Source organism: Cyrtonyx montezumae, unplaced genomic scaffold, assembly GCF_038088225.1.
Source record: "Cyrtonyx montezumae isolate F1298 unplaced genomic scaffold, pur_monq_1.0 scaffold_11, whole genome shotgun sequence".
In the NCBI taxonomy this organism is placed as follows: Eukaryota; Metazoa; Chordata; class Aves; order Galliformes; family Odontophoridae; genus Cyrtonyx; species Cyrtonyx montezumae.
Window position 1 is genome coordinate 1,052,413 of NW_027071837.1, and position 275,828 is coordinate 1,328,240.

The following is a 275,828-nucleotide window of genomic DNA, read 5'->3' on the forward strand; positions in this document are numbered from 1 at the left end:
GCACTGCTCTTCGCAGAGTCCCCTCCACCTGCTGTTCCCCTCCCTGCCCAGTCCCACACGGTGACACCTCCTCACCCCCCCTTGTCCTTTGCTGTTGGTGACACCCTGCTGTGCCCCTTGCTGTTGGTCCTTCCGCTGCCTGCAGCCCCACTCCCTGCAGCTCTGTCCCCACACCCCTGTGCTATTCTTCTCCACCCGAAGGGCCCTGATTTATACTTTCTGTGCGTGTTCCTCATTGTCTCTGAGATGACCGAGCTGATCTCATGCTATTCTTTCTATCTTACTTCTGCGTTGGGATGTTCTGCAGATGTGCCCTTGCACTAATCCCAGTAAGGAGCTGCCTGCCCCCCCAGCCCCACGCTCCCAGGCACGCTGACCCACCCTGCACCCCCTGCTCAGGTCTGCCTTCTCACAGCCTTCCCTCCCAAACCCCACACCTCTGCCTCACGTGCTTTTGTTGCCAGTGCTCAAGAGGCATTTGGATAATGCCCCCGGTAATATGCTTTAATTTTTGATTAGCCCTGAACTGCTGCTTGGTAATCTTTCTGGGTCCCTTCCAGATGAAGTGCTCTATTTCATTCCACCCCACTCTATTCTTTTCCATTCCAACCCATTATTTAATATTCCATTCCACTGCTCCCTTCCCTTCCCTTCCCTTCCCTTCCCTTCCCTTCCCTTCCCTTCCCTTCCCTCCCCTCCCCTTCCCTTCCCTCCCCTCCCCTCCCCTTCCCTTCCCTTCCCTCCCCTTCCCTCCCCTTCCCTCCCCTTCCCTTCTCTTCCCTCCCCTTCCCTTCCCCATTCCCTTCCTTTCCCCCTTCCCTTTTCTCATTTCCCTTCCCCTTCCCATCCCTTTCCTTTCCCTATGCCATTTCCCTTTCCCCTTCCCTACCTTTTCCCCTTCTCTTTTCCCATTTCCCTTCCATTTTCCCTTGTCTTTCCCCATTTCCCTTCCCTTTTCCCTTTCTCCCCTTCTCTTTCCCCATTTCCCTTCCCTCTTCCCTTTTTCCTTTCCCCCTTCTCTTCCCCCTCTTCCCTCCCGTTTCCCCTTCCCCACTTTTCCCTTTTTTCCTCTCCCCTCCCCACTCCCCCCGCGGCTCACGGCTCTCAGCCCCTCCTCCCGCCCGTTCCCCGCCCCCTCCCCGCTCGGTGCCGCCCGCAGCCCCCGCCCCGCTCCGTCCCCGCCTCCTGGCGTGGCGGTGGGGCGGCCCCGGCCGCTCTGCCCCCGGCGCCCCGTCGCTCCCCGGCCGAGCATGGAGCAGTAGCGGAGCCGCCGCCGCTCCGTCCCGCGGCCATGGGTGCGGAGCGCAGGGGGGAGGCGGCCCGCGGAGGCTGCTCCTGTGCCGGCGCCGGGAGCTGGCGCCTCTTCCTCGGCTTCTTCGCCCTCTCGCTGGCCCTGCACGTCCTCACCCTCGGCTGTTACCTGGAGCTGCGCTCCGAGCTCCGCCGCGACCGCGGCCCTCAGCCCGCGGCCCCGCCGCGACGCGACGGAACGGCGGCGGCCGCCGCTCCCGGAGCTCCGCCCGCGGTCCGCCCGCAGCGCCCCGCGGAGAGCGGCGAGCGGCGGCAGCAGGTGGGTGCGGGCCGGGCAGCGCGGAGCTCCGCTTCGACGGCTCGCGGCGTCCCCGGGCACCGTCGGCGTTATCCCCGCGCCGGGAGGGGACGCGCCGCGGTACACCTGCTGCGGGAGGCACGGCCCCTCCGTGCGGGGGGCGGCGGAGGCACCGCGGGCACCGCCCGCTCCGCGTCGCGGTTCGCGCCGTCGGGTGCGGGGTCACCGCTGCGGTGCGCGGGAGGGGATCCCGCGCGTCTTCCCGGTGCCGGCTCCCCCCCCGCCCCCCCGGTTTGGTACCCGAAGGGCCTTTTGGAGCCTTCGGGGGCTGCGGGTTCCCCCGCCGTGGGGCGGAGAGCCGCGTGTGCCGTCGGTGCGGGCAGAGCTGGGAAAGAAAGCCGTGGGTTTGGAGTCTCATCCTCCTGCTCGGCCTCCGGGTGCCGCTCCCGGCGCTGTTTGGGTTCTTTGGTTTCAGATAGCGAAGCGTCAGCAGCAGTTGGGCTGTGGGGAAGCCGGATGATCCGGGCATCCCCCCGCCCCGCGCGTTGAAGCGGTGTCAGCGTGAAAGGAGCGAGCTGCTCGGGGTCACGTTGGAGTTTGGGGTTGCCCTGGGGCTGCACATGGCCGGAGCTCCGTCTGCTCGTTGTCACGGCCCGAGATCATCCGTCTCCGAGTTTGTGCTGAGACCCAAACAACGCTGTACGCAGCTGCAGTGCTCCAGAGGAGGGGCTGCGAGTTGGTCCCCGGTTTGCCGTGCGTCCTTTGAGGGCTTTTCAGCTGCGTTGGAGCGGTTGCTCGGGAGGGAAAGCTCCCCACGCCAGCGAGCAGCAGGGCTCGGCGCAGCGGGCAGGGAGCTGCTGGCACCCGCCGCGCTCTGACAGCACGCAGCTCGTCTTATTTGGAGCATTTCTCTGCTCTCTCTCACTGCCTTCGCTGACAAAAAAAAAAAAAAAAAGCCCAACCCTCACTGCCGCAGCGTTTCGTTCATGCGTTCATTTCCGGATGACCGCGGCGAAACGAGGTGTTAGCAAGCAGCCTGCCCTGAGCAGGTACCGGCGGTGTAAAGCGGTCCCGAGTGCACGCCGCTCCCCGCAGCCCCCGGGCATCGTCCCGCAGCGGCGCGGCTCCGTTCGGGGCTGCAGCCCGGGACCCCCCGTCCGTCCCCGCGCTGTGTCGCGGGCTATGGGAAGCCCTTCCCCTTTGCTGACCCCTCGGTTTTATTGTGCGGCCGCGATGGTCAGCGCTGGGGATTTTGGCAGGAGCCGCGCTCGGCGCCGCGCCAGCAATGACCTCATGTCAGGAGCGAGATTTGGCAGCCCGATAGCGCTCTGCTTCCCTATCTTACGGGGTATTCGAAATATGAAACTAATTTAGGATACGAGGGCAATTTTTCATGGCAGAGGTTGAGGCATTGTGCTGCACATCTTTGTCCCAGAAGCTGCGCGGCGTTGCGTCAGCAGTTTGGCCTCTGGGTTAAAAGTTTGTTAGCGCCGCGTTAATTGGCTGCGTTAATTGGCTGCGTTGGGGGGGGGGGGGGTGGCGGTGCTGAGTGGCAGCCGGGCCCCGCCTGCTGCTGGGGAGCACGGGGAGCTCCGCGTGGGACGGATGCGGCCCCGGCTGCGTAGCACTGAGCTCTCCCCTCGGTGATGGTGGCACGGAGTGGATTGAAGCAAGCTGTGTCCAACCCCGGCTGTGCTCTGCTGTCAGGAAACCATCCCCGCGCCGTCTGAGCATCGCAGTGGGTTTTGGAGGATCCCACTGTGCTCCCTGCATGTGTGATGGCAAACGTCCATCAGCAGTGCATCCGGAGCTGCAGCACGACGCTCGGGCTGTGATGGGGGGGGGCTGCTTCCCAGGGTGGTGGTGGGGGCAGGAGGGCTGGAGGTCCTCCGATGGAAACGAGCATCCTGGGATGGGCTCAGCAGGTGTGGGGTGACCTTAGCACGGGGAAGCACCTGCTGTGAGCATCGCTTCTAGCAGGCCACAGCCCGTCCCCTGTTAGGAGCTCGAATGAGATTTTACTTTTGCTGCAGACTGCTGAGACTGCGTCGGTGTTTGGGGCCGTGTGCCTGGGGGGGGTCGTGGAGTGGTATCAAATAGGAAACGTGGCTGTGCTCCTGTGCCTCGTGTTGTGCTAGATCTGGCCCCGGTCCATACGCTCCATTTCTTTAAAGAGCAGACAGTGCACAGCATGGGGGGGGAGGGCTGCGTGGGGCAGCAGTAACCCCACTCATCTGAAGGATCAGTGGTTCTGCTTTGTTTCCACCTCAGGTGGGATGGCAGGAACTTTCTTCTCAGAGTCACAAGTCACTGAGGGTGTCCCAGCACCATGGGGGTGAGCATGGTGGGGTGGGGATCCAAGAGGGCTTTTCCAGTGCCCCAGTCTCCCCCCACACCCGGGGGGTTGCACAGAAGGGGTTTTTCTTTGAGCAGGTTGCTCATTGCCCCTTGCACCAGCAGGGCACGGAAAGCATGTGAGCACAGAGATCGCAGCACCAAGTGCTCCATCGGACCGATGGGATTTTAACCTTTTAATGTGATTTTTTCTTACCACACAGTACTGTAAATCATCTCTGCTCCTCCGTACGCATGTAGTATCTTGTAGTGCTAATTAAGCTGCACGCCATCCTAATTTTGCTCTCATTGCTAATCCCATATATTTTTCTTGACTCGAAGCCAAACCCTGAGAAGCTCAGAGCATGCGAAGCTCCCCATCCTGCCTCATTATATGTTAATGACTTGGTGTTTTAATGTCTTTCAACACTTTGAGAGGATGTTATTTCTGGAGGTTTCTGGCTGCAGAAGGTGACCTCCGTGTGAGCAAAGCGGTGAATGGGCTCAGTGTGTCCCCGGGGACGTGGGATCTGTCAGAGCTCATTGTGCACAAATACAAATTGCAGTGAGATTTGGATGTAATTTGAAAATAGTTCACTGTCTTTATAGGTTAGGAAAATAAAACTGCTGCCTAGTCTTTACATGCTGCAGTTGTAAGTGCTCTCTTGTTAAGCTCTTGGGGAAACGAACTGTTTTTGTGTGCTGATGGTGCTGATGCCAGTTGGGCCTGAACGCTACTATAACAAATAATTACTAGCAGATGTGTGCATATTAAAATGAGCTCTTTCCATAAGGCCAAATAAAATTCTGTTGTAAGTGCAAAGTACTAAATATGCAAGATTGTACTGATGAAATGCCAGCGCTCTAATGCGATCCAAATGGCAAGTGCCAGCATCCCTGGCTCAGGCTGCACCTCGGCCGCAGCTCCTCCTGCAGAGTGCTCTGCACTTCCTCAGCAGTGGTTTCTGCGGTGGGAGGGACAGAGCAGCACCTGGAAGTGAGGTGTGGGTCTGCAAGAGATGTGGCCCAGTGTAGTGCCTGCTGTCTTTGTGTGGCAGAGGGGGTTCTGTGCAAAGCCATGCTCTGTGCCCCCCACACCTTCTGCTTGGGCACGAGAGCTCGGTGTGAGGAGCTTGCTTGGGCAGGAGGCACAGTGCTCCAGAGCACGGAGCAGAGCTGTGTTGCATGGTGTGCAGTGTCTTTGGTTGTGCATGGCTTTGCAGCAGGGTGTGAAGTCGCCACGGGCGTTGCGTTGCGGGGCACTGTGGGCACTGCTTGGTGCTGATGGCTTTGTGGGGTGCAGTGCGTGGCTCTGCTGTGATGTGTGTGGCTCTGCAGTAGTGTGGTCTTGCAGCACTTTGGTGCTTACCAGTGGCCGGTACCAGCTGCTCTGGAGCATGCAAGGGTGCAGGAGGTGGCCTTGATTTGGGTTAAATTCGGGCAGGGATCGTGATAGACCGAGCCACAGAAGTGATAGCAAATGTCAGCCTGCAACCCCTCTCTGCTGCTCCTGTCCCCTTCCCAGCAGACAGACCGTGCCAGTAGCTCCCACAGCCTCGGCCCATCAGTCAAACGGCATTAAATGCCAAATGTGCCCCGGGCAATGGGTGCTGGTGCCCCATCCATCCCTGCTGCAGCCTTTGTTCGGCGCCCATTCATCTGCCTCTTCCATTCATTCACCTCTGTGCCTTAAATCTCTCTGGAGTCAAATAACAAGAGAGGGAGACAGTGGCATTGTTGCTTAAATTGTGGCCCAGAGTCAAACCCACCTCCAGCAGTCGGGGAAGGGCCCGGTGGGGCATCCCTGCCCTGCCAGGTGCTCCCCTGCCCACTCAGCCCCCGATTTTGGGGCACTGTACTGGAGATGGGGGTCACACAAGGGAAGCCCTGGTACTGCCAGGGCTGAGCTCAGGGCTATTAACCTGGCACAGAGTGCTGCTGGTGGAAGCTTGGGCTTACCAGAGTTAGGAAGGGTTGTTTCTGTCTGGAAAGCCTGAGCTTTCATTCCTTCCCACAAAGAAAGGAAGAAAAAATAAGGTTGGGATGTGAATTGCAGGTTTGCCGTTGGTGAGGTGTATGGAGGCAGCACGGTGAAAACACACAAGGAAAACAGTTTCTAAGTGGAGCTGATAGTGCCTTTTTAGTGGTAATGAACTCAGTTAATCCGATGTTGTCTCTGAGCGGTGCCCATGGGGGGACATGGGGACAGCACGCAGTTGGGTTGGAGGTCTGGAGGAGCCCTCCTTGTCTGCAGGCAGCAGGTGGAGCATAAAGGTGTCTGTCTCATCCCAGTGAGTGCTGGGTCTCCTTTTCGTGGCTGTTGGTCATCTTTGGGTTACAAACCTACCACGATATGTTTTGAGTTTGCATGGGTTGCAGCTCTGTTCTGCCATGGCTGCACTCTCTGCTGCTGGGAGTTGTGCCCAGCTGCCCACACCGGGACGGGTCCCAGCAGCAGCACTGGTTTGGCTGATGGTGATTTCCATGTGATGCAGAGGAGCACACAGAGCCACGGGGCCATTTCTCTGTGCTTTCAGTGGTGCTTGTTTCCTATAACCTGAGTGCTGACTCAATCTTTACGAAGGAAAATTACTGTATTTAGTAATAAAATGAAAGGGGAGCTGGTTGGGTGCAAGACCCCAGCAGGAGGATTGATTCTCAGGTGCTATGGCTTCAAAGGCAGCCACTCTGGGGACAGCTGTCCTCACCTGCAGCTGGAAGGGAGGGAGCAGTGGGGCAGGAGCTGGTTGTGGCACGCACTGTGTTTTGGGGCCCTCTCATGTGCTACCAGAGCTGCTGGGAGTCAGTGTGGGTGTGCAGGGGAGCTCTGCAGTGTTGCAGCAGTCTGTTGTCATCAAGGATGCTGCTTAAGTCTAAGCCCATCCTTGGAGATGAATTGCGTCGTGATGTAATGACTGCTGTGGTATCTCCATTGGGGAAAAGAAAAGAAGAAGGAAAAGCAACGGCAAATAAGGAGAAACAAAACAAGGAGTGTGTACAAAACAAATAATCATTCCCCAAAACAAAATAAAATCTGAACCAAGCTTGCCATGCGGGCAGCTGGAAGGCTTTGCAGCAGTGCTGCTGCGGGTACCGCCTTTCTGATAGTGTGATTACAGCTTGCTTAATGTACAGCGGCGATGGCTCTTGCAGCTGAATGTGTTTAGGAGGTGTTGAGAGCAGAGGTGGTGCCCTGTGAAGCCTTCAGGGGCTGGGCAGTGAGGGCCTTGGAGGCTCAGCACCAATCCTGCTCTGCTCTTTAGGTCTGGTGGGACAGCAGGCAGTGAGAAACACCGTCTTGCTGTCAGAAGCGCTACCAGGCAGTGCTGCGTGGGCTCCTGGTGAGTTCAGTGCTTGTCTGGGTGCCGGGTTTGTAGTGGCCTGGAGCAGCTGTGCCCCGTGCCTTGCCCATCAGCATCTCCTGCGCACCGAGGCTGCACTGGGCTGTGCCTGCTACTCCAAAATCAGGTGCTTTGTGCACCAGGGTTGACTTCCCAGTGTCTCGGAGCAGGATGCAGGATGCCCACGGGCCAGGTGCCCGTGGCACCGTGCCGTGCCGCGCTCCCTCGGCCCCGCGCTATCCCCAAATGCCGCAGCCGCTGTCGGAGTCACGGAGCCGAGAGCAGCACGGTGTGATAAAAGCAGACTCCGACTTCAAACGGAGGCGGACCGCGTTAGCACTCTGTGCGGCTGCGGAGCCCGGGCCGTTTACGGGCGCTGCATCGGGAGCCTCAGTCAGATCCACGTGTGCCGCTCTGGAGCGGTGGGATAAGATCTCGAAGTGGAGGTCTTCAAATGTTAAATACAAAGCGTTGTTCCTGCGGGCTCGGCTCTGCTGGTCCAAGTTGTCTGGCGCGCGTTTCTCGCAACGGGCTGAATTTGCCAAGGAAAATTAGGCTCGGTGCAGCAAATAGCCGTCAGCTTTCCTCCCTCGCCTGCCACTCCGCCCTGCGGGATGCTGCGGGGCCTCAGGGCGCTGACTCCGGTAGCTGGGGATGCTCAGGGATGGCCACGCGTGGTCGCTGAGCTCTCAGCCCGGCATCACTGCCTTCAAGTGACTCGCCTGAGCCGGGCACTCAATGGTTAAACGTTCCTGCTCTCCCAACGACGGGTATCTCTTGCTGGATCCGTCTGCTCTATCGAGTCTGGCAAATAGCACAGATTTTTATGCCGTGAACAGAAATCGTGCCCTGGGGCTGTGACTGCGAGGAGAGGTCTCGCTGATGTGCTCACCTCGGGCTTTGTTATCCTTAGCTGTGCTTCCTCCAAACCCCAAGAACAACAGCAACTGAAAACATTGCAGGTTTTGTGAGCAGATGCCTCGAGATAACTAATTACTTTGCTCTTTGTTTGACTCCTTGGCACTTAGTAGTTAATTAAAATGAGGCCAAGTGTGCTTAGATGGTTCATATGGAGGAAAAAAAACGGAGAGCTTGCGTGCAGTGAAGCAGAGCTGCCTTTGTGAGACATGGGGGCACTGTCCCATGCGAAGCTGATGTTCCTCTTTCAGACCACGAAGCAGCAGCACTCGTTCTGATCCAGCAGTCGCCTTTCTTTTCAATGTTAATTTTTGTGATAGAGATGTGCCGACGTTGAAGTCGGTCCGGGGCACACCGAGGATGCTGTGGTAGCACTGCCACGTGTCTGTAGGAGTGGATTTGGAGGATTATTGTGCAAAGAAGAGCCTACGAGGCGTGGTGCTCCAGTTGTGACTGTAAGCAGAAGTGCTTGGCGCCAGGGGAGTGCGGCCTCAGTCAGGGTTGTGTATGTGCCTTTCTTCCAGCAAATGATGCTGTTAATGTTCAGTGTTCAGATGTCTTCACGAGAAGTACACGTTGCATTCCCCAGACTGAGTTGTACTTTAGGGAAAGGTCCAGTGAGGAATGCAGGGGTGCAGCAGAAATGCTCAGTCACAGCCTGAAGCAGTGATGGAGCACCTGGGGGGAGGGCAGGGCTGGCCCAGGGCAGCTCAGCTGCATGCAGCGAAGGATCCACCCCTTCCCAGCCCTCATTTAAGGGTTGGCAGTGGAGGTGAGGGTGTCTTGCTGGAGATTCCTGCCCACCTTCCAAAGGTAAGCAGTTTTTCTTCATTTCTTTGCCCGCAGTTGCTGCATTTTGGGTTTGTCCTCCTTTGCTGCAGCGCAGGATTGTGCCACTCTGCTATTATTGCTGCACTTTCCATCTCTTCTTAGCTTTACAAGGGGGCAGCCCTGCAGCCCCTTGCTTTGGCTTGCTGGTGGCTTCCTGCTGGTAGTGCCACTGGGATGGGAGCCTGTGGCTATGAAACCCTGAGCGAGTTCTCCTCCCTGGCTTTCAGGTTTTCTGGGACCAGTAGATGGGCTGGGATGTCTCAGGCCTTTGTGGGGAGTGTTACTGTGGTTACCAGCAGTTCAGTAACCAAAGAGACCATCCTGTGGCTTTCACCTCTTCGGAGGAGTGGCTCGGAGGGGCTGTTACAGGAAGCTGCTGTGGTGTGGGAGGCAGGCTGGGGGCTGGTGAGGGTGTTTGGCAGTTGGAGCTGCAGGATGATGGACAGTCTGTCATAGTGCTCGTTTGTCATTCTAGGTATGTTGTGCTGTGCTGTGCTGCTTCAGAGGCAGCAGGCAGATGGTTGGGTTGTGTTGGGCTGAGTGCTCTTCAGCTACACGATGGCTTGTGCTCCTGGGTGCAGCCTCTGGAGCATCGCTGTGGTCATTTGGAGCCTCAGGTGTTACTGGAGGTAAAAGTGAGATGTGTAGAGCTGGTGGCTTTAATGTTTCCTGCTGGCCAGGTGGAGCCTGTCGCTATGAGTGCTGCACACTTTGAGGATCCCTTCAGTGAATATTTGCTGTTTCCCAGCTCCATGCTAAGAAAGAACAAGTGCAGATTACCCTTAATTTCTCAGGCTTCCACTATCATGAGTGCAGGCTGAAAGGCATCGGGTTATTCCCTACAGGATCCTCACTTTGCTTTTTCCTTCTGTGACATAAGTTGTTGCACATAAAATTATGAGGAATTCGTTGGCTGCCTCTTCTGCACACCTGTGTGCTTACACCTCCTGCCAGCACGTGGCTGCCTCTGAATGCTGCTTCTAGAATACTGCTGACAAGTGGTTCTTGGAGTTGTATTGTATGGGAACTGTTGAATCACAGCCTGAACCACTGATGGATCAGCTGAGGTGAGCACTGAGTCAGCCAAGGGAGCACAGGTGAAGGCAATGCACCTGTGTGACCAGAAGGGGTGGAGCCTGGCTCCATCTCTCCCAGACCTCATTTAAGGGCTGAGCACCACTGGGGAAGGGTCTCTGTCTGGAGTTTGCTCCCTTTGGAGTTTTTTCACTGCAAGCACAGGACACGGGTGAGCATTACATCTATTTTTGATTATCTCTTTCCACCATGATAGTCTTTCTATCTATGCAATCTGTGAAATACCGTTCCTGGGGAGGAATCTGAGGTGTCAACTCAAAGCAGAATGACCCACACCAAGGCCAGGTGGCTGCTGTGCCCTGCACAAGTTTAACCTGGTCCCCACCACCCTTGGGCCAGTGACTCCTGGAAGCCCATCCCCATGGGAGGGGTCAAATCCCAACTTAGTGCCATTTTTTGTTGCTTTGTGCTTGCTTGTTCCCCAGGTGGGCGAGAACATTGTGTAATTATCTGAAGCTCCTCTTTGCAGCAATACCTGATGGCAGAGAATTCTCTGCATTAGAGTTCTTAAACCCCCTCCCAAACTTTTAATTTTATTTATTTATTAAATGCAATGGTTAATGAGTGTCTGTTTGGCATGTGGTTATTATGTGAAGGGCTGAATGCTTCGGAATCCCCAGCTGGCAGTGCAGTGCTCGGGTTAGGCAGGGTGATGGAGAGCAGAGGTGGGTGTTACAGTAGGAGAGCGTGTGCTGGTGCCCGCAGCCATCGAGCTGAATAATCTTGCTGTCTGTATCATCTTACAAATGAAAGCTTGCAGTAATTTGGAGCAGCGTTTGAATTGCGAGTGGTGGTGGTGATGCTGAGCTTGTCTTTTAATGCCGGGTTTGGAGGCTTTGAGGTTTGGATTAAAAAAAACTTCAATGAAACCACAAAAAAGACATTGGAAGCATAACTGAACAGGTGGAACAAATTTGTTAAATCTGTTATTGGGAAAGCAGCAACTTGCTTTTAAGAAATAAATCAATCCGCAGCTCGGCGTTTCATAATGAGGAGTGGGATAGGAAAATCTAAAAATATCTACAAATGGGAGCTAATGCTCTGAAGGAACAGATCCAAACTCGAATATAATATTGCCCATTGTGGTGACAATAAGGATTTTAAAGTTCATTGGGATCCGTGCTGGGATGCAGATGGGGCTGTGAGAGCCGGCGCGTTTCTCTTGCCTGGGTCCAGTTTTATTTGCATAACCACTTATTATTTGCATTGCCAGTAGCTCGCGGAGCCCCAGCGCGGGGTTGGGAAACCACGATGAGTTCATCCTGCTCAGTGCTTGAAATGGCAAATCCAGAGGGCAGCTGTCTGGTCCCTAACACGAGTGACTGTGTGCTTGGGATGGGGCAAGCTGGAGCTGTACCCCGTGTGTGTGCTCTCAGTGCTTTGTCACCCGGCTGTGTTTGTCCCCCGTGTGCTCACAGAGCAGTGCTCGGTCAGCACGAGGACTCGTGCACTTGTGTTTGAAGAGGGGGCATCACTGCGTTCTGACCTTTGTTTTTTCTTTAGTTTCTGCTTTGATGTTTGGGCAGCATGGCTGGCCCGGCTTGCCTGTTTCTTGGAAAGACATCCCACAGTACCCATGGCACTCGGCAGTGGCTCTGCAGCACTGCCCCTGACTGCTGAGCTCCATCCCACCTTCCATCCCAGCCCCACAGCTGCTGAAGGCTTCCCTCTGCTCCTCTTGAGCAGGCACTGGGATGCACACAGACAGCCGTCGCTCAGAGCATACAGAGAAGTGCATCTGCACAGCTCCAGCTCTTGCACGATGCTCATCTTTTGAGGAAGCACAGTGCCCTTACAGTGCTAAATCCAGGAGAACCCTTCCCCGCCATACGGATTTGGGTTGAACCAGGCTCATCCTGGCTGTCATCAGGGCACTTGGGGTATCAGGGTGGGAAGACCCCCCTCAACGGGGGGTCCACCCCTCCATGCAGCGGGCGGGGGTGCCCTGCAGGGGCTGCTGCTGGCTGTGTGCTTGCCCCCAGCTGTGTGCCATGCTTTGCTGTGCAGGAGGCACTGCAGGATGCTGGTGAGCCCAGGAGGGCACGGGCGATACATCTGCACGTCTGGGCTTTCCCTGTGTGCTTCACAACGCAGCTTCTTGCCCCCAAACCCATCGCACCTTTAAAGGGCTCTTTGTTTTCCTTTTTCCTTTAATGGTTTCCCACCAATGTTCCAACTTCCATCAACCTGACTACGGAGCCACTGCTCTGGGCGTGATTCACAGCTGCTGCTTTAGTGAGGACCGGAGCTCCGTGTTCGGGGCTCCTGATGCTGTTGGAAGCACTGCTCGCCTTCTGTTGTTGCCGTGCTTTGTGAGTGCTTCATTTGATGCTCAGAACCCCGGGAGAGTGTCCCCATGGTGGTGCCCGGGGCGGAGGTGGGGGTCCCACGGTGCCCAGCTGTCCCCCAGCTCTCACCCATGGGTGCGGGGGCTCGCGGGCCGCCCCGCGGTGCTGCTCGGTTGGCAGCTGCCAAGGCTGGGGGGTTCAGGGAGGCTTTGTGTCCCCGCTTTGAAGCTCGGGTCTGAAAGTGTTGTAATGAGGTTTTATGATGTATTCTGGCAAGGGCTTGTTATTTTGTGTGCGGATTTATTGTATAATGAACGGAGTGATTTTGAAATGTTTTGTGCAACCATTTTTTGGAAGGGACATTGTATTTTGTTTATGGGGATGTGTGAGTTTTTGTGAAACTTTATTTAGCTTTTAGCAAGAATAATCTTTATTCAACAAATAGCGCAAATAAATCTTTAATTGAACAAATATGTGCCAACTTTCAAACACAGCAACAAACAATGACATGAAACGGGGCAGCTTTGGAACAGTGTACGGCTTTAAACATAGTAAAGAAATAAGTAATAAGAGCGAACAAAGAGCGGCTTCGGGCCGTGCGGGGCAGGTGGGGGTGGGCTGGGCCCCCTCCCCATGCCGTGGCTCAGCCCCACGGCAGCACACAGTGGGCTGTGCTGAGCATGTGGCCGTGGGGTGATGTGGAAACATGTTTTCCAGAGAAGCTTTGTGTCCCCGCGGTGGCTCCAGGAAATATTTCATATACGTCGTGGACCTGAGGTGGGAGAGCCCTCTCCTGCGTTGTGTCCCAGCGGTGGAGTGTCGTGGGGTGGCTGTAGGGACCAGCACCCTGTCCCCACGCAGAGCTGCCAGGCATTGCTGTGGCTGAAATGGGTGCAGAGTGACCGGTGCAGAGTGACCGGTGGCAGCGCTGCCCGTGGCACGTGCCGCTTTCTCCCATAACAACAGTGAACCTCACTGTGCCTGGGAATGGCCAAGCTGGCAGCCGGGCTGTGCCTGGCACTTTCCATAGCATTACTGAGCCCTGTCCTTCATCTCTGCACAATCTTACCCTCTGTGAAATGCTCTGCGTGCCAAAATGGGGAGCAAACACGGGGAATTAATTCTGGGTTTCCCAGAGATTTACATCAAATCCGAGGAGAAATCGCAGTGCGGAATGGCTCGTGCTGATGAGTGACTTGTACACCTCTGTCTTTTGGGCTAGCCCAGCTTTTCAGTTTTGTTTCACCTTTTGGAACATTCTTTGTAGGGATGGGAATTTTTTTCCCTGTTTGTTTCCAGGGCGGGTTTGCTGTGCTTCATCCCTTGTTCCCGCACCGTCGCTGGGTTATGCTCTTCATTTTACATGCCAGTAGCTGTCCCCAATTACAGAAGGAGCCCATTAGTGGGGACACGTGTCCCTGCTGGCTGCAGCTTTCTCTGAGACATCTGGAATTCCTTCTGCTTATTTCTCAGATCCTCCTGCCCACCCTTCCAGAGGTGGCCTTCACCGCTTTGGTCGGGGCGTAGAGCAGAAGGTGAAGTGCACGAGGCCACGAAACCAAAACTGTCACTGTTTGTGGAGGAAGGAGACCAAGCTCTTCTGAGTGTCTTTCCTGCTTCCTAACCTTTGAAATTCCAGGAACACGAAGCCTGATATTACTGATTTCTGTGGGAAATCTCATGGAGCGAATCCATTGTCGCGGGGAGGAGCGTTTCAGCCCTTCATTGGCCTTTTCAGCCCCTGCAAATTTTAACAAAAGAGCTTTTCTTCTAATAGTGAGCAATGGAATTGGGTGCTAATGAAAACAAATTAATTCTGAATGGAAAATTCCTTCTCAGCTGTGTTGTGGCATTCTCTTCTAAGAGCATAAACCTGCCAAATCTCTCTCTCATTGCCCGTACTTTTCCAGGAAGAGTAAATGAGACTTATGTTTCCAGAAGAGGCATCACTTGGTTGGTGTGCCCTTTGTGGAGCCCCTGCAAGCGCACAAAGCTGAACTCTGCTCTTTTCTGTGCCACTTCACTTTTAAATGTTGCCCTCTCTTGAGGTCTCTTCTCCAAGTCCGATCATTCCTCTTTCATGCAGGTTGTAATTACTTTATATACCCAAAGAATCTGCTCAATACTCTTTGTTGTTAGCTGCAAACTCTCTTTCGCATTTGGTTTTGGGTCCTGATGCGATGAGGATGGGCGTTCTCTTTGCAGGAGCTCTGCAGGACCTGAGGGTTGTGTTGGATTTAGGAAAGCTCTACCCCCATTTGTCAGTAGGTGATGTGGGTGTGGAGAAGCCCCACGTGCCCAGGGCTGAGCCAGTGTTTTGAAACCAGATCCCTTGAAACACAGCCCAGTGTGCTGTGAGGCCCTACCACCAAAGCTCTGTGCCTGCCCTGTGGCTCTGGGTGGCTGTTCCTGCCTCCAGAGGAGACACAAAAGGCCATTTGCAGAGGCAACACCTGACTGCCTGCTCTGCTTTTAAATCTGTGTATGGGAACTATTGGATCACAGCCTGAACCACTGATGGATCAGCTGAGGTGAGCACAGAGTCAGCCATGGGAGCACAGGTGAAGGCAATGCCCCTGTGTGACCAGAAGGGGTGGAGCCTGGCTCCGTCTCTCCCAGACCCCATTTAAGGGCTGAGCACCACTAGGGAAGGGTCTCTTTCTGGAGTTTGCTCTCTTTGGAGTTTCCCATCATGAGCCTGGGACACTGGGTGAGTGTTTTCCCTTTACTTCAGTTGTCTCTTTTCCATCACAATAATCTGTCTAATTATATCATCTATAAATTATCTTTTGCTATGATGCCATTTGGCGTCATTCATTCTGTTAGCCAAATCATCTCTTTGATCCTAGCTCAGCGTTTCAGTGCTCACAGGTGAGGAGACACAGTGGCATTCACTGGTACCTAACAGCTCAGCCAAAGCCCAGCGTGCTCAGATGTTCTGGGACCTCAGCTTTCATTTCTACTACTTCAGAGCTTCGCTTTGCTCCAGGATCTCTGGAAAGAATGCGGTGCTCTGCGTCAGAGCACTCACAGATGGAATTGCAGCAGAGCTCCTCGTCTGCCTTCAGGGTGAGGGCTCTGATCTGAACCTGTGAGTCAGAGCACGCACTCCTGCAGCATCCCGGAGAGTGTGTGGCTCAAAGCTATTTACTGCCCGTCACAACAGGTTTTTTATTACACTGGAAAACTAATTTGCATCGCTTGTAATTAATGCTGTAAAATGTTTAAACAAAAGTACGGATAGAAATTAAATTTACGGGCATTACAAGCAATAGCATTAGAATATAAACCTCTGTTTCACTTCTCTCTTTGGCAAGCAAGTAATTAGCTCAAATTAAATGTACGGTGTGCTCTCTGCTTGGAATGAGGGATGTGGTGAAAACAGCACCAGGCAGAGGCGGCCTCGGACTGGGAGAGACTTCCCCTTGTTCACTTGCAAATGGATTCACCCAAACCAACCCATTTCTGCCCTAGTTTATGTGGTGGGCAAAAATGACAATGCAGGAAAATGGTCTCTTGGTAATGTTGGGATCCTCTTCTGTTGTCTTGAGTTATCTTTCTGTTGTTTTGAGGCTGCGATTTGCGTGGTTAAAGCTAATTTGTGCCATCTGGGATGGGGCTGTGGGCTGTCCCTGTGCGGGCACTGAGCTGCCGTGGACCAGCAGGATGGAGCGTGCTCTGTCGGGGCTGCCTGGCTGTCCTGTGCTAGTCCAGATTCCATTATAAATGGCAATGTGTGAGCATGGCACTGTCCTGGAGTCCTCTGAGGGGTTGAGGTGTGCGGAGGGTTTTCCTTTTGGAGGAGAACTGGCAGCCCCAGGGAAACACTGCCAGGCTGAGTAGTAGGAGGGGTTCCTTCTCAGGACCAGCACAGCGAGCAGTGGGGTCACCCAGCGGTGCTCTCACAGTCATGGGGATACGGCCCTGATGGATGTGGTGCTGGGCTGGGTGGGCTTGGGGATCTGAGAGGGCTTCTCCATCCTCAAGGAGCTGTGGTTCTGAGCTCGTGATGTGTGTTCAAAGCTCAATGTGTGGCGTGTAGCTGCGGGGAGTGGGTTTGGCAGTGGGTTTACGCCTCTGCAGGTTGGGGAAGATGAGCAACTCGTGGGTAGTCAGGATTGGGAATTGCGGAATCAGGATTGGACTGCGGAGAGCTCCTGCCTTGTTCCTCTCATGCAGTCCTTGCGCAGCTGACAGACAGACAGCATTAAGGGACAGCATGTCCACATGTCAGCAGCACGCAGCCTGAGCTCTGGATGCCACCAGGAGTCTGCAGCATCCCTGGGCCCCAGCAGCCCCGACCTCGTGTCCTGCTGAGCACTGCAGGTGGGAGCACTGTCCCTTCTCTACTCTTGCAGTGTTTTCATTGCCAGGGCTCGCTCACGCTGCTGCCCGAGCTGCTGATTGCTTCTTGCTGTTTCCCAAGCAGCAGCAGCTCTTTAAAGGCTCAGGTGTCGGTGCGTTATCCGAGTTCACCTGAGCAGCCTGTCAGCTCATAGGAGGGCTCTTTCAAACCCTGCCAGCCTGTCCTCAACCTGTCTTCTTTTTTCACTGTGCAGCTCTTTGCTTGTGTAGGCACTGTTTACGTGCTGCTCTTTCTCCAGATTGTGCTGTGAATTCTCTTGCACTCCGTGCTGCCCATCTCCAGTCTGTGTGTGCACTGCAGTAACACTGCTCGGAGCAGTGGTTGCTTCTCTCCCTGGTGTGTGCTTTTCCCAGGGCCCTCCTGGGAGATGCAGAGGCACAGGGTCACAGAGCTGCAGAAAGTAGGGGCTGCTTTGGAGCAAGTGGTTTGAATGGGGCAAGTAGGCAGGAGGGGGTGTCTTTTCTGCCTGGCAGCACAGCACGTTTCTCAGTGTGAAAAGGGATCTGTCATGCCCTAAGTGCTGATTGTGGAGAGCAATTATAGCTTTTTTTCTGCTCGTTGAGTTTGATTTTGCCTTTCAGGGCCCTGTTCCAGAGTTGGAGGTTTAAATCTCTGAATCAGTTGTTGAAGAAAGCTGTGGAATTGAAGAAAACGTATTTTGGTCATCAGGTTTCAGGGAGACTCAAAAACACTGGGCTGCAGGTTTGGGTAACACGACCAGATGCCAAAATCCCCAGCAGTGATTTTGTGTGTGACTCTATGTGTGTCTGTGGCTGCAGGCAGTGGCTTTTCCACGCAGCCAGGAGCTGAGCAGCCTCCTCCTCCTCGGACCAGTGGGGCCTGGCCTTGGTGCATGGTGTTTCCCCCACCACCTTAATGGGAAGACTCCAATTTCAGGTAATGATGCATCTGGAAATCTGCTTGCTAGTAAATGACATCTCTTCAAAAAGGTCTTATGCTAGCAGTAAGAAGGGATGCTGGAAAGTGGAAGAGTGAGGCTGTGTCCCAGTGCAGTGCTGTAGGGGCCCAGGGAGGTGCTCAGGATCAGACCTGGTGGTGGTAAATTACAGCACAGGGGAAGAGCAGTTCCCATCATCACCTTCCGCTCCTTCCCCTGCTCTTGCCCAGGAATTCATTGGGGTTGCTTGCTTCTTCACTCCAAGCTAAGCACTTTCAATTTGAGAAGCTCCGTGCATCCCTTCGGTCACAGGGCAAGAGCAGCAGCTGTTTGTTGCCTTTCATTTGGTACTGTGTGTGTGTAAGGGAATTCCAGTACTGCTCCTGGCTAGGAGGAGAGCAGCTAATCCACAGAAACGCGCGCGGCCCAACCTTTGTGGCTTTCCATTTTGCATGATTCTGCAGAACAGGATGTGTCAACACTCAGGTGTCTGACAAAGAGCCACTGAAGGGGGTGTGGATGAAATGATAAGCTGAGACCGAAGGGGAAGGTGTCAGGACATGCTGCTGGATATCAAGTCTGCACAGAAACAGCTGTTTTATAAATCCATCCTCTCTTTGTTAATGGAAAACTGACAGCATCGCAGAAGTGAGCGGGTCCAGGAGGTGTGGGCTGCTCTGTGCCTTCTGGGTGTGTGTACTTGGTGTCTCGGCGGAGTTAGCTGACATGGTTTTGGTTTTATGTTTGTGCTGCTGTGCTTCATCCCTTTCAGATGTTCTTTCACCACTTCTCTTTCTCTCCCCTACTGCAAAAGTTGAAAGAGGGCTTTTGTTTCCTCTGCCTTTAAATGCTGACCCTACTGCTCTCCCATCCAAGCGATACGTGTCTGCACCTGGTAACGAGGCAGCAGGGACTGTTTATCTGCATTTCCACACCTACAGTGCCCATCCTTCAGGTCTGCTGCCCATCCAACTGCAGCTCATGCTTGGGCTGCTGATGAAACCATGCCTCTGCGTCCTCTGCACCATGCCAGTCCCACTGCTCACTGCCAGGCCCTCCCAGCAGCTGCTGGAGGGGACAGCTGTGGCCCAGGACCTGCAGTTTGCTTTCCCTTCCCGTGGAGACCTCGTGGCTCTTCACCACGACGCGGCTGGAGCTCACCGTGCTGTCTGACATAGTGCTGGCAGTGCTGTACCTCCTGCAGCACAAACGCTCCTGTTGGTGCCCGGCAATGGTGAGCAGTTTGTGTCCATTGCTCTCACCTTCTGCCTCCTGACATCTGAGTTAGGTTGGGTTTGGACACCTGAGCATCCCGAGGTGTCCTTGTGTCTGAAAGCCACCCCCGTGACTCCTCGGTGCCGCCGTTCTTGCCCAGGGCACCTGTAGGTTGCTCACTTCTGAGGGTTGTGATTCAGATTAAGTGTTGGCTGAGCTCGGCGATGGGTGTTGACACACAGAGGTCATGGGGAGAAGCACGGTTACACTTGGCAGGGGTTGGCCCCGGCTGGGTAAATGTTTACTTTGCTTCAGCACTTGTTCTGAGCGCCTTTGGAAGATGGATGTGTGGGATTCTGGGGAGGAAGATGAGCGCGAGGGACCGGTGTCTGCTGTGGGCTTTCCCAGGGTGTGAGTTGTGAATTGAACATCTGACGTCCTTGGGTTGGCCCCATAGAAGAGCCCCCTTCCCCACACGTCAGCGTGCACAGCAAACCCCATTGCTGGTTTGGTGCTGCTTTCACTCTTTTTCTTAGACCTCTGCCTCGGTCATTTTCTGCTCTTTTGTCTCTGGTGTCGTTGGAGCTGGGATTTTGTTTTCTGGAGGGAGGAGGCTGAGGCTTTCTGCTCTGCTCCCTTGGAAGTGGTGGATGCACACTTGGGGCTGTGTCAGGTCCTCCCCAGCGGGCGCGGGGACACGTCCACTATTTTGTTCTCCCGTTTTTCCCCACACACAGCCGTCCCAGACATTCTTCTGCTTTATTTGCAGCTGCATTCTCAGTTCCCAGCAGCATCTCGCCTCCTCTGCTGCTCGTTTGTGTAAGGTTCTGGTAAAACATCCCTTTCATTTGGGAGCCTTTCCCAGTCTGGCTGCTCCCAGGGGTCAGGGGAATAAAACCTTATGGCACAGAGATCGTGTGACAGCCGCAGTGCGTGCGAGCAGGATGGGTTCCCAGCGTGGCTGCCCATGGTGCTGCCCAGCAGTGCTCGGCTGATGCTGCGGGGATGGGGCTGTGTCCAGGGAGTGCCCCGCCTGTGCCAGGCTCTGTCTGATGTGTGTGAGGGGGAAATGAAGGCTGAGCTCGGAGTGAAACCTGCCCAGCAGAATGGTTCTTTGTTTGGGTATCTGGTCAGCGCGCCCTCGCTCTTTGTTTGCCTGTTTAGGATGATTTAGAAAGCCAGCTTCAGAAACAAACAAACCCAAGCCAAGCTGCCTGAAAAACCCTGTGAGGATAATACATTTGATACTTTTTCCTGGCAAAAAGTGAACAGTTTCCATCCTCCTTCAGTTTCCAGCCTGCTAAGGTCACCAGGACCCCCTCAGCACGCGTTGCCCACCCGTTCCCTGCCCTGACAGTGCATGGGGCTGCCCCCGCTGCAGGTGGGGCTGCACGTTGCCCTGGGCTCTGCTCTGTTCCATGTCCCCACTGCGGCCAGGGGATGACCTGGGATGACATTGGGAGCAGTTGCAAAATTCTGTCTCAAACAGTAATTTTTCTTACCCGGAGCCGTTGGAGCTGTTGGTCTCACCCAGAGGAGCAGGGAAGTGCTCCCTGGCTGCAGGAGTGAGGGCTTTTTTTCCTAATTTCCTTTGCTGCAGCAGTGTTTCTCATTAAGCAAAGGCATGCGGAGTGCCTGGATGAGACCTCTGGCGTGCGTGCCACACCGAGGTGTGCGCCTGTGTGTGTATGTCTGTGAGATGCATCCGTGTGTGTGCGCGGATGGATGGATATGCAGATACACTCAGATCTCTAGGAAGCCTCACAGCTGCCAGAATCCGCGTCGATAAAGCAGCACTTGCTCCTTCCACGTCTGCTGCCCAGCAGTTTGCTGGGGGAAAAGGAAGAAAGGATAACGATAAAATGTACTGTTAAAGAGGCAGAGCAGCAGCGTGCTGAGACTTCCCTGGGGGAGCGGTGTGGGGTGGGGGGTTGAGCTGGGGGAGTGCTATGAGAAGCCTTCAGAGGCAGCTTGCAGCTGATGTGAGCCTGTTTGGTTGTCGTTTTAGGAATTTGGCGCAGGCGGTGTTTATGAAGCTTTTATTTCCTGACTTGTTTGGTGGTGGTGTTGTTGTTCTTTATTTTGAACCTTCAGAAAGTCGCTTGACCTTTCCGTGCCTTGCTTTGCAGCGCGCAGCTCCCCGCGTGGCAGAAGCGCCTTTGCAAGCTCAGCATCACACCCCGATATCTAAATTCACTTTGACAAACTCCCAGCACCCTACAAAGGGGCTGTGTGTCTGCATCCCAAAGTGCAAACCAGGGAGCAGCTCCCGCTCCCAGCAGCTGTGCTGCAGCTGGGCTGGCGCACGAGATGGGAACATCTGGCCGGCCTGGCGTCCCGCGGCCCCGCTGCCTTGTGCACAGCATCTCTGTGCTGCTGATCTCGCCTCTTTAGAAGACATGCTCTCTCTGTTTCAGCACATCAAAGTTGAAAGCAGAAGGGCTTGGCTTGCAGAAAGCAGAGCGAACCAACGCCCCTCCTTTCTTGTATGGCTTTGCTGCGTCTCTCGTGCGCAGGCTGAGATGTGAGCTTTGTTAGCTCGGAGGAGATGCGGTTCCCCTGAGAGCTCCAGGTCGTGCTTGCTGGTGCTGCTCTGGCTGCTGGGCTGGGGAGGCTCTTTGCTCCCAGTTACAACACTCTTTGGTTTTCGTGTGGAGAGCGAATGGGGAATGTTTCTCTGATTTTTGGGTCCGCATGGGGCTTACCCATGAGAGCAGGGCAGGCCCGGGGCTCAGCCTTGAGCACAGCCACCTGTGTGTGTGTTGGGGATGCCTGGACCAACTGCACACCGTCACAGAATCACAACGGATGGCATGTATTGTATGGAAAAATAAGGGTGTGAATGGGTTAAAGTCCCCAAAGGACTCCCAGCTCTTTTTCCACAGATTCCATAGTGTCATGCAACATCCCAACTCCTTTCCCAGCCTATTTCTGGGCAGGGCACAGTGACCGCCCAGGTGCCCTCAGCTGCTGCAGCCCCCCTGGTGCCAGCAGGTCCTGACAGGTTTGGCAAAGGACCACACTGAGGGGATGCTGGGTTCCCCCTTGTGCTGGGGTCTGGCGTGCTCCAGGACATCACTCCTTCCAGCAGGGCGCAGGCAGCCGGGGAAACCAAACAAACACAGCTCCGTTTGGATTTTTGGCAAGAATCACCCCGATCTGGAGATGAGGTAATTGGTTTCCCAGGTGCTGTGTGCTGAGGAGAACCTCGGAGCTCTCTGCTTTCAAGAGCAGGGCCTCGAAGGATGCTCCCCTTCCCCAGTCCCATGCCCCAGCTGAGCACATGCCGGGTGCTCCTCCATCCTCCCTGCATCTTCCCGCTGGGAGGTGCTTTCCCCTTCCCCTCTGTGATGCACAGATCTCAGCCCTGCAGTGCGAGGGTTGCCAAAAGCACGAGAGCTTGTGTTTGCAAAGCGTTGCAGTTTGTGCTGGGGGATGCTCCTTGTTGGTGCCCTGTGGCAGAGCCGGCACTTCCAGAGCGCTCAGCCGTGTTTGCGTGCAGCCGTGGTCTCTTTTGACAGTAATTGCAATGGATCTGGTTAATTAGGCAACAAAGCAGGTTAATTTGATGGAATTAAACTGGCAGTCGCTGCCTCGCACCACAATACCATGTGGTCCTGGGGGAGTGGGTGTTCACCTCCACTACTGAAATAGGTGTCTCGTGGAGGAGTGAAGGGATGTGTGGTGCTGCTGTGTGCCCCTGGGGTCAGAAGCAGCAGCCAAAGCCCGAGGCCGTGCAGCCATCCTGATGCGCGTAGTGTTAGAAGCGCGTGGGCAACGGCGTGACTGAGATTGATGGCAGCCCCAGCTGCTGCTGGCTGGGCTGCTCCACGGGTGTTTGCTTTTCCCAGTGATGCTGTTTGGCCTGAAGTCCTCCTCCTGTTTCCTTCCATCTCTCCTTCCAGTGAAACATCGTAAAGCTAATTGTGGCCGAAGGCGTGGTTGAACATCCAGGTTAGGGGGCTGCAGGTGGGAGCAGAGCGTGGATGGAGGAAGGCAGAACAGGGAGGGTCTGCCCGGGCTTGGGTCAGGAGCTCTGTGCTGTCTCCTTTGCAGTGCTGTGCTCTGCAGCCTGCGAGGGCTGTGGTGGGTGGATGAGAAAAGCATTGCTGTCGATATGCAAGAGGAGAAACTGTGACCTCCATATGGAGGGGGACACAGCCCAGCTGGCTCAAAATGGGACTGAAAAAGACTATGAAGGCTAATTAAAATGTGAAAAACTGAGAATTCGTGCTAATAGACAGCAGATCTCTGTCTGGCACTGGTTCACAGCTAAATCTGATTTCCTTGGGAGAGGAAAGGAACTGATTTAAGGCCCCTACCTTGCACTGACACTGATACTTCTCAGCCCTTTTACCAGCGTGTTCCCAGAGCAGTGTTGTGTTTCCTCAGGTCTGCCTGCCCGCCTGCAGCAGGAACCTCTTACTGCCGCTACCATTAAGAAATTCAGCACAGGTGTCTTCCTGCATGGTGTTAAACTCAGCTTTGACCTCATTCTCCCCAGCATCTGGGTTGTGTTTTTAGCTTTCCATTCCCGTGCCAACAGGTGCAGTCAATTGAAGAACCCAACCATTGCAGTGGGGCTGGAGCACCAGCACGTGTGCATACCGTGCATTGGCTGTGAGAGGCAGAGATGGAGATGCCAGCCAGAACAGCTCCTGTCCCCATAGGGATGGAGTGCCCGTGATCACAGCCACCATCACCTCTCTGCCTGCTAGGCCAGGCCTTGGGACTCCTGGCACGGGCAGCTGTTGTTCTCCACGGCTGGCACGGCTCTGCTTCCATCTCCAGTTGGCAGCTCTCAAAGCTTGTTCCCTTCAGCAGCGTCTGTGGAGCTCGTGGTTACAATGCTGAGGCTTCTGTACGGGTGAAACTCTCCCTGTGGGCTGAAGCTGTGTAAAAACAACTGCCAGTATGGATGAGCAGTCATAGCTCTATTCCCCCAGGCCAAGCAGGAGCCATCACAGGAGGAGAGTTGGACTTCTTCCCCAAGCCAGCAGAGACCGAGTCCTGTTGCTGATCTCAGCAGCACTTCTGCCAGCCAGGGCTGCTCCAGTTTTGGCCTTGCTTTCCAGCAGGCTGCTTTTTGCTGGGCAGAGGTGTCCAATGCATAGTGTGGGATCATCTTCCCCTGCTCCATCCCCACCGTGCCATCATCGAGGGGCTCTGCCTGCATGGAGGGCAGCGTGGTAGGACGGACCAGCAGCTCTGAGTCACGCAGAAGGCATTCGTCTGTTCCTTCTTCTGTAACGTGAGTGCACCATTAACTGTGGGCAGTTAGCTGTGTTTGGAAAGTGGTAGACATATAAATACTTGGGATGTTGCACCTTAAACTCAGCTGAATTTATGGGCCGTGCAGGAGTTGCTTGATTAGCTGTCCAAATCTGAAATAGCTGCGAAACCACCGTGAGCAGCACCACGCTGTGTAGGGGGAAGTGCTTTTGTTTTGAGGATAGGGATGCTTGTGATTGTTTCTGCCCAGTGAGCTGTGTTGCCTCATCCCTGCAGGCACTCAAGGCCAGGTTGGATGTGGGGTCCCTGCTGTGGGATCCCCTCGCTGCATACCAAGTGCTGCCCTGAGGAGGAGTGGGGTCAGGCTGCTCTGTCCTGGCTCAGTTCTGCAGGAGAGCTTACGAGCAGCATTGTAGTCTCTAATGACCATTAATTGTCCACGGGGGCTGGTTCCTAATGAGTCTTGGATTGATAGCTGGCAATCAGATTGAATGCTCTGTGCTGAAAAACATAGTGGCTTTCCTGAGTAATGAAGTTAAAATAACAATAAAACCTTAGGAAAATCCACTCCCTCCTCTTTTATTGTTGTCTAATAACTTCGTATTACCGCAGTGCCTCGAACACCCGAGAGCGTGACCCGCTGGGTTCATGTTTGAAAGCCATGGTCGTGCAGTGCTGTGCTGCAAAGCTGCTGAGCTGTGGGCAGCGCAGTGCACAGGACCCACTCAGAGTGGGTAGGAGATGTCCGTGCTCGTTGCAGGGAAGTTGGGCTCCCTTTTAACTCAACCAGTTCTATGATTCTGTGAAATGGAGATTGCATAATTCCTTTGCTTCGTGGCTTCGGGAGATAAAAGCATGTAAAGATGACTGTTGAGACTAAAAACCTCCGTGAGGATCCTTATATGCAGAACAGAATGAGGGGGATCTGTGTTTTCCTTTGCCTTTTTTCCCCTATCAATTCAAAGCTGCTGTTCTGCACCTCTGGGACAGTGTGAATAGCTGGCAAGAGTGATCTGGCTGCTGGGGGGGGGGGGGGGCAGCACCCCCAGCAGCTCAGGATGCCCAGGACCCGGCCGTGGCCTCAGCACCTCCAGGATGGGGCACTGCAGCCCCCCCGGGGCTCCTGCAGGGAAGGATCTGAGCCCCCAGCAGGACGGTGTGCGCTGCAGGGTCGTGGTGGCTCAGCACAGTGCTGCCCTGCCCAGGCACTGCTCTGCAGCGTAGCTCACATTTCAGGAGCCCTGCATTCAGGGCCACGGCTCGGCTCCCAGACAGGACGTGGGTATGTTTCTGTCATGTTTTGTCACGTTGAAATGCAGATCGTTTGCTCTTTCGCTTCTCGTGTTTTCATAAGGGCGAGTAATGGTGATGAGGAAAAAAAAAAAACAACACAAAACAAAATCAACCGAGGCTGAAAATATGTGGAATGACTGCTTTGGTACAACAGAGCTACTCCCCAAACTTCTTTCCAGCCCGCTTGAAAATAAATAATCTCCTTAGGATTTTATGCCACGTGTCACCACGGGCGAATTCCTGCTGTAGGACAATGGGCTGCGATGGAGGGAGCTGCTGCTGACCTCAGAGCCGAGGAGCAGCCACTGCTCACAGGGGCTCAGTTTGGCTCCTGCTCCTCTCGCACTGATGATCTGCAAAGCTGTAAATGAAGGCGTGAATTTAATTGGAGCCTCCGTGCTGTTTGGGGGGGGGGGGATGCTGCAGGAGGAGGGCGTGGGGCTGTGGGTTGGGTTGGAGGTCTGAAGGATGCGGTGGGATGGGTGCTCCTCCTGCAGCCCTGTGCAGTGCATGCACTGAGTGCTCACGTCTTTGCCCCTCCCCCAACTTTGGGAGCAGTTTGTGACCCTTTGCATCACTGTGCCCCGTGGGTCTCTGCTGTGGCACAGCGTGGTTCCCAAGGCCGTGGGGCGGTGCGGTTCAACCCATAAATCTTCACAATTATTTTAGCATCCCAGCTCTGCTTGGCTTTTCTTTACATCCCTAACTACGCTACATCTGGGTCTCATATCCAGAAGAAAGCTTCCTATTTCATGGCACCTTTAAAATGTATTTATATACGTTTATGTATACATCTATAACACAAATGCCGTAAAGTGTCTTTATTCTTCTCTTTGTGGAGCAGGGAATGGCCTTTCTTACAGAACACGTTCACTTCTGAGTAACTGCAGGCCACTTTCTGTTGGTAACTCCTATTGTGTTCCCGTGGCATTCCAGTGCATTATTGTTCAGCGTTTCCAGAGAGGTTCTGCATGTTGCTGCAGAGCTGAGCGGTGCTTTTGTGTGCACGCCTTTGTGTTTTCTTCATCCTGCTGACAGAAAGCAAGGTGTAAGTGATTCACGGCAGGAGGCGTGCTTGTGGCTATTGTTCTGCAGGTTATTTTGAGGGTTGTTTTCCCCCGGGGGTTTTTCCTCTCTTTTTGCTTTTTGACCTTTTTGTGTCCTCTATAGGGATGTCTGTGATAAAGCCATTCGAGGCCTCGGGATGGGAGCTGGTTGTTGCAGCCTCGTGTGGAGCTGTTGGGAATCTGCAGCGGGAGATGCTGCTGCTTTTCTGGTGTGTTTGCAGTGCTGCCCCAGTCCGGTTTTTGGGTGGTCCTGCGTGGGGCTGAGGGTTGGATTCTGATCTTTGTGGGTCCCTTCCAACTCGGGATATTCTGTGATTCCATCCTGGTTGCTCCTGGTGGGATGGGCTCTTTGCTGTACATCTGTGCTGTGATGCTGTCCTAGGGAATGTTCTGCCCGGAGATAATGTCTCCCCATGCATCTGTCCCCCCCACCCCACCTTGGCTGTTCTGTGTTTTGCAAGCTGGGTGGCAAACACCTGCACGTTTTGCTGGCACAGCCTCTGTTGCTGGAGACTCTGAAAAACAAGAGGGTAGGTGAGGTTAACTCGAGGCAGCGTGCAGCCCAGCAGCCAGACCGAGAGCTCCAGATCCATGAGCTGCTGCTGGTCACATCTCCGGGGCGGTGGATGGGAGGAGCATCCCTGGCTCTGCAGCCCCACACAGCTGTGCTGGACCCGAGTGCTATTTCCACCCGTGTGGGTGTGAGTTGTGTGTCCGAGAGCTCTGCAGCCGGGTGGGAGGGGGGGGGATGTTGGGCTGGGCAGCTTTTTTGGAGGAGCTTTTCTCGTGGTGCCATCCTGCTGCTGGGAGCACAGCTCCAGCATCACTGAGGCTGGAAAAGTCCAACGTGACCCTGTCCTGAAAGTAGTGCTGATGTTCCTCACAAGGAAGACCATGCCAAGTCCAAGCCCACGTATGTCATTCCCCATAGACTTAGGAGGAGTCAAGGTGGGGGTTTAATGCACGAGTGTGGGGGGGTTGGGGCTCAGAGGTGTTGGCAGCACCCGCAGCACTGGTGCTGCCAGGATACTGCAGTCTGTAGGGTTAGCTGTTCTGCCCCTTCATCCTTCAGTCCCCTTTTGTGTATCGTTCCCTGGAGATAACACATTTACAAAAAAGGGGGAAGGAGTGGGGCAGTGAGAACTTCGAATGGGTTTTAACAGTTCCTCAGTTTTTTTCCTTTTTATTCTGTAGAAAAGCTCATGCTCATGGGCTGCTTTTCCCAGCTGGCTTTCACTAAGCTGCACCCAGCCCTGTGCAGAGCGGGGATTCGGGCACCTGGGCAGTGGGGATCCCACAGTGGGGTTAGTGGGATCCCACAGTGGGGTTAGGGGGGGCTTTTATGGCCTGCAGCTTCACATGCTGCCCTTCTAACTGCTCATCCATGAAAGGGGTTGGTTCTTCCCTGCTATTTAAAGGCTGCTTTTGACGCCCTGGGTTTTGTTCTCGGCGCTGATAACCTTTGGCACTGCTTTTTGCAGCCTCTTCCATCCTTCCTTAGATGGGCACGTGTGCGTTTGGTGTGGGGTGCGTGTTTATGAATCAAATAGATGCAACCAAGCTCCTTCAGTGTGAGGAAGAAAACCCCGTCCAGGTCACCAGCGGGGTTCAGCCCGGGCAGAAGGAGGTGGCTGCCATGCATACTCCTGTTCTGTGGAGCAGGAGTACATGGGGGAGTGCCCCCAGCGATGGGCTGGGCTGTGTGCTGGTAACCATCATGGGGCTCCAGGAGCAGCAAACGTTCCCCTCCAGCAGGAGGTTGTTGCAGAGAAATGTTTTCCCTCTTGGCAAAAGTCGTGTTATAACGACGTACTTGCTCTAGGTTTAAAGTGTTAATGATGTGGTATGCTGAATTGGATTTAAAGCTCCCTGAAGACTTCTGAATCTCAGTAGCTTAATGAGGCTTACAGAAGGGAGCTCGAGAGAGGAAAACTTACTGGCAGTGAGCAATACTGGTGAGAGCTCTGGGATTGAGCAAGTTTTGCAGAGGATAATTAGAAGCGATTGCATCAGCGTTTGGGGCTTTTGCTTATTTCCAGCTCAACCCTCCGTGATCTGTGTGTTGGCTGCGGGCAGCAAGGTGGTTTCTGCTGGATTACCAAACAGAGGACAGAAATAACTCTTCTGGTGCAGCTCAGCCCAGTTGGGGAATGCCCTGTGCCGTGCATACCCTCGTGGCTCTGCCAGCAGCCTGAACCTTGTCCTTGTCTTGCAGCTGGCCTTGCTGAACTTCTTTCACCCCGAAGAAAAGCTGCACGTTGGAGAAGGCAGACGTGTCCGCCGGAACAAGAGGAGTAAAGGCAGCGAGGGGCCAGATGGTGAGTCCTGCTCTGCTCCTTGTTGTCTTCTCTCACCTGAGAGCAGAAGGACCTTTTCTTCTGATCACGGTTCTGTGCAGAATTCTGTTTGTAAGAGGAAAAGCCAAACAGCGTTTGTGGTGTGTAAGTTTCTGTGTAATTCTGATTGATTTCCAGGGGGTTAATTCCAGCAGTCCTTATTTCTGCATCCCTAGGCCTAGTGAACTTGTGCAGAGTAATGCTCCTGGGTAACCTCGTCCTTAGCTCTTCACAGTGCTGAAGCTCTGTGCTCATTTCAGGTAGCTCTTTGTACCCCTGTACCTGTATTTGTTGCTCTGTTTGTCTGTTAGCTGTACCTCATCAAGCAGCTCTTCACAGTCCATCAAATGACTGCGAACATCTGCATCACAGAATGTTAACTGTGCACTGGAGGATCTCAGGTGGCTTCAAAGCAGATGTTTATCTTTGAAGGCACGCTTTTCATCTGTGACCTGGGACACCACGGGCGGTGGGTCCTGACATCTGCAGTGGAGCAGGGCTGGTGCATGGGACGCGGGGTGAGGCAGGAGCTGGGCTCTGGGAGGGCACCATCCCCGGAGGTGTCCCAGGGCTGCGGGGATGTGGCACTGAGGGACGTGTCTGGAGTTTGGTGGGGCTGCACTGGGGATCTCAGAGGGCTTTTCCAGCCTGAAAATGATGCTGTGATCCTATGAAATCCGCTTGGCACTGTTTGGCTGCCAGCAGTGAGTCTACCAGGTGTGAAGTGGAGCGAGGAGGGATGGAGGAGTGCTCTGTGTGTGGCACAATGCCTGCTGGGCTCACCCAGTGATGACACTTAAAGGCTTCCAGCCATCACTAGCTTTCCTCCTCAGCCCGGTCCCCGTCATGTTCCCAACCTCCCAAAGCCTTCCCAGCCCCGCAGTGTGAAACGTTTTGTGGTGGCTGTGCTCCAAGCAGCAGCTCAGTGATGCTCACAGGGTTCCTCCTGCCCGCAATGCTGACAGGTGTGACACGTGGGCTGCAGGTCAGGGCGTGCTCCAGCACCCGGGGGCAGAACCTGGAGCATCTCACACAGCTGTGCACCAAGCAGCAAGCTTCCCCTGCACGGGAGCTGTGTGCTGCCAGCAGATGTTTGGGGGGATTAGTCTGGTCCACGAGGCTGTCAGAACGCTGGCTTCACGCTGACAGATGTGCAGGGAGCTGTGCAGGGAGCAGGAGCTGCTTTTCCCTCACTGTTGTGCCCAAGTGCAAGCGTGCCCCTTTCCGTTGTGCTGCTGCAGGGCTCAGCCATCCCCGCAGCGTGGCACGCTCCCACTGTGTCTGCTTATAGAAGTTATTTGTTGGTGGTGTGAGGTGATGGGGATGGGCAGGATTGCCACAGTGATGGGTTGTGTCCTGGTGAGCTTAGCAGGACGGGTCACGTTGGTGAGCAGTTCCCCAGCGTTTGGCTATCGCAGTTTTATTGGGTCGAGAGGTATTTAACAAGTGTCAGCTGTCAGGGAAGGGGCTGTTCTGGCAAGAGCCATAAGCAAATAGTATTCTACCCCATGTGATTGCTGGGGTTTGTTTTAGGTTTGCGTGCAGGAATCTGTTTTTCACAGAAGGAAAATGACTCATAAGAAATATATATACAAACGAATGAACCTGACACGGTGTCAGTAACACCATTTTCTCCACGGGTTTTGCAAAGCTGGTCAAATGTTTGGTCTCCAAAGTGCCCCCAGAAGATAAAAGTGGATGCACTGCAGATCCCAGGAGGAAGGAGGTGTGCCTTCCAGTTGAGGCCTTGAGAATATTTGTCTGGAATTGACCTGGGGACCCTCCAAACCCCTTGCCATGTGCAGCCTGAAGCACTGGGCTGGGTGGCAGACAGCTGCTGTGGGTCCTGCTGCCCTTCCCACCACACCAGCACTGTGCTGGACTGGGAGATGGAAACACGAGACACAACACCACGAAGAGAATGTGGCTTCTTTCCTGAAAGTTGCTCTTTTATTTTTCTTTTAGCAAAATGAGCTTCCAAACCTTAGGCAGTGAGCGGGGCGTTTGGAGGAGGGGTCAGGGCTGCTCTCATGCCCTCCTTGGGGCGGGAGGTTGGGATGCTCAGCAGGTTGGGATGCTCACAGACAGTGAGCACGTTGGCTTAATTTTAGTTGGTGCCCTGGAAGCCCCTGAACAAACCCGTGGTCGTATCCTGGGAGGAGGAGGATTAGGAAGCAGGCTGCCCCAAGGCTGCCTTGCCGTGCCATGAGCCCAGTGCCCATCTCACTGAACCCAGGTTGGGTTTCCTCCACGTGCACCAAAACCAACACTCACAGCTCTGCTTGGCGATGCTCTGTGGTACTGACTCCACCTGCTCCCCCCCATCCCTCTGAGACATCTCCTCTCCTCTTTTCCACGCCATCCTTTCTGTCTCAGTGTATTTATGCTGCTGTGGAACCGCTGCAGCTCCCAGATGGACAAATCATTCTGGAGCTGGTAATTAGCAACAGTTGTGCTAAAAGGAACCATCAAGAATGTTAAATTAGTCCACTTTTAAATAAACTGTGTCTGAAATGTTAGATCTCTATTCCCAGAGCTGCAGTAAAAGCGCTGCTGGCTCTTTGCTAACAAAGCCAGAATATGGGAGTAGCATGGTTGTAACTACAGAGACAATTCCGTGCTCTTGAGGTTATAAATAATGACAGAACATTTACAAAGCAGATGTCAATAGGACTCTTTAAAAAACATTGTTTAAAAAAAAAAAAAGACCAAAAAAAAAGTTTCTTTTTCTCCTCCTTTCATCTCCGTTCTCAGTGAGATCCTTGCGGTGCTGCTTTCCTGGTTTGGTTGGTTTGTGCTTTTTGGTTTGGTTTGGGCTCGGCCTTTCTTTGTTTTGGTTTTTTTTTTCCACCCTTTCCTAGGTTTGTTCCTAGTGCACTTGGTGAGAAGCACGCCTGGTTGCTCCCTGCCCCCTGATGGGGAGCACAGCAGCCATCCTTAGCTGACAACACTTCGGTTCCTACTGCTTTGGCGGTCGTGTCGCTGGGGAGAGTCCCCGATGAGCACTCCTCAGTTTTGGTGCTGCCAGTGGGGTTTTGCACCCTCAGCCCCGGGGCTGTGCGGTGTGGGGCCGTGGGCTGTCCTCCCATCCCCAGGTTGGGGCGCGGTTTGCTGCGTGGTGCGGTGCTCTGTTGTGCTGAGGTCACAGAGGGACTTTTCCTGCTCGTTTCCTCTCCGCTGGGAGGGGAAGGTACGACTCCAGAGCCCAGAACAATCGGTTCCTTTGTGCGATTCCCTGCAGCCCAGGAGTTCCCAGAAACGCAGATGGACGAAGGGCGATAGGACCTTATTGTGCTCGGGAACCATGGTGATGAGCGCTCCGTAAATAGAGAGCATTTCCTGGATACTGGAGCGGAGGAGACGGTCCCAGAAGAAAGGCTCACCAGAACGTCCTCACTCTCCTCTGGATTCCCCTGAATTTCTCTGTGATTTCCCCCTGACCGGGAGGAGTTGAGATGCCCTGGAGCAGATATTTGAGTCCTCACCTTCGAGGGCTGTCGCTATTTCAGTTGAAGCTGAGGCTGCAGCTCCCTTTACCTGTGAGGTACCTGCACTTGTTGTAATGAGATGTGCTCCCCGTGCAGCTCACACACCTCGGGCACTGCTCTGCTGGGATGATCTGTGGGTATATGTACAGTAAGCTGCTTGTAGACTGCAGCCTGTTGTCTGTGCTGGCTTCTAGCTGCTGTTTCCACAGAGCCAGAGAAGAACAGCTGTTGGAGCGCTCAGAGTGATGTCCAGGTGGTGGCTGTCAGCTCTCTGACAGCAGTGACAGATGAACACAGACCTGCTGCTGGAAACAGGCAGAGGTGGAAGTTGTGTTCAAGGGATCCTCTCGCTCCAGGTCTGATGTGTAAGGCAGTGCTCTGACAGTGGAAACATTCTTAGCTCATCCTCGGCTCACACTGCTTGGAGCTCAGTTCTTCTGAAATTACTCATTAATTCTGAAACTACTCCGGGGCCAAATCCACTGCGGTGTCCACAAACGACCTTTGCTGCAGCCTGTCCTGGGTGCCCGTGGGCAGCCCTGCCCATCCAGCAGCAGAAGCATCATCTCAGGGATGCTCTGTGTGACTCTGGGAGAGCAGAGACGTTAGCATCACATCTCAAGCCTTGATGTTACTGCAGCTCAAGGGGTTTGAAATCGCTTTCTGCAGCAGGATTTATTCCAGCAGTGTGTGTCATGGTGTTTGTGTGCCCTGCATCGGGTGGTGAGGAGGGACCGACGTCTGCAAACCCCTGGAGCCCTGAGCTGCTCATTGAACTCCAGTGGTGCGTGGCTGCCCTGGTAGCATCCCTTCCAGCTGCATCCTGCAGACACCCTGCCTCCTCAATGCTCCTAAAGCTGTGATGGGATGCTGCTGCCTCTTCCATCCACGCAGCTCCCTCTGTGTGTGCGTGACCTCCTGCTCTCATCTCCTCGTTCATCTCCTGTTCGCTTTGGGCAAGGTGGGAGGACACTGCAGAAAGATGGCGAGATGCAGAGGAAACCTGGGAGGTTTGAGAGGGAATCCTGTGCTCCAAACTCCATCCAGGCTGCCCTTGGAGGTCCTTGTGCTGATTCAGCTTTTGGATGGGTTTCAGTTTTGTCTTGCTGGATCCTCGGGGTAACCCAACGCCGTATGCTGCAGCAGGCTGTGCTGCAACTTGAACTAAACCTTTAAGCTTCTTTTAAAACTGAGTGTTGAGCAGGGACCGATATCATTAGGAGTAATTGGTGACTCCATATGAACTCCACTTGTGAAAAACCAGGGCTTTTCATAACGCCTCTGGTCAAGTGCTGACGTTGGAGAATCTCAGTTTCTTCAGTTACAAAGCATGGCCCGGGCTAATGAGAAGAGAACAGATGTTAGAGCAGGGCAGGAATGCGATTGCATCTGAGCTGTGTGTGCATCTGGACCGTGGATGCCACGTACCAGGCATTGTAAAGCTGACTTGGACTGGTGGCTGGTGATTCCTTTCCCACAGTGTGCGAGAGGCCCTATTGTCTGTCGTTGGGAAGTGTTTGCAGCTGAGCTTTGATTTCTGTGCACGCTCTGCTCTGCAGCCCTGCATCACACCATGGTCCTCGTGGTCACCGAGCTGTGCTGCTCTAAGAGCTGGCTGTCGGGTGCAGACCTCTCCAAACAGCCAAGGATGCAGCTCAGGGTCCTGCTTGGCAACAGCATGCTCTGCCTTCTGCAGATTTGGGGCAGGGTAGTACTTGGTCTAGCAGCTCAGTACTTGATCTGGTGGCTGGCAGCCCTGCCTGTGGCTGGGGGGGGTTGGCTCTTACTGATCCTTGAGGTCCCTTCCAGCCCGAGCTGCTCTGTGATTCTATGAACGCATTCATTTTCGGTCTGTGGCAGGCAGGGTGGGACTGAATGGCCAAACGCAGAGCTGCAGCTCTGGTGGTGGAGTTGTGGAGCTGCCTTCAGTTGTGGCCTGTCTGTGTGCTCGTTAAAAACCCGCTCGGTTATACGAGACCAGATCCACTCGCCATAAAAAGGGAAAAGCTGCACAAAGCTGCAGAACAACACCAGCGAGAAGCTCTGCGGGGAAAAAGTTGTGAATGAGGCACGACAGCTCCGTGTTTTCATTAGGGCTTTGTTAGCTGTGATGTATAGCAACGCTGTTGGGTTTGTAGCTGGTGCTGTTAATGTGAGCAGGGCTCGGGTCAGGGCTCCTTCATCTGTCTGCAGTGACACGAGTGGGTGGACTGGGGCTGGCAGAGCCAGGCAGCACCGTACCAGGGCAGGATGCGGTCAGTGGGGTCGTGTGAAAGGTGTGGGCTTCCCAAAAAGCGATCTCTGTCTCTCCCTCAGGTTTCTTTCAGTTCTTTTTTGGTGCCTCCAAACGTGAGCACACACACACGTTTATCTCCAGTGACAGAGCCCGTGCAGCTCTGCATCATTAAACCATCAGATGGGAGCAGCTCCGAATGCTGCGTTTGCAATGCAGTGAGACACATTGCAGGCAGGAGGAAGGAAAACCACGTCAGCTTGTGCAGAGAGCTGAGTGGGCTTCCTCCCACCTGCACTGGGGTCCTCGGGGCCGGCTGTCCCAGGGAAGCATGCATTGGAGATAACCCATTGCAGAGTGCCTTCTGTGCACTGGGCTCCAACCTTGCGCTGGGGAATCGCTTGTGCTGGAATTCAGGACATATGTTACTTGTTTATCTTAGTGGGATGTGACTGAAAATGTCAGAATGTTTTGTGTTAAGCAACAAGCGAATAAAACAAACAAAATAAAAACACAGCTGTAATACTACGCTTTAAAGAGTTGAATTCAAATATGTGGTATTGATAAAGTAAGCAATAGGGTGCAGCGGTGTATAGAAAACAGTGTGTCGGGGCCAGCAAGCCAGAAACCAGCCCCGAGATACTTGGACTGGAAATAGTAATGCTGTTTGTCAGCTCTGCTGCAGAGATCCAGCTCTTGGAATCTGCCCGAAGGGAAACGAAAGCACATCGTATTCTTCCATAGCCAGAGAGAGTGTGGAAAAATGCAATGTGACGGGCGCAGGTTCTGGTGCGAGCCCCGGGAACTTGGCTGGGACTCACGGTGTGGGAGCGGAGCTCCGAAGGGCGGAGGTTTCTGTGTGATGGGTTTGGTGGCTTTTTGAGAAGTCAGCACGGTGATCTTCTGCCAGCAACAGTGGCTCAGCAGCTAATTGGGAGCAGGAGGATGTCTTTGTTCGTGAGCGTGTCTGCACCGCCGTGTGCTCCCACCAGGTGGGGGGGATGGGCAAAAAGCATGCAGCCCCCTCCCCCCCCAACCCCAGTGCTGGAGGAGCCCACTGCCATCCCAGCTCTTCTCATCCAGCCCTGGGTCCCTCTTCCTCAAATCCTTCAGTACTGAAGGATGGAAAGGAGAAGCTCTGGTGTGATGGAAGCTTTGAGGTTCAGCTGTTATCCGGGCACGGCTCTGAGGGCTGTGCCCACGTGCTTGGTGGGTCACCACGGGCAGCAGGGACAGGCTGTGGGCTGCCTGCTGGGGCTGCTGCTGTGCAGGGTACGTACCTGGAAATGTGATGCAGGCAGTGTCTGCTGCTCTCCTAGGTCTGCCTGTTGTACCCCTGCTTCACTTTGGAGCAGTTCAGCTGCTCTAACCGATGATTTTTTTTCGCTTTAATCTGATTAAGGACCATTGTAAAGCACATCACGGTCTCTGTTAGCCAGCATCTCCGCGTTCTTGCCTTTCATTCACAGCCTTGACCAAGTGATTCCCATTGTGAAGAGCCTTGCTTTCCTAATCATCAAACTGGGCAGAAATCTCTCTGAAGCACTGGCAGGAGAGAAAAACAATGGTGACAGCAACAAACCTGCGAGGTGATGAGCTGTCACACAGCCCAGGGATGTGTGAGGAGGAGTGCTGCTGTGTGGCTCCAAGGAGCACAAGAGCAGCAGCGAGGAGCTGGGGCTGCTCCCAGAGCATGGGCTCAGAGCAGCAGGGAGGGAGCAGGCTGCTACCCGTGGGGCTCCTGGAGCAGAACACTCATCTGGATGGCACATGGATGTGGGTTTGTCCTCTGAGAAGGGTGGTGAGGCAGCAGAAAGCTGCTCTCATACCTAATTCACCAGCAGATAAATGATCTTCAGCTTTCTCAAAGCCTTGTGGCCAAGAACACAGCGACCCAGAAGTGTCAGGAGTGACCTCTGGGTGGGAGACTTCCCTGGGAGACGTGGGAAAAGTCCTCTAGGGAGATGGAAGAACAGCCTCCAAAGTGGATGGAGCCGAGGGAGTGCCTCAAAAGAGCACGGAGAGCTGCAAAATCCTTCTCATCCTGAGGAAGCTGGTTTTGAGTGTTAGTTCAGCTCAGCTCTGGGGTGGGGGGAACAGAACCGTGGCAGCTCTGAGCTGGGGCCCAGCCAGCACCAGGCACTCAGCAGCGTGTGGCTCCGGAGCATGGAGGGGTCACCGTCTTGTAAGCGAAGACCCCTGAAGTTTTGGACATAGGTTCTGTGTTTTGTGGGAGGCCATCGTGGAGCATCTCAAAGGAGTCAGCACAACAGGACAGTTAAGGGTGACTGTGTCCATGCGTGGGTTTGGAGAAGTTTAAAGAAATAATTGGAACGAAAGCAGAGAGAGAGGCAACAATGGTGGCTGAGAATAACTGAATGGCCCAGGGCTCTGCTGTCCCTACACATCAAACAGCAGTTCCCCCCCATACAATGAGCTCCCCTTTCTGTTCTGTAATACATTCAGCGTTTTCAGATTTACTGAAGTGACTCCAGGCCTCATACCTGGGACATCCCATCCCTTGCTTGGGTTCACCCCTTCCTCCTGCTATTGCTGACAGCATCTTTCCTCCATGCTCAGCAGGAGACCTCCCTTTCTCTTCCCACCCTCAAAACCGACTCCAGCAAAGCACACCAGACGTTTGGAGCAGTGCATGGTATGTTTTATGCCTTGGATATTTTCCTACGTCTATAATTCATCCTATTTTCTGGAGTGATAATAGCAAATAAGAGCTGCTCCTCAAGAGCTGCTGCCTCACTCTTTGGGACTGGTGAAGAAGAGCTCTCTTTTTAGGGGAAGGGGAAAGTTTGTCCTGCTTCAGTATTTGTATGGCTGATATTTCAGTAGGGTCCAAGAGGCTTTCATCTGGCTAGACCAAATTTCCTGGAAATGTTGGAAGCATATTGGTTCAAAACCTCCTCAAACCCACGTGCTCTGGATTAAGCATGTGTTGGGAGCTGACATCCTTCTCTCCCCAGCTCTGCCATAGTCTGGCATTAATAACACCGCACTCAGAGATGTTTGAAAAGCCCCACATATCTCATAGCCCCGTGAGCGGAGCAAACGTCACTGTGGCCATTCTGCAAATGGGTTGTAGGGGTTGAAGTGGACCTTTGGATCTCGTCCTCTGAGACAGTGCATCAGAGCATTTATCAGATTCATCATTGCTTGAATTCCTTTTATCTCTGAAGTGACTTTTGAGCTTTTCTTTGTCTCTTCCCCACTCCCCCCCGGTGTTAGGGATACTGGGCTGAATGGGAGATGTACTGGGCAGGATATCCTTGGTCATCACCACCGTTCCTTCTGGTCTTACCTGCCACAGTAAGGTTATCCCAACTGGCACAACCTTCTCTTTGGGACTCCTCAAGGGGCAGAAGGACTTTGGGTGTCACCCATACGCCTTTTGTCTGGTGATGGTGTCCCCAGCGTGGCTGGGTGGGCACTGCAAACCATCTCTTCTCCAGGTGGAGTCGGGCAGCATTCAGAGCCCCCTCTGAGACCCAGCGAGTGGTCCCTTTGTTGAAGCAGATGGCCAACAGAGTTTGGAAAAGTGCTTTGCACAGATTCCCATCGCTGCTGTGGTTAAACCCGGTGCTGCTCTGGCAGCCACAGCCGGCAGCTCCCGCTTCAAAGCTGAGGCTGCAGGTTTATCTGTGAGTGCACAGCGTTGGGAAGATGTGCCTGCTGGATAAGTATGGAGCTCCTGCTTCTGTTCTCCTCTTCAGATGTGCTTGAAGTGAATCGCTGGGCCCGGGGTCTGGTGCTCCCTGACAGCCCAGCTCCCAGCACCGCAGCCTTCCTTGGGCCCGAGCTGTGTGCAATGGTTGTGCAGGTTGTACATCAAACCAGCCTAATTACAAAGATCTGTTCCCACCAGTAAAACCAGTTTGAACCGTTCTGAAAGAATTTAAGCTATTTCTCGTTCATCCTCACACACAACGAATAAGTGAACGCAGGTTGTTGGTTCGTGGGTTTGTTGGGTTTTCTTTCTTTTTAAATATGCTATTTATATCAGCACATGCCCTAAAGAAGTTGGGGATATTTTGGTATTTATAGCAAATCGCAGCAGCGTGCAGCACGCAGAAAGTAAAATCAAGGGGGAAAAAAAAGTAAACTCTCTTAATCTTTATAAGCGAAAACATGTCATGTGTAATATCCTCGCGTTGCATCACCATCTGGTTTCCCCGCAGCCCGAGGCGGTTACGCAGCAGATGTTGGGGCTGAGCCCATCCCTGCAGCACTGTGCAGTGCCCTCTGCATGGCCACAGGTGCTGCCCTGCACAGCAGTGCTCTACCTGCAGCAAATCCCTCCCTTGGCCGTGGGAAGTGGCTGCGGGGATTCGGCTGGAAGAAGCTCTAGGTGCCGCCCTAGCCCCCCTCCCATGCTTGCCCCACTGTGCCAACCCTCTGCACAGTGTGGGTCGTGTTTGGGCTGGGGATCACGAAGGAGATGATGAGTGGTAGAAGCAGCTCAGGTAGTCAGCGTTGGGGCTTTGAGCCAGGTTAGCAGCCTGCCTCGAGCTTGCAGTGCCCGGAGGGAAAGTGTCTCCAAAAGGGCTGATGAATTGTTGAGCCTTTCTGGCAGTGCCCTATGGGGCTGAGGGCTCACACTGAGCCAGCAGACCCCTCCAGACCCGTGCTGCTCCTCCTGGAGGTTCAGAATAGCCTTGTTTCCAGCTCGGCTGCCATCTGTGGAAACATTCTTATTTAAACTCCCCTCCGTACGGAGGAGCTCTGCCATGCAGCAGCAGTCTTCATTCCGTGTGTGTGTGTGTGTGCTGTTTGTGGATTGAGGGAGGAGGGGTCCTGCAGCCTGCTCCCCCCGTTAGCAGGTGCACAGAGGGCAGTGTGTGTGCAGCATGCAGGGGCTGTGCTGTCTGAGTGCTGGGTATGGCCTCGGGAAGTACAGCAGAAAGGATTCTGTTCAGTTTCTCTGCACATAAGTGCTTGGGTCAACGTGTGTCGCTGTGGGAGGGAATGCACAGCAGATATTGGGGTGGAACTCTGCTTCCCTGACTCAGTGAGAGACCATTCCTGCTTCAGAGTCAGTTTAGAGCTATCAGATGAGCTCTGAGCACGGCCGAGCAAAGCTCTGTCTGCCGGTGCATCCCACGAACCCCATGGCTCTCCATGCAATTAATCCATCCCTCCGTGTTGGGAGACGAACAGATGCAAACCCCCATAGGCTCAGAAGCTCCCAGGGCTAATGATATTGTGCTTTTTTCGTGTCAGAAGTATTTTTGTGTTTGTCAAAAGATTCACTTTGCACAGCCGTAACATCTCTCTCTGCCGTGCCTGGAACAGATGCGTGTGTTGTAATATAGACTGCGAACATCCACATCGCATGTGGTTCTCATTCCTCCCATTCATCTTTGAAGCTAATTGGTTCCATCCATCCCCAATGTGTTTGGCTCGCCGCAGCTATTTGTACTTTCACTCTGGTTATAGCGCTAATGGTGTGATATATATAACATGAAATAAACTCTCGTGACTCTGAGGTCTGAAGAGACCCATGCACGGCGCTCCCTCTCCTGCCTGCCCTGCTTTGTGTGCTGGGTGATGTCCCCTGCAGCATTTGCTTTCCCTGAGCACGGTGTGACGGTGCGGCCTCCAGGTGTGGTGCCTGGCAGCTCTGTGCTGGGCTGAGTGGAGGGCATACCTATAAGCATACACATAAAAAGCAGGTAATAAGTCAGGTAATCCCGTGTGGTTCCTGATGGGCACTGGGCAGTGCGTTATGGGGCTGCACAGGTGCGTGCCAGGGGGAGCCCTGCCGTGTGCGTGGGCTCTGGGGGTTCTGCAGGCACGCTCCTGGGGGTCTCGCTCTCATCCATCGTTAGTTTGGGGGGAAGCAGTGCTTCGTGAAGCCGTGCCCTTTCTCAGCCTCTCTAGGAATGTTTCTGCTCCTTGCCAGGGCGGCCGCACTCCCGTTGTTGCAGTGAGCAGCTCTGTATGAACCTCTGCTTCTGGTGGGTTGGTTTGGGGGTTGGTTTTGGGCTCGCAAGCACTGGGGTCCCCACTTTCAGCCAGGAGCTGAGCTGGGTTCTGTTCCCAACCTGTCCTCCCCAGGCTGTGCCAGCAAGGCAGTGGGGCTGTGCACAACCTCCCAGCAGCTGAGCTGTGCATGGGGTTCCACGTTACAGGGATTGTGTCGAGGCTCAAAGCTCGATGTGCCCTATTGCATCGGCAGCCACAGCAGAGACATGCAGCACATCCGTGTGCAGAAGTCGGGCAGTGCTGCAGCCGGGCTGGGAGCAAGAGGGGCTGTGCACAGAGCATCCTGCTCAGAGCAGGGGCTCTCAGCCTTGGCTGCTTCTGTTGCCAGTTTTGTTCCAGCACTGGAGAGAGCCCTCTTACTGAGTGCTATGGGTGGCAGCGGGGCTTTGTTAAGATAAAATGATGGCTGAATCTCATTGGATTTCTTGTTCTGCTTTTTTTCTTCGTAGGTCCGAGTTCAGTTAAAAATAAGAAAAAGGGTAAGTTTGATTTCTGATTTAATTTTACTTTGGTTACCCCTTGGTGCGCGTGTGTTATTAGCACTCCAGCTCTGAGTTCTTCAGCCATCGTGAATGGGAAAACCGGTGCAGCATTCGCGTCCCAGCAGTGGGCACATGCAGCACGCTGGGGCTGCCCTCTGTGCCTCCAGCATTGCCATGGCACAGCTGCATCCCCCAGCAGCTCTGTGGGGCTGGAGACATTTCCTGAAGTCTTCTTGAAAAGCAAAGGGAAATTAATCGCATTGTATAGAAGCAGTTCCCATAACAGACAGCTGTGCTGCTGTGGCGAGCTGCCTGCTCCCTGCAGCTCCAGCTGCCCTCTGCTCTGCAATGGGTCCTACTGCAGTTTGGTGCCTACTTCAGGCCCTGAGGTTCGCTCTGGATATGCTCTGCAGCTTCTGGTTATGCACCAAACACAGAAGTACTGTGTTCTATTTCCATGCTGAGCGTGGGTTGGCCCAATGGCTCAGAAACTCGGGCTGTTGTTTGTGCTCCAGAGCAGCATCACGTTTTATGTTGGGAAAGTTTGTCCTAGCAAAACTCCGAAACCCTAAACCCTGCTCAGCTCAGTCAGCTGAGCTAATAGCAAACGATGACTGCAGTATCCGTGCAGTCCCGGAGCAGCTGAGGGATCTTGCAGCTCTGTATTACATACAGCTGTAGTGCTGCATAAAATATTTTCGTGTTATGGTGTTGTCACATTTTTTGTTATTTATTTTCGGGGGTTTTTTTTTGGAGTTAGAGCTTATTGTTTGTCAAATGGCAATTAGGGGAAGCACACGCTGGCTGTGCAGTGCGTGTGGCTCCTCGGAGCAGGGCCTCCACCAGCAGCTCTGCCCCACTCTGAGACGCTCTGAAACCAGTCCGGATTGCTGGTCCCATTTGTGAGCCTTCCTCGGGGTTGTCTGTGTTGAAGGAGAGGAATTTGCTCTGTGCTGTGGGGGGGATAGGGAGGGCTGGGACTCGAGCTGCTCATTTCCAAGAGCTGTTGCCATCCCAAGGTGGAGGATTGCTTCAGAAACCTTCCAGTGATCTTCAGTTCCCATCCTTCTGTTGCTGTTGTCTTGAAAACTGTGATTCTGTGCTCCAGCAGACTTTGCTGCAGCAGCTGATGGAACAACTTTGTCTTGTGATCAGAGCTCTTTGGCATAAAAGTGGCGATGCGATTGCGCTTTAAAAACTACACCACAAGACCATAATTTCTCTCGGGGGGTCTGGAAAAGCAGGAATTCACAGGTCAGGCTTCCCCTGCAGACCCCTCTTGGGTCAGCTGTGTGCTGGCTGCTCAGGCTGTGCTCCCATGCTGCGGGTCCAACCTGCCCTGTGGGGCAGACCCCCAGCCCAGGATGCAGTGCTGAGTGGCCGTGGTGCTGGGTCAGAGTGCTGCAATGGGATGGTCACGCTGAACGCATCAAGTATCTGCACAGAGCAGGTGGGAAAGGTTGCAGCTGTTTTCCATCAGAAGCCCCAGCCGTGTCCCTGGGGTGGATGCTCCATCCCTTGGGTGGTCCTGGGGGGGGGTGTTGCTCGTGTGGGTGTAATTACACTGCAGGTGGTGACCTGTGGTGATGCACTGACACAGCAGCAGTGGTTTCCCCCAGAGGTGTTCTGGGATGCAGCACTGAGGAACTGATGATGGGCAGGGTGGGGTGGGTAGGGTGGGGTTGTGGATCTGAGAGGGCTCTTCCAACCTGAATGATGCTGTGTTCTAACGCTTGGCCTTGTGTTTTCCAGGTAAGAAGGCTGGTCCTCCAGGGCCCAATGGTCCCCAAGGACCGCCAGGCCCCCCTGGGCCCCAGGGCCCCCCTGGCATTCCCGGCATCCCCGGGATTCCCGGGACCACTGTGATGGGACCCCCCGGCCCTCCGGGCCCACCCGGCCCTCAGGGGCCCCCAGGGCTGCAGGGCCCCTCAGGTGAGCACTCATATTAGCAAATGCTTCTTCAGAGAGACCAGGGCCGTCACCCCACAGCTCACACAGCTCTCAAAGGGAAGCTTAGCTGACCTCAGCCTCTGTCTCAGAAGCTGCCGAGCACAGGCCAGCAGCAGCACGAGATCCTTACGAGCATCTCCTCTCTCATAGAGCTTTGGCTCTCAGGTTTCAGCATGGAGCGTGAGGGCAGCAAATGGATTTTGCAGTCAGGAGCAGAGTGCTGCCATTTGAATGAGGCGGGGATGCTTCGATAATGCTGGGCAGAAGTGCAGGATTAAGGCAGGAAAAGAGCAGGATGAGGCCTGTCCTTGTTTCAGTGCTTTCTGTACCCCATACAGCTGCCAGCGTCCTCCTGTTGTCCTTCGTGCTTATTATGGGCTAAGAGAAGGTTTCTCTAAGGGAACAGTTACTGCAGCTCTTTCAGGCTTACTCTGCAACGGTGTGAAATTGCATTTTGCAGGTGCCACGGACAAGGCCGGCTCCCGAGACACCCAGGTTGGTTGGCCTCCTTTCCAGTTACCAACTTTGTCAACTAATGTTATCTGCCGTGTTTACTAACGCATAAATCCCACCCTCCCTGTGTGTGCTAAGTTGTAGCTACCCCAGAAGAACCTGCTGAGCTGACAGTTGCCATTGCTTAGAGGCAGGCTGTGTTAATCTGGCTTGGGCTTCTCCCTCTGTGTGCAGTGCTGATCCTGTTCTCAGCTGCTCCGCTCTTTTGTGTTCATGGAAAGATCTCAGAGCTGTGGAGCTATGTCCTGTCACTGTAAAATGACACGGTGCTCCTGACCAACTTTTAATCCCTGTAATCTTATTTGCAGCCAGCTGTGGTCCACCTTCAAGGCCAAGGCTCAGCCATCCAAGTGAAGAATGGTAAGGATCTTATGCTATTGGTACTTACTGGGCCCATCCTGCAGCCCCTGGGGCTCAGACCTCCCTGTGGCATGGATCACTGCTGGCTGACCATGACAGACCAGTTCTCTTTGCCCAAACCCTACAGAGGAGCCCACTGCTCAGCATCCTTCCATTTCTCCTGCAGTCAGGCTCATCCCCACTTTGTCTCCATGCATCTCCCAGTAGTTTTGCTCTGCTGGATCTCACTTCCCCTTGACCTCCTCCCACATGTAAAATCATCTGTTTTCCCAAGTCCCCTGGCTGGCAGCATCCTTTCCTAGTCTGTTTTTTTTTTTCCTATTCTAAGCCTGCAGTGTATCCTTTACCCACCTCAGCCCCAGTAGCCTGTGTTTTTCTCCATTTTCCCCATTAATTATCAAGGGAAAGCACAGCTGTAGTGGGAGCTGTAAGGACACAGAGATGCACAGCCACCAGCTCCTGCCTTGCCGTGCTGCAGGCACACAGCGTGCAGCCCCTGAGCATCCCCTACCATCCATCCCCACCCCAAGTCCTGCCAAGCCATCTCACATCCACTTCTTTGCTCTCTTCCTTCCTCCCCAAACTCGTCTCTGATTTCTGCTCACGCTCCCTTTGCCAACAGCTGGGTCTCATTCATTAGCTGCTGCCTCTCTGCTGGTGATATCTCGCTGTGCTGGAGAGGAGCTGCTTTGTCCTCTGCCCAGACCTGGGGAGCACTGGGGCAGGGCTGCAGGAACGGGACAGGGCTGCAGGAACAGGTTCACCAGCTGCTGCCCCATGTGTGGGCCAGTGGGGGCTCCTGTAGGAAGGCTTGGTTTGTCTCTCACCAAGCGTGAGCTGTGGGAGCTGACATTTCTCACACTTAGGGGAGTGTTCTTCAAGCTGAATGTGTTCACTGTAGCAGGGTGGGGGAAAGCTCCCGGCAGCAAAAAGGAAATCTGCTGTTTCTAACAACAGCATGGGGGAAAAGATGCTGTAGTTCTTACATTCAAAAAGCAATTATTCCATTATTAATGGGACCCTTCTATGTTTACAGAGCGTACACTGCTCTCTAAGAGTGGGAATTACCCTGTAACTGTCCTTCCCTGCTGCTCAGGAACAATCTGCTGAGCTGAGCCTGCCTTCCTCGGGCACTGCAGCATTAATGCTGTCCAGCTGACAGAGAGCAGAAAGCACAGCCTGGCTGGCTCGCAGCTGGGGGCAGGGAGCAGAACGGCAGATGAAGGCTGGGAGGGGAAGGATTGCATTTGGTACAACCTGCAGACTGCAAGCTGTCCTCAGCACGTAGCAGAGCGTGTCCTTGGGTGCGTCTGCTGATGCTGTCAGTTATCCCATTGGTCCCGGTGACAAAGGAGTGGGTGGTGGATCTACAAACCCCCAGCTGTGCTGAGGATCCCAGCAGGGTTCATGCACTGGGACGTGGTGCCATTGCAGGCAGGTTTGCTGTGTTTAGTCCTGTTCCCATCAGGGCAGGGATCGCAGCTCTCACCCTAGTTTAGCAAACACAGCAAATACTTTGGAAATGCTGGCGCCGGTGTCCGTGTGCCGGAGCATCCTCGCTGTGCAGCAAGGATGGTGGCACTCAGTTTTGATGAGGACGTTTTATCGGGGCTGAGAAGCACTCAGGTACAATATGGCCTCACCTTGGCTGTGTCAGAAGACAAGTCGGTCTGCACCCAGCCCTGGGTACGAAGGGCTGTGCACTGCTTTTCAAGGATGAGAATTACTCTTAACCAAAAGTGAGTGGGTGGAGATGTGAATCGCTGCAATGTGACTGTATTTGTGTGCTCCCGCGCTTCTCATTCTGACGGGTACTGAGTGACTGCCGTTTTCTCATACTGAGATCTTTCAGGTGGAGTCCTCAATGACTGGTCTCGCATCACTATGAACCCCAAGGTGTTTAAGCTGCATGCCCGCAGTGGGGAGCTGGAGGTACTGGTGGACGGCACATACTTCATCTATAGTCAGGTAGAAGTGAGTACGGTCCTAGGCCTAACTCCTATTCTTGTGTTCCAATGGAAGCCTTGCATGAACCACGAGAGGGCTCCAGACAACTAGCAAATGCCAAGAACTTGTATGTACTTTTAACCACTTCGTGCTCTAGGAGCTGCGTGTCAGAGGTAGAAGTTAGAGTTTGGAAGTCACACGGCACCAGCTGCGAGAGACCGCTTACACGTGCACAGGAGCCCAAGCAAACCCCATGTGCCACCGATGCCTTTTCTTTTTTCCCCTCCACATTGTCTGTGCAGTCACTCACCCGCAAGTCTAAACCTTATTGCAGAAAAGAGCCCCAGCAGGAAGCTGGGCTCTGTGCTTTACGAGGGATGCCGTGCCAAAACCCTCACAACTTGTGATGCTTGAGCGACCCGTGGCTCTTTGTAAGCTTAGGGCTGCCAGCCCAGGTGGCTTGGCTGCACTGCAGCCCAGCTGGTGCTGTGTTGCCTCCACACTGTGTGTGCAGCTCCACACTGATGCTGTGCACCAGCAGATCGTTGTGGTGCTCAGTGCCTGCTGACGGGCGTGCAGAGCTGCTTATGGAGGAAGGGCTGAACAAAGTCACCATTGGTCGCATTGGGATTTAGGATACAGCTAATTAAGACACAATTTCCATAATTTTCCCGTGTTTAAAAAAATAAACCAACCAAACCAAACACAGGAGGTGCACTGTCGTTGCATGCGGTGCTGCTGGTTTCTTGCAAGTCTCTGACATGGAGCGTGAACGTTCTGCCCTTCCACAGCAGCCAGGGTGTCCGGACACCCGTGGACTGGAAAGCTGTCCAGGTTCTGGCACAGATTTCAGCACCCCTGCTCACAGTTTGCCCTCATTCAGTGGGCAGCCCCACTGGGTCGATGGCAGGCAGGATGGGCTGTGGGTGTCAGCATAGACAGGGCTCTTCCACAGGAGGGATTGCGTGCCCACTTTGGATGGCAACAGGGAAAATAACTCTGCCTGAGCCAAAGTGTAAATAGTTTCCCAAGTGCTTCATGCTAAAAGCTGTTGTCATTTGTGGTCGGTCAAGGAAAAAGGGCACTCAGCCTCGTTTGGCTTCTGTGGTCACACAGTGCAGGCTAAGAAGACCTAGCAGACGCATCCAAACTGAGTAGTTTCCTTCTATCAGGAAGAAGCAGCTCCCTGGGATGGACTTCTCTCTGTGCAGGCCTTTCTCAGGCATCCTGGAGTTCTTCAGAATCAGTGCGTGGGAGATGGTTAAGTTACAGCAAGCTGCACAGTCCTGGGGACTTAGTCACCAGATCTAAGAGTTAAATCAGTACAGATACTGTAAGGTCACTTGCTTCCAAGCTGTGGAGGTTGGGACAGTGTCTTCCCTGTAACAGCTTATGCCTTTGAGAGCACCTCAAGTCCAGTTACAAAGAAGGCAGCTCCCAGTACATCTTAGGGCATTGTTGATGTCAACACTAAAGGAGGCTCATGGGACCCAGAAGGCAGGACTTGCCAGGTAAGTGCAAGAGGACTTCAGTTAACAACTTCTGTTTGTTTGTTGGATGAAAAGCTGTTTGTGGCAGATAGATTTGTTCTCACATTGTTGTAAGTAGGCCTGCACAGGTTTGTACGTTTCCTACAATAGCAGGGTGTGGCATGAGGACTCCTAGCTCAGCCATATTGATGCTTGGATTCGCAGGCATTTGCATGCTGTTATGAGGATGAAGTGAAATAGTTTCCTTATGTCTGGTTGGTTTGAGGGTCTTTCGGACAAGTCAGCCTCCCATGAACGTGGGGGGCTGGGGAATGAGGAGAGGATTGTGGGCAGAGGGAACACACGTACGCACCGAGAGGAACGTGGGCTTGTTCCTGCTTCGCAAACACGCTGCCTGACAGTCTTTCTTCTTCCTGCTTCACATCAGGTATACTACATAAACTTCACAGATTTTGCCAGCTATGAGGTGGTGGTGGATGAAAAACCCTTTTTGCAATGCACTCGGAGTATTGAGACCGGCAAGACCAACTTCAATACCTGCTACACAGCCGGGGTCTGCCTCCTCAAAGCCAGGCAGAAGATTGCTGTGAAAATGGTCCACGCTGACATCTCCATCAACATGAGCAAGCACACAACTTTCTTCGGGGCCATCCGCCTAGGAGACGCGCCAGCGTCCTAGATGAACTTGGCACACCCGAGGATACTCAGAACTGCACCGTGCTGCTGTTCATAAGCCTATCAGTATTTCAGGGGGTTCTGTAATCCGGCCATAAAGAAAACTGATCCAGAGCTATTTATTCCTATATGTGAATGCAGGAAGCACAATGTCTTCTGTGACTTGCACGGAGACTTGGATCAAAAAGCTAGCTGAAAAAGCGTGGTGAGGAGGAAAGGCTGTTGTGTCTGCCTTGTCTCAGTATTTCAAGTATTACTGCACTGATATTCTGCTCTGTGATCTTCACGTGAGGTTTGTTGGGAGTGATGTGGGTCTCTGCTTTTATGTTGCACTAGCACGAGCATCATCCCAGGCAGGAGCAGGAGGGACCCCCGCCCGGCGCTCCTGCTCCTGCCCGCTGATGAGAGCAAGGAGTGGGGTTTCTGGATTCCTGCCTTCTCAGTTCTAACTGGAGCGGTGCGTGGCGCGAGTGGAGGTGGATGAGAGTCAGTGGTGTTTACATTCATCCTCAGGAGTGGGAGAAAGGAGAGCGAAGTGCCTCAGACAGAGCTGGGAAGCAGGCTGCGGGAGCAGTGCTGTGGAGGGGAAGGTGGATGCTTAACAGAGCAGGCTTAGCACATGGAGAACTGCCTCTGCATTCCAGAAATCACTAAGTCCCAAAGATAAAGACGATTCTGATTCCAGAGCCTCTGCTACTTCCAGCTCCTGCCGTTACCCCGGGGCTGTGTGCTGCCCTGGTGGGGGCTGCCATCACCCACTGCTGCTGTCACAGCTGTCGGTGGTGTGGTTCTTGTTTGGGGTTGGGCTTTCTGTTTTTTAGGGTTTTTTTTTTTTAATGTGTCTTTTTAATTAATATTTTGCAAACCAGAACATTTTTCTACAGGCTTCCCAGAGCCACGCAGAGCAGACACAAGTACTTGTGAAAACACACTGAAGAAGTTTGTCATGTTTAAGAATAAAATATTCAAACAGGAAATTATTTTTTCTGTTTTAATAGCAACTGCCCTGCTCTTAGATGTGGTTTTCATCCCTCCTCCCCACCCCCCGTCCCTTTTGGCACCCTCCTACCTAAAATGCTCCAATGAGCAGTGATGGAGTCGCTAGCAAAAATGTGTGTTTGAAAAGCCTGGTCTAGCATGAAGTCACCGCTTTTCTTTGCTGCGAGCCCTGCTGGGTCTAGTCCTAACTCGATTTCTGGTGACTAATCGTGGAGCTAGGACGCTATTGTTTCTTTTGGCTTCTTGAGCAACTCTCTCCCATCACCTCCCCTCAGCTGGTGGCGAGATCTGAAGCTGTAAGTTGTGCTGGAGCTGAGGAGGAGGCCGACGCGCCGTGCTGCACGCCTGCTTCCATCCTCCAGCACCCGGCTTTCTTCTTCCGAGCACGCTCCTCTAAGCAGAGAGGGCAGTGAGATTTCAGCCCCTATGGAAACGTGGCCAGGGCTCCCCCAGCAGCGGTCACCTGCGGCGTGAGCCGGCGTCCCAGCACTGCACACTGCTGTGCCCGCGGCGCTCGTGGCTCCGCTGCTTTCCGCGGCCGTGGCGACTGATCTCACTTGCCAAGTATTGCAGTTATTGGGAGATAAATATTTCTTGGGGGCACCCAGCTTTGGCTTCAGCCTCGCTATTCACAGGAGGCGTGCAGTTTGTAAAATAACTGCATGAAAAATTGCCTGCTATTTCTTTTTCAATATGTTCTCCTCCTTTCTAGCCTTACCATGTTGGGCTAGCGAGAGCCTTAGGGGCACTGAACCAGCCTTTGTGGTTTATTTCCTTTAAAATGGATTAAGAAGGACATGTTCCTCTGACAAGAATGAATCGGGACAACTGCATATAGTGAGAACATGAAGCAAATCATTAACAGAATTGCTTTAGAACACAGTCTGAGCAGCGAGGCTTAGGGGCAAGCATAAATAACGCGATGGCTTGGGAGGGCACGATGGATGTCGCTGGCATTCCTCATCCCCCGCTGGCAGGATCTGTGCTTCGCTTCTGAACGCGTCTGCGAGCAGGAGGAGGCAAAGGGAGAGTCCCTTTTGCTGCAGACACCCCAGCACCACCACCACGGTCCCTCGTGGTGTGTGCGGAGGAGTGCACTCCTTCCCCAGGTGCTGGTGGTGATGGTTCACTGCAGACTGGCTGCACGTGGCCGTCCCTCCTCTCCATCCTCTCTGCTCCGCTCCTGGCGGCCCTGGAGTCCTTTGTACTTGAAACCCTTCAGCTGCTCCAGCAGTGTGATCTCGTGGATGCGATAGCACAGCACACTTACACAGGCTGCAGTATAGCTGCTTCTGTTCAGTGCGTCTCCGTGCCACCGCCTTTGGTGCCTCTCCACGTTTCCATCGTTGGAGCCGTTGGAAGCAGCTCAGGACAGCTGGAGGGGGTTCATTTGTGTTTGTAAGCTCCAGCAGGAACAGGGCCTCGCTCCATCCTTCCCTCTGGTGTCTCTCCTCCACAACTCCCAGCAGTCCTGCTCGCCCTCACCCACGTGCCTTAGCTCTGCTGCTCAGCGTTCGGCTGGACTCCAGTTGCAGAAATGTAGCAAGCAGCCAATTGGTGTACAACTCAGCATCTGAAACCCTTCTCCCTCCAAAGATCCCTGGTACAGAGACAGCCCGTAGGGAAGCCAGCTCTGCTTTTGTGTTCAGGGTGCCTTTGGAAGGAGGGATGCTCCCCAGCACGCTCCTTAGGTCGTGGCTCCCCACCCACACGTGCTGGCTGTGCTTCCTCCAGCATCTTCCTCGCACAGGGCTGGGGGTGAGGGGCTCCTGCTGCCACCAGCAGCCCGTCAGGGCAGCAGCACTGTCCTCTCAGCTTTGGGCCTTAGAAAAGGGCCATTGCATTTCCCAGGCTGGGAGGTGCAGGGCGGGTGCTCACCTGGGGGCTGCTCTCAGGTGAGCACTTTTCACGGCCCCACGAAATCCAGAGATGCTGTCCCAGCTCAGAGCTTGGGAGCAGGGAGGCACTGTGGGCTGAGCCCTTCTCGCTGGGGTTTGTCCCATTTCTTGGACTCAGCCCCACGCAGTGCCCACCCTCATCACTTCCAGGGGTGGGAGGAAGCCCCTCCTCGCCCCCCCAACCAAAAAGGAATGGGAGAGGAGTTGTGGGAAAAGATGCACAGCTCCGTGCCCGTTGTCTGAGCTGCACAGAGATCTACCAATGCTCTTTTGTGCTTCGACATCTTTATTCAAGACACTATCTGTATATAAAATATACATAATGTATATAAATTAGGATGTAAGTTTATGTAAATTGTCAATATTTTCTTTGCAAATAAAGCTTTTTCCTGATCTCTGGGTGTCCCTGGATATCAGCCGGGCGGTGGGCACAGGGGGGCTCGGCAGCCCCAGCTCAGACACAGCCCCGTGCAAGGTGGGCTCTGCCCTAAAGCAGTGCCCCAAAAGAGAGGGGGCAGGACGTGGGTCCGGCGTGGGGAGTTCACAGGCGCAGGATGCGAACGGTCGGGGATTCTCGGCAGCAGTCCCTGCCTTCGATCAGGGACTTTCAGCTGATTTCCTCCTTCCTGCGTGCCCTGCAGACCCGCACCCAGGCCCTGGGGGACGGGCTGGGGCTCCCCGGGACGCGCGGGTTCAGCCAGAGGCCGGCGGCTCCCGGGTGGAGCTGCCCGGTCCCACATCTGGACAGATGTGCTCTGAGAACAATCCGGGGTTGTTCTGCTGCAGCTGCCCTTGGCCCGAGAGCATCCAGTGCTGGCGGTGGGGAGGGCTCAGCCCCCGCTGCTTGGGGGAGGTGGGGAAAGGGAGGGAGGGAATCCAGCACTGCTGTCTGTCCGGGGAGGAACCACAGCCCAGAAGCAACAAAATGCTCTCCATGGTGTGAGAGACCCCGGGAAAAGTCAGACTGCTGTGTCTTTAGATAGAATCAGCTATGTGTGGCATATGCAAGTAGGGGAACAAATGTTATTATTATGTCTTATTCTGCCAGGCACATCTAGGAATGGAGCACCCGTTCTACTGCTGCACCCAGAACAGAGCCAGCCCCAGGGTGGCTTGGGGACACAGCAGCTCCCTTCCAGGCCCGGTGGGGATGTGGCAGTGAGGGCTGCATCCACCCTGGCTCCCACGCAGAGCTCTGCTTCATGTCCCCCCACCCAAGGGCCAAGCGGTGGGAGCACAGTGGTTGTGTCTCAGGGGGTTTGCTCCCCTGGCACTGAGCTCACCTGTGGCCCCGGGGGTCCCGGTGGGAGCTGGGGGTGTGCAGGCTGCAGGCACAGCTCTGGTGCAGGGCAGGGGAAGAGCATCTCTGAGCAGGGAACTCCCGCAGAACCCTCCTCTCTCCCAAGCACAGCGTTCCTCCCTGATGCTTCATTTCCACGGTGGTTTCGCTGGATCACCTGAGCCCTCGTGCAGCCCTGCCTCCCCCCACTCCAGCGGTTTCTCTTTCCCTTCCTTGTGGCTTTGTGGGCTGTTTTTCCCCTCCATCGTCGTATATGTCTCCTTTCCCACTTCCGCAGCTGCTGACACCCCCCTCTCGCTATCTCCTTCCCCCGTCCATGCCGCAGCCTATTTATGGGGCTCTGGGCAGGGGCTGGAGCAGAGCAGTGGAGCTACGAGCAGGGCTGACGGTGCCACCATGCGGAGTGTCCCCGGGGCAGGATGCCTGCTGCTCTGCCTGCTGCTGGCCATCGTCGGGGCCCAGGCTGGTGGGGAGGTGAAGCCCAGGTGCCAGCAGGTAAGGCTGCTGCTTCCCGAGGCTGTCACAGCCCTGTGCTGGTTCAGAGTGCAGCAAAGGGAGATCTCACACGCTTCTCCCCACAGCACTAACCTCACCCGGCCCCCAGCTCCTCGTCTGTCCCTATCTCCCCACTTTCCTGCTCCCCTCTGCTCTCTTGGCTTCAAGCTGTTTGCCCGTAGCCTTTCCCAGCTGCTCCCCATCAGTGGCACCTTTCAAACCAATGAGACCAGTTCCAGGGGATAGGACGGGACAGGGATGCTCTGCAGGGCAACACTGTCAGTGATGCCATTAATTTTTCACTCACTGCATGAGGACAGCCTACGGGGCCAGGGCATGGGGCTTCTCACACCTCCAGGAGCACCATCAGGCAGACGTTGCCTTCCTCTCCCTCACTCATCCTCAAGGGCTAAGGCTTAGGAGCGCTGGCTGTGACCTGCACCCAAACCAGCAAATTGCACCACGCACAAGAACAGATGCCAAAAAGCAAGGTTCTTCACCACCCAAAGCCCATCCTGTGGAGAAGCAGCTTCTGTTGTGCTCACCCCTTCCCACTGCAGGTGCTGAGCAGATGGCAATGAGCAGCTCTTCTGGCTGGAGCTGTGCCATCCAGTGCTGATGGGTTTCCCCATTTCTCTGTAGAGCCCCACCGAGGTGTCCTGCAGGGCTGCCGGGCTGCGCAGCTTTCCCGAGGACCTTCCCCGAGGAGTGAAGCACCTCGAACTGTCCCACAACCTCCTCCAGAACCTGTCAGAGAGCTGCCTGCCCACGCTGGAGCAGCTCGAGCACCTGGACCTGCGCTCCAACCTCCTCGTGGCCATCTCGGGGCCGGCGCTGGCCCGGCTGCCCCGGCTGCACTCACTGCTGCTGGGCTCCAACCGCCTGCACCGCAGCTACAGGGACAACGCGGTGGCTTTCAGAGCACTGCGGGGTATAGAGGTGCTGGACCTGTCAGACAACGGCCTGGAGAGCCACATGGTGGGGGGTTTCCTGGGCGGCCTCGCTGCACTGCGGGTGCTGCACCTGCCCGGGAACAGGCTGAGCCAGCTGCCAGCGGGCGTCTTCCAGGGCTCCCCGCGGCTGAGAGAGCTGGACCTCAGCAACAACTACATCATGGACATCGAGGAGGGAGCGCTGGAGGTGCTGCGGGAGCTGGCGGTACTCAGCCTGGCCCTGAACAGCCTGCACTGCCTCTCCAGCTTCAGCCTATGGCAGCTGCAAGTCCTGAACCTGAGCCACAATGCCCTGGAGCTGTTCGGCTGGGAGGAGGGACAGGGTCCCTACCTGCTCCAGGTGCTGGACCTGAGCCACAACCGGCTGCTCTCCTTCCCACAGCTCCCTGCTGCGCACCGCCTCATGCATCTCAACCTCTCCCACAATGCTATCACTTCGCTGGACCCCAGTTCACACCACCCAGCACAGTTTGTGCTGCGCTACGAGGAGATGGCGAGCTTCAACACATCGCTGGGCACCGCAGCCAGCCTGACCCACCTGGCCGAGCTGGACCTCAGCTACAACTGCCTGCAGCTGCTCCCGCTGCTGTTCTTCCGCACCATGCGCTCCCTGTTCACTCTCAGCGTGGCCATGAACTGCCTCCAGGACATCACCATGGAGCTGCTGGCCAGGGATGGGGATGAGGACAGGAATGGCACGGCCACGTGGCAGGAGGACGCAGCGCTCCCCGTGCGCTCCATGGACCTCCATGGCAATGCCATCCGCACTCTGCCCCGTTGGTTCTTTGATGCCCTGCCCCAGCTGGAAGCCATCGACCTGAGCTCCAACAGCCTCCGACCCTGCGGGGGTGACACGGGGGGGACGTCGGGAGGGAGCTCTCTGGGGGCAGAACCCTGCACCGCCTTCCACAACATCCCACACCTGCAGCACCTCAGTCTTCGTAGGAACGGCCTCACCCAGCTGCTGCCCCACACCTTCAGCCAGACCCCGCTGCTGTCCCTGGACCTCTCTGAGAACCAGGGCCTGGCCGTGCTGCAGGTGGCACTGGAGGGGCTGGAGCACTCCCTGCAGCAGCTCTGGCTGCGGGGAAACCACATGGACAACAGCAGGGCTGAGATCCCCTGCCTGGACGAGCTCAGGGTGTTGGACCTCTCGGGCAACCGCCTGAACCTTCTGCCCACGGGTTTGTTCTGCTCCCCACTGCGAACCCTGGATGTCAGCGACAACGAGCTGCCAGCACTGCCCGAGCAGGCGCTGGTGGGGTGGACCCACAGCCTGCAGGCACTGTGCCTGGCAGGGAACCCCTTCCATTGCTGCGGGCTGGGCTGGCTGGATGCACTGCAGGCAGCTGCTGTGCAACTGCCCGACCTGCACCGTGCACGCTGCACCCACCACAGCATCACAAACAGGACAGCCCCGCTCAGCAGCCGCCCACCGTGGCCGTGCCCTCAGCCCTGGGATGGCAGCTCGCTGCTGCTGCTGGCAGCCCTGCTTGGCATCCTGCTGTGTGTGGGATGTGGGGTGTGCCGGCTGTGGGGCCGTGGGGTGGGCGTCCTGCAGCCCCAGCCCCAAACAGAGAGAGCGGCCGAGGGGGGGCCAGCACACAGCGACACTAAAGTATAGCCAGGAGAACAAACTGCAGCTCTGCGTTGTCAATATGATGGTATTTCAGGCACCTCTCCCAACATGCTGCGTGTTCTGCAGATGGGATCACACACACGAGGCAGAGCGGGGTCCCTGCAGCACATTCCTCGTGGGGAAGGAAGGTGCCCCCCACCCACAGGACTATGAGCACTGTCAGGAGAGGTTCTGCCCTGCTCACTGCTCACGGGAAGGGAACCATCCCTGCAGCCACCAGGAGAGCAGTGCCACCACCGTGAGCTCAGCAGCCTGGCTCCCAGCTGGCACCCATAGGGTTAGGAAGGGACGGATGAGGCTGTGCCCCAACCTCCTGTGGTTCACATCTCTGTGCTTCTGCTCTCAAAGTCCCCAGCCCAGTGCACCCACCGCTGTGTCCACACTCCTGGGGCGTTAGGGGACGTAAGAGCAGAACGGCTTGGTTCTCAGTGAAAATCCCAATTACTGAACTCCGTTTTTTATCACAGTTTTGCCATGAAGCAGAGAACGTTTCCTCGGTACAGCCCACCACCGGCTGCCCACACCCTGCTGGGCTGCAGCACTGCTCTGGATGGGACCTGGGGGTGGTGGCCCTGTGCTGCTGCTGTGCCTCAGTTTCCCCACCCAGCGCAGCGTTCAAGGGGCAGCAGGTGGGTGCTGGCTTTGCCACGGGGCTGAGAAATCAAGGAGAGGAGGGCAAAGAGGGGCCGAGGTGTGGAAATCAGTGCAGGGAAACAGTGCATGGTTCTCTGCATCTGTGTGATTCAAAAAGCGGTGCTCTGGGCCCCGTCCCAGCAGAGCCCCGTGGTTTTGGTGCTCAGAGCTTTCTCTTGATTGAACATGAGGTTGGGAGATCTGAAGAATGTTGGTGTGTCAAACAGTGGAAACAGTGGTGTCAAAACGCTGTGATTTGTGCCACGCTGTGTGACAGTGTAACTTCTGGACAGAGGAGAGCGCTGGGGGCTGACAGACCCCGACCCTTTTCAAGAGAATCAGTTGAGAAATCCAACAAAGCTCATTCCTTCCAGTGGAAAGCTTTCTCATGTCACTGAATCACTCCATTTTCAAAGTAAAATAGATTTTGTCAGAAGTTCCCAGCTAGCTGTTCTGCTAACTCCAGTGGAAATCACCTTGCCTGCAATTAACTCAGGCACAGCTCAGCTTTATCCCCTTTTCTCCTCGGGTACAGGAGCCCGGCTGGGAGCTGTGGGCGGATTCCCCCTCATGCTGCCCCTCCAATAGACACAGCTCAGCCCACCCCTGCCCCAGCTCTGCTGTAGGATAACACAGGGCCACGCAGTTGGGGATGCTGCATTCCTGCTCCACGTCGCAGCCAACACACAGCCACGATAGCAGAGCTGCTGCTCGAGGTGTCCCTCCTTTTGAGTTTTTTTGCTGCTAATGATCTTAAAACCACGACCCCCCCCCCCCCCTACTGCAGGTAGGTGGGATTTGTTTCCAGCAGCTGCAGCGTTCGCTCCGTGGCTTCAGGATGGGGCCAGGGCTGAGGGCAGTGTCTCTTCCCCGTCCCATCCCCATCTGCACGTCCTCCAGGACCTCTGCCCGGTGCTCTCCCTCCCGCGGGACGGTGCCACCGCTGCTTCCCATTATCGCCCCCTGCCACCGCCTCGGCTGCGTGACTCAGTGCCACCCCCGCCAGCCACTCCTGCCTCACTGGTGAGGTCGAGCGTGTCATACATGACACTCTTTTCGTCTCCGCCGGGGCTCCAGCCAGACGGGGACCTGCAGCACCCTTTAACACTCAGCCACAGAGCTGCTGGCAGCGAGCGCAGCGTTGAGGTGCCCCCAGGCATCCCCTGCCTTGTTCTCAGGGGCAGCCATGTGGATGCAGACAGCTGTTGTGCAGCTGGGTGCCCCCACCCCACCGCCTTTTATCCCGGTGCCCCGGGGACGGGGCGTGCAGCAGAGCCCAGTCTGTGCTGGGACACCGCTGTCACAGTCACCCCATGGCAATGTCCCCACGTGCTCCGTTCCCTTTGAGCCCGCACCCAGGGCGGCTCACAGCCGTGGTCCCTGTCCCCAGCTGTAAGGTGCTGCTGATCCAGGCAGAGCTGAGCGAGCACCGCGGGGAGCGGGGACACAGTGTCACTGTGCGTCGGTGTCCCCACACATCGGTTTTGGGCACCTCGGGCAGGGCGCTGCCTCCCGCAGCCGTGTGAGCATCCACCCTGCACTGAGCTCACCGACACCTCGGGAAGAGGAACCAGGTGGTCGGGCTGAGGTCACTTGCCACCACCACCACCGGGGCACCTCCGGTACCACCCCCACCCCAGCACATGACATGGGGTGGTGGCCACATTTCACAGGTGTCCCCCCTCTGCTCTCGCACCGTATCTGCCCTGGCTGCACATCACTGCACTTAATCCCAGGCAGAGCAGGGAACGCCTTTCCCAGTCTGGGAATCCCCTTCCTCGCCTCCTCCTCCTCAAGGCAGCCCCACATGGAAGTGGAAGAGGTATTTTTAGCACTTGCCCTGTGCTTGCTTCATGGATGAGGCTAGAAAGAGGAAGTGACATCAAATGAAGGGCAGCTTTGGCTTTAAAAGGAATCCTTTCTTTCCGACTATTCAGCCACTGCAAAACTTCTGTAAAGAGGGGTTGGTAGAAATCACCTGGTGGGAGGCAGCGAGTGGGAGGCGGGAGGTTGGTGTCAGACGTGGATGCTCAGGGTCACAACCCTTGCCATCCCACTGCCACCTGTCCCCTGCGTGTCCCAGCGATGGCATCTCCGGATCCAGACTATGACACCATCCGCACTGAGCACGCGAGGATCGCACTTTGCCCACACCTCTGCCCTTCCTGCCCCTCCTGCCCAAATCCCCATTGCAGCACCAGCTGTGCTGGCAGATGTTTTCCTCTTGCTGCGAGGGGCAGTGGGTGGTCTTTGCTGGGTGACTGCTGCCCCGTGTGCTTGATGGGATGCTGCAGGGTGAGCACCTCCCAGCACTGCCAACTCCGCTTTTCCCCCCTCAAAAAATTCCTCCTTCCTCCAGAAGCTGCTCGGATTTCCCCACGATGTCCTCCTCCAGGTGCAAGGCCTTTCCCCGTTCCCTAAGGTTGAAAAAAGGGAATCTACGGGGAGAAAAATTTCACAGGTGGAATGAAAGGTCGGAGTGAAAGGCCCTTTTGGGAGCACAGGATGGAGAAGTGTGGACACTGCCTCTGGCTCTGGCCAAGGTGAGAGAAGGATCTGCAAAAGCCGTGGTGTGAAGGAGGTGGGAAGTCAAAAAAGATCAGGGACTTCCAGAGACCCTCATGTGCTGTATCTCTACATGGCAAACCCATCACGACAGGGGCACCAGGGGGACTGTGTCCTTTCACAGCCCTTGGTGGAGGAGGGTGGGATTCACACATGGGTTTCCTCTCTGACACTCACCACCCAGGATCGGAGTAAATGGCCCAGAGTGGGTTTCTTTTACAGAGGACAGCAGTGCTGAGCCCGAGGTGTGGAAGGAGCAAAGCAAGCAGCAGCTGCTCCAGGCAGCAGGGATGCTGTAGGAGGTGCTGGGCTGGCGAGGGAGCAGCGGAGCTGGGGCTGAGGAATCACCTCTGGCCCTGCAGTGCTTCCCTGCTCTGACCGTGGAGGTTGTGCCAGGCAACTCTCCACCTTTCTTTTTTCTCTTTTTGTTCATCCTTTGTACTTATGCTCAGGATTTGGGAATGACCCCAGCCTTTTCCTAGTGTGGGTACGGACCCTGCCCCATGAGGTTGGATATTAGGAACAATTTCTTCTCAGAAAGAGCAGTGATGCAGCAGCACAGCTGCCCAGGTTGTGGTGGGGACACCTTCCCTGGAGGTGCTCCTGAACCGTGGGGCTGTGGCACTGAGGGAGGTGGGGATGGGCACGGTGGGGTGGACTGGGGATCTGAGAGAGCCTTTCTGAGTTCAGTGATTCTGTGATGTGGGGTGCAGAGATGCCCGAGGTAAGGAGGTGGGCTCCAGAGGAGGATGCAGTTTTCCTGAGCCTTCATGCAGGCTGGGGAAGCTGCTGCCCCACTGCAAGATCCATTAGGGCACTTCCCAAGGGTTAGATTCTTATCACAAGGGGAACGAGGCGGGATGAGTCCTCAATTGCCCCATGGAAAGAAGGAACTTTCTGGCTGTCCCAACAGCACCATTGTGTTTCACCTCTAAATGAAAGAGGAGACGTCTCTCTGGTGGGAGGAAGGAGATGAGCTCTTCCATCTCTTGAAACTGACCATGGATGTTCTTGCAAATCAGTCAGTGGAGTGGGAACCAGGAGCAGCCACTAGATTCTTGTTTCCACCCTCTGCAGGCGCCGAGTGAGTCCCTGGATACCATGTGCAAATGCCACGGCGTTTCAGGGTCCTAGTTTGGTGAAGATCTGCTGGAAAGAGCTGCCAACTCTGGGTGAAATCACCTCTGAGCTCAGGTCCAAGTTCCTGGCGGCCATCAGGGTGAGCCACCAGCTCGTGGGGCACAGAAAGTAGCTGAAGCCCACAGAAACAGACATCAGAGTGGTGAGAAACACAGACCTGGTTTATCTGATCAGCTCCCCCGACTACTGCACACCCAATGTCCACCTGGGGTCTCTAGGGATGCAGGATAAGTAAGGACCTGCTGCATATCTGCTCTAAGAGCCACCCACACTGAGCTCCCATTGCTGTGTCAGCAGAAATGCTGGGTGCCGGGCAGTGCGAGCTCTCAGCGGTGTGGAGAAGGTTTGTGCAGAGTGGGTACCACCACCACCACCCATGGGTGGGCACCAGCTCTGTGGGTGGGAGGCACACTCCCTCGCTCTGACCTGTGCATCCCCCCTTGGCAGGCAGTGCAACAAGACGTCTGCCAGCAGCAATGGCTGCATCCTGCTGTGCTGTGGCCGTGGCTACAACGCTTACACGGAGGAGGTGGTGGAGAGGTGTGACTGCAAGCACCACTGGTGCTGCTACGTGGTGTGCAAGAGGTGGAGAGATATGTCTGTAAATAGCATGGGGCATCACAACAGGCAGCAGGACTTGTGCTGTGTCCTCCAGTGTGCAGCTGGAGACCGGGCACCACCTGCAAGCAGTGCTATGAAGGGCACTGTGCTGCGAGCCTGGGCTCCAGAGCTACAACAGAAGACCTCAAACTGGGTGATGATGGGAAGCCTCAGACCAGAGGACAACCTCTGCCCCATCTCTCCAGGGCAAGACAAAGGGCTGCCCTCCTGCAGCTGAGCAGCACCCAGCCCTCTGCCTCCAGCTGGGGACAACCATTCATCACTCAGCACACACAGGCCCTGTTCTGCAGGGGCGAATGAGGACCCTGTGCTGCCATTGTCCTTTCGCAGGAGGTTTTTGACAGTGGCCTGAAAGCCAGGAGTGATGGATGAGAAGAGGGGTAAAGAGCTGTCCATGGGGAGAGGCTGCAGGGAAGAAAGCTGCTGAGGGTGAGAGGGTCCTGGCAGATCCTCTGGGTCCAGGTTTCTGCTGTGGGTTCACCCGACAGCACTGAATGTTCCTCCTCATGGGCAAACGCTGTTCAGTGCTTTTTGCAGCATCTGAAATGAAGAGCAGAGGCAGAGTCGGCTGTGGCTCCAGGAGACAGAACTCATTGCTCCACTCCACAACCCGCATGGAGACAGCCGCAGGTCCCACGGTGACAAGACTTCAGCTGTGGCTGATGGCAGCACACACTGCTTGTGGGCAGGAGCAGACCCGAGCAGGGCAGAGCAGCAGAACCACACCTCAGCTGCATGCTCACAAAGCAGCACTGAAGCTCAGCCCCCAGTCACAATCAGTGTTTGCTTTGGAGGTGGAAGCCCATTCAATGTGTGGTGCCCTTCCTTCCTCTGCTTTCACACCACTGACACTTCAGCTGCTCCGTCCACCCCCTGAGCCCAGGTGTGCTGGCAGCAGCCTGGAGAGACAACAGGACTGCAGGGTCCCGAGGAAATAAGAATGACTCTTTAGTCTCAGTGTAAGCAGGACTCCGGCATGTGCTGTTTGAATAAATGTACCATACCATGTGTCTGTGGCACAGCTACGTGTCACACCCCCTCCATCCCCTTGCCATTCAGCTGGCCCCAAAGAGAGCAAGGCTGGAAGGAGAGTGTGATGCACAAAGCATATGGTTCTGGTAGCTGGAAACAGAGGCAGTCGAGGCTCATTTTCTGATCCTTGTGCACGTGCCCATAAACGTCCTGAGGAGAACCCACAGCACAAGGAGCACAGGTAGATGTGCCTGAGGTCCCAGGACGGCTTCCTGCAGCTCCCACCACGACCCAGAGACTCTGTTGGCTTTGTGTGTGCCTTGTGTAACTTGTGGTTAGCATTGAATGGAGTTGGCTGTGCTCAGCCCTGAGTCCAGCTGTAAGATTACTCATTTCCATATTCATTCAATCATTTTTAACAGCCTCAGCTGGGTCACAGAATCAATTCATAAGCTTTTATTGTAAACCATCCCCTCCGTTTAATGTGCTCCAGGTTTCTCTATTAACAATGAGTAAGAGCTGAGAGTCCAAGGTGGCTTGAAACAAGGCTGGGAGCTGGAAGCCAAAATCCTCAGGGGTGAAGCATATGCTCACATAGCTAACCAAGTGAGTTAACCATCATTATCAGTTGTTAATGCAGCACTGACTCGGTCTGGCTGCTGACATACAGCCTTCACAGAGCCACGGGAAGGCCACAGCTGTGAGGCTTCCGCTGCAGCAGCAAGGGCCAAGGAGCTATCTCCAGTTTGTCTTTCAAAATGCAATTAGGAGTTTGTCACCAGCATTCCTCAGAAAAGACAGGCTTCAGCTGCAACCTGGCTCCGTGCTCAGGGCAGGGCTGAGCAGAGAGGTAATGCAGGTCCTTAATTAGAAGGATTGCTTAAATACCTTCCCCTAAACCCCCCACTGCAGGATCAGAGGGAGGTGAAGCTGGGAGGGGCTGTGAACTCCTCAGAGCATTGCAAAATGAACTGGGGAGAAGAAAAGAGGGGAAGGATGCTGCGAAGTGAGAGATTCTGCCAGAAGGGTGGGAAATGTGATTTGCATTTGGTAACTGCAAACACACATTGCCTGGGGTGTAGGAGAGGAGCCACAATAGCTAGGAGTGCCCTGGGGAGATGTCCTGATCCCCTCCTAGAGAGGTCCTGTTTGAATTTCTGCCTAGGAATAAGCAGGGTCAAGGGTGGAATATGAAGAGCCCTGTCCTCCTCTTGCTGCTTGCATTCTCTCTGCAGACCCAGCAGGGAAGGGCTGGAGGGGCGGTCAGCAGTGGGATGCTGGGCTCTATCTATGTCCTGTGGGAAATGGGGAAGTGCTGTGATTAGTTGAAGAGTGCAAAGGGGTCAGGCTGGCAGGAGGGGCTGCGGTGTGGGGTGGTGGCAGTTCACTGACAACGTTTAGAATGGGAAGTGCTGCAATCTGAGTTTGCAGCTGGACTTTCCAGCCTTGTGAGATCTGCTAGGCTGGAGGAGTCTCCTCAGGACTGGGAACCAGAGTGAGGCGAATGAAATCCAGCAAGGGATCGAGAGGGAATAAACCATCTGCTTGGCCCCGAGGTCTGCTGGGTGTATTTTCTATCTCTAACGCTACCAGGGTAGGAAAGTCAGCAGAAGGCTGCCAAGGGAACACAGAGCCCTGTTCCCCCAGACCAGCACAGCACCTTCAAGGTACAAGATGGGAAAACTTGGACCTGACATCACCCTCAGGTGGCTTCCAGCACCCATCAGCGCAACTGCCAGAGAAATCAGTGCAGGAGGGATTTTCCTCAGCTGTCTGCAACTTTGCTTCCACCACAAACACCTCAAGGTGTGGTGGGTGCCTCTTCAGGACCTGATTTCTGCTGGACAACGGTGGCAGCAGTGTCCTTGACACTCTGTAATGACTACTTTTGCAGCCCTTCAGACACATCCTCCCTTGATTCTTCTGCCCCACTTTCACAATCAGTCCTCTCCGGACCGTGGCAGACTGCTGTCATTACCCTCTGCTTCACAAACCCTCATCGGGCTCACTGCTAATGTGACAGATCTACCTCTTTGACTTCTCTGTCATTACCCATTTTCCCCATGTATTGTGGCTTTTTGTTTATCTGTCTCTGGAAGTGAGACTCCCACAGTTGAATTCTTTACGGTCATGGCAGAAATTCTTCACTTCCCAGTGCTGTGAGCTGACCCAGGAGAGATGGCTCCGAATGTGGCCAGTAAGCAGAAGAAAACCATCCCTGTGCATGGAATATGGTGAGAATCAGGCAAAGGGTTTGCTCTGAAAAGCCTCCTCTCCGTTATTGCTCAACTTTTGTGTTTGAAAAGAGTAAAACAGGAGTGAATGTGACTATTCCCTGCTTAACTAATTCTAGGAGGACAATCCAAACAATGGCAACAAGATGTTGGTAAAATCTATGGAGGAAAGATGACCCTGTGTTCAAGAACACTGGGATATTTCTTCTCTACAGCCCTGGACTGTAGCTCTGAGAGGAGAGTGCCTGAAGACCTCCATCTGTGTCAGCACAGCTCCTTCCTTCTACTGGCCCCAAGGAAGGCTGAGCCAGAACGAGGGGAAGACACAACTGAGCCACTGTTTGGGGCTCAGCTGCTGATCAGTGCCTGTCCTGTTGTAAGGACCTGGGGAATGTTACCTTGACCTTTGGTGCTCACAAGTGTCACACCACCAGATACAAACATGAGTGAAGACTTGTATTTAAGGAAAAACCCTTGCCTCTTTGTTCTCCTTTATTTCTAGGGTGTTCAGCAATGTCATGAAGTCCTGAGGATGACAACTAATGAACAGGGATTGCCCTTGTGGGGATCTTCAACTGGGAGATGTAGGTGAGTAACAGACATAAGACCAGAGGGGGAACTGGTCTGCAGTCCAAGGGCCCTTGAGCATTGCTTAAAGGGCAGCTGCAGCAATAGCTGTGCTGGGTTCAGAGAGGAAGGAGATTTCCATCCCTTCTTTGAGGTTCAGCAGGCTGGAAACCCTTCCAGCACTCACCTTGCAGTTGCTCAGTAAAATTCCCAGATGCAAAAGGCTTCTACAGAGAACAGCACTCCAAAGATAAAACCTCCCTCAGTGCTTTCTTGTTGCTCTCCGTGACAAAACTAATGTGGCAAAGAGCTCAGGAGCACGATGCTATCCAGCACTCTGAGGCCTTTTCCAACCAACTTTCTGCCATTATTGAAAAGATGCCGTGGACTTCTTGTTGAACGGTGATATTTCATCTTTCTTCTGTTTATCTGTGGAGAAACCACCTCTGAAGGCAGTCAGAGAGATAAGGCAGGGTGGGGGCTGCAGATCAGCCTCCTTTACAAAGCAGAAGCAGCCACAAGCTCAGGAGCTGCCCAGCGTCTCTATGCCATGGGGCTTTTCCAGGCATGCCCTGGAAGTGTGGCCAGGCAGGTTTTGAGGACTTTCTCAGTTTGTATATGTGTCAGCCTCGACCACTGTGCAGTGGAGCAAGGGATTTCCAAGCGTGCTTCTGTCTGGCTGGAGCATTACTTGTGAGCGCTGTGCTGTAGGGGATAGCAGGAGCTCTGACACCTTCCAGGATGGCTGGGGAGCACCAGGTGGGCCCTCTGGTTGTGCACTGCCAGCTGTTTTCCACATATGCTTTAAATGCAATACACCACAGCAGTCCTAGGTTTGCTACGTGTATAGCAGAAGGCACGAGGTCATGTTTTGTGGCTGAGAAACGTAAGAGCTGCCCAGAACCTGCAGCAAGGCTGGGCCCTGGACATTGACTTCATGCTGAAAACCTACCACACCAAGACACGCGATAGAATGGGAGAGCAGGAGAGATCAATCCTCCTTGACAAAGCCCAGGCACTCCTTTTCACATGTAGCAGGACTAATCACATCCACCCTCCCTGCAGTCAGGGGCTCGCTGGGTAGACAGACCACGGGCAATTTGGTCGCTAGCCCTTACTGATTTCATGGGCTGCAGTGTAAGTGAAGCCTGTCCTTGCCCAGTTGGGACAGCAGACAAAACCAGGGGTAATTAACTGTTAGCAAAGAGCTTTAGGAGCTTCCAGCTAGCAAACAGGCTCAGCCACTTGGCTCTTCCTTCTCCGTCTTGGAGGAAACAGGGCTTTACATAGATTTCCTGTTCTCTCAGCCCAGCTCGCATGGTAAGCAGTGATACTGTGCTGCCCGAGGCCAGTCCTGCTCTGCCACTGATAGTCCGGGTGAAAACTGGCCCCTCCTTCCTGATTTTAAAGAGAGGGGAAGCGGGCTGACATCCCATGCTCCATTATCAGCCTATGCACAACCATTTGGAGAGCAAGCAGATAGCTCCTGGTGAACCTGTCTGGCTTGTTCTGAGGAGTGAAGGCCTCCAAGAAGAATGCCTAAAGGAGACGTTTAATCTTTAACAAACAGAGATATCCTTTAGGCAGTGTGATCTCTGAACTACTTAGAAGCTACCTCGATAACACAGAGGTGAAGGAGCTCGCTCCAGCATTCTGTATTGCTCCGATCCTCAAAATGTTGTTGAAATTTGGAATCTGGGCAGGGGGTGATGATGTGATAGGTTTACTGTGGGTTTTAACTAATGCACACGAAGGTGAAAGATGCTACATCCCCAGCAGTGCTGCCTTCCTAATGAAGGTGAACTGGCCATAATTGTTGGGGATTTCACAGTGTCTTCTGCCAGTGAGGAACAAACGGCTGTAGATTCCTGGCCCTGTTCTACTTCCAGTTATCACATTAATTAGTTTTCCCACTGCTGGACACAGTGTTCTTTACTTCCTGTCTTGTGTGCAGGAATACCACAGAACGATGTGCTAAGCTGCTGACATAGCTCACACCACTGGTGTCTGTGTTCTCAGTAAAAAACGGTCACGCAGAGGGAGGATGACAGGAAAGCACAACCATCCAGGTGTGCTCAGGACACAGCATACAGGAACCTAAACCCACCGCTCTTCAGCTTTTATGATTAACTTTTTATCAGGCTATCTCACGTACGCACAAATAGAGCAAATAGAGCAAATCATAAACTGACTCATCTGTGGAAACGGAGTGCTTCCAGCCTGCCCTGGATGATTGTCACACCATATAAATTTTTCACATCTAGGTCAATGACTTGTGTCGTGTTCCTGCGTTTGTACAAGCCCAGCTTTAACCCTTATCTGTCTTAGGCCTGTTTTAATTTTAGGGGTACTGTGGTAAGGGACTCGAGAGCCAACCAAAGAAAAGAACTCGTGGAGAAGAAATGGCAGCGGGCACTGCAGCTAATCAGCACGACACATCTCTGCGCTGCCAGGTGTCCACGGTGCCCGAGTTGTGCAGATGCTCCGACCCACTCCACTCCCAGGCTGTATGGGGATGGTTGTGTGCAGAACAAGCACGTCCCAGCCCCGACGTCACCAGCTGCCATCGAGCAGGACAGGACCGTACGCAGCACCTGTCCTGGACACGGGGCAGGACACGCTCCCTTTGTCACCCCACATTTCTGCAGTAGCCGTGATGTGGGGCCCCTGGAGCGATCCATGGCCGCGGTGCTGCCTGCTGTGCGGGTGGCACGGTGATGGCTTGGCTCCCTCTGGTGCAGCCATGTGAGAAAACACGGCTGCCTGCACCCAACCGAGGGAGCTGAGCCCTGCAGGGCCTGCCAGCGTGGGACCCTGGGGCAGGGCGGCTTGTTATCCTGATCTTTGGTTGGGTTTGGTGAGATAATATTGATTACAATAATGGTTTCTGACTCTGGAGGGAACGTTCAATTCCAGCTTGGCTCCTGCTGCAGAGTGCTGTGCTGTGTGGACAAACTCTGCCCTTCCGCTGTGTTTTTTGTTTAATGAATGAAAAGAGACTCACACCATTGAGCAAATGGGAACAAAATCAGCAAAGCAATCATCTCCAGACGAGTGGGTATTGGAGCAAAAGTCAAAGAAGAGAGAATTGGAGAGGCCTGGAGCGATCCGGGGCGAAGCATTTGGGTGAGACGTGATCTCATGTAAACACAAAATACACCGGGCCCTAAAAACAGGGGCAGCTGTTTAAGTGCCCATGTGGGGTGCACTCAGCTGGGAGGGGAGCAGATCTAGAGAGGTGCGCTCATAACTCAGCTCTGTCCCTCTGATCCGTTTCCCTTCGGGCTCGGTTCGGAGCGGTCCCTTCCCGCTGCAATGATTCTGGCTGCAGTTCTGCAGCAGCATGCTTGGTCTGAGCAAGCTGAGCACGCCCATCCCCTCTCCCTTCCCAGTGCAGCCAACAAGCGCTGCTTTCACCCGTCCACAGGACACCGTCTTCTGAGCACTACTGAAGGAGTCTGGAGTTACAAGTAAGGGCATGCAGCCTGACAGGGACACAGCTCTTTGGGGTACGCCTGGGAGGGGCCACGGCCTGGCAGCAGCGCCTGCCCTCACCAAGATGGCGGCAGCGCCCTCACCAAGATGGCGGCAGCGCACTCACCGAGATAGCGGAAGGGGCGCTGCCGCCGTTGCCGGAAGTGCGTGCAGAGGCGGTTTCTTCCGGGCCCAGCATGGCGGAGGCGTCGGGTGACGGCCCGCGGCTGCCGGAGCTGCTGGAGACGGGCTGGCGGCTGCTGGAGGAGGTGGAGTCCGGCACCGAGCCGTCCTCCGGAGCCCCGTCCGTGCAGGCCAAGGTGCGGCAGGGCCTGGGCGCGCTGCAGCGGGCGGCCGCCATGGTGGCGGAGCTGGAGCTGTTCAGGTGAGGCGGCGGGGCCTGGGCCTGGGCCGGGCGCTGAGCGGGGCTGTGATGGCGATGTGTGCGTTGCAGTGAGAACGAGGAGCTGGAGGAGATCGCCTCGGCAGACCTGAAGTATCTGCTGGTGCCCGCGCTGCTGGGCGCGCTGACGCTGCGGCAGGTGGAGCCGAGCCGGAGGAGGGAGCACCTGGAGAGCGCCCGGCGGCACTTCTGCCGCTTCCTGGAGCTGTGCCGCTCCTACGGGCTGAGCAGCGCCCGGCCGCCCCCCGCTGCTGCCCGGGAGGACGGCGGGGCCGGGAGCACCGCCCAGCGTGGCCTGCTGGCCATGGCCTCTAGCCGGCAGGCCAAGATCGAGAGGTGAGGGAGCGCCGGGAGATCTGCCCCGCGTGGTGCTGCTCGTGGTATGGAGCGGTTATGGGCTGCTGAGTGCTCTGGTGGTGTCCAGGGATGGGAGCATGGTGCTCCTCGAGGTCAGTCCCTTGTCACCGTGGAAGGGCGAGCAGGTTGGGATTGTCGTGCCCGGCTTTATTGTGTGCAGGTCCTTCGTCGTGTTTAGCTGAGGGTTGTGGTGGTCACGTTGTTGCTTGTGGTAGTGCTGAAAGGCCCAAGGCAGCTCCGTGTGCAATGCAGATTGTGTGCATGCCAACGTGTGCTTCCTGTTCTGGGAAGCAGCCCCGAGTGGCACTGGTTTGGGCAACAGATACTGGGAAGTTCTCCTATGGAGTCCTTTACTCTGGGGTGCTGAGGCCCTGCACTGCTGCCCAGAGCTGTGGTTGCCCCCCCCTCCAGGGCCCTGGGCAGCTCTGGGTAGGGGGCACACAGCCCTTGGTTCTGGGCATTAGGGTCTTTTCCAACCCAGACATTCCATGATGCTCTTCACAGCAGAGCCTTTCCAGCACTGTGTGTGTGCTGCAGCATGAGGCAGTCACACTGCAGCTCCTGCTCAGCTCCACCACGGCTGACCCCACCTGCAGCAGAAGGGAGATGCCTGCCCTAAGCCCTGCCACGAGCAGGTTCATGCTTGACCTGCTTGGAGGGTGAGGCATTGTAGTTACAACAGCAGAGACTGCACAGTCAGAACTTCCCAGAGGCTGGTGTCATCACTTAGGCTCCAGAGCTCTCTTGTCCCAGCTGCTGTTGTCAGTAGATGACTAAAGGGAGCTTATCCTGCTGCAAACAGAATGGAGAGGAGCAGTTTGCTTTGCCTCCCTGCAGCACAGGGCTGGGCAGGCAGGTGCTCAGCTTCTTAAAATGTATTTTTCAGGGTTTTCTGTGGCACGTTTCATAGAACAGCTCATGGGCTCTGTGTCTTTTCAGCTCCCATAGGCTTCGAATCTCTGGTTCTGTTCATTCTTTGGTGATGCTGCAACTTAAAGATTTACCTGGAAGTGTATTCTCTTCCTCCTGCTTCCATTAACTAGACCTAGAAAATCCAGAAAGCCAAAAGCATGGTAAACAGCACATCTGCAGGCACAATAACTATCTGAGACAGAAATTGGAAATGTGCTTAGTTGTCCTTATAAGTGGCTTCTTGATTATTATTTTTTTTGAGTAATGCATAAGCGATTAAAGATAAATTCTACATTGGTTCTCTGGGTATGAGCTGATGAGCTAACATCCTTTTTCTCCAGCAGACTGACCTTGCCAAGTTTGTCTAATATTACCTGGACAGCTTAGATTGCTGGGATTGCTGACCTCCTAGCACAAATGAAATAATGGAGAAGGGCCCCAGTGAAATTAAGCTGTCTTCTTCAGACTTTTTAACAAACAGGAGCTACTTTAATTAGAATAGTAAACCATCAGAACCCACTTCTTTGTGTGCAGCTTTCTTTTTAAAGTCATAAAATTACATTCAACCTCTTGCAAAGCCTAGTAAAGATCCATTGCAGTGCCCAAGTTGGAGGTGAGAGTAGGACACGATGCGGAGGATGGGTGGAGGAGGTCTGGGTGCTGCAGGTTGCATACAGTCATGCATTTTCAAAGCCTTTGTAAGCACAGTGGAACTCTTCTGGTTTATGTAGTTTTCACTGGTCATGAACTTTTATTGTCAGTCACACTGAGATGGGGTTACATCCTCGTGCTTGGTTGTGCCTCTTGTGCTTCTTTAGAGGTCATCAGGAAATGCCAGCTGGTATGATCTCGTGCCATGTTCCTGAAAGTCATTGCTTTAGCTCTGTGGGACTGTTAGTCTGTTGTTGTATGTGTGGGTCCTGCTCTCACCAGCACGCTCCTCAGCAATATGAGGCTCTTTATGAGTGTCAGGGATTTGTTTGCCCTAATGAGCAGTGATCAGCAACTGACACTCCTGTGAAAAGCAATTAACGTGGGGCAGGTGGTAGCACTGTAGATTTTACTCAAGAAATTGTTTATTTTAGAAGGCACAGAGTCTGGGCTGTGCTGGAGAAGGTTTATTGAAATTTGTAACAGTTATTCTTTTCTCTTTGAGCCAGATATAAGCAGAAAAAGGAGCTGGAGAACAAGTTGGCCTCTTTGAGAACCTTTGTGGAGAGTGGGCAGGCAGATGAGGAGCAAGTACGGGAGCTGTATCTACTGCAGGCCCAGAAATGGATCAACATCAGCTTTGAGGAAATTGAGAGCATCGACCAGGAAATGGTCATCCTGAAGAGCAGAGACACAATGAAACAGGTATGAAATCTCTTGATCTGCAGGTCCTGTGAGCTCTGCATAGTTAAACCTGACGTTAAAGACTGTTGTGGGTAAGTGAACTTTGGAGGAACCCATCTGAGTTTCCTGAAGTTTGTTCTGTGAGTTCTAGAGTGGTGTCTTAGCTCATGTACAACATAAATGAATGGGGCTTGGTTTAATTATGAATGGCCAGTGGTCTGATTTTTGCAAAGCCTGGTGCTGCCACACATCCTAGACAGTCATGGCTTGTTAAATGCTGGAGCACTGAGTATCAGAGCAGAGCTGCTCTGACTGTGTGCAGAGCCTGTTCTCCACTTTGCTGGGTTGTGCCAGACCTTCAACTCTAAAGAAATAAAATACATTTTTTTAATTAAAACAAGACCTTTGTGGCTTTTGTTTTTTCAAGACTGAACTTCTAAGCCTACAGAAGATCCTGATGTTGCAGTAAAACATGCCCTCTCCATGTGAGGAAAGCTTCTTAGGGACCTGCAAATCGTGTGTAGAACAGTTTTTCTGGGCTTTATGCTACTCACCTCAAATGTCTGTCTAGAATTAAATAATCATAACATGGCTAAGTGTACCGTAGTCCAGCTTTGTTGGCACAGCTGGTTTGTGCAATTCTTTATTGCAGAGCTCTGCTGTTCTGTAGTGCCCTGGGTGATATATTCGTGAATGATGAGCTTGATTTGCTTCATAATGTACTGTGTTTTGTACTGTGTTTGATCCATGGAAAAAATAAGCTATATTTCATGCTTTGATCTGAACTGATCTGGTTTAGCTCTGTTGACTTTCTGCTTTGATCAGAAGGAGTATAACAAAGGCACAAAGAGAAGTGATTTGTGGAAGCTCACAGATGGAGTTCATGATTTAAACTGGATTAAGGGCTGAATTGTCCAGTTTGGGATGTTGCACTGACAGCTGAGGCATTTCTTTTCCACAAGACCCCTTAGTAACTTGCTTGGGGTGGGAGGCAAGGAAGGGAACTCTTATCTGCATGGCCGTTGACTCTGGCTTGCAATTTCAGCCATCAGCACCACCACACGGTCCTTCTCGACAAGGCAGGACTCCGATGAAACCTTTCATTCTTACCCGGGATGCAGCTCAGGCTAAGTAAGTATGCTGGCTTTTGACTGTTGAAACACAGTGTGATGGAGTGCTGCGTTTTCATGATGAGCCCAAGATACTCTTTCAAATGCAGAAAAGCAGGCAGTGTCTTCAGGCAGCATGTCACATCGAGACTGCATGGGTCGTACATCTGGGCAAGGGGTGGGGGAACTTCTGATACATTTCTTCTGTTGTTGGCACATTTCAGTGTCCCAACTGTCAGTATAAGTTGGAGTACAGAGCAGTTCTGTGCACTGATATTGATTCAGTCATACAGAATGTTCCCTGCCCATCTCTGTTTTCCTGCAGAGTGTTTGGTGCTGGCTATCCTGGCCTGCCAACCATGACTGTCAATGACTGGTATGATCAGAGGAGAAGGGAAGAAGCAGCACGTGGTCAGAGTGCGCCTCAGAAGACACCAGGTGAGGAGGAATAGAGCGAAAATGGGAGTAGAGGAGGGTGAATAGGGATGTAAAACACCCTCTAGCTTTCTTCACTAGGCTCTGAGAATAAATGGGTTGCTGGGCTGCTCTTTGGCAGTTCCTGCTTTCTGTCTAGGCTGACTCCTGCAGGAGAGTTGTGAGAGTGTGGCTGGTAAACCTCCGGTGTTGTGCTGTCCCTCACTCCCGTTCTTGACCTTTAGCAGACACGAACGATGAAGAGTTGCAGAAGGAGCAGCAGGAGAAAATAAAGGAAGAGGATGATGAGGAAGCTCTTCAAAAAGCTCGGGACTGGGATGAGTGGAAGGACACACACCCAAGGGGCTACGGCAACCGACAGAACATGGGCTGACACTCTAACAGCAGAGAGAGCAGGGCCTGGGAATCCTGTAAGAGTTGTCTGTGTCTCACAGGTATAGGAATAAACAGACTGTACATATGTGGAGGTATCCTTGGCTTCTCTGGGAGTCACTGGAGTCAGAGGAGTAAACGTGACAGTTTGGTTTACATGAGATGTTGGGCTGAGTGTGCTTGTCCTGTGCAGTGACACCACGGGGCTGCTGTCAGCGGGTGCTGTGCGGTGGGTCAGACTGCCTCCATCAGAGGGAGTCCTTGAAAGAAAAGGACCTGACTTTGGAAACTGCTCTTTGTATTGTTGGTGGATGTATTTATTTTTTCCTCTATATTTTAAACAAAATAAAATCTCCTGTGTTGCCTAGTTCTCCCTGTGAGGATCCCTTGCTTTTCAGCCCGGTCTTTTCCAGAGCACGTGCATCAGCAGCCAAGGAAGTCAGAGGTGGGCAGTGTCAGCTGGACAGGTATTTTGGCTGGAGGAACTGTTGTCCTTCCCACCACCTCATCACTCCATTCCTCCCCAGGTGGGCAGGCTGACGTGTGGGTTCTTTGTGTTAAGCAGATGAGATATTCTGAGGGCAGTGTGTTCAAGTGCCTTTGTGTAAACGTTTGTCCTTTTGCTTAGCTCAGTGTGAGTCTGTGCAGCTGTAGCACTCATACATGTATAATATAGTGTGTAGTCAGGTCCCTCTAGTAGAGTTGCCAAGGCCAACACTGGGACAGAGCAGCACCGTATTCAGAGGAGTGCACTGGTGGTCAGCGTGCTCTGAAATCCCTGAATCCTATAAAACAGCCCTGGAGGAATCTGGATTCCTCTGAAGCAAGCTGTTGGGAGCTCTGGCCTTGCCAGCCGTGGGCCAGCAGCAGCCAGCAAGGTTCTAAACCTGTTAAAAATGCAAAGTATGTTACGAATGTCAGGATTAAAAAAGAAAACCAACAAAAAAAAACAAGCACCAGTTGCTCCTTGTGTGATGGCACGTTACCCAGAGCAACTCACAAGGCTGTTTGAGTCTTTTGTTTGGCCCCATCAGAATTTTCATCGCCAGGCTGCTCCCTTGTCTTTGGGAAGAATTGAGAAGAATTCAGCTCTTCTTTCTTATGAGCATGATTCATGCACACCTGAGCAGCCAGCTGGGCTGCAGGACTGCTTGGGGAGCAATCTCTCAGCACCTCTTGGCTGGTGTATGCTGTGGAGCCACAGGTCTGCAGTGGATGCAGTTGCCCTCTTTTTCCAGGTGCTGTTTCTGTGATTTACTGGAACAGATGGTGGATTTGTGTGTCCTGTACCCACAGTGCGTGCAACCTTACGTATGAGTTAACCCCTTTCCTGTGTTGCTGTCAGCCTGCTGCTCCCGGCGAGTCCTGGAAGATGTGGCTCTGCTGGGTGAGGTCCTGCAAGCTTTCTGTCCCTTTCACTGTCTCCCTGGAGCTCGCTCTCTGGGCTGCTGCCATGCTGCTGTTGTTTCTTCGTGCATTTGGAAGGGAACTTTTCCCGTGGTTCTCTTTAGTTACACCCGATGTTTTTGGTCCTTCACACCCGTCCTTCAGCGAGCCAGGACCATGTGCCAGCACGGAGGCTTCCAGTGGAAGAAATTTGGGTGCCAGGGACCGCCCCAGCCATGCTCCTGGTTTGTTGAGGAGGGGACCGTGTGGCCGTGGCTGAAGGTCAGCTTGCCAAGCTGCATCCCCCGCTCCAAGCATCAGGGTGACATTTTCAGGCAGCTCTCAAGGGGATCATCACACCCGCAGAGCGGGACAGAGCTTTGTGAAATAGCCACAGTGCAGACGCTGCCATTCCTGGGGGGCGACGGCTGCCGGTGCTGATGAGGAGGAGGCACCGTGCGTTTCCACACCGCGTCGCACAGCGGCTCCTCAGCGCTGTCCCGAGGAGCAGCCCCGGCTCCCACCCGGCCCCGCTCCCCTCGCGTCGGTCGGGGCGGTCACCGAGGCTGTCTGAGCGATCGATCGCCGCCCAGGATTTCCAAACCTGCCTTTTAAACCCTCGGGGCCAGGCTGCACTGCAGAGCTCCCCGCCACCATGAAAACGATCATCGCAGCCTGCTCCCAGAATCTGAGCGGTAAGGAATGTTTGAACGGTCCCGAACGCTCCGGTGCTGCGTGGGTTGGGCAGGGAGTGCTCTCTGGCACTATTGTCCGCTTCCTTTAGGACTGCTCTAGGGAAAGGGAGGTGTTGGGAGAGATTTGGGGTTAGCGGCACCAGAGGAAAACATCAAGTTGCTCAACAGGAATGGGATTTCTTAACTTAATGCTGACCAGGCGTTAGGAAACGCTCCTCCTGTGAGATGCTGCAAAGTGATGCCAATTCTGCTCTCATCTCTGCGCTGCCCGGAGCCGTGCGGGCCCTCCTTGGGGGGGCTCCCACTGCCCCCACTGGGGAGCAGCGTGGGCATAGTGCTGGGCATCACTGATGGTTTTCATTGTGCAGTCTGGAAACCAACGGAGCGCTCGAGGGGCTGTAAAAAGAGCTAAAAAAAGCAACTTTGGTGTAAGGCACAGATGGGCTGTGTGTCTACGCTGGAAAAGTCCCCGGGCGCTGGGGAAGCTGGGAGCTGTGGGGCTGGAGGATTTCTGGGAATGGGGCAGAGCAGGGGGATGTTAGGAATGGGGACAGCCTGAGAGGGACGGGGGCAGAATCCTTCTGCTGGAGTGATTCCAGCACTCCTTTTTTTCCCAACTGCCCCATTCCTGGGAGTGGGGAAGAGCTGAGTCTCCCCCCTGGGACCGGTGCTGCTCCTCAATGGGGACAGCTCCATCCCCTCTTCCCCCGCACATCTCTCTCCCTGCAGATTCCAGGTTGTTTTCTCAGGCCCCGCTGCGTCTCAGACCTTTGGCCGGCGGCTCGGGCCCGTTTTGGGGAGGAGGGATGGGGCTGCACATGGAGTTTGGATCCTGGCACTGTCTGGGGTGGTTAATGGTTCACCAGATCCAGTGGTGGGGAGCAGCACCGGGCCGTCCCTGTGGGCATGGCTGTCCTTGGCATGTTGGGGGGGCTGTCCTTGGCACTGTTGGGGGGGTCAGACATCAAGCATCCCCAGCCCATCCATCCCAAGTCCCAGCGTCGGCCAGGCAGGTTGATGGCATGGTGATGGCTCTGTGGATGAGAACACTGAGCCCACTGTGTCGGTGTCCCCGCAGGCAGCCGTGCCAGCCTCCATGCTGCCCTGCACACACTGCTGGCCGTGCCCTGGCCCTCACAGCGGGATGTCCGCTCCTGGCTGCAGCTCCTCGCCGTGCTCCAGTGGGTGCTCAGCTTCCTGCTGCTGGGTGAGTGGGGCCGTGGGGGCTGTAGGGCTGGGTGTGCACTCACTCACCCACCCTATCCCACAGGCCCCGTCACCCTGGTGCTGCTCATCTACCTGGTGTTCACCCGCTTCTGGCCCATCTCTGCTCTCTACCTCGCCTGGGTCATCCTTGACTGGGACACACCAAATAAAGGTACGATGGGATGGGGCACCCTATGGACACTCCATTTCTCCAGGTCCATCCCAGCACAACACCCTATCTTCCTCCTCCTACCTACGAATGACAGCAGGAGGGATGCATCCCAGTTCTCCTCACCCCACTCCTGTCCCATTTGCAGGTGGCAGGAGGCTGCCGTGCCTGAGGAGGTGGTCCGTGTGGAGGCATTTTCGGGACTATTTCCCTGTGAAGGTGCGGAGTGGGGGCATGAGAAGGGGGTGATCATGCAGACAGCTGTGGCTCCATCCCAAAGGAGCTGCTGGGCTCTCCGGGTGGTTCCCCTCACTGGGAACCAGAAGGGAGCAGTGCTGTTATTCCAGGTGTCCCCTGCCTGCAGCACACACTGCTTCCACGGAGCACAGTCAGTCCCCTCTGTACCCACAGCCCTCTGTCCCCGCAGCTGGTGAAGACGCACGATCTGTTCCCCGGCCACAACTACATCATAGGATCCCACCCCCACGGCATTCTCTGCGTCGGTGCCTTCTGCAACTTCATCACTGGCTCCACTGGTTTCTCCGAGCTGTTCCCGGGCATCCGGCCCTTCCTCACCACGTTGGCCGGGAATTTCCGCCTGCCCCTCTTCAGGGAGTACCTCATGAGTGGGGGTGAGCGGCGTGGGGGTCCGCTGCTGCATCCCTGCTCCCAGCCACGAGCTCAGATCCATGGCTGTGTCCCAGGGCTGTGCTCCTGGAGCAGGCAGGGCACGTGCTGAGTCTGCCTGCACCCGTGCACATCTCGGTCGCACCCTTTGCGTGCTTTGTTGGCACCCTGCACGGGACTTTATTTTTTGCAGTGTTTACACCCTCTGCACGCCTTGGTTGCGTTCTGATTGCACCTGTGTGCATCCTGTGTTTATCTTTTCTTGCGTGGCTTGCACCATCTGCACACCTCGCTTACATCCTGCTCGCATCCTGTGTGCTCCGGATCGGTGCTGTTTGCGCCTTTTCCTCACCCTGTGCCCATACCCAGATTTTTTTTTTTTGCACTCTTCTGACCCCCTGCACATCTTCCTTGCACCCCTTTTCTTTTGCTCTGTATGCTCTCCCGCGTGCACCTTGCTCGCATCCCACCCACAGCCCTGCTCTCCCCTGCTCTGTTCCCTATGCACTCGGTCCCTAGAGGGGTCCCTTGCACGGTTGCCCCCCACCCCACAGAGCACACTGCTCCCACCGCAGGCCTGTGCCCGGTGACGCGCCGTGCCATCGGCCACCTGCTCTCCAAAAATGGCACTGGCAACGCTGTGGCCATCGTCATCGGTGGCGCGGCCGAGTCGCTCTCCTGCAGCCCCGGCGTCACCACGCTCATCCTGAAGAACCGTAAGGGCTTCGTCCGCATGGCCCTGCGGCATGGGTGAGTGCGGGAGCACCGGGGCGGGCGCGGGGGTCCCATCCCACCCCCTCAATGCCACCGCCGTCCCCTGTGCAGCGCCTTCCTCGTGCCCTCCTTCTCCTTCGGGGAGAACGAGCTGTTCCGCCAGGTGGTGTTTGAGGAGGGCAGCTGGATGCGGGCCGTGCAGCAGCGCTTCCAGAAGATGATGGGTTTTGCTCCCTGCGTCTTCTACGGGCGCGGCCTCACCTCGGGGCGCTCGCGGGGCTTCCTGCCCTACGCCCGCCCCATCACCACCGTGGGTGAGCAGCTTCTGGGGGTCCGTGGGGAGGAGAAGGGTGTCCGTGTGATGCTGGGAGGTGTAACCCAGCTCACGTCCCACGGAGCCAGTCGCTGCCCCATACCCACTGAGGTGATGCGTTCCCTTCCCGCAGTGGGGGAGCCGGTGATGGTGCCCAAGATCGAGGAGCCGAGCAGCGAGGAGGTGGACCTGTACCACGGCATGTACGTGCGCTCCCTGCTCAAGCTCTTCAATGACAACAAGACCAAGTACGGGCTGTCGGAGGGGGATGAGCTGCGCATCGTGTGAGTGCTGCGGGCATGGGGATACGTGGCTGATGAGGCCCTGCCGTTCCTCCTCCTCCTCCTCCTCCTTCTCTTCCTCTCGTGGCACCCAAAGGACTGTGGAGGTCCTGGAGGTTCCACCCCCAGGACTGCAGTGATGGGCACGGTCCCATACAGTGACCGTGAGAAGAGGGAGGGCATGGGGTGCTGTGAGGAAGAGGAGGGAGGTCGCAGGTTTGCATCCCCATGGCCGGGCTGGGGAGGTATCCCCCCTTGAAGGAAGGGGAGGGACACTCAGGCACAGGAACTGGTGACAGTGGCCTCGATGCGGTTGTTGGGTGATACCTCTCATACAAACTTCCACCCCCTCACCGTGTCCTGAGTGTGCTTGGGGGTGCCAGATTGATGGGGGCACAGACTGGGGGTGGGTGCGGGCAGTGGGGCTTGGTGGTGCTGGAGGTGGTGATGGCACACCACTGGTGCTCTGGGCTCCCCCTCTCCAAGCGTGGGCTGGGAGTGCACTGAGGGCGGGGACAGCCCCATCCAGCCCCATCCCATCATGGACTGGCACGGGGTGCAGCTGATAATCATCTCCGGGCTGCTCGTCTTTACGCAGACAGTCGGTTAAACAAAACTCTGGGTAAACATTTAGAGAGCAAATACCCATAAAGGCAGATTCCCCTGCAGGCCTTCACCACCCGTCCCTCGTCACTGCAGTGCCACCTCCACAGTGCGTGGCCCTGAGCTTGCCCCGCATTGTGCCATACTATGAAGGGGCCACACCACTGTCCCCTCACCACAAATATGTCATCCCTATTCCTCCTGATACAAGGAGAACCAGTTTGGGATCCGGAGAAGGGGAAGGTGCTTTATTGGGGTCCATTAGCAGCACAGCCCCTCGCCACCTCCCCCATGACGATGCTGTGGGAGAGCAGACTCCCACACTCTCTCAGTGGAGACCAGGACCATGACCAGCGTTCCTGCTGTCCCCACGTGTCACCACCTACTGACACAGGGCTGCTCCTCCACTGTCCCCAGTGTCAGTCCATTCCCTGCACGCTGTGGTCAAGCGCTCTGTGCGTGCTTGGGGTGGGACGAATGTCTTCTTGTCCCAGTGACCTGTCCCCAGGAATGCCCCGGGATGCACCCCATGGCCACCTGCCCTCAGACCCAAGGTCAGTGCTCCAGACAGGTTTGTGGGACCGGGGATTCCATGCTGTGCTCCACTCCTTCACTTCTCATTGCCCACCTCTGCTCTACGCCGTTCCCATCCCTCGACTCTCACTATTGCAGCAGCTGCCAACCATGCTGCCATCCACGGAGGGGGACACCAGGGCCAGCAGGGAAGTGGGCACAGGCCGGGGCCGCTGGGCTGCCCCTCGGCGCAGCCGTCCCCGGTATTTGTCCCCTGCCATGAAGTACAGGATGGGGTCCAGGCAGCTGTTGATGCTGGCCAGGGGCCGTGTGATCTTGTAGGTGAAGTTGATGATGTTGAGGGTCTGACAGTCTGCTTGGAAGTAGCGGGAGGTGTAATAGAGGGTCCGGGTGATGTGGAAGGGCACAAAGCAAACGGCGAAGACGGTGAGCACGATGATGATCATCTTGACGGAGCGCTTCTTGTAGGAGGGCATACGGGGGCTGGGGTTGGGGAAGCTGGTCTTGCAGAGCCTCTTGGCCATCAGACAGTAGCACACGACAATCACCAGGAAGGGAACACCGAAGAGGAGGGCCATGACGGAGGAGCTGTAGTGCACGTAATGGTCAAACTCCTCCGGCTTGGTGGTGTCGTGGCACAGGGTGCTGTTGCCCTTGGAGCTGGTGGTGACGAAGATGAGGTTGGGGATGAGGCAGATGATGACAACCAGCCAGACACCCACGCAGATGAGTCGTGCGTGTTTGGTCTTCACCCACTTGAGGGAGCGGATGGGGTGGCAGATGCCCATGTAGCGGTGGACACTGATGCACGTCAGGAAGAGGATGCTGCTGTAGAGGTTGGCGTAGAAGAGGAAGCGCACGATCTTGCAGAGCGCTTTCCCAAAGGGCCAGTTGTTGCGGTCAGCGTAATAGTAGACCAGGGTGGGGAGGGAGAAGACGTAGAGCGTGTCGGAGATGGCCAGGTTGAACATGTAGGTGGTGGTGGCGTTCCAGGGCCTCATCCTGGAGATGAAAATCCACATGGCCCAGGAGTTGAGGGGCAGACCCACCACGAAGACGATGCCGTAGGAGATGGGCAGCAGGATGAACTTGAACTCCTCGTTGAAGACGCACTTTGCCTCTGCCGCAGTGGTCGTATTCCCTCCCAGCCAGGGGGTCGGTGTCGGCATCCACGGGGCAAGTGAGAACATCCTCACCGGAGCGTCCATGTTCTCTGAGCCAGAGCTGCGGGAGCAGTTAATAAAAACACATTAGCTGTTGATCCCGACCATTGTCAGGCACAAAGCGGGGCAGGCGGCCAAAGATGCCAGATTTTCCCCCCCTCCAGGAGCTCCGACCACTTTGATGCTTCTCTGTTTTTTCTCAGCTCTTGGGTTCGGGCTTGACACGTCCTCCCCTCCGGAGCCCTCCCAGTGACACCCGCGGATCGTGGCTCGGAGCAGTGCGCCGTGACACCGCGCGGAGCCGGGCAGGGTGCCCAGGGCCGGCCAGCAGACCCGCGGCGCGGCGAACAATGAGACCTTGATCAGCAACAGCAGCCCCTGCGTGGTGCCAGCACAGCCTCTTGGAAGCCGGCTCAGCCTAATTGGCACCACCGTGACAATGCCGCCAGTCCCAGAGGGGTCCTCCCCAGAAGAAAGGCAGGAGGAGAAGAAAGGATTGTCTGGAGGGGTACGATGGCCCTGGGAAATCCTTGGGGGGCTGTCAGCGGAGCCTTTGGGAGAGCGTCCCTGGGAGCGAGGGGCCTCCAGCTGCCAGCCCTCCTCCCCAGGAGAGCAATGAGTTCAGAGGCACAGAGAGGAGCTGTGCCTGAGCCAAGCCCCAGCCCGACACAGCGTGGATTTGAAGCCATCGGGACATTTCCCCCTCTGCGCATTGTTCGGATCAAAGCCCCGGGACTCTCATCGTCCCAGCAAATTGGTCCCCGGGGGTGAAAAGCGAGGGAGAGCTGCAAAACATCTGCACTCACCTCTGGAGATGCCTAAAGTTCAGCGCCCGCTGCTCCAGCAGACACGGGGCGGCTGCCCTGGGGCTGCCCTGGGCGGGGGGTGGCTGTGCTAAAAAGCCCCCCCCGGTCACCGTGGGCTGCTGGCGGAGGGGAGGGCTCACAGAAGGCAGTGCTGGCCCAGGGGGTGGTGGGCACTGTGGTGGAGCAGGGCTCAGCTCAGGGAGGTGATGCGGGATGTTGGTTCGGGAGGGCTGAGCAGTGTCACCCCACTCTCCTGTTCCCCCCATCCCCTTTACCGTTTCCCTTCACCACTGCTGCTTGCAGCCAGCACAGCTGGCAGGGATCAGCCCAGGGCACATCCGAGGCTCCGGGGAGCTGCCGTCCTGCAGAGACACCCCACTGTTTGTAGAGATGATGATAAAATAACGGATGGCACCGGGACCGGCTCCGCACGCAGCTTTGTTTGAGTTCCGGGCTGAGTGCAGCATTGGGCCCAAACCCGCTGCCCCTTCCCACTGCGGATGGCTTAATGACAGGATGAGTTCAGAGAGCAATAGCCAGGCCCTGATCAAACATTAACAGCGGGACCTTGCTCTGCTCCCAGTGCGGGCACTGGGAATGCCAACGGGGGCAGCAGGAACCAGGGGATCTGCTCTCCCCTTCCACCCTCTGCAGATGGCCAGGGGCAGAGCAGCACAGCACAAAGCCCTCCAAGGTGCAGAGGTGCTGCAGGTTGTGGCCACCAAAGCCAATGTCTGCGGAGCTGCCGACGGAGGAGGATGATCCAAATAATCCAATTTAAAAAAAGAAAAGACATCTGATGTAAGAAGCACACAAAGCAAACGTGGTGCCGGATGGCTCAGTGCAGAGGGCAGCTGATAAGACAGGTGAAGCCCGAATGTGGCAGCGTGATTTGGCTGCTCCTGAGCAAGCTGCCCTCGGGAAAATCACTGACAAGCCGAAACGTGAAAGGAGATGGCATCTGACCATCTTGATCTCAGCAGTCAAGGTTTCCTGCTTCCTCATCTTAGTCACGATCAAAGGCGCTGGTTTCAAGGGCTCTGATTTACGCCCATCCACCCTGAGGACACGTCACTGCCGTTTGTGTTCCTCAAGTGCAGCTTTTCTGGAGGGATCCCCTGCGGTGGTGAGGCTCTGAGCCCAGCTGGGGCTGGCACAGGGTGAGGTTTGGTCCTGCCCTGCCCGTTTTGTGGATGCGTGGGGCTGAAGATGTGGTGTGGATGCTCAGGGTGCAGCTGGTGGCTCACAAGGAGGATGGCCAGAGGCAGAAGGGGGCTGGGGTCACCCTCAGGGCACATATCTGGGACGTGTGCTGCCCTTTGGAGATGGGGCAGGGAATAGACTGCAGAGGGGCACTTGGGTGGGTGAGCCAAAAGGACTCGAGGAAAACACAGGGCTTTTCTTCTCTCTGAGCCCTTGGAAATGGCAAAACAAGGGGAAATTGTGCAAAACATCCTGCAGAAGGACCCTTGTCCCTAAGCGCCACATGCTGAGCCCAGCTAAAGCCCTGGCACCAGGGGAGCGTGACCTGATTTCTCTGAGCTCCCCTTCTGCTTGCCAGAGCTGTGTTCTCCCCAGGACCAGCAGTGGTGCTGGGGCTGTGCAATGCCCCACTGCAGCCCACCTGTGCCCAGGTGCCCCCAGGTCTCAGCAGGGTGGCAGGCTGCTCCAGCCCTTCCACCTCGCCAGCAGAGTTGCAGCAGCCCCGGGGCAAGCTTTGCCTTCAGAGGAGATGGCATTTGGGGGCTGAAGAGGAAGATGAAGGGGAGGAGGTGGCCGCCTCGTGAAGTACAAAGGTTCTGGCTCATAGAGGAGCACGGTGGTGTGATTGGAGGGTGAGATTTAGGGATGGGCTGATCCCACCCTCCCCAATCCTACACCCCCAGGATGTCACTGCCACTCTTCTCAGAGCCAAAGCTGCACCCCCAAGCCTGGCCAGGTTCACAAAGCCACAGCACCACCGCAGTGGGACCAACCCAACTGCTGCCCTCCCCCGGACCCCAAGACCCCCACCTCACCTACCCTCCAAGGATGGGGTGACTCTCAGCTTCGGGGCACCTCCAGGGAGCACCTGTCCCCCGTGGGGCACGGAGCCATGCTGCCGTGCCGGGCCAGGCCGAGCCGCTGCCTGCCCGTGCTCTTCCACGCTGGGAGCAAAGTGCCGGGGAGAGGCCGGGCTGGAGGTGGGCGGAGGTGGGGGCAGGAACCCACGGTGAAGCAGCCGCCGTGTGCCAGCGTCCTGCGTGCCCCGTGGGCTGCTGCGGGGCTCAGCCCTGCTGCGGGTCCTGCCCTGCCCCTTTGGAGCTGGATGCGGCCCCCGGGATGTGCGTGAGACGCGAGTGCCTCCCCCGCGGTTACTGCGGACCTCAGCTCTACACCTACAACGACTGCGGTCGGTCACCCGCGGGCACCACGTCCCCATTTGTCCGTGGAAACCGCACGCTTTCACCCACGGGGACCGCAGCCCCTCACCCACGGGGAGCACGGAGCCTTGCTGGCGGGCACCAGCCGTGGCCCTTCTTCTCCCGTGGGGTCCGCGCATCCTCAGCCCTGGGGACCACGGCCCCTCTCCCGCGGGGTTTGATCGATACCGCGGCCGTGCGAGGCTCTCCCGGGGACAAAGGCGGCCACTGCCACCTTGAGGCCACCCCGGGCATGGTGTCCCCAAAGCGGGCAGCAGCAGCAGCAGCAGCGCGGCCGCGCAGTGGTTGCGGTTCGGCAGCGCGCAGATGCGTGCCGTGGTTTGGCGGAGCAGACGCGCGTCCCCAGCGTGGGTACGTGCACACTTCAGCCCCCTCCAAACCCTGAGATTTTATTCTGGGTGACAACAGCACGGTGAGCTCCGCACGATGCAACCTCCCTCCCTGGGGAACTCGGCCCCAGCCAAACATCCAGTGGTCCCCGTGTCCCAAGGGGTCTCCGCGTGTCCCGTGTCCCCCCTTGCTGGCAGGGGTTTGCATTGCTTTGGGGAGGAGGACGGAGGCAAGCAGTGACACCCCGAGAGCATCCATCTGATGCCCATAGAAACTTCCAGAGCCTTCCCAGCGGAGGAGCAGTCGCTGCTTGGCCAGGTCCACAGCTGGGTGCCGGCCATGGCCAGGTGAGGTGCCAACAGTGCTGGCAGGGAGACCACTGGGGGACATGTCATGTCCAGGTGCTGGGTTTGGGGTGGGCTGAGTGCTGCTGGCTCCCTGAGGGGCTCCATGCACTGAGCCATTGGGGGCTGCAGGGATGTGGGCAGGGCTGAGCACCCCAGCTCCCAGCAGGTTTTGCTCAGTGCCTTTCCTGCACACACAGCAAAAGGGACCCTGTGGCAGGAAGCCTCTGAGTGGGGCCCCCTGGGTGTCCATGGAGATCTGGGGACATACACCAGGTCCATCTCCCCAGGCTCCTGCACCCTGCTGGAGGGGTTCACCTCTCATCCTCCCCCAGGCGCAGGGCTCTGCTGGGGACCCTGGGGACAGCAGTGCTGCCCTGCTCCGTGCCTGCTGCTGCCAGCTCCAGGGCTGGGGGGTACCTGGACACCTCGGTGCTGTCCCAGCCACACGCACTCAGCTGCTCCTCACGCTGCTGCACTCCAACGTGGCCTGACCCAGTGCCAGCACTGCAGGACCTGTCACAGGGCCACTGGGGAAAGAAGAACAAGGGAAGACTTCAGCCCTGTGTTGGCAGAAATGCCCACCTTTGTGTCCCCACCGGGCACCCCAGCACTGCCACCCCTCCAGCCGTCCTCACACCATTGGTGACTCTACAAAGGGACACCACTCTGCTTCTGGGGGTGGCCCTAGAGCCAAAAGCACGTCCCACGGTTGTACCTCTCTGCGATGGCTGTGCTGGTGAGCATCCATCCCGTGCCCCAGCATCCCCCTGCAGCGCGGTGGGGGCGGCTGAGGGGCACTGTGGCTCTGGCACAGCACTGTCTGGTGGCCGTCCCCTTCACTCCTGGCAGCCATGCAATCCAGCTGGCTCAGGCAGGTGGCCATGTGCAGCGCCGTCAGTGAGCAGTCACCCCTCTCTGTCATGTCCCTCTCCAGGATGGCCGATTTGGGTCTCTTCTGCCTGCTCACACCAGGAGGACTCAGCAGGGACCTGCACGGGGAGGGCAAAGGGGCCCGTGCCTGGGGGGGACCCCGTGTGGGGCCGTCCTCCTGCGTGTCGCCACCCAGTGACCAACTGGTGGGCAGCCCCTCGAAGATGAAGTAGGCCGGGTTGGTGTAGCTGCTGGTCACCTCCGGGAGGCTGCGGGGACGGCTCCTGCAGGGCACAGCATCACCGGGCTCAGCATCACCTGGGGATGGGGCACGGGGATGGACCGCAGCCTGAGGGGGTACCTGAGGGGCGGCTTGGGGCACGGCGGAGAGTCCTCTGCTGGAGCATCCTCCTCCTCCTCGAAGCTGATCCACTCTGCAGAAGCACGGGAGTGTCACTTCTCCCCACGTGGGTGCAGGGCAGCAGCGGGGCGGCACGGTGGCCCCTTACCATAGAGCCTCTCACGGGTGCTGTGTCTGTCCTTGGGGACACGGACCTTCATCCAGCCCCGCATGGAGCCCGTCTCCTCACCCCGGTGGAAGAGGAAGGTCTCGAACTGCTGGGCTGTGCTGCTGATCATCGACCGCATGGCGACGCAGCACTCGCCTGCACACGCAGCACGGTGAGCCCCACAGCCCCCAGCACCCCGCCCTGCCCCCGTCCCACACGCACCGTACGACTCGCAGCTCTCCGTGCCCTTAATGCTGAGGAGCAGGTGCTGGTCACCCAGGTACTCGAGGTCAGGCAGGATGGGGTTCAGCTGCACAGGGTGAGAGGGGCAGGGTGGCAAGGCGTGCCTCTGTCCTTTGGGGGGGGGGGGGTGGTGATCACACCGTATGGGGTGGGAGGGATGGGAATGAGGAGGGAGGAGGATGCTGAGCCCTCCCTGCTGTGCGTACCACGGGCAGCTGCTTTGCTGACCAGCACATCCTCAGAAAGCCGGGGACGTCGCAGCTCTGCGAGGTGTTCTCCCCGCTGCGCTGCGCCTCTGCCGGGGGAGAGCCATGGGGACAGCTCCAGCCCCATGCCAGGCACCGACCCCCCCCTGCCCTGCCCTGCAGCCCCAGGGCACCTCACCCTCCAGGCAGTAGGAGTGGAACTCCACGTAGCACTTGCTGCGGCTGGCAGTTTTGACGATCACCTCGATGCTGTCCCACTCGATGCAGGCCAAGGGCTCGGGGCCGGTGCCAGGAGCTGCAGGATATGGGGGTGCTCATCGGACCAAGTCCCAGGGGGGGGACAGACCCCCTCCCCCTGTCCTTACCCTTCTTGGGCACAAACTGCGACGTCACACCCACCTCGAAGGTGGCGAAGACGGGCGAGTGGTCGCTGGTGACGATGTCATCGGTGCAGCCTGGTGTGGGGAGAGGCAGCTTGTGGGCTGCCAGAGCTGTGGGGCTGCACCGGGCTCAGCCCCACCCCCGGGTGCCACTCACCATAAGAGCTGCAGACCAGATGGGTCTCTGGGAGCGACTTCCAGAGGATGCGGTCACACCATGAGGGGACGTTGATCCTCATCTGGGGAGGAGAAAAGCAGCCACTATTAACATCCTCTTAGGGTCAGAAGGTTTTCTCCCAGCCCTGCTTCTTCCTCACCATCAAGAAAATGTAAAGAGTGGCCCTAAAGCGTCACCCCCTCCCCCCAAGGGGAAGGCTGAGCACCCTGTCCAGCACCATCTGACCTGCTGCCCCCATTCCCCAGCTGTGTCCCGCACTCCAGTGCAGTGATGTAGGAACTCACCCCTGTGGTCTTGAACTTCTGCCACACGTAGCAGTCCCGGGAGCCCCGCTCATATCGGTACGTGGGTGGGAAGGAGATGTCACCCTCACCTAGGATCCGAGACACACGGGTGACATGAGGCAGCATCTCTGACTGTCCCCTGAGGTGCAAACTGGTGTCAGGCCCTGAGTGTCCCCATGCCCGCATGCTCCCAGCTGCAGGGACACTGCCCAGGAGGTGCACATCACTTTTTTGGCACTTCTCACAGAGCCGTGCAGGGCCACGGTGCTGCCAGTGGCACTGACAGAGAGCTGAAGGTCCCCGTGTGCCACCAGAGGCAGACAGCAAGCAGCCCAGCAGCCCCGCACTCACAGAACTGCAGGAACACCTTGTTCTTCTCCCGCTCCAGGTTGAGCTGGTCCACGGCCAGGAGGATGTCAAACTCCTTCTTAGTGACGTGGGTGAGGACGTCCTGAGCGGGCACAGGAGGAGCGCTGAGCACCGGTCCCTGCACCCCAGGCCCAGCTCCCCACGGACACGCACCTGCACGTCCATGTCCAGGCGGTAGTTGAGGTCCCCGAACCAGAAGAGGTGGGTGAAGCGCAGCGTGAGGTCGAAGGCGCTGAGCCGCTTGTCACCCAGTGCCAGCGAGCGCAGGATGTCACTGTAGTTCTGGTTCCGCCTGTACCGTGCGGAGCCACGTGTCAACCACGGTGGGGCAATGTGGGGCCAGCCCATGCCCCTGAGGCAGGAGTGGGACGGGGGAACCCCACAGCCGCCCACCACCTGTGGGTCTTCTCGCTGCCCGAGGCCAGGTGGCAGTTGACAAAGCCAAAGGACGTCCCATTGAAAAGAAAGGAGACACCCACAGCCCCCTTGTTCCCTGCGGGGACACTGAGCTCAGGGGGCACAGAGGTGCCACGGGGCAGTCTCCCCCCCCTCCAGCTCGGTGTCCCCGTCCTTTCCCTACCCAGAGTGTTGGCAATCCCTGTTTTGACGCTGGAGGTGTGGACGTGGCTGATGCGCCGCTCGTGCTCTGGCTTCACCAGCACCACCATCTTGATGCTCCAGAGGCACTGCAGGGCCACCTGCGGGACAGGGCAGTCAGCCTGCCCACCCCCCACACCGCAGGAAGCCAAAGCATCCCCAGAAAGCAACCATTACCACTCGGTAGTCGATGGCCATCAGCGTCTTCAGGGACGCACGCAGGAACTCGACCCACTCGCGGTCACCCAGGGAGTTCTCCTGTGTGCCGATGACATAGATGTCGTGTGGGATGCAGGCGGTGGTCTCATCCTGTGTGTGTCCCAGGCCCCTCGAGGTCAGCCAGGACGCAAGGGAGCGGGGTGGTGGTGTGCTGCCTGGGGACGGGGACAGCGGGTGACTTCCTCGCACCGTCCTCCACCCCAATACCCGCTGGGGTTGGGAAGCATCACGTCAGCGCCGCGGTCCACCCATGCACATCTCAGACCTGTGGGGCCCTCCAGGAGCTCACATCTCCAACAGCAATGGGGCAAGCCAACTCCAAACCCCAACTGGTCATGATGGGATCTTCTACAGCCTTCCCCTCCCACCAGCTCACACCTTGCCTGTCCTAAGGCAGCTCCCCGCAGACCCTTCCCGACCCTCCCAGGTTTGCAGTGAGCTGTGAAGATCCCCCCAGGATGACATGACTTCATCCAGGTCCCTTACCCATGTTCCACGTCCCGACATAAACTGAGATGAGGTCCGGTTCATCCAGGTTGGAGTGTTGGATCTTCATCAGCTGCAGCAGCTGGCAGAAGGCTTCTCGCTTCTGGGGGCAACACAGGGGGCTCAGGGTACATACAGGGGGGCACAGCAGCCTCAAAGGTGGGCATGGTCAGGGGAACATCAGCACCCAGGAGCCAGAGATGGTAGAGAGCTGGCATTGACCTCAAGAGGGCCTATCCCCTGCGTGGCCTGTGTTCCCAAAACAGCCTCTCTGAGGAGGTGAGGGGAGAGGGGCTGTGAGACACCGTCCCACAAAACCACCTGCATTGCTCACCCTTGCACTTGGGAAGACAAAGTCTTTGCTCAGGCTCCTCTGCGGGTCACGGTCGTACACCAACCTCACCTTGCTCTGCAAGCTCTGGTACTTGATCAACTGCAGGACTGAACGTGGGGCATGAGGGGGTGCGAGGAGACCCCTGTCCCATGGCACATGGCATGGGTCAGAGCTCAGACGCAGCCCATCCCATGGAGTCAGGCCCAGCCCAGAGAATGCCTCATGCAGAGAACTGGGGGGCTGCAGCCCCTTACTTTTGTCCTGTGGGATGACCTCCTCTGGGGACCCACTGCCCCTCTTGGTGATGGTCACTGTGCCCATCTCCACATCCACCATCAGGACTGCGCGCTGCGACTTCCCCACCTTCACCTGCAGCACGGGCAGGGGGTTCCTGGGTCAGCCCGCACCCACGAGTGACAATGACACTACGGCCACACGGTGTCCCCTGTCCTCACCTCGAAGCACTGCGTGGCCATGGGTCTGGAGTCCTGTGGTGGGGCCATGGGGGTGGGCAGTGCCAGGTTGTGCCGTGACACCGTGTCCTGCAGTGACATCAGCACCTGGCAGCAGGAGGAGCAAGAGATGGGGACGTGTAGGTGACATCTCAGGGGTGGCTGAGGTGCCCAGTTTGGGGAGATGCTGTCACTGGGAGCACGAGGTAGGGGGCCCTAAGCACGGGGAGAGGCTGGGGGTGCATGGCTGTGCAGCTGAGCAGCAGTTTGCTGGAGGGTTTAATTAGCTGAGGAGTTGGCCAAGCACAGCGAGGGGCTGGCAGCACGTGGGCACCTTCTTCTCCAGCGATGAGAGCAGGTGGTTGACGGCCGAGATCTTGCTGAGGAGCAGCTCCAGGTCAGGATTGCTGGCTGGGAGACGCTGGGGAGGAGGACTGGTGCTGGTGTTGTGTTTGGGATTTGCCCAAGGCTGACAGGGACCCACTCCCCACTCCTGCACCAGGAACACATCCCTCCTTGTCCCCAGTGGGGACCTCATCCCCTCCACAGCACCCAGAGAGCACCACAGGGTGTGCAGCACCCTCAGGCACCAAAACCACCCCAAACCCCCAGCAGTAGGATGAGCCCACGGGGCTCACCTGCTCCCTGGCCGGGCTGCGTGGAGATAGGGGGGGCTCGAACACTCTGGCCAGGGTCTCCAGCCCCGCCAGCGTGAAGTCAATCTCACTGCAGAGAGACAGAGGAGCGTGAGAGCTGTTGATGCTCAGGGACAGGGACGAGCAGGTGGCCCCGCAGCCCTGCCACCGTGCTGCCCTCCTCCTGCTGTCCCCGTGCCACTCGCCTGTGCAGTGCTTGGCAGGCGGTGACGAGGGCAGTGCTGAGATGGCACAGCTGTGGGTGCCCACTGTGCAGAGCAGCCAGGTCCAGCGGCAGGTGCTGTGTCAGGTACTCGGCCATGAAGCCCATGAAGTCACTGCATGGGCTGCAAGGGGAGAAGTGGCTCAGAGCTGAGCTGCCCAGGCTCGGAGAGGTGCCAGCCCCAGGCTCAGTGCAAACCACGGGGTAAGGTGGCTTGTTCCCTGCTCCAGCTCCAGCATGAGCAGGGCAGGAGGTGGGCAGCCGCCCTTAAGAGCATCCTCTTGGTCTTGTGTTCTTGGGATGTGCCACTTCCACTCTGCTGTGCTGCGCCCACCCCAGCGTCCCCAAGGAGTGATTACCTGCTGTGAACCTGCTCCTGAAGCCTCAGCTGCAGCTGCTGTGAGATGTGGGGACGGATGGGGGGAGCACCAGGCCCTGTGCCCCCCCAGCTCTCCCTGGTGGGCACCGTGCTGCCCGCACGGCCACTTCTTCCATCCTCCCCATCTGAGGGCACAGACCACAGCTCAGCACCATCACCTCTCTGCCTGCAGCCCCATCCCCTCGCCCCCAACTCCTGCTCACCCGAGTCCTCCTCAGCTGCTTCCCGGGGCCGGTGCACGGGGTACAGCAGCGGTGTCACCAAGCCATTGTTGGGCTGCTGGTAGGCACTGATCAGCTCAGGAAGACTGCGGAAGCACTTGGCCTGGATGCCCTGGATGGTCTGGGGGGCAGAGGGGATGGTGGACACCATGTCCCCCCCATCCACAAGCCACACACCCCCAGCCAGGTTCACTGAATCAGGAGTGGGCAATGGGAGATGCTCTTCACGCTCTCACAGCAGGGACAGTGACAGGGAGGGGACAACACTTTCACAAAGCCCCACCCAGGTGCAGCAGTGGTGGGCAGCCACGGGGCAACCCTGTGGCACTGTTCCCAGGCGGCTGCACTGCAGAAAGGGTCGGTGCAAAGCTCACACATCCTGTGCTGCTGCACTTATGCAAAAAGCAAACCGCACCGCTCGCCACGTGCAAACTGCAGGCTGCACCTCACCGTGTGCTGTGCAGAAGTTGGAGGTGGGGGTGGGCTGAATGCCCCCTTTCCTGAGCACTGCTTCTTGCACCCACCTGGACAGAGAGCAGCCCCTCGTTGTCGGGCAGGATGCGGTAGGTGTGGACGTGCCGCTGGAACCTGCGGGAGAGCGGAGTGTCTGTGCCCTTTGCAGGCAGAGGAGCTGAGCTCGTGCTTTGGGTAGTGAAGCTGTCACTTTGTGCCTGCCCCGCGCTCCCTGGCACTGTGGGTTTGCCATTTGCACCATGCAACTGGCCAGAAAAACCACGAAGAACCAGGAGGCATCCATCCAAACCTACAGAAGCACTGCCTGTGCATCCCATCCCATCCCATCCCATCCCATCCCATCCCATCCCATCCCATCCCATGCAGTGTGTCCCTCAGTGTAGGGGTATCCACCTCAGCCCCGACCCCGTGCCACCACCAGCAGAGGTGATTTAGGTGCTGGGGCTGCTCAGACCCCGGCAGCTGAGAAGTTAACAGTGGGTGCTGTGGTCCGGATGCCGGCACACCAGGGCTGAACGCAGAGGGGATGTTTGTATTCACACAGAGAGGGCTGTGCTGGTCGCATCCTCCATCCCACACAGAGGCCAGGCAGACACCCAGATGCACCTGAACATGGGCAGCCCCACGTGACACAGCATGCTGCCCCATGGATGTGGGATGGGAGCTGAGCAGGACCCCCTGCCCTGAACTGAGCTGGCATCACCGAAAAAACCCCATTGCAGAGAGCAGAGCAAAGCAGAAGTGGCAGCTGCACCCTGCACACATCCTTTTTGCTGTCAAATGATTTGCAGCCCCAACCCCTCACCCTGCCCTGCTGTGGCACTGCTCCATCCCCCCACCCCCACTGCGGGGACCGGGGACAAGAAAGAAGAGAAGAACAGAATGAAGACAGCGACTCACAGGAGGCACAGGGCGTACGCCCCGGCGATGGACTCACTGTCCCGCACCAGGAAGCAGCCGTCCCGCCCAGCCTTGGCCAGCAGCTCCTCAGCCACCACCCTGCTGATGTCCCGGTGGTACCAGCTCGCTGCTGCCATCCTCAGGGGTGGTACAACGTCGGCTGCACTGCGTTGTGTCCCCCACCTCACATGGGCTGACTGTTGAGGAAGGTGAAGATGGGGGCCCGGAGGCTGGGGGTCCTGATGGGCGACGTGTAACTGCTGCTGTGCTGCTCATAGGGTGCCCCACACTGATCCTCACAGCTTGGCAGTGCAGCAGGAGTGGGTCTGGGGCGGCTGCGGGGCGAGGCTGGGGGTCTGGGTGCTTCTCATCGTGGGGGGCTGCAGCCTGCAGGGTGCAGGGGTGCAGAGAGGAGCAGATCAGGGACCCGCGGCAGCATCACCCCTCCAGCATCCCGCCCTGCTGCACCACGAGCGTAAGGCCACGTGTGCATCCCGGTGGCACACGGGGCTCCCTATGTCACCAGAGGTACTCACCGTCCCTCGCAGGCATGGCACTGCACACCCCGTGTCCCCACCGCCTGTCCCCAGCAGCCAGGCCCACCGCTCACCGTCCCCCCCCGCTCTGCACTGCCACGCCTGCCCTGCACTCTTCCTCCTTTACGCTCTGCTCACCCCGTGTCTGGGACAGCCTCCTCGCTCCTCCTCCCGCTCCAGCCTCGCTGGCAGGGGGAAGCCAGCAGCCATGCTGCATCCTGAGCACAATGGGGGCTGCCCAAGCACGGGGGGCCCCACTGCCACCCTGCTCCCACCCAAGTGCAGAGCCTCATCCCGCAGCTGTACTCAGCAGAGGGGATGGAGGGCTGCATGGCATCACTGCCGGGGCTGGCAGCAATGGGGATGCCTGCACGTGGGGACACTGCTGCCACGTGGGGCTGAGCTGCAGCCACGCAGAGATGGTGATGCTGTGGGCATCGGGCAGCTGTGCAAAGCGGGCACCCAGCATTGCTGGCTTCAGGGAGAGGGGAAGTGAGGGGCTCGGGGAGGGCTTGGGGACCGTCACACTGAGGTTTTGCTCCTCGTGGCATGCAGTAAGCAGACCTCACGTGCCAAGAGCTGCGCAGGGCAGCTGGCAGCAGGGCTGTTAGGGTGATTAGCACTACAGCACTGTTAATTACAGACAAGCTGCGACTGCCATCTGCTGCAGGAGAAATGGGACGGGGGCTACACCAGCCACTCCAGCCCGGTTCCTCCCTGCTCTCTTTGCACAGTTTGCTCAGGGCAGTTTCCAAGACCAGCACGAGGACACCCCCACCACCCTCTGCACAAAGCTCTGCAAGGCATCCCCTGAGCTCCTGGTGCTGAGGAGGAACCTGGGCCACCTCAAGTGGCCACCACCTTGTTTGGGGCTAGCAGCTATGGGCTGGTGGCACTCCCATCCCTCAGCCCACCCCACACTGCTGCATGGCATGGGGTACAGTGACCAGAGGCTCCACCACCCGGAGACCCTCTCCCACCAGCACTGCTCTCAGCTGTTACTTAACCATTCCCTGTAGCTGCAGGTCTGGCAGCGGGCAGGATTAGTGCTGGCCACTGCTCCTAATCCAGCTCAGGGCAGGAAGGTGCAGTGCTGCCAGGGGCTTTGGGGGATCATTGCTGTCTGTCTGTGTGCACCCATCAGCCCGTCCTGCGGCAGAGTGTGTGTGAGCAGAGCTGGGACCCACAGGTAAGGCTTCATGGTGTTCATCAAGTGTGAGAAAGGCATCAGCCAGCAGAGGAGCACCTCCACCAAGCACGGGGACGGGGGGGCTGCAGACCCCAGTGTCCTGTTGCCTATGCTGCAGCCACACCAACATGAGTGGGCACCCAGGTGGGGCTGCACCCAGACCTCGACTGCTGGGAAGGTCACAGATCACGTGGCCCCTGCCCTTGGCAGAAATAGCTCCTGCTAATCTGCATCATAAGCAGCTCTCTGCGTGCAATTAAAGGGATCACAAGTCCTGGCCCTGGTCAGCACGTGCTGTCAGCCACAGCCCCACACTGCCTTGGGCTCAGTGGGGTGGTCGTGGAGTTGTTCCGTCCCCACCCCCCCGTGTGTGTGTCCCCAGAGCCGTGGGACAGCGATCCCCAGTGTGGACCCACTTGGTACTTTCACAACCCATCTATTTGCAGCAGTGCACTCTGAATCAACCACACATTAATGGGGTCAGGTGAGGGCAGCCTGCTGCGTTATGAAATGACCACAGGATGGAGCCTGGCGTGGGAGTGGCCCTCGTGGGTGTGTTCACACCATCACTTTGTGAACCACAGCTCCTGTGCCTTCTCCCATCAGTGCTTTTCCCCCCTCCACAGCCCATCTGTGTGCTGAGGGCAGGACCAGGGTTGCAGGGTCTCACTGCCCAGGGATTGACCCCAGGTCCTGAGGGGCTCAAGGTCCTTCCCAAGGTGGCACAGCTGTCCCACACGCATAGCAGGATTTTGGAGGTACCTGGCCCCATGGCAGCCCTGTGGGGTGCATGAGAGAGGAACCCAACCAAGCTGTCCCCATCCACCACCATGTGGGAACCTGCACCCTGCCTGCCAGGTGCTTCCACCCCAATTACCATCACTTCACCCCTAAGCTTTGTCAATCTCCATAATCTGCTTTCTCAGGGCTCCAGCCACCACCCCATTTATAGCCCACTCTTACTCACAAAGCATCTCCCTGGTTAAGAAACTAATAGGATTCCAGCCCCAAAATACCTCTCCCATGGTGCACGCACACACACGGCGCGTCCCCGGCCAAAGCCTGGTGGGCGAGATCCGGGGTGGGAGCGGTGGCTATAAGAGGCCACAGAGCCAGGAGCAGCCGTGGTGGCAGTGGGACGAGTGGGAGAGGAGGAGGAGAGCGTGCATCCAGCCCCAGGTGAGCACTGCTGTGCTGAACGGGCAGGGACATGGGGGCCCGGGGTGGTGGTTGGAAGGGGGGCAGCCTGGGGCTGGATGGGTTTCAGTATGGGTGTGGGCATCCTTAGTGCAGGAGGGCTTGGCCAAGCCAGGAATCCCAGCGTCTGTTTTCAGAGCCCTGGCACACAGAGGAAGGCTTCAGCTTTTTTCTCCTTTCTCTTCTTTCATCCCCCCTTTCCTCATCACCCGAATCCTTCTCCCTCAGTGCCCCTCCCTGCTGCCCCCTGAACCCTGGATGCCCGAGCCCCACCACGCACCTGAGGCCATCACAGAGCCCATGTTTGGGACTGACCCCTGGTTTTCCCTTGGGGAAGAGCCTCACCATGTTCCCTCCACTCCCTCCCTATTGCTCTTTCGCTTCTACCCACTACCACTGGTTACATAAAGGGGTGATTCTGCCCACGCACCCCTAGGGCTTAAAATCCTGCCCAGCCTTAAGCCCAGCTAATGTCAGAGCAGCCTAAGTTTAAGAAGCAGAGCTCATCCCTTCTGATCTCCCCACAAATCAGCTGGTGATCAGCAAGATATGTGAAGTTTAATTCTGGACACCAGGATTGAGCAAGCAAAAGGCAGCAGCCCCCGAGGGGAGCTCAGTCCCATCCCACTGCCAGCTGTGGGGCTCTCAGTGAGCATGGGGTGGGGGCTCTGAGTGGCTCTAAGCTCCCCTGCATGTGACTTCCTCACTTCTCTGTGAGTGAGGACAATGAGCACATTCCTCCTGCTAGGGGATGGCAGCAAATTTCCAGCAGCTGCAGTCTCCAGCAGCTCCACCTCTGGGGCACTGGGGTGTACCCCTGACCCCACAAGGTCCCGAGGAAGCATGGCAGCCCTGGCTGCACATGGAGTGCCTGAGCCCTGCTGAGCTTCCAGCCGTGCTGCTCACAGTGCCAACCTCTGGGAGAGCCATTGCTGGTGAAGGCCAATGGGTCTCCTGCCCCCACCTCCAGCATTTCCCACATCTCTCCCTGCAGGTTCCTGGCTGCGCAGCATCTGACTTACAATGGCAGAAGGAGCAAAGTAAGTGTGAGGCTGCATGCTGCCGGTCTGGGCTGTGAGCTTGTGGGACACCAAACTCTGAGGCTGGGACACAGCTCCCTGCCCAGATGCTCCTCTCTGGGGAGAGGGCAGAGCCATCCCCAGCCTCACCTTGGCTGTCTGTGTGCTTTCCCTGCAGGGTATTCAAGAAGACCAGCCCCAACGGGAAGGTGAGTCCATTGGGCATATATAGGTCTGTCTCCAGTGCAGATGATGGTGCCCAGTGATGAGGCTGAGCAGACTCCCCTCAGTTTGGGGGACAGGGGATGCAGTCCAGGTTGCTATTCCCTTGGAAACCTCCTGATTCCCCTATGCCTGTTACGGTGTTACCACCAGGACTGCTTTTCAAAACAAGTGTTTTAAAAAACACACATGATTCCTACAACGCGATGATGTCTGCTCCTTCACACCAAACACCTGCAGCATCACCCACTAACCTGATGTGTTGTTTCCATTTGCCACGGGCTCCTCTAGCTGTCCATCTACCTGGGGAAGAGGGACTTTGTGGATCACGTGGAGTCAGTGGATGCCGTGGGTGAGTGGGGTCCCCAGGGTGCTGGGGGCAGTGAGTGGTCTCGGACATCACTCTCTGGGGTGGGAGGAGTGAGAGCAGCTCTGGAGGAGCAAACAGCCCATTTTCCTGCAAATATCTTTAAAGCAATACTTACAAAATGAAATCTCTTTGCAAATAAGTCCCGGGAATGGAGATGCTCAAGGAAGTGTCACCGTCCCCACGCAGGCAGCTCCCCCAGAGGCAGCTCCCCTGGCCTCCCCTCCAGCTGAACACTTTGACTTTATAACACGGTACTCTCACAAGGACCTTGCCTCCCTCCAGCACGCTCAGTTCATGCTACTTCTCTCCTGTTTATTTGCAGATGGTGTCTGCCTCATCGATCCAGAGTACCTCAAGGACAGAAAAGGTATTAAGGCACAAAAACCCATGTGACACAGGGCAGGGATGCACCCCCTGGAGGTAGCCATACCTTGTAGAGATACGATGAATCCTGTTAACTTTATACATGGTGTCTGAGGTCTGCTTTTAACGAGTTATAAACACAGCTTGTCTTTCTTTCCTCCTTTCCCAACCCTTTCCCCTGTGCCTTTCCCTCCCCACACCCCTCCGTTCTCATGCTGCATTGGTCTCAGTGTATGTGACACTCACGTGCGCCTTTCGCTACGGCCGAGACGACCTGGATGTCATCGGGTTGACCTTCAGGAAGGACCTCTATGTCCTGACTACGCAGATCTTCCCACCGGTGCCCGAGCAGGTGCCCAAAACCCTCACCCCTCTGCAGGAGAAGCTGCTGAAGAAGCTCGGCGAGAACGCCTACCCCTTCACCTTTGAGGTAGGGGCTGCTTGGTGCTTCCCAGCCACGCTGCTCTATGGGTGGCATCCTTGGGCATGCTCTCTGTCTGCTCTGTCTCTGTTCTTCACAGATTGCCACCAACTTGCCCTGCTCAGTCACCCTCCAGCCGGGACCAGACGATGTGGGAAAGGTCAAATGCTGTCCCAGCCTGTCCCCAGGCTGTTTCTCTTTCACAGGGAAGGGATAGACAGCTGGGACCAGGGCTGGGATCTGCAGGGATGTGTTGGGTTGGGGTGGGGGGGAGGGGAACAAATCTGAACCTTGTGCAGCTCAGAGCCTCTTTGTAACCCAACGTGTCCTCCCAAGGCCTGCGGCGTGGACTTCGAGGTCAAAGGGTTTTGTGCTGAAAACCTGGAGGAGAAGATTCACAAGAGGTAGTGGAGGGGGACCCTCATCCTTTCCCACAGCCCTGAAACTGAACAGCTGCACCATCTGGGGGCTGATCACCTCAGGAGCTGGGCCAAGGCCGCAATGCCTGCAGCGTAGTGCTGGGGTTGGGGACTTTGCCTAGAGGAAGGGTGCTGGTCCCTATGGCTGTGCTCATCCCATCCTAAGAGCAGCCTCTAGACTGCACTGTTCGAATGGAGGAATTGAGATGCCCCTATAGACGAGCCGTGTGTGCCCAGGGAGGCCAAGGGGTGACAGCTTCTCGTCCTGCAGGAACTCAGTGCGCCTCATCATCCGCAAGATCCAGTTTGCACCCACAAAGACGGGCCCTGGGCCCAAGTCAGAGACCACCAGGCAGTTCATGATGTCTGACAAGCCCCTGCACCTTGAGGCCACCCTGGAAAAGGAGGTCAGTGGAGGGCTGTTCCCAGCTCCTGCTACCACGCGTGTTCCCAGGGATGGGGACTGGGACTTCTTTGTCCCCTACCCCACTTGCTGGCCACGTGATTGAGCTTCTGACTGCAGATCTACTACCATGGAGAACCCATCAATGTGACCGTCAATATCAACAACACTACCAACAAGATCGTGAAAAAAATTAAGATTGCAGGTGAGAGGAGTTGTGCCAGCACCACCGTGTTGGGTTGGAGGTGGGGAATGTGGGCCTGGGTCTCTGCTACCATGCCAATGCTGCTCCCTCCCGTCTGCCTCCAGTTGATCAGATCACAGATGTGGTTCTCTATTCACTGGATAAATACTCGAAGACTGTGTGCATGGAGGAGATAAAGTGAGTAAAAAGGAGCTGGCAACCAGTGCTGGGGAGAGGAGGGAGGGAGGGAAAGAGAAGCGGGTGGTGATGATGGTTTTACACTGAGCAAGATCAGGGTTAGAAGTGCAGATGTGAGGAAGCAGAGGAGAAGGAAGGCTGCAGACATTGAGACCCCAGCTCGGGTCTGGGGACGTCCCTGGGGGAAGGTGAGCAGCTGTCCCCAGGCTGCTTCCTCTCTCTGTTTTGCATCTTGAGCCCAGCAGCAGTCAGATGAGGTCTCTGTGCTCCTGAGAGACAGGAGGGACAGAGCAAAGGTGGGAAGGCAGAAAACAAAGAAGTGGCTGTGGGAAGGAACAAAAGGAGGAAATAAGCCCAGGCAGCTGCATGGGGGGGGGGGGAGGATGGGGCGGGAAGGGCCTCACCCTGGCATGGTGCTGAGCACCCATCAGGAGGTGCTGGGTAATGGCTCTGAGCTCTCCTCTCCTGACCCTTCTAGTGAGACTGTGGCGGCCAACTCCACCTTCTCCAAAACATATTCTGTCACCCCCACACTCTCGGCCAACCGCGAGAAGCGAGGCCTGGCTCTGGATGGCAAGCTCAAGCACGAGGACACCAACCTGGCCTCCACCACCATGTAAGAGCTTCCACACTACCAGAGGTGCACTGGGAGCAAATCTCAGCTTGGGCACTTCAAGTGGCCTCCAGAAGCTGCGGCCTCAGCCACTGATCATCCTTCCCTCCTCTCTGACTGTCACACTCTCATGTGCTGCATCTCATGGCTCTGCTCTGCCTCTCTCCTAGCCTGAGACCTGGCATGGACAAGGAGGTGCTGGGGATCCTGGTGTCCTATAAAGTGAAGGTCAACCTGGTGGTGTCCCGAGGAGGGTGAGCTCTGTGGGCGTGGGCAGCAGGGACACCCTCCTGGGCTGTGCCGTGGGGTCTTGTTCCACTGGGCCAGCAACAAGGGGACGGATACAACCAGGAGCTCATGCTGTGGGCTCCTTTCTCCTTGCCCATTTCTGAGGACTGTGGGGGCAGCTGGGGTCCACATCCATCCCCTCTGTCCCCATCACTACCGCCCTTTAATGATTGCAAAACATTTTATTTCAAATCAAAAGACTGACACCTTTTTCATCTTCCTTGTCTGATTGCTTTCCTTTCTCTCCATGGCCACAGCATCCTGGGGGATCTCACTTCCAGGTAAGGAGGGAGCTGCCCGCAGTGCTCAGTGCCAGAACAGTGTGGTGCTAGGGCCAGCACTGTGCAGCACTGGGTGGGTTCACTGAAGGAAGTGCTTCTCCTTCCAGTGATGTTGGTGTTGAGCTGCCCGTCATCCTGATGCACCCGAAGCCTGCGGATGGTGAGTAGCACCTGACATGCTGCAGAAACAGTGGGGAGGAAAAGGTAGTTCCCGTTCAGAGGGGAACTGATAGGACTGATGGCTCTGGAAAGTCCCAAAGGTTGGGTGAAGTGCCCCAGATGAGGCATGTGTGGCTCATCAGCCATGTGCTGCTCGGGACCAGACAGCACGCTGGAGGAACAGCTCTGCTCCCTGCTGCCACCCACACACCCACAGCTGCCTGTCCAGAAAGGCACCTGAGCAATGAGACGTCTGTTGAATGTCATTTCTGTACTAATTTGCACACATCTCTATTTCAATCCCTGCCTTCCCATGCTGTGCTTACAAATGGGCTACGCAGATAAGCCAAGGTAAGCCTAGTTACACCTCAGGCTGTATTTCCTCCAACACACAAAGCACATAAACCCATCACTGATAGTGTGCTGCTCCATTCCATTTTGGATGGTGGAGGTGTTCTTGAATTAGAAAACCCACACCTGCGAGCCTTGTGCATGTGTCACAGCAGACAGCACGACGTCCCTTACGGTGGCACAAGAGACGAGGGGGAGACTGTATGCCTATTCCTGGCAGCTGTGGCTACTAGCCAGCCCCATGGCTCTCAGAGCCCCCAGAATCTGGTTCTGTGTTTGCTAACACCCTGCACTGGTGCACAAGCATGGGATGTGGAACCTGGAAACTCAGTCTGCAGCTGTGGGGCTCTCATGCTGCAGACCAGCCCTGCCTCAGCTCACTTACAGAGAAGAAAACCTCGTGGTTTGCCCCCGTCACACCCTGTTGATTTCACAGAGTCATTTAATATACACACTTTAGGAATCGTTTTTGCTGACTCTTCACTTCCATCTTTTCTCTTTGTGGCTCTCCCTTGATGTCATCCACTTGCCTTTTACAAGGAGGTAACGAACCCCTTTGTCACCACTTTAGCTTCATTCCCCTCCTATTCCCCCATGACGGTGTAAAACGTTGCCTTGAATTAAAGCACCCAAAGCTGCTGGCGCCCTTCCCCCGGTCTCCAGCTCCTGACCCATCCCACGCCCAGCACCAGGGCTGCCCGCCTGCAAGGCCACTGCGGCAGGAGCTGGCTTTCAGGTGGGATTTAATCATGCCAACCACACCGCTCTCCTTCCAGCGAGGAGGACATCGTCATCGAGGAGTTCGCTCGCCAGAAGCTCAAGGGAGAAAAAGACGACGAGGACGAGAAGGAGGAGGGCGAGAAGGAGGAGAGCTGAGCTGCGTGCGGACGGAGGCACCGGGGGACGTAGACCTCGTAGTGTCCCACAGCCCTGCCCGCCCTCAGCCCCGTAGGTGCCCTCCCCTCCCGGCGCTGCGGTGCCGTTCGGCCTCACCGCCCGCACAGAGCGCGGAGCTCCGGCGCTCGCACGGCCCGGGGCGCTGTACCGTTCGTCACCGGTGTGAATTACGCGATGTGTTTATAAATAAACCGACACGAAACGGGAAACGGAACCGCACCGTAGAACCGTTTCAATGGGGCTGAGCTCGAGGCCGCCCGCCGCCGCCGGGGGGCGCAGTGCCGCGCCGGTGACGCGGAAGTGACGAGCGGCGCGGTGCGGCGCGGCGGAGGAAGTGACGTCATCGCGGCGGAGGAAGTGACGCGCGGCGCGGCGGGCGGGGCGGCGGTGCCGGTGTGTGCTCGGCGGCGTCTCGTTCTCCTCAGTCACGGCTCCGGCTCGGCCCCTCCGCGCCGCCATGTCCGCCCCCGGCAGCGGCGGCGAGTTCGGCAACCCGCTGCGGAAGTTCAAGCTCGTCTTCCTGGGCGAGCAGAGCGGTGAGCGGGGGGCGGGGGTCGGGCCCGGTGCTGAGGCGGCGCGGGGCGGGGAGGGGCCGGCGGGGCGGCGGCCGGAGCGGGGAGGGCGGGGACCGGGGGTGGCAGGGCTGCTCGGTGGGTCGGGGGAGGGCTCAGCCTCGCCTCGCCTCGCCTCTCGTGGGCCCGCCCGCGGCTGCGCTGTGCCCCCGGAGGCGGCGGCTGCGTCCCACCTCCCGCACGGCGTTCAGCTTCCTTTCGCCGGGTCTGCACCGTGCCCCTCCTTGGCACGCGGTGCGTGGATGAATGGCGTCATTTTCCTGAAGTCGGGCTATTCTGTCTCTGTTGCTCTCTCGTGTTGATCGTCTCTTCAGCCGCAGAGCCGCGTCTTGAAGGAATTCCCAGAAGTTGTCAGGTTGATGTGCCTCAGCGAGGCAGGACCCACGCTGCTGCTGGCAGGTGTTGGCCTCGCCCGTTGCTGGCACTCACTATTTCACAGCTTTCTGTGGCAGTTTATTCCTTTCCCTTTTTCTCTTCTATCCACGTCCTTTGAGTTTTTCTTGGCTGCCTGCAGCTTCCTGAGAGGATCAGGGACCTTTGGTTCCCATTCTCATCAGTTCTGCAGCTTGTCTCTAGGTAACGTTTGGGTACTTCGATTTTTTTAAGTATGCCAACAAAGTTTACCTTATATCTAAAATCACATTGCAGAGAAAGGATCTCAGTATTAAATGCTGCTTTTCTACGGAGCCATTGGCAGCTAATTAGTGTCCAAGCCATCGCTGTGTCAGCCTTTGATGTTTGTGTCTAGGAGTCCTAGACTTGGTGATTACATAAGCACCAAAATATGAATAACAAAGCAGCTTTACCGCTTGCTCAAAGCAAACAGGCAGCTCTTTGCTGTACTCATCACAGCATACCTAAATTGAGGGTCGAGTTTCCATAGTGATTAATTTTTTTCTTAGATTCATTTGGCTTAGTGCTCATCTATTATCTTATGAATGAATTTCTTAGCTGGTTATTTCACAGGTGGGAGTAGCTGGGAAGTAGCCATACTTTGGCAGCTTTGTTCTGGTGATCAGTGCTACTAGTGTGTCAGTCCTGAACAGCAGGTTTCTCCACTGCTCTTTGAAAGTAATTTTTCCTCCTCTTTTGCAGTTGGGAAGACCTCTCTGATCACCAGGTTTATGTATGACAGTTTTGACAATACTTACCAGGTATGTGGTAGACACTTCTCTGTGAATGCATCTACTTCCCACTACTGAAATCCATTCCTGTTGTACACGTCTCCACAAGGTATCAATTCAGTATCATACATGAGATTGTAGTGTGGTTTGAAATGTAGATCAGACCAGGATTAAGTCCCAGTATGCTATCAGGATGTTCAGTGTACTGAAGAGCAGTGAGGTTTAGATCCTGTGTGGGTATTTGAGAACTTTGAGGAAACCAGAGAGAAACATTGGTTCAAGGGATCAGTGAACAAAAAAGACATTGGTGAGAATGGGCGAAGGTCAACATGGAGAGTCAGGAAATAAAGAGTAAGGTACACGTGTGCTTCTGGTACTTCTTGGTCTCTGATATCTTTATAGATTTCCTGTTAAATAGGAGTGGTTGAGTCTGGAGTGCATGGATAGACCCACAAGAAGTCAGTGTGGTTTATTCTCTTTTTTGTTTATTTCTTTGTTATTATATTTTTTTTAGCTGAGAGGCTATAGATAGAAAGAGACAGAGAAATTTTGGCAAGGAGAGAGTAGGGTAGGGACGGAGAGGCTTCAGACTGAAAAGCTAAGGATGTGTAGGAGGAGCAGAGAAGAGTTAGCTCTTCTTGGGAAGAGTTAGCTGAAACAAAATCACTAAGTGGTATTTCAAAGGAATACTGAGTATCTTTAAGGAAGATGAGACTGTGTTCTCCTCTTTTAATGCAGGCCAGAAAGAATTACTGGTTTCAATTGGAGTAATTTTAAGCTGGAAGATAAAAGAGAAGATGGTTTTCTTGAGGGCTAGTCATTTACTGAAACTGGATTTGCTTGTGCTTTGCATGTTTTTCTTTTATTCCTGGCTCTTGTAAGGTGCTCTGGTGGGTTTATCTTGTTGTTTTCCGTATCCTGGCTGCAGAAAAAAAGGGCTCCTGATAAAAGGTACCAACTACGGAAATTAACAGTTGTGGTTTGATCTGATATCAGCTGGTTTGTGTTCTAATGGATCCTTCCAGAACACATGATGTTGCTGGTGTTTAAGTCTGGAGATTGCCTGAAGTATTAAAATCTGTTTAGTAATCAATAACTGTTTCCTGGGGTTGTGATGGGCAAGGATGCCTGCTTGATTTAAATGCCTGGAAATGTTTAACACCTCTAACTTAGTAAGTTATTTTGCATGTTTCTGTACTGGAATGTCTGTGCAGCGATGGAAATGTGAATGGAAGGAGGCAGGCAGAAGGAACTGATTGGGAAATGAAGCTTCTGATTGTCCTTGAGAAGGAAGAGCATTCTCAGTTGAATAGCCCTGAATCAACATTACTTTTTAGGTTTCAGCACAGTTGCTCACAATTTATTTGCTCTACCTTCTGGTTATTTCTAATAAGAGAAGTCTTACCAGAATGTATTGCTGTGAAGCAGAGGGAGATGACAGGACAGATACGATCTGTGCTGAGATGCATGAATGTCAAGGAGGTAAAATTAGAATTCGGAGGATCTTGTGAGTTGAGAAGTGTTGGAAGAATAATGTGAAATAAAGATGGTGGAGATACCTAGATTGCTTTGTTTTTATCAACTCTTTCAAAGCCGAATGACTTCAACAGCTAAATTGCAAGTTGGTAAGATTGCATAGAAAGATCTGATTTGCAGATACTGGGAGGCAGTTACTAATGCTTTTCTTCTTTTCAGGCGACCATTGGGATTGATTTCCTGTCAAAAACAATGTATCTTGAAGATCGCACGGTAAGTGAGGCATCGCTGTGATAGTGTGGCAACTGCAGGCATGGGAGCAGCAGCTGCTGTGTGTGCTGTTTGCCTGGCCAGTCCTCCTGTGGCTGCTGAAATCCCACAGCAGCCTTCAGAGGGACAGCCTTTGTTGAATCAAACCACTGACCCAGTACTCTTTCTGGTATTTACTAGTATGTAGGACCTCTAGCAGTGAGTCTGATCCTTTTGTGCAAAATTGGAGCAAGCTGATGTCCATATCCCGGGGGAATGGCAGCCTGCTGTATGCTTGATAGGCATGGTTTGCTCCCAGAATTTGCAGCTCTGCCTCTCGGGACTGTCAGTGTGAATGGATGTGAACAGACCCCCAGCTAGCAGTTCCAAGTCATTCAGAATTACCAGTGGTGGCATGGTTCCACTTTGCAGAAAGGTTCTATTAGTAACACTGTTTTGACTTTCTGTTAATAGAGCATTTTTGAATTGAGCTTGCATGAGACTCTTTTTTTGCATAGAGATCCCTCATATCTCTCTCCTGCCTTTGAGTATCTGTCCCTTTGCTTGTTTTGCTAGTAGTTGCCTTTTTGCTTCTTTCATTACTGGCTGAGAAGTACAAAGCTGCTGGCAGGAGGGGAGGGGTCAGTGCTGAAGTGGAAGTCTTTTGTATTGCTTTGGGTCCATTGCTTTTGAAGAAGTCTCATCCCTGTGTGTGGTGAGATTCTCCTGAGTGCTTCTCTGCCATCTTACCAGTGACTGATTGTTAGAAAAGATCTTACTGAATCTTGGGAGAAACTGCTTGGATAATGCTCTTCAGTGTTGTTAGCAGATGTTGAGAACGCAGCTTGACACCTGTTAAGTCAAGGTGGAATGCCTGTGTCATGTTTGCAGCTGTCTGTAGTTCTCAAGTGTCATCTTGATTCCTTATGGCTGTGTAGGTCACGATGCTATCCAGAAAAATGTCTAATATACTGTTAGCTTTCTTAATTATTTATCCTGTCAAAATAATGAGTGGTGTGGAATGTTAGTAAGAGGAGGGAGAAATACTAGCACAGTAAGCTAGGAAAATTCCTACTGACTTTTCTTTATGTAAGGATTGTACCTTAAGCACTTCATGTCAGAGTTGCCAGTGGGTTAATCCAAACTGTAAATGGATAATGCACTCCTTGGCATTGGGAGTGACCACATCTAGCTAGCTGTAGGGCGCAGTCTGCTTGTGTGACTTTTGTAGCTGGAATCCTCATCTGGCAGAATGCACTTAGCTATGTGTGTGTGTTTCCCTCATTAGCAGGCAGGTTTGGAAGGTATTTTTAGGGGTATCTTGTTTTTCTCATGCAATGGAAGAATGTGCTTGTGTACAGGTTACTGCTGGTCTTGTGGAGGGAGAGAAGTTTGGTTACTGTAAGAATGCAGTTAGAGGTATCGCTGGCACTTTTCACACTTCTGTTCCATTTTAACTTTCCTTTTGTTGCATTTTTTTTTCTTTAAACCTTGCAGTTGTTTTCTTTTTATTTCACTTGAGTTTCAGTTTTGTTTTCCATTTTCCTGCTCTTTCCTTTCCCTCTTCCCCTGCGCTTTTCCGTTTCCCAGATCAGGCTGCAGCTGTGGGACACAGCCGGCCAGGAGAGCTTCCTCAGCCTCATTCCCAGCTACATCCGTGACTCTGCTGTGGCTGTCATTGTCTTTGACATTACAAGTAGGTATTGAGCCTGAGTGTCTGCAGAGGCCTTGCTTGTGACGTGTGCCTTTTATGCTCTGGAAGCGGCGGTGGTATCTGAAAGTAGTTCAGATCGAAATCAGCCCCAGAACTGTTGGTGTTTTGTGGGCTGAGGGATGAGCAGCTAACCCCAAACCCAAAGTAAACTCCATCTCATAGCACCAAAGCTGGGAAATCATTGACCTCATTTGCTCAAACTGTGGAAATGATACAGAGCGCAGCGCTGGCAGGTAGGTGAATAGGGGCTATGACTGTGTGTATCTTCATGGATTGGAATAAAAGGGGCCTGGTAGCCTATAGAAAACTTACTAGCTTTCCTGTCTTTTGTGGGTTGATCGTTCTTGCTGTTGTTTTCGTGGTTTCCTCCTGATTTGTTTTGTTGGTTTGGTTTTTGTTGTGTTTTGCATTTAAATCTTCATATGTATTCTCCACTCTGGATAACTGGAGAGGTAACCCAGGGAACAGTTTCAGATGCCAAACCAGTGAATTTCTGCCAGACTAGGTAAAACACTCATTTCAGTAGAAGCAATGTGGTGACTTGTGAGTGTTCAAGACTCCCATTTCACTGAAGAATAGAACTTACAATTCCTGTGAGTCACCAGAGAGGTTTTGAGAGAGGCATAGATACCACAATTTCTAAAGAATAAATGAGTTTATATGGGAATTGTCTATAACTCTTGGCATGAGCATTTGAGTATATGAGAATAATTATTTCATTATACCTCTGTTATTGTTTCCACTTGATCAGGCTTTTTCAGTTAATTAAACTACAGTATCAGCATAAGGAGCTAGACAGGATTCATACCACATGAACTAAGATGAAGTAAAGAATGTACTATGGATTTAAACAAACAAACCACCACTACTTCAGCTTGCTTTTGTCACAGACTGTAGCTTATTGTGAGCCTTTATGGATCAGGAGCTTGTTTCACTTTGGAAAATGGAAGTGCTTAACAGATGATAACAAACTGCCCTCAGAGCATGAGGTTAATAGTACAAAAAACAATTACACTGTCTGTTTCAATTCTGTGGCTTCAGTACTTAGGGAGGATTTCTGGTTTGGTGCAAAATATTGTGAAACTGATCTGGGCTGGAGGGGTGCTGAGGTGTGCATGTGATGAAATGCTGGGAACAGATTTACACGAGGCAGAGTGGCAGGCTCCATAGGCTGGCATCTTTTCCCTCTCAGCTGGTGTGACAGGTTTAGGAGGCTGTTTATCCAGGCAGGTGGAACAGTCTTGCCACAGTCTAGGTTGTTGTTAACAACTTCCAGACATGTCAAAAATAATTAAATGATAAGCTGATCTCATCGTGCCCCAGTAATGGTTTGATCTTTTCAGATAACATCTTTTTTTTCTTGTTACTTCTCTTTGTTCAGTTCTTAGCAACTAAGAAGCTTTTAGTTTTCTTGTTAGTGAAGGAATATGCTTATATATTCACGAGGGTGTGATAAAGATGAGTGGGGGGAATTACAGACATAGTTTTCTTTCCAGTCTGAAGAGTTATGTATTTGCCATTGTCTTTGGCAGCAACTGTATTGGGGATCCTCAGATTTCTCTAAATCAATGCTGATCACAGTCGTGTAAAACAGGGACAGTCCCACGAGGCACACTGAAGTACCTGCCAGGATGCTCTTAACTAGTACAGAAAGAACTGCTGGCCCCACTGGTCTTTCTTCCTCAACGAGAAGATTACCATGGCTAGCTGGTCACCTTTAGTTGCCTTTTTGATTGTGAATCTGAAGTCCAGGGCTTTTAAATCACCATCTTGGTAAATTTTCTGGGTGGATAAACTGGTGTAGCAGTAATGTTTTGGACACTCTATGAGGAACCTCATAGTGAAGTTCAAAGCCCAGAGCCTGAAGCACTCGTTACTATCAGTCTGGTTGCCAGCAGTGGTGTGATATTGTCCAAGTGCTTGGAGTTCATCACACTGAGTTTCCAGGGGTAGTGAAGAGCCCTGATTTTTGTTACTGTAATAAAAGCTTCAGAAGAAGGAGAATGCTTCAATTATAAGCCCTAATTTTCCTCAAGTCCTTGGGCAGCCGTGTGGGTTTCCTGACGTGGACATGATATCGTTTTTAATCTGCTTGTACTAAGACATTTTGCAGACACATGCAGCCATTTAAATTTTTCTTATAAACAAACCAATTTTCAGACCTTCAGAATCTGTTTTCTCCCTTGTAGCCAGTCTCCTGCCAGCTCCTTCCCAAGCAGCATTCTGTGCTGAAGGAGCCACCAGCCCTCATCACTGCAGAGTGGCTTTGTGAGCACATCTTAGCAATTCCTGTAATTCAGCTGGGAGCCAGTATCTGCCTGCCTGTAGAACTTGTGGCTGCTGAGAATGCCAGCAGCAATGCACTGGTTTTCTGGCAGCATGGCACTGCTTTTACAGCTAGCTACCTGGGGTGGTAGCTTGGGAGGAGATGGTATTGCTGCCAATTGTTAAGAGCTTTTGTTTAGCATTCCTTGTGGTAGTCAGGCATTTTTTGGCTGTTGCTGCTTCAGGTAGGTGGGTCCCAGCATCACGTGAGCATAATGGAGGTTGTGACTACATGCACTACATGTTCATGCATACTAGAAGGGGAAAAGGATGGCAGTAAACCAGATGCTAGTGCTGTTGTACAATAACTCAGGTTGTGTTTGGACAACACTGTGGTTCTGGAAATCAAACTGTACCTTACAGCATTTGGTACTTGGTTCTGACTCTTGTGCTTATTATAAGGGGAGAACCCAGTGCCCTTTTTGGCATATGAAGCCTGTTCAATAGCATTTGCTTTTTCTTCTGCTGGAACTTGAGTTATCAATTGTCCTGATGTTGCAAGAAAATCTCCATTGACACATTCTGGCTGCGTAATGCTGGGAGAATGGATGTTGGTGTCAGAGTTGAGGTGGTTCCATACCTCTCATGTTGTAAATGCCCGAAGAGCTTTAATCTGGGGCATGGTAGGACAGGAGTGCCATGGAGACCTTGCAGGTATCCCATAAATAACCCTGGGTAGACTTGGAAGGGAGCTCTGTTACCAGCTGCCACTAGCAGCGGTGGCTGGAGGTGGCAGCCATAACCTGGAGCTCTTTGAGATGTGGTGACCATGGGAGTAGGAGAATCTCTAGGCAAGCAAAGGAGGTAATTAAAGCACGTTATCTGCAATCAAAACCTGAACAGCCAATTCCTGTGGTGTGTGGGTGTTCGGAGCTGGATTACGAGGTCGGTATCAGCTTCTGAGAGTGAGCTGCATGTAGTTCGTTCTAGAAGTGGCCTTTTCTCTAAAGGACAGTTTCCTCCTTTCTTTTCTCTCTTGCGCTCTCTGCTCTCCCTGGCCTGGTACCAGCAGGTTCGGCTGCAGCTCTGGGACACAGCAGGCCAGGAGCGGTTCCGCAGTCTCATTCCCAGCTACATCCGCGACTCCACTATTGCTGTGGTAGTCTATGACATTACAAGTGAGTGATGCTTTGGTGTCTCGTTTGAAATACTGCATGTGAGCAGAACCAGAAGTTCTGCATAAAGATGATTAACAGTAGAAATGTTCCCCCCCCACCCCTGCTGTTTGTTCCGTTCAGGCAGAAAACAATTCGTGGGTCGTTTGTATGTGGTGTGGGGAGACTTGGAGAGCACCTGGATATGGGCGTACTCAGATTCTCTGTATTCTTCCTTGCTTGGAAGAAGTTTTATCCTTAGCATTCCCATCTGTTTCTTCCTTACAGACTTGAATTCTTTCCAGCAAACCTCCAAGTGGATTGATGATGTTCGGACAGAGAGGGGAAGTGACGTCATCATCATGTTGGTGGGGAACAAAACTGACCTGGCAGACAAGAGGTAATAGAGGGGAGCTGGTGGCCTTGCTGCCCTGACCTGGAAAAGCAGGAAACTGGCTGACTTAGACTCTTAAAATCACACAGATCTCATGTTTTAGGGCATACTGTAAAATGTTTTGCCTTTAAAATCCTTAATCCTGCGATGTCACTTCAACTAATAACCACTATAATAGCTTTTCAGAGGACCATGTTCTGCATTTCTATTTCAAATTCATCTCTTTGTTGTTAAGAAAACATATTAAATGTTTTCAGAGATTTTCCTTTATGAAGACATTAGAAATAGTGTAGGTAAGGAAAAAGTGTTCATTTCAGTGGTCAAATTCTCTGTCAGTTGACAGAAGTGCATCTCCTGACAGTCCCAGTACTTCAAAGTAACACATGCATGTATAGTGAGTACTCTAAAAGGTTCTTTGTGCCTCAAAGGGAACATGAGGTGTTGAAGTGATGAGGAATTGTTTTGTGGTACAAAAAAATCTCAGAGAAAACAAGTCTGGGAAATGCATGGATCTCACAGTAAAATGGAGGCTTACAGAATTGAAACCTGCTGCTCATGAGGCAATTCCAATCACAAGGTAACATCTTGAGAAGCTCTTTTCTCAGGAAAGTAATCCTGCACTAATATCTGAGTTGCCTGTTTTGTTTTGTTTTACTTTCCTTCTCATTGTGATGGGCCTAACAGCAATCTGACTCTCTCATAGTAGTTGGATGCTGTCACGTTTTAAATGATGAACCTTGCTTTACTCACTCCTGAGGTGTAAATATTGCTTTGGGAAATATTGTGATGCCTTTTCTTTTTCCTGCCCTTACATTTTTAGTGTTGTACAAATGTGAGCCAAGAGCCAGCATCCCTGGCTGCACAGAGTGGTATCAGGGGACACTTTTTGCCCTTTGTCTCCATGCAAGTCAAGCTGTTCATTTTTAGTTTGCTGTGCCCAGCAGGAAAAGCAGAGTACTAAAACTTTTATGTGTTTTGAGTCAGTGGGGGAAAAAGCTAGTTGAGGTTTTACTGAGTGCTGCGTGGGCTCTGTACTGATGCTTGTGGAAATGTTTCCTCTGCTCTCCACTCCTTCATCTTATCAATTATTTAACTTTTCCCAGCTCTGTTGGAGGCCAGGGCAAGTAACCTGTGTGTTGGGCTTCAGGAATGTTGGGGAAACCTGGTGCCCCAGAGCTTCAGAAATACAGTTGATGTATGAAGCTGGCTTAGATTAAGAAATCCAGGTAGCAAGAACTCAGGGTGGCCTGGCCTCTGATATCAACTCATAAAAGCATCAGAATGAAATCTGAGATGATGTACTTCAGCAGCTCTGTATGCTGACCAGCTACCGTCCCTTGTGCCCTCCAGGGAGCTGGAAATAACTGCAGCTCCCTAACTGAATGATCTGGAGTTTAGATTTGGGGCTGATTTGTATCAATTTCCATTTTTTGTGAAGCTGTAAAACCCAGTTGGATAATTTCTGCCTTGTGTTATTTTCTGGTGGTATGGAAGTGTGTGTGCAGGACAGCTGTCTCAGCTCTGCCATACAAATACAAAAATCCAGAAACTTGTTTGAAACATGGCAACAGATGGAGTTCATGTGGCACTGAAAATTCAGAAGTTTAATATAAGTGTCAGCAGTCCTGGCCTAGGCTTGAATTTGCAATTACATGTAAATCCTGATAGCAATAAGAGAAGCCCCATTGTCCTGAGCAGAACTGTAAAACAAAAGCTAGGTTTGTGGCAAGCTGAAATGCTGGGCCCCATAATGCTGGACAAAGCCACGGTGTCAGTCTGAACCTTACCACATTATTTTTTGTTTTATATAGTATACAGCATAATGGAAACCATTCCTCCTGTGGTAAAACCCAGCGATGGTTCCAGTTGAGTTCTGGTGACAAAAAGCTGAACTCAGGATAGCACTGGTTTTATTTGCTGCAGCCTGTTAATTTTTCTTTCCTGCTGATGTTGCTTCAGTTGGTGGTTGTTTTTTCTGCAGTTTTCTTTTTATCAGTTTTGGACTATTTTTCTTTGTTTTGGTTTTTCTTTTCTGTGATTTGTTCTCGTTGCTGTAGACAGGTTTCTATAGAGGAGGGCGAGAGAAAAGCCCAAGAACTGAATATGATGTATATTGAAACCAGTGCTAAAGCAGGATATAATGTGAAACAGGTATGTACAGGGCATTGGTCAGATGCATTCGCAGGTGCTTGCACACAAGCTGTAGTTGCTGCTGGAGCCTTTCTGATATCTTTCTGTCATCTTGTGGAGTTCCCTTCTGTTGGCTTTTGGGAAGCTGCTTTTTGTGGCAGGTGCAGCTAATGGGGATTCTTCCTTCCCTTGGGAATGCTGTGAATGAGACTCAAACATGTTGCATAAAAGTTCATCCTGTGCTGATCAACCTTTAGTAATGGTCTTAAGTGTAGATGTTCCCTGAATAACTTAGCTGGCATTGTTTCCTTCTCAGCTGGGGAACTTGGGGGTCCTAAGTACTCAGAGGTCCCAAGCTCTCCATTTTTGGGCTCTGCACTCCTGTAACGGGCAGCTATTAGGCCCTCCACTGATGAGCCTCACTCACAGATATCTCTAATTCTTCTAATTCTGTCTGTTTTTCCTTTCTGTTTTTCTGCTTCTATTTGCACCTTTGTCCAGGCAAATCACTACAGAAGAAGGGGAACAGAGAGCCAAAGAGCTGAATGTGATGTTTATTGAGACCAGTGCAAAGACTGGATACAATGTGAAACAGGTAGATCAATCCTCTGTTCTTAAGGCTGGAGATCTGTGTTGTCCTTCTGCTCTGTGGGTGGATTAAGCTTCTGCTTGGGGTTCACCTTCTGTCAGACAATTGCTTGTATTTACTGTCAGCCCCTGAAGTGCTTCTTGCCCAGTGGTCACTGCTGCTGCTTTTTGTAGTGAAAGCTTCCTTCCTGTCAAATCAGTGAGTCCCTGTTAAAGCTAAGGAAACTTAACTTACCTTGAAGGAAAGGAGAATCTAAAAATAAAATGTGCTGAGGAGTAGGAATGGCAGTGCTTAGTGCAGCCTGTCAAACATCATTTTGTCCGTTCCCTTTGCTTTTGTTAACCATTAATGCACTGTTTTCTAAAATCAGTTTTGACACCAGTCAAGACAACAGTATATGCTGATTCTTACAAGTGGAAGTTTCTGGTTCTGTTGGCAAGCCACAGGAAAAAAAAATCATAGAATGACTGAGGTTGGAAGGGATCTCTGGAGATTTAGTCCAGCCCTCACGCTCAATTATAGTCAGCTAGAGCAGGCTGCCCAGATCTGACTCCAGTTGGGTTTTGAATATCTCTAAGAATGGAGACTCCACTTCTTCAGGCAACCTGTCCCAGCGTTCAGTAACCTTACAGATAAGGTAAAGGATCTGCAGAGAGTGTAAGTGTGATTGGTGTCAGGAGAGTGGCAGCTGGGATGCCTACTTAACTGTCTGCTGCACACCAGCTGGCTAGGAGAACCTGGTGATAGGATTAGGAGGTGTTTCTGCTGCTGTTGTGGATATGATCTGCTGCAGTCTCTGGTGCAAGAACTTCTATAGCTAAAACTGTTGAGGGAGGATGCTAACCTTGCTGGTGCTCAGTAGCTTGATCTTTTCCAAGTAACATGTTTTGGAGGTGCAGATGAGAACCTCTGCCAAGCTAACATGAAGAAAAATCATTGTCAGCTGATGATTCCTTTAGTTCTTTTACACAGCATCTCTCACCTGGCTGTCTAGCAGCATCTGTATTGTTTGCTGCTCCACTAATGGTGGCAGAAGGAGCTCTAAGCACTGGCTTAAAATTCTGCAAAACCATTTTCTGTCTATGGGTATGTGCTAGTCCTTCCCAGCTCTTGTACATCCTTAATAGCTTAAAGCAGCTCACCTGAGCTAGCCATTCTGCTCACACGTGGCTGTTTTGCAGCAGGACTGAACTGAAAGGGTTGGCTGTAGAACCTTAGTTATTCCACAGACTTCTGGAGCAAACCTCTCCACAAACCAAAGGTTTCTTAGGGGTCCTGAGCTGAGCACTGTAATGCAACTGTGTGTAACAGCAGTTGAGGCTGGAAAGAGTAAATTGTAGCCTCGAACACGCTTGTCTGTATGCAGGGGGGAGTTGTTTTTATGCATCCCTAGAAAAACAATTTCTAATGCAGAAGAACTCCTCCGTGTTCTGTTCAAGTAGAAACAGATAAAAGCAAACTACCTGTTTGGTAAGCATTTGATAGCTTCATTTCCTTAATCCAGCTTGTTAAATTGCTTGTGGAAAAATGTCTTGTGGCATCTGATCATTGCTTTGCTTGCTGAAATACCCACATGACAAAGCTGTAAAATGCCCAGATCTGCCACAGAGCAGTTTTTGTGTTGGCTTTAGTTTTTGGCATGGATTTCTTTCTGCCAGGCTTTCAGCTCACCTGTTGCTATTTTCAGCTTTTCCGTCGTGTGGCTGCTGCCTTACCTGGGATGGACAGCACACCAGAGAAGAGCAAAGAAGACAGTATCCTTGTTTTCTCAGCAGTAATTTTCCAGATATCATAGGACTTGGCAATTGCATTTGGTGAGGTTGAGCTTACTGACTTCTTGGCACACGTGGGGGATGGGCCTTACTGGGGTTTGCAGTCACATGGCTGGAAACAGTGCAGTGTGGTGCTTACTTGTGGCCATCAAGTGTGGCTCCTGCTTGTGGTCTCTGTGTAAATATACATGAGTACTTGTAAGTGCAAGTGTGCTCTGCTCTTACCAAGAAGGGGCAGCTGACTCTTTGAGATACTGATTGTTTTCTCTAGGTCTTTTTAATTTTGCCTCGAGACAGGTGATCTCCTTAACTTGTCTCCTGCAGTGATTGACATCAAACTAGAGAAGCCTCCTGAGCAGCCAGTAACGGAGAGCGGTTGCTCCTGCTAACAGGCCCGTTCTGTAGCAGCACATTCCCCAGCTGGCCAGTCTCACTGAAGAACATCACTGCTCATTGGCTAGGCAACCCTACTGTGGGCTGAGAAAACAATCTACTAAGCGAGCAAACTCCCTGTTTACGGTGGGGAGCAGCCCTGGCCGCCCCTCTTACTGCATGGTATGAGCCTTGAGTGCAGAATGAGTGTCCTGTCTTTTATTTAATTTTTTTATGTTGTTGCACTTTGGCACTGTGGTGCCCTTTACACTCTCTCTTTCTCTCTCTTCCCCTCCTTCCCTCTCCCACCTTGAGCCTCTCTGCTCAGATGTATCTTGTGAATGCAATGGAAAAGCCACCAAGTTAGGGAAAAGAAAAAAAAAAAAAATAAAGCTTGGAGGTGGGTTTTCCACTTTCCTTTACTGCCTTGCATCTTAACTAGCTCCCTGTCCACTCCAGCCATGTCTGTCCTGCATCCCCACTTCCTCTGTTCAAAGGCTGCTCCTTTTACACCGGTCACTTTGACTCGGCCTTGCCTTTTTGGGCAGTACAGGTTATCTGTTTTTAGGCTTTTGCTTCCTGCAGGGCACACACGATATTAGCTCTTCGGTTTCTCCTTTCTGTGAATGATCTTGGCTGAGTCGTGCTCATGACTTCTGGGTTTTGCCCTACACTCTGACCCTCGTGTGACGTGAAACACTGGAATTCCCTAAAGTGAGAGCTTTGACTTTGTTGCTCCCATCTGTGTAGCAGAGACCCCCCACAGACCGCTCCCTTCAGAGTGAGTATCTTCCTGTCTGGAGGATGCTGGTGCTTGGGCAGTGCTGGCAGTCAGGTGTGGGGAAAGAAGTGGGTACAGAGGCTTTGCAGCATAAAGCTGGGTGGGGAGAAATCCTCAGGGTGATTTGTAGGGACCTTGGTCTGAACTGTCAACAGTGAAAGAGAACAGCTCTGTGGAGCCCATCACTGCAGGAGCAATGCCTGCCCTGGGAGTCGTGTGTGGTGTTCAGGTTCCTTCCCTGGTCTCCTTCCTCCTGCTTGTGGTCACATAGCCTAGGAGCTGCTTCGTGGAGAACAGGAGGGTTACAGCAAATTGAAGGCCAGTGATAGCTGTTCTGCTTTCATACCTAGGTTGCTGCTTCTGTTTTTGTTGTGGTCTTACAGAGAGTGTGGGCTATAGTACCCTGTTGCTTTTGGAACAGTGGTAAGCTGTAACAGAGAGAAGTTCTGGCAGGGGTTTGTTATCAGAGATGAGTGGGGGAATGTTCACTGCTAAAATGCATTTTATTGTCACTTCAGGGTGTCTGAGGTTGGGAAATTCCTCGCTCTTCCCTCAGCTCTCTACCCGTGGTTTCTAACGATGGTTGTAGAGTTCTTTGTGAACTTTGTGATTTTGTGTGTGTGTGTGTGTGTGTGTGTGTGTGTCCACCTGACCAGCCCAGAAGTCAGGAGGTCAGTTGACAGAGAGGAGATTAGAGAAGCCAGGTGGTTCTGAGCCATTCACCAGACCTTTCATCACCATAGGGGATGTGGTGGGTGGGCAGGAGTGCGAGCAGGGACAGCAGTGCTTGGGTTAGTGATGCTCCCCCAGCAGGATGCCTGCTCGGTCACTGACAGTGTGTGTGCACTTTGAAACCTGTGGGCTGGGGATGGAGGGGAGGGGGTGGCCTTGGGCTGAGTGCTGGTGGCCTTTGTTTGGGAGGCACCTGGTCACAGAGCCATGGCCGTTTCCCGGTCACATTGGCTTGCTGGCATCTGGTGATGGAGCTGCAGGTTGCTGCCCTTGTTGTCAGAGTGCTTTGTCCCTTCCCCTCCACATGAGCTGGCCTGCAGGAGGAAGCTGGGATGTCATTTCCCCATTTTATTCTGGAGTGTCCCCACCCCTTACCCACAGTTCCTGCTGGCCTGGCTGGGTCCTGTGTGCCTGGCACCAGCAGGAGCTCAGCCCCCTCTGTACATAATCCTGTCATGTGGGAATTGCTGATATTTGTCGGTGTGTGTGTCTGCTGTAGAACAGGTTTTGCTGTCCCCTTCTCATTGGCAGGTGTGCACTGCACCTGCTCCTGTATTGTTCTGAGTCACGGTCCTGGGGGAGGGAAGGGGGGGGAACCGTAAGTAATGGGGGGAGGGGTAACTAGTGAAATAAAATAGTCCACTTCCCACTGTCTAATCTATGGATGTGTATAATATTGAGTGTGTGTCTGGCCCTGCTGTCTCCTAGCTGTTAGCCAAGTGTGACTATTACTATGAGTATGGACTGTCCGACCACAGCCGTGTATCACACTAAATAAAGTTATTTCACCAACACCTCCTCTGTCCTGCTTCGGCAGCGAGCCAGCGTCCTCCTGGCAGCTTTGACGTGGCTGCAGGGGGCGGGAGCTGCTCGGGCCGGCCGCTGGGTGGTGACATACCGGGGCTGGGAGGCACTGTCCCGGGGCTGGGCCGCATGGAGCGGGCGCAGGTGCCCGATGCTGCCGCTTTCCGTGCCTTCCGGCAGCGCTGCCAGGACGGCAGCTGGCAGCGGGACCGCGGTGGGCTCGCTGTGAGCCTCCAGCTGCCTCCACCTGGCTGTGCTGTGCACCAGCTCAAGGTGAGGGCTGGGGGGGGGGCAGCACCGGGGGGGTTGGGGGGGGGGTTCGGAGCCTGCTCTGAGCTCCAGGTGCTCCCTGCAGTGCCGCATCGATGTCCCGGACGTGGCGGCGGAGACCATGTACGACGTGCTGCATGACAGCGAGTACCGCTGGGAGTGGGACAGCAACGTCATCGACACGCACAACATAGCCCAGGTGGCTGACAACGCTGACGTGGGCTACTACGCCTGTGAGTGCGGGGGGCTGAGGGGGGGGAGGTGCTGGCCTCGGTGTTCTGCAAGGTAACGCCGTAGCCAGGCTGCCCGGCGGGAGGGACATGGGGTGGGGTGTGGGGTGCGGCTCAATCCGCTGCTGAGCAGCACTGCGTGGAGATACTGAGATCGCAAAGTGAGGTTGGGAGGATGCTTGGGCGAGGCAGGAGCCTCAGGAGGGGCTGCTGAGCTCTGTGGTGCTTGGGCAGGGGAAGCAACTTTCTCCCTCATCTAGGGCGTTGTCCAAAGCCCTTAAAGAACAGGGACGTGGTGCTACTGCGAGCCTGGCAGGTGGAGGATGGGTATCACACCATCATCAACTTCTCCATCAAACACCCGGTGAGTGAGGAGCAGGTGGGGCTGGGAGGCTGTCCTGCTGCAGGATCCCACCTACGTTTGGGATAAACCAGAACTCCCAGAGCCCCTCGCAATTAGCTTCCTAATTCCTGGACGAGACCTCAGCTTGAGGCAGCTAATCTAGCCTGGTCGTTGCTCTGTGTATTCAGTGCCAGACCTGAGAGAGGGAGAGGGCAGGGAGCATGGAAGCCAGCATCTGACTGCCTGGTGTGTCCGCACAGAAATACCCTCCGCGCAAGGACCTGGTAAGGGCGGTCTGTCTCCTAACGGGATACCTGGTGCATTCAACTGGGCCCAGCAGCTGCAGCCTCACCTACCTGGCTCAGGTGGATCCAAAAGGTAACTGGTGCTGCTGGACTTGTGGTGCAAGTTCTGGCCACGGTGGAAATGTGGCTCAGAAGCCAAGAGTGCATCCGTATGATGTGGCACTGCTCTGTTCTGGACCCTCTGGCACCTGTTAAATCTAATGGCAGTTTCCTATCGGGGCTGTTGGATAGTTGGTGGAAATAGAGGTGTTTTCTGGCGCAGTAACTTCTGGTTTTCTCCCTAAAATTTATCAGGGTCGTTGCCAAAGTGGGTTGTGAATAAAGCCTCGCAGTACCTGGTGCCACAGGTGAGTGGAGCATTTCTCTGGTGTGAATGCCAAGTGCCACCCCACTGGCTGGAGCACAGGGCTGTAGAGAGTGGGTGTCCCCGGGCAGTGGAGCTGCGCTAGGAATGTGCATCGTGGCTCACCTCAGCGTGGTGTTGCATTCTGTCAGCCTTACCAGTCCCGACAGCTGACTGATTCATTTCCGAAGCCAGAGGGAGGTGAATAATGCCACTATTCCGGTTTCCACGTGTGCAATTCCTGCCTCACCTCTCCTGTTCATGTGACATCTGAGCAGGACCTCGAGGCTCAGGTGCTTTTGGAGCTCCTGAGCTGAGTAGCAGTGCAAGACAGGCACAGAGCATTTCAGTGCCTTGATGGTATATAGGAAGTTTGATTTCACTTTTGTAAAGCAGCTGATGTCATCAGGGGATCTGAGCAAATAGAAGATGGTCCTACAAGGAAGTTAAAAACAGGCCTTTCCTGAGCTTCTCCTATGCAGCCAGAAAAGAAATGGAGCAGCAGTTAGTAGTGGCCAGATTGCTGAGTTCTTGGAAGCTGCCAGTGTGGTTTCCCCTTGTGCTTCTCTGCTTTTGATCAGATGTTAAAGAAACTGCACAAGGCCTGTGTGCAGTACCCTGCCTGGAAGCAGCAGCACAACGCAGACATGAAGCCCTGGCTGTACCCTGAGCAGAACAAGCTTCCCATGCTGGCCCTGTCAGAGCTGGCACTGCAGCGTGCTGCTTCGCTGGAGAACATCGACGAGAGCAGCCTGGCTGAAGAGAAGGATGAGAGCAGCGACCGTGGCTTGGAGAACTGACGCTGCTCGGGCTTGCCCAGTCGCTTACAATGAGGGGGGAAAGAGTTTTTTTTACGAGAAAGAAATCCTCGTGTTTGTAGCCTTTTCTCATGACCCAGCTCTGTGGCTCCTGGCTTGCTGGCTCTGCTTAGTGTTAAGGCACACAGGCTGACAGACCTGGCCTGGTAATGTCACGCTCTGAGAGAGCTCGTACTGTGTATTTCTCAGGTGAAACCTGCCCTTAGAGAATACAGCTTGTTCTGGGCCTGTTGCTCCAACAGGTCAAGTTACCTGCAGTACCTCTGCCAGGCTGCTTTACCAGCTGGTGAGTTACTCATTGACAAACTGCTCTTTGCCTCTGTTCTGTGAGTGGCTGAAATATCTTGTGTTGCTGGAGCTGTTGTTTTCCCAAAGGGAATCAATAACTACTGGTGTTTCCCTCCAGCTCTGAGCAATGAAATGGACTGTGGTGATGAGTACAAGCCACGCTACTGCTCTGTCAATTAAAGATACTTAAGCCATGAATGGTCCTTGAAAAGAATCTGCTCCTTCCTTGTTAGCCCACAGCCAGATGTGGGGGCTGCAGAAGCACCTGAGCAATTTAAGTGTTAGCAGAGGAGGCTGCCCTGAGCAGGGCTCATCTTCCTGGAACTCCTGCGAGGCTCTGAAGCAGGATTAACAGATGGGAGTTGTATTTGCAGTCCTCTGTGGACAGAGGTCAAAGCAGCGTGGTTGTGGCAGAAGCCTGGTAGGTGTAGTTGTTTGCTTTCCCTCAGGCAGAGCACAGGGGTGGCTTTGGGGCCAAGGTCCGGCCCTTCCAACTTCACTCCTGCCACCAGAAGGCAGAGCAGCACGAAACGTTGTCCTGTTGTAATTTGATTAACCTCCTTTGCCAAGAAATACATAGGTGCTGTAAAACTGGCGTGAGTTGGAAGCGTAGTGCTCTGCATCTCCATAGAGAGCCTCTTTATCTCTCAGGGTGCTACAGTGGATGGGCCTGGATGCTTATTTCCCTGGTAGAAAACCTGACTTCTTTATCTGAGTGAAAGTCTTTTCTCCTAGTGTCTTTTTCAGCCAAGGCAAATCCAGCAGGCAGAGCTGAAGCTGTGTTAGCTCCCAGCTGCCTCAAATGAGGTGACCCAGACAAACCCTTCTGTTGCAGCCCTTCCTCTCTGTGGCAGCACTGAAATGCTATTCCAAACTAATCACAGGCTGCCTCCCATCACCGTCACAAGAACGCCCTTATAATAGGGCTGCACCTGGTATGGGCTCCCAGCATTTCTCCTGCAGGCTGCAAAGGTAATTGGAGCCACGCATTTCCTCAGGTGAGTGCTGAGGGTGGAGGCAAACCCTTCAGAGACCTCCTGAGTGAGAATAAGACAAAGTCTGGTTGCTGTACTACTTTTATTATATCAGTTATTACAGTAAGTGGAAAACACCGCGTGGAAAGGCAGAGCAAGGGCTGTCCTAATACCATTTACAGGATGATACTATCCTACATTTGTGCCCAGCTTTGCTGATGAACTGTAGTGTTTTCATCCGTGCTCTCCCAGCACAAGGCACAGCAGGCTTTGTCTCCCTTCTCACAGTAGAACCATATCACCATTTCAACAGCAGGAGAGAACATCCCCAAGGCAGAGGAAAAGGGAGAAGTTTATGTCAAAGTGGCAGGGAGCTCTGATTGGGAGCACCTGAAAGGGATGGGGCTGTGCCAAGTGAAGGAAGCAAGTTCAGCAAGTGAAACTTCAACAATGCAAGCACCACGCGTGAGAGAACCTGACTGTGTGCTACTGCAGCTTAGAAACATGCTCCAAACATCTTGGTCCTGTATCGCAGGGGTGGTTAAGCAGCAACAAGGTACACACATGCCTTGGGAGACTAGTGCAGCTAGAGTTGTGCATTGAGTTTGACTGGATTTTACTCCTGTCTGAGTACCAAGCAAACCCAGTAGTGTAGAGCAGAGGTAGAACAGTGAAGAAGGAAAGGACTTCATATATCACCAGAGAAGTGAACAGGTTAATCTCTTAGAGGACTAAGGCCATGCTCTGCTAAAGTGCACTCAGGCACTCCTGACGTTACATCCTAGCAACAGGGGCTGGATCTAGAACCACAGTGCATTCCTTTTAAGTTATATCCTAGTGGGACAAAAGCGTAGGTCTGGCTGGACAAGCTGCCCCTGGTACCCACTTTCATGCAGCACCACCAACTTGTTTCATCAGCCAGTCTCAGGAGAACAGACTGAAGTCCCATCCATCTTTCAGATGAATCAACTGTGGTGCTCCTTCAAGCAGGAAGCAGAGCTGGTACCTGTGTAGCTGTGCCTCCAGTGACAACTGAAACTTAACATGTCATCCCAGATGTTGAGGAAAGGTAGTGGAGAGTTTCTTGCAGGACAGTTCCTCCAGAGGGGACGTAGCAGGCAGCTGCCCACTAGTGAACAGTTCTTTCCTTCTGTCTCTGGTAATCTGGACAGGAAAAAGAAGGCAAAGCTGAAAGGGCAGGAGAGCAGTTGTCGATGGTGAGGAGAAACTAGACAAGATGTTACAAGAAAACAAATTCTGCTTATACTTCATTAATAGGTGCAGTGTTCGCTGCCTTCATAGATAGCAGCTGGTTTTAAAATAGCACATTTGCATCCCAGATAGTTGTCTGAAGTTATTTCAGTGCTTGTTTTAAAGCCCTCTCTTCCCTTGCTCCTTATTTTTCTATACTTACATTTAAGGGTCAGTTTCCAGTTTTATAAAGAATCCCTGTTGGCTTCATTTGACCTCTCCCCACTCCTCCTTTCTTCCTGTGAGTACCTCTGGACATTACGGGTTCAGAAACCAATAGCAATAGCTCTTTTCCCCTCTTGGCAATATTTAAACATCCTTATGGGGATGGATGAAAAACACAAGCAGTGTCTGCCTATCATCAGCACAGGTCTGCTAGCAACACAACTAGTTCCTGTGTTACTCAAGGTAAATAGGTTCTTGCACGCTTCCATGAGAAACCACCTCAGCTTTTAGCACTGTTCCTTTAAGTCCTGCTCTACGAGATTCTATGCATGAGCAGTTGAAGCTAATCCCTGTTGTTTTGACTCGGTAGCTTTTCTGATCCCCAAATCAAAGATCAGTGTTTTCTGATCTTGTGTGGAAACACCTGTGATGGGTCTGAAATCACTGCTAAGCTCAGGTGGATCATCAGGGATGCAGAGCAGTCCTTTGCCCAAGGAGAAATGGTGCTAGGTGACCAGATTTGGAACTAGCAGGCACTTACTGTAAGGGAAGTAACGCACACGCATGGTAATCTCACGGGCTGTCTTTAGGATCTCCACAGCCTGAAAGCAGAAAAAGCTGATCAATGCCCAGACTTTTGGAGAAGAAATGGTGGTGCATCAGTTACACAGTGCCCCCAAGTGAGTTGGATTCCTGCCTGGGAGGACAGGGCATGCTGGGGAGCGGGAGGACCCACCTTGCTGTGCTCTATGTCCTGGAAATCCACATCGTTCACAGACAGCACCTGGTCCCCTTCCTGCAGCCCAGCTCTGTGTGCATCTGAGTCAGCGATCACCTGCAAAGGGCAGAGCAGATCCAGCAGTGCTGACACGCTGTATGGTCAGTACTGCAGGTCCCAGAGCTTCTATAAAATGCCTATGCAGTGTGTTTGCATGGGGTGGGGGGGCCATGGAGAGAACAGGGACTGCAGCGTTCCCTGCAGGCTAGGGAGGGGTAAGAATTGCACACACACTACCTGGAAAGTGGCGGATTACAGCTCTGAGTCTGGAGTTGCATATATAAAGGTAGATGACAGCCTCCACGCACACCCAGCTGGCTCAACAACACCCAGGGGAACAGACAGAACAAGGGGAAGGAAGGAGAGCAGGAACGCACCTTAGAGATGAAGATCCCCAGCTGCGAGGCCTTTCCTCCTCGGATGTTGAAGCCCAGCTGTAAGACGAACCAGGTCAGCAAAGAAACACCACTTCTATGGCAATCCCACCCCCAGTGCCCACAGGGTCGGTCCCTCGTGCCTGTCCTCCACCAGCTCCTCTGTCCAGACGCTGCCCTTCCCTCCAGCTTTCTCCCTTCTCCACGCACAGTGCTCCCAGCAGAGCAGGGGTCCCCTAGGCCCCCTCCACCCTCCCAGGGCTGCCCTCTACGTGCTCTCCCGCACGCAGTCATTGCTTATCACGTGAATTAAACAAGGAAAGAGGCCACACTGAGGTAAAGAGCGACCCGGACGGGGCCGGAGCGGGGTCCGACGGCACTCACCTGCGCCCCGGGCGGCTTCTTGAGGACGACAGTGCGGGGCAGGAACTGCGTGAGCTCGTTGTTGTAGTCGGGGTGGTAAACCCTCTGCAAAACAAAACGGCGGCCCTGAGGCGCTTCCCCACCGAGCTGAAGCCCCCTCCCCCAGAGCCCCATCCCCCTCACCTCGTGCGGGGGCACCCACGCGGGCGGGCTCTCGTAGGGCGGCAGGAAGACCACCGGGAAGTCATCGTAGGGCAGCCGGCCCTCCATGCCGCCTCCCTCCCGCGCCGCGCCCTCCCGGCCCCGCCCCCACCCCACACCGCGCGGCGCCGCGCACGGTGATGACGTCGCGCTCTGTGATTGGCGGAGCGCTGCGCGGGCCCGGTTTGAACGCGGACGGTTGGGGCTCCGCCATCCCCGGTAGCGAACGGATCCTCCCGGGCGGTCCGAAATGGTGCGGGAGGAGGAGAAAGGGATCCCGGTGCGCGTGGCCCTGCGCTGCCGCCCGCTGGTGCCGAAGGAGACGAGCGAGGGCTGCCAGATGTGCCTGAGCTTCGTGCCCGGAGAGCCGCAGGTGATCGTGGGGAGCGACAAGGCCTTCACCTACGACTACGTGTTCGACCCGGCGGTTGAGCAGGAGGAGGTCTTCAACACCGCCGTTGCTCCGCTCATACGGGGAATCTTCAAAGGTCTGGGGCTGCTGGGCTGGGCTGGGGGGGGGGAGGAGGAGGTGCCCTCAGCTCCCACTCGCTGCCCTCAGCTCCCACTCGCTACTGCCTGGTTTGGTTTGGTTTGGAAGATAAAGCTCATCGGTGTTCTCAACGAGCCTGCCTGATTCCGCTAAGAGCAGTTCCAGGGGTGATGGAATCGCAGAACAACGGGGCAGGAAGGGATCTTAAAGCCCCCTCTCCCCCCAGCCCCACACTGCGGGCTGGGTGCCCCCCAGCTCAGGCTGCACAGGGTCCATCTGTGGCCTCAGGGAGGGGGCACCCGCAGCTCTGCAGCAGGGCAGCCCCTCACCGCCCTCTGATTTCCCTCTAGCACTCAGTGTAGATCTCCCCTCTTCTTGTGTAGAGCCATCCCCCCCGTGTCCTATGAATTCGGTATCCTTAACTGTTGCTGAAGTGCAGTTAGAATGGCAGAGCACACGTTGCATTTCTACAACTGACTAGCAAAGCATCAGAGCAACTTGTTTGTTTGTTTGTTTTTAAGAATTGAAACAGCATTTTTTTCAATGCCTTTTATTGAATTCACTTCTTCACGTTTTTAAATACTATCTGTGTATGAAGGCTGTACAAGCAGGCAGTGAGCGACCGTGCTCTTTTGGGAGGATGATTTTCATGGAGTGCTGCTTTTCCTGTCAAAGTTTCTTCTGGCTTCTGCTCAACCACCTCATCTGGAGGTTGTTTGTTCCCTCAGGGTATAATGCCACTGTGTTGGCCTATGGACAGACAGGATCTGGAAAAACATACTCTATGGGAGGAACGTACACTGCCAGTCAGGAGCACGATCCCAGCATGGGGGTCATCCCTCGTGTGATCAAGCTGCTGTTCAAGGAGAAAGAGCAGAGGCAGGACTGGGAGTTTGTCCTCAAGGTCTCCTATTTGGAGGTAAGCCTGTTTTGATTTTGAAATTGTTATAAATGTATGAACTGTGGATAAAGTGGCTTTTAACAAGGCCACGTCTACATTGGGCTCCATGAGGTCTTGTAAGGAAAGATATCTGAGTGCTCAATATCTTTATCTAAAAGTAATGTGGGTGCACCATCGTGCAAATTTAGCCCTGATTTCAATGCAGCTGTACGTTGTTCTTTATGCAGATTGTTTTCTCAAAAAGCTGCTAATTTTCCACTGCTGTTCTGATGCTTTCAGATCTACAATGAAGATATTCTGGACCTACTGTGTTCATCGAGAGAGCGTTCTTCTCAAATCAGTATTCGGGAGGACCCCAAGGAAGGCATAAAGGTCTGTTGGGCTGCCCCAAAGACTGGGGGCAGTGTCACTGGAGACAAATGCTGCAGTGAAACCACTGTCAGTCTGCTTGAGCCCTACTCTGTATTAGTGCAAAGCCAATAGGGTTATCCTTGCTCATAGAAATATAATGAATGAGAGGTATCAGGACTTAAATCACTGATGCAAACTGTCTCTGGGGGTGTTCCTACCAAGCCTCTGTTTCAAAGTGAGGCTGTGAAGCTTGTGAATGCACGTGTACTTGGGAGATGATTTTTGTGATGTAGAAAGTTAGAGGTGAAGAGGAAGGAGAAGATAAATGATGTTTTGTTTCTGGAAACAGATCGTAGGGTTAACAGAAAGAAATGTTGCCTGTGCACGAGATACTGTATCCTGCCTAGAGCAAGGGAACAATTCCAGAACCGTGGCCTCCACAGCAATGAATTCCCAGTCCTCACGATCCCATGCTATCTTCACCATTTGCATTGATCAGAAAAAGAAAAATGACAAGTAAGTCATCCCATAGCTGCCAGGAGCTATACTTACTAGCACTTTGATTCTCTTGGTAGCTCAGTTGAGCTACTCTTAAGGCAGTTCTTTTATTTCAACTGACTCTGATAACAGATACATTTCTGAGCCCTGTAGCTCAACTGTAGCAACCACTGCACTGCTTCTTCCCAGTTTTATGTTTCTTGAGGAAGTAAGGTAGTGTGTTTCTGCCCTAGGAACAGCAGTTTTCACTCCAAGCTACATCTGGTTGATCTTGCTGGATCTGAGAGACAAAAGAAGACCAAAGCTGAAGGAGACAGGCTGAAAGAAGGTCTGTAGGGAAAGGGCACTGCTCAGGTTCTTTTGAGTTTGGAAATGGAGTCCTTGGCAGGGAAAGCCAAGTGGTCCTTTCGTGTTTTTAACGCATGTGTTTTCTGAGTGTACCTTTGTAAAAAGGGCAGGGACTGACTGGTTTGTAGGACTGAGGTGGCTCCACTCACTGTCATCTGTTTGCGTGCAGGTATCAACATTAACAGAGGTCTCCTCTGCCTGGGGAACGTGATTAGTGCTCTTGGTGAAGAAAATAAAAAGGGTGGTTTTGTCCCCTACAGAGACTCAAAGTTGACAAGACTGCTGCAAGGTAAGAAACAGATAATGACAAAACCTAAATCTACAGATGCCATTTAAATAATAAAGTACCAAAAGAAAGAATTCACTAGTTCTTCTTGCTTTCCCTCAGAGCGCTGATAACGTCCTGTTTTTGTTCTCAGATTCTCTGGGTGGTAACAGCCACACTCTCATGATTGCCTGTGTAAGCCCAGCAGATTCCAATCTGGAAGAAACTCTGAATACTCTGCGCTATGCTGACAGGGCAAGAAAAATAAAGAACAAGCCAATTGTCAATGTTGATCCCCAGGCTGCTGAGCTGCATCATCTAAAGCAGCAGGTATTGGTTGTTTCCTTCCTGAGGCAAGAATACATCCATCTTTTTGGTTATCAGCTCAGTAAATAGCAAGCAGGGAGGCAGGACACCTGCACAAAGTAGGGAAAAATTTCTCCACCTCTTGGCTGTGTAAGTGCTGAAGTATGTGAAAGCTTTTTTGCAATTCTACAGCAGCTGCTCTCTGTGACAGGAAAATGATAACTGTGATTGGCATTTTGCTGGCCTGCCCATTACAAGAAAAAGCTCATGTAATGCAATAGCATTGGTTCAGCCAAATGTGAGACCTTCCCTTTGGTTCAAAGGGATCTGGCACTGTGCTCAGGACAGCCTGAGGTGACTTAGCATGCTGTGTCCTGAGCACTCCTGATCGGTGGGGGAAGCAAATTACTTCAAATGCTGCAGAGACACGATCCCTTCCCTCAGGAAGCAGTGAAAGTACAGTTGTGGAGCACATGACTTGTATTAAGACAGGAGTTCTTAGTTACAGTCCTTCAGCCTTCTAGCTACTACAGTAGAGACTTGCAAGCAGTGTTTGTTTGTGTTTTTAGGTACAACAGCTACAGGTGTTACTGCTGCAGGCCCATGGAGGGACCCTCCCAGTGTCTATCAAGTAAGCTTTATAGGTTAATGCTCAGTGTAAATGATGACCATTGTCAGTTGCAGGAAATAAAGAGACACTAGGCTCTGTAATCTTGTATGTCTTTCTCACACCATCCATCCTTCCATTCTTCCTCACCCTTTCACTGCTGAGTATTAGGAACCTCCATCTCTGCTGTTTGTAAAAGCACAAAGCAAAACAAGTTTGGACTGTGTGGGTGTCTTCTCCCGAGTATATTTTAAAACCCAAGTTCACACAGTTTAGACTTAGCATTGGTTAAGCAACATTACCGTGTTAAAAGGATGTTTTCTTGCAAATGTCTGCTTTCAGTACCTTGTGTTCCTCAGAGACTTTGAATTCAGATTAGTCTTCCTCCTGTCTTTCTATTCATCTGCTATGACCTGTATTTGCTATAAGTTATTTAAGAAATTTGGAGACAATTTTAGTGCTGTTACAAAACGTTTGGTGAAGTCACGTTCACAAACAAAACTGTTCCTTGGTATTTCAGTAGCATGGCACCATCAGAGAATCTGCAGTCTCTGATGGAGAAGAACCAGTCACTAATGGAAGAGAATGAGAAGCTGAGCAGAGGGCTGAGTGAAGCTGCTGGGCAGACAGCACAGATGTTGGAAAGGATCATTCTGGTAAGGCTCCATTTCCTGAGAAGAGCCTCAAGTTGTGTGACTTTCCCTTTAGCTGAAGACTGTTCAGTAGCAGCTCCTGTGCTAATGACATGTCAGCAGTCTCTTTAGAGTTCTCGCGTGTTTATCTCAGATCTTGAGCTATTGGGTACTTAGAAGCAAAAGTCTTCTGGAGTCTGTCAAGGCCTAAAGATCTGGAGGCTACAGGAGAAAAAAGAAACCAGATTATCAGCTTTTCTGTTGCTTCGGTGTCTCAGAAATGCTTTTGAGCTCTCATTCTCTCCTCTGTCTTCCCTTCCTCTTTATATTAATTCATTGCTGTGTATACAGCTGCCAGAATAGGTATTGGATCCAAACAAAGTAATGGTGGAAGACATCTCGGTGTCTTGATTTGCCACAGACTGGCACTGTCTCTTTTGCTACAAATCAATTAGCTGTCTTCTGGCTTCTTACTCTTACCTTGCATGTCCTACAGCTCAGTGTAATTCTGGTTTCTCTTAGACAGAGCAAGAAAATGAGAAGATGAATGCCAAGCTAGAGCAACTTCAGCAACATGCTGTGTAAGTCTGTTTCCACACCCTTCTCGTGCTGAGGAAATGTCTTCCAGCATTAAATATTCTGATTGGGATAAACAGAATGCCATCGATTCGTTGATCCAGAACCCATTTGTACATTCTCTGGGGAAATTTGTTACTTACTGGTGTGTGGGACACGAACCTGCCAAGTAAGACTTGTGGCTCTGTTCCCATGTCTGCTTTGCAGGTGCAAGCTTGACCTCCAGAAGCTGGTGGAGACTGTGGAAGATGAGGAACTGAAAGAAAACGTCGAGGTGATCCGCAATCTGCAGCAAGTGCTGGCTCAGTTCCAGGTAAGACTGAATTCAAGGAGAGAAGTGTGTGTGTCGGGCAGCTTTACTAAAGAAACCCAATTCCCTCGTGGCCAACCTGCTGTGCAGTGGATTCTGCTCAGCAGAAACTTTCCTTGGGGAGCTGAGGTATTAAAACTGTTGAATGATTCTTGATGTCCTCTTCCAAACAAGCTGCCATGCCCTGCTTCTGATGCAACACAAGGGCCACTTGTGCTCAAGTGTCTGTGTAAATTGGAGGTGGAGGAATATGAGAGCTTCCATTGGAGAGTCTAATGACTTGGAGAGCAGTGTGGATTTACAATCCGAAAACTAAAAGCTGAGTTAGAAATCTAGTAGCTTAATGGGCAACCCTAATTGCAGAAACCTGGAATTGCTTTATAGAAGTTGCCAAATGTTTGTCTAATTGAGAACTTCTCTGTATTACCCTACTAGACGATTCCCCTCCTCTCCCCTCTGCCCCAGATTCCTTGTTCATGTGAGGAGCTGGCTGCCAGTGTCTGGGAGAGGCTGGGCAGAATGCCTTGTCAGGCAGCTTGGGAGGAGTCTGCTCACTGTCCATAAGAAGGAAGTCAATGACATCCTCTTCCCAGAGATAGCTTTCTGGGCAGAGGAGGGTAACTGACTTTGTCATTCTAGACCAAGATGCTGCTATTAACTTCATCTTAATTTTCCACCTTTATGCTTTTTTTTTTCTGCCTTTTGTCTTATTTAGAGTGAAAATGCTGCCACAGTGGAAGCTGCTGCAGAGATGGCAAACTCTGAACAGGATGCTACAGGTGTAAGTGAGGGGAGCCCTTATTCTGCAGTGCACACCTTCCCATGGCCACGACTTTCTCCTACTGCTCCTCTTTTATTTGTCTTTTTGGTAGTTTTCTGATTCTGAATAGTGAATAATGTGTCCACTTTCATATGTGCTGCCTTTCTGCATCCTTATATGCTCAATTCAAGCGCGGTAACCTGTTCTCATTTCTGAATATCTACGTTTCTTAATGTAAAAATGAATTAGAAGTGTTCTACAGAAGTAATCACGTTGTCAGAGAGCTTTAGGTTGGCCATTCCAACTCACTGCTGTCTCTTCTCCAGGAGGCAGACACAGGCCAGGTTACCAAGAGGTCCTCAGATGACTTTACCACACAACACGCCCTCCGTCAGGCACAGATGTCTAAAGAGCTGGTTGAACTGAATAAAGCCCTGGCTCTGAAAGAGGCACTTGCAAAAAAAATGACACAGAATGGCAGTCAGTTGGAGCCCATTCAGTCCCAGTACCAGGTAAATTCCTCCACAGATAAACCTACGTGCCCTCAGAGGAGTTCGTTTTCATTATTAATGTATTCACTGTATGTTGAAGATCTATTCTTTCGTGAGCAAGTTTTTGTTGAGTCTTATTTCCTTAAGTTTTGGTCACTGCCCTCTTGGGCATGGGAGAGGATGTTAACTACAGGTTAGCAGAGGGTGGGGAGAAACCATTTCTAATTATCTACAAGCAGTCCAGCAGAAGATGATCTTTTCCCTGAAATAAATTATTAGCCACTGGCTGTTTTATGTGAAATAAGTTTCTTTTTTTGTTTTTTTTCTTCTTCAAGATTTACTTTATCTCATACTAAGCTAAAATGCAGTACTCCATTGTCAGATTTCATTGCACAGCTAGCTGATCTGGCTTTCCTTGTCATGAGCTGTGATAAGATCTTTCTCTGTTTATTTATAACTTATAGTTGATGTTACAAAGGCTTTGTGCACTGACTACAGTTTAACGTGTCCTGGTTTTAGAGAATGTCCTGCAGCCTGCTGGGAAGAGATGTGGCTCCCCAGGGTGTCCTGTCTAAAAGCTTTGTCTCTACGAGGGGGTCTCGGGGTTTCAGGGAGGCTTACTGCTTCTGTCTTTGTAGTCTAACGTCAGGGATCTGGAATTAGAAGTCAGCAATTTGCAAAAAGAAAAGGAGGAGCTGATCCTTGCTCTGAGCATGGCAAAGAAGGATGTCAACCAAGCCAAGTAAGTGTGGCTACACAAGCTGCATGGCTCATAGCACTGAAATTGTGTTAATGCATCTGAGAAAGTTCATCATCTTAGTCTTACTTTAGCTCTATGGCAAAGCTCTTATTTTGATTAAGAGTACTGCACCTCCTATCCATGGTGGTGTGACATGCTGGTGAGTGCTTGTAAACACTGCAGATTTTCTTTGGCAGAGTGAGTTCTGAGTCTCTGGGGGGGGGAAATCTGCTTGCCAGAATATTTTGGAGAATGCTTGTTTGAGAATAACAGCAATCAGAGGTCTGTTGTTAAAGTGTGGCTTCTTTACAGGCTGAGTGAACGGCGTCGGAAGAGACTTCAGGAGTTGGAAGGGCAAATTAATGAGCTAAAGAAAAAGCTGAATGAGCAAGCTAAGCTCTTGAAGTTGAAAGAATCTACAGAACACACAGTCTCCAAACTGAACCAGGAGATCAGGGTAACTAACTCTAGCAGTTCTCAGGCTTGCCTAGTTTAGATAAAGTGGCTTCCAGGCAGAAAATACTTGTGTTCTCAGTCTCATAAAACAGAAGATGCCAGTCCTACAGTAAGTTATTTTGGCTGTGTGATCTCTGTTGCTGGTGCAGTGCCATAGGGAGGTGACCACTGTGACCAGGAGGAACAGAAGAAGCCCAAAGTGTCTTCTGCCTATTCTGATAATTTGCTGCCTTAGTCAAGTTGCTTTGGTTTCCATGTTACATCACATGTGCATTTTCTTGCCCTTTATGTCTTGCAAATGACTTCCTGGGCTTTAGCACTTGGAAAGCATCCTTAGGCATGTGCTCCAAGAATTGCATGTTATAATACTCTCTGCCCACCCCCACTCCTGGTACCTGTGCCTACCAACCCACCCCATGGAAATGTAGGTTGAAACTATGCAGGGTTGGAATACTGGGCAATTCCTCTGACCCTCTGTATTTTCTAGGAGATGAAAAACCAAAGGGTGCAGCTGATGCGCCAAATGAAAGAGGATGCTGAGAAATTCAGGCAGTGGAAACAACAGAAGGACAAGGAAGTGATCCAGCTGAAGGAACGGGTGAGCAAACACCAAGCTTCCAAACTCTTCAGAGTGAAACAAATCATTAATGCCTTAAGGCTTTATTTAATTTTCAAGCATCTGGGAAAACATCTGGGGAATGCTTTGAAGATAACAAACCAGTTCATATGGTTGCCACCTTTTACCAGTTGTAAAAGGACTCTCTTGCTTACGCCTGGAGAACTTAAAGCTATCAACAGAGTCATCATCGTTCAGCTCTGAAGCAAAAGGCAAAAATATTTTTAAGTGCTTAAAGTTGTAGGGTTTGGCCACAAAATGGGAGTGTTCAACCTTTCAAAGGAATATTGAGTCTGCAGGTGAGTAGTGAGTCAGTTAAACCTGTCTGGTTTGTATTGTTCAAGTGTAATAAGGAGCAAACATACGTACCGCTCGATTTTTGGTCTCACAGGAGTTGTTAACACAAAAAGTTCACCCGCAGTGCTTAAAGCTTTAAGCTTGTGATTTGCAGTCTCTTATAACCTTCAGGGCTCCTAAACCCTTTTGGTGGGAAGTGTGGAGCCCTTCTGCTCTAAGCCCAACAGCCAGCTGTTCTCAGCAGCAGCGCGTGACTTCAGCTTGTAATGATCAGTGACATCACTGCCACGAAGCACTTTTATTTGTTGTTCTGCAGTGCTTGTGTTCTCCTCCAAAAGGTGAAACTGGCCTTCTGTTGTGGTGCTGTGAAGATGATGCATAATTCCCTACATCTCAGTTGTGTTTCTTTGCAGGATCGCAAAAGGCAGTATGAGCTCCTGAAGCTTGAGAGAGACTTTCAGAAGCAGGCCAGTGTTCTTCGGCGCAAAACTGAAGAGGTAAGGAGCCAGTATCTGCTGGGGACTACTGACTGCTTCCTAACAGTCTGCAAAGTGTCTGGAGATTGTCATGGGATGTGCAGAAAAATCCAAAAAGTGGTTTGGAGGCGTGAAAATAGGGAGGGAGAGAGGGGCAGCCCGGAGGAAAAACACTGTGCTTCCATCCTGTGGGCTGACAGATTCTGATTAAATCCAGTCCTTGAAGGATGAATTATCCCTTGCTGAGCATCATGTCGCTGTGGAGAATTTGTTGTAGATACACAAGCTGGAAAGTGTCAAATGAGCTTTGATGGATATGCTAGATTGCAGGTCGGAATTCCTTCACGATGCCTGAGAAGAAGAAATGAATCATGAGACCATTTTTTGGTTGTTTTCTTCTACCTTCAGGCCTAGAAGGAAGTTGTCTTTAAAGCAAGAATTTTAGCAAAGGAAAATACATCTGAGGCTCTATGGTCTGTGCTCCAGTCGTGTTGTTTCAGTTTTATTAGCCTACTTTGTCACTGTCTCACAGAGCCTGGCTTGCACTGTGACTGCCCCCATGTTTTCAGCCATTAAGATGTTAAATGGTGTAAGTACTGTTGTGCTTTTGTGTGAACTCTTGCAGGCTGCAGCTGCTAACAAACGCCTGAAGGATGCTCTGCAGAAGCAGAGGGAGGCTGCAGACAAACGCAAGGAGAGCCAGAGCCGGGGGATGGAAGGAGTTGCTGCACGAGTGAAGGTGGGTAGCAAGCTGCACCCCAGTGGGTAACAGCAAACCTGGTTCTGCTGACCCATGAAGTGCTGCTGGGGTTGATGACTGCAGAGCAAGCGGGAAGGAAAGTAGTTATTGATCCCAATTAAGGGAGGTAACTTCATGGTTTAGCAGTGAAGGCATTTTGGATAAGGAACCAGTCCTGAAGCTGAGACTGCTGTTAACCACTGCTCTGTTTTTCCTCCAGAGCTGGCTGGCAAATGAAGTAGAGGTGCTCGTTAGTACTGAAGAGGCTCGTCGGCACCTTGCAGACCTTCTGGAGGACAGAAAGATCTTGGCACAGGAGCTCCTTCAGCTCAAGGAGAAAAAGGACTCTGGGGAAAACCCGCCCTCAAAGCTCCGGGTAAGAAAAGGAAAGGCCAGGTTGCCTGTCCTGCACCAATGGCTGGATAGCAGGTGCCATAGCTTACTCTTCCACCTGCTTGAGCATTTCCTTTGGAACACAGACAGAGGTGATTCCCCTTCAGGAAGAAAGGATTAACATTTTTAATGTTGTAGACCCTTTTGAGTCAGAAGGGACCTTTAAAGGTTGTCTTGTCCAACTGCCATGCCCAGGAATCTACAGCTAGATCAGGTTGCTGACCTTAACTGTCCTCCTGTGTGGTGGGAAACAAGTACTTAACCTGCTACTGAAAGCAGTGAACCTGGTGGGCAGGAGCTGGTCACAGCCCTGATCAAAGATTTTGCTGCTGCTAAGAAGTAGAGGGATTTAAGCTTTGAAGAAATGCTGGCAGGCTTTTGCAGTAATGTTTCTACTTCTTGCTGAAATGCCTACAAATGGAAGCTCAGCCTTGCACGTGTTGCTAAAACTATTGCTCTCTTCTCTCTTGCCGTGGTTCTCTAGAGGCGGACCTACTCCATCACAGATTTTCAGGCATCAGAGATGGACGTTTCTTTATCAAAGCAGATAGAAAGCCTGGAAACTGAGATGGAGCTCAGGTAAGGTAGTATTATAAAGCTGATTTCCACAGCCTAAGGCTGCTTTCTTTTTTATATATATATATATTTTTTTTTATTTGTTTATCTCTGCAACTGTTTTGTGAAAAAGAAAAGCAATTAAATATTTTCATTGTCAGTGTTTGAAATCATAAAATGGAAAGAACCTGTGTTGTCCCTGGATTATTAAAATAGGAGTACTAGTAATAGGAGTTACTTTTTTTGACTGAGGCAAACTCGTGGGGTGTGGAGGGAAGGAGAGAGTCCCTGGTGTAGTGTGGAGCAGCTGTAGTCTGCATTTCCATGCAGTCAAAATATTAACTCCATCTAATTTGACTAAAATTCTGCTAAGGTTTTTAGCCTGTGTTCTCTCCTGTGTTGTGACCCCAAATGTGTGTGTCCTTCCAAAGGAGTGCCCAAATAGCAGACCTGCAGCAGAAACTCTTGGATGCAGACAACGGAGATCGTGTGAAACAACGCTGGGACAATATTGCAACCATTCTAGAGGCTAAATGTGCTTTGAAGTATCTCCTTGGGGAGGTAAGCTGAGTCTTCCTGTTTTAGAGCATTCTTTTTTGAAATCTGAGTGTCAGTGTTGGGATGGTGGGGCCTTAAAGAACAATGGAAGTAGAAGGCAGTAAGAATTGGACTAACACAAGAGCGGGGAAAAATCAACTGAGTGACAGAAACATTGCAGTTCCTGAGACCCAGAGACTAAAGGAGGAGAATAAAGGGAGTTATATGGGAGAGCATTTGTTTTTGGGGTTCCTTCCCCCCATAAGTACTGAGCTTTGATGTTCTGTAGGAAGGGAAATGAAAACTGGCCAATAAGACTTCCTGTTACCCGTTCTTCACTTCCACTTCTCATCTATTGCCTTTGTTGCTGAGGGGGCTAGTCCACTTCTTAGGTTGGTTGGCTGCTAAGCAGAATGGCTTCACATTCAGGCTGCATTACTTCTGTCCCAAGTACACTGTGAAATGTGGAGCCAAACAACCACTCTGCGTTTGTCTTTCAGCTGGTTTCCTCCAAGGTCCAGGAAAGCAAGCTGGAGAGCAACTTTCAGCAGAGTAAGGCCAGCTGTTCAGACATGCAGAAGATGCTGATTGAAGAGCGAAACCATGCAACAGAAATGGAGGCTGAATTCCAAAATCAGCTTCTGCTGCAGGAGCAACAACACCAGGAAAAGGTAAAACACAAATTAGGAACCTTGAGAGCCCCTGTGTTTTAGAACTCTGGTTCCCAGATCTGCTCACAGATAAAGGTGACTGGGACGTGCTGAAGCTGATCTGTTGCGAGGTGATCAAATTCTGTTAGGTGCTTGCAGGGCAGGTGTAACAAAATGCCAAGAAACCTTCCTGTTCATCTTCTGCCTCTTGCAAATTATTGAGTAAAATAACATTCAGTGCTCTAGGTGAGGATGTTGCACTCGAGCACGTGATAACTTACAGAGTAGATCAGGACAGAGCAGTACTGGAAATGGCACTGTCCTTCTGAAATTGTGTAGGGCTTTGATGGCTGAGCTGGCAGGTGTCACTTCAGGAAGTCACACCTCTTTGTCTTTTCTCTGAATTTGCTTTTAGGTTCTGTACCTGCTCAGCCAATTTCAGCAGAAAGAAGCAGCAGAGAAAAGACTGGAAGATTCCCTCAATGAGCAGGAGAAGCAGATGCAAGAGAGGCTCAACTTTCAGGTATTGTTCGTATATGTAGAGGATATGGGGAACCCCTCTGACTCTGCAAGGAAGTTCCAAAGGCAAAAATTCTTCCCGAACTCCTATTTGGGTATGTCACCCTGTGTAAGCCAACTGATTTCATCCTGTCTTGCAAATAGGAGGAAGAGCTGAAGAAAATGAGGGAGATCTGTGAGAAGAACCAAGAACTTCTGCGGGAAAATGAGATTCTTAAACAGGTGGAGATCTGTGTGGCCATAAGTAATTTAAGGGCATCTTCTCTGTTGGGTTAATGTATTATACAAAGCTAATTTCTGTCCTTCTTAACAGAAACTGCTGCTTGTCCAAGTTGCCAGTGGACAGAAGCTCCGTCGCATTCAACAAGTGTCACCCGAGTCCCCAGACTCTCCTTTCGATTACATTCCACCCAAAGTAAAGCTGCTGCATAACAACTTTCTATATTGTCCAAAGCTGTATGCTGCTTGCTAATCCTGTAACACTTCCAGTCTTTGAACCCTGGAGCCAAAGCTTCTGTCGTAGCAAATTTAATCATGGCCCTGCAAAGGGTCCAAATCTTAGTGCTGAGAGGAGTCAATGATATAAAGCTATTTTGCCAAGGCTGTGACACAGCTCACTTAATTTTTCTGATCATCTGTCAGCTGTATTTTTACAGACTCCAGCAGTTTAAGCTGACTGTTAGATTGAACTTCTAATCCTGGCCAGTGTGATGGTCGGTCTCTAACCCTGTAGCCTTCTAGGCTGTCTGGGGGGATTGAGGATGTGGTAGTGGGGCTTCATTGTGAAGCCTTACAAAAAAGAAAAAAAGAAAGTAAAACTACTGTGGTGTGTTGTGAGACCTCAACCCGTGTGATTTCTGTGTGCAGCCAAAGACTCGACGCCAAACAGTGGCAAAACCACGTGCACCAACCCCAGAAATGGATGTGGAGGAGCTGTTCTCTGACTCAGGGGAGTCTGAAGAGGAGGAGGATGCAGAGTGGGTTCCAGTTAAAGCAGTCAAAGGATCAAAGAAGAACGTAACAGGGGTAAGGTCGTTCTCATTGCTGTGGAATCTATAGGGGATGCATCCCTGAGCATCTCATACGTGTACAGCAATGCAGTGAGGCTGCAGTGTCTGCAGTCTGAGCTATGCAGGCTGCTGTTGCTTCATGTACCCAGGCTAGCAAAGAAATATTCCTTAAATGTGCCATGAAATAGCTAAATTGTGTCACTTCCATGTAGACAGAGCCCCAGGTTTGCCTCTTAGTGCCTGTGTGTTAGCTTGTTCAACTGGAACTGGATTCCTTTGGGGTGAATTGAAGTCAAACACCAAAGAATCCAAGATTCTTCTTTTCCATGATAAGAAGTGCTTATTATTTTCCCTGAGATGCCATGCTAGCAACGGAATAGTGAAAGATTGGGGTTACTGTCCTTCACGTTGCTTCAGGTGTTGGCAACTGTAGCAATGAAATGCAGCCTATAAAACACTGAAGCCCTTTCTCCCCTCTGCTCTTCTCTTACTCAGTGCTTCTGCAAGGGCCGATGTGGGAACAGACAGTGTGGCTGCAGGAAGCAGAAGGTGGGCTGCACCACGGGCTGCAGCTGTGACTCAGCCAGGTGCAGAAATCGAGACCCTGCCCATCCAGTGAGTACTGCCTGTGCCCAACACTCAGACTGTTCGGCGTGTTGAACGAGGCTGGAGGGATGGCTGAGCAGTTTCTGTACCAGCCTACGGTTCCTCAACTTTTCTGAGGCCTTTGTAAATGCTACTGTAATTTACTGTTTAATCCATGGTGGAGTTCAAAGTCAGCCACAAACCTGGCCACAAGGAAGTGGTCTTTTTTCCTTTAATCTCACTCGGAAAACAAAACTTGAATCTTGCATTTCAGATTGCACAGCAGCTTAACCCTTCTAAGTGTGTACGTATTCATTTAGCCCTTTTACTGAAGGAGTAGAAGGGACAATTAAGGCTTTTAGCAGTAATTGTGGCATCAGGATGGTTTGTGAACAGCTGATGTTAGAAACATTTGCCTTACTCCTGGATCTTTAAGACCTGAAGCAGAGTCCTGCATAGTAATTCCTTAATTATTTACTGTCTCATGAAACCAGTTGGCTGATGGGGCATCTAGCATCCTGTAATGTGGCTGACTTTGGAAATGGAGGAAAGATGGCTTAGGGACCTGCAGCATTTCTTCAGCTGCTGGTGGGGAAGGGAGGGGCTGGGTACTGTGGAAATGCTTCAGAAGAGCACTGCCCCTCAGGATGGCACGATGTGTGAGGACCAAACAAAGGACTCAGAAGGTTCCTTCAAACTGGAAGACCTCACTGAAGTGACTGAAGGGGAGACCTTCTTTCAGCCCGTGTATATCCCTCCAACTATGAAGGTACTGGCCAAAGTTCTCTATTATTACTATTTTCTTCTAAACAAATGAGAGGGCACCAAAACCTCATAGTGTGGACTCATTAAATGTAACATCCTGTTACATACAGTGATGAATCTGAACAGAGCAGGAGGGGGAAGGGGTTGAACACTGGAAAGTTAGTGTGTGCTAGAAAGCTGAACAGACTACAACTGTCAGTCCAGCTTGTCTTTCATTTTTTCTGCTGAATTCTTAAGTTTTTGTATTAATTGCCACTCAAGCTGTCCATGAAAGCAGCCAGAGCCAACGAGTTCAACTCAGCTGTACAGACTCATGTTTCTGTACTGCCCCTTCCAGCAGCAAGAGGTTGGGAATCAAGGAGTGAGGACAAAGTCCTCTCTGTGTCCAAACATAACTGTGCTTAAGTCGGTACATGCTCTGCTTTGGCAGCTGTGGTTTTGCCTCAGGTAAACAGAATTACTTACGTGTACTCTCTGCACACAATTCTTCAGAGTTTTCACCTCAGAAAATAAATTCAGCAACTTCTGATGCTAATCAGGCAACCAGTGCAAGCAGGTTGGCTTCTCCAGGGTGGTGACTGACTCTCAAATTGTCTTTGCTTTCCTGATAGGTCCTGAAAGATATCACAGACCAGGATGTGCTCATGAAGAAGCCCAGCACTGCTGCTTCTCTGCTGCTGAGGGATGAGGAGTCCCAGGAGAACCAGCTGCCCTCTGTAAAGAAAAAGAAGAGGATGCTGAGTAGCAATACCAGCTTCTTCTCAGGTTGTACCCCAATCAAAGAGGAGATTTGACTGATGAGCCACAGCTGAAAATGAGGTTGAGCTGCACTTGTTTTCACCACGGATGCTGGTGACTTTCTTTTTTAAAAGGAAGAAAATGAAGTGTTGGAATCTCTTGCTGCAGAAGAGCTGTGTGGGCTGTCCTGGCTGACAGCTGCTGGCATCAGCAAGGGGATCAAACCCTAATTCTTAGTAGAACTAGATTGTATCCAGCTCTGTGCAGATATTTGGATGTGTGGGACTGGAGTAGATGTGTTCTGCCTGGATGATGGTGAGTAACTTTCCTCTTCAGAAATCCTGGGGTGAGTGCAGTGATCAATCCATTTGCTCATTACAGCTGCATTCCTCACCCTGAGCCGTGGACGTGTTGGGTACAGATTAATCCGTGATCTTGAAAGAACTTTGCATTTGCACTGGAAATGTAGGCACTGTCTTCCAGGACAATTTGAGGAACTGTTCCCAGCTGCCACGTCAGCCCCACGGGTGCCTGATGGTGGGGAGGCACTGTCAGTAGTCTTAAACTAGCTAGCAGCTGAGAAACGCCAGCATTCCTGTACCTGGTGGGGCACTGGCACATCCTTGTTCATTTAGATGGCTAGCAAGTTTCTAATTTGTGAATGCTGTAGTGATTTTAACTGGCTTTTGTAGCTTTAATAAAGGAAATACTAAAAATCTGAGAATGTCTTAAGGTTACGGTGGTCCCTGTGTGGTTCCTTGTGGCATCCCTTGTTCAAACTGAGCTCAGGATGCCTCTGGCAGTTGCTGTGCTCGCTGCTCTTGTCCTTCTGTCTCACAGTGTGGCCCCAGCCCTGTGACGCTGCCTTCCTCCTGCAGCACGCTCCAGTCTGCACAGTGCCTTCCCTGACCTGCAGCTCAGCTTTATTCTCAGGCTGCCGCAGTGGGAGCTGTGGCTGCGCTCAGCACGGGAGCTGTACAGACATGCCTTCATAAACATCAAAGTTTGCTCTGAGGGCAGTTGGTGTCTGTGGGCAGGGAGAACCTGTCCTGCCTGCTGGGGGGAGGGCAGAGCTCCCCCTGCACGCTGCTGTGGGCGTGGGCTGGGGCTGTGGGATCCATCCCGGTGATCACAGAGGGGTGGGAGTGTGCACAGGGACCCACAGAGAGGGAGGGGGGGGACTGATGTGTATAGCAGGGACTGCAGCAGAGTTAGGTGTTCTGTATAATGCAGCGCGTGTGCTCTGTGTGCTAACTTAGGGATGTACTACAATCCTATTTAATGTATGGAGTTCTGTATGTGATGCACAGTGTGTATATAGTGAACATACACTCATAAATGGAGGCTGTGCATGAGAGGGAGATCAAGAATAAACCTCCGTGCATGTCTGAATGTCTCTGTGTATGTGAGAGAGAATACAACTTAGTTTTGTGTGTCTGTGTTGGAGAATGCTGCACATGGAGCAAAGGTTGGGGGTCTGAGAATGCGTGCAGGCACACAAACAAATGGGGGGGGTTGTCCACTGTGTATGCACGTGATGTGGACTGTGTGACTGAGCAGTGACAGGACACGTGGGTACAGAAATCACATAAAACGAAGTGTGCGTGTGGCACAAGGCGGAAGGCACAGACAGAAAGTGGTACCCGAGACTGCAGAGCACAGAAATGCACTCGTGTGTTCCCAGAGGTGAGCAGGCCTCCACACACACACGCTGCGATTGGTTCTGTGCGATTCAGTCACCTGTCCTCATAGGATCTGTGCGACACAGAACAGTAAGCACTCATTCACATATTACTCACACAGCGTCGGAGCCTGGAGGGGGCAGCACCCCCACGCTGCTGGTACACGAACTGAGACTGAGGGGGGGAGGGGGGGAAACCACACACAGCTCCTGGCAAACAAAGGCCCCGCTCACATCAGGAGCAGCTGAACGTGAGCACTGCTCGTTTCATTCTGTACTCAACACCGGAGGGGGTGTATGTGGCTGACCAGTGCGTAAGCACAACCTCCCCGCTCTCCTGGCTCGCCGTGAGGATGGTGATGGTGCACTGTGAGCCCGAGGGAGCAGCAGCTGCTGCAGAGCTCTTTGTAAATGGAGCACGGGCCCCTCCCCCCCTCTGCATTCCTACCACTAAGAGACCACAGCAGCAGCACACAGAGAACAGCGTCCACGACCTCAGCCATGCATTTACATGCTTTTTTTTTTGGAGGAAAAACCAAGAAGCCAAGGTCCTTCCCTCCTCCTTCAGGACTCCAATTTTATTATTTGATATGAACTTAATTAGCTGCTGCCTTCTCTACCACCCCACCTTCTAAACGTGGTGGGCTCTGGCACAGCACAGTACTGTGCCCATCTCACCCCCACGGCTGCATGAAGGGAGGTGAGGGCTGTGCTCCTGCACAACAGTCACCACTGCTGGAAGGTTCAAAGCCATCGATGATCAGAGGAGAATGGGAATCCCTTTGTGGTTTTTTTTCCCCAGCTCAACCCTCTCTTGCTGCACACCAACAGCACTGACACAGGGGAGAGGACTTCACAAAGAACAATGTGGGGGAAAAAAAAAACCCTTTCAGACTGAAATGGGTCACTGAGGGACAGGAGGGCGTGGGGCACCTTCACAAATTATCATAGTCATCATCATCCTCGTGCTTCCTCTTCAAGGGATTCGATTCGTTCGCTGCATTCTGGGATGACACCATATTTGTAGTGATAAGAATGTTCTTTGGTCCAATTAACGAGGGGTTAATTAGAACGTTCTGAACTGTTGGAGTAGTTGGGGTGGCTGCAAAGATGAAAGGAAGAAAAAAGTCAGTAAGTGAACACGGTGAAAAATGACCTTCCCACACTGAAGCTGTCAGGAGCAAAGGGGAGAGAGCAGAGCTGGAAGGGAACGAAGAAGGGACAGCAAAGGGATAAGGGAAAGCTATGAAACACTTTGTGCTCTGGCTGCCATCCCCAGGATGCAGAGGGGAATAGGAATTACTGAAATAGCTCAAGAGAGGAGTGCTCATCTTACAGGAGGGGACAACAGGAGATTTCTATTACTTAAAACTGGAAGTGAAGTAACTTTCCCACATTATTACTAAGAATGAATTTCCCTTCTGCTAAAAGGAGCAGCGAGAAGTGGTGCAGAAGGGAGAAGCTGGTGTGTGGCAGCTGGCTTCTTACCTGTCTTGACTGCTGCCTGAGATGATGGGATCTGCACCGTGAACCTCTGCCCAGTCAGCGACACCGGAGTGCCCACTTTTGTTGAAACAGACACTGTTTGTGCTGAAGGTGTTCCTAAATTCAAGACAATTCAGTCTGAATCTACAGGAGAGCACGCTGACACCAACCATACAGGAGCTACACATACTCACCAGAGGTCACAGCAATCGTTTTATAATGAATTTCTGTTTCTGATGCTGTCAGTTCAGGGGCCAAATGTTAAGCTGGTGTGGCACCCAACATTACCAGCGCCCAAAGTGCACTTTAAAAACCTTTCTCAGGTCTTTTTTCCTTCATCAAATCACCACGGGAACCCCCCCCCTCAATGAGCTGCTGCTTACCTAAGGTGGGTGTGCTGGGCCTGCTGCTCACAGCTCCCACACTCAGCCGAGGGACCGTGATTCTGCCAGCAGAGGACGCCACCTGGCAAGAGGGAGCACTCACTGTAACGTCACCCTCAGCATCAACAGCTCTGCACATGCAGTCAGGAAGCAGCTCCTCCCACAGGGCCCCAGACAGCAAGACTTCATCCGAACACGATCTGTACCACAGCAGTTCTCAGACTGATTGTGGTGTGAATGCCATGAGCTGGAGGGCTCGTGGACAAAGCCTGGTGCAGAGCTGCTCCGAGTGAGCTCCTACAACACTAACCAACAGCAATGCTTCTGCTCCACATCCAGCACTGTCACGACCCTTGCTGATACCTGGAAGCTAACCTTCAGCTCAGTGTTTACAGTTCTTTCTTTGAAATGGGGAAAGAGAACCCACAATCAGAGGCATTCAGTACTAGTCAGCAAGCAAAGTGAATCTTCTCCCTCTAAAACAGATTAAAAACTAAGACAACACACATAAGCTCAAACTCCCTTTTACTGTCTATGCTACCACACACCTTACCTTATTTTTGCCCTTTCCAAGCTGACTGATGTGACTTGTAAATGCTGCTGTAAGGCTACGAAGCCCCACAGATGCTCTTTTTTACACTCTTTGTAGTTGGAGTTAATAAGCAGTAAGCACACCCACAAATCCTCGCAGACAATAACCACTTTGTTTCAGCATGAACAGGCTGGTACTCATAGAATCAGATCACAGCCTGAGTGGGAAGGGATGTTAAAGGTCTGCCCAGGGCCCACCCACAGCCTCGGGCACCTCCACAGATGGGGCACCCGCAGCTCTGAGCAGCAGTGCAGGACCTCAACACCTTCTGGGTAGATTTCCCCCTCACCTCTGACCTTAAATCAGTCCCCTTTCAGTTTAAAGCCATCCCCACCCCCCCCGCCTTCTCCTCTCTTCATCAGACCGTGTGGAAGTCACTCTCCCTCCTGTTCATCAGCTCCCTGCCGGCACTGGAAGGCGGCAGTGAGGCCTCCTCAGGCTGAACACGCCCAGCTCTCAGTGGGAGTGATGCTGCAGCCACCCCACCCACGGTTCCCTCAGCAGCACTCCCTGCACACGCAGCGTGCCCTCCGTGCAGCCCCGCCCCGCGCAGCGCTCACCTTCTTCTGCAGGGACTTGAGGCGGTAGTTGGGCGCTGTCAGGCAGTATCTGTCAGGGGGCAGCCTGGGCCCGGAGTACGGTTTGATCAGCGGCAGCGGCGTCTGGTTCTTCTGCCTGGCGATGTCCAACAGGAACTGAACGCACAGCGTTACGCGCCCGCCCCCGTTCCCCCCCCCCCCAACCCCCCCCCCGCGGCCGTACTCACATCGCGGGGCGGCGGGGACGTGAAGGACTGATCCGTGCGGCACTGGATCGCCAAGCGCACATCGTCCGCGTCCACGCTGGACTTCTTGGCGTGGCTGGAGTAAATCTTCGCGTCCTCCAGGATCGTGGTCACGTACCCTGGGGGAAGGACGGCGGCGGCTCAGAGCGGGATCGGGGCCTGGGCCCGCCCCGCCGCGCCGCCCGGCGCTCACTGTAGGCGAACTCCAGCATCTGGTTGATGACGCGCGGCTCGTACTCCGTGATGCCCATGTCCTTCAGGATCTGCGCCATCACCTGCGGGGATACACGTCAGCTCAGCTCGGCTCAGCTCGGCTCGGCTCGGCCCGGCCCCGCCGCGCCGCTCCGAACCTGCGCGTCTTTGGGAGCGCTTTTCGGAGACGCCATCTTGGCCGGCTCCATCTCTTCCGCCTCCGCCCGGAGGCCACTTCCGGTTGCGTCACCGGGGGGGCGGTGCCACGGCGGCCGGAAGTGAGGCGGGCGTTGCCATGGAGACGCGGCCTGGCCGCGGGGCCGGGCGATGCGGGCCGCGCTGCTGCGTCCCTCCTTCCTTTGTCACGGGGCGGTGTGACGGTGCGGAATCGGTGTTTTTCGTATCAAATGTACCGGTGGAGAAAAACGACAGCGGCGGCCGCGCCGCTTGGCGCGTGGGACCGATGCCCACGGCCGTTGTCACAGCGCGGTGGGGGAGGGGCAGCGTCCCCCGCTTCTCATCGCGGCGGTGAATGCTTCTCGCCATCGCGGAGCCGTTACGGTTGGAAAAGACGTCTGAGATCGCAGCCCGTTCCCGTTCCGCCGCTCCGGATCCGCACCGCGGGAGCTGCGGGCAGCGCCGGACGGGCCGAGACCTTTGTTTGCTCCGAGTCATTTGACTTTCATGAGTCACAGAACGTTACACAAAAACATCCTGCAAGGAGGGACGAGGATGGATTCCAGACGCTGACCTTAGACAGCAAACAAAACCCACTTTTTCCTCTCGGCTTTGCACGGAGGAGGAGGGGAGCTTTTCCTCCGTGGACGGGACACAGGCCGGGGAATGGGGAGAGAATTGGCTCTGCTAAGCGCTGGGCTTCTGAAAGCCTTTCAGACAGGAAAGCTGCAAAGAGCAGAGTTCCAAAAAGGACGGAAGAGGTTTCTTTTGCACCGGGCATCCCTCTCACTCCATCCAGGGTTAGGGAGGAACTTTCCGAGGAGCGTGGCAGGACTCGTCCTGCTGTGAGCTGAGCACTGCGGCTGCTGAGCTGCGAGCCGTTAACCCGCTGCTCGCTGGACTCCCCATTTGTGTTTTCCTCCCTTTGTGGGGAAGACATTTGCTTGCAAAGCCAGACTGCCACAGGACCCCCGAGCACTGCTGGCTGCATCCCACAGTGACCAGAGCTGCTCTTCTGCACTCAGTGCCTCTGCAGAGGCTCTGTACCCCTGGCAGAGTCCTGAAGGCAGAACAAAGGCCACACGTTAAGGAGCAAACTGAAGTCCTTGGGCTTTTCCTCGAGAACGAGCTGTTCGAGTTCAGTTCAGTGACGGTCAGCAAACGTTTCTTCAGCTACAGAAGGGGTGAAGCCCACCACAAACACACAACAACCCCGCAGTCAAATTTGAATACATTCGTATTATTTATTGGCTGTATTAAATATATTATCTATTTGATAGTTACAATTTAGTAATACAATGCATGGCAGCTTTAACATAGAGATACCTCAAAATTACAATACGAGAGAAATGAAGATACCTAATACATTAATGCCACTAGGGTCTGTGTTCTGGAATGGATAAAAGCTGACAGCTCCACGGTCCATCTGGAAATGTGAGCATTTCATGGCCATGACAGAAGGACTTTTGCTTTTGAGGAGTCGTCACCTGTTAGTATTCACTTTGCAGCCCTAATTTAGCTTTTAAAATCATCGGAAATAGTATTGCAAATTTACCTCTACAAACGTTCTAAGAGTTAAAAGAAATAACCCTTTGGCAACAGAGATTTGCTGAAGGCAGTCGTATTTGCTAAAAGTAGACTATGAAGAGGAACAGGGACAGACTGTAAACTCTTCTGCAAACTAAAGACACTACTATCTGTATAAAACTCTTTCCAAAAGCGGAGGGAGAGGTTTCTATGATATAATAAATGATTAACTTAAAGTTCTGCTACAAGTAGAACAATACATTCAAACATACATTTTTTTTTTCCAGGACTTTTAATCAAAATAAATAGAGTACAAAATGAAGAGTACATTTTGAAAAGATTAATTTCAGATTGCACCATAAATCTACTTTTAAGAGTATTAAGCGATACTATGTCATAATTTAGGTTTTCCACATCTGAAATACAACACAATGCCTCGAACTATAACGCAACATTATTCATCAACTGCCAGAGGAGAAAGACCCTTAAAAAGTGATTACTTCCTGGCAATCCTTAGCCTGCAGCACCAGCACACCCAGCACCCCACGTACGAGTGCCTGTTCCTGGTGGGTATAGTGTAACTACGCCAACTCGACCTTTCTGTGGCACGCTCCCATGTTGTGAGGAAGACCCATTCTGAAACGCTTTCTACACTTGTGAGCTCCAGCTCTCAGAAGCTTTGATTCAGAGAGGAGAGCTGGCAGACCCATCTGGAGGCATTCACCAGCAGAACTAACGAGAACGGGCGGATGTAGTGCACAGTGACCACTGAAAATCCCCCCTGACAAACAGAAGCTCAGAGCAGGCTGAACGTTCCCAGCCAGGAAACAACGGAATGTGAAGCTGCTACCTGTGATAGCAGGTCGGTTCAAACCTCGTAGAAATGTTAGCTAAAAAGAGCTCTTTCATGTACAATTTGATCTGTCAGGTTACGTAAGAAGGGCATCCAAAAGCAGTTCCAAGTTTTATTTTCAGGTTAACAATAGTACAAAAAACGTTTGCTCAGTTTGAGCCAAATAGTGTAACATTTATCATAAATGCACTCTTTCTCCTTAAAGACAATACCTGTGCTACTCTGAAAACGCTGCAAAGATTTCATCCGAAGCACAGGAAATTACTTTGCTCTCAGGCACTGAGAGTGAAATGTGGATTGGGCCAACAGCTGCTCGCCAACAGCAGGAAGCACTGTGCTGTGTGGTGCAGAGGGGCCTCTCCTGCCCCATCCCACGGACACCACAGCCCTGACAACGCTGGCACCCTCGACTTGAACGCTCAAAATGATGACTACTGAATCCAAAATACCAAAAATAACTGCAAAGTAGTAATATCACTAAAGTCAAAGTCAATATTCTGCTTTCCTTCTACGGTATATTAAATGTGGTATGCTCTAGTAATGTTCTGCAATACAGTGCTGCTCTAAGCTGAAGCATTCGTGCTGCTGTACGTCACGTCTACCGAAGCGCTGCCGAAGGACTCGCACTGCTCTAGCTGGACTTGAAAGGACTCACTCTGATCACACCACCCTCTGTGAGGTGAACCTGGGGAGAGGAGAGCGTGCACATGCGCTGGTGTGCACGGTAAGGCAGTTTGTGCTGTTTTCTTAACAGCTAACCCTGATTACAGAGGACAAAGGATTACCCTTTCTACGAGAAATCTGAGTTCAGTATTTGGAAAGGATGTGCCGACCCAGCCTCGCTGTCAGCCAGCAGCAAGAGCCGGAATGCATCCACGCACTTCCAGCTGGGATTTTAATTACAACTAACCATAAATACCCGAAAATAGCTCCTGTACAAAAAGCTGAGCACTGAATGGGTTCCCTTCTACTTGATCACAAAGTACTGAATAACAACAGCAAATAAAATAGCGACCACTGCGAACCCGCAGAGCAGAACGATGGCAATGAAGCGCTCCTCGTGCAGCGTCTCCTTCCTGTCTGCCAGCCCCGCCACGGCGGCACGCTGCGGCACCAGCTCCTGCTTCTGAGATGAGAACACTGTGCTGGGGCTGTAAGGTCCATACAGTTCTTGGGATCCTGCAGGGTCCTGGGACTGGCGGCCGGCGCAGACTCGGACCCGGTATTCACAGTTTGTCTGCAGGCTGGTGAGACGGAAGGAAGTCTCTGGTCCCTTGTATACCTGGTGAGCACGAGAAGAAAGAGAGCCACTCTAACCAGGATTCACCTTACACACTGCCCCTGCAGCACTTGCTCCTGCAGTACGAGCAAAGCGTCGCCACACGTCTGAAACGTTACGGTGTTTGCTTGACAGATTATTCCTACGTAAGTGCTTCTACTTGAAAAGAAGAGCAGAGCAGCAGGAATTTGCCTGCTGATAAAAATGACAAGCTGAAGGAAACATACAGCTGTGTAACCCGCGTTAGCACTCCAAGAAGCCTGCCCAGCCCTCTGTGCCAAACCCTGCGCTGCTCCCTTCTGTTCAAGAAGCGTTTAGGTGAGGTGCTAAGGGATTGGATTTAGTAGTTGGGTCGGGATAGTGATAGGAGGATGGTTGGACTGGATGATCTTGTAGGTCCTTTCCAACCTTATGAACCTACGAACCTATGCCATTAGGGCAACAACTGGCACAGAACTGCTGCTGCCTGCAGCACACCCCACGTGAGCTGAGCAGAGAGGCAGGAACTGCAACGCGCTTCGGAATGACTTAAAACGTTATCAGATTTGTAAAGAAAACCAACCAAACGAGCCAAGAAAAACAGAACACTCAAGAGGAAAACGTCAGTAAGCAGAGCCTCCAGTTCATGCAGTGAAACGGGGGTACCTGATCAAACTCTCTCCCAGCAGCAAGCTGAAGGATGTAAACAATGGAATCTCCTTTCATCGGCTGTAAGGGTTCCCACGTGATTTCATAAGTGTTCTCTTCCAGCTGATTGGCTTTGGGTGCTACAACAGAAGCAATTTGTTGGTAGTTTAGAAGAGGGTCTGTACGAATGCTCCTGCTTCTTTGAGTCAGAAGGAAGAAGCCCAAATCACCAGTTACAGGGATTTGTACTCATCATTTTCTTGCTTAGAATAATCTTTAAGTTTGTACGTTTTCCATTTTTTGGGGGAAGTGGGCTTTTAGCATCCAACCTAAGGCAGCACTGCTCACCTTTCAGAGGTGCAGGGGGAGATTTGGTTGTAGTGAAAGCGTAAACATCAGAAAACTCCCCCTCCCCAGCATCATTATAGGCCTGGATCTTGAAGTAGTACGTCGTGGATTCACTGAGCCGCTGCACCTTGTACGTGTGACAAGGACCACTATAAACCGTAACAAACCTGGAAGAAAAAGCACAAGGTACACAAGTCACAGTCAGCCACTGCTGATTTGTAAAATGTTAGCACAGAAGCACTGACAGCACGCTCCTTGTGCCCCAGCACCACATGTGCACCCACAGATCCTCCAGGGCACTCCTCAGCAGCACACGCCATTCCTGCTGCTTCCAGGTAAACCTGGCAGGGCACTGAGCTGCAGCACCCCAGGGAAAACACACGGCCAAACTCTGGGTTTCAATCAAGAGAACGACCCCTGTGTGTGCTGGCTTTGTTTGCAATTGCCAGTGAACAACAGCTGCGTGCCTCCATGCAACTCAGAATCACCAGCAAACACACAAACTGACAGCACTGTCAGATGGCAACGGATTATTATCTGAGCAGCAAATAGCATTTACTTTTTACAAGTAAATACCAGTGCAGCAGCTGTTAGCAGCACTTGTACAGCTGGAAGATGGGAAGCCAAAATGCAAACGAAGCAGGGACACCTGGGACACCCAAGCAGCTCACTGCTGCAAACAGAGCTGCCAGTAATTAAATGGCCTTAATAAACCCCACATGAAGTCTGGATGCCACAAGAATATCCTTAATGTTCCAGTTATCTTACCTGCCAAACCTGTCCTCCATCTGCAAGTTGAACTGTGTAGGGTTGGTAATTAAAGCTCTGCTAGGACCTTCACCCCATTTAAGTTTAAGGCTCTGGTAGCTGAAGACCACGCATTCAAGGTGAGGAGGGTCAGGAGGTAGTGGTTTCGTTTTGGCTTTAATGGAATGACTGAAAGGACCAACTCCAAAGCTGTTTATGGCCTGTATCCTCACTCTGAAAACAGGAGAGGAAGAGCTATGTGGTTACTACTGAGCCCTGAAAAATGCTAGCTAATGAGAGAAGAGTTCACATCTGTAAAGAATATAACTACAAACGACAAAGGAATTAAAATGCAGTTAGAAATAAACTCCAAAAATAATCTATTTCAAAACAAGCCAAAATAGTTGCACTGTTTCCAACCTAATGAAACTTCAGTGTTCCTCAGCATTGCTGGGGTTCCCTCTGCACTGTGGACACGCACCCAGGCCCTGCAAGGCCTCATTCAGCCCAGCTGCTGAGGGCCTGCTGACACTGCAGGCTGACTTCATCCGTGGGCCAACCTGCAAGGCGTGGAAGTAGGTGAAGTACTGATCCCACCATCGCACGCACTGCTCCTGAGAAAGCCATCCATAGCAAAGCCTTGGCTTGAGACCCAGTGACTGTCTCGCTGCAGCAACCCTAACTCTGCCTGCTGAACATCACAGCCTGAGGTCTGACTATGACAACTGGATTTGCTCAGAGTCGCAGACTGAACCAGGCAAGTATTCTGTCAGCTGAATGACATTACTATAAAGCTTAAAAACTCTGCCCTCAAAGTTAGCAACTGAAAAATCTCTACAGACACGGCTTCAAAGAAAGCCAGAAACGATTACCTGTACAGAGTATCAGGCAGCAGATTCTCCAGAATGTGGCTCGTATTCCTTCCAACAGTTACAAGCTGCTTTTCCCCATATTCGATATTATATCCAGTGATCTCTGCCCCATGACAGCATGGCTCTTCCCATTGAATTGCAAGGCACGTTGATAAAGGAAGAGAAATCTCCATCTGGTCTTCCTCCAGCAGCTGCAGTACCGACACGGCCGCGGGCACTGAGGCAGGGGTCATCACTGCTGCAGTGTCTCCAAACAGCCCAACCCCGGCGACATTCCCAGCCTGGAAGGGACACCACGTATTGCCCACTGCATCCACACTCCAGACATTTACAACTGCCATCACAAGCAACTTGGAAGAGCGTGGGACATTTGCCAAACAAATTGCAAACAGAACAGCTGGCATTTAATGCAGCACCTGACCAATATCTTGTTTTTAGATACAGGTAGTTAGCAGGGACTTGGGGGGAAGGAAAGCCTTAATCAATGGCAGTATATAATCACATTCATCCGTCACTGAAGGTTTTCTTCCCACTGCATGTACTTGCTCGTTTGTTTACTAGCACAGAAAAGCTTTTCATACCTGTACACGACAGTAATACGTGGTTGCAGGTGTGAGACCCTTCACTTCATAGCTCTGGCAAGGGCCCGTGTAAACGACCTGCATCGACCCTTCCACCTGGCCCCACTCCAGTCTGTATTCACTGATTTCTGCACCGTTGCATGCAGGACTCTGCAGGTTTCAAGACACAAATATGTGCTCATCAGACAAATGTGGTCTCTCACTGCACCCAGCAAAGACACAGGAACAAACACAGCGGTTGAAAAGCTGAGTTTGAGAGAACAATCTTACTTCTCAGATAGGACACTGCCACTTTACCACCACTAACACAGCACACCAAATCTACAAAAGTAACACATGCCTCTACACCGAGATGTTTGAGATATTACACCCACACATTTGTCACTTCTGTTTCTGTGCCATGTGTATGTTAACACGATTCTAGGAGCCACGAAACAATTTATGTCCTACTGAAAATCTCTGCCACCTACCTCCCAGCAAACTACAACACAAGTTGCATTTTTACAGGTTATCGTAGGCTTGCAGCACTGATCAGGGGGGCCTGGAGCAGTAGAGATTTCTGCTTTGTCTGAGTGAGGGCCCAACTGCAAAAAGAAATACGGCTTCATGAATACAGCAACAGAGTGGAGCAAAAACTGAGGGCGAGCATATCAGCTGAAGAAAACAAATTATTTGCAACAGTAAGGAAGCAGATAGAATGTTTCCACACTCATTTTCAGAGCCCCATTTAAAACTCAGGCAGCTTACAGACTGGCTCTGTGCCTACAGGGTACCCCGAACCCTCCCACCACCTCCCAGCCCTGCAATTGTGTAACTCTTTTCCCCTTGGTCAGGATCTCACATCCAGAAGCAGCTAGGTAGTGTTTCAGAAAGGTTTTTAACACGACTGACATTTACCCTAACCATGGTCAGACCTGGCATGGTTTGAACACTCTCTCTCCACACAATGCTATTCCCAAAGCACCAGGCCATAACGCCCACATAACTGTCAGAGGGCAATTTCTTAAGGCACAGACACCCAGTGATTATTCACCACCAGAAATGGAGGGCTTACATCTTTTCTTCTTTAATATATGAGAAATCCTGCTCTTCTCATGAAAACATGACAGAACACAAGCTGCAAGGTATCATCAGGCTCTGAACTGGAAAGCAGCAGCATCCTTTGTGTAAAAGCTGAGCTCGTCAGCAGTGCACGTACCCCGACCCTGTTTGCTGCCCGCAGCCAGAAGCAGTACGTCCTCCCAGGGAGCAGGCTGCTCACTGTGCACTCAGCTGCAGGGCCCTGGTACACCTGTCTGCGCTCCTCCTGCTCCGAGTTTGCCATCTCTACAATGTATTCTGTTATTTCAGAACCTCCATCTGCAGGTGGTGGGCCTGCAAAATAACAAGGGGTTTTTCCTGTTAACTTCACAAAGCCCTTTTTGCTTGTCACTCGTTTCCACTTCGCCTTCTCAAGGTACAAGCCAAGATTCATGCTACAAATCAGGGTGCAGGTGTTCAATGCAGCTGAGCAGAACAACACCAAGTTTTTCTTCCCCAACAGGAGCTGGTGTATCAGTTTAAGAAAGCCTTTATCAGGCTCTTTCGTAAAGGTCCTTCAAGAAACAGCCTATCTTCATTGCTGCTTGCTTATCTCCTTTACTGAGATAAAAGTAATAAATAAAAGGAGCGTTGATTCTTAACTTGGCATTAATAATAATGAATGCAACAGTAACAAGGCAGCCAGCAAGCTCTCCTCACCAGAAGACACTAATTTAACTCTCTGTATCACTGCAGACATGATATCACCAAGTCACAGCTGGCTTGCAAGCTTTACTTTTTTTAAAACCAAGGTGACAACACGGGCAATACTGCTTACATTCTTTTGATATTAAAATACTTATTTTATTTAAATAGATATCTAACTATTTTAAGGCGTTCCACAGAGTTTTTGTTTTTGTTCTGACATTCTGACATCAAAAGCAGAATATTCTGCTCGGGAACACTGGAGCTTACCCCACTGCAACGTGATTTCCTTGGGCCTGGCCTTGCCTGCCAGGCAGGGAGCAGGGCACGGCCCCGGAGGAACAGCCGATGTCGTAACAGTCAGAGCATCAGAAGCCTGGCAGGAACACACATCGTTTTAGAGTGGAAGCAAACACCTCAGTGAATCAGGCTGAAATGGCTTTCAGAAGCAAACTGCTCTCACCTGGCTCTCCCCACCTCTGCTGACACAGTAAACTCTCACTCTGTATGAAGTTCCAGGCTTGAGATGATCACACACGTGCTCCCTCTGGGAACCGCTGTAGATGGTGTCCCATTTACTCCCTGAGGCAAAAAGAGCACACCATAAACCACAAATCCTTTGCAAGTCAACCCTGACAAGTCCTGTACAGTTATTGATGATGCAGATAATCAAAGCACAGCACCCAGTCTGAAGGCTGAATTAGACAGATACAACAAAAACATGTGAACAAAGAACAGCAATGGCTACAGCGACAGCAGTGACTCACAAGCTCTGTCAGCACACAGGCTCAATTAGTACTTAATGACAACTGCTTACCAATTACTGCTTCAGAGATTTCCAAGAAGTACTTAGAAACATCAGATCCTCCATTGTCTTTAGGTGGCTCTGAAAGAAAACATCACCTTAACATAAATTACTGAAGATGTAAAGACGATGCATTATTTTGTCAGCAGCTGTCTTCAGATAACACTTTGATCTGCTGCAGAATTAATTCATGTAAAGAAATCAATTACAAAAGAATACTGTGTACATATACAGACACGGTGTGTTTTCCAGAACAATGCCTGTTACTACTATTAATCACAGTTATATGAGGAAGAAGTGTGGAGAACACTGCCAATTTCAGGGGTAACAGGAGTGCACAAACGTTCTTCACGCATCGCAGGAAACCTGGGGCTATTTTACAGCAGCAGACAGAACAGGATGCTTTTCTAAATGAAGAACATGAAACACTGCAGTCCCAAAACAGAGCAAACTGCATTTTTTCAGCACTATGCATTTCTCCTGCAAAGCCATTCTCTGCAGGAACAGGCATTCTCTACAGGCTCGTCTCTGTACGTTAGTCTGTGTAACAAGCAAGTGACTGCACACACACAAGTGTGTGAGGACAACTTGAACACAGCACTATCAAACCTACCCCATGCAACCTTCACACTGTGTGAATGGATCTTCCCCTTCACAGTTGGCTTGCTTGGTGGCCCGGGTTTGTCAGGGTTGGTGCTGTGTTCCACCACCTCACTTGGACTGCTTTTTCCTTCGCTGTTGTAGGCAAAGAGCTGTTCCAGGAACAAACAGAACACATCAGTGATTGGTAAGGTGGATTTAGTGGCAGGGAACACACTGCTGATTCACAAAACTCTTCCATGCAAAACCAACAACTGCAAGAAAATCTCTCTGGTCTGCACAGAAAATACTTCAGCTATAAGGAAATGATAAAAGCTCAGAAATGCATACAATCATAACTAAATTAGTAACAAAACAGCGTACAAACCCTAAACTTATAGGATGTACTCCTCCTAAGATTTCTTAAAGTGCACGAGAGTTCATCTCCGTTGTACTGTGGCTGGAAACCATAACCCTACGAAGAAGAAATAAGAACAAAACGCAGTCACTAATTTTCCATGATAAAATGAAAAACTGGTTGGACAGTGAAGGACAGACAAGGATAAAGTGTCCTTGCAAAATAAAATATGGGAAGAATAAAAGGATAGGGAGTCCCTATAAGACAAGATAAAGAAAAAGCTGAGAAGAGTTTCAAGTCCCAAGGATCCGGTTACACAAAGCTACCTTGCAGGTACATGGCAGGAGATGCTGGTTAGCACCTACATGTACACACTGTTTGTCAGGCAGAACTAAGAGCAACAGACTTCATAGGACACACAGACAGTTCCAGTTGGAATAAGGAAATATGAAGACTGTCCTCTGTTTCTTTTTGGGATAAAGATGACTGAGCAAGCTTGCTGGAGTAGATTTTCCTAACAGACAGGTTGTTTTTAGCTGTGGCTGTTCAAGATGCAACTTCACCTTCCTTTCATAAATGCACGCAGTGCTTGCCAGTTGTTGCTGCTCTCACAGCACTTCGTTGGGAAGTAAAATACTAGCTGAGAAGGTGATTTATGCCCAAGCGTGTATCGAGCTTCTGTAGATGCAAAAGAAAGGGCACACTCACAGAACCTTCTTCTTCCACATCTAAAGTGTAAGTGAGGGAGTCCTCTGAGGACACTCCGCTCGGCGGGCTCCACTGCAGGGCCAGCCAGGTCACTCCAGCTTCAACGAGCACGGGGGGCGGCGGGGCGGGGGGGACCACTCCTGCAGTGCAGTACGTCACCGTCTCACTGAACCCACTGGAAAAAAGGGTTTGGGGGAAGTTAATGATGGCACAGGTAGCTGATGAGAAAGCCAATGGCAACATAACGTGTTCGTTACCTCATTCCGATATCGTTCTTGGCAGCGAGTCTAAGTGAGTATTTTGTGGAAGGAGAGAGTTTGGTGAGCTTATACTGCTTCAGGTGCCCGTAGTAGCATTCTTTGAAGGGTCCGTTCTTCCCCTTTAAAAAAGTGAGAACAGCCCTGAGCACTGCTTGCACTGCCACTCTGCACTCCCTCCTACGGTCATCTTCTTCACCTCTAACTTCTAAACATCACTGCACTCGTTTAATAAAAACTAGATTAAAAAACAGCAACTCTAAAGAAAGTGGAAAGCTACAGTGACCCGCACCATGCTGAGCATGCCCGACAGCAACCCCGAGTTCTGCAGGTACCACAGCCACATCTGATTGAGACGTGATGATGTTTTGCTGCTGGAGTTGTAATAACTGACTGCAACTGAAAATACAGCCCTCACGTGAAGCTTTTACCACTTTGCAGTGTACTTCTGTAAGAAGTTCAAACTGGAGCAGTACTGCTGGCAGCTACTGGAGTGAGAAGCCCAACACTCCATAAATAAAACCCCAGGAATTAATGCTGCTCGGGCTGACAAGGACCCCATGAGGATGTCTGCATGGCTCTCGGAGGATCTGAACGGATGGTTTAATCCAAGGCTTCACTACTACCAATGTCCTTCAAGATTTTTAGCTGGCTTACAAACTGTCTGGGCAGCAGCACCAAAAATAGTGGACGTACCAAAGCAAAAAGTATTTTTAAAGTATAATTGGTCTACAGGTGTCATTACGTTGTGGGGTATTTTTTCCACTAGAAAAGGGCTTACCTCATCCCATTCTAAAAGAAAATTAGTTATTTTGGAACCATTGTCATTTGAAGACTGAAAACAAAGAAACAATGAAGAAAGTTAAAATCAAACCATTGAACATTTGCATCTTTTGCATACTAAGACAACATCATTATGATCAAATGTATTTATAAATTCCAACTGCCTTTTAGAATAAAATATTTAGATGAAAAATGAGATGAAAGAGAGTCTGCAATAAGCACAGAACAGCTCTCCTTTTCCACAAACACTCGTGATAACCTGCAGCTCTGGGCACAGACACACACATTCTGTAAGGTGAGCCAGAGAGGAGAGGGTGAAGGCCAGCAGCTCGCTCAGACCCTCGCTCCTGATGGCTCTCCAAACTGCTACACTAATGTTTTGAATTAATTGTGCTTCCTAGGAAATATAAATTAGGAACTTCCCAAGTGCAGATTATACACATAATTTAACTGATATTACTCATCTATTAACCATTTTTTCCTAGGTAGAAACACAGTTGTAAGGAAAACACAGAATGGCAATAAAACACAGTGACAGAATCTTCCCAGATTACACTGCATGAACTCAAAAGTGAAATTCAAAAGGTAATGTACAGAGAAATTCACTACGAGCAGTACAAGTAACTGCCAGACTTCTGGAATTAAAGCATCAGCATCCAGAAACCCCACTTAGATTTATTGGTGCTCTATATCCTTTCCTTGAGTGCCGTTTCAGAGGAGGACTTTCCTACCGACCAGTTCATACTTCAGAGAGTGCTGCTTCCAGCTCTAGAGCCGAATGCAAGAACTAAGCAAGCAGCCAAGGAAACAGGAAGAAGCACTCATGATTTCAGCCATCAGCCTCCACTGGAAAGCCAACACCTACAACAAACACCGAACTACGGACGAAGCTAACGTGAGCACACTGTGTGTGAAGGCACAGTCTGCTTTCTGCTTACCTTCCATTGCAAACTCAGGCTGTTTTTGGTTCTGTTAATCAGCTTCGGTGCAGCTGGACAATCCGGCTCACAACTTTCCGTAGTGAAACTCACTAATTCTGAAACGGATTCCTTTATGGAACTGCTGGTTGCTGAAACTCTAAAGAGAAGGACAATGAGATACGTTACTGCACCTCAAAATGTAAGGAAAGATTCGTCAGCTTGAGAAATGCATTTAATTGCACGTGGTGGTAACAGCAACGGGAGCAGGGCGCTCTCAGTACTGTGGATCACGGGCTCCAAAGCATCGCCCAGGAATGAAGAAACAAAACTTCATTTTATGATCTCACTCCAGGCTTCAGAAACTGACGTTCACACAAGGAACACCAGGATCCAAATAACTCTAAGCTGCCAGAAGGGAACCCGACGTTTGTACTTCGGAGAAACAAGAGCACAGAGAAGATAACAGAATGCTGGAGAGAGTGAGGAGACATTTTTAGGGAGTCAGAAGATATGTGGAAACCAGCCATGGTAACAGCCACAGCTGTGGTGCTTTATGCACAGCACTCCTCAAGTTTCCTGCAGCCACACCTTTCTGATGAAGCCACCACGACTTCATAATTAGCATATAAACAACAGCAACACGTGCTCCATTTCTGCAACGTACCTGGCATGGTAATCAGTTGCTGGTCTGAGATCAGGAAGGGTAATTGTTAGTTCTTCCCCTCTACAAAAAGGGAGAAGAGGAAAAGTTACAGCTCTTCCTTGCACTGCCAGGGATAAAAGCTCATTGAAAAGCAAAACCAAGTAGCGCACATTTAACTTTCAAGTTTTCCATTGTCCACGTAAGTCATACTGAAATTACTTAAAACTTATTTCACGTGAAGTAGGTAGGTCTGCAAGTCAACAGACAGCTCCTGATCAAGAGATGGCTGCTCGTTAATGGCTTTAAACATCGGAATTGTGCTTAAATGAAGAAACTAAACTTACACATAGACAGATTTAAATTTTCCATTTTTACCACTGTTGGATATTGCTACTTCAAATGTAAATGCTGCTGGACTATGACTATGGCTCTCTCCATTCTGTGAACTAACTGGGAGATTCCAGGACAGAACGGCTGATCTTGCTTGTATATCAGAAACCTATTAAAAGCATAAATAATGCAAGTAAGTTTGCTTTCTGTAATAAAAGGTAAGTTAGTCAATAACACGGTGTTGCTAGTTTGCCCATGAAGTTCCTCTCGGGAGGAATTCTTTACCTTTGTAGTGGCAATATCAAGTCACTGAATTTCACATTATTTTGTTTTCACTTCTAAAACCACATTGAAGGATTTCCCTTACTTATAGGCACACGACACCACCTCAGAGTACGAAGAGGTGCTCTGTGTTTCACCTGCACTGTTTGCATCGCTCATTTGGAGCAAATTTTCAGATCTGGAATCTTCAGCGCTGGCACCAGATCTGTGTTTAGGCACAGTCAGATGACCTCGCTTTCTAAATGTACTGTAACTCCACCACCTGATCTTAGCATTCAACCAATAACCCGGCCAACAGAGAGACCCTCTGATTTTATCTGCTCAAGATTAAACACTTTCTGTCTAAGCAAAATGTCTCTGACAAAATTCAACACAGCCTTCTGATGACATTAAGTACAGGTGTCAGAGGCATCAGTGGAAAAAAACAACTGTGGAAAAGAATGGCTGGACAGCTAGAGCAGAAAAAACATGATCCATGCTCAATGTATTGATAGTGCGAGGGAAGAGTTCATCACACGTGCTTGGGATCACAAATCAGTGCAGTTTTAGCCTTTAGATATTTAAATTCATGTCACCAGATTCCAGTATCTTGAGCAGTCTGTAAATACTTCAGATATTTGCTCCCATTTCTTAACATAAAAACATGAGCTGTTTCTGTAACTTCCATTCCCAGCACCTTACATCCTTCTCTCTCAAGGAGGCCAGGAGAGCCAACAGGTCATCACTACGTTAAGCAGGCTCTCTGCTCTCCAGGCACTCACGTACACACACCACAGCCTCACCAGTGGGCACAGCCTTGCCTCACAGGCTGGGAAGTGTGTCAGCAAAAGCAGGTTTCTATATCACCATTGCCCTTTCCCAGACATAAAACCCCAGCAAACTGAAATACATTTTCTCTACTACAAAAATTAACCATGAAAGAAAAGAAAAGGAGACCGATGAGAAAGATGTGTGTTATTTAACATCAAGTACGTGCCCAGAAAATAAAGGTATTTTAAGGGTAATACTTACTACTGGCTTGCTAATGCTCAAGTGAGTATCATACTTCTTGGATTCCGTGTCAGACTCTGAAATTTCAAATACAAAACAGATTACACAAAACCCCCAGAGTAAAAAGCAGGCCGTTACAGAACTGCCACCACAAGATGGAGTGTGTTTCATTAAGAGCTTAACAATAGCACTTATTGTGCTAAGTTAGCTTCCCCTGTTTGTTTTGGCTGCGTGACGGTTAGAAACACGAACTATCCAAAACTAACAGCGTTACAAAAACCCCTTTAGCACATCCTGCACAAAGGGTATATTTTCCTAATCTGAGCAGAAGTGGGTTTTCTTTGATAACACAAAAACATTCCTCTAAAAACGAAAGGTGTTAAAAAAATGACAGTAAGATCTCATCTTTGCTATTGTATGTGCTGGCCCCTGAACTTCCACTGCACATCACTTGCTCTGGGTATAACTCGGAAGGAGCCATCAAAACTGCACACTGGCATTACCTATGGGTATCAAAGGTCCACACCTGCAGACTGAATCCTGTCTTTAAAACTGTCCACGTCAAACAACTCTGGATATTCTTCTGCCCTCAAAAAATTCTTGTTTATTTTGTGAAAGTAAGCTTGTATTAAGAGAAACCTCTGATAGAGTATCAATCCAGTCCCTGAAACAAGCTGCATAAAAACTTCCATCTCTGTTTATTGCTCCGGAAACGGAGTCAGATATTTGTTTTATTTCTCTAACCAAAGAGCTCAGCACAGATGACGCAGATGCGGACTGTACCTTGCAGCCTAGAAAGATCATTTACTGTAAGATACACACACACATCACTGAAGAAATGCAACAACTCATTTACAGAACCTTGATAAAGAAACCAGGTGCACACCGGAGACAGCAGTCCTGACCAACACAGAGGACACTGACACCAGGTTATTTTCCTACATGCAAGTAAATAGCCACGAGCCACTGAAAAGCTCAAACATTCATTTCAGCAAAATAACGTGCTGCATTGAAGCTCCAGCTGTTCAAATAGCAACCTGTGAAGGCAGCTGCTCAAACCTATTTCGTCAAGCCTCACACAATTCCTGGCTACCCAAGAAGTTAGGGAAGTACGACAGCACAAGTCACTTCTGTGAGTACAACAGTTCATCCACACCTGCAACGCCGAGCAGAGCCCCAGGTCAGAAAAGGCAGAGCCATGAGAGGCTTAGGATTAAATCTTCATAAAGATCTCACGTGGTAAAACCTCAAATGATCAAAGTTGATACAACTAGCATTTGTACAGGACCATAAATAAATAAATGAATGACTGAAGATCCAAACATGGAAAAGCTGCATCAGGCTTTCTCTAACCCCATGCAGACTGCGAAAATTTACAAACTCAGTCTTTCTGCAGAAGCCATTCTGCAATGAACATATATCAGCTCCTGATTACCAGAGAACCTAGATGTATTATGCTGGGTTTTTTTATTAACCTTTTTGATGCAACCTACCTCCCATCTCTGCGTCTGGACTGCCCTTGGTTTTTCCTATCTGCTTCTGCTTTAGAGGCCCTCCTGTTCCTTGCTGTCCCTTTCCATTTCCATTCTGAATTGCTGCACTGGAAGCATTACTGACTTTATGTGGCGAAGACGGAGGACTGTTCAGCTTATTGTTAGTATGCCCACTCGCTTGTCTGTCTTTCAGTCTTTTCTTCAGGTGTTCTTGCATTTTGAGACTCCTTTCGTCTCGTTGAATGAAGTTCGTCCGTCCATGAGAACGAGGTTCTACAAAGCAAAGAAAACACTGTTTTTGATCCCAAACTGAGTCCACATTTGTTGTCCTTTTTTTCTGATTTAATCCAGAGCACCATTTTCTGTTAGTTATTGAGATTAGGCCTTAAAGTCACCCTCCTTCCCTTGACACATATCCACACTTTCAAAGCAGTGTGAACAAGCACAGAACCCAAGCTAGCTTTTAAAAATGTAGCCGAGGTGCTTGCATTTTATGCTAGACCTCAGGTGAAATAGCTTAATTAGTGACTTAAACTTGATAGAAAGACAGTGGTCTTCCATGCCCTCATTTCTTCCCATGTTAAATGCTGTTTTTTGGAAGCAGGTCAGCAGGGATCCAACCATGAAACACTGCTTCAGTCAGCTCTTAAATATAGAGCAGACTGCCATTTCCATCTCCAGCATGGATGACTATGATTTTTGGTGCATGTGTCACTACTTTTTATTTTCTTTCTAGCCTCACTTGGATTCTGTCTAGCAAAAAATACATTCATGTATTAACACCAAATGCATTTTCAAAACCCACGTGCCAAGGCTACGACCAAGCACAGCAGCTTTGGAGAGCACAACTACAGAGGAAGGCAGAAGCAATCACTGGAGCACTAATAGCAACAAAAGTGAGGATCCACTTAAAAATACGTGCAGCAACGTAAGATTTCAAAGCCATTGCTTTTGCAATAAATCCTTAAAAACAGAATCCTTAAAAACCTTATACACTGATCCTTTGCACACGCAGAGGGCCATAGGCTGGGCTAAAAACAGCTGTATTTACTGTGAGGAACCCAGACACAGGGTTTCAGGGAGGCTGATAACCTCAGGAAATCACAGAACAGAGCAGAACTCAGGTGTCCCAGCCCACATGCACTGAGCACAAGGACTGCTCACACAGCCCAGCACCGCCCGCACGCTCACCTTGCTCTTGGAAAACATGTGGGGGTGGGTGCTGGTGGATGAACTGTGGCGGCAGCTCTCCTGTCCCAGGAACTGGGGGGTACACGGGGTGGGGGGGGTGGGGGAGCAGAGCGTGGTGATGATGCATGTAATGGGGCACGTGGGGGGGAGGGTGAGGCGGAGGATGCATGGAAGGATGGAATTCAGCCGAGTGTGGCAACACCACCACTTTGCGAACTCCATTTTCTTCCACCACCTGTCAAGCAACGTAAGAAACAGAAAGTCAGTACAGGAACAAGCCTGCAAACATTGCACCTTTAATAAGGAATCTCCATGTCTAAGTCTGCACTCAGCAACCTGGCAGTCAGGGAGAAGCAAATCCCAGTGGAAACCCAACATGTGTTACTAAAAGGAGCAGGAGTTTCAGGCTGTCCCATTTAAGAAGCTGAGCCCCGCAGGTCGAAGTGCTAAGCAATCTACAGTCTATGAATTATTTATACTTTAAAACAAACAAAAAAAAACGAGCAGTGTGGATCAGTCAGGGAGCAATACCCACTGTCCCTGCAACTACAGCCTGCTTTAGACCAGGTGCAGACTGACAGCACTAGCTGTGTGCAAGTCAGAGCACGCCGTGCCACGCGCAGGGCATGGCTGCACACACCTCCACAGCCCGTGGCAAGCACACAGACTGCACCTCAGCTCTGCTGCCTCGTGCTGAGACCCAACCCAGCTCAGATGTCAAGACAGCTCACGCCTGCCACGGGTTAAGGGAATTCAGACAGGGACCTGTCTGCACGGCACAGCTCCAGGATCAAAAGGTGCTGCTGCTCTAACACACAGAAAAGAAACCACATGTGTATGTACACAGATCTGCTTGTGAGCACGCCCTAAACTGGCAACGTCAGCTAGACTGTGTTAAATCCTGCTTTAAGGCAGACAGCAAATGAAGTCTTTTCTGTTCTCCCCTGCACAGTAAAATGACCAAGGATGAACAAGGCAATTGGAAAAAATAAAATCACTGCTAGAAAAACACCCAATTTTAAGGGCAAATGGAGCCCTTCAAATTACTCAAGTCTACGCAAGAAAACTGTGCATTTTTCTTAAGAGTGGTTTTAAAATCAGTCTGCAGCTTTATGCTTCCTTCTCCTGTGAGCTGTACCAAAAGCACAGATCGCATCTGTGGGTGGGAAGGGCCTTGCAGAGCTGCAGCACTGAAGCAGCAGTGGGACCCAGCACAGCTGTGTGCTGTGGCTGCGTGGGGGCACTCCAGCTGCAGGATGGCCAACAAACCAGAGATACAAAGCTTTTCTTTTTTAATGCAATCTGAGAAGTAAATAAAAACTGCTCTTAGACAAGTTAAAATCTTCCATGTAGCCCTCTGCTCCTAAAAACATAAAGAACTTATATTTTTGAGCATTTAAAAGAAGCACTTTCCTCAAAGCAGACCATATTCTTTATCCTGTTAGTTCCTTCGAGATCCTCTCTTAAAGCATGTTTGGTTTGGCTGCAAGAAATCACTCCAGCATTTCCTAGTTGGCAAAGAAGGCATTACGGATGTTGAAACACTGCTCATGCCAAAAGTACATTTTGAAAAGCTCCTCAGCAAAAGATAGAGCAAACGAAGCAGAAGTATTTTGCAGAGGGGAAATAGGACGTGTCCAGTCCCAAACTGCTATGACAGAGTTCAGCTGTGAGATGACCTCGGAGCCAGCTGTGCTACCAGGAATTCTCAACTCTCACAAAGAAGAAAAAATTGGTATGAGGTCACTTAAGACCATGTCTGTGTTACACTGAATGCAGTTTGTTCTCAGAGCAACGTTGGGGGCTTTCTGTAACAACAGAACTCAACACCCCACTTCACCTACATGTCTGCACTCAGCACTGTAACACATGCATTCACACATGCAAGTCAAGCTCACAGCAGAGGTTGTGGGTTACATTTACTCTGTGCATGCAGTAACCAATCCAACAAGAGATACACTGGTATAATAAAATTTTCATATGATTTTGTATTTTGAAGCTGCCACTACGCACTACTGAATCCTTTCATTGCACTTTGGAAGAAACCACCATAAATACTTCTGGGTTCCTTCAGACAGCTCTGAGTCCAAGTCCTGTACCCTGATGAGTCCTCACACGTGTGGCTGCACACCTCCCCGTCCTACCTGGAAAACTCCAGATTCCAAACATTACCAGAAACCAAGAAACCCAGCCTAGCCCAACAGGGAAAAAAAGTTTCTCATTAATTTCCTTTAAAAATGCATGAATTCAAAAGGAAATCAAACTGAACTTCAAGTAGGTCTGATAGGAGCTCAAGCACCACGCACGGCTCTGCTCTGCTGTGATTTAACAGTGCAGCAGAGTGGAAAATCGGCGAGGATGGAAAAGTTAAGGCAGGAGAGAAGCCCAGAGCTTTCCTAGGCACGTGTCACCAGTATTAACACTCCTGCTCACACTTCTGCTGTAACAGTAGAGTCTTTTGCTGAATGCTAAGGAGATCAGAGATGGGAGAGGAACAAACACAGTTATGTTACAACAGAAAAATCTGAATCCTGAGAAACCATTAAAGGGAAATAACTTAGCAGTACGGGAAGGAGAAAAAAAGACCTGAGATATGAGAGAGGTTGGTACCGATCTGTGATCCATATGACTTCAATGGAAGAAACTCCAGGCTCACATCCAGAGTGGGGGACAAGTTCAACTGCTGCAGCAGCCCTGCTCCCCACAGGCCGTTCAGCACAGCCAGGCACCATTACACCCATCTGCCCTCACATACTTTGTGCTCTGCTGTCCTCACTGATACACCCTAAGCACTTACTTTCACCCTGAAATCAGGGCTGAAGAAAACTCAGGATGTGCATCGTGCTAACGCAACTCAACGGCCAATTCGGCCACACTCTGTCTCACTGAAAGGAATCTTTGGTGGCTGCCTAACTATGGAATTAAAAATTACAGCAGAGAAGTAGCTCAGGTTTTACCAAGCAAACAGATGGTGAGAGCGCCTGCAGGAAAGTAAGTTAACTATCTGGTAAGTGCAGTGGAAAAAATGAAACACTTTTAACAGTTGTTAGAGACAAAACAATCAATGTCTTCCTTATTAAAAAGCCACACCCACAAACACACTTCCATACAGGAATAAATTAACGTTTACCTGAGATACATAACCGGGAGGCACAAAAATAGGTGGCATCGATCCATTTGGTGACATCATAGGAACATGTGCTGGACCTGGGGAGCAAAGAGGTGCCACTTCACAGCAGGTAACAGCTCCAGGACACCAGTTCTCAACAGCAATGAGAACCAACACCATTGGCATTACAGTAATGCAAAGACAAACAGTCTGCCAACTTGCTTTAAAAAAATATATACATCTTTTTCACTGCAAGACTGCATCCTTGTCTGGGATTTGATGGAAGCAGAATGGACATGTATTGTGTAATACCATTTGAAATGGTGAAAAACATTCCTCTGATGGAAGTACTGATAAATTCAACTCGACTTACAGGAGATATTTTGAACCAGCAGCAGATCTGCAGCTCGGTCACCTACCCACAAGCCAAACAGTGCTTTGTAAGCACAGAGGGCAGTGACACTTCCCTCAGCACTAACACACTGCTAATGGCACTGCCTCGCATTGAAGCAAGGTCACGCAGCACCCACTGAAGTTGTTTAGATGAGACTAAATCCCACAAATTCACGAGCTGTGAATCTGAGAAGACAGCTACTCAAGGACCACTGGAAGAGCAGCTGACATGTCGACCTCTGGAAAGCTATCAGCAGAGCATGCAGAGCTGTGGGGAAGCCTGCCAGCTTCCCAGCACTATGTCACTTGTGCCTTAAGTACAAACTGGAAAAAATCTGCTTTATTGCACTACAGAACACATAAAAACACATCAGGTGTGAGAGAAACAAACCGTAGTCATTTTATGAGGTTTATGATTTTTTTATACTATTTGGTTTAGTCCTCCAGCCTTTCCCTTACCTTGAATACACTGAATATGTCCATCTTCAGTTGTAATCGTAAATGTTTCACCCGGGTTCACCTGCACAAGAATAACCTGTTAAAAAACAAACAAACAAACAAAACATGAAGCAGATAGTTCGTTATTTACTTATTTATTTTAAAGATTACTTAACCTTTACACACATATCTTACTTTATGTCATTTTAAGCATTCCTGAGAGGCATTCCTCTTTGCTCTGACCAGGAAGCTCACACAGATCCGCTGCATTTAAACAGTGTGTGTAAAACAAGGCCCCAAGGAACAGATTGTTAAATGCTGGGCAACAAAACTGTGCAGCTCCTGCACAATGCTATACTGATCATTTTTAACTTATAGCACAGGATGTGGAGGCGAACACAGACCCTTACCCCGGTGAGGTCACAGGACAGGAAACAATCCTGCTCTGGGTTAGGTAAAATGCTTCTGGACATAAGCACAGCATCTGGAGGAGTCACACAGCCACCCAGCAATACTCTGCCACTCAGCAAGAGCTCATGGACAGACAGCCCTGTTAGAAGTGGTGCAATTGCAACACTAACATGTAACTGATTCCATCACTTCAGCAGTAAACGTGCAGCTTTTACTCTGCTACACTTCTATTGGTAGAGAAAGTGAAGCAGTGTTATTTGCCCTGTTCTTTACATGACATACCAAGCAGACAATAACAGGCTGGGGGTTTGCCAGAGCACAAAGGAAATACAAAGTCTGCAGCTGGGACCGACCCCAGGGGCAGGTATTTAAGCTTACAACTCATCTCCAAGGAAGAGAAAATTCAGAGGCAGGAAGGGGGTGCTTTAAAAACTCAGAGCCTTTGAACAGGTCCAATCTTCAGAAGTCCCAATTAACTGAAGTTCAGGAAAGTATTAACTCAGTGAAAAGGATCCTAAGTGGTGTAAAGCACAAGACTGCAGAGCAGCACTGGAAGTCAGGAATGTCAGGAATGCATGGGGCAACGTCCTGGAGGAATGACTCACTGCAATTAACAAAGCAAATGCAATTCCATCTACCTTCCATCAAGGAAAACTTCCAGGAAGCCTGAGTGCTCCCCAGGAGTCAGCCTAAGCCTGGTTAGAGGCAGCACAGCACAGGCACTCACAGGAAGGCTGACAGGTGCCCCACACAACCGTTTTGGAACTAATGGGATCAACAGTTTGAGAGTTATTTCAAAGCACTGAACACAATTTTGTTGTTCAGCACTTTCTATTGCCGGAGGTTTTTGGGGTTTTTTTTGGAACAAGGATCCCTTCCAGAAAACTTCTGAGTTCCTCTCTGTGAAACGGAGCTAACGAGCTGGAAGCTGCCCCTGACTGACAGGACTTGCCAAACAGCACACGTTTTACTTCTACAAACAAAAGCGCTGTGTAATACTTCATCATTAGCCCATCCTTTCTGGCACCGGTAGCAAAATGATTAAAACTCATCTGCCTTAATAAAGCTTCCAAGTTAATACTCTGCTTAAAGGTGAGCTTGCAAATGTGGCTCCCTGCAAGCAAGAGCAGCAAAGGAGAGCAGAATGTGCCTGTAATGTGACTGCAGGATGTCAGCCCGGCTGTTTATAAACAGTGAGAAATGCTGGCACGCTGACATGAAGTGACATTCTCGCCCCATGAAGACAGACACACCTATTTTCACTAGACAGACTTACTCGTTATTTCCAAAATAACTCAGTTAGAAGGCTTGGAGACTATCTGTTTTCAAGTCTGCTCTTAAAAGGACATTTTCCCGTGCGTTTCCAAGACTCAACTCCTTTAAACCCCACCCGACTGCAACCAGCCTCCACTTGGTTCCCCAGACTCCAACAAGAGTCACCTCCTGGTCACTCCCTGCACACTGCTATTCTACATGCTGATCTGTATGAGAATGTGCTACACAAACAGTGACAGAGCTGGTCTCCTATGAGACCCACGTCTCTCTTTTCCTCGTTACACAAGGAACACCAGCTGCTGAATAATCTCACAGCTGGTCAGTGTCTAAAATTTCACGGTGCTAATGCTAGAGCTGCAGAATGAGCTGAGATATTCTATAGCTTCGTTTATTTCAAGACACAGTCATCTTACCTCCAGAGTAAGAGAAAAAGAGCCGAGCACAATTATTCATCACTTTTTTTTTTTTTTTTTAGCAAGGACTATCATTTCTACAGGGAAGTGCACTACAACTGAAACAGTGCAGGTCTCTCCCCTTTCCCACTTGTAAAGCTTGCAAAATAAAAGAGATTTTAAATTAAATCATCTAGTAGACACTGCTGCCCAGATCCTCAGCAGCTCATGATGTACTGTATCTTATTTATTCACCGTGCATTCAAATACACCACGGTCTTCACAGTAACCCTTCCCCATCATTTCACTGGAGAGTTATCTTCCAGAAACTTTTATGCAACTTTCCCTTCTGAATTAACCCCCTAAATCCCACACTGTAATTACTGCCAGACGCATAAAGCTACATACCAACCAGAATAAAGCAAGGGGCAACTCTGCTCCTCACTTCAACAAGACAATTATTTGACTCCAGGCACATAATTTATCTTTTGTTACTCCTGCAATTCAGTTATGTTAACAAACCAAACAGCCTTTTCTTTCCTACAAGGACCAGTTGTGCCTGCAGCTTCTTAAATCAAGATCCCAACTGAAAACAACACGATGACTGTGAGATTTCAGGGGCTGTCTAGCAACGTATCTCCCAAAGATGGGAAGACACCTCAGCATTTACAGTGGAAGGCACTTCCCTTTTATTGCCAAGCACTAAAATTACTTCAAATTTAGCCACAATCTGTGCAAGTTTGTACTTCAGTCAAACCGTTTTACTTCCTCTGTTGTATTTCTACTCATAGTAGGTGTTTCTGAAGGGCTGAACCCCCCAGAATTCTGAAGTTTCCACTCTACTCAGGTTTCACTAGCAAGCTGTAATTATTAATGAAGATTCCTAGCATCAGGAAAACAGAGGTCTTTCATCTCCTCTACATTTCCCTGCAACGGGTTTCTCAATTTAAAGTACTGCAGCTTCTTTCTAATCTGTATCAATTTGTTTTATTAAACATTAAATCCACACATTTTCCCCTTCACTACTGGACATATTTTTTTTAGTCTTAAGACTAAACATCACAAATTAAAAGCAATCTTCTCGTATTTCCACTACAGCAATGCTGAACCATTTTCTCCCTCTTTATATTCACACTTGTGCTGCGCTCACAGGATCAATGCTGAGAACCATGCACTTGCAGAGTCACAGAATGGGATGGAAGGCACCGTCACGTTCACCCACCTGCAGCCCCCTGCCACTGCATCAGATTGCTGGAGGCCCCATCCAGCCCTAAAAGTTTCCTTGGAGGGGGTAACTCTACAGTTGCTTTCTGCAGAAGCTTCTTTTCTCCCTGCCATCATAAAAGTTGGCTAGCAATAAGCTTTTTTTTAATCTGTTCTGTCTTCTACAGTACACCTGAACACCAGCCTCCCTGCCAGCCCTGCAGGCACAGTACGGCGACCACCAGGATGGAAGCAGGAGGGATGGACTTGCCTGTTGGATGCTGTCCCCATTAACCATGTGAGGTAGAAGTGGCACTTCGTTCAGCAGAGGCGTAGCTTCTAACGGAGGCGGCTGGTCGGCCATCATGTCTGAAAACCATTCATTGACAACTGCTCACGTTAACAGCCTGCTGGAACAGAAAGACAGCACCAATATCAGATTTCCACCACTCCCCTTTCCCAAATAATTCTCTGCTTTGTTTGCCAAACATGGTACCAGTAATTCACAAGAAAAACACAGCAGCGCTTTCAGCATTCCACAACTCTGCCCCAAAGATCTGCAAATAAATGGAGCTTAATTAGAGCCTGAAGCTGGTACAAAGCATTGCCCTCACCATACATTTAAGGACTTGTGCAAACGGACAGCCTCGACAGCACGGAGAGCATCACCTCAGACGTCCGTGTTCTTCTCAATGGAGAACTCCCAAGGAGCACAAGATGTTATCCTGTCCTCAAGTACTGCATATCAGCAATACATATCCCTCTTCCAAAAATACGTCCTTTAAAATAGCACACGTACCCCACTCGACATGCCACAAGTGATGACAGCAGTACGTAAGCGGTGTGATTACACAGCAGCAGCGTTTACACTCACACCATTTTATTCTTAAAATTTGGAGTTCTCTAAGTTTCTGAACTCGTCATAACTTGAGTTTTACACACACCTCTCAGCCTCTGGGGTGATCAAAAACCCTGCAATTTCTCCAGTGATGCAACGTGCCATTAGTACAGGATGCTGCTATGGAGAAAACAAAGCCTAAGGCAATGTGAGACAGACTAGAGTGCTTGGTATAGGAGTCTTTAAATGAGTACCACGGAGAACTGCAATTGGAAAAGCAGTGCATAGTTATGAGCTTCCCCTGAACGATCCATAATTAAAACAAAGCAAAATGCAGTGCAACTCCTTGTGATTTTTTGATGTACAGTTAATTCAGCGTCCATAAAAAGCACAAGGTAACAGGATACAGGAAATGCTGCCATTTCCTTCTCCCTTCCCATTACCTCCCATAACCCAGACAGAAGACCAAAGTGCATTTAGGACAGACCAATGTATTACATTAAAAAACAAAACAGAACTCAAAAACACCACCTCACCTATGTGTGAACCAAGCCAGTCCACATACAACTGCTAAACCAATATGGGAATAGCAGTGTTTAGAGAAGCACCACAGCTGGACTCTCATAATCTCTTCTGATGTTAAGCTCAGATTGCCCAGCAAGGGCCTGCACTGAGGGCTGATGCTACAAGGTCCTCCTGCAATGCTGCTGCCAGATGAGGAGGTTGGGACAGTGTGGCAGGACAAGCACACTGATCCTTCTTTGCAAGAACACCTCAAGAGAACTGACACAATCACACGGCCACAAAACACAGCACAACAGAGCAGCCTCAGTGCCACAGAAACCCCTGCTTCCACACACCAGCCACCTCCTGGGCCCGCTCCCATCACACGCTTTTAGGAGACCAAAGAGGACTGAAGGGCCACGAGGGCCGGACAGGACTTCAAGTGCCAGTTTGTATCAGGTTTGCCCTAAATATACCCAACTACCTTAGCCTGTTATTTATTTCCTCAATAAAATGACCTTCCATTCTGTTTGCCAGATTTTGAACGACTGCTGTCTAAGAAACAAGCTCATCTGATTGCATATAACTATTTCACTTAAAAATAACCACAAACACTGCCGGTCCGTGGGCTAAAATTACGGCAGCAGTTTCTTCTACTACAACTCTCCTATTTTTAGAGGTTTCTAGCTAAGACTTAAGAGAAACTGCTTCCATAATAGGAATTCAGTAGACACAAGCAGATTGAAAATACACTGTTTTATATATATAAATAAATACTTAAAACACACATGCCTGAGTGCACAGTCTCCATTTCGTTCATCTAAGAACCTCAAAGACAACAGAAATTAGCAATTAACAGAAGGAGGAAAACCCCTCACCAAAAAAACAACTATATCCGCATTCAGCAGTTCAGCTGAGCATATCTAAGATGTTGTAACAGTCTGTCATTGTGATTAAAACAAGGTACCAAAAGGTCCAGCAGAGCAGCAGCACTCCTGCAAGGCATTCACTCAGCTATCCCAGCGCGGACAGGCTTCCAAGACCTTCCTTTACATCCAAGTTTACCAACAGTTGTGAAATCCGGATTTCAGATTGCTCTATCAATATTAGCGGATCCTAAGATTTAGGTTTTGCTGGACCTGGGTGTGCCAAAATAGGATATTAAGTATTCCTGAAGCAAATAAACCAGCTCATACTTTAGAAGTGTTGTCTGAGAAGCACCGAGCCATCCAACAGCGCGCTAACGTAACGTGGTTAATCACCCTAACCGTATTCAGAAAGGCAATAGTTTCCACTGACTACAAAGGCTTCTAAGAAAAACAGAAAACCTTAATGACCAGCCTTCCAGAAAACAATGACAGCACACAGCGCCCGGCCTGACCTCACTTCCTGACACAGAAAAACGCACAGCCTGCACCGCTGCAGCGTGGGCCTTCCCCTTCCCAGCCCCATCCTCCTCGAGCAGCACTGCAGTCATCCTGGAGCTGCTCCAGCTCTGAGCTCCCACGGATTGCACCCGCCTGCAGCTCAGTCAGTGCCCCTGGGATGTCCAGCTTCACACCACCAGCTCTGCTGCTCGTACCATCTGTCTGGGATACCCCACGGACTTCCACGAGATGTTCTGAAAATGAAATCTCAAACGGTTTCAGCTCAAAAGAGAAACAAATATGCTATTCCTATATATGGCTGTAGCCATTAACAGAAGTTGACTGAAATGAACAGAAGCAGTGCTCACTGGGTTTGCAAAACCCCACTGAGTCGCGTTGAACGCGCAGAATGAAACGAGGTGTCACTCTCAACCTCAGCTCACACCATCACCGCCGTGTGCACATCAACGGGAAACTCCCAACCCTGCCCCTAAGGACAAGCCATGGCTGCAAGCACCCTTCTGCACGAAAGCACTGCTTCTGCCTCACCCAGAGCTCTGCAACAGTGAGCAGCCAACAGCAGCAGCACGTCCCCACGCCCGCAGGCACACTGTGCTTCTGGCAGTGACCACCATCTGACTGGGTTGGACTGGAAACCCCTGAGGTCCCTTCCAACCCCTGCAGCTCCACAGTTCCACGCTGTTATTTATGTGCAGGGTGCAGAACAACAATGAAAAGTGGTGCACCCTTTAAGTGTGTTTTATCACATTATTTTCCCAACGTATTGTAAATGTCTCTCCAAAAGGCATCACACTTATCCCAAAAGGGAGAAAGGGAAGCATGCAGTAGACAGAAATGGACCAGCCTCACTCCAATGTCCAGAACAAGAACTGAATCTATTCCATAAACAGCCAATGTGCATTAGTAGTCCCACACAGAAGGGAACGCAAACACTTTTCATTACAGTAAGTGCTGGGTTTAATATGAGGAAGCTGCTGTTCTAAGGAGCTTATTATTTAAATGGAGACTATTTTATTTAAGTGGAGTGAGGCTGAGGGCAGAAAGAACAACGTGCCCAGGGCCACAGAGGGAGCACAGCCTGATGGGGAGCTGGGTGCTCAGCTATCGGGGGTGCTTCCATGCCTTCAATCCAACACCAACTTTGAAATATTTTAAGGTAAAGTTTGCACCAAATGCTGTTAAACACGAGCAACACACAAACAAAATGCCTCGCCAGCACAAGGGTAAGGAACAGCCTTGTCAGAAAATCAGATCTCACTAGGAACTTCAGAAAAGCCTATCCCCCCCCCCCCCCATCCAAAATGCATGTCCCATGCGATTTTGAGGTAGGAAACATTTAGGTTAAAAGACACAACTTACCTTCTCCCAGTGTTTTTCAAATAAACAGCCCTAACAAAGCGTTTAAGATCTCATCCTGCTCCCAAAATAGTTCTCCTCCACCACAGGACCACACGTGAGCCACGCGGAGCACTCTGGTTTACTTTCAGTGAGATTAAGGGAGAGAGAGCCCCAACAGAACCACACTTAACAGAGGCTCAGTTACAATTTTAGCTCTGAAGAGACCACCATCGCTCCATAACAGTCATCTGTTCAAAACTAAATATATGTTTTGATTAAAACGTTGGAAATAATTCATAATGACACCCGAGTGGATTTGGCTGCAGCACCTTGCCCGGAGCCTGGCTCCCAGCCAGGGGGCACCGCAGCTCTGATACTGAGAACGCTCTTCATGACTTCTCCAACAGACGTGCTCAGTCACACATTTAACACCTACAGCTGTGAAAAACCCCATGTAACAGATTTAGGTGCACCCTATGTCGTTTTGACCTTGGTACTGCTAGATCTTTGAGGTCCCTTCCAACCCAGTCCGTTCTCATCTCCAGCAATTCAGCCCTAGATACGCTCTGAGATGTCAAACCTGCCAACTTGTATTGCAGAACAGGGAGAAACCCCAACAAAATGCCCACTGCACAGACACGCAGTACGTGGCTCCAGCACAATGCTCCAGCTGCTGCCTCTGAGGTACCACTTTTTTGGTTTCAGATTCAACAGAACTGATAACACCTCAATCCTTGCAGTAGTGCAGATGCACCGGAGCAGAACGACTCGTGCCGCTGCTCTGCACCACACTGAAAATCACAGCTGCAAAAACGACAGAGCTGGAAGCCTCCAAAGGCAGAGCAGGACAACCTGAAGAAGCCACAGACATGCAGAGGTGCAAACATTTCCCTCTGTTTTCCAAAAAGCCTTACTGACACTGAAATGCTGATTGCAAAGCAGTGCTAATAGTTTCCATCACAGAATACGGAAGCCAGCACCATCCTTCTATCAGCCTGGCTAGTCCTCGGGGTATCCTAAGACCTGACTGCCCACAGAAATTCTCCCAAAGGAAAACTAAGACTGAGATGGAAAGCCCTCATATCATGGCCGCTGAAAAAAAAAAATCCCCAAAACCACAGAAACAGCAGATCAGCAGAGTAAGACACACAGGAACTCTGCCACGAGTGATCACATCAACTTCCAGCCCCCCCCCCAAATCTGGATCAGGTTCCTGAGGAGACCGTGCCAGGAAAGCAATAAAAAGAAATCCTCCACCCGCTAATAAAATGCAACTATAATATACAAGCAACTGCCCTCAGCACTTAGAAACTGCTTTGTATTCTGGTACGACACCCCTTAAAGTTTCAGAGCAATGGAGGGAGAAAGGCAGATGCACCACCAGGGAAGGGCTTATCCCGTGGGGTGACAGGCACTATCCCACAGCAGAAAGTTTTCAAGTTTAGGTGAGAAAGCTTCTAACAGCTCCAGTAACAGATTTCACGTATGCTGGAAGCCAGTTTATTAACCCACTGACAATATACAACTCAAATGCTACACCCAAATGCCTGCCTAAGTGACTTAATAGGTATGGATGTAAAATACAAAACGGTCCACTGAGAAACAAACTTGAGATCCAAGAAAGCTTCCCATCAGAGCCACAAGAAGCAAAGTGCATCTCTGAAATGAAAAAAAAAATGTGATTAAAAAAAAGAAAGAGAGAAAGGAAACCCTACCAGGGGAAGAAAAGCATGGAGAGCATCCTAACACGGGCACTGCAGCCATGTAGCAGTGGTGAAGAACAGCTGGAGAACTAACGGGGTACTTCCCTGCAAGCAAAACACACTGCTGTAGAAAGACAACACTCTGCTCCTCAGACCACAGGCTGTTATGTGCCAGAAAACAGGCATCTGTTCCACAGTGTGGTGAAAAGCAGCAAGAGCCCCAGAGAAACCCTCCCCAGTCACCCCAAAGCAAGGCAGACTTCACTGTGAAGTAACTACTGAGCTTAACAGATGAAGCTAAATGTTTAAATCAGTGCCAAGAATGACAAGATGGGAAACACAAGTTTCTACAGGAGCTGCGTGTGCTCTAGGGTTCTGAATTTCAGGTTAAGTATCTGGAAAACTACATACGATTTCTCCCCATGGGACAAATCTGGTCTTGAGGTGTGGTGTAAAGTTGAATCCCTTTTACAGTAACTTTTTCCCTGCTTTATTTACCAATCATCTGCATGGGGAAAAAGCATTGTTTCGAAGAGCAGAAAAAACCCCAAAGCTATTGTGTGTGCAGACTACCCCACCACAGCAGGAACAAGCATACTGCACAGCTCCAGCTGAGTCTCCTCCATGAAGCGAGGCATACCTGGATCACAGCAGGGCAGAGCACCCAGCTGCTCCATGCACTGCCTTCATCTTCCACGGAGGGCAGGCACGGCTGCAGCCAGCACAGCTCAGGGCTGCCCTGCCTCATCCTACACGCAGTGCTTCCACGCACCAAACTGCTCCTGGGTGCCATGCAGCCGTGCATGTCAGCATGCTGTGCCCACCTCCTGCACCTACAGCACGACAGCACCAAAGCACAGACCTCTCCAGCACCAGGAGGTGACCCAGAGGACACTACGGGATGGCAGACACGCACCAAGTGGGACAGATGCTGTGATACAAACACCACCTGATCCAGAAGTTATTTTCCAAATGTTCTGCATTCCTAACACTGACTCGTTTGGGTTTTTTTTCTTCTAACTTGACTGAGAGGAAGCAATCATTCCGATTACTGAAAACAGCAGCAGCAGCTCTACTTCCAGGAAAGGCTCTCTACCACAGCACAACTCAGAGCAGTCAGTCATCACCTAATCCAACAAGAGAGAAGCAAAAGCAGGACTCAGGTCCCCAAAAACAAGGAGAATGGGAAAGCTTTGCTTTTGCTGCATTACAGTTTAGAAGCTTGACATACAAACCAAAAACATTCTTGCACAACAAGAGAAGTAGTTCAGGCTGTAATCCTCTAGCTGCAGAGCACATCAGACCAGCCTTGTTTAAACAGGTTATACTTAAACCAACGCTAAAACACACCAAGAAATTACATAAATTACCACATGGAGCAGTCTTGTGGTAACTGACCACGTGCATTTTTTCAGTTCATGGAAAATGCGAGGCAAAATGCAAATATGTGATTGTGCATGTGAAGCTTAAGCAACACCCTTCGGCCAGCATTTGTGACAGGCCAGCAGCATGCAGAAAGCCTCCAGCACAGCTCAGCTGATGCATGCTAGTGCTGAAATCTGCTGCTTCTGTATCTGAATTTATTGGTAGATCAGTTGAATTGCAGCATCTTTATTAAAAGAATGAGTGGAGCCTAGCACAGTTTTGAAGAACCCAGGAATGACCGTTTATATCTGTCTTTATTTCAAGAAATCTAGGCACTAAAAATCAAAACAACAGATGAAAATATACCAGAAGGTTGACTGTGTATTATCTTCCTGAAGGCCTGCTTTGTATTTAATTATGTCGTTTCCCATCACACTCTATTCTGCATTGATCAGCCACACCTTCAGGTCTCTCCTTGACCTCTTCTACTGCCTTAGACAACCGTGAACCAAACCAGAAAATGGGTAAACCACTCTTCACAAAGCTGAGAATGCCATTCTAAGAGCAAATGTAATTAACAGGAACCCTCATTAAAAAGAAAGATAGAAAGCATGAAGTGGTAGAATTCTGGCCCTCACGACAAAACACAAACATCACACTGCTGATAATTTCCACCCCCAACACACACACAGGTCAGTCCCGTGACCTGATGAGTTCTGTGGGCTCCAGCACACCTCAGCAGTGCCATCCAGTTGGTCACTTATCAGCGTGCTGCCACTCTCTTGAACTGTTTTCTCTACAGGAAATGCCTTTGCTAAAAACAGCATTTACTTTCTTTATACGAAGGCCGATTATGCAAGTCCCATTAAGACGAAAATTCCAGCTGGGGGAAGGAGAGTGAGATTAACGCCAAAATAAAGATAAGGTTGCTACACTGTAAAACCAGTAACATTTATCTGGAAATACCGAGCTTCTTCCTAATTCAAGAGCTCTATCAGTTGCCTCTCTAACCCATTTTTCATTAGATAATAAGTTTCAAACAAAACAAAATCAAAGAAGAAAATGGGAGTCCTAGGCTTAGAAGTTTTTCAAATATTTGTATATTACTGCACCTTAACAGATGAGAGACTTACAGAAAAAATGTCTCAGAAGATCTGGGGGAACAGCAAACGATGGTTAATTACTGCTGAGACTCCTGACTCGAAGCTGCTCCTGTTGATAGATGGTGTATGGTCACTGCCCGCTGCAGGAGGAGCAATGAGCTGTGTGTCCCTCAGCCTTCCTTCTGTGGACAAGGAAAAAGAAATAGTGATTTTCTTCTTAGAAACTGGCAAGCACAGTCTTAAGAAAAAAAAAAACAAAAAAAACAACCCATGCAGAAAATAGCTTGTATTGAATAAGCTGCTGGAGAACAGCCAGAGATAAACTCCACCAGGATCTGCAAATAAGACACAAGGAAGAGTCAAAATATCTTATGCAGCCTTCTTGCACCCATTCAGCACGTACAGAATGCAAAGCCTGACAACTGTGTAAACACACTGCACGTACGTTTATTGCTGTATCAGCCAAAGGTACTCTGCTGGTTAAGCTGTGATCCCATCAGTGACAAGGAACTTGAATGCAGTGAAGAGAGCTCCTGTATGCAGTGCATTCACCTCAACTAAATACAGTTACAAGGTTGTCTGCTCAATGCTCTATTCTTCTACGTGATAATAAAGAAGGAAAAATCAATTTCCTAACAGTACATAAATGTATCCAAGTTGAATTTACCAGGAATGTACTTATCCTCTGACAGGCCAAACTGGAAGCAGAGTAGTTGTGCAGCCTGGGGAATACAGTCACAGCTTTGATGGGACAGCATCGCTTCACTTGAGGAACTGTCCCACCAAAGATGCTCCAGCAGAAGATGCTAAGAACACCTTCAGCACGCACCAAAGCTGTTCAAGAAGTTACACTTAATGATGTGAAAGTCATCACCTTTCTCAAGGTGACCCACTGAGTACCAAGTTCCAGTTCCTAGGCTGTCTGCACACTGATAAGAACTGCCCTGTTTTGGCTCTGTAAATTCATAACCCAAAGAATTCAGTCACTTCCCAAGAAGCTTTTCCTAAAGCCAGGGCACAGGCCCCCGCTTTCTGGCTGGCTTTGTGGGAAGCAGACAGAAGCCCCTCCCGCAGACACAGCAGCTCCTTTGTTGCTCCCACCAGAAAGGTGATCTTGGCTCGAAGCCGCAGACGTCGCTGAGGTCGCAGCCTCATCATGTCCTCCTGAACTACTTTTCATGAGATATGGGCAAAAAAGCACAAAGCGCCAGGCCCCAGTGATGCAAAAGCATATCTTGGGCAAACTGAGGCATTTCTCCACACCAATCAGATATTGGGAACAATAGCAGATTTACATTAAGATTGAAACGGAGGAAGGGCGCTGAGCCAGTGGTCTGTCTGTGCTGGTCAATACACAGAAAGGATTGTGTTAGCACCACTGAAAGAATAAATTATCGCTGCTTTTACAATAAGCTCTTCAAGAATGCAATAAAGAGTCCAGTGTGTGCTCCTCACTCAGGAATCCAAAACTTTTCAGTGAAGGTCTGGCGTGCAGCAAAGATAACAGCTGAAAACCAACCATCTTGACCTTGGTAAGCTTCATGACAACTTGCTAAAAACAGGTGAAAAAAAATTAAAAGGTTACTCCTGTGATATTCACCAGCCCTGGAACGGGAGCAGCGAGCAGCCACGGCTCTGAACACCAGCAGCTCAGAGAGAACTGTTCTGTGATGCAGCAAAGTTAGAAGTGAGAGATACTGTTTTCACTTCAGCTCTCTCGACTGCTACACTATTACTAATACTGAGGTTTTCTCATCTGCTTTCAGAGGAAAATTTACAATTCTCCCACGTTTAAATGAAATCAGGATAGGAAAACAAGAGGATGTGTAACTAAGGCATTCTTACAATACCTTGCATCAAAGTCACGAGCCAATATGATGCCTCGGAGAAACACAGCATCAGTGAGGTTGGAAAAGCCCTCTCAGATCCCAAGTCCAACCCGCCCCATAGTTCCCATCCCCAGGTCCCACAGTGCCACATCCCCACGGTTCTGGGACACTCGGGGTGTTCCCTGCCACCCACTGGGCAGTCTGTGCCATGCACCATTGCCCTACAAATGCCTCCCCAGCTGTCTGCTTTCTTAAAAGCAACAAGTGCACGTCTGGAGTTTGATGAGAGGCCTTTGAAGCTGGTGAAACAGCAAACACAAGCACCAAGTTCAGCCTTCCAACCTTGAATGTGTATCTCAACTTGCGTGACAATCACCCAGAGGGATTTCCAGAATCAGTTTTCCACCACAAGTGTAGAAACGTACACACAAACACACGAGCAGCAGTCCCCAGGGGCACGCTCCTGTGAGCAGGGAGCTGCAGCTCCTACTGACTGCACAGCACATGGGAAACCTTCTTTTAAGGTCCATGCATGTGACAACCCCAACAGCCAAAAAGATGCCAACGCTGACCTCCAAAACCACCCAAACCAAGGACCAGATACATGTTACATGGAACATCCGTGTTAACTTGGTCACGAATTTGGTTTCTGCTCAATGTCAAAGCACAATGCACTCTGCGACTGAGGGCTGCAGCAGGAAGCAGATTTGTGTAAATTAATTATCATTATTCTCTAAAGGTGAATGCACCAGGAATTATGGTTTTATGCCATTCTAGCAATTGATTCTTCAAAACTGCTGGCAACTGTAACGCTCTAGTAATGCTAACCACCATGTTTTACAAACAAAAGTGAGCCATCGTCGCATAACAGCACGCATCCAAGGAGCTGAAACAATTCCACTCCATCCTCCGTGTGATGCTTAATTAGAAGCAAGGCCAAGTTTCCTCAAAATCTGCAGCAGCACTCCTGAGCCTGCAGGTGATCAGTGTGCACCTTGCCCCAGGAGACATCCCACACCGACAGTGCCAGCTCTGCCAGCTCACAGACTGCAGCATTGTCACAAAGTGAGACCCAACACACAGCAGATTGCTCTTAACTCGGCTGCATGGAACATGAGGTCTATTTGATCCTGGCTAACAATAAATTATTCCCAGGCAACAGCAGCATTCCAAAACGTTCAGGGATTTGGAGCACAGTAAGGTAACCAGATGAAGGAGAGGACAGCGTAACAGCTGGCTGCTTTTCAGCACGCATCATTACACACACAGCCCTGAGAAAGTCAACATCTTTCCCATTTTACCACCTTATCCTTTTCTTGCATACAAACTACATAAAAGAGGAACACAAGCATGGGCTTTTGCTTTTTCCTCGCAAGGATCCTGTCTGAAACGCAGACTATTCTCTTCCACACTGGATGCTAACACCAAGGACAGCTTATTGGCTTAAAACACAGAGAGGATGCTTCCCTGCTTAAAATGCTAATCTGAGTCTCAGGAAATCTAGATTCAATTCCCTGCCTGACCACACACTTCCTGCGTGACCTTGGGCCATAAATATTTCTGTGCCTCAGTCTTTCCATCTGGAGCTGAGGTAGGATTTCCCTATCGAACTAAGTTTTGTAACGATAAATATATTAAAAGCACACAAGGAATCAGACAATACAGACGCACATACCGGGTTGCTACCTGCACTAGCACTGTGGCAATGCTCACAAGAGACATTTGATGAAGTACAGAAGGACCAACAACACTAAAAACCACCACAGGACAGAAGAGACACGAAACATTCAAGGAATGGATAGAAACGGCAGCAATCTTAACCGGGGTTGTATTACCCCAGGTACAAAAATAACTTGGCCCTACAGAAAGTTTCCACCATTCTCTAACACAAGGTCTGAGAAGCAAGCTTTAAACATGAGACCCGGAGCTCCGAAAGCAGCGTGCACGGAGCAGATCCACCTGCCAGCTCCAGCGTTACCCTGCACGGAGGTGATCGCAACGGAGGGCCTCCAAGGAGCGGCGGAGGGGCTGCGGGGCCTCGTGGACCATCCCCTGTCCTTCCAAGCAGCCCTCGGGAACCGGCGCCGGTCGCAGAAGGGTCCCCACTTCACCGCCGCCCCCCAGAGCCGAGGGGGACAAAGCGGAATGGGGGGAGGGAGCGGGACGGCCACCAGCACAGAGCGGTGACAGCGCTGACCTCCCCCTGCCCCGACCCCGCCGCGCTGGGGGAGGTGTCTGAGCCGGAGCAGCGAAGGGGAACAGGCAGAAGGCGACGTGGCATTCGCAGGCAGCGGCTCCGCTGCGGGGAGGGAGAGCGGGAGGGGGGGGTGGGGGGGGCTGAGGGGGGAGCTGGGGGGGGAATGGCTTCAGCTCTCCCCGAGGAAATAATAGGGAAGGAAAAAAAAAAAAGGGGGGGGGGGAGTGGAGGAAGGGTAGAAGAAGGAGGATTTGCGGCGGGAGGAGGGAAGAGAAAGTGCGGGGAACGCGCTGGCAGCGGCCCCGTCCGGGGAGGGCGGGGGGGGGCACCGCAAGGAGCGCCGCACCATCCCCAGCGCTGCGCCGCAACGCCGCCCCGACCCCTCCGCCCGCCCCACACCGCATCCCCCGGGGTCTCGAATCCCGCACCGTGATCCCTCCCCCCCCCCCTCCCAACACCGCCCACAGACAGACAGACAGACAGACAGACGGGCACCGACACCCCCAACCCAACGCAACGTAACCCGCCGCCCCCCTGCCCGCCCCACACCGCCGCCGGCCCTGGCACTGCCCACCGCGCCCTGGGTGGGGAGCGCCGCTCGCCCCCGTCCCGGCCCCGCCGGACTCCTCCAACCGGCGGCCCCGAGGAGCGAGGGGAACCGTCCCGAGCGGAGCCCGAACCACACCGCGGTGGCACTGACCGTGCGCGGCGCCGCTGCCCCCGCCTCAGCCCCGGCGCTGCCGACCGCCAACGGACCGCTCCGCCATGATGGAATGCGGGCACTGCGCCTGCGCCGCCGCCGCCGGCCGGACAGGGGCGGGCGGGCGCGCGAACCGAAGGCCGGACCGAGCGTGGGGCCGTTCTTCGGCTGCGGCCGCCCGCTCCCGCAAAAAGCGGCGCGGGGGGGCGGCTGCACCGCGTGGGTTGTGAAGGCGAAGTGCGGGCCGTGCTGTGTGACACCGCAGCTCTGGGGGAACAGCCTTCAGAGCAAACCACAGGCTGCATCACACGGAGACTAACCCTAAAAGACGAGCCACCACGCTTAACCCCCCCCCAGATGGATATCAGATACGGTTTTAATAAGCATAGGAAGTTTTGTCAGGGACAGAAGAAATGATCTATCAGTGGCAGAGGATGTCAGTGCTGGAGAGGGACCTGGGTGTCCTGGAGGGTGACAGCTTGGCCATGAGCTGGGCTGCGTTAAGGAGAGCGTGGCCAGCAGGTCCAGGGAGGTGATCCTCCCCCTCTGCCCTGCCCTGGTGAGGCCTCACCTGGAGCACTGTGTCCAGTTCTGGGCTCCCCGGTACAAAACAGACGGGGATCTGCTGGAAAGAGTCCAGGGGAGGGCAACAAAGGTGATAAAGGACGTGGAACATCTCCCTTATGAGGAATGGCTGAGAGAGCTGGGGCTGTTCAGCCTTGAGAGAAGGCTCAGAGGGGATCTGATCCACGTCTGTCAGTATCTGAGGAGCAGGAGGCAAAGGGACGAGGCCGGACTCTTCTCTGCAGTGTGTGGCCATAGGATGAGGGGAAATGGCCACAAACTGAAGCATGGGAAGTTCTGCACCAATGTGTGGGAGCTTCTTCCCAGTGCAGTGACGGAGCACTGGAGCTGCACACAGAGGTGGTGGGGTCTCCTTCTCTGGGGACGTTCAGGACCCACCTGGACACCGACCTGTGCAACCTGGGCTGGGGAGCTGCTTTGGCAGGGGGTTGGACTCCATGATCTCTGGAGGTCCCTTCCAACCCCTACAGTTCTGTGATCCTGTACTGGGCAACTCGTGGCACCAGCCATCTTTTCAATAAGCCATGCTAAGGAAGGCTGGGGAGGAGGCAGTGCTCAGCATCTGGATACCTGATCACCTGTCCCTGAAATATTTGCCACCAAACTACCAACAAGGGCCTCACAATATTTCACCTTAGTCTGGCCCATAGAACATTGAATACACTCTCGATATAAAACCAAAGAACACATTGCTTTGTCTTTGGAGTGTGTCTCTGTGCACTCGCTGAAGCATTATCTCTTTTTTTTTTAATTGTGTTTTATCTTCAACAAGACTTCACTGATGTTTCATAACAAAGCCTTTGAATGTTTGTTTTGGGGGGGAAACAGGCCAATGCTATTGTTATGCTTTAGCAGTGAGAGCAGCACTGTGGGTACAAGAAAAGATGGCTCTTGCAAGGAGCCCATTACCTTCTCGTTGTGCTCTTTGCTGTCACCTCCATTTATTCAAGCTCCAGATGACGCATGAGAGCTTCTTCATCTAAGCAGCTCACTGTACTGTTGCACTATCCTTTGTGATCTGAAAACCAAGCTCTCAGAGCTGGCTTAGTGGCCGGTTCTAGGTGGAAAAGACACGGGCAGCCTTTTCCTCCTGGCAAGCAAAAGCTCTGCCGTGGTCTCTGCCCTGAATGCTCCTGTTCTTTCTATCTCTTTCAAAAATGTTACTGCATATATATGACTACTGCCCTGATTCCAGCACAGAAAGGAAATAGTGCTTTCGCTCTGTGAGATAGAGTGGATCAGCATATCAGGAGGAATTAATAATTCGTTATGCCTATAAAATAGACTGAAATCCCCAGGAAGGGGTTGAGAGAGAAAATATAAGCTGCTGCCCAAAGTCATGTCTTGCTTCTGTCACTAACATTTAGTTCTTCTCTGATAATTCTGACATGAGATTCTTTAACTGCAGCTCAGACTTAAGGCTCATGAACATTTTTGGTGCAGCACAAGACAAGGCCAGTGCAGGAGGCGATGAACACAGACCTGCATCGTTGTGCTGCAGGAACAAAAGGTTGGTTAATCATTTCACCTTTGAGAGAATTCCTGGAATCTTCAGCACTCCATCTCAGGAATCTTATAACTCCACAGGCTCTGGCTAATCTGCAGTGAAGCGTATCTAGTGCCCTGGGGATTTCATTTCTGAAGTGAAATATATGTACTTATTTTTTGAGCGATCTCTGAAGGAGACCCATCAGGATGTGATTTGGAAGTTTTAATTCAAGGCAGTAATTCAAGGACTAATTTGAACCTGTGGGCTCAGTATTTATTCATTGCCAGCTAAACCCTAAAAGTTATGACTAGTGGTGGTGTGTAATATACAGAGGTCTGATTCCCTCCCATCACAAGCATACTGTGTCTGATATCCCGAGCAAAAAAGGTCTTTAGGGGTGAATGCTGAGCATTCTTTGCACTGACAGCTATTGGACCTCCCAGCTTTGATTATTACAAGAATTCCTTTGTAGGTAATAATGCAGTATTTTAGCATTCAGAAAGAAATGCTTTTCCTTTTCCTCACGCCTTTCATTAAATCATTTTCCCCCCTTAATTTACCCTTCTAAATATACTTTGTGTCAGAGCAAGGTATTCACTGGCAATTCCAGCAAATAGGATGTCTGGTGGAAAAGCTTACAGGAACCGTAGCCAGTTGCTGGTGAGACTGAGGATGAAAGATGTAAGAGCTGCCCACATTCCACGAGCTCTAAGGCTCCTTTAAAACTGAAATTGCTTCAAGTACGAGGACTATTCCCACACCACAGAAAATACATGACTGAATGTTTGCTGCCTACGTCTGACATTCAGATTGCTATGGGATGACAGTAAAGGAAAGTTCTTCTCAGTTGAAACTGGAAACTGTATGGCCAGTCGGTGAGGCTGAAGGCATTCAGGCTGTTCCAGATGGCAAAACTGCACAGAAGAAATACTTGGCATGAGTAGTACAGTGACCAAACTGCCAGGAAAGAAGGCCATGGTTAGATGGGTCAGAAATGACAGGACAGAATGGAACAAGACAAGGAGAGGGAGCTTTAACTAGATTCTGAATTCCTGGAGAGCCTAAGTCCTGTGCGAGGACAGTGGGGATGGCAGTGGTCACACACAAAGGCAAACAGTGCTCATCTCAAGTGCCGGGTTAGAAGGAGCCTGGTTTTAAGGTGACTGCTGCCCAGGCAGTGCTTTCAGTTCAGAGCAGAGGGCAGAGAGGCACACAGGCTGAGGATGGGGAAAGAATTAAAAATAGCAGAATATAAGATCAGAGGACGTTTGGAAGAAGGAAAAGGAAAGAGAAAAGAAACAGCCAAAATGAGAAGTGGAAATGAGTCAGGAGGGAGGGAAGAGAGCACAAGTGGGAAGAAATCTGGATTTAGAAAGGAAGGGCAGTGACCAGAATGGAAAAGGAGAGTTAAGGAGAGTCTGTCTTCGTGAAACAATGGGGAGAAGAAGTGCCAAAACCATACCCATTCTACCATTAGAACATTCAGCGTTGTAATTCGTTTTCTTCTTTGCTAAGTTGACTGCTCTAGGTGAGTTAAGAAAAAAAAATAGGGAGGAGAATAGTAAAATAGAAAAGAAATAGAAAAGGGAAGCCTTCAACAAGAAAGGGGTGAAAAAATAGCTGGGAGATACCACATATCCTGTGCTGTACATCAGAAGGACAGGGGGTTGCTGAGAGGCTGTGGAGCATCTTGGCTAACCGAAACCTCTGCCTGCAGCTGGGTGCAGTAAATACCTGGACATACAAAGCCCCTCCAAACCAACAGCTCACTCATCATGATGATTAGCACCTGCTCTGGGCTTCTGGTTCCAGGCCATAATAAAAAGCTTTTTTCTTCTGTACTTGCATGATAACAGTAAATAAGATTGTGGGTTTTTTAACTAGTGTCTAGCAAACCTTCCCATCTCTGGAGTTTGTTAGGACCTGCAAGTGAGGTCTTGGAACACATTTGCTTCATTTTCTCTTGTTATGTACAAATACTGTTGTGTACACTTTCAGAAGGGACCGAGGCAAGGCAACCTGGCAAACAAACTTTTATCAAGCAGAACTTTGTTTGAAGTGAGTATGCTTAGATCCTCGAGAGTAAACACTGTACACTGGAGCAGGTTTCCAGCCAGCATGCATTGGCACAGCTCCGTCCACCCCAATGGGATTAGGAGTGTTTTGTCCAGGTGAAGATCTGGTCCATCAGGAGCAAAGCAGCACTCTGTGCTGTGTATTTGGAAAAGGGCACAGCAGGAGAAGCCTGGAGGGCACTGGGAGCAGGAGTTCCCCTTAAAGGCAGATGAATCCTGCCTCCTGCCCTGCGTGCACAGGTACAGCTGTATTTCTTCCAGAGAATTTGCCATTCAACCCCAGATGCATGCCATCAGCAGCAGAGTTAATTGACACTGTTTAAACAATTGGGAGTTACCATCAGAGGCACTGAATTGTTTTAGCACTCCATTCCACGCTGTGTAGTTATGTCCACAGTATCCTTAGTGAATAATGCCGTGTTAAGTGAAGAAAGGAAGCTTTGAGTCCACGCTCTGTTTCAGCAGGAGCAGCACTGTGTGTTCCTGGTAGAACAGGAACCGATGGCCTTAGGAAAAGGAGAGATCAGATCAGGAGAAGCAAGAGGACAGCTGTTATCAGTGTGCTCTGGTCAGGATGGATGGGTGGAGAAGCCGGGCAGGTGGTGCAGATGCACACTGCATTTTGCTGTCTGTGCTGCTTCCTCCAAGCAGGACACAGAAACACATGGCACTGCTGCTCCGGACCAGCAGTGTGTTGCAGAGAATTTATCTAGCAAACTCACACACAGAATCCTGGAACGTCATTATTCTATGGACACTGTTGTTATAAAAAGCCATGACAGAGGTGAACAACAAAACCCAAACCCCTTTGCAACCCACAGTAAACATACTGTGCATTTACAGCTGTTAGGAGTGGAAAGGAATGAGGTTCAGTGCCTGGCTAATTTGCACTTTGCACAGGACATCTGTTTTATGATTCCTTCTCTCACTTATTATATGGAGCAGACTGTGTGTAAACACTGTGTGTCCTGGCCCCAGGCTACACCCTGCATCTTCATTCGTTCCAGCCCTCAGATTTGACCAAGTTCCTTGGAAACCCAGCAGTGCCTGCGAGGAAAAGTGGTTAATTCTATGGATCAGTGGTGCAGCCCCTCTGCTGACATCTCTGCCTGCAAGCTGCTGTGACATGGGGACAGTGGCTGCTCTGCAGCTCCATGGGCTGCTGGCCAGCCGTGGGCAGCTCACTGCATCCCAGCAGCTTATGAAAGGAGAGGGGAAAGCAGCTGGCGGGGCCTCTCTGAAGGCTGAAGATGCAGTGTGGTGTTTGTTTTTGTGACTGCCTGCGTGCAGCTGAACTCAGCCCTGAAATTAACACCTTTGCTCCTGCTCTTTGCTGAAGGGGGAACCCAAGGGGAAAGTGCAGCCCCTTGGCCCAGGGATGCTGTAGCCGTGTGGCACTCCTGGGCGAGCATGGGGTTCCCATGCAGCTCCCCCTCCTGCAAGGCCTCCCTGCTTAGTTTCTCCTCAAATCATCCAACCGGGGCACAGGTAGCTATCAAACATCCAAGTCCAGTCTAATTCCAGACACTGTCCATGAGGTTTACCCTTCATTTTATAATTCTCCCCCAAAGCCAAGAGCCAATACAAAAAAAAAAGCCCGAGGAGCCTGCAGCACTCCGTGCTGCAGCAGTGTTGGCAGTAGGCAGGCCCAAGCAAACATTGGGTAAGGGCATGCTAACGTGGCACTGTTACCTTTTGCTTTGCAGCAAAAGCACCCAGCTGAGCAAATAAAGCTGGCTGTGCCTGTGGGAGGGAGCCCTGTGGTGCGGGGCATGCGGGGATGCTGCAGGCATTGCAGGGGCAGGGGTCCAGACCCCAAGGGGACGGACTGACTGGAGTCATCCCCCCGGGTGAACCCATGGACGCAGAGCTAAATGAGGTCTGCTCGCCTGGCTCGACACAAGTGTGGTCATAGTTCTAAGAAATCTGAGTAGCTGGATCCTCAGAAAGGCTCCAAACACCCATAATTTAAACATGTTTGAGCTGGAGGATGCTTGTCCATGCGCTAGCGAGGGAAGGAGCAAGCCAAAATGAGTTCACCACTGGTTTTTATAAACTAGGCTGGAAAATGTTTTAAAAAACACCTCTGGGACGTGCTTTGCTGCTGCTGTGCTGTGGTGGAGGCTGAAAGCACCGGGAGTCTGTGTTTGTGCCCCACTTCGTGGGCTGAGGGAGGGCAGGTTTGCTCTGCAGGCACAGCCCTGGTTCTGCTGCATGGAGCTGAAGAGGGACTTGGGAGCCAGAGCATCAGAGCCAAGTGCTGGAGAACACAGAGGGGAAAGGACAAAAAGGGAAGCAAGCGAGCAGAAAATTACAGTCTGCATTGAAATTTCAACATTTGGAATTGATTTCTTCCATCAGACAAAAGGCCGTGAGTTCAGCTGTTGAATCGCTGCTCTCCTTTTTAACCCACGCGTCGGGAGGAGCTGCAGGTGAGACGTGGCGAAGAAAGGACTGATGCAACCTGAGAATATTTTACTGTCAGGTGTAATGCGATGTCCTCGCTTTGCCTGCTTTGTTTTTTTCTCCTTCCCTGCTGTGCTGTGGGTTTCCCACTGCCCCTTGGCTGCTTTGGGCTCGCTGTTTTCCTGGCTGCTCCTGTTTCCTACGGCTCCCTTCACTTTTAGGAATATGTAACTCTAACCCCTCGTGCCATCAGGTCAGCACCAAAGCTTCAGCTCAGTTACGTGCGTGGGGAAAAAGAGTTTTATTTGCATCCCATAAACGTGCACGGAAGTGGCAATGAATGAAGCAGCAGCTGGTGAGGAGCAGCTCACCATGCTCAGAGCTGTGACATGGGACTTCCACTGCCCCACTCTTGTTCTCCTTGCTCCATTGTCTTTCCTCAGAGCACTATTGCTTTCCTATCTGGCATTCCCCTCGCTGTCCCTGCACAACCTCTTTTACTTGCTCTCTCCTACAGTAACCCCATTCCTCATTATTGTTTCCATTCCCCTTTTTGTTCTCTCTCTCTGTGGAGGTCTGGGGGCCCCATTCAGTGCTGGGAGCTCCCTGCCAACCCCACACCCAGTGCCAGGCAAGGTGTGCACTGCGTGTCTGCTCTGCAGGAGCATCTGCAAGCTACCAAGGTGCAGAGCAGCACTGAATCCGGCCCGACATGCAAATAAGAAGCAGCTACATGGCACGAAGTGCTCGGGAGCACGTCGGGCTCAAAGGAGAAAAAAGAACAATCAGGAAAAGAAAAAGATGCAGCTGAAGAATACAAGTATGGGCTCCTCGAGGAAACCTCCGTATCGTATCCATTATTACAATCCACATATTTGTTCAGGGCTAGTGCTCTGTGTTGAGGCTGTCCCATATCTGGTTTCCTGTGCACAGAGAGGGCCCACGCACAGCCCCTGCAGCAGGAGCCCTTCTGCAGTGCCCACCTGGCACAGCCGAGTGCCGTGCGAGAGAACCTGCTATTAAAATGAATAAGGACCCTTTTGTGTATGAGAAAGAAGAGAAAAAAAAAAAGTATTTGGCACATTCCCACCTTCCCCATCTTCTCTTTGCTGTGAAACAAACACGAGCTGCCTGCTCGGTGCAGCTATTTCAGTGCCTTGTGATGGAGCCTGGGTGCTCTTACAACCTGTAGGAAAGCTTCATAGGATCCTAGGATTGTTATGGTTGGAAAAGACCACTAAAGGCATCCAGTCCAGCCATCCTCCCCTGCAGGAGCACCACGTGCTCACTCTGCTTCGCTCCCTGCACGAGCAGTGCTCTGCCCGTTGGCCACGTCCCACGCAGACGCCTTTTTGGTGCCCTCCCTGGATAAGTAAGATTGCATTTATATTGAAAGTTCTGCAGCAAAAGCAGCCATAAAAGCCATCATTACTTAAATATAGATCCCTACATCCAGAAAGAACCTAAGCTGTGTTTATGCAAGCTGGGGTTGTGAAGGCAGTGCAGTTCTGGACTGAAGAAGAGCTCCTGAAGTTTAACATAAACTAAAAAGAAGAAAGCAAATCCCTCAATTTACTGTTCTCTCAAACCGCCCCAAATCCCAGCAGCCCTATGAGGCTGCAGCCTGGACAGTTGGTGCTGACAGGACACGTCGTGCTGGGGATCCACTAACCTGCACAGCTTGTGGTTTTCTAGGGAAATCAGGAGCTGAAGTGTTTGAGGGTATTTTGTATCACTGAATTAAATTCGGGGCTGAACCTTGAGCTGTGCTGCTCTTCCTCAGTCTGAGCACATGGTTAATTCTCAGCTTTAACTTTTCATTATCACTGTTCTCATTTCTCGGGGTCGTGCACTGCTCCAGTTGTTTTCTGGGAGTATGCAGTAGAAGTAACACAGCAGAAAACCAAGACATACAACGTGCTGCAGGTACAGCCTGCACAGCAGGGGCTGCAAGGCCCAGCCCCTATTGCTGGAAGCTGTAGGAGGTGAGATCATTGCCTTTATATTTGTGTGAACAGTTTGAACATTGAGTGTGTGTGAGGAGCTGGGGGTATTCCATGAGGAGGATTTCCCACTGCAGGGAAGAGTTACAGTGCTTAGAAATGGAATGTGAGGGATGCCACCCCGGAGCTGTCGGGGCCATGCTCTGTCCTTGCTGCTTCTGCTATGAACAGAGATACCCCAGCAGGTCTGAGCCTCAGAGCTCCCGACTGCGGTGATTTGGTTTTGTTTTAATTGCAATGGCATCAACCCCTGTGGACAGTGTGGTGTCAGCTGTGCCATACACAGGTTCCTGGGAGGCCTGGAGATGGAAGTCCCCAGATGTCAGGGCATGCAGAAATGTCCCTCAGGGCTTTAGCAACCGTTCTGCAGTGCCTCTGCTTTATTACTTCACGTCCACAAGTCTTGTTTCTCCTACCACAGGATATGATTAACCCTGACTGCATCGTCATGCCACATCCTGAAGCTGTGCCACATCCCAGGGCTGTGCTGCATCCCAGAGCTGCGCCCATCTCAAAGCTGTGCTGCATCCAAAGGACATCCTGTGCAGGGTGAGGATGCTGCTGGCTACCTAACAACCAGAAAAAGGTCTGGAGAAATGGGAACCAGCTGGGAAAGTCTGGGAACCTCTGGCACAGTAAGTCGGGTGCAGAAGGACACAGGGGCGTGTAGGAGGACGAGCTGCTGAGAGTAAGCAGAGGCTCAAGGCCAGCCATGGGGATCTTCTCATTCCATTTTCCTCGAACAAAGGTGGTGAAAGGGCACTGCAGCTTTTCTCTGCCCTCACTCACGTAAGCAGCATGCACTCGCCATGCCGGCAGCTTCCTGTTTGAGTAACGTGGAAAAGGTCAGAAAGCAGGGACTGTCTCATTGCAGATCATTACTCATAAAGGAAATAAAAGCCAGGTTGGCTCCTGGGATGCATGACGTGGGGCTGGACGGTGTGAAAGGAGCACAGATTCCTTCCAGGCATGGTGCAATGCCCCCTTGGGCCCCATAAGAGAAACCCTGACTGAGGGGCTGCATCTTGGCATCTCTGAGATGCTGCTGGCACACCTGCTGGAACTGGGCACTTCTGCATGCCGTGCCTCCTGCCCTCCCCGTGATGCTCAATGACAAGAGCATGGGATGGCAATGGGCGGTGCAAGGCAGCCCTGCCCAGGGGGTGCCCCACACACCTGTGGGGTCAGATTCTGTGCTCACGATTTGCCAAAGCTGCAGCTGAAGGAAGTGAGCGGCTGCAGGATGAGCAGCTTGCAGCATGCACGGCACTGCTACACAAAACATGACCGTGTGCACTGCCTGGCACTGCAGCTCAGCCCCAGAAGGTTCAGCAGTATGACATGGAGCCTCCTGCCCTCAGTCCCTCAAGGCTTTACCTGGATGCCTGCACTGAGATTAAAGGTGCATAGGCCAAAACCCATGCAGAGCATCACGGAGACATACTCCTCCCAAATGAAAGAGATTTCCATGGGCTGAACCAAAAACAAGCTCTGTTTAGTCTTCAGCATCGCCAGCGGGGACACACAACAGTGTTCCTGGAAGCAGAGTTTATATTAAGGACCAAAAGAGAACATTTTTGCTACCTCCTTCTCTCCTCCCCCCATCAAACCTGGTGCACATCCATCTGGAATTTATTTCTTAAACTAACATAGGGTCCTCCTCGCCTTGCTCTGCTAGCAGCCTCGCTTCCTCTGAAGCATAAGAAACCACATTGACAGGAAAGAAACGGGCACATTTCCCCCCGCAGTAAGGTTTGCAAATGCTCGGAATATTTGTTTGTGCATGTGGCCACTTGCAGAGCCAGAATTCATCATCCTAAAGAAGTGGGGCTCGGTTCCCAAATGTAAATGAGGAAGATGGGTTTGCACTGCTCACCCCTAAGTTTTCAAAGGAAAACAATGTGTAAGTAACTGCTGAGAGCACTTTATTCCAAGAGCACTCTTGGCAAAATCACTTGCATGGATGGCATGTTAACATCTGACACGTTGCCCTCCATTTTTCCTACTACTTTTTCCCTAGTGATCAGCTCATCCCCTCTGCTGCTGTGAGCAGGGGATAAAGACCACAGTGTTGTCCCTCTGTTGCTGTTGGGCCACAGTGGAGCTGGGGAAAATGCCACATTAGGGTTCAAGGGGGCTCCAGGCACCGATGTGAGCTGCAGCCTCATGCTCACAGCTGCACCGTGGAGTGCAGGAACCCCCTGTTGCAGGGGTTTGGAGCCTCTTGCTTGCTAAACTCAGGGCTTGCTTGCTCCTCACATCCTGCAAGCACTTTACATCAGCTGCTTTGTGAAGTCAGAGTGAAGATGGTAGCATTCTGGATTTCCCAGCCTGTGACACTGGAATGTGATCCTATTCCAGGCAAGAAGGATGTGGAGTTAAAGCACCCAACTGACAGCTCGCTGGGGATCGCAGTGTCAGAAAATGAAATGTTTTCACACACAGCCAGAGGAATAAAAGACCTCCGAGGACTCAAGAAAGACAGAAGTGGCACTGAGGATCAGGGAAACAAACTCACCTCCCGTGGTTGATGCATGTTGCAGCTGTCGAGCACACAGCCAGAGCTCAGCAGCAGCCCCACAGTCACCCCATGCCTGCTGCTCCCAGCAGTTTTACATGAAAAAAAGCTGAGAGGCAGTGAATGCCCCTCACAAACCCTCTGCACAAACCCTGCCCTGGCCAAAGTGTTCCCAGGGAACCAAGGGGCCGGGATGTGTCTGCCCTGCTCAGGGCTGCTTCAACAGGAGTGTGTTGTAACCAAGGCCAGGATTCACCAGGAACTGAGATTTGCACTGGGGTTTTTCTTTTTTGGAAACAGAAAGGACACTTTATTTTTGCAAACAGAAATCTCGCTTGTGGTTAGGCACTGGCAGCAGGTGGCTGATTTGGACCCTCTCTGACAAGGAACACAACTGAAAACTCATTTCAGGTTGCTCCAAAGACGGAGTGGCATCCGTATGATCTCCAGCAGCAGTTCACACCAAACATTCCTCCAGGTGAAGGGGAGAGGCTCTGTTCTGGGAGGCATCACATCCTGAGCATCTGCCAGAGCCACATTTCTCATCTCCCGTTAAGAAACTTGCCAGTTGTCTGCTGTGTTGGCCCCCAAAAAGCTCTCTGCCCCCACCAGTGCACAGTGCAGATTTTTCTCTCCTATCTGATGGGTTTGTTCCGTTTTAAGAAGCTGTGGGTGGAGGCATTTGCACCCCCTTGGGAGGAAGCAGTGATTCTGGAGGGCCTGGAGCCCACCACAGCCTCCTCTCACATTGCAATGGGGACACGCCTGCTCACCCCACCAGGAGAAGGGCTGCACCCCCTGCTTCTGCAGAAGAGACCACAGCACCAACACTCCTTTCTCATCTGTGTGCTCTGTGTGCTGAAATTGAAAGGGGAATGAGGTGACGGTGCCTCCTTCCTCCCAGCTCAGCCCTGGCACGTGCTCGCACCTGCAGGCTGTGCATGGAGCAGCTTCAGCCGAGAGCTGCCTGTTTGGTTTGGTTTTTAATATATCTTTTGCTTATTCCCCTCTTTTTCCCTGGGGTGGGTGGGGGGTGGAGGAGCTCTGTCCCACCTGGAGGGCACAGTGTGCTCCGTGTGGTGCAGCACTGCTCTGCATGCTGAGACCCAGCTGTAGGAACCCAAAGAGTGAGAGGAGCATCTGAGCACTCGATTTGTCTCACAGCAAATCTGTTCATACTGCAGTGAGTGAAACGCCCTCACCACGCTGCCTAAATGCACACGCATGGCTCTGAGCAGACATTCTTGGTGCCATGAAATGAGAGCTCTACAGCAGACGTCCCCACCGAAAGAGACGTTGGCAGCAGGGGTTACCATTGCTCGCTCAGCCTAAAATCTCTGCCTTGGCCTTTTTATAGAAGCTCCCTACACTTTACCAATGTGTCTCTCAGCCAGAGAAATGTGCTTCTTTCTCAGAGCAGCCAAGCTCTGCATCTGTGTGCGACAGTGCTGATGTGACTAACCCACAGGGGTTCAAACCCAGGGACTTCTCTTGACGTTTCCTCCACCCCATACACCCCAGCTCCTGAGAGTCTTATGTCACCTGAGGAAAACAAACAAAATCACCTAATGAAGCCTGTTCCCAGCTCGCAGCCTGCAGGCCTGGAGCAGCACACAGTGCCAAGAGCTGGAGGTGCAGGGTGAGCTGCTGGGTGCTCAGGGCACAGCTCGAAGTGACAGCACAGCGCACTGCGATGCTCCTCTTGTTTTTCTGCCCTACAAATAGAAAAGGAACAGCATCATGAGGACCCATTCTGTGATCCTGCGACCCACACCGCAGCTTGTGGACCCACTGATGTGCTCGGGGATCACTGTGCCAAAGCAACGCCTCGTGTGAGCCCTTTGGGGCTGAGGCTGTGGAGTCTCCTTCTCTGGAGATGCTCAAGACCCACCTGGACGCCGACCTGTGCCACCTGGACTCCAACCTGTGCCACCTGGACTCCGACCTGTGCCACCTGGCCCGGCAGGGGCTGTGACATCGGGCGAAGCTCTCGCTAGGGGACGGCATCGCACCGCGAACGGAACGAAGCGGAGCTCCGCGCTGCGGGCGGGGCCGGGCCCGGCTGCGTGCTGCCCCCTCCTACGGCTCCGAGAGCGGCTCCGGGGGGAACGGACCCGAAAAGAACCGGCAAACCCCAAAGGAGCCCTTTGCGGAGGCTTTGAAATAAGGCACGGCAAGCACCGAGTTCAGCCTGCAGCATTTCCATTTAATGTTGTCTTTTTTTTCCCACTGCCCTTTCTCTCGCCGTGAAGTAAAATGTTGGAGGAAAAAAAAAATCCTTCTAGAATAAAAAAGCTTTGCCACACACGTATACGTATCCGTAGTTTACAAAACACAATATTTTAAAACTTGAGGAGGTATTTATTATCCTCTCCGTATTCATAGTGATTTCTGCCTGCATATAACATCCTTCCTTTATTTCAGATGACACCAAGTGACCTCTTAAATTCCACCCCACCCCAGCATCCTTGCTGTTCATTAGCAACTGCTGTTTTTCGACTACAAAGTTCCTGTAGGATTAAGGCTGTTTCTGTGCGACACAGTGCCCTCATTCCAGACATCACTGCACCAAAGCAATGCAGCACTGATTTGTTTACAGTGGGTTTAACTGAGGAACCACAGGAATGGGTTCTCAGGCCCAGGATCTGGAAGCTGCTCTTCCCAGACTGTGTTTCCATCATCCTGAGCTCAGAATGGCACCGGTCACATCTCCCTGCGAGCTCTCCAGCTCCCTTTGGCCAGGTCAGCCCAGGTCCTTGCAGAGGTTGCAGCTTTGCTACGAGGTGTTAAGAGGAGCACTCCTGAGTAGGATCAGGTGTCCATCGTAGTCGGCTGCTTTTAAAAACTACACCACTGTATTTTATTTATTTTTTTTTTATTATTTTAAGCTGAATCCGTACTTCAGAAGGGCCTGATCCGGCTCTGGGCACGCAGAGCTCTGTGTAAGGCAAAACTCCTGAAGAACTGGAGTGATAACCTGGATCCCACGGCCACCACTTACAAGACCAGCCCCACTGTAATACATTTCAGACGCATGCTGGGCTGCCATAGCTTCAGAGTTGCTCCCACTAAGAACGTTCCTTCAGGAATTCACAGAGAAACACATCCAACCCTTACCCCTCTCAGCAGCAGCAGAAATGCATTACTGTGCCTCCAGAGATGCATCCAGGCTGCACATCATGGGCGGTCCCCCTGAAGCTGCTGCTGCTCGGCCCCTGCAGACGTGCTGCCCCAGCACCCAGAGCTGCTGCTCTCAGGGTGGGTGAGGGGATGAGCCCCGACCCGGGATCTCCAGACATGGGTACTGATCCTGCGAGCCCCACATGCACACTGCATTTTGAAACAGAAGTCGAAAGCAAAAGCATCTGGGAGCAGGGCAGGAATCATCCTGACCTCTGCCACCTAAATAATTTAGCATCTATTATAGGATTCAGTGGAGGCTCACATCTCCTGCAAGAGTTTAGAGATCTCCATTCCCACCTGAGATCCCACAGGAAGGGCGCGCGTCGCGTAACGGAGCGACCGCAGGGGCGCTCCCGTTCTCCTTGTGGCATTCCCCAAAGGGTTCATCGTCTCTCTCCTTCAGGGAGAGCTTTTTCCTGAAGGCTTGCGTGATGCTGGAGGAGGAAGCCTTCCTGAAGGTGGTCAACCTCTTCCGAAAGTTGCCCCCCGAGAAGAAATAGAGCAGGGGGTCGAAGCAGCAGTTGGCGGCGGCCAACGGCAGCGTCACCACCACCGACTTCTGCAGGTAGGCCGTGTCCTCGCAGCTGGCACGCCGCAGCCGCAGCACGTGCAGGTGCACGGTGCGCAGGACGTGGTACGGCGTGAAGCTCACCAGGAAGGTGGCCGTCACAATGACGATCATCCAGATGGCCTTCTTGCGGTTGGCCTGGTTCTTCTTCAGGGAGTTCTTCAGGAGGGTCCTTATGATCATGGTGTAGCAGATGGTAATGGTGATAAAGGGAAGAATGAAGCCCAAGAAGAGGGCGATAAAATCCAGGGTCACGATTAAGTTGGTCTTTTGGGTGTCTTCTGGGGGTTCAAAGCACTTGGTCTTGTTGCCGTGTTGATAAGTCCCGTTCTGCAGAAATGGAGCGCTTGTCAGGGTCACAAAAATCCAGATCCCGACGCACACGAATTTGGCCTTCCTCTCCGTGACCAAATTGATGTTCTGAACCGGAAAAACGATGGCTATGCAGCGGAAGAAGCTCATGGCAGTCATGAAGAAAATGCTGCAGTAGAGGTTGACGTACAAGGCGTAGGAGCTGAGCCTGCACAGGACATCACTGAAGAACCAGTGCCCTTGGTGGACGTAGTAGACCACGCGCAGGGGCAGGGTGCACACGCAGAGGAAGTCGGACACGGCCAGGTTGAGCATGTACACCTGGAAGGCCGTCCGCTGCCGGAACGTCCTGATGAGCACAAACAGCACGACGCCGTTGCCAACAAAGCCCATGATGCTGATCATGGAGTACAGCGTGGAGTAGACGCGGTTGCGGAAGTCGTCGATGGCGTGTTGGCACAGTGAGCTGTTGAGAAGCGTGGTCATCTCTGGTCGGGAGGCAGCGGGTGGCTGGTGAGGGATCTCAGGCCTAAGGATGGAAAGCTTGGTTATACGGCACTTAAAATAGAGCTGCTGTATTTCAGTCATCTGACAACGCAGCACACGGTAATAAAATACGATTAGGAGAAAAGCACATCAACTCTCTCCTACAAGAGAGAACAGCCGGGAAGGGATGTGGTTCTGCCAAGACCAATGCATCAATCACATGTCATTAGCACAGTCCAGTTCAGCTACTGCTCCCACCCTGGCAGCTGGTGCTGCAGGGGTCACATTTACACGCATCCCCGGTGCTGCATCCTTCTTCCACCACTATACCAGAGAGCTCTGACTCCCTGAAAACTGAAGCAGCTCATTTTAAACAGCAACGAAAGTGAGCACAGCACTGTAGGATTTAAAATGCTGAGACACAATCTAGTCCCTAAGAGCTGTGCAGCCCTGCACTCCTCCTCCTGGTCACTGCAGGAGGAAGCCCGCAGCAAAGCTTCCAACACGGGATGTGAAGTGCTCAAATAAGCACTTCTTCACTTAAAGATATAAATAAGTGCTTTGCACAGAAGGTGGAAGGAAGGTTGGGCCGGGTGCTGCAAGAATACTTTGAGATTGCTACCTCCACCAGCTCATGAAAACTCACACAGATAATATCTGTGTACTTACCGAGGTATCACGTATCAGTTCTTTCTCAGATGTGAGGAGCGATGCAAGATGCTTGAGATTAAGAGGCTGGAACGATCTCTTTGCACATTGCAGGCAGTTAAAGTTATTACAAAGTACGAGCAGAAATCGGGACAAACCGGGCTGCGTGGGGGAGCTGAGCTGCTCTGCACTCACAGAGGGTCACACAGTGCTCAGGGAAGGAAAGAGCCCTCCAGGAAATGCAAAGGAGCCCCAGGGGATCCCAGCAGCACATTTGGGGTCAGACTTCCTTCTGCCTTTGTGGAACCCACAGAAGTTTCTGCTCACGGCAGCTGCCTTTCTGCAGATGGGGCTGGGCTGGCTGCGAGATAACCCGGGGATCTCAGTCATCGTCTGTTGGGGAGATAAACTGTCTTATGTAATCTCTGAGCCGCATTTGTGTGCGCTTCTTCGGGGGCACCGAGATGGATTACAAGCTTTCACCCCCTGCTGGGGACGGAGTTTCAGCCTTTGTGATGCTATTCTGCAAGTCAGATGTGGACAGCCAACAACCACGCAAGCTGTCCTCCTGAAACGCTTCTGGGACCTGCACTTCTAAACACGGGCTGAACATAACACGGAGGACAGCAGAGGGTTACAGCTAGAGGAGGGCACAGCTCTGCCCCTAGAAGCAGGAAAGCAGAACCTCGCTTCCCAGCTGAGCTTTTGCGTCGGGTTTGCATCAGGGCACGACGGCAGGGATCCCTTCTGCCTGTCCGTGTTTATCCGGCAGCAGTTCGCGGAACCGTTTGCTTACACACCGCTCGGGAACGCGCACGAACGCGGAGCTGACAGCGCAACGTCCCCGAGCGGAGCGCAACGACCGCTTCGTTATAGCGCGGGATCCGCGGCCAAGAAGCGTGCCGGCAAAAAGATGCTGCCGTCTGCTTTCAGCCGGGATGCCGAGCGGCACCGGCCCACGGTGCGAGCCGCCTCGAAAGGCAGAGCGACCCTACGCAAACAAACCCTTCTGGAAGCCGAGCGCAACGAGTCAACAGACACCGGGACCCCCCCGTGCTTACCGAGCCGAGCCGTGCCGATCCGAGCCGTCCCGAACCGCCCGGCCCCGCTCCGCCGCCCTTATAGCGGGCGGTCCCCCACGCCCACCCCCACGGGGAGGGACCGCCCGGCCCCGCCGGGAGCAGCCCACGTTCCGCGGCTCTGCCACCGCTGTGCTGCTGAGCTCCGCTAACGGGGGAGGGGGAAAAACCCTGCCCCGGGGCGCGGTGGGGGAGGCAGAGATGCCCTGAACGCCGTCTGGGAGAAACATCACCAGAAAGGTGATTTTCTTCCCTCCCGTCCCAAAGGACCTCTGGTATTAATGTCACGGTCTAATATTAAGCTTGAGCTCCTCATGGGGAATGAAGTATTTAGCAAACGTTTTTCCCCAGAATTCAGGGTTCGCTTCCACAGCCACAGGCAGGAGCGAACAGCCAAGTCCATGGGGTCCCACATGCCGCTCCCTGCCTGTAGGGCGTGCTGCCCTCCAGGTCCTCCTGCTCCCGTGGGACCTCTGTGTCTGGTATGGGTGGTACCAGACCCCAGAGTGATGGGGCAGAGAGAAGAGGGGGTGATGAGGGAGGGAAGGAACTCCCGGGAATGGGACCTGCAGGATGTCAGGCTGTGACACCTGGCTCCAGGGCTTCCCAACCCCCTCCTCGGATCTTTAACAGTAAGGAAGATCCCAGATCTGTCCCAGCTGGGTGCACGCCTCTTGAATAAATGGTTTAGCATCGAAAGAATGCCGCCATGCCAGATGCTGTTGCTCTCTGGGAATGAACCACAACAAAAATCAGCACTAACCTGGCCATGCAGCCCCAGTGCCCCGTGCCCCCTGGGCAGAGCCCAGCCCTGCAGCCGTGCTGCACCAGCTCCTCCTTCCATCTTTCCACTCAACATCTCTTCCACCCTGACAGTTTTTCTGCACATTTGCAGCAGAACTTTACCCCTCCCCACCCTCCCAGCCCCACTGCACATCCCCAGACCGGGCTGCATCCCACCATCCTGAAGCCTCCCACTGTGGGGTTCCCAAACACCCCGGGGTGGGTAACCCACTGCTCACCACCTCCTGCACCGCAGAGCCACTGCTGCACATCATTCTTTTTGCTCTGTCTTTTGGCATTACTCCATTCTCCTATTCCTTCTGCTTTTTTCTTTTTTTCTTTCTTTTTTTTTTTGCTGCTGCTGCTGCTTTTTACAATTCCTTCTGCTTTTTTACTACTCTGTTTTGTTATTCCTTCTCCTTTTTATTTTTATACTTTCCCTGTTCTCTTTCCTTCTCTTTTGCCCCACGCTTCCAAGAGTGGGACACTTGCAGCCAAAAGGTCAGAGCAGGGTTGGGGTGGGGGCAAGACTCACCTCCCCTCCTCTGAGCAGAGGGGTTTCATAGCTGTCCTGGGCAGGGCCACGGGCCTGGGCAGGCTTAGGAGAACAAAGAGAAAAGGGGAGAAACTGTTAAGTTTGGTGGAACAGAAAGCAGAGAAGGATGAGGGAGTAGTAGGCAAGAGGGTATTTTTTTTTTTCAGAAGATGACAGGAGGTGGGAAACCTCAGTGACAAAAAACACTCATGAGAGGAGAGATGGAGGGAACAGACACCAAATGTTGCGCAGTGAGGGTGAGGATAGGAAGGAAAGAGTTGTGGGGTGTTTTGGGGGAGGGATGGAGGCTGGCTGTGGGGTTTGGGGCATTGGCAGCTCCCATCCAGCAGCTCAGCGCCAACACTCAGCAGTTCCCTAGCTCTCCTCCAGAGCCAGCAGACTTTTGGTCCCATTAAGTGACCAAATTCTGGGTGTAGGGGAACCAGCCCCATCCTGAAAGAGCTGCTTCGCTGCCAGGACCCCACGCACCCCCGGGGGCTTTTGGAGCAGTGCTGCAGAGGTCGCATCCCCGGCGGTGTCACTGCCCGCGGTGCCCTCCATCAGCACATCAGCAGCAAACAGCTCTGGCAGTGTTTAAGCAACAAAGTGAAACGCTCTGCCGAGGTTAGCCAAGTTCTGCCCGGGGGAGGAGAGTGTCACCGATACAAAGACTATCCTTAACAGAAACGTCAGCAGCAGACAGCTGGGGCAGATTTCTTCTGCCAGCCCTTCGTAAGAGCAAATCTCAATGTACTATGCTCCGAGCTGTAAAATCATCTCGTTCCCTGTTCGCAGGCACTGATCAGGACGTGAACTTGGCACATGAACAGCCGGCTCAGGAGGGAACCCAGCAGCCCAGCTCAGCCCTGACTGCCCCTGCTCCCAAGTGCTCCTTCCCGGCACCGTGACAAAGATGCTCAGCTCTCACTTACTTGACATAAACACCGCACCAATCCAGCACGCTGCTCTGCTTTTCTCTTCACAGATGGAATTTCAGGCAATTTTCCTAAAAGCCTGAAGGGTTTTCAGCCTGTGTGAAAGAGCTCTTCGGTTTCGGAAGCAGCTTTCCCTCTGCCTATTTAAGGAGAAATCAGGAAGACAGCATTTAGTGATAAAGCAAAAATGTTTTCACATATTGCAGCTTCTTTCCTCTCCCAGGACTCACTAAATTTGGCTGTTCCTCACTGGGTCCCCCTGCAAGGAGGGCAGCAAACCCTGCTCCACCTGAGGTCGATGGGGGAGGCCGGGCTGCATGCTGCTGGGGGAAGGTGAGCTGCTGCAGCATCACTGCTGGATGCAGCTTCCAGAGAAAAAGCGTGACCTGGAAACTGGGCTCATCCCAAACACTTTTTCCTCTTGGGTGAGGGTGAAATAACGTTCCTGATGAGAGAAGGTGGAGGAGGGTGGGGAAAAGCAACAGAAAGTTTTGGTGTGGTCTAATGAGCTGGTACACTGAGAGCGGGGAGCGGAAGGAGACACAGAAAAATCCCTTTTAGGCATCAGTTTCTGTGCCCTGACAGCTGAAACCCCAGAGTCATCCCAAAACCTGCAGCACTTGCTTTGCACCCATGCAGGAGCTGCTGCAAATTTTTGTTTTTCAGTGAAAGAGGGTAGAAAGATGACACAAAGTGAGCTGGGAAGGATGGATGGATGGCATCAGCACTGCCTCTGGTTAGCAGCTGTTTGAAATAATGCATCTGCTCCGAGATCCTCAGGGGCTTAAATACATTACCCCCAGCAACAACCGCAGGGCAGCACTCAGAGAATCCTGTCATCCTCACCCGAAGCATTCAGAGCATCACGTAGCTGCTTCACATGCCCTCATCTCCCTTCCTGGGAGGAACGCTAGAAGGGGATGTTTTGGGGTGGCACCTCCGCAGCCATGCCCCCGCCTGCCTTCAGCACGTGGGGCTCAGGGGCAGAGACTGCAGGGGCTTCTGCCTGGGAGAGGGCTGTAGGGACCCTCTAACCCACTCCATCCCACCTCGTGCAGGAGGAAGGGACGGGATGCTGGGGCCAGGACCGCACACACCCAGGGACTGGGTGCTCCATACAAAAACACTGCAGGAGCATTTGTGAAAGGGATGAAGCTCGAGACTTCACCCATCTGTTGACACTGTGGGATTGGCTTTACCAGGTGGTAAACGTCTTCAGAGTCCTGCTGCCTGCAGATAGCAGGGGATAGCACCTCACAAGTCAGCATCGTTCACACGGTTAACCCCCTTAGAGAGACCAGAAAAGCTTTAGGGTTGCTAAAGAAAGAACACCAGGGTGTTGTTTCATTTGCTTTTTTTTTAAGTGGTTCCAACACATCGACCCGTGAAGCACAGGAAAGCCACAGCATCAGGTTGTGCTGTCCCCACGGAGCCAGCAGCTGCCTCCCCTCCCTGCCTGTGCACATAGCAAGGGCACATCTTTGAGCCGTGCCTCCATCAGCCCAGAGCTCACACGTACCACTCACAACACGAGAAATATGAGCAGCATTCAGAGCCTGTCGGTGAATTTCATGTCCTCATTCGGGAGCAGCAGAGCCTGTGTGCCAGGAGCCATGAGCTGCCACTAATCCCCACTTAGCTGGGAAGGCTCCCACCGACCCAGACTGCAAAGCCCACCTGGTTACTTTGCTCTTAGACAAAAAGCCGTGCTTAGACTTTCTAGCTTTGTTCCCCATTGTGAGACATCGGATTTATTGCTTCTTAACCACTTCTTGTGGTTAGAAGAAAGATGGGAAAACCCACCCCCAGAAAACACAGCCCTACATGGGAAAGCATTTCTCGCAGGACCTTCTGCTTCACTTTCCTTCAGGAAAATGACCCCAGAAGCCAGCAGTGGTAAGCTGGAAACTCAGGCTGCCCTTTTCTTCTTGGGAAAGGGAATTTGATAAACAATGTTAAAATCTGTGGATTAGTGGCATTAAGATTCAGGGGTGGTTGCACACTTCTTCAAGTCTGAAAGATGAATTTATGAGCATTGCTACATCTCAGTGTCAGTAATATGAAGCAAGAGCTGTGTTTATCAGGCATTTCTGCTGAGATACGGTTCCACACTTGAAGTCAGGCTGATAACTATCTGTGACACAACACATGTCAAGCACATTGCTGCAGCTTTCAGAGGTTGTGCTCCTCCACTCAGCTCAGCACACAGCCGGCCCCGGCTGCCTCCACCAGAGGCTTTTCTTAGGAAACATCCACCAGAACCCAAAAATTCCACCTTTCATAAGAGCAGCTATAGTACACAGCTTTCCTTGGTGCAGCACCCGCTGCAACAGATGTGCTTCAGGTGACTTTACTGCCACCCCTTGTTCTCTCCCCCAGCTCTGCACCCCTGGAGGAGCAGGTCCCCTGGAACTGCTCCGTACAAAGCCAACCAGGGGAGCACCTACAGCCCAGAGCCCATCGCTGAGCACCAGTGCCACTCTGCCCTGCCACAGGTGCTGGGAAGGGAGAGCAGTGCCCACTCTGGATGTGGATTCAAATGACACCAAACCAAGTTATGCACTGGTCTTCAATGGAAGCAACAGATGAACACGGTGCTCCTTCCCACAGTCAGTGTGAGGAGGGGGGGAACGAGGGCAGAGGGCTGCCCGAAGAGAGTTTAAGTGAGCAAACTTAAGTCATGAGAAAGATGAGTACAGATAAACAGATATGCAAAGTAATCTGGTTGAAGTCACCGGGGGGAAATGCTGTTAGAAATGTCCCACTCTTTAAGCATTCGGCTGCTCATAATTTTCTCTTGTTTAAAAGAAAAAACTTCAAGAGGAAAGCCCCACACCAACGGTGACACAGTTCTGGAGGCTGTTGGTTTGGATCTGAGGTTCAGATAAGGGACCAACATCACAGAAATCAATTGGAAGATGCTCTTGCAGCTACCACAGCCCACCCACAGCAATGTCACATTCAGCTGCTAGAGCACGTATTTAATCATTAATCACAGAGGATATTCAGTAGTCACATCCTTATTTTGTAGACCCCACCGGTGGGGAACAACTCACTGCATCGCACCCCACGGAGCTGCCCCTGCCATCACACACTGCCATGTGCCAGCAACACTCTGCTCACAGCTCATCCCTGCTCGAGCAACTCGAGCCCTGGAGGCAGGAGGTGCTACCACAGGGGCCAATACCACCCCCAGCTGCACCACAAGTGCCTGGTGGGGCACCAATCCCACTTTAACACAGCAAATCACACGCTGGTGCGGTTTCACAATGAGCCCCTTCTTGTCAAACCACCGCGGCAATATCTTTCCAAGAGCTGTGGATTTTTCCTTTTTTCCCCCCTTTTCCTCATTAAGAAATCTTCTGCAACACTCAGTGTTTTGCAATGCACTCTCAGCTCTTTGAACTTCTGCTGCATCCGATGCAGCGAAGCACGCACAGCAAGCAGTTCCTTTGACTGGCACACCTGCCCAGGACAAGTTCTGCAAGAAGCAGCTCTGAGCCACAGCTCTGCCCTGGGTGCAGCTCTGGGGCTGAGCCCAGAGCTCTGCGTGCCATGGAGGGCTGGGGAGCATTTGTGTCCCAGCAGCACAGGAGCTCTGGATGTACTTCTCCCCCAATTTACGAGGCAAAACTTTCTGGCAAGTGCAGACTGTGAACATCGTAAAGCAATAAAAACCCATCTCAGAAACGTTACTCTGCTTCTTGAGAATTGAGTTAACCTTCGGAGGCACAGCTGAGCAGTGGGAACTGCTTTCCTCCATAGAGGACTCCCTTAAGTACAAAGAAAGCAGCAGCCCTGGGAAAACAGATTTCCCCCTTATCATTGGATATTTCAAATTTCCCCATCAGCCCCAGCTAAGCACGTACACAAGTTATTTATAAACATATGCACACTTGCACACACACACACACAAATGTTGATCTAATTCCTGGAAAACCACAACCCACCTGGGACCCTCTTTGATCAGGAAGCTATTCCAGTCTTTACTCTCAAGTGAGATTTCTATTCTACGTTTCCTGTTCATTTATTCCTATTATTTCCAGTTCTAGCCTGAAGCATCACTTCCAGTAACTGTTCTCTCTTTCTGCTGTTAATTACTGCAGGCAGTTGCCTCTTCCTCTCCATTGCTTGCCCATTTCTAAGTCAAACTGCAAACCTCTGGCTGCTGGCTTCGGTGAGTTCTGCCCATACAAAGCATACGGTGTGCTTTCAAACTACTTGTAAGAGTGTGGCTCACTGCCTTCGTTCTTTGAGCCAGCCCAGTGCCTGTTCTCATCTCTTACAGCATAAACTGCACAATGAAGCAACAGCTACAGCACCAAACGATGGATCTTTTGTGGAGTAACAGCTCCCAGCCCTCATTAGTACCAAAGCTAAGCATCATCTTGGTAAAGCTGGGGAGCTCCCTGCCCATCCATTTAACGTCCTTGGGTGGTGCCAGGCTACGGAAGGTGTCCTGCAATGAACAAAAATTGCATGTCTGATATTTAGAGGAAGACATGCAACGTTAGCGCGACAGCATCTCCAGGGGTGTGTGCCCTGAGCTCTGGTAACAGCCCTTGAAATACAAAGATGTGTTTGTTTCTGTGGGTCTGGATACTGAAGACAGAAAGACTTCACTGAAAGAGGAAAACTCTCCTGTGGGGGGGGGGGGATGAAAAAGCTGCATACCTTGCTTTGATCTGGAGTGCTTTTTGTCCAGTGGAGGTTTTACTCCTGCAAAGTCAGCGTGCCCTGATGTTTCGATTAAAGACTGTAGGGAGTTCTTAGGTTTTGTATTGAATTTGCAGTAGATGGCACACGTAGACAGATACAAGTGTGCAGGTGTAGTTTGCACTCACCTCTGTAGCTGCTGGTGCATGAGAACTGCTCTGGCTCTGTGGGACCAGGCTGAGAGCAATCCTGTGCCCTGGGATGGACATAGAGCCACAGCCACTGCCAACCTCTCCTCAAGAGGTTCAGCTTCCCGAGCCAACTGTCCACACAACTGAGATTTATGGCTGACTTTCCCCTGAAGATCATCCAACATCACTAAACTGCCCTTTTTTGGGCAATCTGAGCACTGCAAGATAAATAAGCCATAGTGCTGCTTAACTTACATACTGAGACTGAGGAGGAATTGATACGAATGGCTATTTATTCAGATACTTGTATTTAATTACAAAGGAACTGAAGGATCTGACACCTTCTCAGCTCTCGCAGGGCTCCCAGCTCCTGTCCCATCAGCTCTATTCCAGGTGCAATATTGAGCACTGCAAGTAGTCACAGTCTTCTTTTCCCCCTGAACTTTCTCAGTCCAAACCAACATCAAGTGGATCCCAGTGGTGAGGTGCAGAGCCTGCCTTCCCATACAGAACATCTTACACTTTCCAGTCGCCTTCTCCAGACAGGAGAAAAGCAAGTGGTAATTAAAGGCTGGGAGCCCTCTGCTTCCCCTCGCAGCCTGCAGTGATGCTTCTGGCACCAGCAGTGATCACACTGGGTTATGATCTCAGGCAGGCAGCACCTTTCCCCAGCATCTGGGCTGGCAGCAAAAGCCATTTTCCTCTGCAAACCACTGGTGTGGCCTTAAAAAACAGAGGCCTGGTAATTCCCTGATTAACAGATACATTACTCCATCCCCCAAGACTCTTTCCAGTCCTTTTATCAGCTTTGATAGGCTGATGATCTGCTCAGTGACAACCACGGAAACCCAACACCAACTTTCTCTGAACTTCCCTGAACAGATTAAACCCACAATCACAAAACTACAGCTGCCCCATCCCATAGGAAGCCCTGCCCCACTTGCTGGCACTCCCTGCTCTCCCCTCTGCTCCAGGCTGCTACAAAGAGGGAATACTGTGAGGGTCACAGAGAAACCCTCAACACCAAATTGACTTCTGTAGGTTTGGGTTCTAAACTCAGGTGGGCTCTGCAGGTAACCCTGAGCAGTGAGTCAAGCCACCTGCCCTAAGCTCTTTCTCTGCCATAAAAGACCCTAAGTACTGCTGTGAACGGAGGGTGCCCATGAGAATCAAAGCATTGAGTCCTCCCAAGGTTGGGCTTGCCTACAGAGGTGAGAGCTGCAGGCTGTCTGTGGCAGGGAGGGGTTGGGAAGGCTGCAGACAGTTGGGGGCACAACAGGGAAATTCCTGTCTGCACACTCCTACATTAGTGGAACTTTAATTAACACATGTTTCTCAGCCTTTCCTACACATTATATAAAAAGCACTGAGTTGTTCACATCTCCATTAGCCTCAGGCATGCAACACGCACCCTTCAGCTCTGACCAACGTGGAAAAACCCCTTACCTGCATCCTTCCTTCCATGTACCTGAGTGTCTTCAGCCCCAGCTTCCACCAGCACCCAGCTCTGGTGGAGAAAGATCTCTGCAGCACTGTGGTCACCCCAGCAAGGCTTCAGATGAGGGGCTCCCCTCTTCCAAACCCCAGCTGAGGCAGTCAGACACAGTTTCTCCTCCCATCACGATTCACTCCCCACCTCCTTACCCTACAATAACAAACCATGCCCACCTTTTCCTGATGAGGGGAGTTATATAAGCCCATGAGTGCTCAGAAGGAGCAGCTGTGCTCCATTTGGGGACAGCGTTCAATGGCTGATAAGAAAAACATGCTGGGTCTGCCTTTGAGAGGAAAGCAATGATGCCTGGCACAGGGTGGGTCCACCTGCAGATCCATCCATCCATGACCACGCTGTTTGTGCAGTTGTTCTTCCATGGTTGGCTTTGGGATTTCTCCCCTCTCCATGCTCACAAGTGGCTGTTTGCTGCCAGGTTAAACCTGCCTGCCCATCATTACATCAGTAACATCAAAAACATTAAATAGGACCATGAAGAAATCTTGACAGCGAGGGACAATGGCTAATTTTAAAGTGTTCAAACAACCTGAGCATCAAATAGGCCTAAATAACTCCCTTAGGACAACTGGGTTTCTTGTGGACGTTTCTGGGGTTTCCAGTGAGTTTTATGCTATTCTCTTGGTTAACTGTTTTCTAAGTTACTTTTGCCCATCTGCGTGGTCTCAGTAGGAAACAATTCACTAATGCCTGTCATCTGTCCAAATCAAATACATCTACTAACATGAGAATCGCATGGAGGAGTGCAGAATCATTTCCTCCTGTCATTCTTTCGGGCAAGCACAACCCTCTAAATAGCCCTTCAGATCTTTTGTTAGAGGCATAATAAAGGTTTATTTCTGTCAACCAACTTTCCCCCACGACAGCTGAGGATGAGCAAAGCGGATTTCTGGCAAACAAGGAGAGCAGTGCCAGTAATTCCTTCTGCTCCTTTTTCAGCTTCCTACTGCAGAGTGGGGCAGCTTTACCTGATGGTATGGGGGATTGGGATGGAGACAAATCCTGGCAGTGCTTCTGGTGGGTCAGGACTTCCAGGTCAGTGGCTGTTTGATGGGACATTGCCCTTAAAGAGCTATGTGAGCTGCCTCTGTAAAATGGGATGGATGTGGTCTTTCCATTCTGGCAGGAGAGCAGGGGTCACCAGATGTGCATATGTGTTTAAGGCAAAGAGAATTTCTTGCCCCGTGATCCCACGGGGTTGGCCTGTGCCATTGAGGGCTCTCTTCTTCAGAGTGTTTTTTGGAAGGGGAATATTAATGTTTGCATAGGAAATCTGAGGGCACATTTTTCAATCTGATTCGATTAAAACCCAACGAGACCTGAGCAAATTTTCCATTTCCTGGAGCAGGAAACAGGAACGTCGTCCTGCTGAGCTCACCTACGCGTGTCATGTCCACACCTCAAGGGCTGCTTCCAGTGAAGAACTGAATCAACAGTTCCAATGAATCTTCACTCTTACTCAATGATAATTTCCCATTCCAGTTTACGAGACTCAACAAAACTCGATTTTCTTTAAAAAAAAAGAAAAATACCCCCAACTACAGTAAATAAAATAAAGGAAAACAATCCCCAAATATCAGAAAACAAAGCCAACCAATCCACTGAGAAACAAACAGAAGAGAATCTCAATCTCAACCTCAACCTCAGACCACCACGGCCTTGGAAAATGCCCAGCACTGTTGACAGACACATTTGAATACATTTTCTTCCACAGTAGCTTTGATGTGACCTCTCTTTTGCCTCAAGGGAAAACAGAAACCGGAGTCATACTCAGGAAAAGCATCACAAGTGTTTTTTTTTGGAGGAGCTGTTTCCCAAAGGAAATCTGGAGGAGCTCCAGGCAAAAGGGGAGCAATTTTGGGAGATCCGTGCTGATCCCTTGCCAGAACTGCAGTCATTTCATAGAGTGGGAAGGAGAAGTGTGTGTGCTGCACTGGATCTCTCTCTATATATCCGGCAAATGCTATTTTCTTCACACTTGGAGGAAACAAGTTAAAGGCTGCTCCTTTAATTGCCCTACGATGGGCACCGGGATGCCCGAGGTGAAACAGGGAGCACACAGACTCGTTGCTCCCAGTGACACAACTAAATCCCAATTGTCACCTCCCTGGAAGTACTGGGTGCAGGGAACTCGTGTGGCTGTTCCTGCTTCCCCTAGGCACTCATGCTGCCCTGCTGCTCCAGTTTGCTGCTGGAAATAACCATTACCATGGGAGGTCCAGGGAGTTAAGAGCACCATTCCTACTGAGACTGCAGAAATGAGCTCAACCCCTCTGTTGTGGCACATCTGGGCAACGTGGATGTGGTTTTTCTGTCTTTATCATTTTTATTTTACATGCTTTGCACTGGGTGAGGAACTCAGGTGTGAGGAACTGAGGGTTTGCAACACCACGCTCAGTGTTCTGCAGAAAGCAAACCCAACAGGCCCCAAAACACAGCACCCTCAGCTCAGCAGGGCAGTGCCAGCCCTGATTCCACCTCTGTACGAGGGATGGAGGTGTCAGAGCCATCTGGGCTGAAACTGGAAGTCTCAAAAGACTTTTCATCGGGTCCTTTTCGAAACGCAGAAGATCTGAGGAAAGTAAAACTCGGTGTATCGTGGCCTGAAATTGAGAGTCCCTTATTCATGCAGAGCATACAGGATAATCTCTTGTAGGTGGTTATGGGTTTGGCTCTCATTTCCCTGGAAAATCTGGCTCTTCCTGGTTGCCCTGCACAACCAGGGAGCAAAGCTGAAATTCTTTGCTCATTTTATGATACAGGGGAGACTGGATGACTAAATCTGCAAATCCTTAAGTAGAAAAAAGCCACCAAGAAAGTTGGAAGTGAGAACACAGAATAAATGATAACTGAGGTGAAGGAAGGCAAGTAACAAGGGGATGCTTATCAGAAAGTCATCTGCAGGGTGAAGAGTGGGCCTCAGAGGAGGGAAGGAAAGCTTGTTAGGAGGAGATGTTAAAATTGAGTTGAGACAAAGCACTGGACAAAACACTGCAGTGAAAAACCCTCTGCTCTGCTTCCATGGGCTGCCTCAGGCTTACTGCATCTTTACTTGGAAAAGCCAGCAGCTGAGAATGTGCAGCTTCGAGGAGGAGATTCCCAAAGCTTCAGCTGCAAGGATGAAGGGGACCTGCTCCTCTGCTGCCTGGGCTCTGATAGGAGGCATTTCCCAACGTGCTGCTCTTGCTTCAGAATTAGAAGTGCTGGTTTGGCAGAAAGGGAGGAAGGAAGCAAGCCAAAACCAAGTGAGATTTGCATTAATCTTCATGCATCTCAGTTTTTGCTGCACTTCTGTGCTTTGCCACCATTTCTTTCTACATTTGACCTCTTAGGTTGTTCCATTCAGTTCCTTAGAGAGAAGAGATGAGGCCAAAAATCTTTTTGCTGTCCCCCCATAGAGAAACTCATTCTACCAGCTGTGCAAAAAGGGCTCATGAATTCAAGCCACGTGCAAGAGGGTCTTACCCCAGCAGTTACTGCCTGATGACAAACATTGCATTAGCAGTGCTTTTGCTCAGCATTTGCCTTTTCTAATAGCAAAAGCGGAGAACAGAGGTGAGAAAACAAATATTCTGTATCCTGCTTTACCCAGGCACAGATGTAACACGTTCCTACTGCTCCTCGGGGTGGGGAGGGGCTGCAGGTCCACAGGGGGCAAGGAGGATGGCCAGAGAGGGGCGGTGTTGGTACGACCAGAGAAAGGGTTAACCACCAAAGGACAGAAATTCGGCCTTGTTTTGTAGTATGGAGCTGCAGAGCTGTTGAAAACAGAGACTGCTTTCTGACAGCTTCCTCAAAATCTTTGAGAACGTTGGACAAAAAAAAACCTCAGCAAAACCCAAGGGGTACAGACAACGTCATCGCACCAGATTGCCTCAGAAAAAGTTATCCATGTGGTGTAAAGGGGACAAAATCAGGAATGGGATCGTGTGGGATGGGAAGAGCCCCTGGGGGGGACATTACAGAGAAGGAGAGGGGGTCAGCTGTGAGAGAGGGGAAGGCACGGGCAGAAAGCAGTGCTGGAAATGCTCTGGTTTGAAAAGCAAAGTGAAGCACTTTGGACAGAGAAATCCATGTTTTCTTATCTACTGCTGAATTCAAATGAAATCCAACCGTACTGCAGGTGCCAAGGAAAAAAAAAAGAGAAGGAAAGGTGAAGAACAGTGCCAACCGATGTACAGAGCTGGCCAAGCACTCAAACAAGGGTGCAGCACAAAGCAAACAGGGGATGGAAGAGCACTGGAAAGCATCCATGCTGGCATGAGGTGCGCGAGGTGGCTTCTCAGGGCTGGGGTGAAGGAGGGGATGCTGTGAGCAGACCTTAGCATTGGGAGGGGTGAGGAGGGTTGCCCAGGACCTGTGGGATGGGGGCAGCACTGTGCAGCAGGTGGTGCTGGGAGGAGCAGAGGGGTTTGCTTTGTCCTTCCTGCAATGGGCAATGGCTGTGAATGGACAGGGTGCTGAGGAAGCGTGTGACTCACCTGCAGGATTTGTGCTCCCACAGCTCAGAACTCTGTTGTGTTATCCTGATAGGCAAAACAGTCCAATGTAATGGGAACGGTTGCAGCAAAAAAGTAAATACCCCGAAGCACAAGTGAGCTCATTCTTATCAAAACCAAACACAAAACTGAACAGGAATCAAAGTGAGAAGCTGAGCTCACAGGGCACGAAGCAGCACAGCCTTCGTCAGTGCCTTTAATTCTCCATTTTGGTGTAGGAGCTCTGAGCGTGAGCCTGGTGCTCCTGATGGGCTTGGGAGCAGTGCTGTGTGCTCATAGGGTCATTCGGGTTGGAAAAGCCCTCTCAGATCCCCACATCCTTCAGTGCCACATCCCCCCGGTTCTGGAGCACCTCCAGGTGCCACCCCCCTCCCCGGGCAGCCTGCGTTGGTGCATCACCACTCTTTAGGAGAAGGAATTGTTCCTAACATCCAGTCCTCCCGAGGAATTTATCATCTCCTGCGGGACTCCTGTCTCCTTTCCCACCACACGGAGCCCCGTGACAGGACTCACCCACGCAGAAACACCAACACACTCCGCTCAACCCTTGTCACCCCAAGAGAAGGACAGGTGGTGGAGGCCGATGTCGGCATCACCGCATCACACCCACGTAACCCCAGCAACGCCAACACAAACACGCAGCAGCGCAGCCCGGTGGGGTCGGCTGCAGCTCAGCTCCAGGTGCACTGCAGAGCTCACGAGGAACTCGTGGTGTTCACAGCCGGCGTGCCACAGCTCACGCACTATGAGCCCCCCCGCAATCTGCTCCGGCCGCGTGTTTGAGGAAGCGTCTGGGACTCCTCTGCCGCACGGGGCATCAGTTTTTCCAGACAGCTGAAAGTGCTGAGGCAGATCCTACAGCCGTGATTCAGGTTTCTTGTGAAACCGCCCTGGGATGGTGCCCGGCAAAGCAAACCCCGCTGTGACGCGGCGCTATCTATAAAAGCCGGGGAGGGATCCGAGGGAACGGCACTCAGCGCACGGTGATGGGGAAAGCCAGCTCTGGCTGCTTTTTTCAACAAATGTAAGTACCTTTGCTTTTAAACGGAGCGGGAGCTCACGTGGCTCGTGGTGTCAGGGCAGTTGGGTGGCTGCTCTCGTCCCCCGTGTGTTTTACGGCTCGATTCCAAGAGGAATTTGGGAAGGAAGTTTTTGGCTGAGAGCAGCGGATGTTTCCGACGTACCTCGCAGGTTACAGCGACGTAACGAGGACAGAACAGGGACCCTGGATGTCGTCGTTAACTGGAATTCGGGAAGCATCCCAGGAGAACAATTTTTGGTACGGATGAAAACGCAGTTCCGGGAAACGCGCTGTGGGTTTGGGCTGAGGCTTCGTCTGAAACAGCACCGGCCCAAATGGCACCGTCCCCAGGCAGCACCGCGCACTGGGTGATGTGGGATGGAACCACGGGAGGCTGCTGGCCAGCCCTGACTGCAGAGCTGGCGTGGATCGGGCCGCCCTGTGCCTCGAGTGTCTCCCAGCTCCGTTCCATTTACTGCAGCGCTGCATCCAGACAGCACTTGGAGCAAGCACTGGAAGCTCTCCCAGCCCTGGGCATGGCTGATTCCTGCCTGGTTCCTCAGCTGGAAGGAGAAGCATTCCCACCCTGAGCCAACCTGCAGCCAGCTGCTGAGAGATAAACATCCCAGTGCCCACGGCGAGGGAGGGACTGGAACCTCGCTCTGCTGCATTCTGGGTGGGAGCTGTAAGAACCAAATCACAGCACGTGAGGGGAGGAGGGAGGAAGGAGGCAACCACAACGGCCCCATCTCCCCAGGCAGGAGGGACACCTCGGGCACATCTCAGATGGACAGCGTGAAGGCATGGTCCTTTGGGAAATTGCAACTCCTTTCTAAAGCTCATCATGACCTTACACGGAATGCAGCACTATGTAAAGTTTTCAGGAAGAGAAGATGTGAAAAACATACCGAGTTTCTGAGCATCTGGTCTGTCTGCTTCTGAGTGTGGCCCCTGGCTGCACTGGCTGCTCAGCATCCCTGGCCAGCACCCATCACTGGGAGGGGCTGTGGCTCATCACTGTTTCCCAGGGTGAAGGACAGGAGCTCAGTGTTGAAATACTCCACACGACCGTGATGAAGATCTGCTGTAAATCCAGTCATCAGTACCACCTTCAAACTTACCTGGAAAAATAAGAAAGGATAGAGGAAACACCTGAACAGACAGGCAGAACGCAGAGGCCTGGTTTTATGGCAAGCTTCCTTTTGGTTCAGTTTATTTTCTAGTTAATGTTTATCTCTACATTCTCCAGTGGAGATGTAAAACTCCAGGTCAAGGAGTTGCACACTTCCCTCATTCATTGAACCGCCCAAACCAGTTCGGATTTGTTTGCTGCCCTTCTTCTGGGAATCACAGCCCTGAATTCAGCTGAAGTCCTTTGGCCAAACACATTGATCTTCTGCATGCAGCAGACAGGTTACAGGGATTTTTCACCATGCAGCAGTTCATGGCAGAGATCTGCTCTTGAAAAAATGGCCTTAGCATACCTGATGATCTTAAAGGTCTTTTCCAACCTTAAAGATTCTATGATTGCAAACAAGGAGGAGCTTCTGCCAGAAAATGCAGATTTTTTTTTGTTCTAGTTAAACACTGTGGAAAATCGAGGGTAAGATGAACCACATCCCAGTTCAGCTGCAGTACAGCTGAGTTTTTCCTACCTCTTTAGCAAAGGATTCCCCCAGAAAGTTGGCTCAGGTTCATAAAAGAAGAGAAAAAGTGCCTGTGGATCTCAGATGAGTCAACCTGGATGAGTAACGGAGCAGTGGGAATCCCACCCTGACACATGCTGGCTCGTGTGGAGCCTTTCTTGGGAATTATACAGAATTATCACTTTGGCATTGTCTCACCAAAACCAAAAGCAGTCAGGAACCACAGCAGCCACCCATTCCTGTTGGGTAACTCCAGGAAAAGCCTTGCATGCAGTGCCAGCCGTGAGGTGCCCCTGCCAGGGGCAGCAACAGCACCATTTCCTCCATCTGTGATCTAAATTGCTCTGATGTCAGTTAAACAAATGAACATCTCTTCTAATCCAGGCTGTGCCATGCCGACTCCTTCCCCTCTGAATCACATTTTATCTTTCTTTCATCATCTTTGATCCCTGTCAGACAGTGTCAGCACTCGATACCTTTTTCATCCCGTCGGCCTCACAAACAGTTTCAGCATTCTTGCCCTGGTGTCACAGCAGACTCAGTAAGCTAACGAGCCTGATTCCTTACTCTGCAGAACCTCCTCTGATCCATCATTCCCACCGTGTCAGATATTTAACCTCTCATTTTCCCACCCCTCTAGGCATGACCTCATTGTAGCTGCTTCTAGCCCACACTGCCTTAGCTTACTCTGCTGTAGGAATGCCTCATAGCACAATACCAAAAGTCTTAATAAAATCCAAGATATATATACCTTCAATTTTTATACAGATATATATAGAAGATGTTTGCTGAATGCTTTTCCCCACCAGGGTCTATCCCAAAGCTAGAGAAGGGAGCTGGGCTCACCCAACACGCTTCACCTCCAAGAAACCCACCATGCATTTCCTTATCTCTGCTCCATCACTCAGATAACGAGGTGTTTGGTCATTGCAGCAGTTTTCCAGGAAGGGGCCCCTCTCGCTCCTCCCTCAGAACAGGACCTGCTTTTCTTTTTCAAGTTTTCTGAAGCTTTTCCCATTCATTTCTTAAGACTCCTCAGTTAAGCATGAATATCTCTGAAATTGCTTCATCCACTTGCAAAGCTCCGGATGCCCCATGTGCTCATGACCCCACAGCAGAGCGAGCTCACAGCACAACTTCGGGAACTCGGTTTTCTTGCTGCAGCACTCAGCAATGGATTCTTTGCTGCTGAACTGTTGGCAAGCAGGAAAAAAAAAACACTTGCATAATGGAAGTGGCACTATTCTGACCCTGGTTTCCCAGTATTCGCCCAGACTCATTACAGTTCCCTGCATTAATTACGAGAAAATTCTATAATCCCCTGGGTCTGTAGGCAATTTCTTTCATAATTGATGCACTGTGAGGATTTCACATGCTGGATGGCTCTGAATGTGGGTAGCAACCAAAGCTGCAGTGGTGCTGCAGTGTGCAGGGTGTCTGTACAAGCACGTGACGTGTGTCCAGAACGCATCCACTGATCTCACATATAATCACCTTTCTTATATGTATTCCAGGTGCTCATCTCTAGCTGGCATTTTCAGGGAGAGAGACCACATGAAGGATTTCAGAAGATACCTGGTGCTTAAATACATCCAATACCTTGTCCTGTCTTCTTCCAACGCCATCAGCACCCTTCTGGGCGTGCTGGGCAGCGGGTACGTGATGCTCACCCTGCAGTCCACCAGGGTTTCCTCCAAGTCCACCACAGTATTCATCTCCAGCCTCGCAAAAGCAGATCTCCTCACTTTTGTGAGCGTCACTGCTGAGCTGTTCCTGTGGAGCTCTGCTGTCTCTGTCCCACGCACGGCATTCACGCCAGCACTGCTGCAGAACCTCCTGACAGCCAACGCACACATCAGCACAATGCTGCTCAGCTGCGTGGCCGTGGAGGCATACCTCATCACCTTCTTCCCCGTGGAGTCCCGCTGCCTGCGGACAGTGAGGAAAGCCATGCTGACCTCCAGGGCCATCTGGCTGTTGGTTGCAACCGAGTGCGCTTTGCTCCAGGCTGATGATGTCCTGAAGGCCAACAGCACCTCTCCTTCCTGCAGCCCCAGTGTCTGGCTGCTCCACTTCTCCAGTGGGGCTGCAGCCCTCCTCAGGGCCCTCAGCTACCTCCTGGGCATCCTTCTAAGGATTGTCAACGTGTACATCTACTACAAAATATTCTTCAGCGTGTCCAACAGATCTACGGTGAGAACGAAGTAGTGCCAGAGGGAGCAGCACAGCAGCCCCAGGCAGAAGATCCTCCAACACAAGTGATTTGGAAACCTTCCAACAGCTGGGAAGCCAGGGCCAAGGCTCATGTCTTTGGCACGAGCGAGTCCTGTTCCCTGATGCCATTAGCTTGATGATGAGGATCCTGAGGAGACCTGGAATCCATAGGTTGTGCTGTTGAGCCACACAGTCCCACGTTGTGTGTTCTCAGTCTGGAGACTGTTCGTTCTGCAGGTAAAACAAATGACATTTCATGAAGGGCAGTGAGAAGTGAAGCAATCCAAACGTATTTATATGAAAAATGATGCTTAGAGGCTTACTCAGGGATGCATGGAGCCAAGAGCTGTATAACTGTATATTAAAACCATTATTTATGTCCTATAATCTCCAACTCAGGTGAAGCATGGGGCTCAGCAGTAGGACCAGGAGACAAGGGGAGCCCAGCTGAGCTCACCTTGCTGGGCTTCTCCCAGCACAGGAGAGTCCCCAGGATGGAGCAGGGCTGAGCTGCCACCTGGAGCTGCTCTGGGAGACGTCTTCAGCATGGGGAGCTGTGGGTTTTTTTGCTGCCCTGCTCTCTGAGACAAAGAGGGACATGGTGGTGCTGGCAGTGATGCTCCAGCTGCCACAGTGGTGCAGAAGGGATTTCCTTGGACCACACTGAGGCTCAGCTGGGTGCATGGCAGGGCTGCCCTCAGGTGTGGCCATTGCTGGGGTCTCCTCAAGGCTCTGGGGGCTGTCAGCAGAACACAGAGTACCACACTCAGCACTCCCCGATGCATCCGTGTACACGGGTGCATCCAGCTGCAGGCACTACTGCACCACATGGGAGGTGGCCTCCAGCTTCAGCACAAGGCTGTTTTTGATCGTGCCTCCTGGCATTGCCTTGATTTTGATATCTGTATCTCAGTTTCCTCACCTGCAAGGCGAGGATGGGGATAACCACATTTCTCTTCACCTCGGGGGGTTTGAGAGATGAAACTACTGCAGTGTGTTCTGCAATCTGTGTTCATCCACAGCTCTTGCTGCACCCCCTAGATCTTTGCTTTTATCTCAGGAGCCAAGCAGTGCCTACATGGATGTGCATGGCTGGCTCTAAGCGATGGCACAGAGCTCTTACCTACGGCTGCTACAAACTTTTACAACAATCCAATCCTTTGGCTGCAGTAATAGACTTAAAAAAGCAAACAAAGGATCAAAAGATGTCAGCCCAAATGCCATAACAACGAATACCAGTGGTGTCAGAGGCACTGCCTGCAGGGATGAGGACAACACAGGGCCAGAAGCACACGAAGGGCACGTGCCAAAGCAGGACAGCACCGAACCATGTCACTTAAACTGTGTTAGGATGTTGCCTAGCAAAGCTGATTCCTTCTGCAAGAAGGACTTAACACTGAGACGTGTCCTGGTTCTGAAAGCTTAAAGAGAAACAAAATCTAAAGTGCTGTAAACCATAAAGTTTGTTAAAACACACTGTTTGCAATTTGTGTTCCTTCTGAGGATCCCTCACTGCTGTGCTGTCAGCAGCTCCTCCATCAGCCTGTGATCCACTGCATGGAGATTGGAGCTTTGCTACAAAAGGCCTGCAGGACTTTTGTCTCAAGTTCCCCACCTGGCAGCAGCATTTTTGAGCCTGATTTTTGTGATGGGTGCCCTTGCCCTCACACCAATCATCTTGTCCTTAAGAAACCAATACAAGCAACTGCTGAGCATGACTGGGCTTAGCACACAAAAGCAGGCAGCCTGTAGTAAAACACATCAGGAATGTACTTGCAGCTGGAAGCTGGGCTCCCAGGACCAAGCTGTGTGTGCACCTTGCTTTGCTCTTGCCCAGGCTGGGCATGGAGCTGTAGCAGCACTATTCCTGCAGCAGCTGTAGAGCAGCACTGCTTTCCCCCTCAGAAACCACACTGCTCATTTTGCCTTCCCAGAATCTCAGTTCATTTCTTGTGTTATTCTAAGGGTTTTAAATCATATCTTGTTTTTTCTTAGTCTGGATATAGTTATAATGATTAAAGAAATGATCACAATGGTTTCATCTTCCGGGTGTCTACTCAGTGTCTGATAAAACCAGTGCCAGACATGGCAGCGTTTCAAGGAAACCCAAAGGGCTGCAGCACTGAAAAGCAAGGACACAGCACAAGAGGATGCTGTCTTCTGGAGACAGAGACTTCATAATTATGCTGAGACGCCAGCAAGTCCCACACAGCTCAGAGTCTGCCCTGGTCATCCGCTGTCTGCTGCGGCAGGGATGGGTTGGCACATGGCAGCCTTAGAAGGCAGAACTAAATGGAAATACATGCGGGTGTGGGCAGGAGCCAGGACAGGGGGCTTTGGCTCAGCACAGGGTGCCTGGTGCTCCTGAACACGGTGAGATTCAGGACTGCCCACACTGGGATCCCTTGCTGCACTTCAGACCCCATGCCAGGCTGGAAACTGCTCAATATTCTTAATAGATTTTGCTTTTTGCAATGGAAACTTTTGATAGAAACCCCCCTTCAGGGGTACAGTGCCTCCTATGCCTCTTCTCAGCCTTGCCTCAACACCTTCTGTACAGGAGGCACTTGGCCATGAGCTTAGCCCAGTGCCTTACACAGGTGCCCTCCCCTGGCACAGCACGGCCCGCTGGTCCTGCTGTCCTTGGGAACCAAGGAACAGTCACACTGATATTCAGAAACTCCAGGGATGCACAGGAGAAGTGAAGCACTGAGTACAAGACCCTCCTCCAAAGGAGGAGTAAAGAGCCAAGGCCCTCAGCACAGCTCTCCTCCTTCCCAAGTGACTCCCATAACATGGACAAACCAGTGACCATAAGTACACAGATGGACATTAGCTGATGCTAATGCTGCCTGCTGCTCTTCCCTACAGAATTAAAGGATTCAGCAGTGGTGACTGCTATACTCCAGCATGACTGAGCATGGCCCGTACCCCAGAATATCACCTTGGGTATTCCTTCAGGGTGGTTTTTAGTTTCTGGGAAGTTACTGCTGGACACGTGTCTGAAAGCAGGTATTGTCAGGTTACCTCTGCCATGCTGACCTGCTGCCTGCTCTCACACATGTTAGCAACCAATGACCTCTTCTGTGATTTTTGCTGTTTGAAACCTGAGGTTATACACACAGAAAGGTGTAATCCCGAGGCTCTGAGATCTCCTTGCACTATCTGCTAATGACACATTTCCCTGAAAGGCAAATGAATCTCTCAACAAATGAAACGTAAGCTGAGGTAAAATGCAAAAGCCAAGGGGACCACCATCCCTCTGCAGAAGTAACCACAGCCCCATAAGAGCAGCTGCTGCTGCTCTGATTGCTGTGGCTCTGCCCTGATGGGTTCACAGGGAAAGTCCCAGGAGAGGCAAGGAACCATCACAGCCCCATGGGGGTTTTCTCCTTTGTGTTGAAGTCAAAGGGTTGACCACCTCTGCTTCCAATGCCTGCAGGACAGGTTGGGTGCATTAACCTCCCCCCTCTGACACGAGTTGAATAACAGAGGTCCCATGTTGCACCATGAGCTCAGCATGGCTAAGAAGGGCATACAATAACATTCTGGTATCACACTTGCTTATCTAAATTTGGCAAGATTTTTATTAGGGAACATTTAGATTGTATTTGGCTTCCTGAAGGTGAATGGAGAGGCTGAGAAAAATCAAAGGGCAGAGAGACACTGCCACAAACACATAACTCCTGCCCTACATCTGCACAGCAGAGGCCAAATCCACACTCTGCAGCAGTCCCCATCTCCTCCCACTGCTCATCACCTTCTTGAGCACAGAGGAAACAAACCTTACACAGGATGATGGAACTGATAATAAAAAGTGCTTCCTTCCCCCCATCAGCAGAGAGCCCCCAGGGAGCTCAGCAATCCCAGGGCCACGTGCAGGGTCAGCACAATTTGGCAGCTTGAGGAGAGAAGCCCCTTCTCCTATTATGGAAAACAGCCTTCCTGCATGCCCACAGCTACTGGAGGGGGATGCTCTGCAGGAGAACTCTGTCCCTGGGGCAGCACTTTGAGCATCAGACCAAACCCACAAATGTGCATTTGGGAATCCCCAGCCAGCTCTGGTTGATGACAGCTGCCGTACTGCCTTTGTTTGTATCCTGACACGGGGTTTCAAAACCATTGCAAGAAAGGAGATTTTTCCACAGCCCTGCCAATAGACGTGGGATAATTCTGTTTTTCTTTTGTGCTTGAAGTATGAATCCCCTCGAGGTGTGGGCTGATGATCTGCTCATTCGCAGAGCTGTGACTGTCAGGCTGCTCTCTGCACCAGCTCTGTGTTAGTCAAGAGCTCAGGGCCATTTCTGCAGTGGAAGCAGAGTACTCACAGCCTTGCCTTCATTGGCACTGCAGTCACTGTAGAATCACAGAACTATCTGAGTTGGAAGGAGTCACTTGTATAGTAACGGATGTATAGTTAACAATCAACAGTTCAAAGTAGTATGGTAGTCAGGACATAACTACAAAGATATCACAGTGGAAGGGAATAATCAAAAACAGATGGAGTGCCCACCCATGTCCCAGGCTCACAGTGGAAAAGCTCCAAAGGGAGCAAACTCCAGACAGAGACCCTTCCCCAGTGGTGCTCAGCCCTTAAATGAGGTCTGGGAGAGATGGAGCCAGGCTCCACCCCTCCTGGTCACACAGGGGCATTGCCTTCACCTGTGCTCCCATGGCTGACTCAGTGCTCACCTCAGCTGATCCATCAGTGGTTCAGGCTGTGATTCAACAGTTCCCACACAGGACCCAACATAGAATCCTTTCACAGCTCTAAACAGAATTTGCGTTGCAGTGCTTTTGGGGGTTTTCCAAACCTCTCTTTTTGAACCCTTGCCAAGCAGCAAAAACACATCAGCCCCTCTGGGTAGGGTTGTGAAATCCTTGCAGAGCCCATCAGTGTCTGCTGCTGAAATTGGGTGGCCCAGAGCCAGCAGCAGATAAGCAGTTCCAGTACAGAGCTACCAGAGAGCAAGGGAGGATCCAGCAGGGCAGGGAGCACAGCTGCACCAGGGATTGGGGGACAGCAGCTGACACATGTGAGCGATTTGTGGCTCTAAGTGTGGGCACGTCACTGCAGTCACACTGTGCAAACAGCAAGTCAGAAAGAAAGGAAATTTGGAACAGATATGTGATGGCATGCAAACAGGGAGATTTCCAGGCCATGGGAATGACCAAAACAGCACTGATAAAATACACTGCCACAGATAAAGAGCATATATCCCTCACTTTGTCATTATAGCAGGAGCTCAGCCTTTCTCACGCCGTCACACTTGCAAAGAAAGTTTGCCAACAGTCTGAGGAACCATTTCTAAGAAGGAAGCAGTCAGGGAAGTGCTGTGCCACGCAGAGGTCACCCATCAGAGAGCTGATTTCTCAAGCACTGATGACACAAGCGACGGACCCAGATTTAGACCTCGCATGACCCACATCACTGGAGCCAACCCAAGAGCTTTTGCTCTTTGTAGTAAAGCACGTTGCCAGGAGACACTGAGTTACCTTGGCATGTTTTGACACCAACGCCTAAGAAATTCTGCAGCACATCTCTCCAAGTGCCACTCCTCTCACTCGCACACTGTGCCCTCTGCTAGGAAAGCGAAGGTTGGGGCAGAGGGGAGGAGCGCAGCTCTGCTTTGCTGGGTGCACCCACAGCCTGGAGCTGTGCATGCTGCAGCTCATCCGAACAAACCCTGCTGGGGCTGAGTGCCCACCCGTGGGTCCCAGAGAGTTACCATTGAGGTGATGCCATTGCATGGCTGCAAAACCAGTGCCCTGGACCAGACCTGTCCCACTTATTTCATAGCAAATAAACATTAGCATACATTAATTGAACACGTGATTAAGTCTAACACCTCTATTATTTTTTTAAACTTCTAGCCCAAATAGGGATGCAATGTCATAATGTGATGGAAAACACAGCGATGGCGGTGGAATAGCAAAAGCCCTAAGCTGCAGCAAGTGGGGATACACTCAGCACAGCAACCATGGGCACAGAACCAGGAAAAAAATCTGCTTACCCTTAGAAGGCCTCAGGTACACAGAGATCTCCAGCAGGGTGCCTGCATCTCCACTGCCAACCCTTAAATGAGGTCTGGGAAGGGGTGAACCCTGACTCCATCCCTTTCAGTCACTCAGGTGCATTGCACACACCTGAGCTCCCCCACTCTGGCCCTGCCTTCCCGCCAGGTGCTCCATCACTGCTTCGAGCTGTCACTTAGCATTTCCTCTACAAGGGATTTTCTTGTCTGCTTCTTGGATTTGCATTCCATCTTTTGCTATTTCTGAGCATTTTACTTCTAGTTCTCTGATTACAAAAGCAGAAGCAGGGGCAGCAGGAAGGCTCTGCAGAGCCTGATGTGCTCTGGCACTGCCTATAGTTCCTGTGCTCTGCAATAGCTGTGCCCGACAGCAGCTGCCAGGGGCTGAGGACCTTGCTACAGGGGATTCTGGGGTGACACAGCCCCCAGATATCACTGCACGTTGGCTGGGGGCCGTCTGCACACCTATCGAGGGAGGGGAGGGTGGGATGAGCTAGCTAATGAATGGTTTAGAGCTTGGAGAGTGTGAATACGTGAGCATACGCCTGGCTGCAAAGTTCAGCTGGTCAGAGCTCTGGGGTATTCATTTCAATGAACAGTCACGTTTTTGCCTAAGGAAAGCCTTCCCCAGGCTGCAAAGTCACATTTTTATCTGTAAACGAAGAACAAAAGTTGCATCCTTAAAAATAAAAACCCCTCCGGACCTCGCAGCTGCCGACAGCTCTGAGCGCACACGGGCGGGGAGTGAGTGCCCTCTGCTGGGCATCACCCGCCCGTGTGCGGCTCAGCTCAGCTCAGCTCAGCTCAGCTCAGCACGAAGAAACCTCGTGTTTCATCGGGGCAAAGGGAAAGCCTCTCTTTGCCTGTGTCCGAGGGCTGCTCCCGAACTAAAGCCCCCTGCATCATGTGGGTCGCTGACAAAGTAATGCCTCCTACATGATGGCACCAGTGGGAGTGGCTATAGGGTCATGGTGGTGATAGGGTCACGGTTGGCGCCAGTAGGAGGAGTTATAGGGTCATGGTAGTACCCATGGAGCAGTTATAGGGTCCTGGTGCCACCCATGGGGGATAGGGTCATGGTGGCAGCAACGGGAGAGGTTATAGGGCCATGGTGGTGATAGGGTCACGTTTGGCACAAGCAGGAGTTATAGGGTCATGGAGGCACCCATGGGTACAGTTTTCCATGGAAGCTGCTCGTACAAAGAGTGCTACACTTTTTCTTATGCATAGTGCAAATTCTCGGCTACAAAACACCATCTTCCAACAGTCACTGCCATTAGCTGTGCCATTCTCACCAGCAGTGAGCAGGAGCTTGCATGACATGCACGTACAGATCTACACCAGCAGAGGTGACCACTGCTCCATGGATGCTGTGGTGCTGTCATTGCTGGGAAGATGATGCCCTCACGGGACACCTTTCATCGGCCTGAGATGATGGAAATTTGGATGTACCAAACCCGGACCACCCTGTGGGAGTGGTCAGAAATGGCCACACTCTTCACGTGAGGTGTTTTTTCTCTCTCTTGTAAAAATTAAATAAAATTACTTGCGTGCAAGATGAAAATACCCTCAATCAGGGTAAAAATAATGTCACCTTAATCACTTTTGATGCGGGATTAGCAGCTGCAGTAGAGGTTGTATGGTATGTAGGGGAGGAAGGACAGCTCCCATCCAATTCTTCAGACCCTCTTTCTCCAGGCACTTCTGAGCCAGACAGCCACCAGCTCAGCTTAACGCATTGCTCCAGTTTTACCTTCCGTGGCTGTAAAGCCAATGCCACCCCACTGCCACCCATCTCATCCCAGCTGGGATGCAGACACATATGGCAGTAAGCTCACACTGCCACGGTGGGGAGCCAGCATCCTTCTGCAAGGGCTGCCTGCCTGCCCCACAGCTTCTTTTTCTTTTCTTTATTTTTCTTTATTTATTTACCTTGAAGGAGAGGAAGAGGAATATATGACAGCTTTACCAGGGGAGCCAGGCTGGCTCACCTTCTTTTCCCAAAGAACGCTGTTAACAAGGCAAAGCTGTGGCCCTGAGAAGGCAGAAAACATGCATTTTTTTTCTTGTAAACACAGCAGCACAGTGGTTAGTTGGAATTCATCCCAGAGCAGAGAGAAGCCTCAGGTTCAGAGGTCACACTACAAGCAGATACTTTACTACAGTTTACATTTTCAGACCTACAAACATGCAGCAACAAATCAGATCTTCCCATGTCTACTGAAGGAAACCACGGGTGCAGTCCAGGCATGCTCCAGCCCTGGGCTTGGGACCTCTGGTGCTGCCCCACAGACCTCACCCAGCCCCAGTTTTGCTCTGCATTTTCCCCCTTCAAAGCTATTTGGAATCATTGAACCCTTCATTAAGGTTGGAAAAGACCACTGAAGATTATCTGTTCCAAACATCTCCCCATCTCCCACTCTCTGGGCCTGGGATGGAGCCACCGTGGCTTTGTGCAGCACACATTGCTGGGGGGAAGCTGCAAAGGGAGCTCCAGAAGGGTGGGGAGTGCTTTGAGGCAGCCCTGATGATAATCTAAATGGGAAACCACAGATTTGCTGTTACGTGGCTGAAGTGAGATACAAGAGAGGCTCAGCCACAGGAATAGAGGAGCACTGCACCAGGGAGAGGTGTTATCCAAATGGCAAGCTTTGTCTGAGACATAAATAACGTGGGATAGGAAAAACGTCACAAGGATTGGGACTTTTTGGAAAGAAAAAGGGCTATTCTCTGTGGAGGCTGCAGGGATATCAGAGGGAGGAGGCAGTGCCATGTGTATCGTGGAGCTGCTCAACTCCAACTCGAGCAAAACTCTGCTCCTCGCTGAGGTCAGAAACTGTATTTGCTTTTTCAGCAGTGCTTCAGAGCTGCAGCCTCTGTTATCCAAAAGCAGCAACCCTGTGCTTATGGAGGAGAAGTGAGTGTGACTGCAGGCAGAGCTGCAGCACAAAACTTGGGGTTTTGTGCCAACAGATGCCACAAGTCAAAGAATCAAATGCTGCTGACATTAGAGACAGCCTTGGCAGTGGGGACAGCCTCTCAGCCAGGAGCTGCTGTCACCTGGACTCCCGCTGCTCCGGGCACAGATCCTGGGCTGTGATGCTGAGCCCCAGGTTGGGTCCTGAGCACCCTGCAAAGAGGGCTGAGGCTGGAAAAGTTGCTGAAACTGCTGGGTAGAAAGGAGGGAGAAGATCTCAGCTCATCCTGCAGGACAAGCTGAGCTTAGCTCTGGACTCCTGAGCATTTTCAGGCTCTCCTTGCTGTTCTTCCCCACGTTCCTTTACATGGAAGCTGAACTGAATTACTTGCGGATAAAATACGCAATAGCCGGTTCGACAATTGTTGAATTCAATTAGCTGCGAGTTTTGTTGACAAGACAGGAGACACATCAAGCAGCTGAAAGAAGAAAGGCATTTCTGAATACATCCACAGCCAGAGAGCAGAGACAAGAAGCAGATGTTGGAGGCAGCTGTGTAAAGAAAATACTGAGTGGGCCAGAAAAGTGACCACAACAAAATAACATCCCCAGCACTTCTCAGCACCGCCTCTGCTGATGGCAGCTGGGTTTGAGGGCAGAGGACACCACCATCCTGGGGCAGTTTGTAGCCACGCACAGGGCACTGAGCAGGTGATGCACTGGGGACGGCCCTGTGTGACAGTCTTATTGCCACTGCAAACCTCACCATGCCCTCTGCATTGCTTGCTGGCTATAGAAATACATGCTTAGTGATGTGGTTGTTCTACAGCAGCAAAAATCACGCTGATGGGGCCGTCCCCGTGCACTGCACTGCTTCAGAAACTTGGCTGAACAAAGAGGAATCGCAAGGAAAGATCCAAGCATCCCTGCTCTGCCAGAACTCTTCCCCCCCTCCATGGGCTGGGCTTGTCCACATTGCGGCCTGCTTGCATTTTCATTAGGAATAGAGAAGGGAATGCAGTAACAAACAGCAGCGCCAGCACTGGGAGATTGTGGAGGGTCCTGAGGTGGAAGGGACCCGTGAAGATGGGAGAGAGGAGATGTACGATCCCACCCGCTCTCCCCTGCAGGCACTGCACATCAGCATCACCCACGGGGCAGGACAGAAAGTTATGGTCTGGAAGGAAATGAAAATGAACACACTTTGTTCGGTCAAGCACAGGATTGTCCGCTTTCCAGCTTTGTTAGCACGGAAGTGAAGTCTTCCTTGGGGCAAATAAGAGCTCAGGGTCAGGCAAACAACACAGTGGTCATTTGGATGCCTTCATCAGCATCATAGACAGAGCTGCATTAGTTTGTTCTGCTATGAAAGTCCAAAGCACACCACCAGAGAGCACGGCTCAGGTGCTCGACCCCAACCTGCCACGGGCTCCACTGTGCCATGTGTGGCAATGCCTTACAGAGCTCCAAAATGAGACCTCTGCAACACTGCAGCCAGAGTTCTGGCAACCAGACTCACCACAAAACCCTTTGTGCTGCTCAGCTCAGTACAGAACTCAAGCCAAGGTCCTGGGTTACACAACTGCTGTCCGTTGGGGGGGTCCTCCCTGACACAAGTGTTGAAGAAGCCACATTTCATTGTCTGCAAGAGCTCTCCAAGGAGAGAAACGCCAGCAATGAAAATACTTTGGCATCCAACCAACTATTCCAAATATCCAACAGTGACCTCGGGAATTAGAGGAGGATCCATTTAAAGTTTAAGGAAAAAAAGCAACACCAACCAACACAACAAAACACAAAGGAACAAAACCACGTTTCCCAGCACAATGTGGTGCTGTGCACGTTCACTGCAAAATGCTTCATCTCAGAGATGCTCTGCACGGGATGAAAACGTGTTTAAATGGAAAAGAAAGGGGAACAAGTTTGACTCTTTGTCTCAAAATTATTTTTGTGGCACTGTGGACGTGTGACAGTGAATTAGATTTCCCAGGCACTTCATTCCAAAGCGCTGAGCAGCTGCTCGGAGCAAGGACAGCACCCAGGTCCTGTGCTGCTGCTGGGGTGGAGCCTTACTTCATGAGATGTACATGTCATGCAAAGCTTCCACGTGTGGCTGTGCAGCTGAGACACTACGGCTCCTCTCCCTGGAGCCTGCAGAAGGGCCCCAGAGCTCCAGGTGTTGTGGGGTGTCTCAAGCACGGGTTTTGTGGTCCAACAGACAGGAAGAGATGCTTTCTGGTGGAGAGACCCTATTTGTCCCTGCAGCCCGGTGTTTCTGGCCCAAACGGGTGCCCCTGGGTGCTGAGAGGCTCTGTGCCTCCTCTTTCCCATACCACGGGGTCTGCCTGCTGCCCTGTGTTTCCCAGCAGATGTGAACTCGCACGGCATTCACAGAAAAGTGGCACACAGATGTGCTTTGGGTCAAACTGCAGAGAAATGAGGTTCCTGGGAGAGCTCAGAGCTGGGGGAGGTGACAGATGCTGGCCCACGGCATGCACAGTCTGAGATAACAGGGTCCTCCATGCTTTAACCTCTGTTAGAGCTTATCTGCTTTTTTATGGCCTATAAACTGATTACTCATGTCCTAGAAGCACGGACATAAGAAATACAACCTCAAGCATCCCAGCTCTGCCAGCACGAGGCTGCTCAGCCCATGCATGCAGCCCTGGCCATGGCTTTTCACATTCAGCAAACCTTCCCCAGTTCCCAAGGGGGGGTCCTCCCCCGGTTATCAGAGGCATTTAGGAAATGCCAACACGCTTCCAGACTCCCAGCCCCAAGCTACGAAGATAAAACCAAATAGCTCAAATCGTGGTACATCTGTCACTACTTCTCCTTGCACACTATGGTGTTGCTGCTCCATTTGCAGGAGCTCCAGCAGGATCAATGTTCACCACACTGCTACTGCAGCACAGCAATACCCTCCTTCCTATGGGCAGCATAAACCTCGTTTTGTTTCTCCACCTCCCCCAAAACGTATGGAAAATAATCCCAGGCATGAAGCAGAGAGTGGCTCACCCACAACCCCTAGAATAAAGTGAGTGATCCCCTCTGGGTTTGGGGAGCATGGGGGGCTGCCGTAGGGGCTGAGCAGCATCCCAGTGGGATGGCAGAGCTGCTCTGTAAGAAGTGCCAGATGCATTCACTTGGTGCCCAGATAAAGCACATGTAGAGGATTGCACAAACACTCGGGACGTCGCACGAGGTTATGTTAATCGCTTACATGTGCCAATTATTAACTGTAAAGGCTGAAAGGAAGGGAGAGATAGAACAAGGCTAGGTTTCATTTTGTGCTTTCCAACAAAAAGAGCGTAGATATTTTTTTAATTCCAGCACGAGCGCACATGATCAGCCCTCAAAGCTGAGCTGCCAGTGGGAGATTGGGAGAAGGATGACGTTGTTCCCCCTTGGGGCAGGTGCTCTCCCTTCCTCTCCAGCACCAGTGGTGGACCTGCTCCCATCTGTAGTGTGACTGCATGGTCGGGCTGTGCGTCCTGGGGCTGCAGATGGGGCGAGGGCAGTCCACAGGAAACCTGCAGGAAGACCTCGTGTGCTGCACCCAGAGCTGCCCATTGTCCCACTGAACCTGCAGGTCTCCGGCATGGCTCAGATCACGCACAGAGCGACCCCGCAGTGTCATCACTGAGATGGGGACCAAGGGCACGTCCCCACCATTGGGCACATCCCTCCCCAGTGCCAGCACAGGGATGCCAGCCGTGTCCTGAGATCACATCTGAGGAACATCATCTGAGCATAGCACTGCTGCCCCAGCACCCCGCTCTGTGCCAGCTGTGGTCGGGGCCGTGCTCACCTCGAGCTATTCCAGCAACTTAGCCCTTACAAAAAATCCATCACCCAGAAAGCAAACAGCATTTGGCATGAGCTGCAGCTGCGTGGTCGGCTGTGGGAAGCATTTTCCAGGTCTGCCCAAACATTTGTGTTTCTGCTCTCTTGCACGTTTCCATCCGCCTCCCAGTCACCCTGTGAAAATATGAATTCCTCTCCTAAGCAGATAATTAACTAACCCCGAGCAGCTGCAAGGAATCAAGCATGGCAACAGACACCCAGCCCAGCAGTGCTTACAGCCAAATGAATAACATTACTGCTTCCTACCAAAGCCTTTCCTCAACATTAAGCTAAAATAAAACATGCAAATGAAAATAAATCAGGCAGTGCCTGTTTGCTCTTTTCCTGTATAGTTTCATCGTGCAGCACGGCTTGTGCAGTGTAACTTGTCAGAGCAGAGGCAGGCAATGACTGAGGCCTTTGAGGGAGCACGAGCTGACGCCCTGGACCTGTTTGATGGGGTTTGGATTTCACCTCATGTGTTCCATCAGGACTTCACTCTGTATGGCTACAGCAGGCACTGTCCTGCTGCACCTTACAGCCAAGGCCCAAAGACACAGGCAGAGAGAAAGCCAGGTGAGCTCCTCTGCTCTGACATGCAGAGAGCTGAGGCAGTGACCACCTCTGCCAGGCAGCAAATAGTGCACACGTTAATTATTAGTAGTATGGAAAGCCTATGTGTTAGAGAGGAGGCTGAGCCACTCGCAGGCTCCACTGTACCTCGTGCTGGGCTGCAGCCCCAGCCTGTGCCCCACCTCTGTGGAGCTCCAGCTGCAGGGCCGTGCAAGATAGAGGCAGTCTGGGGATCCCTGCACTGCTCAACAGTCATCTCAGGGCCATAAAACAGAGCTTATGGTGTTGCACACCGCACTCAGGCTACATCTCTAAGGCTATGTCTCTAATTTCTACCTGCCTGCACTTGGCTCCAGCTCCAGGTGCCTTTTCCAAAAGCCCAGTTTGCTCGGCTTTAGGAAAAATCTCTCTCAGCTTTCCGTCGGGTTCACGGAGAGGCAGCAGCTCAGCCTGACAGCCAGCAGCTTAATTGGCTCCCCTGGAAAATGGAAAATGTCGACATCATCTTCCTGACCTAACAGAGAGCCTGCCCGCTAATTAGAAGCTCCCTAAAGAACGGCTCAGACACCGGAGCAGCACTGCCTCCCTCCGGGTGGAGCTGAGCATCCTCGTGCTGAGCTCTGGGTGTTGGGGGGGCTGGGGAACCCCAGCGGGCTGAGAAGTGCCCAGCAGCTCTCGTGCCAGGTTTCTGCTCTGTACAAAATCCCCTCGTGGATGACACATCCCTGCTGTGCCGTGGCAGAGGGGCTGTCTGTGGTACACTGCAGCTGTGGGTTATTGCCCTGCTGGGGGTGACACACTGCTGGGAGGATGGGAGGCTGTGCCAGGCACGGAGAGCTAGCAAAAAGACAAAAAAATACGGTCGAGAAGGGCTGAGTGTACCTGAAAATCCAGCCCAGCGAGTTCTCCTCTTCCTCCCTCCGTGTGCTCCCTAATGGAATGAGTTTGAATCTGGAGGTATCAAATTCACAGCAGCTCACATGTTAAATGAGGAGCGAGGAAGGAGAGCCTGAACAAGATCTCATTGATGGTGCAGTTTCAATGCCTCTGTGAATGGCACGTCCGCTGCCACAAGCAGCACATTCATGGTGGCATTGGCCACCAGGTCCCCAAGCTGCACTGCAATGCTTTGTGGATGTGCTGCGGGCTGCTTTCATCCCTGGGGTTGGGGCTATTTTGGAGCCTGGGGGCTGACACAGAGCTCGCTGTGCTCACATGTTTGCTGAGACACCTCAGGGCTGCGGCTCATGGCGTGCTCAGAATAGATGAAGCTCAGGAAATCCTCCTGGGTACATTAGTAACAGGAACCCCAAACAAACCAGAGCAATGCTGAGTGCCCCACGGACCAAACGAAACCCTTGGGTTGTGGCAGGCAGAGCTGGGCTCCTGCCTGTCCCCAGCTGAGCAGAGTTCACACACAAGTTGCAGCCCTGGGAGCTGTGCTGGACAGATTTCACTGTCTCTACGTCCTTTTGATGATGGATTTTTTATATTATTTGTGCTGGTGTGGGGCAGCAGTGCTGCTGGAGAGCTGGATGGAGGTCCCTGCAGCAATTCCCACTGCATTCGCAAAGTTTCCTCCTCCTCCTTCCCTGCAAGCTGCTCCCTGGAGCACGAGGGAGCAGACACTTTCCTTCCTTCCTGACCTCACACCTTTCTGCAGAGGGGAGGATGCAGACCCAAGTGCAGAGCCACCTGCAGCCAGGAGAGCAGCATCCCACCGCCCATAGCAGGAGAGCAGCATCCTGCCACCTGCACATCCTGCCCTGTGCTTTGCTCTCTGGATGCATTTCTGCTGGGCTCTGGCCCTGGCAGGCTCTGTGCCAGGCTCTGTGGCTGCTGCTGCTCCTCCTGTGGCTCCGGCACCAAAGGATGGATGTATGCAGGCCGTTCCAGGAGCACAGATGGGGGTTTTCCAGCTGAGGTGCTGCCATCCTGCAGGGCCTGGCTCAGTGCTTCCCTGGGGAAAAGAGATCCTGCAGCACTTTGTGCATGAAAATAGCTCCAGGACCAAAACAAATGGGTGTTTAATGCAGAGTGTTATCAGCCAGCCCCCACATTTCAAACCTCCTTTGCTCTGTGCTACAAAGGCACATTGTGATTGATAGATTCCAAATCCCATTTTAAAATTTTCTCGCCGACCGTACCCAGGAATGTGTCTGGCATTGAGGAACCCTTTGAAACCAGGCAATGAGAAAAGCCCCCGAGGTGCATGAACTCTTTGTAAAGACTTAAGACAATTTTTCAAGCCCTGCAACCTGCTGCTTATCACTCTGGGCACCATGCAGAGCAGCACCTTACAGGGAAAGCAGTGCTCTTGCTGTTGCAAAAACTGTGCAGGCAACTGAAATAATGCATTCCCTCACTGCTTTTGCAGACTGGATTGACACTGCTGCTCTATCCACACCTGCCTGTGTTCAAACTACGAGATCAGAGGTAAATCCTAAGTGCCAAAGAGTGCAAAGTGAAATCTCTTTGCAAAAGCAGCTTGTACAAAGCAACAAAACGGTCCCAAAACACTGCCTGCACCCTTGCTGCCAAGGCAGCTCTACGAAACAAGCAGTTTTTAAGGGAAACCTTTCTTCATTGCTTACCGAGGAGCTCCTGCCATACCTGGCACTCTTTCTGTAGGGACCTGATGATGAAACCTGTGATAGCCATGGCTCATTGCACTTTGAAGGGCACCCAGGTCCCCTCCCTGAGCAGTGATAGCCCATCCTGCTCAGCCTGGCTGTGGGGTGTGCTTAGCAAAAACATCCACAAGTGCTGGAGACACGCAGCTGGCTAATCTATACGTAGGAAAACAAATAACCTTGAGCTTTGATTGTTCAAGTTCACAGCAGAGATTACTTACCTTGGCAGATACATATTCAAGACATACGGCTTGTAATTCCTTAGCTAGTGCTAAGCAAAACCATGTGTTCTTCTAAAACAAGGGGAAAGTTTAACTCTGATGCTGCAGAGACAGAGTAGCAGTCATACTTGTGCTCGTGGCACAGCTGAACCGAGGGGGGTCACTGAGGGGAGAGCTAAGCTTCTCCAGTGGTGAGAAGCTGCAGTGCTTCCCATGTCTTCATGTTCCCCAATGTCTCCCAAAAAGCAGCCTGTGCCATTTTGGATCCTTTTCCCTTCCCTCTCCAGGAGGTGAGCTGCGTACCTCCCTCCTGCACAGCCTGCAGCACACGTCCGACACACTGAGAGCTCTGCTGCTGCCCCTAAAGGCTCAGACGATGGGGAAAGCAGAATCCTAAAGCTCACCCTCACTTGACCCTCGTGCAGCCCAACCCAACCCACCTCAATCCCAGTGGTCACCCCATGTGCTGGTAAGCTTTCTCCTCCCATCAGAAGGAGAATCTCTGTTGAGATTCTGCTTCTCTCCTTCTCCAAACGAAGGGCCATGACTGGAAATAGTTGTAGAGCTGCTGCAGTCACTGCTTGACCCCCAGAAAGGCCTCACTTCTGGCTCATTACCCATACATGGTACTTTTCTGGTGCTGCAGAAAACAGATTGAACAGCCATTTGCCAATGCTGTCCTCATTGAAAGACAGAGGAGACAAAAAAAAACCCAAAACTCTAAAAACACATTAGAAAGAGATTGGGAAGCACAAGCAATCTGCTTAACCTAGGCTCAGAGGTGCATCCATCAGCATGACGAATCAGCAGAAGCTGAGTTTAAGTGAGAAGAACCAACGTGATGGAAACAAAAGGAAGAAAAGAGGCAACGGTTTTCTATCCCTCACATTGCAAACAGATGTCCCAGCAGTGCTGGAGCAGGGCACCCTTGCCAAAAAGGTGAGGTCATGCTTCTCAGGGGATGGCTGGAAATCAGGCATTGATCCGAGGGGAGGCCGAGGGCACGTGCTTGGCAGCCAGGGCAGCTTGCACCAACAGGATGCAATGAGAATGAGCTGATGAGCAACTTCAGGGCAGCTCAGCAGGATCTGAGAGATGGGAGGAGATGGTTTGGGAAGCGTAGAGAAAACAAATGGAGAGGGAAAATGCTTACAGAAGAGGTATAGCAAAGACTCAACAGAAGGAGAGAGTCTCTGGCAACAATTTCTGCTCAGAACAATGTTGATGGGATCAAAGCAGTACCCAAGGAGGCTCTGCTCCTTTTCAAGCAGCTCCGGAAGAGCTGCACTCAGTGAAAGTGATGATGGTGAGCCCTTCAAACAGGGAACTCGTAGTGTAACCTCTGCTATTTAAAGACGTGTCAGCACCATGATAAATATAGCACCCGCTGGTCACAGTGCAAGAAGTTGCTATGAATTCCCATGAGAATGCTTGTCACAAGGCCACCAGAGCCCTGCTCTGGCACGCAGCAAAGCACAGCAGCACCCAGCACTGGGGGACACTCAGTCACGCTCTGCTCGCCCTGCTGGGATGCAGCATCTCCAAGGTGCATGCCATGCACGGCTGCCAGCATGCTGCACGAGGTGGGATGACAGCATCAAGGTCCAGGGCAGATTCCATGGACTTTTAAGTGAGTTTTGTCTCCCTGAATTCCTCCAGGACTTTCCCTTCGGGCGTGCTGGTTGCTGCTACCTGTACTGAATCACAGTGGAGCGCAGGCACAGAGCTGGGAGATGCTGTCTGCATTGCTACAGCTCCTGCAGAAGTGCTCCTGGGGGCTATCTTGCCCCGGTGCTCCTTGCAGCCCAGCTCACTGCTTCCTACTAAGAGCAATTTTCCTGTGAGCAGGGAGATCACACCACCAACCTCCTGCAAATGGAGCAGGAGGAAGACTTCCACCTTCTGCAGGAAAACAGCCCCTCTGCTCCCCAGCATCCATGGGCAGTGCAGAACAGAGCCAGGCCCAGCAGAGGAGTCTGGAAGCTGGGCTGTTCAGGAGCTTTTTGGTTGCATGAGATTAATAAAAGCCATTTCCAAGAAGTATCAGAAGAGCTCCGTCCAGCCTGTGGGCTGTGACTGCATCGTTTGCTAGCTGGATTCCATGAAAATCACCCTGGCTTTCCTTTTGCTGAACACTACACCTGAAGCTGCAGGGAGGGTATGGCAGAAACCAACTGACACATTGCACCAGGAGCTGACTGAATGCAGAGAGCACCCACAGGGACGGCTGAAGGGGCAGAGAAGGCTCAGCCTGGACCGGTGTCAGCGAGTCAACAGAGAGCAAGTTAAAGAAAAAAGTCATTGCTCAGTTGGTGCTGCTTTCCTCTGGGAAAACAATGCTTTTCCAAATGTTTCTTTCCCCCTGAAACAAAGGGAAATGTTACTCAATGATTTCCATCCTTATCAGGGTGCTCACTGGCAGGGTGGATGTTCCTCAGCTGCCTCTCACACTCCTCCCATCGGCAGCACACACTCTGTAGGATAATCAGCATTTTTTCAGTCAGTTTTCCCTTTTTTTTTTTTTTTTTGGCTTGCTGCTTTTTCTTCGAACCAATGGCATCACAGAAGTGCCCATGTCCTCCAAAGGACCACTGCATTGCAATCACCGTGTGCCCTCAGTGAGATGAGCTCCAAATCATTACAGGAAGTCATCACCCATGGAGCGATGCTGAAGTGCCCCACGGCAGCCACGTTCCCAGCACTGAATGTTCATCATCACTGAATGTGCACTGCAGTGCCCTCCACCCTGAGCTTGGCACCTGCACTTCCCATCCCATGACCTGCTGGCAGCAGCCAAGCCGTGCCCAGGTGTCACACATACCCTGGGTCCCCACTGAAACCATCTGCCACTACCTGCTGCCAGCACACATCTTTGTCCTGAACCACAGCACAGAAGTTTTGCAGGCAGACCGTGCTGAGACGTGTGCCCTGAGCTCCCCATATCTGCAGGAAATGGCAGTTCAGAGCTCTGTTCTTTGGATTGGCCTGCAGTGCTGAGCCCCCCAAGCTGCACGATGCATCCTGTACCACTGACAGGATGCCAGCACACACTGACATGGCCCTGGGAACCAGTGTGTGCATTGCCTCCTCACTGGGAACGGGTGCTGAGCAGTGGGAGCAAAGCTTGGCCCATTCACTGCCTCTCTCCATGAAAAGTTGTCTGAGTTCACAACCTGCACCCATGCAGCTCGCCCTTCATTCATTTCGTTTCATCAGCGTTGATGAGGGGATGAACCTTGGGTTGTGAGCTGGAGCCATTGGGACTCGTCTGTAATTTCAGGCCGAATTTCCACTGGCTGCCAATGCTGCAGGAGGGGCCCCTCCTTGCATCAGGGGAACCCCCAGATTCTCCTCTTGCGCTGAATTACTGCGAGATACTTCTAGATTAAAACGAGAGGAAGTTGTCTGGTGCTTATCTGGTCAAACCCGATGTTACTCTTACACTGCTTCAGCACAGATGCACAGAGCAGTTCGTGGAATTACAGGAGGTGACAGTCATGGGCAAAACAGAGAGGTAAAGGAGTGCTGGAAAGAGCCTGGGAAGGGCAGGGCTGCATCCTGGGGGGGCAGTCGGGTGTTCATGGGTTCCTTGCTCTCCCTGCTGTTGCTGTGGGCAGAGCAGGATGGCAGAGCACAGAGCAGGGGGCTTCTGCATTCTGGGAGCTGATGTAGGACAAGAGAATAAGAGACTTGATCTGCGTAGTTAGACACCTCCATCTTCAGCTGGAAATGCAGCTATTTCCAAAGCGAATCCCAGGCTTTGCTTCATTTTTACATTGATACATGGGCAACACGGTCAGACCTTGGTATCTCTATCACGATCTCTCCATTTTCCTGCTCTGCTACACATAACCCTACTTGCATCAGGAACGCAGGTGTTGTTTGGAGTCTCTGGTAAAACAGACCCTGAGAACATCTTTTGCTGGTACAAAAAGGCTTCAGGAAAACAGTGCCCTACTGCAGGGCATTAAAGATGCACTCTTCTCAGAAACCACGTTTCAATCAGATAAACGAGCGCTCTCGCACCAAAATAGCTTCCATGAGTCACAAAAAAAATTATCAAAACTATCAAACAAGGGCATTACCGCTACAGCTCGCCGCATATTCCCTGTGTTACCCATTGTGCAGAGCCTTTGAGAGCACGAACAATTAAAAGCGGCACAGCCAGCCTTGAACGCCGCTTTGTGAACAGCTTAACGGCAATCAGATTGACGCGGTGCCAAAGCGCAGCCAACAATGGGCTGGGATTGAGCAGGAGGTAAGTGCTGGTGCGGGACCAATAGTGCCGCTGTGGTTTGCATGACACTGCTGGACCGTGAGTTTGTGCAGGTTTGCCGAGATTAGCTCTGCTAATGCGCTTTGCTGGCAGCGCTCGGGGCTGAAGCACGGCTCAGCAGCACATCTCACTGCAGCGTGCCGTGCCCAGAGCATCCCCCGTGCCGAGGGACCCCGCTGTGAGCCTCCAGCTCCACGGCTTGCTAGGTATCACCGATGAACGTTGGAAATGTTGAGTTTTCCATCCGTTCCAGCGTGTTTTGAGCAAGTCCTCCGATGGGAGCCGTGCTGCTGTGTGCTGTGATGCTGCATGTGGCTCTCCAGACCTCCATGGGTCGAACCCGTCGAGCTCTGTTTCTGCTCTCTGTGGATGATGCAGCCGTGCAGGTGGCATTTCCCAGGTCAAGGGGAACCCGACGGGGCTGTGAGCAGAGGGGCTCCCAACCCCACCTCCTGCAGCACAGCCCAAATCCTGCCAGCACCGAAGTTCCCATGGCGGCGAAGTCCCATTGCAAGCAGAGTGGGATCCCAAAAATGAGATGGGAGACCACTGTGCCACGGGATTTCGAGGGAAGCAGCTGCCCTCTAGAGGGAGCAGGACCGGGATGGATAGGGACTCCACTCGCAGAGGGCACGTTTCCTCTCGGGGTCGAGGACAGCCCGAGCAGCACGGCATCCCCCCTAGGAGCAACTCCTCCCAAGTGCTGCAATCCGTGTTGCAGTGCTGAAGGGTTTCTGTCCCTATGCACGCGGCGGTTTGGCCCAGCTTCCATCCTGCATCCCAGCGCGTCCCCTGGGAGCCTCGCAGCACACATTGTTAGGGCACGCTTCCTGACATTCAGCTTCTTCCTTCTATTGATGGCTGTGGAACGGCGAGCTCCTGCCCCGCTGCACCTTTGGAGGTGCCCCCAGCTCCCTCCAAACTGGGCTTTTATTGCTGGCTCCCCACGTCCCTGGGGCTCGTTCTGCTCCGAGTGCCATGCTCCCAGTGGAAGTCCCTGTCCCCTGCTCTGCTCCCTCTGCTCTGCTGGAAAATACCTCTTCCTTTTTCCAGAGGATGAGATTTCAGCATCGTTAGTGCCCCTTGTCCAAGCAGCAGTGTACATTACAGGCTGTTTGTTGGAGCCACGGCACACAGAGCTGACAGTTCCTCTGACCCCACACTGCATCAGGACAGAGCCCACGTCCCCACGTCCAGCTCGCCCTGCAGGAGGGGCTCCCCTGGTGTTTCTCACCTGGAGTGGCCCTCGTGTGCTAAACCTCTTCTGGATGCAGTTTCTGAAGGGAGACTTCGTGAGCTAAGGTTGGTCACACACAACTGGAAACTGCTTCGTGTAATGGGGAAAAATGAGTAATGAGCAAGGAGTCTGCGAAGTGAGTGTGCTGACAAGAAGAATGAAAGGCTCTGAAGCTGCCGAGACACACATGGAAGAGCCCACTGAGCTACTGGGAAACACAGAGGGCAAAGAGGGAACACCACTCAAAAGACCAGCACTCTCCTGGCTTATAGGGGTGCCAGTGAGAAGAAAAGCAAAGGCCTGGGGGAAAGATGTGTGGTGTGGGGGGACGTTCAGGCCCGGTGAGATGGTGCTGCTGGAGGATTCAGTGTGACCCAGCCAACGTTAAGGATTTGGGTTTATTTTTCTTCTTTGTGGATTCTGTTTTCCTTTTTTTACTGAGTGAAACGCATTTCAGTAGCTCGTGCTCTAATGCCTTCGCTTCAAGTTAATTGCACTTAATAAAGGCGGGCCCTCAGGACTCATGAATGAAAACAGCTGTGCTCTGATGGCTCTGAGAACCAGAGAAATAAATCACAGATTAATCAGTTAATCCAACACTCCACTGGATGGGAGCAAACCTGCAGCTTAGTGGATGAGGAGAGGGCTGCTAGCTCCGGGCAGAGGGCTCTCAGGATGCTCCAGCACCGCTCTGCCACCAGCAGCACCTGCACATGGAGGGCTCTGATTGGAGTAAGCATTTGGAAGAGAAGTATCCTGTCGCTTGTTAGCAAAGTCCTGATGGATGGGAGAGGAGCAGAGCTCCGAGCAGCAGCGAGTTAGCAGGATGTGGCTCACATCCGGAGCCTTAAAACTGCAAGGACATCCATCCCAAAGCACACTTGCTTTTTTTCTGTCATCTGTCTGCAGCACTGAAGATGGTTTTCCACGTCCTTCCAAAAGCGTATTTAAAAGCAAATACACAAACAGGATGAGGCTTTGCACTTCCATTTGATTTTTTACGGCCTTCTCATGAAGCTCTTCAAAAAGGATTTCGAATGGAAACGTTGAGCAGCCATTAGGCATTAGTGAACACTGTGGCATTAGTGAGCTCCTGATGGTTCTGCTAGATGCGCTCAGGAATTTTCCTTCCCCATCTTTTCCAGGAGAGGCTGTGGTTTCTGCAAAGTGCCTTTTTTTTTCCCCATGAAAATATCAGTGTTACTAATTTTTTCCTTCGCTTTCCCGGACACCTTCTGAATGACATTTTGTCTTTGAATGGGGTGAAAAGTTTTTCCTTTCTTAAATCATTCGGATGTTTCCTTTGGGGTCACCCCGGCACTAACCCCATTCTGCAGGAGCTTCTGCCCTCAGGCTGCTGCCTCAGAAGGGTGAAATGGTGGGAAGTCACGAGCCTCAGGGCTGAGCAAACGGCACATCACAGGGATGTGCTGCACATGGGCAACATATTTTGACCCATCAGAGTCTGAAAGCTCGAAGGCCAGATAGTGTGGCAGCACGGGGTTGCCCATTTCCCCAAGCAGGATCCCCCAGTGTGGTGAAGCATCTCATAGAGGGCTCATTCTGAGCACTGCAGCTAACAGCAGGTTGGTCGCAGGTCCCCCCGTGCCACACACCACTGCTGCACACTGTTGTACCCCAATGACACACAGCATTCAGCGACCAGGTGTCACCATCAGAGATGGGGAGGCAGCAGAGAAAGGAAACGTCTTGCCAACGAGCAGAGAAGGAAGGGGGAAAGCTGATGTCTGCATCATTTCTATTCTAGTGGCCTTTACAGTGAAATGTGTCTTTGGTTTCTGCTCTTTGGCTCCTTTTGAGAGCACAGAAGTGCCCTGAAGCAGAAGTCTTGACACAATTAAAGCATCAATTGACTGGAAATGGTCAGTGGGTCTGACAGCATGAGGGTTAAGCATCAATCAGAAGTGCAATATGCCGCTGACCTGGGCTAATTCATTCCCAAAGTTCAGATATTCCTGCCTGGCTCGTATCAATAGAAACTTGTGCCAATCCCACAGCCACGGACCACTGACACAACAGAAGCAGAAACACAAAAGAAAACAAAATATCAGTTAGGTCTCTGTGCACAAGCAGAAAGCCAGAGCACTGCAAACAGGGGGGGGAATCTTCCACTAAACGATGCTATGCCAGCTCAGCAGCCACGGTTTCCAACAAGATAGCAGTTTTGTTTGCCTCGTTTTACTGAAATAACTGGGGATTATTGGTGTACTGCCAGTGCTGTAAGGAGAGCTGGCTGCATCCCACCCCATCCCCAGCCTGAACCCAACGCCATGGGACCAGGGTGGGGACAGCAGCAAGGCGGTGTGGAGAGGGGAGATGAAGAGCCACACAGTCTGCTCATTGTTTTTCCACTTTAAAGAAAACACTTCCCTGTAACTGTAACCAAGAAGAGAGGCAGCCACCTCCGTCCTTCGTGTTCGGCAAATAAACCCATGTGGAGGGCACTTTGTTGGGAATGTTTGTACTTCCTTCATTTAAGAAAAATACTTACAGATTACATGGACAGCGCAGCACTTGGTCTGTTTACACTGGTGTGGCAGAAAGGGGAAAGGTGGGTGTGCATTGCTCTGCGATGAGGATGGGGGCAGGAATGCATTGCTCTGGGGACATTATTTTCCTCTTTCCATTCCGAAGGGGAAGAGGTGCCTTTCATTTTAGTGATCTCTAGAGGCTGAAGAGAAGCATCGTGGGTCAGCCTAGAGGTGCAGCTGTCCAGCTCCTCGTTTTGGCTGTAGTTAGCAGAAAAAAAAGTGCTCCTTTATCTAGGAAAGGACCCCAAACCCACAAAAGCAAAGCAAATGGAAGGTGACTGAAGCACCTGTCGGCTAGAGACACCGTTAAGTTCAATGGCAATCCTGGCTGGAGAGCAGGTTGGAATCACGGCAGTGGGAAGGATGATCGCCAGAAAGGACCGAAATACCAACGTCCATCTCCTGTTAAGTGAGAGGAAACTTCATAAGGAGGAGTCCCTGAGAGCCCTTGAAGTTCACAACAGCTGAAGACTTTTGTTAGGAGTGTTTAATTAAACCAGTATCCCTAGAGAGAAAGCAAACAGCCCGGCCAGGTACAGCTGCTCGCTTCAATTCCACCACCATCCACGTTGGCACAATGGCCAAGTTCTGGCCAAATACTGCACGAAGCACAACGGTTTTGTTTTATGGCTTATCTTGTGTTTATCTGAGGGTGCACTGGCACTCCTTCAGCTTCAGCAGAACTACAGCAAGTCTCAGGCTGGTCCCTCAAGGGTTTCATTGTGCTCATTCTGCATCGCAGAGCAGCAGACCCGGCCTCAAACCATCCAAACCACACTTCTTCCCCTAAACAGAGGGATTTCAAAACGCAGACGTGTTGTTTAATCAGTCCCCACTGAGAGCACTCACACTCGCATAAGAATGGGTGCCAGGGGCTGCAAAGCGGCTGCATTATACCCGAGCAATCAGGCCTGCCCTTGGAAGCAGGAAAATGCCCACAAGCCATAAAAGGCCGAAGCTGACTGCTGCTCACAAGTTGCTATTCGTTTTCAGTAGGACGGGGGAAAGTTGGCAACACTTGAATCAGAAGGGGAAGGCACAGCCCCCTCCTCCAAGGGGCACCCCGCTGCCACCCAACACTGCTCAGACTGGGGGGGGTCTGCACCCCAACCCTCCCCCAGCCCCTACATCCACCCTTATGTTGACACTGATGCACAGCGATGGCCTTTGGCCATCCCTTTGCCGTTTACCCAGCTCGTCTCTCATCGCATCCAAATTAAAACAATAATAATAAGAAAAAGAAAAAATGCCCCGTAGACCACGAGGGGTAGGAAACATCTGCACCTTCAGCTGAAATCCATGCTCGCCTTTTACGGTCTCTGCAGCTCCGTGACCCCTCGGAGGATGAGGTTTGCAGGCTGGAGGGAGGCTGTTACATGAGATATTCAGGAAGTTATTTGAGTCGCCTGGATAAAAGCCCGTGGCAGCTGGGCGTGCTGCAGGAGCGAGACAGAGCCCGCTGCATCAGCCACCAGCCCGAGGAATAACATTAGTTCCAGCCTCACAATGAGCTGTTTACTGGCCTTGGCTGCCTGTGGGAACGGCCAAGAAGAGCGGAGGAAAAGGACAGACAAACACAATGCGAGCGGGACGCGCTAGATGGGAGGCTGGGCTTTAAACTCGCCCTCAGGATTTCAACCCTATGGAACTGGAGAGGGCTGAAAGAGAAATAAAAGGGCACTGGTTGCTCCGCAGCGCAGACAGGACGAGACAAATCAGCCGTGCTGCCTGGAGATCCCCGGTCCTGGAAGGTAAGAGATAAAGCACTGCGTGCTGAAAGGCACATCCACTGAAACGCAGCTCTCTCCACGACGAGAAAGCAGTGTTTTCCCTGCAGAAAGCACTGCTTGTAGCTGTGCCCCTGCGTTTTTATAAGAGCCTACAGGTTTTTCAGCCAGAACCTGGGGCTCCCAGAGCAAGCTGTTGGGGAACCAGAGTCCAGGGAAAACGGAGAAGTTTTCCCCGACAAAAAAGCAAGCAACAATCAATCTGAAAGCCTTCCTCGATCCCTTTGCAATGATTTTTCCTTTGCGGCTGGCGCTGCCTTGCAGCTGCCCTCTCTGCTTTCCCGACACCCCCCCCCCGCCCCCCACCCCCTCCTCACTTGCGCTTATTCTTCGGAAGCAGCAGAAGGAGAAGTCGCGCTCCGAGGAGCATCCCCACGGCGCGGGGGCTCTGCGGGCTGTGCCGCCCCCCCGGGCGATGCTCCGCGAGGGGCAGCCCGAGGGGGGAGCGGGGAGGGGCGGGCTCTCGCTGCCATAACGTGGCCCTGCCCAATGGAAAGCTTTTCCTATAGAGACCCCCAAGAGCTCCCGCTGCCCGCAGACCCCGCGCGGGCATCGGGTCCTTTTTTATGTCCCTTTTTCCAAGACACGATGGCCGCAGCCTCCAGCGGTTCTGTTTCCTCTCCGAACAAAGGAAGGCGGATAACTGCCGGGAGCTTGGGATTTTAAAGATGAACTGAGAAGTTTTAGCAGCGAGAGCGCGCAGCCCTCCCGCGTGGGAATAGCTGGGCGCTGGCTGCAGCACACTAAAAGGATCCATGGGGAACGGCAGCGAGGAACGGGTCCGAGCCCGGTAAGTGCTCAGCACAAAGCCATCCTCATCGCGTGTCAGCTCCGAGAGACGATTTGGGCCTCTTCTGAAATCCGCCGGCTCAGACAAAGCCGGGCACGGCCGGAGCTGAGCGGTGCGTTTCAATGCGGACTGGCCGCGTTTGCTCCGTACGGGCACATCTCGCTCTGGAGCTCTTTGAAAGGGGCAGCAGGATGAAGGAAAACGGTTTTGAGGGAGGGAAGATTGAGGTCGGATGTCAAGGGAAAGTTCTTTGCTATGAGAGCGGTGAGGGGCTGGCACGGGATGCACAGAGAGGCTGTGGATGCCCCATCCCTGGAGGTGTCCAAGGCCAGATTGGATGGGGCCCTGGGCAACCAGGTCTGGTATGAAATGGGAAGGTTGGTGGCCCTGCATGTAGTGGGGAGTTGGAGATTCATGGTCCTCGAGGTCCCTTCCAACCCGGGCCGTGCTGTGATTTTCTTTTTTCTGTGATTTTTTGAGCCACACTGTGATTTGAGGGGAAGAAGTGAATGTTTCTGTCCCTGTTTCTGACTCGCTGGGAAAGGGAGTCTGGAGGAGCTCCACATCCCAACTGCTGCTGGGGAAGTTGTCCTAATTCACGGTGTCACTGCCATCGTGTCGTGGCACGTTGAGGGCTCTTCCATCCCCCGGCGTTTGGTGCACGTTTGTGAATTTACCATTCCCGGGGTTCTTTTTTTAATGCTTTTATACTTTTGTTTTTACAGTCAGGGTTGTAAAAACTCCTGAGCGTGAGCTGAGGAAGGGGCTGTATATAAATGTGTCAAAAACTTCAACTTTCAGCTTGCAGTGATGCATGAGCTCCACGTGTTGCGAGGTCTGGTTCCTATAGGCTGTATTAAAAAAGTAGGAAATGGGCTGCATTTCTTATACTGCAAAAGTGCAGCATTTCATTTCTCACTTCAGCTTCCACTCATGGCTCAGGCTGACTCCTTTGAAACTCAGTGGCAAAATTCCACAGGAAAAAAGAAACCAAGTACAGCTCTAAGCGGATGAAAATACCGTTGCCAGAAGTAACATGAATGATCAATAATGCACTTAAGACGATCTAGAGATACTGAAGCTTAGGAGAAATAGGATCTCACACAGTGTAAATTCGCCGCGGAAGAGTTTGCAAGGATTGTTTTGTTGTTTGTTTTCAGTGGGAGTCCTTCATCTCTCTTTGAGAGGAGGCAATGCTGTGTTTCAGCACTGCTCCCCTCCACGAACAGAGTGGTGAAACCCACACGATGGGAAGTGCAAAGTTCACATGTCGGTGATAAGGATATTCCCCCCTGTAGCACTTTTTCATCTTCTTTCCCTTACTGAAAGCCAAAATAAAACAGGCAGGAAGCTAACCTTGCTATTTCAGGGGGTTCAAAGCCTATTCAATTCGAAAGACAGTCCTGAAAACATGGGAGGGAGGAAGGGTGGGGGAAGCTGAGCTGCATTTCATTTTAATCCTTTGAGACTGAAAATGAGACTCCTGCCTGGCTGGGGTTAGGGCAGCTGATAGAAATCAGTCATTATATTCTGGAGAGAGGAAGTTGCTCTCTATGGCTTGAAGGTTTCTACGCGTTGCAGAATCGCTGTCTCCAGCTCCCTGACAGGAGGCTGTGCCCCAGGTAACAGCCATAGGACGAGAGGGAATGGCCTCAAGTTGCACTGGGGAGGTTCAAGTTGGGTGTTAGGAAGAATTGCTTCTGAGGAGCGGTGGTGCAGAGGCACAGGCTGCCCAAGGAGTAGTGGATTCACCAGCCCTGGAGGCATTTGAGGAAAGAGAAGATGTAGTGCTTTAGGGATGTGGTTTTGTGGGCAGAATTGGTGATAAGGGGACGGTTGGAATAGGTGATCTTAGACCCAACCTTATTAATTCTATGATTCTATGAACTGAGCTTGGACACAGACAAGCAGAACCAGTGCCTGAATGCTGTTATCCACTCACTTGCATTGCAGAGTGTCACAGTGAGACAGAAAATGGAAAGCACGGTGCCTTCCAGCTCCCTCAGAAACAGTCCCAGTAACACAAACTGCACTGGGGCCCTCAGCCCGCAGCAGGGGAGGGTGCACTCCTGGCTCTAAGATGGTTACCCTCCTCACCTGTGACCTCACATGAGAGTAGGAATTAAGGCAGTTTCAGCCAAAGCTTCATCCAGCTCCCAGGGAAAAGGAGAAGCCAAGGAGGGTGGAATCATAGACCATCTGAGTTGGAAGGGGCCCATAAGGAGTCCAACTCCTGGCTTCGGGGAGGAAAGGTATAAAATTTCCTGAGTCAATGAACGAGGTTCTCAATGACCATGTTCAATGTATGCTGATATTTCTAAAGCATCTGTGAGGGCTGCAGCTAACTTTGGCTAAAGCCGTGTGTCTGGACCTCCATTCACTGGTGTCTGAGCGCTGCTGCTCAGTTGTGTATGGATAACTGGTCCCAGTCTCATGGCCCACAGTCACAAGCAAGACACCAGTGAGCCACCTCACCTATGGGGCCAGGGGGGGGAGGACAGCTCCTGGAGCTCCCATCCAGCCCTCCAGGAGGTCTTTCCAGGTCAAGTGAGTGCACAGACTCTGCTCCTTCCCACGTTGCACCTCCTCCATAAATAAGGACCTGATTTAGTCTCAGGGAAGAGGAGCCTGCTGCCTTGCACAAAAGGCAAATTCTCTCTGTGAAAAGAGGATCTCTGTATTCCCAAGAACAGACAGTGGCTCTGCAAGGTTTCCTCTAATGCACCGTCTTCTGAGCTCGGTCCCATAAGAGGTGCTAAAGATGCATGCAGCCTCAGAGCCAAATTAGCCTGAGCCGACCTTCTCTGCAAGGAACGTTTCGGAATCATTTGAAACAGTTCGGCTTGGTTTTGTAGAAAAGTCTCCTGATCTTGGCAAGTGAAACTGAGGGGCACTGACTGGTCCCTAAGCCTTGAGCAACATAGCAATGCAGCAGATTGCTCTCTCCGTACATCACATGCTTCCACAACTTCTTAAGCACCTATTAGCCAAATATGAAGCTCTCCTTTTTAGCATGTATCATTCCTATTTCATTTTCTTGAACCCGCAGACAGCAGCTCATCTTCTGCCCCAGCAAGCATTTGCTTTTACACAGAAAATGGAAATAGCATTTGTCCATAAATGCAGCGTGCCTTGCAGGATGTCAGAACGTCACTGCCCTTCTCTCATTGTTAGAAAGAGTTTTCCAGGGAGCCGTGTCACAAATCAGCTGAGATTTGGTGCTTCTGCACTGTGGAGCTATCTCATGTGTATTTTCACACACGAGAGCAGCATGTAACCCCATCACTCTGACTGCACTATGGCACAGCTGCACAGCGAGGGGTGCAGAGGGGATGGCTGAGAGTGGGGCTGCTCCTAAGGGAGGTCAGATCGATGGAGCAGATGAGGCTGCAGCCGCCTCCACCCACCCCTGTCAGAAAGGAGCCTCAGACCATCCTTCACACCCCAAATAATGCAATTAGAGAGAACAAAGCCCTGTTTTATTTACCCCCATCCAGTAAATGAATGAGGGGCACAAACCCTGGCGCTAGAGCAACGCACAGGTTGCCTCCTGCCCTGTTAATTTCCATGGAGGCAGACCTACAAGGAAACCAGCTGTCCTTGCACTGAGGTTGAGCCTGCAAAAGCTGAAATGGGCATCTGTGCTGCGGTGCTGGCAGCTGGAGGAGCCATGCTGATGCTAATGGGCACTGACTGGAAGGTATTCTGGAAGCATAAGCAAACAAACCAAGTCCTGCTGTTGGGTCGTTGGATTCCCGAGTGGTTCAGGGAAACAGGACTCTTCTTTTTTTTCTTTCCTTAACCACGCTTTGTAAATAAACAGGGCTACATCAAAGGCACTGCCACCTCCAGCACCACCTTCTGCTCCTGAGTGAAAACAACCTGTGAACCTCCAAGCATCGGGACAGACAGCAATGCAGCTTCTCATCAAGGCTTTTCCTTCTGTCTAAGCCTCATTACCACACTCTCCATTGCACCTAGCAATGCTGTTAAAGCATGAGTTTCTTGCTAAGGAGAGATCAAGAGTCCAAAGAGCAGCATTCCTACAGTCCTCCATCATCAGCCTGAGGTTTCCCTGTGAGCAAAACTGTTCCTCTTACAAGAGTAAAATAATGCAGACTTTGCTGAGAAGCTTGGGGTGAATCCCACCGTTTCTGGGCTGCAGGCCAGGCCCTTGGAAGGCTGCAGCACTGCTAGGGTTAAATGGGTGATGTAAATTAAGACAGACATTCTCAGTGAAAACAAAAAAGAGAGTCATGCCCCGAGGATCAGCGTCTGGATACGGGGTAAGTCAGTTCACTATGCTCTGCAGAAGGAAACATTTTAATTAGCTCAATACAAAACAGATACAGCACAGAGAAGTCACCAAGAGCAGGAAATGCTTTGTAGGTCTCAAAGGACAGTGAGGAGACAACAGTGGTGCTGAGCAATTAAAAGGAAAAAAAAAGAGAGAAAGAAAGGGAAAAAGGAGAGTGCTATGAGGATTACTCTGACAGGCTCAGGTTTCCACCTCCCAGCTCCATCTTTGAGAAGAGTGAAATTGGGGTCCTCCTGGGGAATGAGGAGAGCCAGGGTCACCCGCTGGTGACAGGAGGGCAGCGGGGGTGGGGGCAGTGCCACCTGTACCCAGGGGTGCTGGAGCATGGTGGTGGTGGGAAAGTGGATGGACTGAAAGGACCAGGAATGCAGCAGTGAGGGAGAAGTCACTGAGCCAACAGCAAGCACTGGGAAGCAGGGGTAGCACTGCCATTGAAGACCCCAGCACCATAAGGCTCAGAGCCATGAAGAAGAGCTTTGCTGCCCTGCCCATCTTCTGGACCTGTTACAAGTGGTCTGCAAGAAGTCCCATGGTCTTCTGGACAGTTGGACTGGGTGATCTTGGGGTTCACCAACCTCGGTGGTTACACAGAATTATCTAAACCACCCCATGCAGTTGTTGTACCACCCAGATAACAGGGAAATAAATTCTCTGAAGAATGCAGCTCTTGCCAAGGGAAGGCACGAAGCGTGCGCTGCGCCCAGGGTAAACGCTTATTTATTCCCAAGGTGACAATCTGAGACCCTACACAAACACAACAATTGTTGCTATAATGTAGAGGGATTTCTAGACAAAACCTGAGGGAACCACCCCAAATCCAGCACTGTCGCTTTTGGTCTGTCAGGTTTTGGCTTCAGCACCTATGAAGTCAGCATCTCACAAGATCAGAGATAGCTTGAGCACAGATAGTGATAATCTACACAAAGATCCTTCAGATTTGAAACGTTTCCACTTTTGGTGATGAAATGACTCTGCAGTGTTCAGCTGCAGAGATGGGCGCACTCAGAATGGCCAACATGCTCCACAGATCAAGACACCTCGGACATCTTGTATTAAAAACATGGAGAAGGAACCATGAAGACACAACAACTTCAGTCCCAAACTTCACACAATCCCTTTTCTGACCTAGGCTTGACAGAAGCACAGAGAATGAGGTGTGTGAAAGGAGAAGGAATGGCCTTAAATGGAACTGCAAAGCAGGGTTTTTAAAAGTGATTTTGTACCTGAAGTTATTTTCCATACGAAACAAACAAACCCAAAAGAACGAAGGCAGCAGTTGCTCAAAATCCCACTGTGCTTTGGGTGATTTGAAGACTTCTTGGGGTGCAAGGAGGAGGAAACAGAAGAATTTCAAAGAGGATATTTGTGTGCCAAGGGAAGTGAGGCATAGAGGGACTCCTTTGGGTTTAGTATGTGAAATACAGGGACTCTGAAGCAGAAGGCAAATGGGAGCAAAGCCTGAGCCCCACTTTGTACTGAGAATAAGGGAGGGACAGCTGCTCACATCGTCCCTTCTACAAGAGGGAATTATCAATAACATCCCCACATGAGCCAGGCTGTGTATTCTGTTATGGTGCCACTCCTGAGAGCGTGGCACGTTCCTCCCCACACCCACAGAGCCCATTTTAGACACAGGAGTCAAAGCTTTGAGCTGCCTGAAAGCACACTGGGAGAGACGTTTTCTTCATACTCACTAAACTCAGCATTTGAATCGCACCACTAGTTCTCCCAGCTAAGCAGCAGCAGTGAACGTGATGCACATGAAGAGCACCGTGTTGCTTTAATCCTCGGTGAGAAGGAAAGAGAGTGTCTTACATCCAGAAAACCAAGCCTGTGGACTGATGCTGCAGAATTTAAAGCACGTGGCTCAGTCTGAAACTGGCCTGTCAGCTTGTTTAAACGCCGCAGTGTTAGGTAGATAAACAACACACGCTTATATTTCCAAGACCATAACCTGGGCTAGACAATTGCTGGCAGGCAGTTCTCATACAGCAAAAAAAAAGCTGCATTTGTCCCTGCGGTCGTCTGATGCAGAGCAGGAAAAAAATAACCAGCTGATAGAGCTCCTTTTCGCCTGTGCTCCAGGCATCTGGGTCAGGCTGCTGGCAGGGACCACGTATGCCAGCAGTGAAGGTGAGGATTTCAAAGCTGTCTTTTAAACCCACTGCATCCAGCCGTGCTTTGAGGAGCAGCCAAAATCCTGCAGTGTGTGCACAGACCGCAGAGCAGGGCCGGCACCCATCCCCAGCACAGCACTGTGCAGGCACCCAGAGGTCCTCTAAGCTCAACCACACCTGGAGCAGGGCACACCTGGGTTCTGCACACAGCAGGAGAGAAGGTCCTATGGAGGTTACACTACAGTACAAACGAAACTTGTTCCTGTTGGAGCTAACACGCAGTCTCTTTCTTTGCTGGATGAGTTACAAGCAGAGAATTTAATGTGTTAGGCTGAGGTTGGAGCTAAGAGCCCAAGTGTTCCTGCTGGAGCTGATGTGTGTTCTCAGATACAGCTCAGCTCTTGCCAAAGGGGCATTTTGACTTCTAGGTGAGACTCCACTTATTTACATTGCCATGTATTCTATCTTCATGATCATTTTTAGTGTTTGCTTTCTTAAGTCATTTCACAACGACGTTCACTTAGCCATAACTTGGGAGGAAAAATGCTGAGTGCAGATGCCCATAGGGCCCTAGAACACACTGCTCCCCTGCACAGCCCACTCCCCTCAGCTGCCCACATGTGCACAAAGGAAATCCTCACTGTGGGCTTTCATCTCATTTCTCATTGTCACACAATCAACTGTGATCAGATAAAGGCACAACTACCCCCGATTTGAAGATCTGCCAAGGCAGGATATTGTTATCACTGCAAACACATAACACAAAATGCACGTGAAACGAGGGAAGATTTGCTGAGTTAGAAGCATGTACCAATGCCATCTATGGTAATGACAGAGAGACCATGGAGCTCAAGACATGCACAGCAAACCCAGCAGGACAGCAACACAGCACAGAGCAGAGTTTCACTGCCCAGCCAGACAGCAAGAAAGCCCACAGCAGGACACAAGCAATAGTCCCAAGTCATCTTCTGGGACGTCAAAAAGATTGAAGCTGCTCAAAGCCATCTGATGAGAGAAAACAAGGGATGCTCCCTTCCTAGCTTCACACCCTGCTCATCTCTGGGGTGGGATGCTTTCTGGTCCAGGCACACAGTGAGCCCAGTGCTGCCAGGGTGCGAGCACAGCCGGTCCCTGCTGCATCCCTCCACACCTGGCAGTTCAGCAGCTGGCTCACTGACAGCACACGAGAACAATTGCTGGCACGAGTGTTTCCCAGTAGGAAAACATATGGAAAATATTTGATTTTGATCCGCTTGCATCTTAAACGGTCTCAATTCTGTGCTTTCTCCCTCAGTTTGTTTGTTTGCACGTTGCCATTCCAACCTTTAACACCAGTCTGTTCAGTTACATGTTTGCTGTTGTAACCACGTTATCAATCACTTTCTGGAACAAGTCCTACAATTCACAATGGTTCCATCTCCAAGTTACTCCATAGTTGCAGTTACAAAAACGTTTCCTAGATTACAAATTACAAAAGGGCGACAAACTGTTTTGGATTTGGTTGGCTGTGTTTAACAAGTCAAAGGTCCCTGCCCTGGTAACCCAGCTCCACATTGGCAAGGCATGCTGGCTGCCATGCCCCCACCACCCCAGCCCACAAGTCCTTCTCATGCTGGTTAATGAGACCTCCCCACTGCTTCTGCTCACAGGCCTCAAACACTTGGCATAGTCATTGGAGAGTAAGATCAAGATGGTTCACAAAGCTCTTATTTCCAACAAACAGCATGCTTACTTCAGCTCCATGCTTCCCCAAAGCTGGCTGAACTGGGGCAGAGTCTTACAAGAGCCCAGCTTATGAGATTTGCCTGATTTCAAGTTCTGAATTGTGGCAAGGAAGAGAAATAAAATGACATTGTCAGGCCAGCTTAGAGAGGATTCCTTTTTGCAAAGAATTTTGTGTTTAAAAAAAATAACCCCTTTAGAAAATAATATTTTTGCAGAAAAAAATTGAAGCACATTAACCCCAACATCTTCCCAAGGAACAGGTATCCTCTTGGAAAGTATTCTATGAAAAACATTTATGAAGTACAATATTTCAGTTTGGAAAACCTGTGCAATTATACTCCTACCTTAAGATAGAAAAAAGGCAGAAGAGCTCTCTGTTGGTACAAGTGTCCAACATTTTTTCATTTTAAAAAGCTGTGAGATCACAGGAGCTTCATTCCTGCACAGTTTAGAGTAAACTCAAAGGTTTTCAGTTTTCAACTCCTTTCTGCTCTTGTCACATTGATAGGTGAACATTTGCCCAGGTGTAGAATCAAAGAGTCACCTGAATATTGCGGCCCACAATATCTTTCTAAACACACCAGGCCAAACCCATCTCATATTTTAAGGAAAAGCCTTTCCAGGCAGAACATGGCTGTCAGTCTCCTTCCAACAGGACGACAAGGGAGCAAAGCGAAGCAAAGGCAAACCAAGTGCAGTAACTGCTGCATTCAACTTTGCTAAATCCCAGTAACAGTGGAGTTCATAGCAATTTCTAAAGCCTGGTTGGTAAACTGATTACTGCTCCTCTTTGCACATTTGGAAAGGAAAGATAGTGCCATGTGATAACAGGCAGCAAGGCTGATGGCTTTTATTTCTCTCCCCTTTAGGATGAAAGGACGCACAATGAGGATGTGGTAGCAAGGGTTCAAGCGACCTCCCTGGGATGTGTTTCTTCAGGAAGAAAAGAGATCCCTGCCTTATTTTATGGCTGGCACTGAAGTAGACTTTGACATTCTTCAGAAGCACGTCACAAACTTGGCATGGGAAACCACAGCAACAACCATACCTGTTTGACAGATGATTCCTTTAAGTACAACTTGTACGGAGCCGTGTACAGCGTGGTCTTCATCCTCGGTTTGATTACTAACTGCGCTTCCCTCTTTGTTTTCTGCTGTCGGATGAAGATGAGAAGTGAAACAGCCATCTTCATGACAAACCTGGCGGTTTCAGATTTGCTGTTTGTGTTCACTTTGCCTTTCAAAATCTTTTATAACTTCAACAGGCATTGGCCTTTTGGAGACAGCCTGTGCAAGATTTCTGGTACAGCATTTCTCACCAATATCTATGGGAGCATGCTGTTCCTCACCTGCATCAGCGTTGACCGTTTCCTTGCGATCGTCTATCCATTCCGCTCTCGTACCATCAGGACCAGAAGAAATTCAGCCATAGTATGTGCTGGGGTTTGGATACTGGTCCTCAGCGGTGGAATCTCAGCCTCGTTGTTCTCCACAACCAACGTTTCCAACACTAGCACCACCTGTTTTGAAGGCTTTTCCAAACGTATCTGGAAAACCTATTTGTCTAAGATCACTATATTTATTGAGGTGGTAGGATTCATCATTCCTTTGCTACTCAACCTCACGTGCTCTTCCTTAGTTCTCAGGACTCTCCGCAAACCTGCCACCTTGTCTCAGATCGGGACAAACAAAGAGAAAGTGTTGAAAATGATCATTGTGCACGTGGCCATTTTCGTTGTGTGCTTCGTGCCTTATAACTCCATCCTCTTCTTGTATGCCCTCGTGCGGTCCCAGGCGATAGCTAACTGCTCCTTGGAGAGGTTTGCAAGGACAATGTACCCAATCACACTGTGCATTGCAACAATGAACTGCTGCTTCGACCCGTTCATCTATTACTTCACATCAGAATCCTTCCAGAAGTCTTTCAACATAAAGACCCAGATAAAAATGGACTCTCTTTTCAAGACTGAGGCCCCTCTAACAAAGACTGCGCTACCAGCGCCGCAGGATGAAATAAGCGACCAGGCCATTACAAACGGGGGAGATCCAACATCTGAATCACATTTCTAGTGCCGTGTTGACACGTGCCTTATCCCCCATTACCTTTTGATTAACACCAGGTGTGAAATGGTTCTTTCTTTTCACGTGGGTTCTCACATGGTGTTAATGAACAAAAGTCACTGCAGAATAACTGCACAGGTAGATCAGTTCCTGTGGTGGGATGGTCCCACCAGATGTGACAGCTAAACAAAATATAAAAATCCCAATGGCTCTCTTTGGAGAGAATGGCTGAGTGACAACGTACGGAGCAGCAAAGGAAGGGACAGAACAGATTCTTTAATCAGAGTATGCAGAACATGCCAACATTTGGCATTTCTTCTCCCCAGTGGTTGAAGTGGGACCAGCTGGGAAATGTAAAGTTTAACTTTTCTTAGAGATATCCGCAAGTATTTCATGCCTTCTGGAAATGCATCACCTTAATGTAACTCAGTAACTTCACACAATATGTATGTTTGCTTAAGAAGGTATAATAAAAGCTTTGGGCTTTTCCTTATTTCACTGCAAGGGCATATACATCCCAGCTTTGCTAGACGTGGGCAAGTTAAGTTTACTGTCTGGAAAGGTTTGGAGTGTACATAATTCCTTTGAAAGTAGATAGGTCAGTTGCTTGGTGATATAAAAAAAAGCTAAAAGTAATTAACAATGCAGTTTCAAAGTAAGCTTCATTTTGTAAGACTAAACTGACTTTTAATTTATTTTTAACTCTCCTTAGAGAACTCACTTAAGAGCACATTACTGCTCTGGTGCACCTGGGCTTCTGTGTCCCAGGAGATTATGAGACTATTTCTGGCAAGTCAGCTGAAGGAAAGGGACTGAAACCCCACAGCTCCTGCCAGACCAAGCTTCTTCAATAGGATGGCACGAGGCTGAAGAAGCCCAGAGTGCTGACCTTACAAAAGAGCATTTGGATACAGACAATTGGTGTCAGAGCATCCAATTAACAGAAGACATCCAATTAACAGAAGATCTGGTCAGTGATTGCCTGCTGGATTTTTGCTACACACTCAACTAATTAAGCTAGAAGGTCTCAAAGTAACTCCAGAGGAAGTTAAACAAGTTAGCTGCACTCTTTTCCTCATTACCACAATGTTTTGCTATTAATTTATTACATATCCTGCATTTCCTTTTATAGAAATAGAGCATATAAATATATGTGGAAAATTAACTATCTGTATATGTTGTTGTGTTTTATGAGATGATTCATTTCTCCAGCTGTTGTTTCAAGCTATTCTGACCTACTTAGGCCAATTCACTAGTAAAAGACACAAATGGGAAAACCAAGAAAACATTAATAAGTATGAAGTTATTACCTCTTAGATCAGTAAAATCTACATTTTCCACAGTATAGCATCAAGCTACTTCTCAGGCTACAACGGAAAAAAGTCAAAATATTAAAGGAGCAGATGTTTTCTCCATGGCCATTTATCTTACTTCCCTCAGATCAAATCTCATGAGATCCTGAGCTACAGCAGCATTATTACTACCTAAAAGCAGTCCATTTTCTGACATGTAAAAAGAATTCAGCTGCGAAGAAAAATGTTATGCTTTGACAGGAATACTTATTTAGCAACACAATGAATTTAAATGTAAAAATCCCACTGCTCACCAAGGCCAAGATGGGCCCTTGAGGTCACTGCTCTGGCACTCACAGGACCATAACCTAACTACTGCCCATTCCTGAAGGGTAAGACCCCAACATCTGACTTTGTTTTTTTCTTCTCTTCCTCCTCCTAGAGATCAGTGTTCCTCTCTAACACCACAAACATGCCCCTGTCATTCAGTACATGGTGTGCCAAGAGAGAGCTGCCGTGCCCCTTTCCCTCCTTCCCTTTCCATTCAGTCTGTACATTTAAAATGCTTTAAGGATTATATTTCCTTTGGCCGATGAACTTGTTTCAGCACTTGCCACAGAATGCAGAATTTCAGAGGAGCTGTTGCCATAACTTGAGACCAAAATGCCAAGTGTGGCAAGAGGCTCCATTGGAGGGCAGTCACCCATGCACAGCTCACACAGTGCTGCTGGGGGAAGGGAAGGGGCTCAGAGAAGGGTGACAGTTGGGACACATCCCACATGGGACCCATCACACTGCTCTGCCATTAACCACCACTTGGAAACTGAGCTGGGTGAGAGAAGCGCTCTATTCGTAGGGAAAGAAGAACAAGAACACAAGCAGAAAGAACCACTAAAGAGTTGAGGGAATGGTACTGATGGTGCATTTCACTCTGCTGATGGGGAAAATACACGCACACACAAAAAAAGCTTTTCTCCAATGCAAAAACAAAAAAAAACCCAACCTTCCTTCTTCAGTTTTTACATAGAGTGGGCATCCTTTGTGAGCTTGCAAGCTAGAGGCAGAAAGCTGGGGTTCCCACACTGCTTGGGGCCGGGGGGCTTGGTGGACAGGACTTGCTGTCACCCATCACTGTGGGCTGAACAGGGCTGACAGCAAACCCTGCTTGCAGGAGTCCTGGATGAGCTTCTGCACCGCACTCCACAGCTTTCCTGCAGCAAAAGCCAGGGGAAAAAACATCCAGCCCAGAAACCACTGTCTCGCCTTCTTAAGGAAACGTTAAAAGAGAGGGGGGAAAGAACTGTGTGTGACTGGACAACCTCCAGGCTGTGCATACATAGCTTAACTGTAACCCGAGCATAATGGGTGTCTTTTTCTAAGCGAAACCGGTGCCAATGCTTACAAATCCCTGTTTGCAGTTTTATGGCGCGAGAGTTGCGGTCGATATTCTCACGTAAAATGTAATACTATCATCATGTGCCAAAACGCTAACTGAAAAGATTCATTATTTTGTAATTTAATACCTTATAAATTATGTGGAGATCAGATGTTGACTGACACTCGCATCTGCTAGGATAGTTCTTGAGTAATTCTTGTCTAGATCGGGTATACCAAGTAAACGCTCTGTGTTTTGTGTTTAAATAACCAATTATGCATTCAGAGACAAAAATCATTTTCCAGAAGCTGGTAAAGCCAGGTTGGAAGGAACGTTGGGGGTAAATGAAAAGTGGATTCACAGTTTTTCTGGCTAACATGTGGTGTTCTTTCTCCCATCTAACAAAAGGCTGCTGTCAGCAAGCAGCACGCACCAGAAGTGCAAGTTCCAAAGCAAAAATCAAATTAATTAGAAATTAACTCCTTATCTAGCTGGAGTGGGGCAACAGGATGCAGCAGGCCTCTCAGATGCTGAACATATAGCATTAACCAAGGGTTCCACCTCTGCCTGCCAGCTCAGTTGTTCCTGACCCCCTGCCTTCCTTATGCAGTTCGTCTGCTGCAAGCTCTGCTGGGTGAGCTGAAGCTCTGAAAAGCAATCTCTGCCCAAACTCACCTCTGTGCACACACATCTATGCGCTGTGATGTGCTGGTTAGAGTTTTCGTGGTGGGTGTCATGACCCGAGGAAGCAGGGCTTTGTATGACAGCCACCACAAAGGTCTCATAGTAGGATTTTTTAGTATCACAACAGGCTCTTCATCAGATAAAGGTGTCCAGTAGCTTGTGTGAGAGGATAAATCCTCCCAGCTTTGTAGTGTGAACTACTCTGGCTCAAATCTGTGAAATGCAAAGGGGAGGATGCAGCACAAGTAACGCAGAGATTGTACACTGCCTCCTTGTGTGAGAAGGATGAGAAATCTGTCCCTCAGCAAGCAAAGCTGCTCCTCCTCAGTGCCCACACAGCCCCACTGTGAGCATTCTGCCTCTGGGTCCTTCCAGGGACACCCCAGGGCATTTTGGAAGCTGTCCCTGTGGTGCTGCATGTGGCACACTGGGTCTCACTGCCCTGCACGCACCACGCTCATCTTCCCTCTGACCAACAGCAGACGAAGGAGCGGGGGAACCTATCACCCTGATGGGACTTTACAACACCTTTGGCAACCTCCTTGAAGGCCAGTGTCCCTGCACAACCCCCAGCACTGCTCCGTGGCTCTCAGTGGGTGGATTTGCTGTAAAACAGGCAGGAAATGACCATCTTGGAAACACTGTCTCAGAACAGGGAGCAGCAACAAACAACACTGCTGTGAAAGAGCACTTACACAGAGCTCTGTTGGGAGGAAAAAAAAAATACTCCGGAAGAGCACAGTCCTGGAGAGGAGTGTTTCCACAGCACACCACAGAGATGCTCAAACCGTCAGCACTGCAGCCTGCAAAGCCCAAGCAAACAGGCTGAGCCATGGGGAGCTGCACAGAGGCAGCTGTCCTGCCAGCACGGTGCTATGCCTCCCCCCAGCACACAGTGACCCTAGGGCTCCTCTGCAGCCCAAAGGACAGGATGCAAACCGTCCTTGGGGTGGGATTTAAGGGCAGCAAACACAACAGCCCTTGTTGCAGTAAGCAGATCATGCTGCTGGGCATTAAGGGGCACAGCTATTCTGTGCAAGATTACAAGTCCCAACCCTGCTTCTCCCCATCTAATGCCGATGTTAACTTTGAGTGCTGACCTCAAGCTCACCCATGAGCCCCATCTGGGTATAAGTGGTACATAGGGTCTCTGACACAGCTCCAAATACCACAAGGTGTTGCACTGCAGAGGTGTCAACATTTGGAAAGTTAATCTTACGGCAGATTCAACGATGCACACAAACCAGGGCCTCAAAAGGGAGAAAGATCTGTGCAGAACATTTACTTCCCACAGCAGCAATCAAACCCTTGCCTCCAGATACCAATCCTCTCCACTGGGATCTTCATTCTGTCTTTGCCCTGCAAACATCCACGTGTGTCAGTAAGGGCTGCTCCTGCAGTGCTTTTGCTGGGGGTGTGATATTGCAGTGAGCTTGCACCAGCAGAAGCAAAGCTGCCAGGCAGAGCCAATGCAGCCCCAAGCAGAGCCTTGAGCAGGGCAGGCTGCTGCACCCTGCGGCCGGGGGGGTAGAAAGGGAGACAAGACAACAGGCAACACTTCTTAAGCTCACCATTTAACGCAGCGATTTTGCTCTCATTTCACAGCAAGGAAAAGCACAGCACAGTTCCTGTTTTTCCTACAGAAAAACGCTGCTTTGCTTAAAAATAATAACATTGCCAGCTAATCTCAGTCCTTACATTGCACCTCTCCCATGCAAAAACAGGCTCACAAAGGCTGGGACAGGAAGGGAGTCAGGCAGTGAGGCTTTAGGGTCGCCGTGTGCAGGTTTTCCCCGAATACTTGGCTGTCGGGTACCTAAGACAGCCCCACAGTGGCTCCTCCCTCTGCCTGTGGGATTTGACCAACGCAAATATTGCACAGAAATGAACAGCACGCATGTTCTGCCCTGCTTGCTCTTCTATAAATGTGAGTGTGCATGTGTGTGTATAGCAAAGCAGGAAAGTATTTTCCAGAAAAACAGCACGTGCAAGCATGCTCATTTATACCCCACTTCTGCAAATACATATTAGCTGGAACAATACTTAAACTGAAGGTTTTCTGCAGACCTCTTGAGAAAGACAACTGCACCCATCACACATGGAGAATTCCCTGGAAACCACAACCATGGGAAGCTGCTTTTTCCTTTGGTTGTACACACTCAGCTTCATCTGAGGTACTGCATCCCCCCAACCCCCCCAGCAAACAACTGCCTTCCTCACTGCAGAGCCCAAATCGTGCTCTGTTTTCACTTTGCTGTCTGAACCTGTTTGGTTTTGCACTTCAGCTCTTGTACTATCAAAGCACCTTCTGCTGATAGAGCAGTGTGTCCTTGGGAAGGAAATAAGCGGTGCTGTTAAAAGCATCCTTTAAAGCTATCAGTGGGCCTGCAGCTGAGGAGGGGCAGTTATCACCTTATCCTTGTTTGGCACAGCAGGAGAGCTCGAGTACTGTTACAAGGCCAAAGAAAAAAGGGATCTGGATAAGCAGTGTCAGGAAGCGAGTACAATTGTCTGAGTTGAGGAGGAGTCCTTGTATGTGCCAGACTGCCATGGCCACAAGCCAGACTTGGAAGCAGAAATCTCAGGACTGGGCATTTTGTCTATTTAAGGCTATTCAGTCACACGTGGATTTTTCCAACACCACAACCTCAGACTTGGCGTGATCCAGTCCTCCAGTGATGGGCTGAAGGATGTGCTACGCTGAAACTCACTGTGAGCAAATGCTTTTAAGAGTAAAACAAACAACACAGCAAACTCATTTAGTTACCCAGATACATCCCATAGGAGACCCCTCAGTACCCAACCCACCAGAAGTTAAACCAGGGTAGCCCTGCAATAAGCAGGAGCATCGTGCTGCAAGCCGACTACATCCAGCGTTAACTGCACCTAACAACTAAAGCCACCCATCTTCTTCCCACTGACAAGGCGTACACAACATGATGCCACATGAGGGGAAGGAACTTGTTGCTCATTTTAAGTGGATGCTCAGGTGTAATTCAACTGACAGCAGTAGTCTGCAGGGTGATGTGTCCCTGCTAAGCACAGATCCCCCTGCCCTGCTTCAGAGCATGCAGATGTGCCCAGAAGTTTGCTCATCCCTGGGGAGACTGCTTGAGAGCTGCCCCCTGTGCATGCCAGCTGGGATGCAATTTTCACCCAAGGTTTTAAAGAGCTACAAATGCAGAAAGGCAAGAAGCAAACACGGTAAGAAGTCCGTGGTTGTTAATGCATCCCAAATAATTCTGTGATTTCTGGGGGTTGTATGCATTTTGGAGGAGCGGGGCTGAGAGAGAAGAGAAAGTCCGTGCTCTGAAATCAGAGCACGATTTCCCCAAGCAGCACATGGACCTGAGCCTTGCTCAGGATTTACATCTACTCGCCAAGCCAGGGTGGGGGGGCAGCCAGCCCCCACCTGAGCTCAGAGCAGCACTGTGCTCTAGTCCCCATAAATCCCAGCTCTCGGCAGGGGCTGCTGGCCCAGGCTCAGCACTGAGCTAACACAGCCCCTTGTTTCCTCCAGCCTTGGCTCACACCTGGGCAGCCCGGACAGCCAGCAGCACGTCCTCCCACAGAGCACCAAACCTCCACACATCAGGTGCTTTGCAAACAGCTTCGCAGTCCGATGGGTTTATTTTTGATTGCACACGGAGGTTTTTGAACCAGAGCAAGCTGGAAAGGAGCTTTCCAAACAAGTTGTGCCTGTCATGCATCTTTGGCTTCAGGAGGGAAGAAAACCACCGCTCGTTACCAAAGCCATCGCAGTGAGTCACAGCCCCGCAGGACGAGAGCCATCTGACAACAATAGCGATCTGGCAGTTTGCATCTGCGAGTTAAACAAGCTCACGCGCCCTAAAAATAAACCTGCTAAGCTGCTGAAGTCGTATTTTCCTACCAAATTTCCTGCTGAGCTGTTCCAGCCATCATTTGACCACATACTGCCTCATTGATAGACCTTCGTGGTTTATTGCAGGCAGGGAGATTTAATTAGCAAGCGAGGAAGCGAGGAATTCCTGTTGGTGTTTTTTCACAGGGGGAGTTGGAGGGAAGAACAAATGAGACAAATTATGAACGATGTGTGCCTTTTCCTGGCATCAGAACCACCTCAGGATAAATGCGATCCTACGAAACACACCTCCTTCCTCCTCAGGTCTCTCTTCCTTCCCTTCATACAGCGTGGTTTAAATAAAGAAACATCTGCAAAAACTCTGCAGCAGATGAGCCTTAACCAGATGAAGATAAACACACATAGGTGGGGTGCACAGAGAGGTGCAGGACAGCCAGGGCTTTGTGAGCAAGGGGTCCCAGGCACTGGAGCTGCAGAACAGAGCTGGCAGGGGCTTCACAGAGCCAAGTGCCTGTTCCCAGTGGGGAAACGTGCTGCAGCACAGACACAGCACGGGGAGAGCTATGGGAAAGTACACGCTGAATATCACAGTACGAAAATGAATACACAGACAACTCCAAAAAAAAAAAAGGAAATGCTTCGAGACAATCTAGGTAGCAGACATAAGGGACAAGTCGCTGATAATGCAAAGATATTTGTGGTGTGAGCAGCACACAGCCAGAATTACCCTTCGGTTCCAGAATGACTTTTTTTTTAATGCGTGGGAGCTCTCAGAAGCAGACCCTGTCTGTGTCTTCCTGTCTGGGCTTAGGGAGAATCCAGGGCAAGAGAGTCCCAGCCCCAAGCAGGAGTTTCTCTGGGAAATGAGCTATCGGGGTTCCTGTGCCAGGAGGTGCTCTCTGGACACCTCAGGAGAGCTCAACCTCCCCTGATGCCAATTGAAGACCCAGTTTATCTGCAGCCACCTTAATTCATGCCGTGCTGTTTTGCTGTGCCACCAGTGCAGCAGCACTACAGCTGTGTCTGTGCCTCGAACAGGAAACGTACATCACAGGGCTCTGTGAGCAGCAGCTGCTGCTGTCAGTGCTTCCCCAGCTCCCAGCACTGCTCCTTCCCCTGCTGTTCTGCTAGATGTCCCACCTGGGGGGGATGGATAATGCAGCACACATAAAGCAGCTCCTCATAAAAACAGCTCCATTCCACTGCTCCAGGAGAGATATTTCATCTGGTGGAGCTGAGCAGACAGTTGCAGCTGGAGGGGGATGAGACCAATGCCTTGCACTGAATATATTTTTACTGGCTTGGTCTCCCTTGACTGCTACAGAAAGAAACCTGAGGGCTCTAGGAAAGGACTAGAGATCAAATTTGCTTCCTTTTCTTGAAGAGTTTAAAGCAAAAGCACTAGCCATGTATGACTGCAGTGGATGAAGACCAGAGACAGGGCCTGGTATCCCTCTATCACTGACATTACACTGGATTGCTTCAGCTACAGAGTTCCAGAGATGTGTTAGAGGGCACATGTGCAGGAAGAACATAACCAGATAATTGCTAACATGCTTGGCCGAGGGCTGCAAGGACTCCAGGTCCTGAGCAGAGCCAATGAAAGCTGTGCTTCTCAGCTGCGTAACGCCAACCCAGAGCCATGAGGTGCTTATCAGATCGAGGCAGGTTGTGCAGCTCAAGGTCACAGCTCGCTCTGCACAGAGCAACGTGGCTGGGCTAAGGAAAATGGTGCCTTGGGATCATAGAGCCCCCAGGATTGGAAGAGAACTCCAACCATTCAGATGTCACCAATATTTCCTCACTAAAGCACATCCTTCAGTACAACACCTAAATATTTCTCGGTCCCTCCAGGGCCAGTGACTCCACCAGCTCCGTGGGCAGCCTGTTCCAGCCCCTGACCACTCCTCTGGAGGAGAAATTCAGTCCATCCTTTTCTCCAGTCAATACTGCAGCGGTGAAGCCACTATCACAGCATCTCACACAATAGTTCCAGACCTCAGGTGATCACAGATCACCAGGTTGCCTTTTTCTCAGGGAAAAAACACTGATAGGCAGCTTGTTTCTGATGGGCACTACTTCCTTCACAATGAGAACATGAAAAGCAAGTGAGGGAGGAAGCTCCATATGAACAGACAAAACATTTCAGCTAAGGGAACACGGGAGAAACCAAAAGGCAAAGGGATGCAGATAATCTAGGAATTGAATTATTGCATTAGCCAGCAAGCTCCTGTCACGTTTGGAAACCATCCTAAAAAAGTCTATTTATTCCCAGCACCGCAGCAACAGAACATTGGTTCCCATCAGCTCCCCTTGCACTGCAGCCACACTTGAAGTCTTGTGCCTTGAGCAGGAAATCAGGGAAGGAATTTTGATTATAAGAGAGCACAGCTGAAGATGTGCCTTGGGATAAAAAGACTTCTCAGCCAGCTCCTTTTGTTTCTCAGCTCAGTCAAGCCCTAATCCTGTACATAGAGCCTGGCAAAGTTGGATTTCCATAGCAACTCTTTCATAGGACAGCAGAGGAAGCTGGCAAAGGGGAAAGGTCATGATTTAAATACCTTCTTGCAGTTGCTACTACAAGAAATTGGATGCCAAACACACAAAATCAATTGGATTTTTAAGACTGATCTATTTACCAAAAAAAAAAAAGCCTCCTCCAGTGTGAAAACCAATCCTTTTAGGATCCACACCTTGGCCCCACCCAGCATCCTACACTCCTTCACTGTCTTGTTTCTCAATGATCACAGCCCCACTGCATGCTTCAGCTCAGGCCAAGCTGTGACACAGGACTGAAGCTGACTCTTAACACAAACTTCACAGTCCCATGTCACAAAGCCAAAGGGAAAAGTCACCTTTAGAGAGCTCTGCTGAGCTGTCCCAGAACTATTACAGACTTGGAAGAGTTGAGCCCTAGTTCAGAAGCCATGGCAAGATGCCTGATCGATGCATACTCTACTTTATATATAGAAATTGAAACTGTTTGCATAAGGTGTTTTTTCCACCAACCGTGGAAACAGCAGTTTTTCCTTTAAGAAGCAACAAAAGCCCCACAGATGCTGCTCTGAGCACTCAAACAGCAAGAAAAAAAAACAATGCCAACAAGGTATTAAGTGCACACAGCCCTGCAGTACAGGCACGGAGCAGCAAACCACCACCTGCCCTTAGCACAGGGCTTCGTGCACGAGCACGGCTGCAGCATCCACTGTCACAGCTGAATGCTGATGCATCATGTTTTTCCCCCTCTCAAGGCCAACATTTCCATCTAGCAGCAGGAAGGAGGCAGATGGACACTGCTTGGCTGTGAGTGCCCAGGCGTGCTGGGCACTATTTCTGATGCCCAGTCATCCCACTGTGACCACTGAATGTCACTAAGACACCAACAAGTTTGACTTCCATTCCGAATCCCTAAGGCACCAGCTTTACACAAAATACAAAGCATCTTTTCCTTCCAGCTTTTGTGAGCACTAAAAGCACGGTGTGTCTGAAAGTGGCATCTTCACAGCCAGCACCTGTCTCCTTACCTGCACTCCAGAGGCACGATGCTCAGCAGTATGGGATGCAGTCACTGAGTGATGCCAGACAGGGTCTGCAGACCGACACGACTCCCTGCACACACTGCAGGACTGATGAGACAGGGCCAGGCAGGAGGGTCACCACAAAGCTCTCTGCCCGTGGTCTGTAGGAGGATCCTGGAAAGGAACACACTCATTAGCAGCCTCTATCTGGGCATGTGTTGCTCTTCGGGCACAGAGATGTCAGCTGCTCTTGGGTCCTGCTTACAGTCTTACTCTATCTTTGGAGATTAATTCAGTCCTGGAAATACAACTAGATTCTGTCTGGCAACTCATGGTCCCAAAACACTAAAGTTGCCGCCTAATTTGATTTTACCCAATTAAATGCATTACCCTGCATTAAGGAATCAGAACTAAGCCTGACATCAGCTAACACAGGTAGGACGGACATCTTGAACTGAACACTTCCACTTAATCATAAGGTTGAAGAGAGAGAGACTGAAGTCTTCCAATGTCCCCAGAGAAACAGAGATAAGAAATAACAGACAGGGAGAATGGGACAAAGATACAAAGGTGCCAAGTGAGCTCAGGCAAATAAGAAGTAGTAGTGCAGAAGTAAACCTGTAAAAGCTCAAGAAAAGGAGAGCAGTAACTGGAGAGAAAAGACAACAGGGCAGAAGAGGAAAGTGGTATAGGACAGACAGGAAGGAAAAAATCTAGAACATAAAACATGAAACTGGAAGAAAGGTTAAACCATTGTGAGTCACTTGTTTGCAGTCCCCCAGCCATCACATGCTGAAGCTCTCCCACAGGGCGGACACTCCTGGGTCCAATTTCCCCTGTGAAATCCCACATGCAATGATGTAGCTTGCCCAAGAGGGCAGACCTCAGCCCCTGCATGCACATACACAACAATTCCTAAACAATCACCTCTCAGCAGGCATTCACTGGGGTGTTATTCTGCTACAAGTTTATTACAAAACTGAATCCAGTTAATTTCATTTATTCTCTCCTATCAACGTGACCTGAAGCTTTCCCCACTCACAGAAGCCACCCAAGGCCATATGGGAACACCAGCTCTGCATGAATTCCCAGAACACTCACACTCCTCCTCTCCTGCTCATCCCACTGCAAGGATGCTACAGCAACACACTCTGCGGGAGACACCTGGGAATAACTTCTAGATCTGCATTTACTGCCATTTAGATTAGGGCTTCTTCAAATAACCTCTTTGAGGCTGAAAGCACTTTGCTAAGACTTGCTCACAGCATCTTTGGGTCTTCAGCTGCCTCTTCCAAAGGTAGAACAGAGCTTAAACAATTTCCTATTCTTTTACTGAGTACAGATCTCAGAGCTTTTATTTTTGTAAGGCAATCATTGTAAAAGTCTGACTCTCACAAAGATGCTCCTGGTTTTGTTGGGGTCTGTTTACAAGGAAAGCATTCCCCAGAGACAAGTGACTGCATCCACATGGCCAGTTCTTCTCCAGTGCTTAGAGAAGCAGGGCTGTGCTCTGCCCTTATGTAACACAGGAGAAGCTGCCCAAGGTAATGGCCAAGCTTATGGCAACAAAACCAGAAGCTCAGCTGTGAGGGCTGGACCCAAAACCACTCGGTGACACCGGGATCCTAATCCTGCTGAGAGCAGCAGCAGAGGGCAGCCGTGGGACACGGAAGGAAGATGCAATCAGAAGCAAAAAATACGCAGGGCTGAGAGTTTCCTTCCACAAATTCATCTCCCGACAGAAAGCTGAGGTTGTCTTTAGGGGAAAAATACTGTTGGTACTCAGGTGACCCCGTGAGTAGAGGAAATAAGGAAAAACAATCATTAAGGGGCCTTAAAAAAAAAACTCAGCTCATCCAAAATCATCATCTTCAGGTCACTTCAAATCCTAATGAGGCCCACTGCCACGATTTATTTCCCCACATCCACTCCTGAAGGTGCTCTCCATCTGAGCTGCTTTTTGCCCCTCCCTTGGCACATCCCTCTGATGAAATGTCTGCCGCTCCAAAGCCCCAAATGGCTTTCCCCATTGCATCACCTTGAGCTAGAGAAGAACTAGGAATTAATTGCATTTTTATAGAGGAAAGGAGGATGAGATTTTGGGCACGTGGAAATAAATAGTTCATTCATTTCTTGCAAGCCACCATAAAGAATAAGGATTAGAAGTTTGCATAATGTTTTAAATTAAGTACTGTGACTGTTGCTTAAGGCACATACTGCCATCGTGTGTTGAGGAAGGACAACGAGAGAGAGCTCCGACCTGAGCAGCTCCGTGGCTGGAAAATCACTACTCCGTCGGATCCTCAAGCCACCACATGACATCAGCTGCCCTCTGGCAATAGCTGCCCATTCTCATCACTTCTCCAAGCAGTTCAGCTCCTTTTCCCAACTGAACTCTAAAATTCCTCTGTAGAAATAGTGGGTTTTTTAGCATGCATCCTCGGCATGCAGCAAAACACTCTGCTTAAATAGACGTAGAGAGAAGTAAAATGAAAGTACAAAGAGCAAGAAGAAAAGAATTGGTCTACAGCTGATGTTTTAAGCAGCTCCTCTCACAGGCATGGCATCTCTCCACCCTGCTGCAGACCTAGGAGCAAGGCTCCAGCTGCACCTGCCTTCCAACAGTCCCCCTCCCCATGTCACCACGCTCCATCCTTGCCATAAGCAGTTGCCCACAGATTATCAAACTGCTCTTGGAACTGCAGTTCGGAGTCACTCTTTGACAATAACACTTTTTGTTACTATGGTGGCTGAGACACAGTTACACAGTGACCTATAGATGCTGGGAATTAGAGTGAGGCACTTGAGAAAGGTACTGAACACACTCGGTGACTTTCCTTATTACTCCCCTGAACCAGAGTGCCATCATCTGAGAGGAAACTTGGTCATTCTAGGGATGTTTTCCAATGCTTACTGCAGCAAGATGGACAGACTGTTACTCAAGAAGTCTCAGCTCACCTCTTCATAACTGACTGGAGTTGATCAGGAACAGTAAGAGAGCGGGCAATCTGAAAGACCCCTGATTCACATGAGAGCTGATGTGAAACTGAGCTCCCAAGCACACCCAGAAGCTGTTAGCGCTGAGAGAAGAACCACCTGTCAAAATGTAAACCCAAACCAAATGATTTATTCTTTGAGGTTTGCAAGAACAAAGTTCTTTCTGCCCCCTCCAACTTTCACACCTCTTAGAAAGACATTACGTCATTCCACATTGAAAGTACTGGCGGTTTGCTTGGACCCCACTAACGTCACTGTCATAGCATTGGCTTTTTCCTTTTCTAAGGACCTATTCTAGCTCTATTCCTACTCAGGCTGCAGTGCTTTTTTGCTTTACTGGGAGCTCCGTGGACAAGACTCACTTACATGGCTCATTCTAGCAGGAGCTACCTGCTAGCAGCCAGAAATCTTCTGTGGTAATAAAGGGAACTGTTCTAGATAAGACTCCCTAGAGGAGAAGAAAGGGAAAACTGGGGAAACATATGTTTGAAATTCACTTATTAACATTTATTAATTGCTAACAAATCTTCAGAGAACACATCTCACCATAAGCAACAGAAGGACATGCTTTTGCACTGAAAATTCAAATGGAGATATGGATGTAACAGCTACAGCCACATCTTTAATTCTATCAAGAGCAAAAGAAGGGTGGGAGGGAGAAAGAATAAAAGAGCTGAATAGGTGGAACAGAGCCTGGAGGCCTGAAACTGGAGCTGGTTGTGAAGGATTAAGACTTTCCTAGAGAAAGATGAAAGATTTCAGAGGCAAAAGAAAAACGTAGATGAGAGGTAAAGGAGATGAAACAGAAAATAAAATGAGAGCCAGCACTGCAGAAACAGGACTGGAAACAAGTGGGCAGTGTAAAGATAAAGGAGTTCTTCCTGTGTAAGGGAGAGGTCTACAGCACTGAAGAGAGCAAGGAGACAAATACTGGTTAGGAGAGAAATGAGAAGAGACTGAGGGATTTATGAAAACTGGGAGAGGGAAGGTAGGGGAAGCCAGTGAAGAACAAGAGGAGGAAGATGGAAAGGAGCACATCTTTGTTACCAGGAGAGCTGCATGGAGGGCAGCAGCAGCACACAAGGCTGTGACACTGCATGGGCTGACAAAAACAAGAAGTGTCCTCAGGTTCAGTTAACAGACTCCTTCCTTCAGAAACCATCACTGAGGCACTGGGGCTGCTGGCAGGGGTGAGTCCTCACCACAGGCAGCCCTGGCTGCAGACACCCACTGCTTCCCCTCTGCCGCCATGGGGCCGCCAAGGTGGCCACAGGAGCCCTTCCACCCCCAGCAGAGCTCTGTGAGCAGCAGCTGAGGGCAAATGGTCCCAGGGTAACACTTGGCTGCACACAGAGCAGGCAATGCCCCATCACTTGCTCCTGGAGGCAACTGGGAGCCCCACTGCTGCCTTTTTCTCCATTCCCACCACACCCTGCCCACGTCAGCCACCATTTCCTCAGAGGGTATCACCATGGGGAGAAGCCAGGCAGCACAGGGTCCTCACACTGGGCCTACAGCAGGGAAAGCTTGGCATTGTTATCTTTAATTAGAGCAAGATAATTCCCCTATCCAATTATAGGGGAAAAAGACAATTCTGGTGCAGTTCCACACGTGCCTTATTTCCAGCTCCACATCTTCTCTTCAAACAGTTCAGGACAGGGACAGATTTCAATGACACATGTTGAATGCTATACATACGAATGCTTTCATTTCACTGAATTGCAGTAGTAGACACTGTAGCCTGAGGCAAATAATTGCCTGCCGAAGATGCTTTAGAATCTGAAGTGGAACTGAAGCTTATTGTTACAAATAATCACATAATTAGGTTAAAAGGGAAATAAATCTTCACAAAGTCAAGTTCCTTCCTGTTCTGAACACACGTGTGCAGCAAAGGAAAGTTCATTTAGCCTGAGCTTAAAGCTGAAAAATAGTCTTAAAATAGCAAGCGAGCCCAAGAAGATAATAAGTCATAATTACAATTAACCCTCTAAACACAAGCACATGAAGCTGAAATGAACTCCACAGCCATGTCTGCTTTGGAGCAAGAAGTGGGTTGGATGTTGGCAGGGAAGGAAGCCCATCACCAGCAGTTTCACAGATTAAGGAAGAACAGCAGTGACACAGCTGTAAGGGCACAGGTTGAAGGAGAACAGTGCTCAGTTCCTGCTCTGACCCCCTCAGACACACCACGATAGGTCCAAGTGGCTTTTGGAAGCTCACTGAGGCAAAAATTAGGACCTTAAATCCAAAACCACGATCCTACAGCCTTGTACAGAGCTGCCTGAGCTCTGTAGGTGGTTCTGATCTCAAGCTTCCAGTGGCTCCAGACAGAGCATACGAGGCAACTTACACAACCTTAAATGCTAGTTAGTCATTTAGGCTTTCCCTTTAGTCCCTAAAGAAAAACAGACAAAATGGCAAAGCTTATCTTTGAGAGCAGGCAGTTAAAACAGTCACACCCTAACCATACCATTTCTCCTGGGTAACTAAAGGAGCCAAGAGCTCTGCTGCATGCCTGAAGTCATGGAAATCATCAACTCTACATTTGCCTAAAGCAGTCTTAATCAAGTGCAGAGCACTCTTTCGGGCCCCAACAGGATCCCTACCAAGTCTTTAAGGGCTCTCCCCGGGGGCTAGGTACCTGCACTGCATGGCTGATGTCCATCCTAGTGGTGTCACCAAAGATGAGGCTGAAGGTAAGCATAGCTGCACTCAAGGACAAAAAGAAGCTGGGAGTCTTGGCCTTGAGCTTAAATAGGGCCATGGCAAGCGTGGGTAGCCCAGGTGAGTCTGTTAAGGGCTATTAAGGGATAGCATAATAATGAGCATAGTGAGTTTGTAATTGGATGCAGCTGCTGCCAAGCATCACTGCTATGAGGTTTTTGCCTGTAGAGCCCTGCAGCCTTCCAGACTTCTATGCAAGACACTGAGTCACTATTACATCAAGCTTCCTTCTGGCAGGCCCCTAACAACCCTTCTTCCCTTTCCAGCAAACCCAAGTTCTGTTAGCACAGTAGATGCCTCTTCTGTCTCCTCACCACCACCACAACTTTGACCACAGTCAGAGACTGCGGCCTTGTAAATGTGGGGCTGACCCTCAGCAGATCTCCCTGGCTTCCTCAGAGCACAGAGACAGGATGCACCTGGTGACAGTTTTTGGTGACAGTTTTCATCTCCCGCTACTCCGGCTCTGCAGCCTCCTGCGTGCTGTTGTACACCACGTAGCCTACCCACTGCATAGCTGAGGTAGGGAGGAGACCCTGCAAAAGCAGGGGAGGTTGAGAGGGGCATGGATTACCACTGCAGGAACCATCAACCACAACCCCAGCAGCAGCAGGAGCCAAGACCCGAGCAGCTCCTGACAGAGCTGTGGGACTGGTGTCCCTACTTCTTCCTGGCCACCTGAGCAGCTCCCCAAATCCTCCAGTGGTGCTTGGCACGAGGCTTTGATCCACTTCATCTGTAGCCCTTCTCAGACTCTTTTCCAAGACTGCTTAGAAAAAAAAGCTCTAGTCAGAGCAAAGGAAGGATGGCACAACCCAGGAGCCAGCCCTAGTGACCGTCAGGTTTGGGACAGCAAGCACAGAAAAGAGGAGAGTTTCCTGTCCTGCAGTGCAAGGTGTGCATCCCAGTGCCCTGCCAGCTGACTCTCTAGAGATTGGATAGAGAGCCAGCTGCTGTTTTGGAAGTGATTTGAGACTGCTGTAATATGTTGGACACATTCTGGTTTAATGAAGGGTAAAAGGGCCTAAAGTCTATGAAGACCTTGCAGAGCTGTGAGACGATGTGCTGGTTTGTCACGGCTGCATCCATCAGCAGAGCTGCAGAGCAGTGAACTTCTGCACGTGGGATTCTCTTGCTCGGGCAGGCAGCTGCAGAGGCAGAGCTGCATAAACACTGATGAGAAAGGCTGAGTGGATAAGGAGTCCAAGAACATGAGAAATCAGAAGCCTTTTGTCTCAGTACTTCATATTTCTTGCTCTCTTGGTGCAAAATAGAGCTAATAGCACTGCCCTGCCTAATGCTGAACACATTCAAGAGCACTGGATGCTCAAATAATCCATCAGGGATGTTACATAAGTACACAAACGAGTCTATACTGCATCTCACGACTCAGGAAGGTCTCAACCTGCTGTTTGGGGAGCCAGTAACAGTCACAGCTGCATGAAACAGCGTGGGCTGTAAAGCTGCCCACGGCACTGTGATAAATACAAGGAGGCAGCGCAGCACAGAGCTGTGCTGTTACAGCCACACTGCTCGTTGTGCTGGAGCTGAGGTCTGAGCACAGTGCTCACACCAGCAGCCATGGCTGGTGTGGGTCCCAGCTGGGGCAGCCACACTTCAGTCTAAAAGATGCAGTGGGGAGTGCAGGATAAGTTTACACGAGAGGATAGAGGGCTCCCAGGCACATTGCTCTGAAGCAAAAATGTTGAGAACAAATGTGAAATCTCTGTGGATTTGTACCAGGTAAACCTGCTGTTGTGCAGCTGCTTGTTTGGCGTTCTAGTGTTAGTAGTTTTTTGCCCAAATTTACTCTTTTAACAAGAAACAGGCTGAGAGAAATGTGGATTATTCTTAAAGCTCAGTTTGGTGACCTGCATGAGGACATCTCTCAATTGCTTTCACCAGTGATCACCTTTCCATCAGCAACCACATGGCCAAGCACTCAACATGATCTTGAACTAAGGACCTGGGCTTCCTAGAAGTGGTTTTGATCGAACAAAGGTACCAAAAACTGCAGCCACATACAGCCACCATTGCCCTGGACGACCCTCGCTGGATTGGGCTGTGCTCAGAGTGCAGCTGCAGAGATGCTTGAACTAAACAAATGGAAGCCATGACCTTGGCAGCTGTGGTGGTGCCCCTTGTCTGCAACACCAACGGAGCTGGCATTCAAGGTGGGCTCCCACCCACATCTCATACCACAATGGAGACTGCCCTCAATGCCACGCCTGTCATTTATTGCTTGTAAAAAGGAAGGGTACCTTCTCCACCCTTCCTTTCTCAGCTCTTCCACTTGTGCAGCCAAGAGTCCAAGACACACTGAGTCAATCGAAGGAGGGAGAGGTCACGCTGTAGGCTCAGCTTTTCCTCCGAGCTCCTTGCCTTGCTCTCCCCTGAGGCTGGAGGAGAATCCCATGAGATGTAATGAACAGAGCTTGCTTCAGTGTCCCAGCACCAGGCACAGCAGTGCCTGTTGTGCAAGGATGGGCCGACGTGCTGGCTCTAGCCCATGGCAGAAAGCAGCCACGTACGCCTTGGCCAGCTTCAGAAGAGAGTTATATATAGCTGTGCCTGCAGAATTAGCTATGAGATGAAGGGCAGCCGAGACTCAAACGTGTAATTTTCAAAATACAGCTGTAACAGATTCTCTTGGCTACGGGAGGAGACGAGTTCAGATCTTTATGTGAAAGGGCTCCCATTTAAACTGCACTCAGCAGTGGAATTTAAATGCCCTCCCTCCGTTTCTTGGCATAGAGGACAGAAAAACAATGAGTTCTCTCAGCTGCAGAGTTCCTCTGGCTTTAATCTATGTTTCAGGAAGAAAAAATAATGTTTTTTGCCATCGCCCATTCACTCCTCAGGAGAATAGGTTTAATTACTTTTACCACTTTTAACAAGAAACCATATTGCCAGCAAATAGCAAACATTTCCTGCCTGCAGGTTTGGCCAGACTGCATGTGAAGTCAGTCCTGACTCTCTCTCCCTGTTCTGCTGCTCAAAGCAGATTCCATCATCCAGTGGCTGTGCCCAGCACCGTCTCAGTGCCAGACTACACACGCTCACCATCCCTCTCTTCTCCTGCAAGCTCCCCTGTGCACTGCTCAGGATTTGCTCATCCCTTCCAGCACACAGCACTTCCTACCTGCCAGAGCTGTCTGAATGTGCACAGGTCACCCACGGCTGTGGTTGGAGTGGTGAAGCCCTCCCCAGCTCTGCCCATACTCCTCTCCTTCTCTCTGTGGAATTTGGCTGCTGCTCTGACACACTGCTTTGCAGCTGTATGCTCCAGGGAGGGCACCTCTTTCCTTCCTCTGAAGCATCTGCTGAGGCTGCTGACAGAAGGCAGGACACTGCTCTGATGAAGCACGATGCCTTCTGCTCCGTGGCAATCTAATAAATACACACTAATAGAGCTAACTTGAAATCCTGACTCCGACCGTTCAGCGCTTCTTCCAGTTGTTAGTTCTCCTTCCAGTCAGAAAGGAAAAAATAAGATTCCCTCAGATATCTTTGCACCCCAACACCTTTGTTCTGCTGAACAAAATTCTCACATCACCGTGCGTGCCTTGACCACAAACCAGGGCTGGTTTATTTTAAAAGAGCTGCCTCGTTGTTCTCAAAGGAGGACGGTTGCTCTGTGAGTACGTGAGAGGCAGCTCCCCGAGGCAATCTGTTCTGTCATCTACGGTGGCGAAACATGTTTTTATCTCGGTGCAGAGGTGCTGAGAAGCAGGGATGGGGGTGACATCGGTGTGGAAGAGGAAGCTGAGAACTGCTAGCAGGCCTGGGAAATGTCCGTGTTCTGCTCAGCAAGAGCAAATAGAAAAACACACCCTGAAGGGCTTCGGTAACACTCAGCAAGCCAAGCAGACAGGCAAACCAAAACCCACAGCCAGACAAAGCCTGCTAGCCCAACCTGAAAGGAGAAACTGCAACAGCCACAAGCAAAGCCCACCGCCAGCTCACAGCCAGAGCCCACGGCACACTGCGGGTCACTGCATTGCTGCCCAGGGGTCGGAGGGCTGCTGTGCTGCTTGGAGTGATGGGGCTCTGTGCAGTGCCCCGTGACCACGAGGCATCTTCCACTGAGTTCAGGGAGGAGGAGAATCAAGAAAGCATGCTCTCAGCCTGGAGAACAGGCTTCAGAGCACTTCTTCTCTTGTACTAAT

General features: G+C 51.4%; 17 protein-coding genes across 28 annotated transcripts; 11 read left to right on the plus strand and 6 right to left on the minus strand.

The window, feature by feature from the left end:
* The first annotated feature begins 1,251 nt into the window (after positions 1-1,251).
* Positions 1,252-48,964, plus strand: EDA (ectodysplasin A). 4 transcript variants are annotated; one of them, XM_065729214.1, is made up of 8 exons: positions 1,252-1,570; positions 28,643-28,745; positions 40,931-40,960; positions 42,716-42,895; positions 43,374-43,408; positions 43,735-43,786; positions 45,630-45,760; positions 47,651-48,964. In XM_065729214.1, exons 1-8 carry the CDS (start codon positions 1,292-1,294, stop codon positions 47,900-47,902), a joined length of 1,062 nt encoding a protein of 353 aa, XP_065585286.1. In that variant the 5' UTR covers positions 1,252-1,291; the 3' UTR covers positions 47,903-48,964. The 4 variants fall into 4 exon arrangements, with proteins under 4 accessions (XP_065585286.1, XP_065585287.1, XP_065585288.1 ...); XM_065729215.1 differs by having other exon boundaries at positions 45,630-45,754; XM_065729216.1 differs by having other exon boundaries at positions 45,639-45,760.
* Positions 48,965-52,491: 3,527 nt separating this feature from the next.
* On the plus strand, positions 52,492-55,253 carry LOC136044427 (transforming growth factor beta activator LRRC32-like). The gene is made up of 2 exons (XM_065729752.1): positions 52,492-52,590; positions 53,233-55,253. The coding sequence occupies exons 1-2, from the start codon at positions 52,492-52,494 to the stop codon at positions 55,165-55,167; spliced, it is 2,034 nt and encodes a 677-aa protein (XP_065585824.1). The 3' UTR covers positions 55,168-55,253.
* Positions 55,254-58,281: 3,028 nt separating this feature from the next.
* LOC136044474 (protein Wnt-11b-like) lies at positions 58,282-64,168 on the plus strand. The gene is given in 6 exon segments (XM_065729800.1): positions 58,282-58,358; positions 58,565-58,625; positions 59,458-59,511; positions 59,513-59,751; positions 59,968-60,105; positions 64,129-64,168. Coding segments are annotated over 6 exon segments (609 nt in total).
* A 3,402-nt stretch (positions 64,169-67,570) lies between these two features.
* IGBP1 (immunoglobulin binding protein 1) lies at positions 67,571-72,678 on the plus strand. 2 transcript variants are annotated; one of them, XM_065729220.1, is made up of 6 exons: positions 67,571-67,773; positions 67,843-68,127; positions 70,221-70,416; positions 71,441-71,526; positions 71,830-71,942; positions 72,164-72,678. In XM_065729220.1, exons 1-6 carry the CDS (start codon positions 67,586-67,588, stop codon positions 72,310-72,312), a joined length of 1,017 nt encoding a protein of 338 aa, XP_065585292.1. In that variant the 5' UTR covers positions 67,571-67,585; the 3' UTR covers positions 72,313-72,678. The 2 variants fall into 2 exon arrangements, with proteins under 2 accessions (XP_065585292.1, XP_065585291.1); XM_065729219.1 differs by having other exon boundaries at positions 67,586-67,773; positions 72,167-72,678.
* Positions 72,679-74,313: 1,635 nt separating this feature from the next.
* On the plus strand, positions 74,314-77,772 carry LOC136044115 (diacylglycerol O-acyltransferase 2-like). The gene is made up of 8 exons (XM_065729213.1): positions 74,314-74,392; positions 75,471-75,599; positions 75,663-75,770; positions 75,916-75,986; positions 76,195-76,399; positions 76,970-77,144; positions 77,220-77,422; positions 77,555-77,772. The coding sequence occupies exons 1-8, from the start codon at positions 74,353-74,355 to the stop codon at positions 77,707-77,709; spliced, it is 1,086 nt and encodes a 361-aa protein (XP_065585285.1). The 5' UTR covers positions 74,314-74,352; the 3' UTR covers positions 77,710-77,772.
* Positions 77,773-78,759: 987 nt separating this feature from the next.
* P2RY4 (pyrimidinergic receptor P2Y4) lies at positions 78,760-81,391 on the minus strand. The gene is given in 3 exon segments (XM_065729225.1): positions 78,760-78,953; positions 78,956-80,063; positions 81,097-81,391. Coding segments are annotated over 3 exon segments (1,380 nt in total). The 5' UTR covers positions 81,276-81,391; the 3' UTR covers positions 78,760-78,860.
* A 2,612-nt stretch (positions 81,392-84,003) lies between these two features.
* LOC136044107 (phosphatidylinositol 3,4,5-trisphosphate 5-phosphatase 2-like) lies at positions 84,004-92,524 on the minus strand. 2 transcript variants are annotated; one of them, XM_065729197.1, is made up of 27 exons: positions 92,404-92,524; positions 91,868-92,254; positions 91,018-91,081; positions 90,476-90,614; positions 90,253-90,397; positions 89,873-90,017; positions 89,674-89,757; positions 89,370-89,456; positions 89,039-89,143; positions 88,838-88,952; positions 88,584-88,690; positions 88,250-88,352; positions 87,722-87,918; positions 87,528-87,645; positions 87,344-87,440; positions 87,101-87,239; positions 86,930-87,029; positions 86,579-86,667; positions 86,274-86,355; positions 86,102-86,191; positions 85,915-86,031; positions 85,737-85,825; positions 85,510-85,597; positions 85,288-85,443; positions 85,140-85,212; positions 84,624-85,062; positions 84,004-84,435 (listed from the first exon to the last, which is right to left on the minus strand). In XM_065729197.1, exons 2-27 carry the CDS (start codon positions 92,002-92,004, stop codon positions 84,220-84,222), a joined length of 3,321 nt encoding a protein of 1,106 aa, XP_065585269.1. In that variant the 5' UTR covers positions 92,005-92,254; positions 92,404-92,524; the 3' UTR covers positions 84,004-84,219. The 2 variants fall into 2 exon arrangements, with proteins under 2 accessions (XP_065585269.1, XP_065585268.1); XM_065729196.1 differs by having other exon boundaries at positions 85,510-85,636.
* Positions 92,525-93,978: 1,454 nt separating this feature from the next.
* Positions 93,979-101,002, plus strand: ARR3 (arrestin 3). The gene is made up of 16 exons (XM_065729198.1): positions 93,979-94,771; positions 95,784-95,829; positions 95,987-96,017; positions 96,322-96,382; positions 96,723-96,767; positions 96,994-97,193; positions 97,285-97,344; positions 97,521-97,588; positions 97,875-98,010; positions 98,127-98,211; positions 98,316-98,388; positions 98,867-99,004; positions 99,172-99,255; positions 99,547-99,570; positions 99,678-99,727; positions 100,841-101,002. The coding sequence occupies exons 2-16, from the start codon at positions 95,813-95,815 to the stop codon at positions 100,954-100,956; spliced, it is 1,188 nt and encodes a 395-aa protein (XP_065585270.1). The 5' UTR covers positions 93,979-94,771; positions 95,784-95,812; the 3' UTR covers positions 100,957-101,002.
* Positions 101,003-101,363: 361 nt separating this feature from the next.
* On the plus strand, positions 101,364-115,804 carry RAB41 (RAB41, member RAS oncogene family). 5 transcript variants are annotated; one of them, XM_065729207.1, is made up of 9 exons: positions 101,426-101,513; positions 102,645-102,703; positions 104,369-104,422; positions 105,989-106,094; positions 109,450-109,555; positions 109,820-109,931; positions 112,557-112,650; positions 114,332-114,398; positions 114,741-115,804. In XM_065729207.1, the coding sequence occupies exons 2-9, from the start codon at positions 102,678-102,680 to the stop codon at positions 114,803-114,805; spliced, it is 630 nt and encodes a 209-aa protein (XP_065585279.1). In that variant the 5' UTR covers positions 101,426-101,513; positions 102,645-102,677; the 3' UTR covers positions 114,806-115,804. The 5 variants fall into 5 exon arrangements, with proteins under 5 accessions (XP_065585277.1, XP_065585278.1, XP_065585275.1 ...); XM_065729205.1 differs by lacking the exon at positions 109,450-109,555 and having other exon boundaries at positions 101,364-101,513; XM_065729206.1 differs by lacking the exons at positions 105,989-106,094; positions 112,557-112,650 and adding an exon at positions 111,983-112,076 and having other exon boundaries at positions 101,364-101,513.
* A 1,430-nt stretch (positions 115,805-117,234) lies between these two features.
* On the plus strand, positions 117,235-119,447 carry LOC136044111 (START domain-containing protein 10-like). The gene is given in 7 exon segments (XM_065729202.1): positions 117,235-117,378; positions 117,461-117,608; positions 117,866-117,969; positions 118,209-118,351; positions 118,353-118,460; positions 118,462-118,600; positions 119,178-119,447. Coding segments are annotated over 7 exon segments (1,005 nt in total). The 3' UTR covers positions 119,397-119,447.
* Positions 119,448-120,992: 1,545 nt separating this feature from the next.
* On the minus strand, positions 120,993-123,909 carry PDZD11 (PDZ domain containing 11). The gene is made up of 6 exons (XM_065729199.1): positions 123,791-123,909; positions 123,629-123,712; positions 123,248-123,304; positions 122,829-122,927; positions 122,634-122,694; positions 120,993-121,840 (listed from the first exon to the last, which is right to left on the minus strand). Exons 1-6 carry the CDS (start codon positions 123,875-123,877, stop codon positions 121,806-121,808), a joined length of 423 nt encoding a protein of 140 aa, XP_065585271.1. The 5' UTR covers positions 123,878-123,909; the 3' UTR covers positions 120,993-121,805.
* Positions 123,910-124,055: 146 nt separating this feature from the next.
* KIF4A (kinesin family member 4A) lies at positions 124,056-140,049 on the plus strand. 2 transcript variants are annotated; one of them, XM_065729200.1, is made up of 29 exons: positions 124,056-124,296; positions 125,027-125,217; positions 125,479-125,571; positions 125,900-126,066; positions 126,282-126,376; positions 126,566-126,685; positions 126,816-126,991; positions 127,537-127,598; positions 128,095-128,230; positions 128,729-128,787; positions 128,990-129,095; positions 129,808-129,873; positions 130,179-130,364; positions 130,982-131,085; positions 131,395-131,539; positions 132,026-132,136; positions 132,865-132,948; positions 133,553-133,666; positions 133,887-134,042; positions 134,544-134,638; positions 135,046-135,175; positions 135,652-135,822; positions 136,217-136,324; positions 136,465-136,542; positions 136,634-136,735; positions 137,188-137,346; positions 137,826-137,945; positions 138,562-138,684; positions 139,292-140,049. In XM_065729200.1, exons 1-29 carry the CDS (start codon positions 124,059-124,061, stop codon positions 139,472-139,474), a joined length of 3,678 nt encoding a protein of 1,225 aa, XP_065585272.1. In that variant the 5' UTR covers positions 124,056-124,058; the 3' UTR covers positions 139,475-140,049. The 2 variants fall into 2 exon arrangements, with proteins under 2 accessions (XP_065585272.1, XP_065585273.1); XM_065729201.1 differs by having other exon boundaries at positions 128,098-128,230.
* Positions 140,050-142,011: 1,962 nt separating this feature from the next.
* Positions 142,012-144,771, minus strand: TAF9B (TATA-box binding protein associated factor 9b). The gene is made up of 7 exons (XM_065729209.1): positions 144,694-144,771; positions 144,537-144,618; positions 144,326-144,462; positions 144,120-144,254; positions 142,968-143,049; positions 142,588-142,701; positions 142,012-142,201 (listed from the first exon to the last, which is right to left on the minus strand). Exons 1-7 carry the CDS (start codon positions 144,742-144,744, stop codon positions 142,035-142,037), a joined length of 768 nt encoding a protein of 255 aa, XP_065585281.1. The 5' UTR covers positions 144,745-144,771; the 3' UTR covers positions 142,012-142,034.
* Positions 144,772-147,967: 3,196 nt separating this feature from the next.
* On the minus strand, positions 147,968-178,301 carry LOC136044152 (fibronectin type-III domain-containing protein 3a-like). The gene is made up of 26 exons (XM_065729271.1): positions 178,097-178,301; positions 170,103-170,224; positions 166,572-166,647; positions 165,741-165,817; positions 162,611-162,845; positions 161,420-161,692; positions 159,948-160,003; positions 158,669-158,823; positions 158,346-158,405; positions 157,700-157,838; positions 156,760-156,813; positions 155,979-156,100; positions 155,722-155,896; positions 155,044-155,130; positions 154,690-154,828; positions 154,089-154,157; positions 153,735-153,853; positions 153,542-153,647; positions 152,745-152,920; positions 152,017-152,130; positions 151,547-151,696; positions 150,966-151,246; positions 150,115-150,327; positions 149,347-149,513; positions 149,017-149,138; positions 147,968-148,374 (listed from the first exon to the last, which is right to left on the minus strand). The coding sequence occupies exons 2-26, from the start codon at positions 170,196-170,198 to the stop codon at positions 148,060-148,062; spliced, it is 3,576 nt and encodes a 1,191-aa protein (XP_065585343.1). The 5' UTR covers positions 170,199-170,224; positions 178,097-178,301; the 3' UTR covers positions 147,968-148,059.
* A 19,031-nt stretch (positions 178,302-197,332) lies between these two features.
* On the minus strand, positions 197,333-201,584 carry CYSLTR1 (cysteinyl leukotriene receptor 1). The gene is made up of 2 exons (XM_065729801.1): positions 201,467-201,584; positions 197,333-198,464 (listed from the first exon to the last, which is right to left on the minus strand). Exons 1-2 carry the CDS (start codon positions 201,493-201,495, stop codon positions 197,333-197,335), a joined length of 1,161 nt encoding a protein of 386 aa, XP_065585873.1. The 5' UTR covers positions 201,496-201,584.
* Positions 201,585-214,232: 12,648 nt separating this feature from the next.
* Positions 214,233-218,679, plus strand: LOC136044146 (type-1 angiotensin II receptor-like). The gene is made up of 2 exons (XM_065729263.1): positions 214,233-214,281; positions 217,439-218,679. The coding sequence occupies exons 1-2, from the start codon at positions 214,244-214,246 to the stop codon at positions 218,130-218,132; spliced, it is 732 nt and encodes a 243-aa protein (XP_065585335.1). The 5' UTR covers positions 214,233-214,243; the 3' UTR covers positions 218,133-218,679.
* Positions 218,680-244,150: 25,471 nt separating this feature from the next.
* On the plus strand, positions 244,151-255,855 carry LPAR4 (lysophosphatidic acid receptor 4). Of its 2 annotated transcripts, none has more exons than XM_065729256.1 (2): positions 244,151-244,179; positions 254,035-255,855. In XM_065729256.1, the coding sequence occupies exon 2, from the start codon at positions 254,188-254,190 to the stop codon at positions 255,232-255,234; it is 1,047 nt and encodes a 348-aa protein (XP_065585328.1). In that variant the 5' UTR covers positions 244,151-244,179; positions 254,035-254,187; the 3' UTR covers positions 255,235-255,855. The 2 variants fall into 2 exon arrangements, with proteins under 2 accessions (XP_065585328.1, XP_065585327.1); XM_065729255.1 differs by lacking the exon at positions 244,151-244,179 and adding an exon at positions 244,751-245,005.
* The last annotated feature ends 19,973 nt before the right edge of the window (positions 255,856-275,828 follow it).

Excerpts from the sequence above, each read along its gene's own strand:
- EDA (XM_065729214.1), top strand. The coding sequence starts at position 1,292 with ATGGGTGCGGAGCGCAGGGGGGAGGCGGCCCGCGGAGGCTGCTCCTGT. Across the intron at positions 28,746-40,930 it reads AGGCAGCGAGGGGCCAGATG|GTCCGAGTTCAGTTAAAAAT; the intron begins GTGAGTCCTGCT and ends TTTTCTTCGTAG. Across the intron at positions 42,896-43,373 it reads AGGGCTGCAGGGCCCCTCAG|GTGCCACGGACAAGGCCGGC; the intron begins GTGAGCACTCAT and ends TGCATTTTGCAG.
- LOC136044427 (XM_065729752.1), top strand. The coding sequence starts at position 52,492 with ATGCGGAGTGTCCCCGGGGCAGGATGCCTGCTGCTCTGCCTGCTGCTG. Across the intron at positions 52,591-53,232 it reads TGAAGCCCAGGTGCCAGCAG|AGCCCCACCGAGGTGTCCTG; the intron begins GTAAGGCTGCTG and ends ATTTCTCTGTAG.
- IGBP1 (XM_065729220.1), top strand. The coding sequence starts at position 67,586 with ATGGCGGAGGCGTCGGGTGACGGCCCGCGGCTGCCGGAGCTGCTGGAG. Across the intron at positions 70,417-71,440 it reads GCAGAGACACAATGAAACAG|CCATCAGCACCACCACACGG; the intron begins GTATGAAATCTC and ends TTGCAATTTCAG. Across the intron at positions 71,943-72,163 it reads TGCGCCTCAGAAGACACCAG|CAGACACGAACGATGAAGAG; the intron begins GTGAGGAGGAAT and ends CTTGACCTTTAG.
- LOC136044115 (XM_065729213.1), top strand. The coding sequence starts at position 74,353 with ATGAAAACGATCATCGCAGCCTGCTCCCAGAATCTGAGCG. Across the intron at positions 75,600-75,662 it reads GCTCAGCTTCCTGCTGCTGG|GCCCCGTCACCCTGGTGCTG; the intron begins GTGAGTGGGGCC and ends CCTATCCCACAG. Across the intron at positions 75,987-76,194 it reads GGGACTATTTCCCTGTGAAG|CTGGTGAAGACGCACGATCT; the intron begins GTGCGGAGTGGG and ends CTGTCCCCGCAG.
- LOC136044107 (XM_065729196.1), bottom strand. The coding sequence starts at position 92,004 with ATGGCAGCAGCGAGCTGGTACCACCGGGACATCAGCAGGGTGGTGGCT. Across the intron at positions 91,082-91,867 it reads GCGTACGCCCTGTGCCTCCT|GTTCCAGCGGCACGTCCACA; the intron begins GTGAGTCGCTGT and ends GCTCTCCCGCAG. Across the intron at positions 85,213-85,287 it reads CACCCGTGAGAGGCTCTATG|AGTGGATCAGCTTCGAGGAG; the intron begins GTAAGGGGCCAC and ends GTGCTTCTGCAG.
- ARR3 (XM_065729198.1), top strand. Across the intron at positions 97,589-97,874 it reads GAGGAGAAGATTCACAAGAG|GAACTCAGTGCGCCTCATCA; the intron begins GTAGTGGAGGGG and ends CTCGTCCTGCAG. Across the intron at positions 99,005-99,171 it reads AACCTGGCCTCCACCACCAT|CCTGAGACCTGGCATGGACA; the intron begins GTAAGAGCTTCC and ends CCTCTCTCCTAG.
- RAB41 (XM_065729205.1), top strand. The coding sequence starts at position 101,435 with ATGTCCGCCCCCGGCAGCGGCGGCGAGTTCGGCAACCCGCTGCGGAAG. Across the intron at positions 102,704-104,368 it reads GTTTTGACAATACTTACCAG|GCGACCATTGGGATTGATTT; the intron begins GTATGTGGTAGA and ends TCTTCTTTTCAG. Across the intron at positions 112,651-114,331 it reads CTGGATACAATGTGAAACAG|CTTTTCCGTCGTGTGGCTGC; the intron begins GTAGATCAATCC and ends TGCTATTTTCAG.
- PDZD11 (XM_065729199.1), bottom strand. The coding sequence starts at position 123,877 with ATGGAGGGCCGGCTGCCCTACGATGACTTCCCGGTGGTCTTCCTGCCG. Across the intron at positions 122,695-122,828 it reads AGGACATAGAGCACAGCAAG|GCTGTGGAGATCCTAAAGAC; the intron begins GTGGGTCCTCCC and ends TTCTGCTTTCAG. Across the intron at positions 121,841-122,633 it reads TGTGCGTTACTTCCCTTACA|ATTACCAGAGACAGAAGGAA; the intron begins GTAAGTGCCTGC and ends TTTCCTGTCCAG.
- KIF4A (XM_065729200.1), top strand. The coding sequence starts at position 124,059 with ATGGTGCGGGAGGAGGAGAAAGGGATCCCGGTGCGCGTGGCCCTGCGC. Across the intron at positions 127,599-128,094 it reads ACCCTCCCAGTGTCTATCAA|TAGCATGGCACCATCAGAGA; the intron begins GTAAGCTTTATA and ends TTGGTATTTCAG. Across the intron at positions 137,347-137,825 it reads CAAAGAAGAACGTAACAGGG|TGCTTCTGCAAGGGCCGATG; the intron begins GTAAGGTCGTTC and ends TCTCTTACTCAG.
- TAF9B (XM_065729209.1), bottom strand. The coding sequence starts at position 144,744 with ATGGAGCCGGCCAAGATGGCGTCTCCGAAAAGCGCTCCCAAAGACGCG. Across the intron at positions 144,463-144,536 it reads GATGCTGGAGTTCGCCTACA|GGTACGTGACCACGATCCTG; the intron begins GTGAGCGCCGGG and ends TCCTTCCCCCAG. Across the intron at positions 142,202-142,587 it reads TCAGGCAGCAGTCAAGACAG|CCACCCCAACTACTCCAACA; the intron begins GTAAGAAGCCAG and ends TCATCTTTGCAG.
- LOC136044152 (XM_065729271.1), bottom strand. The coding sequence starts at position 170,198 with ATGATGGCCGACCAGCCGCCTCCGTTAGAAGCTACGCCTCTGCTGAAC. Across the intron at positions 160,004-161,419 it reads TCCAGACGCAGAGATGGGAG|AGTCTGACACGGAATCCAAG; the intron begins GTAGGTTGCATC and ends TTGAAATTTCAG. Across the intron at positions 156,101-156,759 it reads TTCTTTTAGAATGGGATGAG|GGGAAGAACGGACCCTTCAA; the intron begins GTAAGCCCTTTT and ends ACTTTTTTAAAG.
- CYSLTR1 (XM_065729801.1), bottom strand. The coding sequence starts at position 201,495 with ATGAAACCCCTCTGCTCAGAGGAGGGGAG. Across the intron at positions 198,465-201,466 it reads CTCTGCTCAGAGGAGGGGAG|GCCTGAGATCCCTCACCAGC; the intron begins GTGAGTCTTGCC and ends TTCCATCCTTAG.
- LOC136044146 (XM_065729263.1), top strand. The coding sequence starts at position 214,244 with ATGGGGAAAGCCAGCTCTGGCTGCTTTTTTCAACAAAT. Across the intron at positions 214,282-217,438 it reads GGCTGCTTTTTTCAACAAAT|GTGCTCATCTCTAGCTGGCA; the intron begins GTAAGTACCTTT and ends TATGTATTCCAG.
- LPAR4 (XM_065729256.1), top strand. The coding sequence starts at position 254,188 with ATGGGAAACCACAGCAACAACCATACCTGTTTGACAGATGATTCCTTT.